This window comes from Trichosurus vulpecula, chromosome X, assembly GCF_011100635.1.
Source record: "Trichosurus vulpecula isolate mTriVul1 chromosome X, mTriVul1.pri, whole genome shotgun sequence".
In the NCBI taxonomy this organism is placed as follows: domain Eukaryota; kingdom Metazoa; phylum Chordata; class Mammalia; order Diprotodontia; family Phalangeridae; genus Trichosurus; species Trichosurus vulpecula.
In genome coordinates, this window is record NC_050582.1 from 19,515,776 (window position 1) to 19,804,133 (window position 288,358).

The 288,358-nt window shown below is 39.1% G+C and overlaps 1 protein-coding gene across 1 annotated transcript; it reads left to right on the top strand.

Moving 5' to 3' along the window:
• The first annotated feature begins 28,225 nt into the window (after positions 1-28,225).
• CHM (CHM Rab escort protein) lies at positions 28,226-242,748 on the top strand. Its single transcript, XM_036740069.1, has 15 exons — positions 28,226-28,279; positions 58,918-58,984; positions 76,954-77,026; positions 78,440-78,561; positions 110,351-110,705; positions 122,442-122,558; positions 123,165-123,285; positions 126,716-126,941; positions 176,958-177,035; positions 188,460-188,564; positions 188,947-189,010; positions 191,939-192,035; positions 218,715-218,816; positions 225,169-225,329; positions 239,790-242,748. Exons 1-15 carry the CDS (start codon positions 28,231-28,233, stop codon positions 239,964-239,966), a joined length of 1,914 nt encoding a protein of 637 aa, XP_036595964.1. The 5' UTR covers positions 28,226-28,230; the 3' UTR covers positions 239,967-242,748.
• Positions 242,749-288,358: the final 45,610 nt, after the last annotated feature.

Consider the following 288,358-nt stretch of genomic DNA (forward strand, 5'->3'; position numbering starts at 1 on the left):
ATAGGTACTTCCGCAGTACCACTTGGCTAAGCACATGGTGCTGGATCTTTCTCAAAGCAGGCAATCGGCAATGTTCATCGAGTACTTCCTGTGTGTAGTAGCATGTAGGTCACCCAAGTATAGCCAAATGTCAGAATGGGAAGGGATCTTCAAGGCCACTGGGTCTAACTCTCTCATTTTACAGAGGGGACTGAGGTCAAGAGAGGTTAAGATCCTTGCCTGGATTAACAGAACAAAATGATTAAAAAGACTAAACAGCAGCCTGCCATTCTATACTCTCTTTACTCCTGCCCAACTCATTCTACACATAATGGTAAGTTCTTCTGGGCATAATTTGTGGTATTTTTTCCCATCTTCCTTAGCACCTAGCACAATACTGGGAACATAGAGAGCAATTACAAACTCAATCGATTGCTCAAGAGATAAAAGTAGGCACATTTTGTTACTCCTCGGAGGGCTAAGAAGAGAAGGGAAAATGAAAATAGATCAAAATCTTACAATCGTAACCCCCCTAATGACCAAATGATGTAAAGGTTCAAGGAGCAAAAAGGTAGGAGCTCAGGAGTGAGAGTGATGAGGGGCAGGGGTGTGAGGGTGATTCCAGGTCAGCCACAACCGCCACCTATTATCTCCTGAAACTGTCAAAATGTCTTCTCAATACATATCTATCATAGGCCAGCCCTGAACATCTTGATTGTACGGCAAAGGAGCCAGGGGAATTGATTAGAATGTACTATGGAAAATACCTTTCCTCTCTTAGCGAATATTTATTTACTCTTGGTTTTATGAAGATGTAAATATTTTAAGCTGCTCTAAACCTCCTTCCCTCAACCCTATTTTCCCCAGATGGCATGACAATCTTATCTCTTTGCAAAACATACACAAAATGAAGCAGATTGATTATTGAGAATGTAGAAATAAGGAAACACTAACCGAAGAAATAATAAGCACACAGGCAGTTTCCATATTAGAACACACATAGGGTATTGTAGAGATTCAGACAGTGTGTCCTGGAAAAATAAAAATGATAATATATGAAGTAAACAATTCAATAGTCCGGTTCTTGGCTATTTAGCAATCCACCCTTAGAGTGAGCTCCCCCTTCCCCAGGAGTACATACAGTATTCCAGACTTGTGGGCTATCCCTAAGGGTGAGGCCTTCCTCCCTTCCCCACTCTCCCTCCCTCATCCGGGCCCCACACATAGAAAGGAAAAGAACTGGAGTTCATGGGAGAGTTGGCTTCCTTCTCCAGACAATTCATATTGCCAGGGAAGGACTAGTTTGATCCTCCATAATCATGGTTCTGTCTTTACCTTCAACTCTTGCTTTATACTACAGAAACTTCTCTGCTTGGTCTAGGGGCTTGTCATGGTCCAAGAGCTCCTTTTGTGTCCTGGAGGCTTGGTTCAGAAATGCCTTTGCTCATTAAATAACTCCCTTGTGTCTCCCTACTGTCATTCTACAGTGGCTATAGCATATGCTCCCATAGGGCTCAGCTTGGCCTAAGAACTCCTGGCCATTCCACCATTGCCTCTGCCATGACCATCTCTGGAGCCAGATGATTCACTGAAGGAGTCAGGGATCCATGCAAAATTCCTTTTAGAGTCTAGGTGTATAACACGCTTTTCTCTGGCCATCCCAGTTCTGGATTTTTCATGTCCCTCTCCAGATCTCTAGCTGTCTTTTTAAAAGAGCAAGTCTAATTCTCACATCAAAAGATAGGAATAGTTTTCACAATAAGAAATTCAAGCTATCAATAACCATATGAACAAATACTACAATTCACTAGTAATTAATGAAAGAGAAAATAACTTTGAGGTTTTCCTTCACATTTCTCAACTTTTCACATCCATGTCCTCTATGATCCAGCAACATTGGCCCCAAACTGGGTCTTTTCATGCCTCATCTGAACCTCTTGGATTTTTTGGCTTCTTTCACGACTCAGCTCCGACTTCTGCTTTGGCAGTAGGTCTTCCCTGGTCCTCCCTACTGCTAGTGCCTTCTCTCTGAGATCGCTTTCCGTCCACTGTCTATATCTCATATGTACATAGTTGTTTGCTGGTTGGCTCCCCCATTAGAATGTGAGCTCCTTGAGATCAAGGACCATGTTTTGGCCTTTTTTTGTAACCTCACCACTTAGTGCAGTGCCTGGTACATAGTAAGTGCCTAATAAATGTTGTTGATTGGCTGATTTGAAAGATCATCATAGTCAATATTTTGGGAGCTATGGAAAGTCAAGTATGCTAATACATGCTTGGTGGAGCTACTACTAACCTGACCATTTCTGAAGTCAATTTGAAATTAAACAAGAAATGTTATTTAACTATTCATATCCTTTGGCCCAAAGATCCCATTATTGGGCATGTAGTCCAAGGAGGATAATGATAGTAAGGTCCCACTCATAGAAAAATATTCAACACAACACTTTGTACAGTAGCAAAACTTGTAAACAAAGTCAATGCCCACCAATTGGAGAATGGCTGAATCAATTGTGGCATTTGTATTTAAAGGACTACCACTGGGTAAAAAATAGAAACTATGATTCCAAGAACCATGGGAATACATGGAATATGTTACATATTCTATAAATTCCATATTCTATGTAGATAGATATAGCATGAAGTAAGAAGAACCAAGAGATTCGTATACACAATGAGTACAATAGTGTAAATAAATACAACACTAAAAGGAAATGAAACTCAAATTAGTATCAGTGACCAATCTAGGTCCCAGAGAAGAGATTGTGAAACACGCCTCCTTCTGCTTGAGAGGCTGGGGGTGGGTGGGAAGGAGAAGACTATATAGTAGAGTACTGAATACACTGTCAGACATGGACAATTTGTAGATCCATTTTGCTAAATCATTTTTCTTTGTTACAAAGCAGAGTTTCTTAGAGAATGAATAAGAAAGTATCCATGGAATAAAAATCAAAAGGTACCCACAAACCTTTTTTTAAGGAAAAGTGTATTTTGAACATTAAAATACTCTAGAAATTTGAGTTATTGTTATTTTTGTTTTTCCTATCAGTCAGTTGTCTTATGGTACTTCATGTGAAACTTACTAGCAATCTTAGTGAAATGACTTGGTGTAGGAAACATCAAAATCCCTTTTGCAGTTGGCAGGGACTTCAAAATTTGAATTTCGGCATTTCAGCCCTGAATTGGGAAGCAGCATTGAGTTTAGAATTGGGATCAAGTCTCTCACCATCAAACAGTATGCCAGGCATTGTGAGAGATACTGAAGTTAGAAATATAAAAGCAAAATGGTCCATATCCTCAGGTTTCCATTTGTAATAGGGGCATACGACACATATAGAAGAGTCATGTCAGGAAGGGAGTTTCAGTCTATGTTATACGGATGATGAATGGAACCACTGGGCAACCATTGGTCAGGAGATAGTTCCAAACTACTTAGGAACAAAGGCAGGGTTGATTTAATTATTGTTCCCAGAGCAAGAAGAAGAGGCAGAAGGGGTAGTAAGAGACGGAAGGAGTATACTCTTGCTAAATGGATGCCTATTCTGGGTAGGCCATGGTTTTTTGGTGGGTGGCTAGATGAGATATGAAACAGGGTCTGGAGCCAGCTAGATATAGTGGATTGAAATAATTTTTGACTTACCAGTCAGAAAAGCTCATTCCCATGGTGGAGTATCAAAGTCAAGTGTATTAATTTCCACAGGGTTGGGGTTTTGGAGAATCTCCATTCCTGGTGAGGAGAAAAGAGTAAGCAGCAGTTGCAGATAGCAAGATGCTCACACTGAGTGTAGACTATACCTACCCAGAAGACCCAGCTTCAAATTCCAACTTTGCTACATAGTACCTTTGTGAACACTTAAGTCACATAACCATTTTAGGCATCAGTGGCCTCATGTGTAAAATAAAGAGGTTGGGAAAGATGAACTCTCAGGTCTCTCTAGTTCTGCACCCTATTACTGGATAATCCACTGTCTTTTCCTCACTTTAAGCAGCTGGGGTAAGCTCCAATTAAAATGTTGTTTCTGTTTTTTGTCTTTCATTTGGAAGAGGACCAATGACATCACTTGTGAATTAGATTTAAAGTGAGGCAGAGTTGCGCAAAATTGTCAGCCTTACTCTCTTTTCCTGAGTCAGAGAAGTCCAGTGGCAGGACACAAGTCAGGACGACTGGTGATGACCCAAGATGCCGCAGATGACCTTGGTGTCTTGGTTGTCTGACCAAGCTCTAAGCATTCCACAGTGCCTGCTTTAGCCTCCTCCATGGCCCTTGGAACAAATTCTTCTCATCTGCCCATTCCACAGGAGGATGTCTTCACATGCTTGGGGTAGACATCCCCCTGACTCACCAATGGGTTTGACACCTCTTGGTTACTCTCAACCTGGTTTAGCTGTCTGCCAAAACAGTTTTAGTAGGGTGCGTCTGCTGTGCATGTTCCAGCTTCTCGGAGCCACAGATGAGAATTGGTGAAGGTGGACACCAAAGGTGGATGAGCAGCCCTGAGAAAGGCTCAGCAAGCCCTCCCACCAGAGGTGCTAGTCCTCCCAAAACCCTCCATATACACTAATGCTACTTCTACTGATAAATTAAAGAATACCCATGTCATTAATCTGGCATTGCCCTTAACAATTACATTAATGTGTTCCATGATGTTCATATATATGTATGTATGTATGTGTATATATAAGTATACGTACATGTATATATGCACACATACATCTGTATGTAGATATGATGTTTCAAATGTGTATGCACATGTATGTTTCTATAATTCTTCATCTTACCTATCTTCCTTATAAACATACAAATAACCATAGATTGAAACTTATAAAAATTTACAAATGGCTACATGTGCTTGTGGCACAGTTTCTACTTCGTGCCTATATTTTCTTTGCACCTCATCGTCAGGGTCTCTTGACCACTGACTGCAAGTGTCCAACAGCTGCTGACATTGGCCCATCTGAAAGAAAAGAGAAGGCCCCAGAAGTGTTGCCAAGTATGTAGTTAGCTATTGCTGAACTTACCTTGAGACACAAAGTCTTATGATAAACTCTGTGCCCAAGACATCAAACAACTTCAAGCACAGTCCTATACCCAAGACTTTCCTCTAAAGATATATGCAACCTAGGGAAACACAAACAGACTTGTAGAGAAAGCAAGCCAGGTAACTAGATTCTCCAGAGCTACACTGTTAATGGCAAAAAATATCGTACCTGGGTTTCTTGCTTTCCTGCCTTCAGATACCATCAGTATTATAACCACAGTATAAGAACCAGTTTAAGAGCAGATCCCAGGAGATTGGGCTTTCCTTCTTTTATAAGCTGCCTATATTGACTTCCCTTACTACAGTCCTGGAGGAGGAGTCACCTTAACATTTCTTGCTTCTTACTGTCATTTCCAGATTGTACCTTTACCTCCTTCACTCAGTAAACTTTCCTCTTTTGAAATCTATTCGATAAAAATTTTCTACCCAATCTAAATTCTGTAGCTGTAATATACTAGCCCAGTGGCCTGGCCCCATCCCACCCATACCCAGGCCATTCTCCTTCCTTTCTCAAGGAATTCAGCACCCAATTCCTGCCCTCATACTATGGGATTCTAACATCCACATACATGCTCTCTCATTCTCCATAACCTAATTCCTCAGTCTATTGCAATCCCACGACCTCCTCCTTTACTCCACTTCAGCCATACATAGCAATGGTTACACACAGGATCTCACTATTATCCATCCACAAGTGCTCCACTTCTCTAATGAAAAACCTTGACAATTTCCTATCTGAACATGACCTCATCATTCCATTTCCCCTATGACTCACCCCTCCTAAACCCATTCTTTGTCTTCATTGAGCCCTCCACCCTTTCTTTCTGAGACCTTCAGCCCTGCTCCAACTTGGCTTTCCTCCCTCTCAGCCCTCTAGTTAGCCACTTCAACCCTACACTTTACTCGGCTCTCAAATCCCTTTCCCCTCTTGTCCTATTGCCAATCTTCTCTGGCCAAATCTCAGCCCCAAATTGCTCCCAACCTTGTCCTTCTCCACCTGAATGAAATGGAATTTGCCTCTTACTTTACTGAGAAAACTGAGGCCTGTTAATGTACTTTCTTTTTCTCTCATTCTTTGTTTCAGAAGCCCCTGACATCATCTCCCACACTCTCCAGCTTTCTCCCAGTCTTTGACAAAGAGGTGATCCTTCTCTTTGCTGAAGCCAACCCCTCTATGTGTAGATTTGATTCTATCCCCTACCATCCTCTCCTCAGATTGCAATCTCAGTCATCCCTTCTCTTGAATCCTTAACCTCTCTATTTACTGATTCTTTCTTTACTGCTTTCGAACATATCCAAATCTCCCCTATCCCTAAAAAACAAACAAACAAAATCCCCCTCTTTAAAAGGTTTAAAAACACTTTCTAATCTCACTGTCTCCACCCCCTCTGCTGTCAACTCAGGTCTCAGCTGTTTGCAGTCTGACTTCTGACCTCATCATTCAACCAAAACTACTCTCTCCAAAATTACCAATAATCTCTTCCCTGCCAAATCTGGTGGTGTTTTCTCAGTCCTAATCCTGCTGCATTTGACACTGCTGAACACTCTCTCCTAGACATTCTCTCCTCTCTGAGTTTTTGTGACACTACTTTGTCCTTGCTCTTGCCTGACTTGTCTCCACTTCAGTCTCCTGGCTCATCATCGATATAGATGTTGCCTAACTGTGAGAATGTGGTTCAGTTGTGTCCGACTCTTTATGACCCCATTTAAGGTTTTCTTGGCAAAGATATTGGAGTAGTTTGCCATTTCTTTCTCCGGCTCCTTTTACAGTTAAGGAAACTGAGGCAAACAGGGTTAAGTGACTTGCCCAGGGTCACACAGCTAGTAAGTGTAAAAGGCCAGATTTGAACTCATCAAGATGAGTCTTCCTGACTCCAAGCCCAGTGTGCTGCCCAACTATGGGAATATCTCTTTGCAGGTGACTCAGATCCAGCCTGTCCCTCCCCTGCATCCTTCTAGTCCCCCAGGTTTGTAACCTTGGCATTATTCTCACCTCATCACTCTCCCTATTTCATCTGTTGCCTCATAGTGCCATCTCTGTTGACTCCAAACCCCTTCTCTTCACACGTATAGTTACCATCTTAGTTCAGGCCATCTGGATGATTACCACAGCCTCCTAATTGGTCTCCCAGTCTCCTATCTAAAGTAATTTTCTTTATGAAGATGTGACCAGGTGACCCACCTACTCAATCACCTCCAATGGCTTCCTATTGCCTATAATAACATAGACAGCTCTACACAAGCTGACCCTAACCTCGTCTTCCAGCCTCACTGGACCTTGTTCTCTTGCTTGCAGTCTGCAATCCAACAAACACACCCCCTCTCTCAGCTCCTTACTGATGATGCCCTCCTGCATCTCCACTCCTTTCCAACGGCTGTGCCACATGCCTGAAATCCACTGCTCTCCACGAGCCCCGACTACTAGTGTCCTTCCTCCCAAACTGCCTGGTATTAACTACTTCACATAGATTTCTATTTATTCAGTTCTTATTTGTGTTATATTTACATATGTACATGTCTCCTCTATTAGCATGTAAACCCTTTTCGAGTAGTGATTGTTTCAGTTTTCATACTTGGATCCCCGGTGCTTAACTCATAGTAGGTGTTAAATACATGGGAGGGGGATGGGGGGGAAGGGCAGGAGAGAGGTGAAGAAGAAAGAGGAGAAGGAGAGAGAGAGAGGGAGAGGGAGAATCAGAATCTTTGGCTACCTAGTCCCATAGCTCAGCTTCCCTGTCTCTCTGATCCTAGTAACACTAAGTAACTTTTTGCCTCCTCTAATAACACTTTAAAATTCTCTCATTACTACAAAACATAAGATCTGAAACAATTGTTCATTGTAAATCTCCATTTTTTACCCGCCCTGAAATCAATGTAACCATGTGGCATAGCCAAAACATCAACAATAGGCTAAACCATTATATTTTGATCTACATTTGTAGATGTCTTATCAACATGCACCCATGTATACGTTTAATTCCTGCATAACAATTATTAAAAATGGCCAGAAAAGACATTTTTCTTCTTTCAGATCTGGAGGTAAGGGGGAAATCTACATTTAGGCTTACTCACTTTTTCAGTTGCCAAGAAAAAATGCTCCATTACTTTCTCATTTACATAATATTCAAGGAAAGGGTGGAGATGTAGCTTTTTGAATGAACTACAGTCTCCAGATGTCTTTTAAAAAGCCTCTGCTTTTTCCTAAACCCTGAGGACATTAGTCTGAAAGCCTGCAATTACCCAATAACAGCTGCTTCTAGTAGTAATGCAAATGAAATAAGGTAGTAAACTAATACTTAAATACCCTTTAAACACACACATCCCATTCACTAATCTGGATTTATTGCTCAACTTTACTTGTCCTTCCTCGAGTTGTAGTCTCTTGCAATTTCTTGCCTATATGTGTTACTTGCCATCTCAGAAATAAATGTCATTAAAATTCTACTTTGTTGGTGATAGAAAAATGGCAGAGAATAGTAATATATGCACACTTTCTAAGGGTTGGTGGGAAACAGAGGAAGAGCCATCAAATTCAACAAATATTTATTAAGCATCTACTGTGTGCACCGGTACTATGCTTAGCAGCTAATGCTACAGAGATAAAAACCAAACCATCTCTCCTCAAGGAGCTCATACTGTATTTCACTGAGGAAGAGCCAAGTAAATATAATAAAAGGTAGGAATGAAGGGAGCAAAGGACAACTCAGGCAAAGTATTCTGGCAGCATTCTAGGAGGGACAGAATAGCTGGAGGGATCAGTGAAGGCTGAAGGAGTCCGCTGTGAGGGAAGAGAAGGAACCTGAAAGGCAGAGGAAAAGAGGAAAAGCATTTTGGACATTGAGAACAGCTTGGATAAGCACAAGGAATCAGAAAATGGTGTGTTCAACTTGTGTAAATTGGTTAGAATGGAAAGTGCACATAGGGGAGTAATGTGAAAGAATGCCCATAGGTTGTGAAGGGCCCTCAATGTCAGAATAGGGAGTTTATATTTTTTTTTCTAGAGGAAATTAGGGAGCCGATTGAAGGCTTCTGAAAAGGAGGTGGTTAGACATGGTTACACTTGGACCCTGGGAAATCTGGGAGTCAGTTGTGTGGAGGATGGAGCAGAGAAGGAAGAGACCCAAGGAGGGAAAACCAATTAGGAGGCTAATGAGGAATTTCCGGCTGATTGGATGTGAGGGAGAGCAGAAAGAAAGGTCAAAGAATCTGGGTAACTGGGAGAATGAGGGTGCCCTCCTCCAAAACAGGGAAGTGTAGAGGTGGGCTGGTTTTCATGGGGGAAGAAAATAAGCTCAATTTGGTACGTGATGAGAATGGGATGACTGGGTGGAGATGTCCAGAAAGCAGTGGAAGACAAAAGACTGGAGTTCAGGTGAGAAGTTAATGATGGATATATAGCAATTTAGAGAAATTGGAGCCATCTGCAGACATGATCATTGAATCCATGGGAACTGATGAGATCACCAACAAAAAGTTTTCCAGGACAGATCCTAGTGCTTAAAGCCATACTTAGGGGGTCAAAGATGGATGATGGTTTAGGCAAAGAGACTGTGAGAAGAGGTGGTCAGAAAGTCAGGAAAAGAAACAGGAGCAGGTAGCGTGACAGAAGCCAAGGGAAGAGATACTGTCCAGAAGATGAGGGGTTTGACTGTGCCAAACTGGATTAAGCCATCATGAGATCATTGGGAACTTTTTAGAGGACAGTCTCAATAGAATGGGAGGTATGAGGAGGAAAGCCAGACTGCAGAAGGATGAGGTGGTGAGGAACTGGGGACAGGGTTAGCCTTAATGAGGAGAGGGCCACCTCATCCTCCAAGACAGAGGCAAAGTAGGGAAGGACAAATGAAGATGTAGAGAGGTCCTGAGGTGTGGAGTAGAGATGAGGGGGCTCACAATGGATGGCCTTAATTTTTTCAATAAAATAAGAAGTGAGATCATTTGCTGGGAGTGAAGGATATAGGGTGTCAGGAACTTAAGAACAGAGGAGGGAGGTACACGCTGTATGTACAATTTGGAACAGCCACTGTCGAGACCATAATAATCAATTATAGATAAATAAAATTTAATTAAACCAGCATTAATTAAACACCCACTATGTTCAAGCCACAGTCCCTGCCCTCAAAAAGTTTATGTTCCCCTAGTAGGACACAACATGTAAAGGAGTAAGTAAATACAAGATTATTTGAGGTAAGAAAAAGCACTAACAGTGGCAGCATGGGGGAATGGAGAAGGGGGAGTAGTTCAGAAAAGACTTTCTATAGGGAGTGACACCTAAGCTAGACCCTGAAGAAGCCAGGGATTCTAAGATGCAGAGGTGGAGGAGATGCATTCCAGGCATGAGGATCAGGCCATGCCAAGCATAGAGGTGACAGATGGAATGCTGAGTTAGGGAAACAATGAGTAGGACAATTTGGCTGGAGTATAGAGTGCACAAAGGGGTGCATGGTGAAATAAATATGAGCATATCTTATTAATAATGCAAACAGACCCACAAGAATTATTGGATTGGAATCTGAGATAAGGCTAGGAGCAGGAGCTTTCTCCTCCCACCACAGACTGCTCTCCAGGCCAGTTTTCTGGTAAATAATTGCATTTGGGCCTAGGTTCAGATCCACCACTGTTTCCTGCAGATGGGATAGAATAATCTCATTTTACAAGCTGTGGCTGTCTGAGCTGACTATTAAAAAAGGTGTTATAAATTCAGGCTCCAAGCACATATTCATTCCCAGATCATGGCACAGCAAGATAACAGATTCAGAGAAGGAAAGAATCTTTTTTAAACCCTCATTTTATAGATGAGAACGAGGGGCTAGTATGGGTGATTTGTCTCAAGGTCACACAGGTAGTAGTTGGTCCAACTGGAATTTGAACCCAGACCCTCTTTCTCTAAATCTAGGCCTCTTTCCACTATACCATCCCATCCCATAGCAACTATGATTCATTTTCTACTGAAAACTGCAAGTTCTTCTCTTCCCCTCCTTTGCAGGATGCCTACAAATACTTTTCCTAAATATGGTACTGAAGAGGTTCCAAAAGGGAGAAGTGAAGGGCAGATAGTAATTGAGGGTCCTTCTCTTCTCAGAGGATTACCTTAGAGTAGCAGTGGCCCCATGGAGGCTCAATAGTGTGAATCTGTAGTGGGCCTATCCAGTATAATTTCTTAGTTTCCCCCAGCAGCACAGGAGTAGGAAAAAAAAGGCCAGAGGTCAGAGTGAGCCAAGGCTGAACACTGTTAGGGCAAGAATGACAGAATAGCCAGTTGGAGGAGAGAGGTGTATGCTGTATGGGCTAAGGAAAGCTGAAATGAGAGATATACTCAATAGCATAATGAGCTCACAAAAATGGAAGGATGTGGAATATGAGTTGCTAAGAACTACAGGTTGGTCCATTGCAATAAGAGCTCAGAAAAAGCTTAAAGTTTTTAACTTGGACAATACATTCCAGATTGACAGCTAAATCTTTGAAAGAAAATCATTAAGGTGGAGACTATTTGATGATTTCTTAAATTAGGAAGAAGTCTCAAAATAGAAATCATATGATGGTATCAATACAGGGGTGGTACGGAAGGGGTAAAAGAGAGAGGAAATGGGAGTTTTGACAATATCCCTGAACTGAAGTTATTGGTTTTGTTTTGCTTTGTCTTTTAAATTATGGGAAAGCAGCAACTTGGATCATTATATATCTGTCCCATCTCTCATCTTCCCACAATTTTAATTTATCTGATTGTGATGACACAATTTCCCCACATTACTCATGGCTCAATGGCCATGAAACTATTCCTTTATTCATAAGTCTAATGTAGCCAGACAGCCTGGGAGGAGAGCACACAAGTGATTATCTGTATGCAAAGAACAACTTGGCATCTTCATCTCAAGTATTGGTAGGTCCTATTTTGTTATCTTCTACTAATACCTGCTAACATCTTGTTCTGGCATTCACCATAGTTCTACATTTTCATTCAATGCCATTCAGTCAGAAGGGCTTCTGTCTCCTACTACTGCATGTAGTCTAAAAACATTTCAGGCTTCTAAGACCAGTGATGTTAGTCCTACTTTATACAGATCATCTTCCTCAAGCCACCTCAACTTGACATTTATGGCAAAGGTCCAACCAGGTTGTTAGCACGATTAATATTAGAGAAACAGATGGGCATAAATATAGAGAGTCAAGCATCCATGTACGTGTACCAAACGTGCTGTGGAAGGCATGATTTCCAGCAGAGAACAACCAAGATGCTGCCTTCCCTAAGATCATGTCACCCAAGGATAACTGCATCTGCTTCTGATCCAGCCAGGATCAGAACTTGAGTAGAACTTATCCTGGGTCAACTTGAAGCATATAAACATCTCAAAATGGAATTAATGCAAGGGTTGCCCTCTTACTCTGTCACGTCTTTATGCCACAGAGCAGCTTCCACTTAGGAGCACTTTACAAATTATACATTCCCTTACATGTACACCAGCAATATGCTGGAGCCAGCTCAGACTGACTGGCCAGAGCTGATTATGAAATTTTTGGTGCGAACATTTATACCTCAGAAACTGGCAAATATTATATACATCAGGGATTGATTTATTGCTTTGTTGGTTGTCTAGGATTAAAGAAGTCAGGAAGAAATTGTTAATAATGCAAATTCAACTTAAAAATGTGTCATTGTATTTACCAGCACATCACTGACATGTACTATCTCAGAGAATGCTCAGCAGAACCCTTTGGGCGTTCTCCCCATTTTACAGATGAGAAAACCAAAGTCCACAGAGGTGAAGTGACTTGCCCATGGTTACACCACTAGTAAATGGCAGAGGCTTTTGATTATGATTCTAGTACTCTTTCCATTACAGTAGGATACATTTCACTAACAAGGATGTGAAATTTTCATCATCTGTACATGCTTTCTTAGCGGTCATTCTCATTCATGTTGTCAGGTGGCATTTTATAATCTAGCAATGAAATCAATATGTGATTTAATTATACAAAACAAAAGCTAAAATGGGAGAACTTTCTGACAGTGAAGGAATGGGCAGTGAAGGGTACAGAATTTCCCTCTCTAGTATCCAACTGAGGAACTGGAGGGGAGAGCAACAGCTGGATGAACAAGTATGCTTTGAGTCCTGAATATACTCTCTCCCTTCCCACATTCCTACATACACATATACACGCACATATGTGTGTGTTTATTTATATTTTAAATCCAGACTTGTAGTTTTATCAGTGGAGGGACCTCCCTTCACTTAATCTCTAATTTATGCTTGTAGACAGTTGCCTAGGGCTCTGAGAGGTTACTGTACTTGTCCAAGGTCCCAAAGCCAAGATAGGTCAGAGGGGAGAACTTGAACCCAGGGCTTCCTGACTCAAAGGCCAACCCTCTATCCACTATACCATGTTGCCTCTCATGAGTATGCTTTTGTACACATGACCTATAGATGATAGATATATGAATAAATAAATAGGTAGAAATACAGATAAACAGATAGATTGATAGATAAGTGCCTAGAGAGATAGATGATACATAGGTAGATAGATGATAGATGATAGATAGGTAGATAGATAGATATGGATGTTAGAGATGATCTAGACAGAGAGATGGATAATGGATAGGTAGATAGATGGATAGATATGTAGGTAGACAGGTAGAGATGTGAGAGATGATCTAGATAAATAGATGACAGATGAATGGATGGATAGGTAGATAGATGGTACATGGATAGGTAGGTAGATAGATAGATAGATAGATAGATAGATAGATAGATAGACAGATAGACAGATAGACAGATTTCCGGCCTCTTAGAGCCTGACTTTTCCTATCTGTGAAAAACAAAGATCATAGCTTTGAAGCTAGAAGGATCTCTAGAAATCTACTCTACCCCTCTCATTTTACCAACAAGGAAACAAAGCCCAGCTTGGTTAAACAACTTGCCCGAGGTCACAGGGGCCAAGCTTCTGGGGTTCCAATTCCTGCCATGGGGCTCTGGGCTTCTGATGGGTGGGTGATAATTCACCACATCTAATCCAACCTAGAATCACTACGCTGCTCTCTCATATACCCTTGAATCCACTTCCCTTCCCTATCCCACCACAACTCCTTCATCTGGGAACAAGAATCAAATCAGCACCACTATTTAATTGCCCAATGACTCCACTCACCGTCTATCTCTCTGACTTCCCCTAGCCAAAACACACTTTTCTGGCTACTACTTCTATATATGGAAAGCCAGGCTTTTTGAAGCATGTCTCAATAGAGAGGTGCCTTTAGGGACCTTTGGAATACATCCATATTGCCTAATATAGAAGCCTCTGTGTTCCCTGGCACATGGATGAATGTGGCCTCCTTTGATTGGCCATGTAACAGAACAAGCTAAGTCTTTAAAGCTGGCCAGACTGAGCTGGTCACTCAGTTCTGCACTTGCTGTCTCCCAGTCTTTCTTCTCCGCTTCTAGAAGGTTAAGATCTCTGTCCATTCATAGTATAGATTCCATGAATTGAACTAATAAGAGAGGAGGGATGTGTTCCTTCTTTTAGTCCAGCTCAGAGAAACGGGCCTTCAGGCATTTCTTTCTGTTCTGTGTTGTCTTCCTCAACTTCAGGCAATGGCCGGCAATCCCCATTGGACTGGCAAGTTTGAGCCATGGTGACCTTGGAGCCAGGACTGCAGCCAGTCTACCTGGCACGGAGGCCCTGAGAAGCCAGAGCACTTGGGACTCAAATCCAAGCTGGGGTTTGGATTTGGAAGTGGAACTGTGCTCTAGCTAAACTGTGAACCTAATCCACCATCCCTATCCAAAGACTAAGGTGGTGCAAAGGGACTGGTGAGGGAAGGGATTGTGCCTCCTATGTGTTAGGAAAGTATTTGTATATTTGTGATTCTACCCTTTGAAGCAAATATTTCTGTGTAAAAGCTAATCTGACTGTTAGTAGCTAAGTGGAACAGAGGTACAAATAAAGGAACAATACTGATGAAGGCTGGAGCCATTTGCAAAGAGTCTAGATACCCTTCAATCTCCTTAAAGGTACCAGAGAATCCTGGGGGTGGGATAAAATCTAACATGCCGGGCCACAAGCAAAAGGTTCCAGGGTGGCTAATGACAGGTATGTATTGTATTCTCCTATTAGAATGTAAGTCCCTTAATAGAGGGGATGCTCATCAGGTGGGGAATGACTGAACAGATTTTGGTATATGATTATGATGGAATATTATTGTGCTATAAGAAATGATCAGCAGGATGAAGTGAGCAGAACCAGAGGAATATTGTACACAGTAACAGGAATATTGTAACAATGATCATCTGTGAAAGACTCAGACACTGATCCAAGACAATTACAAAGGACTCACGATAAAAATGCTCTCCACCTCCAGAGAGAGAACTGATGATCTCCGACTGCAGACTAAAGCACACTTTTCTTACTTTATTTTTCTTGGTTGTTTTTTTTGGTGAATGTTTTCTTTTGAAATATGGCTAATATGGGCGGGGGGGGGGGAAGAATCTAAGTTCCTTGAGGACGTGGACTATCTTGGTTTTTATTTTTATAAATTTCCAGTGCTTATTAAATGCTTTTTCATTCATTTCATTAATTTATTTCATTTTATCCATTCATTCATCTAATAAGTAGTAGAGTTGGGAGTCAAGTCCACATTTTCTGAATCCAAATTCGGCACTTTTTCCATTTTGCCATGGGAATGAACTTTGTATCCTTTTGTATTTAGTATTTTATTTTTCCCAACTATGTGTAAAAACAGTTTTTAACATTCATTTTAAAATTTTTAATTCTAAATTCTCTCCCTCCCCACCCCCCCAATTGAAAAGGCGAGCAATTATGATATAGGTTATATGTGTATAGTCACGCAAAACACATTTCCATATTAGTCATGTTGTAAAAGAAAATATAGACCAAAAATACCCCAAAGAAATATAAAGTTAAAAAAGTATGCTCCGATCTGTATTCAGACACCATCAGTTCTTTCTCTGGGGATAGATAGCATTTTTCATCATGAGTCCTTCATAGTTGTCTTGGATCATTGTATTGCTGAGAATAGCTAAGTCATTCACAGTTGATCATCTTAGAATATTGCTCTTACTGTGTACAATGTTCTCATGGTTCTACTCATTTTATTTTGCATAGTAGTTTGTAATCCTCAAAGCATTATACAAATGTGAGTTATTATTATTAATTCTTAAAAACCCAAGGAACCAACCATGAACAAGTTTCTGCTTTTGATGCCAAACGGCCCTGAAACAGAGATATGAAACAGAAATACCACCATATTTATTCACCAGAAGACATAATAAAAGCAAAGATGCTTAGCAGCATTGACATACTGTGTAAGTAGCAGAGAAAACTGAAGTTCTGGTTTTGTTTCTGGTTTATTACAACACTGACAATTTTACCCACAAAAGCATCCATTTGTGACATGCGACAATATGTAGCTGCACAAGTCTGGGAGATGTGCATATATCTGGAGGCCAAAGATATCACTACTAATTTTGGTCAGCTGTAGAACATAGTATCACTGAATACAAGTGAAACCAAGTACACTTAAGTTGTTGTTTCAGTCATGTCCAACTCTTTTTGACCCCATTTGGGGTTTTCTTGGCAAAGATACCAGAATGGTTTGCCATTTCCTTCTCCAGCTCATTTTACAGATGAGGATACTGAGGTAGAGAGGGTTAAGTGACTTACCCAGGGTCACACAGCTAGTAAGTGTCTGAGGCTGGATTTGATCTCATGAAGACGAGTTTTCCTGATGGCAAGCCCAGTGCTCTAGCCACCTAGCTGCCCTAAGAGCACTGAAGAAAGTGCTGTTATTTTGTGTGCTGAGGGGAGTACAGTATTTCACATCTGAGTAGACCTTGAAGGTGGAAAGGATCACCCCCATTCACCTGGATTGGGTTTGACCTAGTACTGGTCCATTGCTCCAGGACCGTCAATTAGACTCTCACCAACCCAATGCATTCATCTGCAACAATAGAATAACATTATAATGGTCCAGAATGGTTTGGATGTGATACCACCTAAATGGGTGGAACTGACTGGGTAATTTGGAAGTAGAGAGATGAGAGGAACCTCAGGGAAGTCTCACTACCCCCTCATTTTACAGATGAGGAAATGGAGGCCCCAAGAAGTGAAATAATACTCCCAAGTTTGGAAAATAAGTTAGTGGCAGAGCTAGCATTCCAACCCATTTCTGTTAACACCCAGACCATTGCTTTTCCCATTATACCACTCATCTCTCTTCTTAAGTGCTATGTTAAGCCTATGATTTCCTGACTGTTTTTTTCCATCCGAATTATTTAATTTCTAGTATTTAAGGTAGATTTCTCCTACTATATACATTAGAATTCCTATAGATTATTCCTCAATCTCTCTTCATTTGGTTATATCTCTGAGGAAAGGGGCTCTTCCAGTCAAAGCCAATTCCTTTACTTGTGCCTTTGATCCCTTTTCTTCCTGCCTCCTCCAGAATTTTGTCCCACCCAGCAAATTTCTCTCTCCTCTCTCTCTGTCTCTCTGTCTCTCTCTCTCATTCTGTTTGTCTCTGTCTATCTCAATTTATAATTACTGACTCCTTCTGCACAGCCTACAAACATGAGATCCCAGAATCTCAAAGCTGGAAGGGATCTTAGAAGCCTCCAATTCTAACCCATACCTGAATATGAACTCAACAAGTAATCATTCAACTTTTGCTTGAAAAAAGTCCAATCAGTTACCAAATCTTGCTGACTCCACCTCCACAACTTCTCTCATATCCATCTCCTCTTCACTCACATTGTCACTATCCTAGTTTTCATCATTTTTCACTTGGACTATTACAGTAGTCTAATTGTTCCCTCTTCCAGTCTCTCATCTTTCTAATTCATCTTCCACATAGTCGCCAAAATCATCTTCCTTAGGCACAGATCTGATCAGGTCGTTCCTCTGCCCCAAAATGTTAGTGGCTCCCTGTTGTCCCTATGATGAAATATAAGATCCTCAGCTCGGCATTTATGGCACCCCCATTTGGCTCCCCAATAGTCTTCTGAAGTTACTTCACATTAGTCCCCTTCACAAACAATATTCTGAGCCCTGGATTTGGAGTCAGAGGCCCTATGTTCAAATCCCCATTCTTGCACTTACTTATATTACCTGAGCAGGTCTCTGGGCTTCACTCTCTTTCTGTGTAAAATGATGGAGTTGGATTGGATGACCTCTGAGGTGCATTCCAGCTCTAAACTGACAATCCTATGTTTCTGCCCCAGGAAAATGTAAGTCAGGGAAGAAGCTGTGTTATTTTCATCCCTGTATTCCCAGCATTGCACACTGCACCTTGCATACAGTAGGCGCTTAATATATGTTTGTTCAATGAAATTGCATAGGAATGTTATACCTAAGGATTAGATTAAATGCCATAAATATCTGAAGTTCCTCTATCTTTTCACTGTTATCAAAACCATAAGAAATTCTTTTATGTAAGAGGTCTAAGAAGCAAAATATTGGGTTTGCTGATAGAATTAATTATGGTAGGACGCAAACATCATAACAAGTAGCAGGAAGGACAAATTTTACAAACTTTTGAACACCATTCCTGTGTAGCAGTGGATTCTTTTCCAACAATGGCATGAAGATTTCCAAAAACTAACTAATCCTTTGTGATTTTTCAGGAATGCTAACAAGAGTCATTGTTACTTAAAATTTATTAAAGATCTACTTTTTAAAAAGAGGAGAAACATCATTAAATATGAATTCCTTTTACTTTTTGTTGCTGTAGAAAGGAGTTATAGAGGTTAAACAGTGATGATAATAAAAGGGAAGAAAACAAATGTATTTATTGAATGATGGAATGCAAATGAATAGTATTTTACACTTAATCTTTTCTATGTACGTTCTTGAATGTGGTTAGGTAATTCTAATTGACTGGGTGTTAGTTCAATAAAATGTAGGGAAATTTTGCAATCAGGCCACACTGAATGTACAGTTTAATTATGTTGGTATGTGCTTCTATTTGTTTCTAATGCAGAAGATCCATTGGTAAAATGAATGCCCATTTTGTGGTCTGTTATGCAGAAAATGTTTAATCCAGTGTTTGATTTGCTCTGTTAAATCTTCTTTATTGAATGTGTTTATTCATCCGTGCAGAATTAGGTATGCTGCTTTCTGTTTCTATGACATTACAATCAAATAGCTAAAGAGAAAGAAAAAAAATAGCAGGACATTCTATAAGGGTTTGGGACATTCTCACAAAAATAATTTACATTGTCTTTTCTATTTTTACTTTTTGACAGTCTACGGAAAGGTGCTTAGAAATATTTCTGCCTTGAAGATGTTGACATATATAATAGGAAGTATGAATAATCATTTTGTACTTAAGACACATTTCTGATCTAGTGGCTAATGACGGCTGCCAAGAAACTGAGCATTTTAGAATTGAGAGTAACAGGAACTCAGAGAATCGAAATTTTACACAACAAAATATGTTAGAGCTGGAACAATATTTATGCCCTTTTGCAAAGGGAAAACTCAGCTTTAAGGCTGACTGAGAAGTATGTTTGCATTCAAGATTATTGGCTTTATTTGATTCCTTTTATAAAAACCTAATTTCTTCCATTGTAGTCTGTGTTCTATTAACAAGAATTCTTGTGCCATTGAATTTTACCTCTACTAAGAGCATAAGGTTTGAGATGGAGTCTGGTTCAAATTAGGTTTTTATCTACCAGTTGTATTTTTATATTTAAAATATTATTTTCTTAGTGAATCTGGAATTTGCAATAAGGTATTAATGAGATGTTTTCTGAATTGCTGCTCCTTATACTTTATGGTACTGAATTAACTACTGGGAAGGAAATCTGTCCCCATAACAATTATGTTGCTTTCTCAGTTGTGTCGTCCATTTGGAGGGTATGCTATAGTTTCCAAAATACTTTTCCCCCACATTATCTCATTTGAGCCCTACAGCAACCCTGTGAGAGTAGGGCAGGACCAGTGTTATCACCATTTTATAGATGAGGAAACAGAGGCTCAGAGAGAAGAAGTGGCTTGGCCAGAGTCATACAACTAACAACATCTGCCTGAGCCAGATGTGCTAATTATGGTCCTTGCTCTTTACACTACAGCATGTGACCTTTTTACAGATTATAGGAGCAAAGAAATTCAGTAGTCAAAATGGGACTACTCTTTGGTTTCTATGCCACTAGAGGGAGGTAAAGTTGCCTGCTGAATAGAGGTGATGGCCTTGGGTTCAGAAAGACCTAGATTCAAGTCCCATCTCTGATATACCTTGGTAAGTCACTTTAGTTCTCAGGTCTACCCTCTAACACTGTAAGTCACAGAGGAACTACTGATCTGTATCACTGGAGGAAGATTCCACACTGGGAGTTTCTCCCATACCAATGAAATTACAAGTACAGATCAAAGTACTAGAATATCTCCAACTTGTAGGTCTGTGGGTTGAACACGGCACTAAATCAGCACTGTGGTAATGATTCAGTCTCTGTACTGGCCAAGTTAGCATTGTGACTGTGGGGTTGTAGATTGTACCACTACCTTGGCCAGTAATCTCACAATCCATCATGATTACCATAGGAAAAACCCAGCATCTATGGCCTACTGGTGGTAGGTAAATAATGACGTTGTAAGAATTCTGTCTCTGACACTGAAGAAAATAAACATTCTTAAGGAGAATGTGGATGGTTCCCCTCTATGAGATAAAAGATGCACCACGAACCTCAAAGGCTAGAAATGCACTTCCGACCTCTTCAGTAATTCATTACAGATCATCCATGAACTTATCTAAACTCTCAACCTTTGTTGGAATTGTTGTGGGAGGGAGCTGTACTACTTCCTCTTACTCCACCATCTTTGCTGCTCTCTTATCAAATTGGATTTAGAAATGGCTATAGTGCTACCTGTCACTTGTAGAACCGCTAAAAGGCAAATCTTTGTGAGTAAAGATGTTTCTCACATACTGTAATGCATTCTTAGCAATTAGAACAAGCCGTTTACCAATTCAGTTCACTCCATCTATAAAATGGGCACATTCCTACCTGCCCTGTGGAGTGGTTGCGTATCAGAAAAATGAGAGTAGTGATGAGGGGCAAGAATGGCTTCCTTCTGGAAAGAGGCAGCATCTGATCCAGGTCTTGAAGAAAGAGGAGAAGATGCTTGTAGGGAGGGGAAGAGGGCAGAATGAGACTGGGAAACAGTCAGGAAGAGTCCAATGGGGCTGGAACAGAGAGGTTGCGAAGGTGTCCAGGATGTAATAAGGTCATAAAAGTAGGTTGGAGGCACATTGTAGAGGGCTTCAAATGCTCAGCCACGGAGATGGCATGTGGTTTGATAAGCAATGGGAAGCCAAAGAAGACTTTGGGGATCAGACCTGTGAATTCAGAGAATTCTGGTATTGATGTGAAAGATGCGCTGGAGCCAGGGGAGACTGGTGGCAGGGAGTCTAGCTACAAGATAGTTTAAAGATAGTTGAATAGCAGTTAGACCAGGAAAAAGATAATGAGGACGACAACATGGTGGGTTGCAGTGGGAGTGAGTAGAAAGGAGGGGGTATATTTGAGAGAGACTGCAGAGGTGGAATCAGGAGAATTCAGGACTGGTTGAATGGTCAAACACAGAGTAGCCATTAATGATTGAATATTTATTTGGAAGGAAGTCTTTAATGGAGTGTCCCCAGGTATCACTGCCTGGTTCTGCGCTGTTTAACAGTTTTATAAGTGGCTTGGATAAAGGTATAGGTGGTGTGCTTAGCAAATTGCAAATGTTACAAAGCTGGAAGGAAAAGCTAATGTATTGGATAACAGAAACATAATCTCAAGAGATCTTGACAGGTAACAGAGATGGGGAACCTGAGGCCTTGAGGCGTTAGAGATGAAGAGACTTACCCATGGCTTCATAGCTAATATATATCAGAGGTAGGATCTGAACTTTGACCTCTTGACTCCAAGGCTGACTCTCTAAGCCACTGCTCCATGTTGCTTTTTTGGGACTAAATCTACTGCCTACAGAAAAGATGTTGAAGGTGAATGAACTTCCTGAGTTCAACTTAGACATTTGAAAAAGCCTGTTATTTTTGCATCTGTAGGAAATTATTTTGTATATAGCTAGTGACCCCATGATTTAACAATACTGGCAACTCTCACATTCAAAATCCCACAGCTTTGTGGCTGATCCAAAGCAAATATTTTAGTTTTTGAAAAATAGGTTGTTAGAATAGGAAAAGGGGCAGTCAAGAGCTCTGCTCTGCTTTGTGTTCTCTTGACATCATCTTCCACCTTGTGTACTTTTATTCACTATGAATCTGAGGAACACAAGCTTGGAAGGTGGCTTGTGGTTCTGCCTGGTATGTGGGCTTTGTTTTAACAATCAGAACAATGTTATCCCCAAAGATAGTGTAAATCATACAAATACCAAGTTTAGAGATGAGAGAGCTAAGCTCAGGCTGGTGCTTTGTATCAATTTGAGAAGTCATGCTGTCCAGTCCCCCAATTCTGAATTGAGGCCAAAGGCATGCTGGGAAATCAGACAACATTCCAGGTCTTCCAGGTCTTTATGGCATAGCTTCGTTTGTTGGAAGTGTTCTGAACTCTCAGAACATCAGAGACAGCTATATCTCAAAGTACAAAAATGCATTACAAAGCCAAGAACAAATTATGTTGGATGATCTCTGTCACTGGCCCCTTCTATTAGGACAGGTCATGATTTGCTTAAATTTAACAATCAACTAGTTTTTATTATGCACCCATTATGTCCTAGGCATTGGGGATATAAGCACAAAGACTGAAATAATCTCTCTAAAAGGAGACAATAGATACTTGTATAAATCTATTCGGCACACGTAAAAATGAATAAATATAAATACATCCAAAGTAGTTGAATACACGGTAGTTAGACCTCCCTAAATGAGCCACTATCTCACTCACCACAGCGCCATTTCCAATTCTTTTCATCCCTCCTCAAGCCTCCCATACATAGCTCACTTTCCCTTAACTGTCTCAGATGAGAACCTTGGCTCATTTTTTCCCTGGAAAAAAATGAATCCATGAGGTTGAGAGCTCCCTCTTCTCCCATCTTTTTCATCTTGCGTCACTTAGATCTCTCCCCCATTCTAACTCTTCACCCATCCCTAGACATGGCTTTTTATGCTAAGCAAAATCCCACTGCATGCATCCTCAATCTCATTCCATTCAGTCTCCTTCAGCAGGTAAAATCCTTTATCATCTTCACTCTCTTCATAATCTTCATTCTCTCCTTATCTACTGGCTCCTTCTGTGTTCCCTACACAACATAACAATCTCTCTCTCATCCTTAAAACAAAAACAAAACCCGACAACAACAAACAATGCCTAGCTATTATCCCACCATCTCACCTAGCTGTTTTCCTCTATCTCTTCTTCCTTTCTTAGGTAAATTCCTTGAGAATGCCAACTACAACTGGTACCTCTACCTCCTCTCCTCTCACTTGATACTTACTCTATGCAACCTAGTTCCATGTCATCATTTAATTCAAACTGCTCTCTCAAAAGTCAGCAAAAGCCTCTTAATTTACCAAATCTAATGTGTTTTTTTCCTTGATCTTCATTCTCTTTGACACTACTGATCACCCTCTCCTCCTGGATATCTCTTCCTCTCTAGGTTTTTGAGACAGCAAGATGGCACAGTAGTTAAAGTGCTGGGCTTGGAGTCAGGAAGGCCCCAGTCTATATCTGACCTCAGACACTTACAAGCTGTGTGACTCTGGGCAAAATCACTTAACCTCCCTCTGCCTCAGTTTCCTCACCTGTAAAATGGGGATAGTAAAAGTATCTAACCCCTAGGGTTGTTGTAAGGATCAAGTGAGATATTTGTAAAGTGTTTAAGTACTGTAACTAGCCAGTAGTAGGCACTTAATAAATTCTTATCCCCTTCCTTCTTTTTGAGATACTGCTCTCTTCTGGTTCTCCTGCTCTGTATCTGATTATTGCTTGTCAGTCTCCTTTGCTGGATCTTTGTCCAGGTAATGTCCTTTCTAAGGATCTACCTGGGACCTCTTCTCCCCTCAATTTGAGGAGTTCTTGTGTGTGTGTGTGTCTGTGTATATTTATGTGTGATGGACTCCTTTGGCTGTTTGGTGAGAACGTTTTCAGAATATTTTTTTTAAATCATAATTGAAAGAAATACAGCCAGAGGTAAGTAAAAATAATGACATACAGTTATCACTTCTATGCTGTGGGGGTTAGGGACACAGCACCTCTGCAACCTGGAAAATCTGTCTAAAATTTTTTGGGCCTCTCTTTGTACCAGAGAAGAAGTCTGAATTTTTTCTTTTTCTTTGATGGGGTGTTTACAGTACCTTGTTGTAAAATTTGGCTTAAGTATTTGGTCATAGGCTCTGTGTTGTCTGCTGGCCTTTGCCTGTCATCTGTGGCTTCTGCAAAACTCCCCCCAATTCCCATTTAATTTCTTATGCCAACCTGTGATACATCAAAATCACGATGGGCAAACTTGCAATATGGAAGGAATAACAATTTTTTTCCATTCTAAGTTCTAAGACACCCTGAAACCTGTCTGTGAGCTGCATGTTAAGATCCCTTGCTCTATAGTATCTCCCCTGGTGATCCCCTCAGCTCCTATGGGTTCAGTTATCATGTCTATGCAGACAATTTATGGATCTACATATCTAGCCTTAACCTCTCTCCTGAGCTTCAGTCTCACACCACTAACTCCCTTTCATCTCAAATTGGATGTCCTGTGGGCATCTCAAACTCAATATATCCCAAATATAAATCATTCTCTTTTTCTGTAGACCCTTCTTCTTTCCTCCTTCATTTGAGGGCTCCTCCATTCTCCCTATCAGCCAGACTTGGTACTTGAATGTTATTTCTGACTCCTCTCTTACACTTGCTCCACACATCTGCTCTGTTGCTAGGTCTTGTTTCTACCTTGGCAGCTCTCTCAGAAATCTCCTTCTCTCCCCTATCCAACTATTACTGTGGTATAGGCTCTTATCACCTTGTGCTCTTCTTCACACATCTTCACACACACACACTATTTTCCTGGCTCTGGCCAATGCCTGGATCATTCTCCCTCTTCATTGCCCCCTCCTGACTTCCCTGGCTTCCTTGAGGACTCAGCTCAATTACCACTTTCAGTCTCCCTCACTAGTGCCTTCCTTCTGAGATTATGTTCCATCTACTCGTTATATATCTTGTATGAACGGTTTGTATGTGGTCTCCACTAATAGACTGTGAGTTCCTTGAGAGCAGGAAGCATGTTTTTGCCTTTCTTCGTATCTCCAGGGGGCAGCTAAGGGGTGCTGCAGTGGATGGAACACCAGGCCTGAAGTCAGGAAAACTCATCTTCCTAAGTTCAAATCTGGCCTCAGATACTTACTACCAATGTGACCCTGGGCAAGTCACTTAACCTTGTTTGCTTCAGTTTCCTCATCTGTAAAATGAGCTGGAGAATGAAATAACAAACCACTCTGGTATTTTTGTGAAGAAAACCCCAAATGGGTTCATGAAGAGTTGGACATGACTGAAACGACTGAAAATGTGCTTAGCGCAGTGCTTTGTACATAGTAAAAGTTCAATAAATAGTGGTTAACTGACTGGTTAACTAACTATAACTTCATGATAGTGCTTGAGATGTGTCTTAAAGGAAGATGGAGACTAATAGATAAGCAGAGGTAAGGAGAAAGTGGATTCCAGGAATGTGGGACCTACAATGTACACCTACTATGTGTAAATCACTGTAGTAAGTATTGGGGATACAAAGACAAGAAGAAAACAATCCCTGTCCATAAGTTCATATTCTACTGCCATTTATTAGGTTTATCGGCAAAGTCTCCTACTTGGGTGCACAAAATCAGCTTGGAAAGTTCAAAATGGAAAGTTAATCGTACTTCCCTTTGGAAATCTAACAATTTTCATTTCCATTGATAGCTCTAATATTATATGGGATTTTGCCATGTTTAGTCACCTGTAAACAATAACCTAAATTTATTTCTGAGATTTCTTTTTACATTATGCCAATCAGTGGTCTAATTTACTACGCAATGCATTTATATTGTACTATTCCGAGGGTTCTCCACATCAGACTCATCAAAAGACTCAGTCAAACCTTCTCAAGAGAATTCCCAGGAGAATGTAAGTTCCTTGAGGACAGGGCCTATCTTGATTTTGTCCTCTAGCACAGGGCCTTGAACATAGCAGGGGCTCAATAAGTCCTTGTTGATTGACTGGTCCTACAATATAACAAGGAGGCCCACAAGAGTTGGGTGATGATGAAAATGCTCTGACCAATGGAGCAGGTAATCCTGCCAAGAATGAGAGCCAAATGCAACATCGAGCTGAAGGGGCTTGTTTATTGGTGTGCTTCAAATAATGAAACATTATTAAGCATCTATAGACTTAATGATGGCTACGTGTTGGAACACAGGAGCAAATTTCCTTTCTTGCTTGTTGAAACTATTATTCTGCAGATCAGTGACTTGAATTAGGTTTTTGTATTTGGGTTGCACAAATAATTTCTGGGATTGGCAAAAAAGTGTGGATTTTTCCCCATGTTTACTTTCATTGGTTTTTTATGTCACTGAGCTATAGGATAAATGTTAAGTAACTTGGGGGTAGCCCTTGCAATGCCTCAGAATGCTCTGTTAGCTGGCTGGCAGTATGGCCCTTCATCAGAGACAGTTGCTTTAGTAAGGCAATCTGACCTCAATCAAAGCAATCATCCTGGGGTACAGCCATTGCTTTCACAGAGGCAAATCTCTGCTTCTCAATCATTTTGTAGTAATTCCCAGAGCCTTTCTTCTTTTCAAAAACAAGATGACTGTTACCAACCTATCTTACCAGATTGTTTTCTGGGAGTGCCCATACAAATGAAGGCATGCCAAACAATGTATTCATGGGAAACTGGCCTGATTCATGGAGCAGGAGGAGGAAGCATACTTTGTTCTGGGTCCAACTAGGATAGGGAATAAAGTATTGGAATGTTCATGTAGGAACTGGAGGGTCAGGACCAAAAGGAATGTGCAGGAGTCCTGGGGGTAGTGGAGAAGCTGTTCTTTGGTAACTTGACAGACTCCTTGTTATTGCTTCTGTGATTCTCTATTTTAGGGGTAATGTAGCATGAGTGCACAGAGGTCCAGATTCGGAGGTTAGGAAGACTTGGGCTTTAATTCCTCTCCTAGTTCAGTGACTTTGTGACAAATCTCTTAACTTTCTGTAGTCCCCTTCCTCACTTGGATTCATTTCTGCTTCAGACACTTACCAGGTGTATATTTTCTGGAGGGTCACTTAAACTATCTGAGCCTCACTTTCCCCCTCTGCTGAATTTGGGGTCAGGAAGACTTGTTTGAAATGCACTTTAGACACTCATTGGCTGTGTAACCATGAGTAAATCACTTAACCTCTCTCAGCCTCAGTTTCCTCATTTATAAAATGGGCATGCCACATCATTCGCAAAGATCGCATCAATTTACAATTCATTTTATCCACTACAGATTCTCTACACTGGGGACTGCAATAACTCACCATATATCTGTTAAACCCCTATTTTTTGATTTTCAAATTCTTCTGGGTCACAAAGCCAACCAGATCTCAGTGTGGAGAATTAAAACCCGAGATACTTTGTAGTGGAAAAAGACACTAACCAGGGGCTGACCTAGGTTCCATTCTCTGCTCTGTTACTCAGTTTCCTCACCTGTAAAAAAAGGGGGGGGGAGGGGTGTGTGAGCAAGGAGGTTGCCTGCAGGTCTTACCCTCTATGACTCTTATTACTGGCTAAATATATTACCTGCTGAAAATATGGTACTCACTATTGGGAAGTTTCTTCCCACTATATCATATTATGATTTTGGTGCGTTCTTAACGTTCATATCGTCTCCTGTGGTTTCCACAAGCGCTCTGGGAGACCGGCGCTGTTAGCGCCGCCATTTTACAATTGGAGAGAGAAAAGCAAACAGAGGGGAAGTGATTTACCGAGGGTCACACAACTAGCCAGCGTCTGAGGCTGAATCTGAACTTCAGTCTTTCTGTTTCGAGGGACACTACTCTATCCACAACATCACCTAGCTTCCTGGCTTGCAGCGAACAGGTGCCGGGTTCAAATGCTGCCTCCCCACAACGATCCTTGTCTTCGGTCCAATCAGGAACTACAATCCCCACAGCGCATTGCGCTTCTGGTTCCGGCCGAGGACGAAGAATCGAGACGCCACTTCCGGCAGATCTCGTCACGTGACTCTTCCCCTCTCAAGATGGCCGACAAACTCCCTTCGGAGTTCGATGTGGTGGTGATAGGGACCGGTACGTAAGGCTTCAGGACTTGACCTCGGGCGGGCCGTGCCTTCTGGACGGGCGGCGGGCCTTGGTGCCCGAGGAGGGCGTTCGGGGCTCCTCCGGGGCTGCCCGAGTCGGCGCCAGTCCTTGGCGCTCCGAGGCGGGGCTGGGCTAACTGTACTATGATCCCGGCGGGAGTCGGCAGTCCGAACCCGGGATATTTTCATTCCGTACTGCGGTGGGGTGGGAGTGGGGGGGGGGCGGGGGCTGGGCTGGGCTAGGGGGCTCTCATTTGGAGAGGATCTGCTAGGGCTCCTCTCGTACACTGCCTTCCGGGTGACCTTGCCCACTCTTTCTGGCTCTTTCCCCGTTCTTTAAATTCTTAGGTACTCGATTCCTCCAAGCACAAGTTCAAGAGCTGTTTTGTGCTGCCGAAAATTGCCAACTGCAGTGGCAAGGGAGCCATTTGGTCTGTAGTGCCTTTTGGAGGCGTAATGCCGGGGTGGGGGGCGGGGAGTAAACGGGGTGGTTGGAGGCAGTCCCGGCTCTTTTTACTTGAGGGTCACTTTTTCTCCTGTCCAAGAAAACATTTTCTTTTCCCGCCGGCCTGCCCACTGCCAAATTTTCTGAGAAGTTTGGTTGATGGGCAATCCTGATCTATGATTTGTCTGCCTTAACTTGGTGTTACATTATTTCACGCATCACGTGGGATGCTCGTAGAGGAAGAAAATATAGAACTTTCGTTGTGGCAGGGGACAACTGATACTTTCTTTCCTTTAAAAATACAAGTATATTAATTTTGTCATAGGACCTCTGAATGGTCTGCTGAATGGGACTACCTCATGCCCAAGATGAGTAGAGGTGAGAGAAACTCCTAGGATGCTTCATTTTCCTTGATTCTGGCCATCCTGCAAACCGTTTCCGGGTTAGCGGCCAACAACCACGATATTTTAAGGGTTGGAGTGAATGAAGGTTTCACATCGAATTTCTCTAAGAAGAAAACTTAAGTGTGTTGTAACTGCAATTATACATAGCTTTCGTATGTCTCCAGTGAATAGATGTTAGATGAAAGCAAAGTGGAATTGCTTTTCGTTTTGGAGAGGATGAAGAGAAGACATGGAAAAAAGAAACTTCTCTAAAATTCACGTTTCATTCTGCCTAGGCCAGGGGTGGGGAACCTGCAGCCCCGAGGCCACATGTGGCCCTCTAGGTCCTCAAGTGCAGCCCTTTGACTGAATTCAAACTTCGCAGAACAGATCTCCTTAATAAAAGGATTTGTTGTATAATACTAGGACTCAGTCAAAAGGCTGCACCTAAGGACTAGACTAGGGCCTAGTCTGTCCTGAAAAGTGAAAACAGATCCACTTTAGTGTGTGGTATTGTTTGTTTTTAAAATCTCGATGCTCAGGATTTTAGTGGGTTTTTTTTTAAGTTGCTGAAATCATTATGAGGTTTTTGTTCACTTGTTTCAGGTTAACATCTTAGACTCACTAATTCTTGTAATTAGCTAATGCTAATTCTTGGAATAAACATTTTGTGTAATGACGTAATTGAAAGTATGGAACTTATCCTGTGTTGAATCTGTGATAATTGAACTCTGGTGGTGAGAAAGTGCCATAATTGACATGAAATACTACAGCAGGAAGAATCTGGTGTAGTGGGAGAAAGCGTTATTCCTGCATGTATGGGAAGAACTTATTTGACATACTTTTAAATTCCACATACAGTAATGCATTTTAAGGTTTCTCTTAATAATGACAGATTTAGATTCTATTAGGGACGCTGATTTCTTTTAGGCTCTAAGGATTTGCTGTTTATTATATGCTGTAGAAGTAGAACTGGATCAAAAAGAGCTCAAATGAACACTGGTAAAGTGGGGCTTACATGTTAATATTTAAAAGTAAAATTAGGTTTGTTAATTAAATTGGAATGATTTGACTTTATTTTGAATATAACACTTATAAAAGGACTTCCTGGAATTCATTTTCCATTACCGAATGCATTAGTTGAGTGAATCATAGAAAAAGCAGAATTTTTATTTAAAAAATTAATCATGACTATAGCAGAAGCTTAGCAAAATGTACTGAGATGCAATATTTCTTTTAGGAAATTTAGTTCGTTAAAATGTCATCAAGAAAGCATTTACCATTATCAAATAAAGTCATCTGTGAGTCTCCTTTTAAACCCTGTTGACCTTGGTTAATTTCTGTTGGGCCATATTAGAGGGAGAGAGTTTTCTTTGGAAATTATGTTTTTAAAACTGAAACAATTCTGTGTGCATCCTTTTAAATTAAATCCATTCCCTTTCATAAAAATGTAGCTAGTGCATTGAGCCTTCAAGTGGAAGCTAATGAAATAATTTTTAAGTAGAGATAAAATAGAGGGGACAGTGAGAACATAAAAGGATGCATCCACTTTGCTCATTAAGAAGAAATGGGTTTTCTGACTTCAAGGTACTCATGGAGAGAAGAGGGCCTTGGAAATCTCTTCTGCGGTTTTTTACCAATAATGGAGCTTATGTTCCTAAGTGGCCACCTTTTTCTTTCCCTTTTCCCTCACGTTAATGCACATTTTGTTTTGTGGGATATTGGAAAGAATCCTGGGTTAGAGGTCAAACATACAGGTACAGTGTTGGTTCCTCTAGCAATCTCAACTATGTAGAACACAGCTCAAAACTGGAAAGGTAAGCAAGAAGGGCCTTGGAGCAGCCAAAAGAAATTCATTTACTCAATAAGTAGGGGTCTAACTTTCCCTCAAACTCCACCTTAATGCTTTTTTATGGCATGGAAGGTCTCAAAGATTATGACAATTTGACTCCAAGCTCTGACAGGGATCTACCAAGGTGGAAAGGCTCAGAATACAAGACAGATGACAGACTATATAGCCGTTATCCAAAGACTGCTTTAACTGATTTCTTAGGGGCTCTATATCGTGTTGGTAAATTTTTCAGTCACTGCAGGTCTCAAAAGACCGTCTCCTAAGTCACAGAGGGACTGTCATCTTCCTTGTTGCAGGGATTTCATGCAGCAACAAAACCACTGACGTGGAGATCCAGAGAGATAACAGAGGCCTTGCTGTCTAGCAGCTTCAAACGAATGCTGAAAATGACAGATAGAAGGGTGACACAGATGTGAGAGAAATATGGAAATAGATAGGAGGAGAGCACATTCTGTTCCTCATGAGTTCAAGTCACCAATTCTACATGAACTACTTCCCTGGATACTAAAAAAACCCAAAAAAACTGTTGGATGTGATTGTTAACTCACTCTGTGATCTTTGATAAATGATGCTAAATGAAGAGACATAAATGCTGTCCAAGTTTTAAAAAAAGAAGAGAAGAAAGAGGAGTCTGCAGCTGGGGAGCCATTGGCTTGACCTAGGTTTCTGATGAAATCATTAAAAGAATTGTTAGTGAACATCTTACAGAGTCAGAGTGGCTTTTTCAAGAACAGAGTATTCCCAGTTAACCTCAGTTAACCCAATCTTAGATCAGTAGATGAAGGGAAAGAACTGTAGCTATTTTTTCCAGATTTTAGCCACATCTCATGCTATTTTGGACAGAATGGAATGATGTGGGCCAGATGTTAATATAGTGAAGTGCATTCAGAACTGCTTAAATGACCATGCCTAAGGTTTGATGGTCAGTTAGAAGGTGGTTTCTAGGGGCAGCTAGGTGGCTCAGTGAGTAGAGCACCGGCCCTGGAGTCAGGAGGACCTGAGTTCAAACCGGGCCTCAGACACTTGACACACACTTACTAGCTGTGTGACCTTGGGCAAGTCACTTAACCCCAATTGCCCTGCCAAAAAGCAAAAAAACCAAAAACAAACCGGAAGGTGGTTTCTAGTAGAGTGCCCCAGGGGTTTGTCTTTGGCCCTCTGCTATTCTGATAATCCCCTAAGCCTTTGAGACCCCTAAGACTCACTTGTGGTAGGCTGCCTCTGTTCTGGACATATTCTCCCCTTTTGCCTTTTCTAGAAAGTTTTCTAGGTTTGCCATCTTAATCACAAGCATCTCTGAGCCTTTGATATCTGAGCTGGGGAGCCCATCTGATTTGTAGTCAGAGGGCTTGAGTTTGAATCCTAGTTCTGCCGCTGTTACTTTGGGCAATAATAAAACTCACATTTATATTTCTCTTTAAGTACTTGATATTCATTATCTCATCACTTAACCCCTCCAGGCCTCATTTTCATCATCTATGACATGGGGAGTTTGGACTATATGACCTCTAAGGTCCCTTCTATTTCCCATTCTATAATTCTATGATCCTGTGACCCCTTCTTGTAAAACCCAGAATTGCTTTGGCATGTGGAAGAGAGGAAGAACCAAGCCATCACACACATCAACCAGGAAGAGAAGAGGAAAGCTTGGTGGAACCTGGGTGTGCCAAGTTGGAAGGCAACTTTACCAAGAGATCATCGTTACTGCGTCCCTTTTGCTTCCCACATGCTTAATTTTTCCTGCTGTGGCCCCTGAAGACAATCACATTAGGCTCTGGCAGTTGAGATCTAGACACATCCTTTGCCCTGGAGCCCCTACCTCCCCACCCCACCCCCTTGCCCAATGTTTCTCCATGCCTCTGACTCAGGGTGTTTGGCTTAAGGCCTTGGGCCTTCATTTGTGTGTTAAAAAATGTGCCATAATAAAGGCCTGTTGCTTTACTGGCCTGTCTGACTCTTTTGTGAAAAACTGCAAGTCCTGAAACTTTTGGAAGGGTGGGGGACAGCTGTTTATAATGGTTACCAATGATTTAGATAAAGGGATAGATGGCATGCTTCTCAGATGATAAAGCCAGGGAGGACTAGTTAACATGTTAGTTGGCAATTAGGGTATAAAATTATCCTGACAGGCTCTTAGCACATTGGGATGAATTTAATAAGATGAATCCGAAGAGGGTTAAATGTCTCCAATTGGTTGCAAACATTTACCATCACAAGTTCAAGATGGAGGAGGTTCATCTGGTCATATAGTTGATCTGAAAGAAATTAGGGGTATTTACTGGACTGAAAGCTAGCGTGAGTCAAGGAAACCCTGAAAGATACAGTGTCCAGGAATAAGTTGGTGACAGCCCTACTGTGCTCCTTTCTGGTCACATCATCTCTGGAGTATTATTTTCAGGTCTGTGTGCCTTTATTAGGAAGGTCAGTGATCAGTTAGAGCATGCTGGGGAGGTCAGCCAGGGTGTTGAAGGACCTTGATACCATGCCATCCTAGTCTCAGCTGAAAGAACTGGGAATATTGAGCTTGGGGGAGAGAAGGGTTGGCACTTAGAAAGGACCTTTGATTTGGGCCTCTTGGCCACAGAGGGCAGAAGTAGCAGCAGTGGTACAACAATTAGAGGTATTTAGAAGTGAAGTGGGCCACCTCAGGAGGCAGTGGATTCCCTGTTGCTGGAGGGCCATTTGGTGGGTATGACACAGGTCGAGAAAGATGGTCTCTGTTTCTTTCCACTCTTCTAATTGGATGAAGTTCCCATAAAGGGCTTTGAGAGATTTGAGAGGGGAAAAATGACCCCAGGGGGTGAGAGGATGGGGAAAGTGAGTGACAGGATATCTGTCTTCTAAAGCTTCCTTGGCTTCATTGATTGAGGAGCCCAACCAAGCTCTGCTGTTCTAACAGGCAAGACAATCCTATCCCCAATTAGCAAAATAGAAGGTATATCATGTATTGACATAAACCAGGCTGACAGCATTGGAGAAGACAAAAAGTTGAAGGAAAAAGGCCCAACTCTTAACACCTAGCAGTTTCTGACCCTTTTGTATAGGGACAAATAGCCCCCCTCCCCACCAGCTCTGCAGTCATTCCCTAGGCCACCACTGAAAGACAGCCTAACAAAACAGTTGAGATAGGAAGATCAGGACCAAGGAGACCCAGGTTCTGGTCCTCTGCCTCTAAGGAGCTGGATGCCTTGGACCAAATAATGGAGGGTTTTTGGAGCTCCTCATCTGGAAAATGGGGTATTTGCACTCTGCCTTTAGCTCTCAGACCCTGTGACTTGTTATCTGAAATCATGATCCTGAATCATCATGGAAAGGTGGGATTTTTTTCCCCTTTGCTTTGTGAAAGCAAAGTGTGAAATACTCTTTTTTAGAAAGATTTTCTTGAAAAAAGGTAAAGTGAAATTAATAGCATTATATAGTGCTTTAAGGTTTGCATAGCAAAGATATGTTATCTCCTTTAAGCAATGCTGGGAGGTAGGGGCTTTTATTATCCCCATTTTATAGTTGAGGAAACTGAGGCATGCAGTTTAAGTGACTTGCCCAGGGTCACACAACCAACCAGCGTATGAGGCTGGATTTGAACTGAGGTCTTCCTGATGGCAGGTCCATTCCTCTCTCCATTGTACCACCTCCATTGGAAATAAAGTACCTGAGCTGCAACTAGATGTCCAGTCCTTTGACTCTCTATCTGTCCCTTTCAGTGGAAAGGACTGTGACATTGCACTTTGATCATTAAAATTCTAAGAGCAATGGGTTTGGAATCAGAGGATGAATATTCAAAGATGACCACTTCTTTGTGATGCCTTAAGCAAGTCTTTTTACTTCCTGGGGCCACAGTGTCCTCAGGTGTAAAAAAAATGAAGGAGTTGGAGTAGATGAGGACTCCTTCAAGCTTGAGATCCTAAGACTGATCATGTTTCCCTCTGCCTTTATGCCCAGACCTCCATCCCTTTGTTTGGTGGTTTAGACCAAACGTACATCACAGTGAGAAGCAGTGAGGAAGATAATACATCTTTTTGGTTGGCTCACTTAATATAGCTTCCCATTTTTTCCACGCAGATGTCATGAGAATACTCTGTTGATATAGTTTTATGTACCATGACCCCCTTCACCCTTCTTGCTTCCTTTTACACCGCTGCGGTGTGTTGAGTAAAACTATATTTGGATCCTGTATCTGCTACTTAATGTCCATATGATCTTGGGCAAGTCATGTCACTTTGGTGAGACCACGGTTTCCTCCCCTGCAAAGTGAGGGGATTGGGTTAGATGACCTCTTGAGGTTTCATCCTATGGCCTTGCCCAGTTGCCTGTTGGCAAAGGGTCACTGACCTGTTTGTAGGTTGGTGGAATTGCTTGAGTATCTGATTCATCTTCCCTTGGCCTTGCTTCCTTTCCTGCCACACTGCCCCTCCTCCTATGGTCTTATTTGGGGGCTTACACATTTCCCTCTGAAGCCTTCCATTGTGTCATGCTGACCAGTTAGGGTTATTTATCCTTTGTTTTGCCTACAGGTTTGGAACATGTTTACCATTTGTCTTATTTGGTACTTCATGTGGAACTTTCCCTTGTCAGTGTAAGGGATGGTGAAGGAGCTAAAGAAAGACTTCAAATTTGCTGTTTCTGTGAAAAATGCTTTGCAATTCTTCAGCCATATATTGATGGGGATGTACGGCTTGCACTCTCAGTACCTAGAAAGGCAAAGAGAGTTGTCTAAGTGTGGAGCAGACTCTCGGGGAGAAGCCGACTCCATCCTGTAAATCAGAAGTTTAAGCCAATCCCTCTGAGAGGGCTGCATCTGTTCCTCGAGTTCCCTCTGTACCAGGCGTCTCAGCTCCCTAGCCTCATGTCATTTTCTCATTTTCTCCAGTGTTCTCATGATGTTTTGGATAACCCAGGCTTTAGCAATTAAAATCAAATACTGCTGCTCACTCTCACATTCTCATGTTTAACATAAACTCCCAATACACACAAATAATTATAATTCCATATAATTGACCTGTTACTCATGCCAAATCATCTGTTTTCCAATTTCCACGCGAGGTTTTTTAAACTGAAACTCTGAAATGTTCCTGATGTGTTTATGAATGATTCGGAAAGTGATATCAGCCTTTTAAAATGTTGCTGGTGCCTGTTCACATTTTACAGATCACAGAGGAGTTGGAGACATAAGATTATGTAATTCTCTGACAGAAAAGGTCTGATGTTTAAATTTTGAAGGTGTTTTCAGTGTATCCCAGAAAGGACAGTGTATGTTTAATGTTTTGATTTTCATTCTATCAAAATATAATTGCACCAGTGTCATCATATTGGAACTTTTTTTTTTTTTAAATCTGATCATGAGGATAGCATACAGAAGAAAAGACTTAGCTGACAACTTGGCCAGTGGGGTTGTTGTTGGTTTTTTTAAAAAATATTTAATTTTTTCCAATTAAATGAAAAAAACAATTTTTAACATTTCCTTTTTAAAATTTTGAATTCCAAATTCTCTCTCTCCTTCCCTCCCCACCTCCCTCATCGAGAAGGCAAGCCATTTGATGTATGTTATATATGTACTATCTTGCAAAATATTTCCGTATTAGTCATGTTGTGAAAGAAAACACAGACAAAAAACCTGAAAAAAGAAAGAAAAGAATAGTAAGCTTTGTTCTGCATTCAGACCACAGCAGTTCTTTCTCTGGAGCTGGATAGCATTTTTCATCATAAGTTCTTTGGGATTGTTTTGGATGTTTGTATTGCTGAGAATAGCTGACTTATTCACAGTTGATCATCGTATAATATTGCTGTTATTGTGTATGATATTCTCCTGGTTCTGCTTAGTTCACTTTGCATCAGTTCATGTAGGTCTTTCCAGGTTTTTCTGAAAGCATCCTGCTTGTCATTTCTTGTAGCACAGTGATATTCCATCACAATCAGATACCCCAAGTTGTTTAGCCATTCCCCAATTGATGGGTATCCCTTTGGTTTCCAATTCTTTACCACCACAGAAAGAGCTGCTAGAAACATTTTTGTACATACAGGTCCTTTTCCATTTTTTTTCTAATCTTTTTGGGATACAGACCTAGTAATGGTATTGCTGGGTAAAAGGGTATGCACAGTTTGATAGCCCTTTGGGTAAATTGTTCTCCAGAATAGTTGAATCAGTTCACAAATCTACCAACTGTGCATTAATGTCCCAGTTTCCCCACATCTCCATCAACATTTGTCATTTTCCTTTTCTGTCATATTATTCTGTGTTCTGAATATTCCACATTCTGCCCTATTATCCAATCTGATAGTTGTGAGGTGGTACCTCAGAGTTGGTCTTTTTTTTTTAAACTTCTCTAATCAAAAGTTATTTCGAGCATTTTTTCGTATGACTATAGATAGCTTTGATTTCTTCATCTCAAAACTGCCTATTTGTATCTTTTGACCATTTATCAATCAGGGAATGACTTGTGTTATAAATTTGAGTCACTTCTCTGTATATTTGAGAAATGAGGCCTTTATCAGAGAAACTTGATGTAAAATTCCCCCCCCCCCCGCCCTCCGCCATTTTCTACTTTCCTTCGAATCTTGGCTGCATTGGTTTTGTTTTGCAAAACCTTTTAATTTAATGTAATCAAAATTATCCACTTTATATCCTGTAATGCTCTCCCTCTCTTGTTTGGTCATGAATTCTTCCCTTATCCACAGATCTAGTAAACTCTTCGATGCTCCCCTAACTTGTTTATGGTATCACTCTTTATGTCTAAATCACGTACCCATTTTGACCTTATCTTGGTAATACAGTGTGGGACGGTCTGTACTCTATACCTAGTTTCTGCCAAACTGCTTTCCCGTTTTCCCCATAGTTTTTGTCAAATAGCGAGTTCTTGTCCAAAAAGCTGGGATCTTTGTGTTTATTAAACATTAGATTACTATAGCCATTACCTACTGTATATTGTGTACCCAATCTATTCTATTAATCTACCACTCTATTTCTTAGCTGGTACCAGATTGTTTTGATGATTACTGCTTTGTAATACAGTTCGAGATCTGGTAAAGCAAGGCCACCTTCTTTCACATTTTTTCTTCATTAATTCCCTTGATATACTTGACCTTTTGTTCTTCCAGATAAATTTTGTTACTGTTTTCTAGCTCTATAAAATATTTTTGGGCAGTTTGATTGGTATGGTACTGAACAAATAAGTTAATTTAGGTAGAATTGTCATTTTTATAAATAACATTGGCTTGGCTTACCTATGAGCAATTAATAATTTTCCAATTGTTCAGATCGGACTTTATTTGTGTGAAAAGTGCTTTGTAATTGTGTTCATATAATTCCTGGGTCTGTTTTGGCAGGTAGACTCCTAAGTATTTTACATTGTCTACAATTATTTTACATGGAATTTCTCCTTCTATCTTTTACTGTTGGACTTTGTTGGTAACATATAGAAATGCTGATGATTTATATGGGTTTATTTTATATCCTGAAACTTTGCTAAAGTTTTTATTGCTTTCAGCTAGTTTTGTAGTTGATTCTCTAAGTATTATCTGCAAAGAATGTTAGTTTTGTTTCCATGTTGCCTGTTCTAATTCCTTAAATTTCTTTTTCTTCTCTTATTGCTATTCCTAGTATTTCTACTACAATATTGAATAATAGTGATGATAATGGGCATCCTTGTTTCATCCCTGATTTTATTGGGAAGGCATCTATCTTGTTGTAGATAATGCTTGCTAATGGTTTTAGATAAATACTATTTATTATTTTACATAAAGCTCCATTTATTCCTATGTTTTCTAATGTTTTTAATAGGAATGAGTGTTGTATTTTGTCAAAAGCTCTTTCTGCATCTATCAGGATAATCATATGATTGTTGTTGTTTTTGTTATTGATATGGTCAGTTATGCTGATAGTTTTCCTGATGTTGAACCACTCTTGCATTCCTGGTATAAATCCCACCTGGTCACAGGGTGTGATACTTGTGATATATTGGTCTAATCTCCTTGCTAGTATTTTATTTAAAATTTTTACATTGATATCCTGTAGTTTTCTTCTCTGTTTTTTGCCTGTATCAGCACCATATGTATCATAAAAGGTTCTTTGCCTGTTTTTCCAAATGGTTTATATAGTATTAGAATTAATTGTTCTTTAAATGTTTGATAGAATTCACTTGTGAATCCATCTGGTCCTATGGATTTTTTTTTCCTTAGGGGGCTCATTGATGGCTTATTCAATTCTTTTTCTAAGGTGAGATTAGTTATTCAATTTCCTCTTCTGTTAATCTGGGCAATTTATATTTTTGTAAATATTCATCTATTAGATTGTCAGATTTATTGGCATATAATTGGGCAAAATAGCTCCTAATAATTGATTTTATTTTCTCTTCATTGGTGGGGCTTTTACCTTTTTCATTTTTGGTACTGGTAATTTGGTTTTCTTCTTTCTTTTTTAAAATCAAATTAAATAATGGTTTATCTATTTTATTTTTTTCATAAAACAAAGCCCCTAGTTTTATTAGTTTAATAGTTTTCTTACTTTCAGTTTTATTAATCTCTCCTTTGATTTTCAGAATTTCTAATTTGATGTTTAATTGGAGATTTTTAATTTGTTCTTTTTCTAGTTTTTTTTGAAGTTACATGTCCAATTCATTGATCTGCTCTTTCTCTATTTTATTGATGTAAGCATTTAGAGAGATAAATTTTCCCCTAAGTACTGCTTTGGCTGCATCCCATAAATTTTGATGTGTAGTCTCATGATTGCCATTCTATTGAATGAAATTATTGATTGTTTTTATGAATTTTTTTCTTTGACCTGCTCGTCGTTTAGGATTAGATTATTTCGTTTCCAATTAATTTTTAATGTATCATTCTGTGGGCCTTTATTAAATGAAATTTTTATTGCATCATGATGTGAAAAGGATGCATTTAATATTTCTGCTTTTCTGCCTTTGATTGTGAAAGGTTTTTATGCCCTATACATGGTCAGTTTTTGTGTAGGTGCCATGTACCGCTGAGAAAAAGGTATATTCCTTTCTATTTCCATTTGATTTTCTTCAGAGGTCTGTCATATCTAACTTTTCCAAAATTCCGTTCATCTCCTTCACTTCTTTCTTGTTTATTTTTTTGGTTAGATTCATGTAGTTCTGAGAAGGGACTATTGAGGTCCCCCACTAGTATAGTTTTAGTTTTATTGTTTATTTCCTCCTGTAACTCATTTAACTTTTCCGTTAAAAATTTGGATGTTATACCATTTGGTGCATATAAACTTGTATTGATATTACTTCATTGTTTATGGTATCTTTTTAGCAAGATGTAGTTTCCTTCCTTATCTCTTTTACTTAGATCTATTTTTGTTTTTGCTTTGTCTGGGATCATGATTACTATCCCTGCTTTTTTTTTTAAACTTCAGCAGACTCATAATAGGTTCTGCTCTAGCTCCTTACCTTTACTGTGTTTGTGTCTATCTGCTTCAAGTGTGTTTTTTTTGTAAACAACATATTGTTGGAGTCTGGTTTTTAATACATTCTGCTCTCCACTTTTGCTTTATGGATGAGTTCATCCTATTCACATTCACAGTTATGATTACTGTGTATTTCCCTCCATTCTACTTTTCCCCTTTTATCGTACTGTCTCTCTCCTTTCACCCTGGCCCTCCTTAAAAATGTTTTGCTTATGACCACCACGTCTACCAATCTGCATTCCCTTCTATCATTCCCCTGCCTTCTCTTATTCCCTTCCCTTCCATTTCCCTATAGGGTGAACTAGATTTCCATACTCAACTGAGTGGGTATATTATTCCCTCTTTGAGCAAATTCCAATGAGAGTAAGGTTCAAGCCCTGTCTGTGGGTCCCCCATTCGCCCAATCTTCTTCTCCACTGTAAAAACTCTTTTGTGCCTCTTTTATGTGAGGTAATTTTCCCTGCTCTACCTCTCCCCGCCCCCCTTCTCCCAGTGCATCCCTCTTTTTCCCTCCTTAGTTTTTTAAAAATATCATTCCATCATAGTCAACTCACACCTGTGCCCTGTGGTGGTCTCCTTAAAGGTACAGGAGTTGGAGGAGGTGAGAAGTAGTATGATGTCCTGGAGCCCTATGCTTGGAGACTTAGGTTTGAGGTGGGAATGATCTCTGTGTGGCCCTGGGCAAGAGACTTAGTTTCCTTATCCATTCAATGACTATAATACTACTTGGCTTGTCTACTTAACAGGGTAGTTGTGAGAAAAATGCTTTGGAAACCTTAAAGTATGGGTGGTAGTGGTTATTGGACAGAGGAATTAGGAGTGGAAATGAAACTTTTCAAATGAAATTTAGTTTGATGGGTCCTCATTCTGTGACTCCAGGTTTAATAACTGTCCATTCAGGTATAGTGTATAGAAAGTACGTTATTGGTATATATATATATATATATATATATATATATATATATATATATATATATATATATGTACTTCTACTAGGGTCTTCACCTTCATCAGAAGGTAAGCAGTGACAAAAAAAACAGAGACCTCCCGCAAGCTGTGGTGTACTGTGTGGCTAATGACAATTTTCTAGGGTAGTGGTTTTCAAAGTCCAGTCTGGGGTCCCTGGGGACCCTTGGGGACTCCTGAGACTCTTTCAGGTGAGCAGTGAGGCCAAAGCTATTTTTATAATAACTGTAACATGTTAATTTCTAATGTGATAAATATCAAGATATAACCCACATGTATAAAAGCCCTTTGGGAGGGTTCTCAGTAATTTTAAGGGTATAAAGGGGTCTTGAAACCAAAAAAAGTTTGAGAATTGAGACCAAGTTTTACAGAACAAATACTTTTATTAAGGCGATTTGTTCTGGGAAGTTTGGATTCAGTCAAAGGGCCTCACCCGAGGACCTAGAAGGCCACATGTGGCCTTGAGGCCGCAGGTTCCCCACCCCTAGACTTGGAATCACTATCCTTATTTTGCATTGTCATGTCTGGAATGATGGTAGGCTGCACTATAGTAGTCTTTAGGATGGTCCTTAAACCTTAAAAGACCTTCCATACTGTTGTTCCATCTTTCTTCTCTAATCCCTAAATCATCTGTTATTGTACTGCTCTAATGGGCCATCTAGCCATCATCCATCTATTCCAGCATCTTCATTGGATCTCTGTTGCCTCCTGCATAAAGTTCAGATCCCTCTTCCCAGCCCTTCTACAGTATGGTGCTCTTCTCAGATTACTCCCTTCTCTCCACTCATTCTTCATTCTAGTCAAATGATGCTACTTTCTTCCTGAGTATATGCTGTCCATTCATGCTTCAAGGCCTTGCTCACTCTGTTACCTAGGCCTAGAATCTCTCCCCTGTTTGTCTGTTCTCCAAAGTCAAACTTGAATCCTATCTCCTCCTTGAATCCTACCTTTCCTCTTCAGCCCCAATGAGTTCACATATGGAAATTGCCTTGCAAAGCTTACATGCTCTTCTTATTGTTGTCATTCTTATTATGTTATCATAGTTCATCTGTGTTTATATCTTATTCCAAAGGAGAAAACTTCCCATAGTAAATGTTGGAGCTGGAGTCAGGAAGACTCAGGGGTGGGGAACCTGCAGCCTCGAGGCCACATGTGGCCCTCTAGGTCCTCAAGTGCAGCCCCTTGACTGAATCCAAACTTCACAGAACAAACCCCCTTAATAAAAGGATTTGGACTCAGTCAAAAGGCTGCACCTGAGGTCCTAGAAGGCCACATGTAGCCTGGAGGCTTCAGGTTCTCCATCATATCCCGCATCGGTTTCTTCATCTGTAAAATGGGGATAGTAGTAGCGCCTGCCTCACCAGGTTGTTGTGAGACTCAAATAAAGTAATATATACAAAGTGTTTTGCGGACCTCACGGCACTATATAAATATTATCTCTTTTGATTATTTCCTTACCAGATTGCTAAAAACAGTGCTTGGTACATAATAAGTGCTTAATAAGTGCTTGTTGACTTCAATTGTCTTATTTATCCTGGATATTTCCCCTATGCCTAACATAATGTTCTGCATTCAGTGGACTCTTAATAAATGATAGTGGTGATTGTTCAAGATCAAAAGTGAATTTTAAACTCAGTGTCATGATCCTGTTATATGCCTTGCTTTCCTTTCTTTTTTGACTCAGAATCCCAGAATTTCAGAGGTGGAGAGGACCTCAGTGGCTCTCTAGTCGAAATCCTGCCATGAAAAGAATCTTGCATGCCGCATGGCTGACAAGTGATCATCTCTTAAGGACTTCCAAGGGTAAACTGGGTCACCACCTCCACAATCAGCAGCCCATTTCTCCTTTGGGTAGCCCTTATTGTTAGGAAGTTTTTCCTGGCGTCAAACCCAGCAGAGCTTTTGTCCCCAGTGCTGGACTGAGTCACGGTACCTGGGTTCGTTTCCTGACTCTGTCACTGATTATCTTTGCAAACTTGGGCAAGCGACCACCTCCCCCAGTGTCCTTATCTCTCAAATGTTGGCGTTACCTGTCAGGTCTCTCTCTGCTTTGGCTGATCCACTCCTAGCTCCTAGTTTTGCCTTCTGAGGCCAAATGGTATGGATGGAGTACTGTCTACATGAGAGTGTGAGTACTTCCGTATCTTCTTCAGGCCAAGCCTCCACATCTTCAGTCAGTCATATGGATTGAACTTGAGGTCCTTTACCATCCTGTTTGTCCTTCACTGGATGGAGTCCAGCTTGTCCAAGCCCTCCCTTAAACGAGATACCTGGAATTGAATGCTCTCCTCTAGCTGTGGTGTCAGCCATGACCAACAATACAGAAAGACTGCTTCCTCCATGTTCCTGGAAGGTCTGCCTCTCAATGTGGCCCTAGGTTTAGTGAGCTGTCTTAAGGTAGTAGAGAATGTGGCTTACCCAAGTAATTCTGACTGGTCTCAACAGATGGGCTGATTTAAAAGACTATAATAATGTATAGATTTTTCTTTTGAAAGGAATTGGAAAATAAGACCAATAGTGCCATGCTTTTGTTTCATTATTTCTAGTGTGATTTATTCTTTTTTTAAAATTAAAATGTGCATTGTTGCTTTTAAAAAAATTTTAAAAAGATTAAATGGCTCTCTCGAGCCCTTTAGAGGTCTTGATTTTTTTGGGACAAGGCTCGTCCTTCTGGAAATTCTCCTTATTAGGAACCCCATTATCTGTGCCTGCAGTGTTAATTTTATCCATAAAGTTGTCTCGGAGGTACTTGAAGGTAACATCTGACTTTTTAATATGCAAAATGCAAAATCCAGTTAGCCTGGGCAGGTTTTTACCCAAATAGGAGATTATAATTTTCCACTGGCCTTTCATGTTACCCTACTGTTTACCTTGCTTTGTTTTAAATTTACACGCAGAGGCAGCCAAGGAGCAATTTGGAACAGGCTGCAATTTGGATTTTCCTTATTTGGCTTAGACAAAAAGGGAAAGAGGCTAGGGGGATTTCTCCTTTAAGCTTGGAATGAGACAAAATTTGGATTACTTATTTTGAAATATTGATTTATGTACAATGTACTCTCATAAATTTCAGTAGAATGTATTTGAAACTCAATTCGTACGTTCTTAATGTACAATTTCCATATCAGCTGGGGTTTCAGTGATATGTTTAATTCCTCTGGTGCATTTTGTATCTTTGAAGATCACTTAGTTCTTTTTTTGTGTGATTTTATTACATTTTGGAGATCAGTGCTCCATCTCATTCAGAAGCTTTTTTAACTTCATGACTTCCCTGGTAATACAGCGAGGGTCGTGTTTCTTGTGCGGTATATAAGTAAGGCAGAGTCTTACCACAGAAACTGGCTTTCCTGATCACAGGTTCAATATTCTTAGTGTTTTAGGTGGGAGGAGGCCAGGGCTGGGATGCCATTTGCTGTGAAAAGATCATTTCAGTCATTCATACTGATAGAACATAAACGTTATTTTTAAGAAAATTGAGTAGAATTAACTGTAGCTTGGCTGCCAGTTTCATTTCCTGGAATGGTAAAGGTCTTTAGCAAATATTGGCATTACTGAATTAAACTTTCATTAGAAGAGTTTGAGTTAGTGTAGTTTTTTTTTAATAACCTAGAGGTCAGATCACTAAAAATGTGTTTTCCAAAGAATTATTTTTTTGATAGCTTCTCTTCACCCTTAGTCCTCTGAAATTCAGTATGTATTTGACTTTTGGTTAAATCACTTGCCCAAGAAGAGGGTTCACATTAGTGGACTTGGGTTCATTCCCCTACTTTTCAGACCCGATTTCTAATTATGTAGTCTCTGAGGTCTGCATTGTACCTCTTCAGTTATATAATATACTTCTCTTCTAACCTTACATTTTAATAATCTTGGGACAGCAACTGTAGAGTGAGATGTGAGCCTACTTAGATTTGTATGAACATATTACCTTATGTAGTTATGGATCATTCATTCATTTTTTTTAAATTTTAGCACAAAGAGACTATTTGTATATGAATGAGACCTAGAGGAACTAGGTGACTTGACCAGGGTCATACAACTAGTTAATGGCAGAGCTGGGAGTAGAACCAAATCCCTTGACTTGGTTTAGTGCTCTTTCCACTTGAAGTTTTTTTTATTATGACATTAAACATCAATCAACATCAACATTTCTATGCACAAATAACAGAAAGAGGATTGTATATGAAGCCAAAAATATCTCTTCTAAATAGCTTGCTTTTTTTAAAAGTATATATTGAATTTAACATGATAGTACCAACACTTCCCTGCTTGTCTTTGTCCCTTGAACCTCTTTGCACTCTCAGTTCTGTGTAGTTTTTAATGTTCCAGTGATGTGCTTTTCTTTTTTTCTTTCTCTTTTTTGTGTCACTGTCACTCATCAATGCACTACTCTACCCTCACAAAATAAAAGCCCTATTTTGTTACAAATAGAACTTCAAGCTAAGTATAACAAGATAAATTAGTGTAGCAAAAGAGATTTATACTTTGACCGTGACTGAAAACGTATGCGTCATTCTGCACCTGTAGGCCCCGGCCTTTGCCAACAGCTAGAGAAGTATGATCCGTTGAGCTGAAGTAATGATTGCTTACCCCATTGATCAGTGGTCAGAAGTCTTTCAGAGTTATTTTCCTTTACATTATTGTAGTTGTTGCATACACTGTTCTCCTGGTTCTGCTTACTTCACTGTTCATTTCCAGAGCTCTTTCCAGTATACCGTGAAACCCTTTAAAATAATAATAATAAAAGCTTTCTCTTATATAGTGCTTTACAAATATTATCTCATTTGATCCTCACAACAACCTTGGGAGGTAGGCGTTATTCTTAATCCCCAAATTACAGTTGAAGAAACTGAGGCATTCTGGGGTTAGTGACTTGCCAAGATTTCCCAGTGCTATATCTACTGTACCACCTAACTGCCTTAAATCATTAAACTGTAGGCTTCAATATTGTACTCACAAGGTACTAGATGCTATTTCACAAACTAGCCATTGAAACATAGGATCAGAAAAAAGGATTTTAAAAAAATTTAGACAAGTTTTTGACTTTTGTTAGCACATGCAACAGGCAGTATGGGGACTTTTCTGACAGAAACCTGGATGCCAATTATTTCTATAACTTTGCCCATTTGTCTGACAAATACCCCTCCCACCCCCATATTCCGTGCCTAGCTAGAGGGGCACATATCAGAAGTAAGCACATGTACTTTTTCACGTGTAATTGCCATGTTTCTTCAGTCAGTGTTTCTAATAGCGCATGGCTGTAAATCTTTTGTGATGTCTGTTTTTCTTATAATGTTTACTAGTTTGATTCATTCAGTTACTAGTTCTTAGAATCTTGGAATTTCCGTGACATTATATTGGTTGACCAGGGTAACAGGAGACAATATTTGAAGTCCCAAGACAAGGCTGCTGGAATCCCTAGCCAGGAAAGCCTGGAGGGATTGCACATGGGAGCCAAATCAGCCTTAGAGAGCTGCAGGGCGCTTGAGAGATGAAGTCTGACTCCCTCCTTTTTACACATGAGCAACCCAAGACCCAGAAAGAAGGAGTGACTTGTTACCAGGGTCCTTATTCTAGGCCTCCCAACTTGTCCAGCACTGGAAATGTTGTCAAACTGAATTCTTTGTCTATAGAACTGATACTAGAAAAGCTCTGGAAGTGTTTTTAAAAATGAAAATTTAGCAAGTCACTGAGTTAAGGGAACGTTTTAAATGGTGGTTCCAAATTGTATAATGGCTCTTAAAAAGTAAGCCCACAATATTGAAATGATTCCGCCCCTTTAAAATAATCTGCCGTGTCCTGGACCAGAGTGATTGATATTGTAGATATAATAGATTCAGATGTTTAAACGATATTTACACGTAAGGTTTAGTAGTTTCCTAGACCACTATTGTCCATTTTAAAATATTGCCAAGGAGCAAATCCAGGCAACAAAATGTTAATATGCAATTGATGATAGGAAGCAATGAAAAAACGGGCATTTCGGCTGCAATCCAGCATTTAATATGATGGGGGTCATTCAATTCCAGGGCTTTGCAATAGGAGGAGTTCACTGGGCAGCTCTCACTTGGATCTCCTCCACTCAGCCCAGCCGTCTTAATGCTGTTTGCAGTTGTTTATGACAGTGCACAAGGTCTGTATTTGAGACTAAGTTATAAAAGAAAGGATGTGGCTCTCTAAAAGCTTGTTGTATTTGCGAGTTTTTCCTTGTCAGTAATTTTAATTTTTTTCCTAAAAAGAAGTTATCCTTTATAAAAGCAGTCACAGTAAATTTTCTAGTTCTATGCAATTTTCTTTCCATTCTGGTCTTCACTGGTTATAAATAACACATGAAATGACTTTCAAGGTAGAAAGCAGGAATCCATTTTGAAATGTTCTATAAAATAAAGAGTGATTTATGGTTTCATATGATTTTGGCTGAAAGCACTCGGGCTTTGCCAGGTCATCAAAGTCCTGTCAGGGGAATCTATTATTTATTGTTCGATATGCTGGGAGTGGTGTAAGTACTTTATTTTATGTTTATCTTATGTAAGTATAGTGTTAGGAAAAATCAATTTCAGATACTAATACAGTTTTAAAAAATATATCATGGAAAACTAACCCAAATATTATAGATGTGAGTGATGAAGTTGAACATTAAGGATTTAGATTGAAAGGGCATCTTGAAAAATGAGTAACTAATAGTTTTATTCCTATAGAATATTTGAGAGATGCCTAAAACTGTTAAATTCATAATTTTTCTTTGTTTTTTTTTTTTGCCTTTTAACCTTAATTTCCCACTAAAGCGTCTCCATTTTGTATAGACAGATATGTATTTAGAACATTGGTGGGGAGAACCTAGCCTGGGCAAGTTGGCTATATGATCATATAACATCCCATGAGCCTTCTGAAATATTTTTCTAGGTTTTCTTGTGCCAAGTTTGTAACAAAACGTCAACTGAAAAGGGTACAGTGCTACTACAGCCTCATTTACCCTCATCACAAGCTATCATGGTACACTGACTGTAAGACCTAATATTTACTTCGTGGCTAAAGAAGTGATCCATCCACAGTGAGTTTTTTTTTTCCAGTGTAAGAATTATAGTTTTTCCCCAAAGCCATAAGTAAAGAACAAGTAAGCTCTGCAGTTTGTGTCTTCAGTGGATTCTGTGACTACCTTTAATAGCATCAATTGTTCGAACTTCTGTAGCATACACAAAGAAGATTTCCAGGCTATTTTTTAATAGGAAATTCCTGAGGTTTGAGGGGTACAGTCGAAGCAAACCAAGACAAGTGAGCTTTGGGTTTTTCTGGTTCAGGTGATTGTCTCTGCTTATTTTGCTGGATTCTTTAAGAAGGTTCATTTTAAGTACGTTTCCACTTAGGATGTATCTGTAATTTTATTTATATGAATCTTTGTGTCAGAAATTGCATTCTTAGAGGCAGAGGATCTTTTCAAATTATTTAAGAATAAATACTTATGAACAAACCAGTTTGTTTATTTGTAAGATGAAGATGAGATTTCTAAATTGTCTTAAGGGGGAACGTCTGTAGATATAAGTTTTCATTTTCAGTCAGGCTGATACAAAAGCGTGTAGGTGGGCCCAGATGCTAGACTACCAAGTATTCAACTAGATGAGATGAACCTTTAAGAAATACAATTTCCAAGTAGTAAATAGCTTTTTTGAAGTGAAACCGGTCCTGCTGTGTCAACAGGAAAGTTGGGGTATTTTTTTAAATGTGCCAGGTGTTACAAAAAACATTTTTACTTCAAAATGAATTGAGTATTGTTTCAGTGGTGTTTAAAATGGATCTTTGAAATGCCTGATTTCAAATGAGATGTCCAAACTTATTCCCTGGGCCATATGATAGTAACTTGGAAGTTTAAGGATTGTGTTTTTTCTGCTGTAGATTTTAGAATATGACTAAAGCCTGAAACCCCAGGCCAAAAGTATGATTTTCTGAAAGAAAACAAAAAAGACTGTTGATCATATGACTTGACTAGGTGTATTGTTAATCTTTTAAAAAATGTGAATCCCACTTAACATGAGGATAATAGGCCCCTGCCATCTTAACCCTGGAGTAGCATATCAGTTTTACAAACTGGTGTCTAGATGAAAATGTGAAGGGAAGATACAAATGAAGGTGATTTATGGTTTATTGGAATGCTACATAGAAGACTTGTGTGGCCCCCTGAGCAAGGAGGATGACAAGCAAATTAGCGAAGGTATCTATATTTTTCAAAGTCAACATTTCCGAAATGGATCCCTTCCCCGGCCGCCTTGCCTATCCGTTCTTCCGAGTTGGCAGGTTTCTGTTGTGGCAGCCAGCATCCTTCTAGTCACTCAGCTTTGCCACGTGTCATTTCTTGTAGATTCTACCTCTCCAGAGCCCCCTTCTCTCCCCTGGGTGGCCATGCTAGTTCACCTTCATCACTTTTTGCTTGGACTATTGAAATCCCTGCCTCTAGTCTGTCCCCTCTTCTTCTTTCCACTGTACAACTGCCAGTGTAGTATTCCTCAAGCACAGATTGTCATTCCCTTCCTTAAAAATGTTTCACTGGCTTTCCAGTCAAACCGTCCTTGCTAGTTCCAGAACTAAGCATTTTCTCTCCCACCTTGGTGTTTCTGCCTGGGTTGTCCAGTCCCATATGCCTGGAATGTACTCCTTTTATACTTCTCTGCCTCTTGGAATGCTTCAAGGTTCAGGTGCTACCTTCGCAGTAATACCTTTCCCAGTCCTGTTCTGAGTTGTTTGTACTCTCGCCAGCTACTTGGATTAGCACATATTTACTTACCTTTCAAATCTATCTTCTAGTAGGAGGAAGAGAAAAGGGAACAAATATTTATTAAGTGCCTATTCTATGCTAGGCACAGTGCTAAGTATAGTACCCTGTGAGGTAGGTGCTATGATGATCTTCATATTACAGTTGAAGAAACTGAGGCAGACAGGGTCTTCTGGCTAGTAAAGTCTCTGAGGCTGGATTTGAACTCTAGTCTTGCTGACTCCAGGCCCAACCCTCTAGCCACTGTACCACTAGCTGCCTCTAGTAGAATGTGAACTTCTAAAGGGCCAAGCTGCATAGTACCTAGCACAGAGCTGCTTAATAAATGTTGAATTTTATATCAATTTCATTGGAAACCAATATATTAAATATAATAAACAAGCATCTAGTAATCAAAGTGTTGTGATACTTTTCTCAGTGCTTTGCTTAGTCTACAGAAATCTGGCTTCAGGAAGGGCTAGAGAAAGAAGCAGACCTAGAAATAACAGTTTGCTTGCTTCTCCACCAAAAGTGACAGTTCTTTGTGCCAAGTAGAAAAGAATGCTACTATATTGATTAGAATATGGGCTATACTTTTTTCTTGAATCTGGTTTCTTTTAAATTTGAGTGGTGCCTCTAATTTTATTTTTTGCTTTATACTTCTATACTTTAAAAAAATTCAAAGAGACTATTAAAAATAATTGGGCTTGATAGAACAAGACACCACCTTAAAGGCTATCCAACAACATGTGTGCCTTGCATATGTCAAAATTATATGAGAGACTTTGTAGATAAAACAATAGAGAGAACCTTGTTTGGCAACCCTTTGTAATTAATTCTAAGCAGGGCATAAAATTGGGGCACAAAGGCTTAACAAAGGTGTTGGCTATTGTCACAGAGGAAATCCTGTGCAAGCCAATGAGAGATTTCCTTTATATGGCCGGCCCTCCACATACTCTTATTTGGGGGTAACATTCTGTAGCATATACCAGGCCTCAGCACATGCAGAGCCTCCAAAATTTGATCCAGTATCACTCTTAGGAGATGAGTGTAACTATCAACACTGGTCCAACCAAGTGGATGAAGAAGGCCTCTTGTTCAGACTATGATATACAGTTGTATGGACATTCTAAAGAGCTCATCCATCATTATTTCTATCTTGGACAGATATCAATCAACAAATATTTATTAAGAACTTGGGGATACAAGTATAAGGAACAAAACAAGTCTCCTTGTAAGGAGCTGAGAATCTCATGGAGACAAGTACATGAAAAAGAAACAGCATAAATGAAGTTAAAAAATACCAATATATGCAACGTAATTGAATGCAGTGCAGTTTGGTGTGTTAGGCACTAGAGGCTGGTGGGATCAGGAAAGGCTTCTTTGCAGAAGATGGTGCTTGAGCTGCATCTTAAAGGAAGAAAGAGCCCATGAGGCAAAGGAAAGGAGGGAGTCAGCTAGTTGCAAAGGTGAGGAGATAGTAGATGAAGGGTCACATGGGAGGAGTGGAGAGAAGGGCAGTTAGGTTGGATTGTAGAGTGTGGGAGTGGGAGTGATGAGCACTGAGGCTGGCAAGATAGGTTGGGACCAGGGGTGTGAAGGAGAGGCACCAGGAAATAGTGTCTGGAAGGCCTGGGTTTGAGTACCACCTCTGTCCTAGATGGGTCTCTAACCTGGGACACATGACACTAAGTTGTTAGTGCCCGGGCAACTCTGTAAGACTCTTCAGCAGTTGCTGATCTGTTTCTTGGTAGAACACATGTCCTCATGGGGAGTTCTTTCCACCAGTGTCCATGTAGCCTCTCTGAGCCCTGCTTTCCTTAACTCCGTAATGGGGATCACTGCAGCCATAGCACTTGCTTCCAAGGGTTGTTTGAAGCTCAAGTGAGATAATCTCTGCAAAACACTTTGCAAATTTTCAGTCTCCATTTAAATATTAGTTACAAGGGATGAGAAAAATAGGTGTATCTAAGTGTATGTATACATACCTATACCATGTTTGTCTAGGCAGCATGGAGATCTCTGTGGTTTCCCCCAGGCTATACTAGGAGAGCATAAGCTCTGGCAGGTCCTGCCGCTCTGGAAAAGCTTCGAGTATGGTATGGGCCCAGTAAGATGGAGTGCGTTTTGAGTATAGGTCCCAAGTGCAGTTTTCTGATCATTGCCATATTACTGCTTGTGTTTGCATTCACAACTTAATAACAGGCTATAGATGTCATTTGTCAGAGGACCAACCTGGCTGAGTTTGGACAGGCTCATTATCAGGTTGACTGCATTTTTTTTCAGCCAAGGCAAGTCTGGAAAACCATCTACAGAGTTGTAGAAAGAGGGTGCTCTGTGTCAGCAGAAGGGGTCCCACACTGATGAAAGCACAGGGCCATGAAGTATTGAGGAAGGTCTAATAAGTTCTCTTAATATGCAAAGCTGTCTTACGATGATGCTTTCTGATGTGGCCTTTTTGAAGAACATCTAATTCCTCATACCCATAACTGGAGATACTACACAGCTAATGTCCCTAGTAACACTGCCCAGTCCCTTGACATGCAAAGCAGATCATTGACTGCCTTCTGAACTATAACCTGCCCTTCCTTGACATGCAAAACAGATCATTGACTTTGTTCTGAACTGTTTCCTGCTTGATCCTGGGCTGTGGGAGTTCCCCCAGCTCGCTTTGCTGATCATCCACATTCTGTTGGCATTCCTAACTTCCCTATGGTGCTAACTGCCCCTGGTGTGGGTTAGCTGGCCATTGACTGTGTTGCGTGGGTTAAGTGGAGGTTGAGAAGCCAGTGCTAACTTGAATAATTGTGCATTCTCCTTGAATTTTCTTGGCTTTTTTCCCTCAGTTCCTAACTTAAGCTATATTAAGTTATCACAGTGGTTGAATTCAACAACATAAAAAGTTATTCTTGTAGGTGTAACGTAGTTGCAGATATTCTGGAATTCAGGGTGCTCTAACTTAAATTTAACAGATTGAACTGAATGTTTGTAATGTCTTAAATCTTTCCTTCTGTTTTCCTTTACTGCCCTCTCTTTCCAAGTTTTGGTTTAGTTTTTCCTGAATTATATCCAAAGTTAAGGTTGACTTACATTTAGAATTTTTTGATGGCTTATTTCCAAATGCTGATTTTTAATGGTTTATATTCTGTATATTTAAGGCCCTTGATATACTCCCAAAGAATTTACCAGAACTATGCTTCCTCAGTGAAGGAAGCTGGAGCTGATGGTTAATGTGGTTTTTCAATGGAACGCCAATATGTCAATTGCCTCAGTGTGCATATAAAAAGAATTAAGTACTTAGTGTATAGTATATGTGCTGCTCAGTTAAATGCCTCCTGTGGAGCACAGTTCCATGCCAAAGGATGAGCCTGTATTATTTTCTTGAGATAAAAAGCTGAGCTTCCTGGTGTTGGATTACAATAAAAGGGCCAGTAGCATGAGCAAGTGGTCCTGTGTTTTCACAACATTTTCTGTTGGTTGGAATGAAAAGATTAGCTGTCTCCAGCCAAGTGACAGATGCCATGACAATAATGGAACTTTAATTATATAGGTTTTCTTGAAATGGATATTTATTGTTTTATTTTGAATCCTCGCTTGCGGTCCCCTGTGTACATGGAAAAGTATTGGTTTTTTATTTTAATTTTCTCATTTTGCATTTAAATTTTTAAAAAAAACTACAAAAGAGAGGGAGGGAGGGAGGGAGAGGGGGAGACAGAGGGGCAGAGAGAGAGAGAGGAGAGAGAGTGAGAGCCATTGCCATCTCCCTTGTTTTCATCTGACTTGCTGCTGAAATCTTTTCTATGTGTTATTTCTTCCATTAGAATGTAAGCTTCTTGAGGGGCAGGGATTACCTAATTTTTCTATTTGTATCCTCAATACTTAAGACAGTATTTTGCATATAAGATCTTAAGAAATACTTTTTCATTAAAAAAAATGATGGACCTTTAGATAGCATTTTAAATTTTCAAAGTGCTTTGTATATGTTATCTCACTTGATGGAGAAGTTCCACAGAAACTGAGACCCTTCTGCGTAGTTCTGAGATAGGTGACATGCTGGAATCTTCACAAAGCAAGATTGTGGACTATAGGGACATGGTGGGTTTTTGTTAGTCCAACCATCCTCCATAATGCACCGATGACACTCCACAGTCATGTTCATACAAGCTCCTGGCCCAAGGTGACCTCAGGGCTTCTCCTTAAATCACCCCGTTCTCAGGGAAGCCTCTTCTCTTTATAACCTTGTCCTTTTGATAGTAATTGCCTCCTGGAGTATTGCTTTACCTAATGTGTGAATCAGTACTATTAGATGATATATGCCAATAGTGTGATGTTTTCTTTTTTTTTAAAATTTTTTAATATATTTAGTTTTCAGCATTGATTTTCACAAGAGTTTGAATTACAAATTTTCTCCCCATTTCTACCCTCCCCCCCACTCCAAGATGGCGTATATTTTGGTTGCCCTGTTCCCCAGTCAGCCCTCCCTTCTGTCACCCCACTCCCCTCCCATCCCCTTTTCCCTTCCTTTCTTGTAGGGCAAGATAAATTTCTATGCCCCATTGACTGTGTATCTTATTTTCTAGTTGCATGCAAAAACTTTTTTTTTTGTTTTTGAACATCTGTTTTTAAAACTTTGAGTTCCAAATTCTCTCCCCTCTTCCCTTCCTACCCACCTTCCCTAAGAAGTCAAGCAATTCAACATGGGCCACATGCGTATCATTATGTATAACCCTTCCACAATACTCATGTTGTGAAAGACTAACTATATTTTGCTTCTTCCTAACCTATCCCCCGTTATTCAGTTTTCTCCCTTGACCCTGTCCCTTTTCGAAAGTGTTTGTTTTTGATTACCTCCACCTCCATCTGCCCTCCTTTTGTCATCCCCTCCTTTTTTTATCTTCTTCCTCCTTCTTTCCTCTGGGGTAAGATACACAATTGAGTATGTATGGTATTCCCTCCTCAGGTCAAATCTGATGAGAGCAAGATTTACTCATTCCCCCTAACCTGTCTTCTCTTCTCTTCCTACAGAACTGCTTTTTCTTGCCACTTTTATGTGAGATGATTTACCCCATTCTATCTCTCCCTATCTCCCTCTCTCAATATATTTCTCTCTCATCCCTTAATTTGATTTTATTTCTTTTAGATATCTTCCCTTCATCTTCACCTCACCCTGTGCCCTCTCTCTCTCTCTCTCTCTCTCTCTCTCTCTCTCTCTCTCTCTCTATATATATATATATATACATACACATACATATATACATACATACATACTCACATATACATATATATATAAACATATACACACAGACACACACACACACACACATATATGCATATTCCCTTCAGCTACCCTAATACTGAGGTCTCATGAATCATACACATCATCTTTCCACATAGGAATGTAAACAGTTCAACTTTAGTAAGTCCGTTGCAATTTCTTTTTCTTGTTCTTTTTCTTGATTACCTTTTCATGCTTCTCTTGATTCTTGTGTTTGAAAGTCAAATTTTCTATTCAGCTCTGGTCTTTTCACTGAGAAAGCTTGAAAGTCCTCTATTTTATTGAAAGTCCATATTTTGTCTTGGAGCATGATACTCAGTTTTGCTGGGTAGGTGATTCTTTGTTTTAATCCTAGCTCCATTGACCTCCGGAATATCGCATTCCAAGCCCTTCGATCTCTTAATGTAGAAGCTGCTAGATCTTGGGTTATTCTGATTGTGTTTCCACAATACTCAAATTGTTTCTTTCTGGCTGCTTGCAATATTTTCTCCTTGATCTGGGAGCTCTGGAATTTGGCGACAATATTCCTAGGAGATTTCTTTTTGGGATCTGTTTGAGGAGGCGATCAGTAGATTCTTTCAATTTCTATTTTGCCCTGTGGCTCTAGAATATCAGGGCAGTTCTCCTTGATAATTTCTTGAAAGATGATATCTAGACTCTATTTTTGATCATGGCTTTCAGGTATTCCAGTAATTTTTAAATTCTCTCTCCTGGATCTATTTTCCAGGTCAGTGGTTTTTCCAAGGAGATATTTCACATTGTCTTCCATTTTTTCATTCCTTTGGTTCTGTTTTATAATATCTTGATTTCTCATCAAGTCACTAGCTTCCACTTGGTCCAATCTAATTTTTAAGGTGGTATTTTCTTCAGTGGTCTTTTGGACCTCCTTTTCCATTTGGCTAATTCTGCCTTTCAAGGCATTCTTCTCCTCATTGGCTTTTTGGAGCTCTTTTGCCATTTGAGTTAGTCTATTTCTTAAGGTGTTGTTTTCTTCAGTATATTTTTCAGTATTTTTTTGGGTCTCCTTTAGCAAGTCATTGACTTGTTTTTTATGGTTTTCTCTCATCCTTCTCATTTGTCTTCTCAATTTTTCCTCTACTTCTCTAACTTGCTTTTCCAAATCCTTTTTGAGCTCTTCCATGGCCTGAGACCAGTTCATGTTTTTCTTGAAGGCTTTTGTTGTAGGCTCTTTGACTTTGTTGACTTCTTCTGTCTGTATGTTTTGGTCTTCTTTGTCACCAAAGAAAGATTCCAGAGTCTGAGACTGAATCTGGGTGCGTTTTCGCTGCTTGGCCATGTTCCCAGCCAACTTACTTGACCCTTGAGTTTTTCAGTGGGGTTTGACTGCTTGTAGAGTAAAAGAGTACTATGTTCCAAGCTTGGGGGGATGCACCAGCTCTGCCACACCAGCACTGCTCCTTCCCCAAGAACCCCCAAGCCAGACTGGACTTAGATCTTCAGCAGGCTCTTCACTCCTGCTCTGATCTGCCACTTAATTCCTCCCACCAGGTGGGCCTGGGGCCAGAAGCAACTGCAGCTGTAGTTCTGTAGCTGCCCACCTCCGCTGCCCCCGGGGCGGTGTCCGAACCACAAACTCCTTGTCCCCAGTAGCTTTTCCCGCTAACCTTCTCTGTTGTCTTTCTTTGGTGTTTGTGGTTTGAGAAGTCTGGTAACTGCTGCAGCTCACTGATTCAGGGTGCTAGGGCCCACTCCTCCTGGCTCCTGGTCTGGTTGGTCTATGCCGCCCACGCTGGGCTCTGCTCCGCTCCCAGCTCCGTGCAGGATAGACCTTACCCAGAGACCATCTAGGCTGCTTCCCTCTGCTATTTTGTGGGTTCTACAGTTCTAGAATTGGTTCAGAGCCATTTTTTTATAGGTTTTTGGAGAGACTTGGTGGGGAGCTCACGCTAGTCCCTGCTTTCCAGCCGCCATCTTGGCTCTGCCCCCGGCAGATCATGATGTTTTCTTTAGACAATAATTTCTTCTTCTAATATTACTTCAATGAGTATCTGTTTCAACAATTCAGCTAGCAGCTACTGTGGCTGTGTAAAAACAACAACAGCCAGCACACAGAATGCTGCAAGCCCAGATTCTTTTGATCTGCTTTACTAAGCAAAGCCATGTTAAGGGGTTAACAATCTTACTTTAATCCAGCATACAAATATCATTCACTTAGTTCAGGGGAAAAACCCAGCACCCTGGACTTCAGAGCAAACACAAACAGATTACAAACATCGACAGACAGATCCTGTCTGATTCGAATCTCAATGCATAGTTACCAGAGTTTAACAAAGTCCGGACATTGGGGTTTTCTTCAAAGCTGGGGAGCTCATAACAACAGCTTGCCTAGAGTCATGCACCACTCCTGCTGTGGCTCAGAGCTCTGAAAAAAGAAAGCCAACCTCTGGTTTTATATATCTTGTTCAGGGTCAAAGGTGAGTCACACATGTGACTCACCCACGTGACCTAAAATCGTCACAAAAATGCTACTTAAACCCACGGGATCTAAAAGCCTCTGATATCACAAACATGTTGGTCAAACCCATGTAAACTAGGCTTTCCCTTGAGGCAAGGAGGTCATCAAAGACTCCTAATTTAATCAAGGAAACAAAGACCAAACTCTTCAAGGGCACTTGGTTGAATAAGTGAGAAGAGCCCATGTTGATTCCCAATACAGTATTGAATTAATTTCTGAATTAATCCCATCAGGAGCTTCATCTTTTCCCTACTTCCAGGCTTTACATCTCTTTGACAGCATTCCCTGTTCCCTGCCTTTCCTTCAGTCTTGGAATAAGAGGTGACTATTGTTCTTACCAAGGCCATCACCCTCTTTCTGTGCCCTTATTCCATCCTCTCCTCTCCTCTGGTAATTTGTCCTTTTCTTTTGCCCTATTTCTTTTTTAGCCATCATTCTGTATCCCCTGGATTCTTTCTAGCTTGCCTCTTTCTGTTCCATGTCCACACCTCTAGCTCTCACCTCCACACCTTTGCATAGGCTTTCCCCCTGTGCCTAGAATACTTTTCCTCCTGAATTCTGCCTCTGGATGTCTTTAGCTCCCTTCAAGGCTTAGCTCAGGTGGCGCCTTATCTATGTACCCCTTATTTATTTCCCACATATCCTGGTTTTGCTTGTCTTTGATCATGTGTGCTCCTATTTGAATGCAAGTTTCTTGGGAGAGGGATCTCATCACTTTTGAATTTCTGTTCCTCCAGTGCCTGACACATGGACTCTTAGTAAATGTTTGCAACAGTTGGGCTTTGGACTGAGCCAGTGTTAAAGAAGAGTTGAATTGATGGCATTTGTTAAGTTGAGTTGACTCACAGCTAAAAGTGAATCAGTGGTAATTAATTTTTTTTCCCTAATACTTGACCCACATAATGAGTTTTTTTTCAAGATCATAAGTTACTCCTAAAGTCCAATAATATAATAGTATATTGTGATAAAAAGATGAAATTGTTTTTTGGTTAAACTGGCTGCCATACACAATGCCGATATAAACGTTCTGTGGCCTTTACCTTCTGTGTGATATTGGTGTGTATTTTTGTAGGTTTGCCGGAGTCCATCGTTGCAGCTGCTTGCTCAAGGAGTGGTCAGAGTGTTCTCCATGTTGATTCGTAAGTTTATAAGCTTCAGTTCTTTATACTTGCTAAGTTCTTATATGCCCCCAAAATAGGAATTTATCCTTTCGCAATTTTAGAATGGAAGGATTATAGTGGATGGTATCCATTAAAACTGTGATATATCTACATATATACACACACGCACATATATAAAGCCATCTACATATATATCCATATATGTATATTTCAGTATCTGTGTATAGTTGTTGCTATAGATATATCCATATATATCTCAAAATATTGCAGTTTTTGGTAGAATAATAGCTAGCATTTATAGAGCATTTTAAAGTTTGCTAAGCACTTTACGTAAAGTTTTCTCATTTGAGGCTCACAGTCTTGTAAAGTAGATAATATTGTTCCCATCTTATAGATGAGGAGATTAAGGCTTAGTGAGATTTTGACTCGCCTGTGGTCACATGGTTAATAAGTAATAGAAACAAGATTTGAACCTGAGTCTTTGCTGACTTTCAGCTATAGCGTTCTGCCCCAAACCCAGATATTTCACTTGGTGTTCTCATCAGCTCCCATGGATTTAATTACCATCTCTATCCTGATGATTCAAAGATCTACCTTTCCTTCTCCAGCCTCTCTATTGATCTACATTCCCAAATCCCCAACTGCCTATTAGACGTCTCAAACTGGATGTCCAGTAGACATCTTAAACTAAACATGTCTAAAACAGGTCTCATTATCTTTTGCTCTAAACCCTGCCGCACTTCCTACCTTCCCTATTACTGTAGAGGGCTGTAACACCATCCTCCTAGACTCCTCACTATTTCTCACCCCCACATATGCAAGCTGTTGCCAAGGCCTCCTCAATTTCACCTTTGCAGCATCTCTCCAATGGACCCTTTCTCTCCTCTGTCACTGCCACTCCTCTGGTGCAGGCCCTTATATCCTCACGCCTGGACAATTGCAATAGCCTGCTGGCGAATCGGCCTGCCTCAAGTTTCTCTCCACTCCAGTCCATCCTCCATTCAGCCACTAAAGTGATTTTCCTTAAGCACAGGTCCAGTCATGTTACCACCTCACTCAGTAAACTCCCCTGGCTACCAATTGTGTCCAGGATCCAATACCAAATGTTCTTTTTGGCATTCAGAGCCCTTCATGACCTGACCCCCTACTCCCCTTCCAGTCTCCTTACATCTTACTCCTCCACATGTATTCTTTGACCCACAGTGACACATTCCCCCTGCCACTTCCACAGATAAGATGCTCTGTCTCCTGGCTCTGGATATTTTCCCTAGCTGCCCTGATACCTGGAACATTCTTTCTCCTCAATTCTGCCTGCTGACTTCCCTGGCTTCTTTTATGTTCCATCTAGAATCCCATTTTCTACAGGAATCCTTCTTAATTTTAATGCCTTCCCTCTGTTCATTATTTCCTTTTTATCCTGTATATTGGATATAGTTGTTTGCATGTTTTCTTCCCCATTAGATTGTAAACTTCTTGAGGTCAAGAACTGTCTTTTGCCTCTTTTTGTATCCCTAGTGCTTAGTATGGTGCCTACTACATAGTAGATGCTTGATAGATGTTTATTCATTGATTAATGCTTAACAATTTTATTCATGCACAGAAATTGATTCTTTTAGCCAGTAAATTATCCCTTAAGGGAACTGATTCCTCCCCCCCACCCCTACGCCCAAACTGTGTATATATCCTATATATATACACATATATATGTATATATGTATGTATATGTATATATGTATGTGTGTGTGTGTATATATATATATATATATATATATATGTGCTATGATATTATCATTCCCATTTTGCAGATGAGGAAACTGAGGCTCATGGTTTAAGAGTGTCACCTCTGGTCACACAAACTTCTGAGAGGTTTCCTGATGTTAAATCTAGCATTCTTTCCTCTAGATTTCCCAAGATGGCTGATTTCCACAAATTGCCGCCCTCCAGGCATTCACTCATCTAGCATCCCCTGGTGCTAGATTGACCTTTAGAAGGCATTTGCTGGCCTGGCCCAGGTTCAAAGTCTTTCCTCCTTGGCGGAGGATCTGCCTGTCCTTGTTCTCCTCTGTTAGAGCCTTTGAAGATCCCAGGCCCACCCTTTTCCTGTCCTATTTAGGGTAGGGCTCCGATGGGGAAAGGGATAACAAAAAGAAACAGGCTGAGGACAGCCAGGCCGCCCATCGTACTTTTCACAATGTACAGAAGCAAGTGATCTATTGTGTTGTATCATATTTCAGTCATGTCTGACTCTTCGTGACCGCATTTGGGGTTTTCTTGGCAAAGATTCTGGAGTGGTTTGCCATTTCCTTTTCCAGCTCACTTGACAGATGAGGAGACAGAGGTAAACAGTGTTAAGTGACTTGCCCAAGGTCACACAGCTGGTGCGTGTCTGAAGCTGGATTTGAACTTAGGAAGATGCATCTTCTTGACTCTAAGCCCAGTTTTCTATCCACTGCACCACCTAGCTGATCTGTTACTAGTTTAAATTTTACCTTTTCCAAATTTATTTTAACACATTTAACATATTAACCCTTTAATTAATAATTGGGACTTTCTGCTTCACTGAGAGCCAAGAAATGCTTGAGGTGAGGAAGCTCCTGTTTTGGATTAGAGGACTTATCTCAGGAACAATTGTATACATAATTGATTGGGTCGATACCGTAATTAATTATTTTTAGAATTCTAGCCCTTTATCAGCCAACAACAGCCTCCATCGGTCAGGGTCCATGTGCTTTGCAAGAAGCCTCGTAAAAATATAAAGTGAAAGTTGTTCTGATCACTTGAGTTCAATAGACTAAACCTAGAGGAGGAAAAACCTTTCCTCAAACTGCATACAAAACCCAGAAACCTTTAGAAGTCTAGGAGAAATATGTCAGGTCTTTGAAACTAAAATGAAGCATCCTTATTCTTTTTGTATAAAGACTTCAGATCTGTACCTTTAGGACATGGGTCTTTATTTTTTTTTTTAAACTGGAAAACTTTTTATTGTGGGTGGGGTGGGATAGATGGACACATGATTCCAATTTTGTTAGTAACATCTAAAGCATCGTAGTCTGGAGCAAGTCAGACATAGGCCTTCTTCTCTCCATCAGGCTGGATCATCATGTTGACCTTGGCCACATCAATGTCATACAGCTTCTTTACTGCCTGCTTGATCTGATGCTTGTTGGCCTTGACATCCACAATGAAGACTAGGGTGTTGTTGTCCTCAATCGTCTTCATAGCAGACTCACTGGTCAAGGGGAACTTAAAAATGGCATAGTGATCCAGCTTGTTTCTCCGAGGGGCACTTTTCTGAGGGTATTTGGGCTGCCTTTGGAGTCTTAGTGTCTTGGGTTGCTGAAAGGTGGGGGATGTTCGGATCTTCTTCTTTTTGTGGCTGTGGACACCCTTCAACACCACGTTCTTGGCCTTCAAGGCCTTGGACTTGGCTTCTGTTTTGGGGGGACAACGGCTTCCTTCTTCACCTTTGGCGCCATCTTGGGGGAAAGAGAACATGGGTCTTTAGAGCATAGGCCTTTCTAGATATCTTGCTAGGATTTCTGGGTTCACAATGGTACCATTGTTTGGAAGTAATAGTCATCTTGGTTCACTTGGGTTATTAGTGTAGTACATTATGTGACTATTTTAATAGTTAGGCTTCCCCTAATCATCAGAAGTATCCTCTCTAAACAGAGCTCCAAGCAGTAGGGTATATCTTTGGGTTGTTTTTTGGTTTGTTTGGTATATAGGTTTATGGATCCTCCCCCCTGCATCTCTAATTGGTTGCCAAATATTGTCAATTCTGTCTCTACAACTGTTCTGGTGTCTTTTGTCTGTTGTCTTCTTTCCACTCAAAGGACACCACCATAGTTCAGGAATTACCATTCACCTGTGATAATGGCCTCCCAATTGGTTTCCATAGGTTATTTTTCTCCTGTCCAGTCCTTCCTCTGCCATACCTACCAAAATCTCCTTCCTTAGATGCAGGCTTGACTTAATTCAAGGATCTTCAGTGATTTTTCCATTGTCTGCTGGATAAATTCCACACTCCTTAGCCTGGTGTTTAAGGCACTCTATAGTGTATCTCTAGCCAATCTTTTCAGTCTTATTTCTTCCTGTTTATGGACCTGCCAAATTAGGATACTGGCTTTTTCCTGTACTGCAATCTCCATATGCCTCCCCTGTGCCTCCCTATGCCTGTGATACACTCTGGGCACGTCTCTGCCTTTCAGAATCCTTGTTTTCCTTCAAGTTTTATTTCTGGTGCTACCACCCTCACGATTTCTTTTGATTCCTCCGTTTTTTGGTGCTCTCTTCCTCTTTGGAGTCCCTTGTGACATACTGATTTGCATACAGTTAGGGGTCCCCAATAGAATATCAGTTCCTTGTGTCTTTTGGTCATAGTATCCCTAGTGGCTAGCACGTTGCCTTGCATTTAGGAGGCACAATAAATGTTGCTTGAATTGAATTCCTCCTAGGTTCTGCTTTCTGGGACCAAGCAGAATAAATCTAACTCCTCTTTTATCTAGTAGACCTTCTAATAAGACTGCTGTCAGACACTACCCATATTCTTCCCAACCCCAGATATTCTCTTCAGCCTATAAACAGCCCTAGTTTCTTCAGTTTATTTTCATATGACATGATCTCAAGTGTCTTTACCATCTTGTTTGCCCTCCTCTGTACCTTCTTTGATTTATCTATGTTATTCCTAAAATGTGGCGTCTAGAACCAAATGAAATATTTTAGATTTGGTCTGACCAGGATGTAGTACATTGGGACCATTACCTCTTAATTTTTGGATACTTGCCATCTTTGGGCAGCTTAAGATTCTATATCGTTTTTTGGGCTATCATCCCACTGTTGATAGCATCCCAGAATCTGTGTTGGAAGGTTCTTAAGTGGCCATTTATTTGGATTTATACGAGAATAGTGATCCCCTCCATGTGGACATTGAGCCTTAGCTTGAAGACATCTAGTGAGAGGGAATCCACTGCACCTCAAGGCAATGCATTCCACTCTTTTGTAACTCTGACTAGTAAGAAGTTGGTCCTTACATCAAGCTAAATTTGCCTCTTTGCAACTTCCTTGCATTGCTCCCAGTTGTGACTGCTGGGGTCAGGCAGAACAAGCCCATTCTCCGAAGTAAAAGCCTGTCAGTTATTTGACCAAAGCTGTCATGTCCTAAGTCTTCTATCTGTTCTCCAGGATAAACATTCCTTATTCAGTCCTCATAGGACACGATCTGAAGACTTTTCACCATCCCAATTGCCCCCTCCCTCAGTTGCTTACATCCTACCAGAACCCAGGGCTCCAAGATGAACGAGCCAGACAATGGCCGACTCAGAACACAGCCACGTTCACCCACTTCTAGAAGGGAGAGGCAGGGGCTTTCCTATTGGCCGCAGAATGAAGGATGTCCCGACTGCCTGGACATGGAGAGTGAGCATTCTCTGTCTCCCCAGAGAAACTTTGGACCAGGCTTGAAGGCCGAGTCCTGACTCCATCTAGTCGACCTTTCTCCCTAATTGGAAACAGGGATCATTCCCAGCTCAGAGGTGTCAGTGGTATGTTCACCCACATGGAAAGAGAGGAGGGATGGAAGGGCTCCTGCAGGGTTCCTTCTTAAAGCTGAATCTGATTACGTTTGCAGGAAACTGGAAAAAAAAAAAGGCTTATATATTCAGAGCTGGAAGAATGTTAGTTGTCCCTTTTCCTGTCAAGGTTACCACCATCATTCCGGTCACCTAGGTTCTCCACCTTAGAATCATCATCTGTTCCTCACTCTTTCTCAGTTTACTTTTCAAATCAGTTACTTGTCAAGTCTTGTTGACTGTGCATCCCCAAATCATGTTGTATCCCTCCCCTTCTCTTCATTCCCATAGCCATCGCCCTTGCTCAGGCCCTCATCACAGCTTTCCTGGGCTTTTTATTAGCCTCATCATTAGTTTCCTTGCTTCACGTCACCCTTTCTAATCCATCTTCTATCCTGCTTCCCAAGGGATTTTCCTAAAGAACATATCTGATCACGTCACTCTTCTGCTCAGGGCTCCCCCATTGCCTTTAGGATCAAATACAGTCTCCTTTGTCATTTCAATGCTATCATGACCTGAAACCAACTTAGCTTTCTGACCTTATTCTAGATTATTTTCTTTGCATATACCCTATAGTCTAGTGGCCAAACTGGCCTAATTGTTCTTCCTAAAACTTAACACTCTTATCTTCAATCTCTGAGCCTTTGCTTAAGTTGTCCCCCGTGCCAAGAATTCACTTCTTCACTTTTGCTTCTTCAGATCTCTAGTTTCTGTCAAATTATATTTTAAGTGCCTTCTATTACCTAAGGTGTTTTCTGATCGCCCCAGACACTTGTCTCCCCCTTCCCATTACCTTATATTTATAATGTTTATTTTAAGTGTTTTCTTTTATATGTACATATTGTGTCCCCATATAAAATATAATCTCCTTGAGGACATGGGCTATATTTCATTTTTTTGTCTTGATAGCCCTAATGTTTAGCACAGAGCAGGCGTTTAATGATGGCTAACTCATTGACTGGTTCTGCTTTTTTTGCTATGCAGCGGGAGAAGGAAGTCTTCCCTTGTTTCTCAGTATTCCTTTTATTCATTGTTTCTTATGGCTTGGTAATATTTTATTGCATTTAGATAACCCAGATTGCTTTTGAAAGTTTTCCCAGCTTCCATTGTTCATTAGGGGATCCTTCTCTAGTTCCTTTATTGAATTCTGGTTACTCTGCTTGTTGGCTTGTCTCGCCTCTTCCACAGATAGCCTTTCTAACTATTACCCAATAGATTGGATGATTTCTTATAATATAGCTTGAGATCTGCATTGCAGATGGCAAATTCTCAGTTATCTTTTAGATGAACTCTCATCTAGCCATTTTTTGCCCATCCTATACATGTGATTTTTTTCTTTTTGATCCTAAGAGTAAGACCTAACCATTATCCCTATTCGATTTTGTTTCCTTGACTTTGGTCTAACATTCCAGCTTTTCCAAATCTTTTTGGATCATGACTCTCAACTTTTGTTACCTGCTGATTTACAAAAATTACTTTTATTCTGAACTTAAACAGCATCCAAGAGAATGAACATTTTTCATACACATAGTAAAACAGAAAAAGAGGATTGTTGATGAAGTTGCAGGGCTCTCTTATGTACAACTTGCTTTAATTTTTCAATATATAATATTATCAACCTGAACTTTCAAAGCTGTCAACTTTGTGCTTCTCTCTGGCCTTACTTCTGTTCTTTTTCTCTCCAGTTTTTAAAGATGCTCCAGTGATCCTATTTTTGGGGGAGAGGGGCTATTCTATCTCCTCCTGTCCTCATCACCCCCACTGGGAAAGAAAAAAAAACCCCAAACTCTTGTGTCCTGAAAATTTGCTAAGCCTGCTATCTCTTCCTTTATTTAAGTCACTGGTAAAGATTTAAGTTAAATAGTGCAGAGCTAAGGGCAGATCCCTGGGTCATACCACTGGAGACCTTACAAGGCAATATTGAGTGATAAAGGACTCCTCTTTGGGTTCAGTCATTTATCCATTTCCAAATGCACATGTATGTTTGTCATTTGTTCTATATCTTCCATTTTACCATAGCCTTCCTACTACTCTGGTAACCTTGCAAAAAATAAAGACAGTAAGCCTAATTTGCCATAATCTATTCTTATTGAGGCCTCTAGTATTGCCTCTGGGCCACAAACTTTAGCCCTAACTCTGGCTTGGCCATTCATACAGTGTAGTCGAAAGAAAGACTGGCTCATCTTCTACCATTGCTAAAACAACAGTTCCTGGCTTGGTGCTTCTTAATAGCTTTAGGGCCATATTGATGTGGGAAGATAGATATATTTACCTGTAGGAGTTGTTTTTAAGTGTTGGAGAAGGTCTGGAGAAGGATGTGAAGGTTGTACTTCCAAGTGTTACCCTGGATTTTGTTTTCAGGTTACCTAAATGGATTTACTTTTAAATTTTCAGCTGCATTTAGATTTCTCAAATCTTGGCTCATGAAAACTGCTTCCATGGGACTCCTTTTTTTTGTACAATAGCCCATACATTCATTATCATATGACCAGCAGCAGGGTGGAAAAGATATGTAATCCTGAAATTGTATGCTCCTGATTGTTTTGTGCAATTATCTAAGAGTTCCCAGCATTTGTAATGGAATTGGTGAGATGAAGGGCTAGGGAGGGATTGAGCAGTTTTCAGATTTGGGAAAAAAGAGATTCGTAAATAGCTTTTGTATTTTGTTATAAAAACATTCAGTGGGACAAAAATAAGGGAGGACCTGGCCAAGTGGAGGAATGTTAAGTGTTAGTGGGTGGGCCAGATTAATATCGGAACAAATGACTCCCCGAAAGTTCTCCCCAAATAATTTATGGATTTAGTTCAATCCACTCGAAACATCAAAAGGCTTCTTTATGGAACTAGACAAAATTATAACAAAATTTATATGGAAAAATAAGTAGGCAAGAATATTAATGATCGCATTCAAGCAAAGTTGATGAAAGGAGTCTTGTATTCCTAGACTTTAAAACATTGTGAATTGGTTATCAAAACTATCTACTACTGGTTGTATCCAAAAGCAAAATATATCAGTGAAATGAAATGGGTACCCAAGACATCCACTATACAATAGATTAGTTGTATGACAAATCTTTATCCAATAAAAACTGAGGAAAGGATTCATTATTTAACAAATGTATTTGGGAAAATTGGTTGTCAATTTTCTTGGAAGGGGATTTAGATCCCATTACTTATAGGCTATGCCCCAGTGAATTCCAACTGGATAAGAAACTTAGACTTTTAGCGAGAAACTGTAGGAAAAATTGAAGAAAATAGAGTGAAGCATTTCTCAGTTGTGGAGGGGAAATTAATTTTTTTCTATTCAACAAATGGAAGGAATTATTGAGGATAAGATAGACATGCCTGAATACATTTTAAAAAATTCATGTACAACAACAAAATAATAAAAAAAAACAGTATAAAAGAAAAAAATACACGAATTGGGAAAATCTGAGAATCTTACAGATGAAAGACCTGACGTCTAAAATATATAAGGAACTATTTAAAAATTCATAGTGATAACTTTAAGTCCACAGCGGATAAATAGTAAAAGGATAGGACCTGGACGTTTTCAAATGAGGAAACAAATGATTGATAATCACTTGAAAAAAATACTCAACTTTGTTAACATTTCGTGATGCCAATTAAATCAGCTTTGAGATATCATCTCATGTTCATCACATTGGCCTAAATTATTAACAGCAGTAAAACAAAAGCAAAATAAAATAAAAAATAATGCTTATAGGGTTGGGGAGGAACAAGCATACCTTTTCTTTCTGGTAGAATTGCAAATCTACAATTTTAAAGAATAATCTGGTAACTTGCAGTAGAAAGTTACCAAAGCAATCCTACCATTGGCCTAGTAATTCCATTGTTGATGATATGGCCTGAATGTGTTGCCCAAAACAACAATAAAAAGTGCTTTTAAAGTATTTTTTAGTGGGGTTATATGTAATGGCCAAAATATCTTCCAAAAAACTGGAAGCTAGCTAACCATTCAGTAACAGGGGAATGGTTGGATAAATTGTGGTGCCTTCATGTAATGGAGTGGAATACCATTGGAATTATGAATAACGAGCATAAGAAATTTGGGAAGATCTTACTGAAATATTGCCAGTGAAATGCCAAGGGAAAAAATAAAACATAAGAATGAAACATACAGTAACTCTATGACCATATCAGAGGAAAAGCGCATGACACTAAATGACAAAGAGTTCTGCTGAGGGCATATTGAAAAATTGTTGGCATACTTCATACACAGAGACAAATAAATTTGAATAAAAATAATTTCTAAGCAAATGCAATTTTTTTATTAATGTTCAGTGTTAAATTTCTTAGACCAATGAAAACAAAATCCTCTGTGGAGGATTATTCTTGTGGAAGAGTTACCTGTATCATTGAGTTGGTAGTGCCGTTGATTGGCCAAATTGTCACTAGATTAATAATGTAGTACTCATTTAACATAAGCTTGTAGTGTTGCTTATTTATTTAGTTTATTATCTGGAATATATTTATTATATGGAATATGTTTTATGGAACTATTCCATTATATGGAATAAGTTTATTTATTCCAACACCATGATTTTTTTTTCCTAATCGGCTTGACTTGATGAGCTTGCAAAATCCCAGAACCACAGTAAGGATGAATGATAAAATTAAGAGTTCATAGATTAAAAATCCCTTTTGTCAGATTCATTTAGCTATCCAGTTGGAAAATGGTATTGGTTGCATTTATTCTAGAACTTATGGGCTTAAATGCTTTTATAAATCATAAAATTTATCTAATTTGACCCAAAAAAGGATTGATATAATTTACCTTATTTAAGTTAACCTGTCTTTCATTAAAACTTTGAAGCTTAAAAATTATTAGAAATTATTGTGGGCGACCATCGACTTAAAGCTATTTACATGTATATACATTGCATTCATTACCTTAAAAAGCTCAACTTATTACTTTTAATCTTCAACTATTGTTTGCATCTATCATAATATACCACATAAGTAATGGTGGCTGATGGTTCTGAAGTGGCCCATTAGAAAATACTAAGTGCAACCTCTGTTGATTTATAAACACTGTCCAAGCGTCACCATCAACAGCAGCTAATCTTATTCAAAATAGTCACTTCCTTGCTGTGTTGCCATAAATTCCTGTAGACAGATTTTAAACTAAAGTTAGCTTCTGCCAAATTGTAATTGAAGGAGCTCTATTTCTGTGTGCCAGCTATCTGTCTCAATAACTGTAAAATCTGTGGTTCTTTTCAAAGAGCTACATTTACTGTAGATATTAATGAGCTGTTGACATGTGAAATTTCAAGGATAGATGCTAAATGATTTAGAAAAGTAATTTGCAATTCAAACTGGAGAGATTGGCATTAAGTTTCAACTTGAAGTTACTAAAAAGAAGATACAGGAAGACCAAAAGTTTATATTCTTGTGAACTTAGTGTTATTATTCGCACAGTAATTGTTCATGCTCTCGGTCTTCATGTTTTTCCTCACAATTTTGTTACAGTTTTTTTTTTTAGTTTCCCATTAATTTTCAAATTGTACAACTTTGGGTCCAAGAGGAAATTAACTAGTTTTTAGTGTGAGTGGGACTATTGCATTGGTTTTAAGAGGAGTCACTTAAATTAATTTTTCTTTGTCTCCTGATTAAAAAGGATAGTCAATATTTAGCTCTTTAAAGCTCATTATATATATACATATATATCGAATATATGTACAATTTATACACAAATGAATCTTTGTGATTGCAGTAGCATTGAGGTGGGGTGAGTCAGCTGCCTGGGCCTCCTTTTGTAAATTGCATCAGCAAATGCTTATTTTGCAGAATTTTTCTGGGAGATCCTATATCCTTTCCACAGAGTAGAACAATTTGAACATGGTTTTAAAAAGAGATTTTAATTGTTTTCTCTAAAATTTCCAAACCAGGAGCAGTCCCCAAATGCTTGTAATTTCTTTCTATTCTAACTTTAGAGTAAGTAAAGATATGAGGAAAAAAGGAAGGGAATTGCTTGACTAGATATGAGTTTTTGTTTTGCCATCCCATCATCATCAGGTGCTTGAGTTGAGGCTTACTTACTCCTTTTGTGCTGTTGTGATAGAATATTTGGTCCTTGGAATGCCCTTTTTTTGGGTGGAGCCCTACAAAGCTGGCAAAGAAAAAGGCTAGGTACGTGAAAAGAGAATGTATTGAAATAGCTGAGAATTCAATTCAGCATATCTTTTTATATGCTGCTTTGTGCAGTGTCGCCATGCTAGGTTCTGGAGACAAATCCAGTGACAGACTTGAAGGAGCTGACAGTCAGATCAGTTAATCAACAAGTATTTACTCTGTGCCTACTGTGTGCCAGGCATAGGGAATACAAGTACTATACAGAGAATGAAACATTCCTTTCATACAGGAAACTTATATTTCATGTAAGGAGGATATCTCTTGTAGAAGAAAGAGAGCAGGTTATGTTGCTTGGCTGTAGGACAAGTAAGAGATGAAAATCCAACTAAGAATCTGTTGTTACTTAAGTAATATCCATTTCTTTACTTGGTTTGGCTGCCTAAAAATAGTGTCAGATTCAATGGGTGAAGAACAGGTCAGTCTTATGGAATGCTTGGGTGCTCCTCAAACAGATCCTGAAAGTTGGGAGGTCTTTGTGCAGCCTGAGCATCTGGTATCCCAGGCTGCTGCTGTGCCTCTGTCAGAAGCTGCTCTGCCTCCCAGAGAGCTTTGGGGAAAGCTGGCAACTGTGGGTGAGGAGGTGATCCTTCTTATGTTTAGGGTCCTCAGGTTTTCCACTTTATTTGGCATTGAGGAGTGGTGGTAGAAGAAAGTTCCCTTTTCTAACCTCTCCCCCACCCATTTCCCCTTGGATCAGATAAAGTAGGTTATTAGTAAGTGAGAATTGGAGGAGAAAGCCCAAGGCCAAGCTGGTTTGTTAACAAGGAACATCCTGAGCCATGAGTGACTGTGCACACTTCACACTAGCTCTGGGCTGAATCAGGACTCTTGTAAATGTGCAGAGTACATTGGGCTCAGTGCTAACTGATAAATGGATACTAGGAGTAATGCCAAACAATTATCGTCCTATTGCTCCAATATACCAGAAGATAATTGCATATTCACTTTAAAACACAAGACAGGCAATAAAACCTGTGTTATGTCAGGTTCTAGAAATGAAGAGTCACTTCAACATTAGAAGTTATAAAGTTATTACTCCCATGGTCATTATTTACATGAATTAGGGTAGAAAAGAGAGTCTAGACTTCATATTATTCTAAGGTTTGTAAACAGTCTCACCAGGCCCTCAACAGAGTAAGTGAGGAATTAGGATTTGTGTTCAGTGCCTTTGTTAGAACGTTAGTCCCCAAACTTTTTTGATCATGTACCCCATCAGTAAAAATATTTTGAGTATGCACCCCCAATATGCAAGTTTACTTAGTTATAAATTACATGTATATTTTGCTGTACTAATAAGTATGTATATTAAGTAAATAATTAATAGTATATATAAAAATGCAATGATATTTGATCTTAGAGTCAATAGGAAACCACTGGAATTTATTGAGGAGAGTGAATTAGTTAGATCTCTTCTTTAGGAAAAGATGGGTTGGAGATGGAGAGACTAGAGGCCAGAAGATCAATGAAGAGGCTACTGGAATAGTCCAGGCTAGAGGCAATGAAGGCTTGAATGAGGGAGGTAGCTGTGTGAGCTGAGTGAAGGAGATAGATAGGAGAGATGCTGTCAAATACAGACCAATAAGGTTTGGCCAACGATTGGCCCTTTAGGGTGAGGAAGAGTGAGGAGTTGAAGATTACCGAAGCTTTCATTCACTGGCCACTGCCCAAAGCACAGAGCCTGCCTTCCAAGGAGCATCTGCTCCCCTGTTGGTGATCCATGGGGCAGAGGGCTTATATCTGGGAGAGAGGGAGAAGAGTAAGAGAGGGGCAGAGAATTTGCCCAATGGCACCTGTTGCTAAGGGTGTCTAAGTAGTTTTTAAGTTCTAATTGCCCCAAGGGGCCAATAGCTGGCTCAGAAGAGAGAAGTTAGGAGTCTGCATGGTGGAGGGCCATAGCTGAGTAGATTTTGGGGGGAGATGTGGGTAAGTATGGTTGGGTTGGAGACAAGTCTCTCGATTGGCTGTTGCAGAAAGGGTGAGATGCAACCCATCTTCCTACCCTCTGACTGGTTGATCACATGCCTCCTCTTTGAGGACCACTAGTCTGGAACTCAAAATTTCTAGTGTCTTAAGTTGTTGCTAGGGTTTGAATTAGTTAATTAGGACCATAGGTGCCTCCATATTAATCATAAATCTAGTTAGATGCCTGTTTCCCAATGAAGTCAGCCTTCTCTCTCAAGAGCTGGGGGAAGATAGGATCCTGTAGCATAGACACGATATTAAATTGGAAAAAGCTGTTTCTACCTCTTACTAGTAGTGACTTTTGGAAACCATTTCATCTCAATTTGATCTTAGTAAAGTGGGATAATCCTCATCTACTGCCTACTTTCCAGGATCCGTGTGAGAATCAAATCAAATGGAAGTGCTTAATCATAATGTATTTACATTGCAGATGCTTTGTTTACTTATCTGTATATTTGCTATTTCCCTCCATTATCATATAAGCTCCTTGGGCCTGTTTGCTATTCGTCTTTATGGCTTCCATGCCTTGAGCTGTGGCATCTCAAGCTACTGGCACAAGTACATGTTTGTCCATCGAGAAACTGCTTGAAACGTATAAGGTGGTATGAGTAGTAATGTTTCTGTGGGGAAGACAGCAGCAGGCTATGACTGTGGCGGACCCAGGCCCTGGGGATGGATGATGAGCACTTTTTACTCAGTAAGCTGAGCTTGACTCCCCGCCGTGCTCTGCCTGAAAACACTTTTAACCCCTGGACATCGGAGTCATTAAAGCATTTCTCATGTGAATACCCTCAAGAATGTCAGTAGTTCTTTCTTTCGTTAGGATTCTTGTATTTATGAACAGAAATTACTTCCATTTGCACTCGGTAGTTTATTATGGGAATATGCTAAAAATCCATAAAGATAAGACTTTCACAAAAGATTCAGTATCAGATTGTAATTATAGGACACAGTGGAAAAGAAGACAGGATTTAATAAATGCTATTTTTATTTAATTAATAGAAGTGGTGCCCAGACTCTTCAGACAATTTCTTTTTCTCTGTTTACCTGTCTGTCACATTTATGTCCCTGTTCCTAGACATTATCATATAGGCTACTATTTTTAAATGAGAAAAATATGTAAATGTTAAGGAAGAGTTTGAAAGTTTATCTTGATATTGATTTCATTTTTCTGTGGCTTTACTGGAGTTAATGGAATCAGCTTTTTAACTCATATCCTTGCTGCGTCTTGGGAAAAAAAATGGGTGGTACCCTGATGGTAGCTTTGTGAGATGAGAAAAATGAAATCCTTTTTTCTTCAGTTATAAAGTGTAGATTCTACTCAGTAGGGGAGCCAGAGACTTATTTCAATCGCATGACTGCAAAATTTTTTCTGCTCTAGAAAATGAAAGTGCCCTATGGTGTGTTGTTGATAATTTCAGGGGGATATTTTTCAGTAGTGAAAAATGAGATAACTTAGAACAGCCCTGAATGTTCCACGGCCTCACTGTGAAGGGTGGGTAGATTCTGTCCTTCGGTGCTGCAGAGAGCCACAGCGCTTGAAATAGAGCATCTCTCTCCAGCTATTTCCTGGTAATGATAACAAACTCCATCCCTCATCATGAGCAGCTTCTTTCTTGAGTTGAAGTGAGGAGGCAGTAGTGACACAAAATTGGCAGGAAGTTTCCCATACCCTTTTTCCTTTTTTCATGAAGTCAGGAAATTCTCACTTTGTCCTTAAAATAAATTGTGTGTGTATGTTTAAAATCAGTAACCTAACCTTTTTGAGAAGTTTTACAGTAGTCCTAAAGCCAGAGGAAATCACATCTTAGAAACAGAATTTGAATAGCAAATTTGCTATTCAAATAAATTTGGGCAAAATTTGAAAAGCATTTTTTTTCCTTTTTACACGCGATTTAGGCCAGCTTTAATGTTAAATATTCCATCAGCAGTTTTTGTATTAGCAGATATTGAAATGTCCTGCAAAATGGCTCAAATCTCATTTCTAATCATGGAAATACTGCAGCTCATTTCGTTGCAATCTTTTTGGTCTTCCATACCTAGTTTACTGGTATTATGTTGCCCTCTTTTGTCAGAGAGACTAGGCTAATGAAAGCCATGTTTCACCTTTTACACACATAATTGGATGAGATCACCAGATGGTGATGTTAAGAGCACATCAACAGGAAAAGTTAAAAATGAGACATGGATGGAAAAATATTAGAACCAATTAGCTCTGTCACAAGCCCTGACTGAATCTAGTGGGAGGGAGGAAAATAGATTTTGACCAAATACTGACTTGCTCATTGCTTTCAGAGGGAGTGAGGTCTGCCTTGGTCTTATACTGAGAGCTGGCCTTCAATCCAGAAAGACCTAGGTTCAAGCCTGCCTTTGACCATATTGGATGTGTGACTCTGGGCAAGTCACTTAACTTTAAAGTAGTGCTTGAGGCCAGTGATGTCAAACTCAAATAAGAAACAGATCCTCAAGGCTGCCAATTGATTTAGAAAACCACATGTTAACATTATCTGTGTTTTATCGTATTTTTATTTATCTTGCTTAACATTTCCCAATTACATTTTAATCTGATTCTGGCAGCATGGTGGGAGTTTGCAGGAGGGCACATTGGTCTTGAGGTTGACCCTTCTGTACCCTGAATTGCAGAGAAAGCGTTGATCTGCATCAGTAGAGGGAGTGTCGTCACCTGACTGTTCCCTATCCCAGTGAAGTGAGAGGTTCCTGTGCCTATCCATTTCTTTCATCTTTTGGAGGGTAGATGGGTAGCCTGGATCACTAGAACTGGGACAGAGGAGAAAATGGACCCAGGGTCTGGGGCAGAATTGGAACTGGAGCCGTTTACTGATTCCCATGGTCTTTTCAAACTTCTGTGAATTGAAGAAAGTTATCTTGGGAATTCATATGCAAGTCAAGATTTTAGAATTCTTGCTAGATGTGCTGGGGCCATTTCCACTTGTGTGTTGTTCCAGTGAAAAGGTCTTTTACTTTAATCATGAAGCTTTGCAAGGTTAGCCAAAAGTATTTGCTTATGACCTGATGTTGGAGGCTTAAAAAAGAAAGCTGAAGGACTCGGTGACTTTAGTTTTGTGTCTTTGTTTTATGCTAAAGCTTTTTTAATTTAAATCACCAGTCTGTTTGCCAAGTTTGCATGGTATAATGTAGAGCTTGATGGCCTGTGTTTTTTAGGGGAGGGAGGAGAGCCCCAGCATCTCTGTTCTTTCTCCCCCCCCCACCCTTTCCCCCAGATGATCTCTAACCTAAGGGATCAAAGATTCCAAGTTCCTCAAATTCCTGCCTTTTAGCTGAGGCTGTGGATGTGAGCAATTGCTGTGATAGCTGGAATTCTGAAGAAAAATGCCAGGAAGTGTGCTTGTGGGTTCTGGGCAACGTGTTGTCCATTAAGTAAAAGGAACCTTAGGGTGAAACTCGAAGAACTGAGAGATATTAATGAATTGTCTGCAGGCCCACCAAAGGATGCTTTGGGAGAGTGGGAAAAAATAATAGATGAAGTCAAGCCCTGCTGGGGGTCAGGGCAGCCCAGGGCTTTTCCATCCACTTTCTCCTGACCCCATTCTCTGGCACAATCATAGCATCTACTTGGCTTGTAGAGTCCAGGTTACTGGAAGGGGGCGTCATGTAGAGATAGTCCTGATGAGAGCTGGTGTGGGGGTGGGAGACAGGAGGGGGAGGATGGGGATGCAAGGGAGATGGGGGATGGGAAGCGGAGGTGTGGTGCTGGGAGTAAGAGCTGAAAAATTGAAAAATGATTTCTTTGGTTTTGTGGCTGTTGAGCCCTGGCCTCCCAACTTAGAGAAGCTCACAAGTGGAAGAAACCAGGGCTGTGGTGCAAAGAGAATTTTAGTTAGAAAACCTAGGTTTGAATGTTTCCTCTGTTACTTAATGGCTGTGTGACGTTAGGCAAGTCTCTTGGCCTCTCTGGTCTTCAGTTTTCTCATCTGTAAAAAGAAGGGAGTGGCCTAGATTCTCCTTAATATCTCCTCCAGCCTTAATCCCTTGATTCATTATGCACAGGCTATCTAAGGAAGCCCTTGACTCCATTTGTATGTTGGGTCTGTACTACACTGTAACCTGGAGTTTCACAGGTTTGCCAGTTGCTTTAACAAGCCATTAAACGGGGCTCTCAGAAAGTAAAGGGCTTCAAAAGGAGTTTCCAAAGCCTAGTGGATTTGGTGGTGCCTCCTGCATTCACAGCTGTTTTATTTATTGAGATGAGTAAATTGTTTTGAGCATTTCCTGATGTTTTCTTCCTTTTCATTCTTGTCGCTCTTATTTCTACTGCAGGAGAAGCTATTATGGAGGAAACTGGGCCAGTTTCAGCTTTTCAGGATTATTGTCCTGGATAAAGGAGTATCAGGTAAAGTTCTGCTCTGATTTTTGTTTTGTTTTGGCCATTTTAACATGATATGCATGCCAGATCACGAATCTTACCTGTTACTGTGGGGTTTATCTTGTTTTAAATTGTGCCAGAAGTTACATATATTCAGTTTACTTCTCTTCCAGAATTGCTCTAGTTGAATCGATGTGTTGGCCGTAAAGTGAATTCCTAGAAAAACGAGGCCCATCTTCCCACTTGCTTCCAGCCTCAAGTTGAAATGACTTGAGGAAAAGAATCCCTCTGTAGTTTGAATGGAAAACTTTGCTGAGGAAGGAAGAGAAGATGCTAAGATGCTAAGCAGATTCCTGACATGTTAAGTGTTGCCATTGGAGGCAGGCTTTTGTAGCAGTTTTAGAACTTGAAAGTTCTAGTTTGATTCTGGAATTGAGGCTTTGTGGACATATGTGCCCTAACTCTCCAGACCGGTAGCATTTTTCTCGTGTTTGAGAAATACATGACTCCACACTCAGAGTTTCCCTAATGTAGCCTGTGACCTTTTGTGTGAGAGTTTATAGTATCTAATAAGTTACAATGGCATACTTCACTAGGAGTGGCTGCCATCTAACATAGGATTGACTCTAGGCCAGGCAGTTCTGAAATTCAAGGCTAGAAATAATCTGAAATTAGGTATTATAATAGTTGATATACTCCGATCCTGTCTCTTGCATTTGTGCTTTTCAAAGTAATTTCTCTTGTATCATTTAATCTGTCACATGACCAGTATTCAAAAGTCCAAATCTAGAGGTACTTTCTAGTTTCTCAAACTATATTAAAATATAGTACTGTTGTGTTTAATTTCTTTTCTGTTTTCATCCTGGACTATTTTTATGCACACACACAGTGTGTGTTTATGTATATGTATGTATGTATGTATATACACATATATACATACACACACACCATACACACACACACACACACACACACACACACACACAGAGATACTGTGTATAGCTCTCCCAATTAAATTGGCTACACCTGTCACATATAAACATTTCCAAGCCATGTTTGTTGAATTTGAATGTATTGTTTGCTTACCTATTCACTATAATTTAGAACAGATGTATACTGATAATTGTCAGTGATGGACTTATGTCGGTCCAGATAAGTTGGATCACTTCTAACAGCAGGTTATGACTTTAATAATGTCTTTGCTTTGAATATGTCAGAACTGAATTCTGTTTGAATTCAACTTTAGAGAATGTGTTTGTGTGTCCATGTGTTTATATGTGTGTGTCTTGTGATAAACTTCTGAGAAGTGATGGGACTGGGTGCTTTCTTCGAGAAATTGAGAAACTTAAAATTAAGAAGTAGTTGATTCTGTGGGTACAGGTTTGGTTTGTTCCATTTGAATGAAAATGAATCTGAATCCTTCATCTGTATATTGTTTAGGAAGAGAGTGATGAGGAAGAGTGGGCAGCATGGCAAGAGCTGGTACTGGAAGCAGAAGAAGGTGTTGCTCTTTGTAAGAAAGACCGGACCATCCAACATGTAGAAGTCATTTGTTATGCCAGGTATGAGCAGTAATTGAAAGACAAGTATTCCTTAATCTTTTATTATAAAAGCAAGGCCATGATTGTTGTTATTTGAGCTATAATCATTTTTCTCCCTCTTTCTATTGTATAAAAGAATCAAGAATTATACATTTTTCTGCAAAGGTATATTTTAACATCATAGAATAATGGAATCTCTGAGTTGGAAGGGACCTCAGAGGTCATCTTCTCCAACCTGCCTTGACCTGAGCCTGAATGCCTTTGACAACATCCCTGAAAAGTGTTCACTCAATTGTCCCTTGAGGACCTCCGGTGATAGGCAACTCAGTACTTCCCGAGGTGGCGTTTTTCACTTTTGGAGAGCTCTTAATTATTCAAGATTTTTCTCATGTTGACCAAAATTACTTGGCCATTCTCACTCCTTGCCACCTTCAGGGGTCTCCTCCTGCTCTCACCTAAGCACTTTTCAATATGTGGACAAATATTTTCCCTCTCTTCTCTGTGCCCCCACTGAGCAAGTTGAAAGGGCTTCAGGTGCAGGCCCAGCAATGGACTAATTGTCTGCCCTGTGAGGACCAGCCTTGGAGAGAGAGGCAGCACAGTAGAGTGAGTAGAGGGTGGGTGGGACTCAGTCAGGAAGCTTTGCCTTCAGGTCTTTCCTCAGTGACTTGTCACCTGTGTGACCCTGGACAAGTCAGTTAGTCTCTTTGAGCTTCAGCTTCCTCATCTGTAAACTGGGGCCAAGGAAGGTGGCTCTCCCACAGAGTGGATAATGCACAGTGCTTTTAGAGCATTTGAAGTGCTATATAAATGTAAGCTGCTCTCAGTCTTCTGACTTCTCTTCTTCCTCCTCCTCCTTCCCCTTCCCACCCTACCTCTTCCATTTTAAGATGCACATCTAGGGAGACTGATAACTGCAAATCCTTGAACTGCTTTAATATTTAATTGCTCAAAAATGACTATTTGAATGAGTAACTGAGTTTTTCCCATGACATGTAGCTGATGGCTTAAGAAGGTAAGTATACATCATATACTTAAGTGTATCCATTCATATTATTAGAGTCCTCCAGTGTTCAGGTCATCCGACTATCAAGTGTTTTTACGGGGACCTTAAAAAATAGCTGATCACCCTAGGGATATGTTAGGCTGTTACTAGTGGTTGTTCTGAGAACAGCCACTTACATTTTTACCTGTGAAAAATCTGTGAGGACCAGGAATTCCTTCACTTATTTGTGAGGCCCTGTTTGTGTGGTGTAACTGAGAAGTTATTTTCAGCATTTTTTTTTGTTTTAAGGAAGCAGCTAATTTCCCATGTATTTTCTCCAAAAGCATATCCTTCTAAGTGTCTAATATAGGTTTGAATTTATAGTGAACTGCATACCTTTCAGCACAAGAAGGTACAAACAGCCTAAGAGCATTCAAGGCCTGTGTAAGCTTTTAGTCTGTGATTCTGCCTCTGAAGCATTATGGTTTAATAAGTAAGAAGTAATATCCAACCATGCAGTATGTGGGGGGAGGAGAAAGAGAGGGAGGGAAAAGGAGAGGGAGAGAAAAAATGAATGTGTTAGGTGGCTTTTCTATATAATGCTATTAAATACCAGTTGTTGCTATGTGATGATTTTAGCCTAGTGGACCCTGAAGGACTGCTTGGCTGACACGTAAGAACGATTAGCCTTATTCTGCTTGGCCCCCAGTGGTACATCTAGAAGCAATGGGTAGAATTGGCAGAAAGGCAGAAAAATTATTTTTTTTGAAAAGATCCCTCAGTGACTGTCTTGTATCTTTTTTGAAGTCTTTTGTCCCATTCTGTCCAGATTTAGTTTTTCAGTAAGGACAAACTTGGTATAAATGAGAGCTGCCCCAAAATGGCCTGGGCAGCCTCAGGAGTAATGAGTTCTCCCTCACCAGAGATCTTTAAGCTTAGCTCAGGGTACTCTTTGTTGAGTATGTTATAGACAGTATTCTTGTTGATTTCTTATCTACCTCTGAAATATTGTGATTGCAAATGTGGCTTTTGACTTACATACCACAGTTAAGAGCTGAACCAACCCATCCAGACTATAATATAAGAAAATAACATAAAGCCTAGAAAAGGATCTCGTTTTTAACCCCCAGGCTTCTTGATATTCCTTTTGGAACTTCCTAAAGTAGGCAAATAATTGTAGCAGAGACAGAATAGGACTCTGGAGGATTGTGTTTATCTCAATACTAAATGACCTCAAATAAAAAACTATATGAAGGTGATACAAGAGCTACAGAGATACAGCAAGTGAGGATCATAAGGAACCCCTGGAGCATAACAACAAGGTTAAGTTATTTTCAGGTTCATCTGTGTGAGCAGGCAGGGAAGGTGGTGTGTAGTATTCTAAGAGAGATATTTATAAAAAAATGAAGAAAGTCATTTTCAGCCTTTTGAAGTTAATGTAAGATATCAATCAGTAAGAATTTATTAAAGTGCCTACTATGTGCCAAGCACTGTGGATGCAAAGAAAAGAAACAAAACAGTCTGTACTTGCGTTGCTTCTGTTTTTAACAATATAGACAATAAAGACATTAAAGGCATCCTCTGAGCCTCAGTTATTTGGAAGTCTCATTCATGTGGAACAATACCTCTACTTCCCCCAGAATTAGTCAGTCACTTATTGGATGTACATCATATGCTAGGCTCTGGAGGTATAGAAACAAACAGTTACTGTCCTTAAGTATACATTCTGTACGGAGAGATGTGTATGTACAAAATGCAAGGTAATTGGTAGATGGATGGGGGTGGGGAAGGCCTAGTAACATGAGGGAGAATTGGAAAGGCTTTGTGTATATAGAAGGTGCTGCTGGAGCTGAGTTTGGAAGGAAATAAAGGATTCTAAGAATCAAGGTGAGGAGAGAATACATTCTGTGTGTGGGGCACAGCCAGTACAATGATGTGGAATTTTGTGGGTGAGGATTAATAAGAAGTCTAGGTCAGACAAAAGATTATGAGAAAGGGAGTATTGTATAATAGGGTTGGAAAGTTAGTTTGAAGCCAAGTAGTAAAGGACTCAAAATGCCCAGTTGAGGTGCTAGAAGAAATGATGAGCAGGATGATTTCAGAAAAACATGGAAAGACTTCTGTAAACTGATGCGAAGTGAAGTGAGCAGAATTGGGAGAACATTGTAGGCAGTAATAGCTATATTCTACCATGAACAGCTGTGAATGCCCAGCTGTTCTTTGCAATACAATGATCCAAGACAATCCCAGAGGAATGATGATGAAAAATGCTATCTGCCTCCAGAGAAAGAACAGATGGCATCTGAATACAGACTGAACCATACTATTTTTCACTTTCTTTCCTTCTTTCTTTTTTTTGGGTTCAAGTTTTCTCCCATAAAATGACTAATATGGAAATATGTTTTACATGATATGCACATGTATAATCTATATCAGATTGCTTACCATCTCTGGAAGTGGGGAGAAGAGGGAGGGAAGGATAGAATTTGGAGCTCAAAAAAACCCCCTAAATGGTAAAAATTGTTTTTACATATAATTAGGGAAAAATAAAATATTATTAAAAAAAAAGAAATGCCCAGTAGAGGCATTTCTAAAGGTAGTAGGAAGTCCCTGGAGTTTGAGTAGGGTAGTGACATGGTCGATCTTGTGCTTTAGGAAAATCTCTTTAGTGGCCACGCGGAGAATGGATTGGAGAGGGGGGAACAGAGTGCAGGCCGGAAACCTGTATTCCAGGCAAGAATTCCTGAACCGTGGTAGTGCCTGTTTGTGTAGACAGAAGGTAACGGATGTGAGAGATGTTGGGGAGGTAGAATTAACAAGATAATTGATTAGAAGTTAAATGAGAGTGAGGAAATGGAGGAATCACAGAGGTTTTGAATTTGAGTGATTGAAAGAATACCGATGCTGTTGACAGAAGCAGGGAAGTTGGGAAGAGGGGTGGGTTTTTTAGGTAAAAGATATTAAGTTCAATTTTGGACTTGTTGAATTTGAGATGCCTATAGGACATCTGCTTCAAAATGCCCAGTAGGCAGTTGGTAATGTAGAACTGGAGCTCAGGAGAGAGACTGGGCCTCGATATATAGATATAGGAACCATCTACATAGAGATGATAGTTGAACCCTTTTCAGCCCATGGTGCTAGTGAGGTCACTGAGGGAGAGTATAGGGAAAAAGAGGTAAGGACCTAGGCCAGAGCCCTGGGGGACAACTCCAGTCAAAGGGCACAGTACAGAGAATGCTCCAGCAAAGGAGACTGAGGAGGGACACTCAGGTAGGAGGACAAGCAAGAGAGAACAACATTATAAAATCCTAGACAGGAGAGAACATTTAGGAAGGAGAGGGCGGTCAACAGTGTTCAAAACTGCAGAGAGCTCACTCCAGGGGTGATGATTAAGGAAAGACCATCATGTTTGTCAATTAACAGGCCATTGGTAACTTTGGAGAGAGCAGTTTCAGTTGAGTGGTGAGGTTGTAAGTCAGATTGCAAAGGATAAATGGAAGGATAAATAAAAATTTACATTTGGTTGCATTAAAACTGGCTCTCTGACGCTGGGCAAATCACTTAATCTCTGCCTCAGTTTCTTCTACTTTAAAATGGGTATAATAATAGTACTTTCCTCATCGGATTGTTGTGAAAATCAAATGAGATAATATTTGTTAGTCCCTTAGTGCAATGCCTGGTACATAGTAGGAGCTTAATAAACGCTTGCTGTTTTCCCTTTCCTTCTTAAAAGCATTGGTGGAAATAAAATTCAAATCTTTGCCGTATGAATGCTTCATGGGAACAATCCTACCTAGTGACTAAAAGGCTGCCTGGGTGAAGGTGGGTGCTCGAAGGTACATTTTGGGTCCTTCAAGCCAATAGAATTTGGTTTTGAAGAGGAGAGGATAGGAGAGTGTCTCCTGGAGTGAGTGCACATGGTTAGCTCTGCCTCTGCTCCAAGTCACTCCACTGTTCTTTATTTTAGGCCACTGATTGCATGTATCTTGGGGGGCAGGATTGAGCGGCCTCTCTAGTTTTCAAGCTGCCCATTTGTCCATGAAATCACCATGGAACCACAGGATTGGTAGCTAAAGGATTGTATCCTGTCTCATCGTCTCTGCCTTCTGGCTTCCTTGACTTCCTTCAAGTCTTAGCTGCGATGACATCTCCTGTGAGAAGCTTTTCCCAAGCCTCCTTAGTCTCAGTGCCTTCCCTCAACTGACTTTATGTCCCGTTTATTCTGGACGTGGCTTGTTTGTACATGGTTGTTGGCTTGTTGGGACTGTGGTTTTCCTTTTCTTTGTATCCTCAGGGCTTGGGTTACCTAGTGCCTGGCACATAGTAGGCACTTCAGAAATCCTTGTTAACTTGACTTGTTAATGACATGACATCAGATAGAGGCAGCACTTAACACCTTGCTTCACTTTTCTAATCTGTAGAACAAGGGATAATAATAACATCTGCCTCCCAGGATTGTTGTGAGGGTCAAATGAAATAATATTTGTAAAGTGCTGAAGCACAGTGCCTGGCACATAGTTGTGCTTAAGGAATACTTGTTAAATTGACTCATTAATGGCACAACATCAGTTAGAGGCTGTTAGATGGTGCAGTAGATAGAGCACTGGGCCTGGAGTCAGGAACACCTGAATTCAAATCCAACCTCAGTCATTTACTAGCTGTGTGACCCTGGCAAGTCACTTAACTCCTTTTTGCCTCAGTTTTGTCAACTGTAAAAGAAGGTAGTAATAGCACCTACATCCCAGAGTTGTTGTGAAGATCCAGTGAGTTTAATATTTGTGAAGTGCTTAGCACAGTGCCAAGTGTATAGCAGATGCTATATGAGTGCCACTATTATTATTATTACAACATCATAGGATCATAAATCTAAAGCTAGAAGGAAGGCTCAGAGACCATCTACTCCAACCTCTTTCCTCATTTTATAGATCAGAAAATTGAGGCCCAGGGTGGCTGTCACTTGTCCAGGGTCCCAGGTAGCATCCGAGGCAGTATTAGAATCTCAGCCCTTGGACCCCAGAGCTAGGAAGTGCTCTTTCTACTCTGCTAGGGTTCCTTTTTTCATTTTGCAAATCTAAGATAGTAATATCTGCCTCTCATTTATCTTATTTCTCATATAGAGCATTAGACATTTTCTCTCACATAAGATTCTAGGATCATAGATTTAGAATTGGAACACACTTAAGAGGTCATGTGGTCTGACCCCCTAATTTTACGGATGAGGAAACTGAGGCCCAAAGAAGAAGTAATTTGCCCCAAGTCACACAGAGGGTAATCTGGGCAGGATTTGAATGCAGATCTTTGGACTCCCATGTTTATCATGTTTCCCCCGTACCACCCTGCATCCATATGATGCTCAAGTGGGATGGAAAGTGGCTCTTGTATCTACAGATGAATTTACTTTCTAGAGTGTAGAAACCAAAAGCAATGAGTGTTCTATCAGGAACCTGAAATTTTTTGGTAATTTTGGAGGAATGCAGTGATGGTTGGTATTAGAGCTGCATTTCGCAGCTAACCTTTTCTGTTATTGCTTAGTACCAAGTGGTGGAGGGGAAACCTTATCACAAAGAATAAACATTTCTGTGATACAAAATTGATGACAGTATTATTCATATTGATATTTTCTGGACCAACCAAGTTTTGGAAGTCTTTTAAAATAACCATTCTCCATTTATTTGCAAGGATAAACAGCTGGGAAGCAGTATAACATATACTGTGCAAATCTGAAAAGAATGGCCTTAGAACAAAGTGCATCCATCAAAGGACAAGAATACCATTTCTGCAACAAGCTCTATTGGGGGAAAAGGCAAATGGCTGAAAAATAAATAGTGAACACCTGTGCTGAATAAATTAACCAGCTGGTTGGCAATTTTTCATTTGACCTCTCTAAAGGGGTGGCTGTTACAAGGCATCAATAAGACACATTCACTTTGAGATATTCCTTTGTTACTGCTGTTAATTGATGAATAGTGCTAGACAATATTCAGAATTTATATAAAAATTTACTCACAGATGTATACTTTTTGTGAATTAGTGGAAAAACTCATTTGCACAAAGGTTTAATTGGAAATTTTTCTTTAGGCAGCATTATTGCATTATTCAGGACCAGTGCTTATGTAAAATAATGTCAAAGATACTGTTATGCCATATTTCAGAGGTATGACCCTTGGAATTCAAATTGTCTACCCAGATAAACCTTATTATTATTAGCTTCCAATTTTGAAATAAATGTACTTTGACAGCTAAGATTTGCATGAAAATAATACATGTATTGATTTTTCTCAGCTACTATTTAGAGTGGTTCATAGACTTCTTTAGAACAATGAGGGAGACTTTAGAAGTCATCTGTTCTAACCAACTTCTCATTTTACTGATGAGAAATTTCATTTAAGTAACATATATTTCTTTGACTCAAATAAATTAGAACTATTAATCTGATTTTGAAAGGTACTTTTTAAATAAAGATGGATATAACCATAGCATAACCACTTTTAAAGCTTGGGAGAACTTAGAGCAAATCTTTATCAGTCAAGTTTCTCTGAAGAATCAAAATACCATTTCATTTTGAGGGTTTGGAGATTTTGTTTTCTGGGGGTTTTTTTAGTTTTCGCAATCTGTTTTTAGGTCTTAACCTTTTTGGAGTAAGTACCAAAATATAATGGTGGGGGATAGAAAGTTGGAGAAGTTTAATATTCCAGTAATTATGCATAGCACAATTTTAAAGAAAACCGCAGATGATGATATTCATAATAGTCAAAGTGAAGTGTGATTATGCAGGCCTGTTCCCAGGGAATTATCGCCTTCCCCTTGCTTATCTGTCTGTACTTATTTGGACCTTGCATGTATTTTGACTTGCATTTTCCTCTCTGTCCAGAGCTAGTTAATGTATTTCCTTGAATTATAGCATCATATACTTACCGTTGGAAGGACACGGAGACATCTTTTAGTCCAATTCTCTACCTGATACATTAATCTTCTCTGTAGCATCCCCCAAAAGTGATCATTCAGCCTCTTTTCCAACACCTCCAATCATTCTAACTCACTACCTCATGGGGCACCTCTAAATTTTAAGAAAGGTCTTCCTTTCTATCAGAGATTCTTAGCCTTTTTTTGTCATGGTCCCCTTCAGAAGTCTGATGAAACCCTCTAGACTCCTTCTCTGAATCATTTTTAAATTATTAAAGAAAATGCTAAATTTCAGTTAGAAGTTAGTGACACAATAAGGATGATTTTTTTCTTCCCCATCAAAGTTCACAGACTCCCTGAAATCTATTCCCATGCTTACTTTGCATTGAATTCCCTGGCCATGTAAGTACACGATGATTAAATTTAGAGGGTGTCAGTTCTTCACACAGTTTCCCTTCTGCCTCATCCTCTTTTTGCAAATGCTTACCAGGATTATGGCAGTGCTTTGACCACCACGTGTCCCCTGAAATGATGCTTCTTGTTCCATGATAGAATCAACTCTTGCAGTGTTCTTCAATGGAGCCTGTCAGTCTACTCCCCTATGTCTCCACTCCTTATCCATTTACCTTTAAGGACCAATGTACCCCTCCCTGGCTGCCAGTGCACCATGTCGTCTCTGTATTAAAATAGCTTTTCTGTTACAATACAAGCTCCTTGAGGGCAGCTGCTGTCTTTGCTCTTGTCTTTGGTCTCTAGCATTTGGCACAATGCTTGCCACCGAGTTAGTGCTTAATAAATGCTTCTTCATTCCTTGTTGCCTCGGACATAGGGCAGAGCCAACAGAGTCAGCTCCTTTATTGGCTTTCTGAAAGAAAGAGCTCATTGAGCCTGCTTTCTTTTTCCTGCAGTTTCCTTTTGTTTTCTGGTTTCATTTATAACAGCAAAGTAAATATTGATGTGATTCAGGTCTTCCAGTAGTCTGTTTACTTGTTTTGTCACTTGATAAGGTTCATACTTTTAATTTACTAATGGTTAAGTAAATATTTATAAAATCAATTTATATAATGTCGAATATTATATAAATATTATAGAATATACTATATATATACATATATATATAGAATATACTATATAATTATACAAGATAAATGTATAAAATGTTGAAAAAGTGTGTGATTTTTAGTGCCCCCTGACTTTGCCTCCGTACCCGCCAATTCTCCCACTCTGCCATCATCATTGTAAGAGCAGAAGAGCTGAGGGGCCCAATAATTAATCACTTAGTGGCCACTGTATTGATGATGAATCTCTCTGTCCTTTGATTGGTCCTCAGAAAGCAGGAATATAGATTCAAAAATTTTCCAGCATGGAAAGGTTGTCCTTTGTTGGTATAGCCTTCAAAAATCCAATGTCACTGCTGCTACATGATGAAGCATTGTAAAAGACTTTGGTGGGCTGGAGGAAGAGAGTGATTGGGATACAAAATGTAGTACTTATTTTTCATATAAACAGGAACTGAGGCCCAGAGAGGTTGTCAATTACTTAAAAAGCATTTATTAAGCACATGTAATGGGCCAGGCATTATGTGGTACTGTCAAGTCAAGTCAGCAAGCATTTATTAAGTATCTACTCTGTGGCAAACACCATTCTAAGGTCTGGGGATACAAAGAAAGGCAAAAGACAATTCCTGCTCCAATCTGTTGTCAAGACCTATCGATTTCATCTTTGCATTATCTCTCCTATATGCCCCTTCTCTCCTTTGATACTGCCACTGCCACAACCACTATCCCCCCCCCCCCCCCCCCACCGAAGTCCCTCATCTCTTCATGCCTGGATTATCAAAACAGCTACTGGTGGGTCTGCATGCCTCCAGTCTCTCTGTACTCTAGGCCATTCTCTACTCGGCTGCCAAAGTGATTTTCCTAAAGTACAGATCTGAGCCTGTCTCCCCGCCACCCCACCCCTTCAGTAAATTCCAGTGGGTCCATATCAACATCAGGATCAAATATAAAATCCTCTGTTTGATTTTTATAGTCTTTTATAAACAACCTCCCCCCCGCCACACACACACGTATTTATTCTTCAGACCAGTGACACTGGCCTCCTGGCTGTTCCATAAACAAGACACTCTATCTCTTGGCTCCAAGCTTTCTTTCTGGCTGTCCACCATGCCTAAACACTCTCTCTCCTCCACTCTGACTACTGACCTCCTTGGCTTTCTTCTATTACCAACTGAAATCCTACCTCCTATAAGATGCTTTCCCTAACCTCTCTTAGTTCTCGTGCTTTCTGTCTTGATTTTTTTCGCAATTATCCTGTATGTAGCTTGTTTGTACATAGTTGTTTGCATGCTGTCTCCCCCATTAAACTGTAAGCTCCATGAAGAGCAGGGAAAGGTTTTTGCTTTTTTTGTTTCCCCAGCACTTAGTAGATACTTGACTGACGGACTAGTGGGAGAGAAAACATGTAAACAACTATGTACAAATAAGATATAGACAGGATAACCTAGAGGTAATTTAAGAAGGAAGGTGCTAAGATTAAGGAGGGCCGGGAAAGGTTTGTGGCAGGAAGTGTGATTTTGGTTGATTTAGTTGCCACTTGAAATCAAGGAAGCCGGAAAGCAGAGATGAGGAAGGAGAGACATCCAGTCTCTCATGGGGGACAGACTGTGGACATTCCTTGAGTTTGGAGCATCTTGGGAGGAATAGTGAGGAGGACAGTGTTACTGGATCTTATCGTTGTTGGTGTTTGTCCTTTGTTTTCAAAGAGAACAAATGACGTCACAGGGTGATGTCTTGACTCGTGTATGAATTGGATTTAAGTGAGGCAGAATCACACAGAGTTGTCAGTCTCACTCTCTCTTCCAGAGTCCTCAAAATCCAGTGGCAAAACAAAAGTCAAGACAACTGGAGATTGCCTGGGTTGTAGTGGATGACCTTGGTGTCTTTGATGCCTGAGCAAGCTCTAAGCTCTCCACAGTGTGTGCTTCAGCTGTCTTCATGGCCATTGGAACAAATGCAAAATCAAAACAACCTTTAGGGTTTACTTCACACCCTGAAAATTGGCAAAGATGATAGAAGATGGAAATGGTCAATATTGGAGGGAGTATATAAAGATAGGCATGCTAATGCTTTGTTGGTGAAGCTGTGAACCAATGCAGCCATTTTGAAAAACAGTGTGGAATTAGGCCAATGAGATGACTAAAACTTCCATGCCCTTTGACTCAAAGACTCCACTGGTAGGCATATACCCCAATGTAGTCAATCAAAAATGAACACTTCAAAATGACAAAGAGCAATCTTAGTCTCCAAGAAGAGATAGGAAAAGATACCTTCCCCTATTCCTTTTCAGTGATGGGGGAGGGGCAGGGAAGAGCCCATGGGTGTGGAACATTATGTTTTAGTTAAGATTTATTTTTATCTTTATATTGATCTGTTTTGCTGGGGGGTAGGAGTGGTTTTCTCTTAATTTTTTTTCTTTGTTATAATAAATTCTTCGTTATATGGCTATTCCAGCTTTCAGAGGTGGGGAAATGGAGGGATACAGGGCAAATTTAAGCAATATAAAGACAAAAGATATCACTAAAAGTTTTTTTTAAAGAGATAATTGGTAACTTTTGGGAGTAGTTTCAGTTGAATGAGCTTTTCAGAACAAGAGGCTGAGAAATGAGTGAAGGAGAGGAGGTAAAAGCTTTCTGGGAGTTTGTGAAAGGAGGGAAAGATATAGGGTGGTAGAGTGAGGATGAGTCTGGTTCGAGAGGGGGATTTTTAAAGTACAGGGAAGCCCTGGGTATGTTTGGTGCAGCAGTGAATGAGCCTATGAGAGGTAGGGACTGTGTTTGGAGATTAGAGAAAGAATCATAGTGTGATCATGAGAGGGGAAAAAGCATTTATTGTGTGTGCAAAGTGCTGTGCTGAGCCCACGTAAGTACATAGAAAAGCAAGGCAGTCTTAGCCATCAAGAAGCTCACGTTCTCGTAGCAGGAGACAACATAGGAGATTTCAGCTACAAGTCACATGGAAAGACCTCCCCATTCCTTAGGGTGCAGCAGCGAAACAGATGGTAATGCATCTTTTTTAATGTTTCCACCATGTTTCTGCTGCTGAGCCATTTTACAGTGCCAAGGACTTGGGTGGGGTGACCTGTCTTTTCTGACTCTTCACTAGCTGTGACTGTTTGGGACATGGCTATGCTGCAGCACCTGCAGAGGCAAGTGACAAATCAGATCTCCTTGGATGATCCCTGTGGGGGTCATGCTTGTAGTCTTGGGGGGCAGGAGCAATGTTACTATTCCCTGGACTCTTGGCTTTACCTTTCCAGTGGTAGCAGTTGGTCAGTGGTTGGTGTTGGTGGTGGCTGGGAGGGCAGTCCCCTTCTCCCTAAAAGTTGCTCCCCTAGTTGATGTTTAGGGAGCCAGGCCAGAAACAAGATCAGTGGTCTGGAAGACTTGGAAAGCCTGAGGCTCTTGGCTGCTGGGTTCTGGGCTGTCAGCACTGGGTTACCAAGGGAGGCAGAGTTCAAAATGGATGCAGTGATTTTCCCTGCTTGGCCTATGCTGTTTCCTGAATCTCCCTCAGGACACCCTGTCTGCACTATCCATAGTGATAGTGGTAGGGATAGTAGGCCCTTTCTTAAGGTTTGTTCCCCTGGGTGATGGCCACTGTTACATTAGAAAACATGAGAAACGATGGAATAAGGGTATGAGGGTACAAGTTTGTAAGAGAGTAGTTTTGGTTAGAAGAAAGACCATTATTTCATTACACTGGAGTAAGGAAAAAAAGAGAGGTCCAAGGGCTTTGAGAGATATAGGTAAGGGGAGAACAGGGAGCTAGGTTACAGCACATGGCCTTGATTTTCTCAGAAGCAATGTCTTCTGCTTAGAAGATGGATAGGAACTTTGAGGAGAGATGATAAATTTTGGAATGTCTCCTGTAGAAAATTTGATGGAGAATTAAGGAGGAATCAAAAGAATTACTTACTGACCTGAGAGCCCACCTGAGATTAGATAATATAATTTTATAGTTAGGCCCAGTCAACATAATTATGGGACTTCTCTCAGTGCTGTTATAGAGGAGGCAAATAGTAGAAGAGACAACCTTCTTGAGGGTGGAGTTTGGAAATGGATGATTAAGGAAAGGACCAGGAGGTAAGGTATTTGAGAGTAGAATGCAATGTTGAGCTGATTAAGTTTATTGGGTCAAGATTGGGAAGGGAGGAAAGGGACGTTAGAACAGGGATGATGGCCAGGGAAGGTACTGAGGGTGGAGGGAACCGAGATGATGGGGACAAAGAACAAATTTATGAGGAATGAGGCACAGGGAGAGCTGGAGTAAGGGATTTCAGAATTCTTGATCATGGAGTAGAACACTTGTGGGTGATGGTAACTGAGGGATCACTCAGGTGACTTGCCCAAGGTAACACAGTAAGCACCAGAATCAAGATTTCAACCCAGTCCCTCTGAGTTCACTCACAGCTCTTTTTACAGGTGACTGCATTGTTTACATAAGTTTGTTGATTGTTCCACATGATGGCTTTTTCAGTAGTGGAAGACAGCTATCACTTTCCCCTCTCCCAAGTCTTTTCTTCTGATAAAACAATCTATATTCTCTCACTCATTCCTCTTCTTGTTATGGTGAATGGGAAACAGACAGTACCACCTATTTATACCAGCAGAAGCGGGTATAAGGTGTAGAACAGGTGGTACTGTCTGTTTTTCACCCTGCTCAGGGTGAAAAGTCCAGTTTTTTAGGACTGAGGAATGATAATGGTACCTGATCTAATTCCTCAGGGTCAGGTACTTATTGATCCTAAGGGAATTCTCTTCAAGAATTCTTAGAGGTGGGAATAAAACTGTGAACACTCAAACTTAAAAGACAGATTTTATGTTAGGGTATCCTGAACATTTTTTTTTAAAGTCTGGACTTTCTTTTAGAACTCTAGACTTCAGTTTCATTGGTGTGAAAAATTTCTCCACTGATGCAGAATGGCCATTTCTCTGTAAGAGCCTTGGGACTCTTAGAGGTAAAATAGCTCTAGTAAGTCATTGCCTTACTTACAAGTCAAGGACTTGAATCCAGGTTTTCCTTAATCCAAAGCCAACCCAGTATCTGTTATGCTATTCTGCCTTTCTGTTTATGGGGAAGAGTAACTCTTGACACCTGGGCTGTAGTGGAAGCATTATCCTAACCCCATAAAAGTTAGGCTAGTTTTTCCTTAGGAGTTATTGAAATTGTCCTAGAAATTTCAGAGGACGAATGACTCAGTTGTTTATTGACATCACTTCTGGTCACCTGAGTACAAAGCAACTAGGAGGAGCTCTCGTCTTTCTCTGGGGCTTGTCTGGCGGATGGTGAAGGGTAGGCAACACAGAGGCAAGGGGCTTTCATGTAGCTGAGTCAAGTCGTATTCTCCTTGTATGTCCTTGCCTTGCTATTTATTGCTAAGTAAATCTTTTGTTAATTGTTGAATGATCTGTAAGTATATCATTTCATTCTGGTATTCACCTACTACTACTACTACTACTACTACTACTACTACTACTACTACTAATGGGACTGGCCAGAGTCAGGCCCAGCCCAGATTAAGAAATATTTTCATCAACAAAAAAGAGAAAGAAAAGATTAATTATTTGAGCATGCAGCAACAACAAAAATTTAGAAAAGCAGCATGAGTTATGCCAACTAGCATACAAAAAAGAGATAAAATTGAAAAGAAAAAACATTCAATTGATAAATTTGGGAACTTTTTAAAGAAAACTAAAATGTAAACAAATGGTTAGCTAATTTGATAAAAAGAGCAAAACTTTTACTACAATCAAAAATGAAAAAGAAGAACCAATATTTAGAAAATATACAGATGAACAGAATAAGAGAGTTTTAACTTATCTAGTCTCAGAAAAAGAAATTAAGCAAGTCATAAGCGAACTCCCAAATTTAAAAAACAAAACAAAACCCTAGGACCAGATGGATTTAAAAGTAAATTCTATCAAACATTTAAATAACAATTCCAATATTATATGAATTGTTTTCAAAAACAGGCAAAGAGGGGATCCTGCCAAACTCCTTTTATGAGACAAATAAAAGGCCTCATACCTTAAGCAGGGAGAGATAAAACAGAGAAAGAAAACTAGACACCTATCTAATGAACATTGATGCAAAAATATTAAATAAATTATTTAGCAAAGAGGCTATAGCAACATACTGAAACAATTATGTGTTATCAGATTGGATTTATATCAAGAATGTTAGCTTGGTTTATTAATTGTAACCCCTTATAATAAAACAATAAAAATCACATTCAACCAATAGCTAGAACACTCAGGCTATAAGGGACTGAAGGGTGTTGTTTAGGTAACTATGTATTTAATGGTATTTAATACTTTGCTGGAGGAATACCAGTCTGTATGTTTGCTTTAGGTGCAGAAAGGGTGAATTGAGAATTTCTTACATTTTTCCCCTGCCTTCACTTTAAGCCAAATTCCTGAAAGTTCAGTACTCTGTTCTAGTCATTGTACTTCCATAGCGCCATAGATTTGAGCTGGAAGGGAACAGAGAGGCCTATAGATGAATCACCTGTTGTCCTCAGGAGGAGATAGGGAAGTACTTAGCTAGATTAGTTTTAATGTCCTACTTTCATATTATCATCATCATCCTCTCATAAAGAACAGTTGAAATAATTTACTGAGAGCAGTTGATTATCTTCCCTTTGCTCTGCTTGATATTTAGGCAAAGAACTTGGCTGAAAATTCCCTTGGCTGAAAATTCCAAGTTCACATCATTCATTGAACACATTTTGGTTATTCCTCTTTTTGTAATACAGAACCCTAGTAAGGACCTTGGACATTTTTGCTAGAAAAGAGACATATGATGATCTACGTCATTTCTCATTTTTGTGACAGCCTCACTGCTGCTGAACTGCCTTTCCGGGGTTTCAAAGACTCAGAACTTTTGATATTCATTTGAGATTTCTATCTCCTCATCATCATGGAATAGTTTAGTTCTTGACTTAATGGTCTATATCGGATCACTAAGCTACAGAAGAACAGTGTCAGTAACACATTTTGTTACCAGAATATTGCTTATTATTTGTTTATAATAAACTCTTAGTCATTCTAAAAATGCTGTGTTAACTTTTGTTCATTTTCCAAAATGCCATGCCCTAACATTATATTCCTCATAATAACCCTGTCAAATAGACGAGACAGGCAATGTTTGCCCCATTTTACGAACGAGAAAGTGGGGGCTCAAGAAGTCTCTGTGGCTTATCTAGGACTTCATCTTAGTACCTCAGTGCTTTTTTCTCTAAAGCTTGCTGGGGTAGCATTGCATGTACTGGGCATTCTTTGTTGTGAAATTTCAGTAAAATTACCAGATAGTTGTAGCTAAAGACTTAGATATTTTGTTTCTTGGTATTTCTATAAGTTCTTTTCTTCTTTAATCACTCCCTTTCTTTGCTGCAGCACTGAGTAAATTTTAGTATGGCACTTTATCTTCATTGCTACTATAATTTTTAAGAACCTGAATGTCTAATTGGAATTAGTTGAATTTTTTCTGTGATCTAATTTTTCTTGCTTTCTCTAAAGTAATGAGTTTTTTATTGTAATTTGCATACAAAAGTATTCCAAATGTGTTTAATTGCCATCTGTCTACATACCCCTACAGTTGGTCCTTTGAGGAATATAAAACATGAAAATAGTCCCTGCCCTAGAGATTAATGATTCACTTGGAGAGATTAATTCAATTCAATGCATATTTATTAAATTGGTACTATGGGTATGCTAGAAAGATATGATTCTTTCCCTCATAGTACTTACAATCTAGAATGGGGGAATTCCTCGTATAGTGAGGAATGAGTATGTGTGGCCTGAGGTTTTCTGACTGGGGAGGTGACGAAAATATGCACAGAGGAAATGGAGCCAAATTGGAAGAGTGTCAGCAAGAAGTATAGCTTAGCTCTACCCTACAACTTTTCCAAACAGATCTAGAAAATGCTGTAGACTTGAGTCCTGACCAGAAATCCAGGAAAAACAAAATTACAGTGAATTATTTTTTGAGCCCAAATCGGCATAGGTGGAAGACATAGAGGTCTGAGGGCACTAGGGATGAGGTCTGTCCAGGAAAGGCCATGTGGAACATTCTAGCTCAGGGCAAGAAAAGGTCCCAAATCCAGCCCTGATCTTGTGCCAATTGGCAATTCTTTTGCGGACTGCCCAGTTGTGGGTCACAGAACTAGGGCTGAGTGAGGAGGGAACTTGTACCTAGTAGTGACATTCCAGGGGAAAGAGTGGTCATGGGCCTTAAACATTGTATCAAGTAAGGGGCAAGTTCAAAGATAAGCAATAGCTGTGTGACTCTGACCCTAGCAGTAGAATAGGGTCTCAGTTCTAGCTTGAAGCCCACTCTGTGCCAGCATAGACTTCTAGATGACTGATAGTAGTTGAGTCTGGCAGCAGTCTACTGGAATTCTAAACAGGGCAAGCTCATAGGCTTGTAGTTCAGAACAAACCTAGGTCAGGAACTTGCAGAGCTCAGTTCAGGAGGGCAGAAATCAGACTGTACCACTTTGGGGATGCTAATAGCTTTCAGGTCCCCAGTCTGAGCTGTCCTTGAGATCCTAGAATAACAAAGCATTCAATATCCAAAGAGCAGCAACAGGACCAACCTAGATATTCCCTCCAAAAGTGCATGGAACCTGACCCATACATAAAATCCAAAGTCACGCAGTAGGCTGGAAGAATGAGCAAACCAAAAAAGAATCCCATCACTAAAAGCTGTTGTGGTAGTAAGGACACCCAAGACACAACTCAGAAGAGGAGAATGACTCCAAAACATCTATAAGAAAAGTCTCAAAGAAAAACACAGCTTGGGCACAAGTTCAACCAGAATTCCTGGAAGAGGTGAAGTAAAAGGTTGTTTTTTATAAATGTTTTCATGAATGAAATGAGAGTGCTAGAGGAAAAAATTGGGAAAAAAATGAGAGCTATAGGAGAAAGAACTGGAAGGGAAATTAACAACTTGGCACAAGAGGTATAAAACCTTGTCCAAGCAACAAACTCCCTGAAAATCAGAATGACCAAAATAAAAGATAATGCCTGCATGAGACAACAAAAAATATTAAAACAAAATCAGAAGACTACTTTCCCATAGAAGAAAATGCAAGATAACTCATAGCAAAAACAACTGATCTAGAAACCATGTCAGAGAGAGATAACCAAAGAATTATTGGACTACCTACACATCATATTTTAAGAAACCATAAAAGAAAACTGCCCAATCTCTTAGAACCAGAGGACAAAGTAGAAAAAGAAAAAAATATACCGTTAACCTCCTGAGAGAAACCCCAAAATGAAAACTCCCAGGATCATTATAGCTAAAATCTGACATTTCCAGGCCAAAGGAAAAAAAAATATTGCAAGCAGCCAGAAAAAAAGAATTCAAGTACTAGGGAGCTACAGTCAGGATCATACATGTTTTAGCAGCCACTATCATGAAATTGCAGAGAGTACAGTATTCTAGAAAGCAAAGGATATAGGCTTACAACCAAGAATATATTACCTAGTTAATCAGAGTATAATTCTACTGGAGAAAAAGTGGATCCTTAATGAAATAGAGGAGTTCCAAGCATTCCTGATGAAAAGACTAGAGCTGTGTAGAAACTTTGAAGTTCAGACACTGGAGTCAGGAGAAGCATAAAAAGGCAAACATCAACATTCAAAAGGGGACTAAAGGATAAACTCTGTTCGTTCTAATATGAGAAGTTGATACATGTGTCCCCTATGAACTCTATCATCATCAGGGGTCATAGAGGGAGTCTAATTTAGACAGAGGGCTTGGGAATAATTCTGTAATGTTTTAGTGATCTTAAATGAAGGATGGAAAGGAAAGGGAAGGGGAATACAATTGAGGTGGGAGGAAGGAGTGGAAGGATGGGGAAAATTATCTTATATAAGCATGATGTGCAAGTAAAAGCCTATATAAAAAAGAGGAAGAGGGGTGGGAGAATGGATGACATTTGAACCTCACTCTCATCTGAACTGATCAGAGGAGGTGGGAACACACACAGTTGCATACAGAATATGTTAAACTCATTGCAACAAGAAGGAAAAGGAGAGGGAGAAGACGAGGGAGAGTAGATTTAGATGTGGACTACTCTTAAACAAAACACATTCTAAGGATATACAAAAGTATTTATAACAGTTCTTTTTGAGGTGGTACCTAATGATCAGGGCATAATGGCATATAAATGTTAAATGAAATGCTGAAGGGGGTGGTTTAAATGAAACTGTATTGCTACAGTCATATGAAAGAATGTTCCAGATCAGTCAGTAAGTGTTTATTAAGTGCTTATTTCTCTAGGCACTGTGCTAACCACTGGGATTAAAAGGAAAGGCAAAAGATAGTACTTGCTTACTAGGAGCTCAGTCTAATGGATTTTTCTGATGTATTGATTGGTTTTATTGGATGTTTTTGATGTGTAAATGGATTTTGTTAATTTTTTTCTTCTCATCTTTCTCTTTTAAAATTATTCATTACAAAGGTTGGCTCTTTGGGAGAAGGGAAGGGGAAGGAGTACAGGGAAAATGTAGGTGATGTGAAACCCAAAATATATTTAATAAGCATTTTTTTTCGAAATTAAACAGTAGAAAGAAAAATTTTTAAAAATCTGCAGAAGCATTAGAGGACAGTTAGAAATCGAGATGTGGGGGGGTAGAGCCAAGATGGCGGCTGGAAAGCAGGGACTAGCGTGAGCTCCCTGCCAAGTCCCTCCAAAAACCTATAAGAAATGGCTCTGAACCAATTCTAGAACTGCAGAACCCACAAAATAGCAGAGGGAAGCAGGGCTCCAGCCCAGGACAGCCTGGATGGTTGCTGGGTGAGGTCTTTTGCGCGTGGAGCTGGGAGCGGAGAAGAGCGGAGCAGAGCCCAGCATGGGCCGCGCGGACCAACCAGACCAGGAGCTGGGCGTAGCGTGCCCTAGTGCCCTGAATCAGTGAGCTGCAGCAGTTACCAGACTTCTCAACCAACAAACACCAAAGACAACAGAGAAGGTTAGTGGGAAAAGCTGCAGGGGACAGAGTGAAAAAAGGAGTTCTTGGTTGTGGCCACCGCCCCGGGGGCAGCAGAGGTGGGGCAGCTACAGAACTACAGCTGCAGTTGCTTCTGGCCCCAGGCCCACCTGGTGGGAGGAATTAAGTGGCAAATCAGAGCAGGAGTGAAGAGCCTGCTGAAGATCTAAGTCCAGTCTGGCTTGAGGGTTCTTGGGGAAGGAGGACTGCTGGTGTGGCAGAGCTGGCACATCCCCCCAAGCTTGGAAAATAGTACTCTTTTACTCTACAAGCAGTCATACCCTGCTGAAAAACTCAAGGGTCAAGTAAGTTGGCTGGGAACATGGCCAGGCAGCGAAAATGCACCCAGATTCAGTCTCAGACTTTGGAATCTTTCTTTGGTGACAGAAGACCAAAACAGACAGCCAGAAGAAGTCAGCAAAGTCAAAGAGCCTACAACAAAAGCCTCCAAGAAAAACACGAACTGGTCTGAGGCCATGGAAGAGCTCAAAAAGGATTTGGAAAAGCAAGTTAGAGAAGTAGAGGAAAAATTGGGAAGAGAAATGAGAAGGATGAGAGAAAACCATAAAAAACAAGGCAATGACTTGCTAAAGGAGACCCAAAAAAATACTGAAAAATATACTGAAGAAAACAACACCTTAAAAATAGACTAACTCAAATGGCAAAAGAGCTCCAAAAAGCCAATGAGGAGAAGGATGCCTTGAAAGGCAGAATTAGCCAAATTGAAAAGGAGGCCCAAAAGACCACTGAAGAAAATACTACCTTAAAAATGAGATTGGAGCAAATGGAAGCTAGTGACTTTAGGAGAAATTAAGATATTATAAAACAGAACCAAAGGAATGAAAAAATGGAAGACAATGTGAAATATCTCATTGGACAAACCACTGACCTGGAAAATAGATCCAGGAGAGAGAATTTAAAAATTATTGGACTACCTGAAAGCCGTGATCAAAAAGAGAGCCTAGATGTTATCTTTCAAGAAATTATCAAGGAGAACTGCCCTGATATTCTAGAGCCACAGGGCAAAATAGAAATTGAAAGAATCCACTGATCGCCTCCTCAAATAGATCCCAAAAAGAAATCTCCTAGGAATATTGTCGCCAAATTCCAGAGCTCCCAGATCAAGGAGAAAATACTGCAAGCAGCCAGAAAGAAACAATTTGAGTATTGTGGAAACATAATCAGAATTATTCAAGATCTAGCAGCTTCTACATTAAGAGATCAAAGGGTTTGGAATATGATATTCTGGAGGTCAATGGAGCTAGGATTAAAACAAAGAATCACCTACCCAGCAAAACTGAGTATCATGCTCCAAGACAAAATATGGATTTTCAATAAAATAGAGGACTTTCAATCTTTCTCAGTGAAAAGACCAGAGCTGAATAGAAAATTTGACTTTTAAACACAAGAATCAAGAGAAGCATGAAAAGGTAATCAAGAAAAAAAAATTGCAAGGGACTTACTAAAGTTGAACTGTTTTGTTTACATTCCTATGTGGAAAGATGATGTGTATGATTCATGAGACCTCAGTATTAGGGTAGCTGAAGGGAATATGCATATATGTGTGTGTGTATAAATATATATATATATATATGTATATATATATGTGTGTGTGTGTGTGTATATGTATATGTGAGTGTGTATGTATGTATATATGTATGTGTATATATATGCATATATATACATATACATATATATATATATATATATATATATAGAGAGAGAGAGAGAGAGAGAGAGAGAGAGAGAGAGCGGGCACAGGGTGAGTTGAAGATGAAGGGAAGATATCTAAAAGAAATAAAATCAAATTAAGGGATGAGAGAGGAATATATTGAGAGAGGGAGAGATAGAATGGGGTAAATTATCTCACATAAGAGTGGCAAGAAAAAGCAGTTCTGTAGGAAGAGAAGAGAAGGCAGGTGAAGGGGAATGAGTGAATCTTGCTCTCATCAGGTTTGACCTGAGAAGGGAATACCATACATATTCAATTGGGTATCTTACCCCAGAGGAAAGAAGGAGGAAGAAGATAAAAAACGGGGGGGGATGATAGAAGGGAGGGCAGATAGGGGTGGAGGTAATCAAAAACAAACACTTTGGAAAAGGGACAGGGTCAAGGGAGAAAATTCAATAAAGGGGGATAGGTTAGGAAGGAGCAAAATATAGTTAGTCTTTCACAACATGAGTATTGTGGAAGGGTTATACATAATGATACGCATGTGGCCTGTGTTGAATTGCTTGACTTCTTAGGGAGGGTGGGTAGGAAGGGAAGAGGGGAGAGAATTTGGAACTCAAAGTTTTAAAAACAGATGTTCAAAAACAAAAAAAAATTTTTTTGCATGCAACTAGAAAATAAGATACACAGGCAATGGAGTGTAGAAATTTATCTTGCCCTACAAGAAAGGAAGGAAAAAGGGGATGGGAGGGGAGTGGGGTGACAGAAGGGAGGGCTGATTGGGGAACAGGGCAACCAGAATATACGCCATCTTGGAGTGGGGGGGAGGGTAGAAATGGGGAGAAAATTTGTAATTCAAACTCTTGTGAAAATCAATGCTGAAAACTAAATATAGTAAATAAAATAATTAAAAAAAAAAGACAGCACATTATGGCAAACCCTTAATAAACTTTGTCTTTTCCCTTGAAAAAAACATCACGATGCGAATAAGTACAGAGTGATCAAGTATGGATTGTATATGTAAATAGTGAAGAGATAGGGAATACTAGAAAGATCAGTATGGAGTTGTATTAGGAGGGCAGAGTTTATAATCTCAAAGAGGATCATAAACATGTCTGAAACGTTCGGAACCGCCGGATATAAGAAACTCTCAAAGTAGAAGGCAGAAGAATTAAAACATTTATTTAGGCTCCACAGTAACCAACCCATGAACCAGCAACCCCATTTTGATATATTGATCAAAAGCTTCCAGGCCCAATAAGTACGCCTTGAAAGAGTAACCAGGAGGCTACAGAGAAGCATGATTGCGTAAAGCAAAATCATGTTTCCCCCTCTATGGTAATAAGATTACCCACTGGACTGAAGTCTTTGTTCAGCTTCCTCCCGTAGGTCAGCTCTGCTACTGGCAGCTCCTGCTTCAGCTGTGGCTGTGTCTGTAACTGTAGCTGTAACTGTCGCTGTAACTGTCGCTGTAACTGTCGCTGGCTCCAACCGGAAAAGGAAGAGAGAGTCTTCAAGCTGTCCTCTCCCCTCTTATAGAGTTTTTGACATCATCAAGCACCGCCTGAACGACCAGGGTCGATTGGTTCTTGACTTGGCCCCTCCCCCTAGCATAGCCGTTAACACCTCCCCTCAGCCAGCCCCATGACTCATCACACAGGAAGTTGTCTGCTTCCTGGAATGCTCCTTGGGCCTCCTGCCCCGGAAGAGCAAGCCACAGTGTCCAGAGGCTCAATGAGGTAAGCTGAGTCATTCAAAGAAAACAAAGGCCATTCTGGCTACACTCCACCCCTTGTTATAGGATACATAATCTAATCAGCCATGTATCCTAGAACATACATTGTGATCCAATTACAAAGGAAACTAAAACATATCATTCATTATAAAGCAAAACATATCATTTGGTGACATTCCTAAATATTGGTTTACGATTCAAATGTGATCCACCCCTAGGTCCCAGCAAGATAATCTCTTCAATCAATCATCCCCAAAATAATTATTAATAATTCAAATGTCCACCCCTAAATCCTTGTATCCATTACATAGGATCAATAATATCATAACAATAAAACAACACAGCAAGGATAACACAAAATAAGTAAACAGAACACTATCATCATTTCCACCCCCCCTTGAACGATTGGGGCTCAAAATCTTGGGGTGAGGGGTGGAGGTCTCATTTTCCATAGCTTCTTCATGCTGAAATTGGATGTAGAGATGGCCCTGCCCCCAAAAAGTCCCATTCCAGAGGTCATTTCTTTAACGAGCTGGCAGGAATTCCAAGAATGCTACATGCTTAGGCAGTCACCGGAAAGTGCAGGGTGCTTAAGCCTGAAGGAAACAAAACTAGCAACAAGGTTAGCCAAAACAAAGGACAAAAAGAATAGACAAGTATGGACTATAATTCTTCAAATAAAATCATCTCAAGTTTGGTTGAGATTTCAGTTATGCAAAGATCCAACATCAGAGCCAAACTCAGGTGGGAAATGTTTCTTTTCAAAAGGAACATAATGAGGAAGCCAAGAGGATCCCACCCTAGATAGAGACTAAGATTGTCCTCCCAGCCTTTCCCCAAATGTACAAGTTTTCATCCGTTAATCACACAAGATCACCTTCAGTCTGAGTGGCTTATGGCATTTACCAGCATCAGCCATACCTGTGGAGTCTGTGAATCTATTATTATAACCTATTCACGGTAAAATATATGGTTCAGGGGTACGATTTGGTAATTATTTTCCCCTGAATAGACAACTGTTACAGTGTTGTCCTTCCCATGGGCTATAACTTCTGCAGCCTTTGGAATATCATCTGGCTTCCGTTTTACCCATACCTTAGCTCCTGACTTTATTCTATCAATGGAGCAAGACCCTTTTGCCCCTCTAGTAGTTATTTTGGGAGGAGGGTCAGTTTTCACAAAGGGTATTTTTTCACAGGGGATAATAATGACTTGAACCATCCTATCATTTCTACAAAATTGTACAGGTTTTTTACCCATATTCTGGAGTGTCACAACAATTTCTTTTTGATAATTAGAATCTATCACTCCAGCCAATACATGTATTCCTTGAGCCGCTAATCCTGGTTTAGGTAATATCCGTCCAAGATGATTCTTGGGGATTCTCATACATACTCCAGTAGGGGTTTTTCTTATCTCTTTCCTATTTAACCTAAAATTCTCTATACAATGTAAATCATATCCTGCTGAACCAGGTGTTCCTGGACTTGGTAGTGGGACATCTTCCCTCACAGTCCAAAATTCAATGTTTTGGATCTCACATGTTTGCTGTTCTCTGATCTGCAGATTTGGGGTCATCATTCTGGCTAGAGGTGTACTCCCCCCTAAGGGCCTATTATTCAAATTACGTAAGGCAATAGACAAATTATCCTTCCAATGTCGATATGAATTATTTGAGCTTAATTTTCTCAGCTGTTCTTTCAACAATCCATTCATTCTTTCAATTAGCCCAGATGCTTGTGGGTAATATGGAATATGATATATCCATTCTATATTATTCAACACACAATATCTTTTCACTTCTTTGCCCTTGAAATGTGACCCATTGTCACTTTGAATCTGCATTGGGGTTCCATAATATAAACTTACAATATCTAGAGTTTTACAGGTGTTTTTCTGAGTTGCATCTTTATAAGGATAAGCCACTAGTACACCTGAATAGGTGTCAACACACGTACATACATATTTACATCCTTTATCCTGGGGTAGTGGGCCAATATAATCTATCTGCCAAATTTGGGCTGGAACTTTTCCCCTTGCTATTTCTCCAGTAACTATCCTAGGAAGAGTTCGTTCTTTTTCTAATTGGCATATACAACACTCCTCTGTTATTTGTTTTAACAACGCATGAGAAATACTGATACCTCGATCCTGTGCCCATCGATGGGTGGCCTGGACCCCTAAATGGCCAGCAGTCTGGTGGACCCATCTTGCTAAGGCTGGGTCATCAGTTGGAGTCGGAGTAGGAACAATACATTCAGTAGCAATCTTTGCTAGTCGATCCGCATGTGCATTGTACTCACGTTCTGGTGTGGTCAGGGTTGCATGAGCATCAACATGAAAAACTGACAGATCTGTAACCAAAGACATGTCCCATATATTTTCCCATAACTCTTTACCCCAAACTTGTTTGCCATGAATCTCCCAATTCTGATTCCTCCATATAGGCATCCACGTAGCTAATCCATTAGCTACCGCCCACGAGTCAGTAAATATATGACACTGTCCTCCTTTCTCTGCTCTGATGGCCTGATGCACTGCCATCAGTTCAGCATATTGGCTACTTCCACCTATCCCAGAACTTTCCAGAGTTCTCCTTGTACAGGGGTTATAGGCTACTGCTTTCCAATGTCTCTTCTGTCCTAAATATTTTGCTGTCCCATCAGTAAACCAAGCATGTTTCTTCTGTTCTTCATTTAGTCCGTCATATCCATTATTCCATTTCACTAAGGATGGTACCATCTGTTGCCTAGATTCAAGGGGCTTTTCATTGCTCTCAGTATCAATGTTCGCCACAGATTCATGTAGAGCAGAAACTCCATTTTTGCCTGCTCTGGACCTATTCTGAATATACCACTTCCATTTGATTATGCTTGCCTCTTGTGCATGTCCAATTCTGTGAGAAGCTGGGGTACTCATTACCCAAGTCATAATTGGAATTCCAGGCCTTAATACCACTTCATGACCCAGAGTTAGTTGCTCAGTTTCTACTAAAGCCCAATATGCAGCTAACAGCTGCTTCTCAAAAGGTGTATATTGCACTCCAGATGAGGGCAGTTTCCTTGACCAAAAGCCTAAAGGTACACTTCGGCTTTGTTGTTTTTGCCACAGACTCCAATTTGCATAGTCATCTTGTACAGTCACTTGTAACTCCACTGGCCCATTTTGCATAGGCCATAAGTCTAGAGCTAATTGAATAGCAGCCTTTGCTTCCTCAAAAGCTCTACTTTGTTCAAGTCCCCAGTCAAATTCATATTTCTTTCTGGTGACTTTATACAAGGGTTTTAAAATCTGTCCCAAATGTGGGATGTGGTGTCTCCAATAACCAAACAGCCCTATGAACTTTTGGGCCTCTTTCTTATTGGTAGGGGTGGGAAAATCCTGGATTTTTTGTCGAGCTTGTGGGAGAATTTCTCGCAGTCCTCTATTCCACTGTATCCCCAAGAATTTTACAGTTTGAGCTGGCCCTTGAACCTTTGCGGGGTTGATTTCCCATCCTTTGCTTTTCATATGGTCAATTAATAATGCTAAACTCTCCTCCACCTCCTTTATATTCTTTCCCTGTATCATGATGTCATCTATGTAATGTGTAAGCTGTACACCAGGTAACTTTAATTCATCCAAATGTTCAGCTACAATCCTGTGGCAAATAGTTGGGCTATGAATATATCCTTGCGGCAGGCGTGTAAATGTATACTGTCGGCCTTGCCAAGTAAAAGCAAACTGATTCCATTGCTTGGGGTCTATTGGGATTGTAAAGAAGGCATTGGCCAAATCAATAACTGCATACCAAGTCCCTTCACGTTTTTGTATTCTCTCTATTAAAGTAACCGTGTCTGGGACAGCAGCATACAAGGGAGGAGTCACTTTGTTCAGCTGTCTATAATCTACTGTCATCCTCCATGTTCCATCTGATTTTCGGACTGGCCAGACAGGGTTGTTCCATTGAGTAGTTGTAGGGACTAACACTCCTGCCTCAACACATTCTCTTATAGTGTTGGCAATTTCATCTTGCCCACCTGGCACACGATATTGCCTCAAAGTAATTATTTCAGAAGGTTCGGGCAAAGTGATTGGATCCATCTTGATTTTCCCCACTAAGACTGCATTAATGCCTATTTTCCTCACAGCAAATTGGTATTTCCCTTCGGGTAAATTTAAGGTCATACCCTTCAATATGTCTATTCCAATGATGTATTCGGGAATAGGCACAATAACCACACTATATTCTTTCTTGGGCAACTGTCCAATTTTCATCATCAATTTAACTTGCCTGGCTGATATTTCAGTCCCTCCTAGTCCTGTAATGGTAATAGGAGTTCCATGGCTGAACTTGTCTGGATTTCCATAAATAAGGGTGGCCTCGGCCCCAGTATCTATTAATGCCTCAGTTACCGTACTTGACCCATTTTTCCAATATATGGTCAAGTTAATGTGAGGTCTGCAGTCCAGCTTACGTATTTCCTTAATTTGGGCTGGGGCCTGGCCTGTTCCCTAGTATTCCCTTTCATGTGATTCACTTGGGTATGAAGGTTCAACATCTGTAGCACTTGCAGGAGCAGTTCTGATTTCCCTATCTCTCCTGTTATCAAGGCCTTTATCTCTGTACATTCTATATAATTCATTGGTTGGAATTCCATCTATCATTTCAAAACCTACCCCTGCTCTCAATAAAGCAGTAAACATTTCTTTCCTTGTTACTCTCCTTTGGCGCCAAGTTTGCTGGTTATTCACCCTTCTCTCTCGAGGAGATCTATCCCTTCCCCAGTCACCTAAGTCATGTAACTGTAAAATCTTATTTATCACTGTTGTAAGACGGCTCCCTACTTCTCCAAGTAATAAATTCAAAATTAGTTGTTTATAAGCAGGGGGAGCTGTCCTAATTATTAAATTCCTATGAGGCAGTTCCATTGGATCATTGTAATATTTGTCTGCAGTTCCTATCATAATGGCAGTCTTCATTACCTCTTCCTTTAGTCTCATGATACAATCTCTAAGTGAATACCAGGGTCTGTGCTCAGTGGGCCACATAGAATCAGTAGCATATCTCTTATTGCATCCCACAGCGGCTAATGCCAACAGAGTAGTCCTGCTATCACCATCTCCTTGCTGATGATGTTCCCTAAAAGCTTGTTGAACTAGAGGATCATGGCTGATACCTATGAATCTCATGCAGTCTGTCCTATCCACTGATATTCCACTGGCCCCTTGATCACTGAGTCTTACCATCCAAGATATCAATGGTTCTCCTATTCTTTGGCTGAATCTACTCAAAATATCTGTGACCTCTTGCGGTGAGAAATCTTCCTGAATTTCCCTTGTAACTGAATCTTCACCTCGGGTTTCTGTCTTCCTCCTTTGTATGGGTCGAGCCCTTGTCTGATCATTTAACCATCTCCTGTTCTCTGTGTGAGGCACATCCTGAACCCCAGTAGTGTTTTGTGCCTCAGCCCCTAACATTGTCTCATTCTCTCCCCACTCACTTCCTCTGCCACCATGGCTAGGACGAAGCAGGCAGTCAGGCTCTTTCTGGGCTGGGTTGAAATGCACTCTGGGCTTTTTTGGTCTCCTGTTGCTCTTAGCCACATTAATAGAAAAGTTCTCATTTGAGTCAGTTTGGTCTCCTGCTATCTGAGATTCCCCTTCTTGCTGTGGGGTAGGAGTGCCCCCATGTCTTTCACTTAATCTCAATCTTTCGTATACTAGCCGGTAGGCTGATAACACTATCCAGCTTTGCCTAGATAGTGATGCCCCTGACTGAATCCCAACTTCTCGTAAACACTTTTCCAAATCCCTCGGATCTCCTCTCCGTAGCCTTGGTTCCCAGTTTTCACAGGGTCCAGCTTTTTTAGCCAATTCTTTTGCTAGGGAGGAATAAAATGGATCCTCCCATCCTGGGATATTCATCTCTTCCTCTGGAATTGTTCTGCTTCTAAATAGAGATCTTATACCTAGCGATCCCATCCTGGTCGCCAAATGTATTAGGAGGGCAGAGTTTATAATCTCAAAGAGGATCATAAACATGTCTGAAACGTTCGGAACCGCCGGATATAAGAAACTCTCAAAGTAGAAGGCAGAAGAATCAAAACATTTATTTAGGCTCCACAGTAACCAACCCATGAACCAGCAACCCCATTTTGATATATTGATCAAAAGCTTCCAGGCCCAATAAGTACGCCTTGAAAGAGTAACCAGGAGGCTACAGAGAAGCATGATTGCGTAAAGCAAAATCATGTTTCCCCCTCTATGGTAATAAGATTACCCACTGGACTGAAGTCTTTGTTCAGCTTCCTCCCGTAGGTCAGCTCTGCTACTGGCAGCTCCTGCTTCAGCTGTGGCTGTGTCTGTAACTGTAGCTGTAACTGTCGCTGTAACTGTCGCTGTAACTGTCGCTGGCTCCAACCGGAAAAGGAAGAGAGAGTCTTCAAGCTGTCCTCTCCCCTCTTATAGAGTTTTTGACATCATCAAGCACCGCCTGAACGACCAGGGTCGATTGGTTCTTGACTTGGCCCCTCCCCCTAGCATAGCCGTTAACACCTCCCCTCAGCCAGCCCCATGACTCATCACACAGGAAGTTGTCTGCTTCCTGGAATGCTCCTTGGGCCTCCTGCCCCGGAAGAGCAAGCCACAGTGTCCAGAGGCTCAATGAGGTAAGCTGAGTCATTCAAAGAAAACAAAGGCCATTCTGGCTACAGGAGTGAAGTTAGGAAAGAGCAGCTTGGTCTATCATAAAACTGCATTTGGAGTGAGAAGGTTTGGGGTCAAATCCTGACATGGAAACTTAGCACCTGATCTCTCTCATTCTCAGGTTTCTTGTAGGCAAAATGAAGTTCTCTAAATGACCTCTAAGGCTCCTTCTAGCTCTAAATCTGTGATTCTATGATTCCAAAACTTTAGTGGAAGAGAACTTTGAGTTGAATCTTCAAATAAGTAGTTGACCTAAATTGTCAAAGACTTAAAAGGGGAAGGCTTCCTAGGAAGGAATGACAGAAGCCACCAGATTGGCGTGTCTAGAGCAGATGAGTCTTATCAAAGAGTAGCTAGAGAATGTAGTTGTAATGACTGGGAGGTAGGGGAAGCCTTTACCAACCTTTCTTAATTCTGATATCTTCCCTCTGTTAATTATTTCCTATTTATTCTGTATATGGTTTGCTTTGTATATATTTGTTTGCATGTTGTTTCCCCCATTAGATCATTCATTCCTTGAGGGCAGGCACTGTCTTTTGCTTCTTTTTATTTTCCTAACTCTTAGTACAGTGCTTGGCATGTAGTAGGTGATTAATAAATGTTTATGGATTGATTGATAGAAGGAAGGGAAGGAAGGAGGTAAAGGCTCAAAGTTTATATATAGTTATACATAGTTGTTTGCTTATCTTTTCTCATTAGACTATGAGCTCCTTGAGAGCAGGGACTGTTTTTTTGCTTTTCTATGTAGCACTTAGTGCAGTGCCTAATACATAGCAGGAACTTAACAAATGTTGATTGACTGACCACCAGCACCTACATGATAGGTGTTCAATAGGTGTTGCTTGAATTCTTTATTGGGGTTTTGCAGCAAAACTGTGCTATATGGTGAACAGTTAGATGGTTTGATAAACTAATGTTTTCCTGCCAGTTTTATGTAGGATTAGGTGTAGCTGGAAAATACTGCTCGTCATTTACTAATTGGGGTCTTGGTTCAGTAGGCTATACAGATTTAATGAGGGATGGGACTAAAGATGATAACTAGAGAAATAGGCTTAACAGTATAGAAAACTATGCCAGGAATAGAATGGCAAAATGAGATAGGAGAAAAATCCCTTTGGCCATTCATTGTGGTAAAGAAGTTGAAAAGGATTGATATTTTTGAGTATCCTCAGAAAAGACAGGGAATTAGATACAAAGACAATCCCTGTCCCTATCTCTTAGAAGTGTTTGTGAGTGTGTATGTGTGTATACATCTATGAGTACATAAAATATATGCATTATATATACTCACATGTATATATGTAGTCATATATGTGAGTATATACAGGCATATATGTTTTATGTGTGTATGGCAGTGGCCCCCAAATAGAAGTATAGTGTTTTACACATAGTACCTTTATTTGATTTTCTCCTAAAAAGTTGTTATAATACAACGGGAAAAGCATTGGATTTGGAGTCAGAGGAGCTAAGTTCAAATTCCACCTGTGCTACTTCCTCGTTTTGTGGCCTTAAGTGACTTACTTACTCTCTCTGGGCCTCATTTTCCTTCTCCATAAAACAAGGAGTTTGGGTTAGAAGGCTTTGTGTTCTCTTCCACTCTGATCACATGATCCTGTGGGATGTATTTAGCACCCTTTAGCGCCATATAAGGCAAGGGAATTTACTCCTGATGAAATGATAATAGATGAAGCATGTTTATAAAAGTTTCCAGATTTAAGTTGGTATTCTGATTAGGCTCGTTGCTGAATATTGCTATTTCTCATTTAGTCAGGATTCAGATGAACATGTTGAAGAAGTCGGTGCTGTGCAGAAAAATCCTGCCTCTGTGACGTCTGCTAGCTCAAATGACCCTCCGGACTCGATGGGCACAGCTTGCTCTGATACGTCTGAATTAACGGCACCGCTCAGTGAGCCAGAGACTGCACAGGAAGTACCTGATATAGATGTGACACTGGGGAGCGAAAACCATGGTGGTGATACGGATTGTAATTCCAAACAACAGGAAAAAGCTGACAATGTACCTATAGGAGAAGATGTTGTTGATGCGCCCAAGAAGAATAGGATTACTTACTCCCAAATTGTTAAAGAAGGCAGGAGATTTAATATTGATTTGACCTCAAAGGTAGGCACAAATTTTACCCATCTTATCATAGGCTAGTGCTTACTTTTAATTGATTAAATATAGTTTGAGGGCCCACAAGTCCAATTTCCATTGGAAGAGGGAGGTAAAATATTTCTTTTGCAATGAGATGATAGCATGGTCAGGCACACTAGTAAATATCAGAGCCAGGAGTCAGCCAATCATTCAGCAAGTATTTATCATTCATCATTGTGAACCAGAAACTATGCCAGGCATTGAGGGTATACATTCTACTTGCAAGGAGCTTAATAAGGGAGACAAGGGTATATGAAAATATGTACAATGTAAATATAAGGTGAATAAATGCAAATATACACAGAGTCATTAAATACAGAATAGTTTAGGAGGGAGGGCACTGACAGTTGGAGGGATTGGGAAAAGCTTCATGATGTTTGAGCTGCATCTTAAAGAAGAGGAGAGTTCTCTAAGGGAGGGCATTCCAGGTATGGGTGATAACAAATATAAGGGGATATGTGATTTTGTCTGCAAGGATCAGAAAAGGCCAATTAGACTGGACACACAGTGTAGGAGGGAGAGTAATGTCCTGTTAGGCTGCAAAGATAGATTAAGGCCAGGCTATTTAAGGTTTTAAAAGTTAAACAGAGGAGTTTTTATGTGATCCTAGCATCAAGAGGAAGCCACTTGAGTTGGTTGAGCAGGGGAATAATATGGTCAGATATGCACTTAAGAAAAATTACTTTGGCAGCAATGTGTAGAACGGATTGGAGTTGGTGAAACACTTAAGGCAGGGAGACCAATTAGGAAGCTGTTTTAATAATCTAGGTGAGAAGTAACAAGGGCCTGAACTACAGTGATAGTTTCATGAGTGGACTGAAGGGGTAGGATAAGAAAGGTGTTGTGGAAGTAGAAACAGCAAGTTGTGGCAACTAGAGAGTAGAATAAGGATGGCCGAGTGAGAGTAAGCTTTAGAGTCTAGCTCTTCTTCCACACCTCCTTGGCAAAGATGTAGAGAGAATCCACCAGATTGAATTCTGTTTGGGAAATCCAAGAAGTCATAGTGAGTCGTTATTTTAGGCCAGGGCAGTTTTGGAGCTGTCTGTGGACTCTAGAGAAGGAGTCTGGCCAGAAATGCATGGCTGTGGTGGCAACAGCAGGGAGCATTCCAGTACCCAGGGACTGAAAGAGGGGTGAGACATGGCACCAGAAACAGATGTCAAGGGATCCCCTGAGCAAGTGCTCAGTGCAGGAACGTGTGCCATCCAGTTGCTCTGTCACATACCATCCAGTGCCAGGTGTCAAATCCAAAATGGAAAGGAATGGTCATGAGCATTAGCCCTAGCTGTGACTGAACATGGAACAAATTCCAGGAAGTACATGGTAGCTGTATGGGTGACTCTGATCCCAAAAGCAGAGATCAACGTCCCAGACCAAAGGGGAGCCAACAGTTCGGTCTCCCTGAAACTGCAGAGCCCCTCTGCAGGCCAGTAGAGTGGTTGAGTCTAGCACAAGGCTGCTGAAAATCCCAACCAGAAATAAGCTGATAGACCCAAAGCTGGGTCAGGAACTTGCAGAACTGAGATCAGGAGAGCAGTATACAGACTTCCCCCTGGATCATATCACTTTGGAAACACTGTAAACTTGCAGGTCCCCAGACTGAGCTACAAAATCAACAGAAGGTCATAAGGGGACAGAAGCTCAGGCCAGACATCCCCTTCACGAGTATGAAGAGCCCACCACTAACATAAAGTCCAAAGACAAAAAGTAGGCTGGAAGAATTAACCAACAAAAAACAAGCTTAATCATAAAAAGCTAGTATGGTGACAAGGATGCTCAAGACACAAACATGGAAGAAGAGAATGACTTGAAAAAAATCTGTAAACAAAGCTCAAAGGCAGATGCAGCTTGGACACAAGTCCAACAAGAACTCTTAGAAGAATTAAAGAAGGAGCTAAAAATTATTTTAAAAATCAAATGAAACTGGGGAAAAATAAAATACTAAATAAATTAAATTTTAAAAAATGAGTGCTAAAACCAAATGAGAGCAGTAGAGGAAGGAATGAGAAGAGGCAAAAGATAGAGTGGAAGGATATGGAAAGAGAATTAAAAGCTTAGGAAAAGAGGTACAAAAAAGCTTTACTGAAGATAACTTCTTGAAAATTAGAATTGGCCAAATGGAAGCTAATGACTCCACAAGACATCAAGAAATAACAAAACAAAGTTAAAAGACTGAAAAAATAAAAGACAATGTGAAATATCTGATACTAAGGCCAATTGAACGGGACGGTAGATCAAGGAGAGATAATTAGGAATCAGTGGACTACCTGAAAATCATGAATTAAAAAAAAAAGATCCCATATATCATCTTTTAAGAAATTATAAAAGAAAGCTGTCGAGATATCCTAGAACCAGAGGGGAAGGTAGAAATTGAAAAAGGCTGTTGGTCACTTCCCCAGAAAATTGAAAATGAAAACTCTCAGAATTATTTTAACCAAATTCCAGAGCTCCCAGCTCAAGGAAAAAGTACTACAGGCAACCAGAAAGAAAACATTTAAGGATGGAGGGGCCACCAAATTCAAAGGAGTGGAGGGCTTGAAATATATTATAATCCAGAAGGCAAAGGATCTAGGATCACAACCAAGAATAACCTACCCCACACAATTGAGTATAAATCTACAGGGGAAAAAAATGGATCTTTAATGAAATAGAAGATTTTTTAAAGCATTCTTGATGAAAAGACCAGAGCTGAGTAAAAAATTTGACATTCAAATATAGGAGTCAAGAGAAGCATAAAAAAGGAAATGTGAGTGAAAAATCATACAGGATTAAACAAGATAAAAACTGTTTACATTTTTATATGGGGAGATAATACACATAGCCCCTTAGACCTTTATCATTACCAGGCTTTTAGAGGAAGTGTAATTGGACTGAAGGCCTGGATGTCATTCTTTTATATTTGGATGATCTCAAACGAAGAATGGATGAGTGGGGAAGAAGAATGCATTGGAAGAGGGAAGAAGGGAGAGGACAGATGGGGAAATTGTCTCACATAAATGGGACATGTAAAAAAGAGTTTGTGCTGCAAAATGGGACTACCAAGAAGTAAAAAGCATGTGATATTTGAACCTCACGCTCATCTGAACTGGTTAAAGGAGGGACAAATACACATACACACGATTGGGTACAGAAACATAGTTTACCCAGCAGGCAAATTGGAAGAAAAGAGGTAAAGAGAAAAAGGGGTAAAGGTGAGAGGGTAGATTAAGGGAGATGTTCAGAAGTAAAATAGACTCTTAAAGAGAAGGCAGGGGAAAAAGGAAGAAAATGTTGGGAAATATCAGATCTCAAACTATATTACAAAACTAATCTGGTACCGGATGAAAAATAGAGAGGTTGATCAGTGGAACAAATTAGGTACTCAATATACAGAAACAAATTAACACAGTAACGTAGTATTTGATAAACTCAAAGATCCCAGCTATTGGGCCAAGAATTCGCTAATTGACAAACAATGCTGGCAAAATTAGAAAGTAGTCTTGCAGAAACTACAACATCTTACACTGTATATCAAGATATGCTCAAAATGAATGCATGATTTAGACATAAAGGGTGATATGTTAAGCAAATTAGTAAAGCAGGGAAGAAATTACCTGTCAAATCTCTGGATAGCAGAAGAGTTCATGACCAAACAAGAGATAGAGAAGTTTAAGGAGGTAAAATGGATAATTTTCATTACATAAAATTAAAAAGGTTTGGCACAAACACAATCAGTGTACCTAAAATTAGAAGAAAAAGCAGGAAACTGGGGGAAAAATTTTTTGCAGCAAGTGTCTCTGATAAAAGGTCTCATTTCTCAAATACCTAATAAGGAGCTGAGTCAGATTTCCAAGAATAAGAGGCTTTCCTCAGCTGATAAATTATCGAAGGCTATGACTAGACATTTTGTAGAGGAAGAAATCTAAGCTATCAATAGCCATATAAAAAATACTCTAAATCACTAATGATTAGAGAAATGCAAATTAAAACAAGTCTGAGGTACCATACCCATCAATCAGATTGACTAAGATGACAAAAAAGGAAAATGACAGATACTATAGGGCATCATGGGAGAACATGCAGACTAATGTGGGTAGAACTATGAACTGGTACAACTATTCTGGAAAAAAATTTGTAACTATACTAAAAGGGCTATAAAATTGTGCATATCCTTTGACTCAGAAAACTAGATCTATACTCCAGACAAATCAAGGAAAGAGAAAAAGTGTCCATATGTATAAAAAATATTTCTAGCAGCTCTTTTTGTGGTGGCAAAGAATTAGAAACTGAAGGAATGCCCATCAAATGGGGAATGGCTGAACAAGTTATGGTATATGAATGTGATGGGATACTATTATGCTATGAGAAAAGATGAAGAGGGTGGTTTCAGAGAACCCTGAGATGTATATGAATTGATGCAAAGTGAAGTGAGCAGCATCATGAGTACAGTTTATTTAGTAACAGCAATATTGTAAACATAATCAACTGTGAAAGACTGAACAACTCTGATCAACACAATGACCATCCACAATTCCAAAGGACTTGTGATGAAACATACTGTCCACCTCCAGATGGAGGACTGATGGACTCAGTGGAGATTGAAGCATATTTTCTTGTCTTTCTCCTTCCTTCCTTCCTTCCTTCCTTCCTTCCTTTCTTCCTTCCTTCCTTCCTTCCTTCCTTCCTTCCTCCCTCCCTCCCTCTCTCCCTCCCCTCCCTTCCTTCCCTTCCTTACTTCCTTCTCTTCCTTCCTCCCTCCTTCCTTCCTGACGTAGCTAATGTGGGAATTTGTTGTTTTGCATGATTATACATATTTGTAATGAGTTTTTCTTGCCTTCTCAACGAGTGCGGGAGGCAGAGGAGGAAAAAAGAATTCAGAACCAAAAAATGAATTTAAAAAATTACAAAATACAGATTTGGTAACTAACTATATATGCGGGGTGAGGAAGATTGAGGAGTTGGAAAGATATTAGGTAGCATTTATAGACAGCTTTCAGTTTTGCAGAGCTCTTCACATATGTTATTTCATTTGATCCTCACAAAAACCATATGAGGTGGGTACAAGGGAGATAACAACATCCACCTCCCAAGGTTATTGTGAGGATCAAATGAAGTAATATTTGTAAAGCACTTGGGACAGTGTCTGGCCCACAGTAGGTGCTTTATAAATGTTAGCTATTAACTGTTATTGTTAGATGCTATCGTTTCCTTAATTTAAAGATCGGGGAACTAAGGCAGGGGTCAAGTGACTTGTTCAGGGTCACACAGATAGTAAATGTCTGTGGAAGAATTCAGACTCATTTCTTCCTGACTACAAATCCAGCATTCTATGTAATATGCCATCTAGCTATCCATAGGTTGGTGATATCTTTGACACAAAAAAGTGGAAGAAGGGAAGATGTGGGGGAAAGAAGATTAATTCAGTTTTTTTTTAACACATTTTATGCATGTTCAATTTTAAGATATCTCTGGGAAATCTAGTTTGAAATGTCTAGTAGACTAGTAGCCTGGAAGATATATTGATCTCATTTGCATAGAGATGATAGTTAACTATATGGGAGCTAATGAGGTTACAAAAAGAGAGAAAGAATATATAGGGAGAAGAGAACAGGGCCCAGTAGAGAACCTTCAATAGTACCCACAATTAATAATATGGATGATGAGCTAGCAAGAGACTGAGAAGGAGCGTTCAGACATGTAGGAGGTGAACTAGGAGACAGTAATGTCCTTAAACCTAGCTGTTTGCTTCAATGGTGCAGTCCTTTGAGGTTGCAGGCCAAGTAAAGATAGAGTTCAAGACCTAATAGGGAATAGTAAAAGGCGGGCGGGGGGAGCCTACTCCTATTAGGAACACAGAAGAAAAAAAATTTGAGGGAAGGACTTTGTGGTTTCTTTTGTTATTCCTTCCTTCCTTCCTTCCTTCCTTCCTTCCTTCCTTCCTTCCTTCCTTCCTTCCTTCCTTCCTTCCTTCCTTCCTTCCTCTATCCATTTATTTATGTTTATTTTTAACATTCATTTTTAAAAGATCGTGAGTTCCAAATTCTTTTCCTCCCTCCCTTACCCATTGAGAAGGCAAGCAATGTAGTATCAATTATACATGTGCAGTCATGCAAAACATATTTCTGTATTAGTCATGTTGCAAAAAAACAACCTACAATAAAAAGCAAGAAATATAAAGAAAGTAAAAAAAAAAGGTATGCTTCAGTTTGCACTCAGCATTCATTACTTCTGTCTCTGGATGTGGAGAACATCTTTCATCATGGATTCTTTCCGATTTTCTTGGATCATTGTATTATTCAGAGTTGCTAAGTATTTCACATTTGATCATTGTTTCAATATTGTTGTTACTCTGTACACTGTTCTCTTGGTTCTGCTCACTTCATTCTCCATCAGTTCTTATTAATCTTCCCAGGTTTTTCTGAAACCATCTTGCTTGTCATTTCTTATAGCATAGTAATATTCCATCACAATCATATACCACAACTTATTCAGCCACTTCTTAATTGATGAGCATTTCCTCAATTTCCAATTCTTTGCCACCATGAAAAGAGCTGCTATAAATATTTTTGTACCTATTGGTCTTTTTCCCTTTTCTTTGACTTCTTTAGGATACAGAACTTGTAGTGGTATTGTTAGGTCAGAGGGTGTGCAGAGTTTTATAACCTTTTGGGCATAGTTCCAAATTGTTCTCCAGAATGGTTGGATCTGTTCACAACTCCACTAATAGTGCATTAGCATCCCAATTTTTCCACATCCCCTCCAGCGTTTGTCATTTTCCTGTTCTGTCAGGTTAGCCAGTCTGATAGATAGTGAGGTGGTACCTCAGAATTGTTAGAGCATTTTAAAATGTGACTATTGATAGCTTTGATTTCTTCTTCTGAAAACTACCCGTTCATATCCTTTGACTCAGTTGGGGAGTGGCTCTTATTTTTATAAATTTTTATGGATTTTATAGATTTCCTTACATATTTGGGAAATGAGGCTTGGAGAAACTTGCGTTTTTTCCCCTAGTTTCCTGCTTTCCTTCTAATTTTGGCTACATTGTTTTTGTTTGTGCAAAACCTTTTTATTTTCGTGATATCAAAATTATTCATTTTACTTCCCAGGTTCTTCTCCATGTCTTGCTCATTTATAAACTCTTCCCTTATTGATAGATTTGACAGGTCAGATTTTCCATGCTCCTCTAATTTGATAGCACCCTTTATGTCTAAATCATGTACCCATTTTGACCTTATCTTGGTATATGGTATGAGATGTTGGTCTATGCCTATTTTCTGCCAAAATGCTCTCCAATTTTCCCAGCAATTTTTGTCAAATGCTGACTTTTTTTTTTCAAATTCCTGGACCAGAAGCTTAAATTTTGGGGTTTATTGTGTACCTAATCTATACCACTGATTCACCACTCTATTTCTTAGCCAGCACCAGATTATTTTGATGTTTATTGCTTTGTAATATAGTTTGAAATCTAGTGCTGCTAAGCTGCCTTCCTTCATATTGATTTTTTTTATTGATTCCCTTGATATTCTTGACCTTTTGTTCTTCCGTGCGAATTTTGTTATTATTTTTCTATCTATATGATCTATAAATTTTTTTCTATCTATACTAATCTATAAAATAATTCCATCTCCGGTCTCTCTGCCTTTGTATTTGCTTTCCCTCTTGCCTGAAGTACTTTCCTTCCTTACCTCTACCTCTTTCTCGAAATCTCTGGTTTCCTTCAAAACTCAGCGCAGGCACCACCTTATACTGGAGGTCATTCCCATTTGCTCCATTGTTAATGCCTTCCACTCTCTACAGTTACTTTGTATCAACTTTTTATGTATCTAGTAGTTTTATGCACGCACACATCCATGTTTTCTCCATTAGAATGTAAGCCCTTAAAAGGCAAGGAGAATTTCACTTTTGTCTTTGTATGTTCTGCGCTTAGCACAGTACCTGGCTCATAGTAAGCTCTTAATATATGGCTGTTGATTTATAGTATAAGTACATTTGAGGAAATGCCAAATTTTATTAAGAGAAGGTTGTATTCAAGTAGCAGAATGTATAAATATGAGCATAATAATATATGACTTTCCAAGTATCATGGCTTTAAAATTCTCAAAAATTCCCTAGTTCTTGACAAATACAGTGTGTACCATCTATTGGCTTTATGTAAACAAAATGTTATTCTGCATCACTTCTGTAAATTGTAGCAATATTTGAATTTATTTCATAATTTTTATGTCTTATTAAAATGATAAATTTATAGTAGTGTAATGAAAAGAGTTAGGAGCAGGCTTAAATATGGAACTGCTCCTGGGTTCTAGTCCATGCAGTCCTACTGAACTAGTTAGAGATTTCACTTCTTTGGGCCTTTTTAGCTCTCTTCCAAATCTTAACAGTCTGCCATTCTAGTTTTACTTTTCAGCATGTCACATTCTGGGGAGAAAATTGAAAATTGTTTATGGGGCAGATTTTTAGTCTTATTTTCTTATGGATTTTTTTTAAGGAGAAAGAAAAAGATTTGAAAATATTTTTAGGTTCCATTGAATTTTGATTATCCAGTAAAAGAATGTTGTAAGTAATAGAAAACTAAATGGTCAGATAAGGGAACTGGATTTTTAAAAAATTGAATAAAATACTATTGCCAAAATGCTTACCTTGAATATCATGCTTAAAAAATAAGATGGGGGGTGGGGCGGGGCAGGGAATGACTACGTTAACATTTTATAAGAATTTATACCTTAAATTCTGAAACCAGCTTTATCAAGTCAAGGGATTTTTAAGGTATTAAAGTCAATTTTTATCATTTTAAGAAAAAGATTCCTGTTATTACATTGTCAAATATTGTGCATATGTTCTCTGTAATGCTTAGAAGGACAATAAAAATGAGAGGTAGGTTTAAGTTGAATATGTCGGTCCTGGTTGTTTTTTTGTGTACTGATTTATCTTTTCTTTAGGGTTTTTTATTTTTAAAAAAATGCATGGGTTTTCAATTAAAATCTGTTAAATTTTATTGGAGTATATACTAAATGTAGCTATATCCTGCCACACGATGCCTAGTCAGTGAAATTGTGTGGTATTGAATAATATCCTCAAGTCTTTTGTTTTTATAGGCAAGTGAGATAATAGAAGTAGTGAGATAGTTTTTTCCTTAATATGTATTATTGTTTGGAACATATTTCTTCTTTCTAAAAGAACAAATCTAAAGTCATATTATCTCCTTTTGGAAGGAGATAATGAGACAACATGCCCTGTTTAGTCTGTGTAATCAGTTTAGTTGTTTCCAGAAAAGCTATGTCGATTGTGTTTGTTCTCTACAATGCCGAATTGATATAATAGTTTATAAAAATTCACTTAACTGATATTGATTTACAGAAAGTCCTAAGTGACCTTTCTGATGCTCAGTATAATGGTCAGGATTGATTTTTGAGCTTCCTTTTTTTTCTTACTAGTAAAGCTAATCTTATTTCTGTCTTTGTTTTTCTGTTCCTATAATGTTTATCTTAACCTTTATGGAATTATAGACATTTAGAGACATCCCAGTATACTGAACACACAGATGCTATTGTGTTTTCTTTTCTGTATTTAATTTTTGTTACATAGTATTTTATCAAAAATAGAATATTTGTTTCTCTGGTATTCTTTATGAAAGGTGTTCTTGAAAGACTAAATTAAACCTCTACATGTATGTCAACAGTGACCATCATCAATTCTTGAGCTATATTTGTCTTCTATAAGTAACTTTGCCATTGCTACTCAGCTGTGATTACAAAGGGATGCTATATTTCAGTGGATTAATATTTAAATTAAAGTTTCATTGATATATCTTATTTTTACATCATAATAATTTATGAATATAAATGCCTCCCCCTCCCATTTCTCCCAATCTCTGTTTCTTACAGCAAAGAAAAGTAGTTAAGTTGACACAGCTATTGTATCTGAGAGCATATACAACAGTGTCTATCCATAGCTCTCCCAACTTTCCAACACAAACATACAAGCATGCTTTCTCATCTTCACTTCCTTATATTTTCTCCTAGGTCCTTACAAATCCAATGACATTTAGTTTCCTTTTATTATTGTTCTTGTTTACATTATTGTAATTGTATATACTATTTTCCTGATTCTGCTTTCTTTGCTCTGTATCAGTTCACATAAGTCTTTCTATATTTCTCTAAATTCCTCATACTTGTTCTTTCTTAATATTATGATTTTGTTAAATTTATGTGCCAGAATTTGTTTAGCCATTGTCTAGGTGATGGGCATGTACTTTGTTCCAAGATCTTTGCTACCATAAAAAATGCTGCCATGACTATTTTGGTGTATATTTGGCCTTTCTTTCTGTCTTTTACCTCATTGTTGTATGTGTCTAGCAGCAGGATCATTTGAGCAGAGTGTGAAAAATTGAGTGATTTTACTTAGCTGATTCCCCATTTTTTTCCAGAATGGTTGTACTAATTCATTGTTTCATCAGTAGTGTATTAGTGTACTGTCTCTCCTAAGCTGTTCCAGTATTGACTATTTACATATTTTGTCATCTTTGCCAATTGGCTGAGTGTGCAGTGGAACCTCAGCGTTGTTTTGATTGACGTTTCTCTCATTAATCATTTGGAGCAATCTTTCATGTGGTTGTTGATGATTTTTATTTCTTTAAATTCATTTATTTGTTTATTTGTTGATGGTTTTTAAAAGCAGAATTAAAAACTCATGTCCTCACACTGCTTATTGCCCTTGATTGTATATATTTTTGTTAATTAACTATATAACTTGGAGAGTAGATTTTTATCAGAGATATATAATGCAAGGATTTTTTTTTCCCAATTGGGATTTTTTTAATCTTGGCTTAATTGATTTTATTTTATAAACATTTTTAAAAGTGATTGATTTTTTACATTAAATTAATTTTTGAATTAATTCTAAATAATGGAATATTACATATGTAATATTTTTCATTTTGTGTTTTGCTTATTTTGATGGCAGTCTTTTGCTTATGTATTTTCTCATTTTTCATAGTCCTCAAGGCCTCATAATCTATTTTTCAGTATCACTGACCATTTGGCCATTATAGAAGTTAATGTACTGAGCCAACAGGCATAGTAAATACAAAGTGCTGGATTTGGAGTCAGGAAGACGTGTTCAAATCCTTAAGTATCCACGTTTCCCTGGACACATCTCTTAAGCTCTCTGAGTCTCTCTGTCCTCCTTGTAAAATGGGACTAGTAACAACCTGTGATACCAACCACACAGGATTGTTGATAGGAACAAATGAGATAATGTAAGTAAAGCACTTTGCAAACCTTAATTGGCAATCTAAATGTAACCTATTGTTATTACTCATGTCTGTTATAAGGGTAGCTGGTGGCATAGTGGAGAGAGTGCCAGCCCTGGAGTCAGGAGTACTTGAGTTCAAATCCAGCCTTAGAAACTTACTAGCTTTGTGACCCTGGGCAAGTCACTTAATCCTGTTTCCCTCAGTTCTTCATCTGTAAAATGAACTGGAGAATGAAAGGGCAAACCACTCCAGTAGCTTTGCCAAGAAAACTCCAAATGGGGTCATGGTTGGACATGGCTGAAACGACTCAGCAACAACAAAAAATGTCTGTTATAATAATGGCTTTATTCTGTAAAGAACCTAAAATGCACATTTGACCATTTTCAAAACCAGATATCCAATTTATCATTCAGAATACATTAATTGTTTCTACTTTTTCAACTCTTAATTTTTTTCTTCTGTTTGTACAGCTGCTTTATTCTCGAGGATTGCTAATTGACCTTCTAATCAAATCGAGTGTTAGTCGATATGCAGAGTTCAAAAATGTTACCAGGATTCTTGGCTATCGAGAAGGGAGTGTATTACAGGTACTGTACTGAAGGCAAGCAATGATTGTGAGCAAATCCAAATTGCTATTTATGGGGTATGTTTGAGGTGAAAGCAAGCCACACTCTGTCTTGCAGACCTCTTCTCATTCATGGTGGTTAGTTTGCAGTCTTATGTTTCATGGCCTAGGAAATGCCCAGGAGATGATAAAAGTATAAGAACTTGTTCTGCATCTGTTCTTACTAATTTTCGATGAGTTATTTAGCAGCTTCATATAGGAGTTGAGAAAGTGTTAAGTTTCTCAGGCAGCATTAGACGACATAAGCTGACATTCCCCTTCTGGTTAGGAGGGGAATGCCTTTGTCCTTTTAATGGCACAGAGAGCAACCTGGCAGAATTAAGCAAGGGAGCTCACATTTAATTAGCTCTGTAGTCAACAGAAACGCCATTAGAATTGATGGGTAGAAACAAAAAACAACCTGACTAGAATAGAAATTATTTACCCAGTTGTTTCAAGAAAAAAAAAACATTAATTTGAACACTTTGACCACTGGGAAGGTAATTTTGATATTAAAATAATTAACAGCCAATCAATGTAACATGGTAACAGAGCTATTTCTCCACTGACAGATCATCCTGTTTTGCAGGTACCTTGCTCCAGAGCAGATGTTTTTAATAGCAAGAAACTCACTATGGTAGAAAAGCGAATGCTGATGAAATTTCTGACATTTTGTTTGGACTATGAACAGCAGCCTGATGACTACAAAGGTAGTGTTAGTTCATTAAACAGCATATACTATTTATATGGGAGGTCGTTTTTCCTCAGTTACTGTGATTCACTGTATTGAAGACTCTTATCTTTCAATATTTTTAATGCACTCAGTTTTAATTTTACCCCTACCAGTTAGGTATCACCCAGGTAAAGTCCCTTGGCCTATGATTTTTCCCTTTCTGTGGATTTGTAAATGATGGCTTTATTCTATTCTGTCATTGGAATAGGGAGATATCATGGCCTGACTTAGAGGCAGGAATACCTGCATTCAAGTCTTTTCTTTGTCTTATATTAGCTTTGTAACTCTAGACAAGTCACTTAAGCCCCAAGATTCTAAGTTACAGAGGAATCGCTAATCTGGATTAGTAGAAACAGCCTTCACACAGGATATTTCCCCCAATGATTAAATCACAGTCTTACCCCAAAATTAAAAATATATTCATACATATATAGGATGTCCCAAAAGTCTTAGTGTACTTTTAAGCTTTAATAGCTTAAAAACTTTTCGGATAAGTAAATTACTCTGTGTTGTCTCCTTTTTGTTTAGGAATTTCCTGGTTGAGGTCTGGAGCTCTTTGTATGACTCTAGTTTTTGTTCCAGAAAACAAACAGCAAAAACAGTGTTGTAGGGAAAGAATGTTGACTCAAGAATTAAGATGTAGGTCTTGTGTGTAATTCCTTGTTATACCTTGGGTGTGTTACTTCTCTTTGCTTCAGTTTCATAAAACCTAGACTGCATACTTGATTTATGTATTTGAAAAGTCATTCAGTCAGCATTTATTAAGCGCTTACTAAGTGCTGGGGACACGAAGAAAGGAAAAAAAAAGACAAACCAAATAAAGACTCACACTCTCCTGGGGGAAACAGCACACAACTCTGTATAAATAAGATATGTATGAGAGAAATTGGAGGTCATCTCAAACAGGAGGCACTGAGGTTAAGGAGAAATGGAATGGGAAAGATTCCTTTCAGAAATTGAGACTTTACTGGAATCTTGAAGGAAGCCAGGGAAGCTGTGAAGCAGAGATGAGGAGAGAGAACATTCCAGGCATAGGGGACAGCCAGGAGATAGAGTGGCAAGTAGTCCAGCGTCACTGGATCACGGAGTACATGGAAGGGACAGCTATGTGGCTTAGTGGAAAGAATTTGAACTGGAGTCAGGATTCACATATGGCTCAGAAACTTACTGGCTGTGTGACTCTGGGCAAGTCACTTAATTTTGTATTTGCTTCAGCATCTTCATTAGAAAAAAAAAGGTAATAATAATATTGACCTCCCATGAGATATTGGACATGAGATTAAATGAAATATTTGCAAAGCACCAAACTTTTAAGCACTATAGAAAAACTAGCCATTATTATTATCATCCTAAAAAGAATGGAAAGGTAGGAAGGAGCCAGATAATGACAGGCGTTAAAAGCTAGAGGATTTTATATTTGATCCTGGAGTAATGAGGAGCTGCTGGAGTTGATTGAATAGTAGGGAGAGAGAATATGATCATTCCTGTGCTAACATGATCACTTTGGTGGCTGTATAAGATAGATCGGAGTGAGGAGAGACTTGAGGCAGGCACGTTCACCAGCAGGCTGTCGCAATAGGCCCAGGGTGAGGTGATGAGGGCCTGGCCCAGAGTGCTGGCAGTATCAGAGGAGAGAAGAAAAAGGATAAATGACTTGTCTGTGTTCACATGACCTGCAAGGGACCAAGTTGGCAGTCATATCCTGGGCCTTCTGATTCTGTCTTCTTTCCTTATCTGATGATCTGTCAAATGAGGATTGTACTGTCTACTTCATTGTTATTATAAGGATCAAAGGAGGTAATATATCAAGTGCTTTATAATCATGAAGTACTCTATAAATGTTAGCTGTTATTATCAATAAAATATTGGTTTCCAAACAATAGACTTGGCATGTTCTTCCTAAAGTAGAATAAATAAATTTGAAACTTTTATAAATCTGTAGTGAAAACTGGCAGAACACTCATTTAGGCTGGACTTTTGAATAGACTGTTTTGTGTAAGCATTCTAGGGCTTTTCCTGTAGCATAATGTTCTAGATCATTCTGTGGTACAACATAATCGAATGTGGAGATGGGCCTTTACTACTGTCTAGTTCAAAACCTTCATTTTCCGGAAGGGAGGAGGGAGAGACCAAGATGACATAATTTACTATTGGACATGGGGCAGATTCCAGGAGTTTGATTTTGCCTGCCCCACCCTGCCCTCTGTTTCTGCTCAGGGGGCAATTAGACTCCTAACTCTTTGTAGGTAAAGTTAGTGTTCTGACCACTTCTCAAAATTGGAAAAATCACCCCGTTCTATTTTCCTTTTGTTGCTTGAACAGCTTCATTCATCCCCTTGTGCAGTTTCTTTATCTCTCTTTTTGCAATGAGAACACCTTCCATTAGATCTGGGAGTTCTTTAACTATATTTTCAATAAACATTGCAATCAATACAATGTTTATATTTTGTTAAGGGATAGGATTTCCTGCCTTGTAAAATCTATTTACTGTGTACCATATGTTCTTGGTTTAAAGATGAAAAGTTGTTTAGGAAGTTACTAATGTTTGTATGACTATGAAGCAACAAAATTCATTCCACACACCATATGCAGTCTTGTTACTTTATAGTAATACTGTGTGTTATTAGCTTTACCATGAAATAGGGTTTTCTTTTTTTTTAAAAGCCTCAGTGAATATTGACTCATTTTCATTCAGAATTTTTTTTCCTATGGAAGTTTTATATTTTTAAATGTAACTATTGGTGACACTTCACAGTTTTCATGAAAATAAGACAGACTTTTTAAGGAGGAAAAAAAGGATTTGTGAAAAGCTGTTAAATTCAATTTGCTTTGCCAGTCATAGAAACCTAGTGCCATTTATATTCAGACTGATCTGTACTGTTTACCTGGACTTGAAAAAACAACTAATTACTTAGGCCAGGAAAAAGGCTGTTTTTAAAAGAAGGTGACAGCTGATTTCCCAGACTCTCTGGATTAGTAAGAGTCTTTTTGAGTCTATTATTTCCACATGTGAATTGCTGATTCCCCAGAAGAATACGAGGGCTTACATACCGGGCTTACATACCTCTTGCCCACTGTGACTAAGGGAGCCTTGACCATGGTCTTGAGTTTTGGGGTAGCTTCCTTCTCAAGGACGAGGAATTAGAAACTTAATTGTGCATATACAGCCAGGGTCTGGTTAGTATGAGTAATGAATCCCTTGAAGTGATTGCTTTATTTGAATTTGTATTGTATATTTCCACTGGGCTGGAGCTGGAGCCAGTGACCATATGTTATAGAATTATAACTTCAGATAGTGCGAATTTAAAGACATGTCACTTCTTCACAGGGTTCATTGTTTGTACTAATCAAGACATGGCTATAATAATCTGTTTTCTTGACCCTTATTTGTGTTTTTATTTGAACAGCTTATGAGGAATGTACCTTTTCAGAATACTTGAAAACTCAAAAGCTGACGCCCAACCTGCAACACTTTGTCCTCCATTCCATTGCAATGACATCAGAGGTGTCCACCAGCACTCTGGATGGCCTCAGAGAAACTCAGAATTTTCTTCGGTGTCTTGGGCGCTATGGCAACACTCCCTTCTTGTTTCCCTTGTATGGCCAAGGAGAACTGCCCCAGTGTTTCTGTAGGTAAGTGTGACTTGGTGCATTGTGTTTATGCTGAAGGGAGGACCATGGCAGGTGAGATTGCTGGCAGATTTGGATGTGGGACATGTTAGTGGAGCCTCAGGTGGAGGAAGCCACTCACGATATGTCTTTTTGGCATAGTAATCTAAGAACTTGGAATTCTGAAAGTGATGCTAGGAGTGAATTGCATTATTCTTACCTAGGATAGGCTGAGGCCCGTGCAAAATTCTTACCCCATTATTTCACTTAAAGGTGGGCAGAGGATTTTGTTATTAAATAAGTTGATTGCTGCATATGCAGACTTGTTTAGGGCCACAAGGCCCTCAATTCACTTGCATTTATTAAACACTCACCATGGGCGAGTCACTGTGCTAATTGTGAGTTCATAAAGACCAAATGAAAAGCAGGCTCTGTGCTCATGGCACCTATAGTCTATTGCATGAAGGTTTGCTCTCATGGAGCTGTTGCTTCTGGAGGAAATCATGCCTCTACACTTTCTGATAGGAAACCAGGGATTAAATGGAGGCTTACAGTGAAGTTAGGGGATCTATAACCCCATCACCACTTTGATGCCATCTACATGGAATTATGTCAGAGTAGAGATAGCTAGGTGATGTAATAGATTAAAAAAAATTTTTTGCTAGACCTGGATTCAGGAAGACCTGAGTTTAAATGTGGCCTCAAACGCTTAACAGCTTGTGACCTTGGGCAAGCCACTTTTAGCCTCAATTTCCTCATCTGAAAAGTGGGGATAATGATAGCACCTACCACGCAAAGTTGTTGTGAGGAACAAATGAGGTAATATTTGTAAAATGCACTTAGTACAGTTCCTGGCATATAGTAGGTGCTAAATAAGTGCTTATTCTCTTCCATTCCCTTTCTTCCTAATGTACTTGGTTGTCTTGCTAGTGCTGACCATTTTCCTATGGCTACCGTTCAGTTTGTATCTTAGCGTAGTAACTCTCCCACCACCTATACATCATGGCCTACAATTTTTATCACCTGCTTATCAGAACAAAGTGTCACCTGGTCTGTGATTTCTAACCACCATTCTATATTCTGTTTTAATGTAAGCCTCTTTAAGCGCTGCTCACAACCAGTTACACTGTGTGTTCTCATCAAGGCTACTGTTATAAATGGCACGCATGCATATTTATGTGAATGATTCAAAGACATTTGTAAGTCACATCCTTCCATTCATAAGCAGAATGGCATTTTAGAACTACTCAAGATGCATCATTGGATGAAAGCACTTGGGGGCTTTTATTAGTTTAAATCAGTAGATTTTTAATAAAGAAAATTAAACTACCTTCTGTTTCTAAGTTCATAGGTGCGAATGGCAGATTCTGTTTTCAGAAATGGGAGCATATTTATAAGAGAGATCACTGACACCAAAACAGTTTTCCAGTTGGCCCAGTTCATTAATGAGTTTTCCCTAGTTTACTTTAGGAATTCATTTTTTTATGGAGTGGGCAGATCTATTTCCATGAAATATATGTATGTGTGTGTGTGTATGTGTGTGTGTATGTGTGTGTGTGTGTGTGTGTGTATATTTAACTTGCAAGATAAGCAGAATTTCACATTGGGTCATACCTAGAAATCCTGTTTAAATTCCTAACCGATCTCTGTTGTTGGTGCTATGTCATCTTACCCTTTGCAGCTACTTCACATCTAGAAAAGTTCTACCTGTGTTTTTGTGTGCTATGATATGGGGGATGTTTGTGGGAGCAAAGAGACTCTAACTTTTTCTCTCAGTAAGTCAAAGTGCCCAATGATGCATTACTCCCTTTTTGTGATACAGGAACAATTGACTGCCTTGACTTTGGAGAAGAAGGCAGTACTTCATAGATGTCAGGTATAAGATCTAATTTTGGTCTCTGCTCTAATCTCGCAAAGTTGTGAACAGATGCCAGGATGAGTGTTTATTTGTACCATATCGGAATGGTGGGTGCAAAGCATTGTTAGAAAATATTTACCAGGTGTATATATATAAAAGGCATTGTGCTGGGTATTATAGAAGGAAACAGGCACAGATATAGCCTATTAGGAATCGAAACATCAGTAAAATGGATATATGTAAACAGGTCATCACACATTTATAGTATCTAAAGAAACTACTTAACAAGAAGTTAAGCTCAAAACATATAAAGCTGGTCATTTGTTCAGCCCTGTCTACAGTCTTTGTGACTCTGTAGACCATACTCTCCATGGGGTTTTCTTTTCTTGTCAAAGACACTGAAGTGCTTTGCCATTTTCTTCTCCAGTGGATTAAGGCAAAAGGAGGTTAAGTCACTTGCTCGGAATCACTTACCTAGCAAGTATCTAAGGTCAAATTTGAACTGAGGTCTTCCTGACTCCAGTCCCAGTGCTCTATCCACTGAGCCATCTAATTGCTTCAAGAAAACCAAAAACAAATCACACAGACAGACACACATGCACACACGCACATGTACCTGCACACACATAAGAGGGGGTCATAAAGATGAGAGGTTACAGGGCAGCATTGTTAGAATCTAAAAGGGAAGCTATACATTCCTTTAATAATGATAGAAGAATGTAGACCAACCTGAGCCATAGCTAGAAAGTCCTAAGGATTTTGTGGCTGTCATGAGTTTTGAATTAGGATCTGGACTACATTTGAAAGTCCATCAATAAACATTGTTAAGCATCTACTATGTGCCAAGCATTGTGCTAAGTGCTGAGGAAACAGAGAAAGGCTCCCAGAAAGGCTCCCAGAGCTCCCAGTGTCATAGGGAAGGTAACAAGCAAACAACTATTTATCCAAATAAGTTATACAGGATAGATGAGAAATAATCAACAGAGAGAAGGTGCTAGAATTAAGAGAGTTTGGAATGGCTTCCTGTAGGGGGGCATTTTAGTTGAGACTTGAAAGAAGCCAGGGAAGCCAAAAGGTAGAGATGAGGACAGAGGGCATTCCAGCCAAGGGGGGATGGCCAGTGAAAGTGGATTCTTAACCTAACCTGCTTGGATAAGTTTGAAGAAAATGAAAAATTATTATGTATTTCATGAACTGTTATTTATAAAATACTTACTATGATATCAAGACTATATTTTCCATGTACAAAGAGAACTGTTTTAGCAGATTTAGCAGAAAGTAAGTTGAGTGCTATTTAAATCTATCTTGAAAAATATTCACAGAAGACAGCCCCACATCACATGACTGATGACCATTCGTACACAAAAGGGATTTTCAGATTTCAAGAAATCACTTTGGGAAGAAAGTAAGGGAAAAGGGGATTGGGGGGGAGTGGGGTGACGGAAGGGAGGGCTGACTGGGGAATGGGGCAATCAGAATATATGCCATCTTGGAGTGTGTGGGGGAGGGTAGAAATGGGGAGAAAATTTATAACTCAAAATCTTGTGGAAATCAATGTTCAAAACTAAAAATATTAAATAAATAATAAATATATATATATATATATATATATATATATATATATATATATAAAAGAAATCACTTTGGGTATCCTGAGACTCACGGTATCCAAACCAGAATTCATTATATTTCCCAGCCACCTCCATACCCAATTCTGCCCAGTCTTCTGTATTTCTGATGAGGGTGTCGCCATCCTCCCAGCCACCTAGGTTCCCGACTTTGGAGCTCCCTTCACCTTTTACCACACCACCCTATCTCCTGTCAGTTGCCAGACCTTGTCTATCATTCCTCCTCAGTGTGTTTCCCATCAATCTTTTCTCTACTCACTTCCCTTATTTAGACTCTCATCACCTCTTCCCTCAGCTGTTGCACTGACCTCTTGGTTTCTGTGTTGATAAGCAAAACAGCCTTTGTTTTCTTTGAGTAATTCAGTGAGCCTTACTAGGTGCTAAGCCCCAGGCCCAAACCCCATTAGGTGATAACCTAATCCATGTGGATGTGAACCTCCTAGGGTCCTAAGGGGAGGGGCCAATTCAAGAACCAATCGCCAGAGCCTGAGCTCTGGTGATTCAGATGACATTTGATGATGTCTGAATCCCTATAAAAAGGGAGGACAGAGCCATTTGTGTGGGGCTCTGGAGATGGTGTTGATGAGCAGACTCCGGGCAGCTGTAGCTAAGGAGCTCTCCAGCTTGTAAACCCGGATGCTGAGACTTTGTTGAACTCTGGTAACTATGTGTTGGGATTTGAATCAGACAAAGTCTGTCTGTTGATGTTTGTAATTTGCATTTTGTTTTGAAGTTCAGGGTGCTGGCTTTTTCCCCTGAACTAACTGAATGATATTGGAATGCTGGAATGCTTGTCGGCCCCTTCACTTTGCTTTCCTTAATTAAGCAGATCAAAAGAACCTGTGCTGTTGGCAGCTTTCTGGATGCTGGCTGTGGGTGGATCTTATACCCCCACAGAAGCTGCTAGCCAGATTGTTAAAACAGTTTCCCTGCTTCCAGCCTCTCCTTTCTCATTCATTTTTGACACAGCTGCCAAAGTCGAGATTCCTAAGCCACATGGATGACTATGTGTTTCAACAATCTGGTTACCAGCTGCTGTGGGATGTGTAAAACCAACAACAGCCAGCTCACAGAATGCTGCAAGCCCAGGTCCTTTTGATCTGCTTTACTAAGGAAAGCAACGTTCAGGGGTTAACAATCTTACATTAATCCAGCATACAAATATCATTTACCTAGTTCAGGGGAAAAAACTAGCACCCTGAATTACAGACCAAATACAATTCGTAGTTATCAACATCTGAGTGTTCAGCTGGGGAGCTCATTACAACGGCTGGCCCAGAGTCAACACGGCACTCCTGCTGTGGCACAGAGGTCCGAGAGAGAATGCCAACCTTTGGGCTTATATATCCAGTTCAGGGCCCCGAGGGCCCCAACCTCACCCAGGCTGGACGTGGAAAAGTTCCCCACCCCCAATATCACATCAGATACAAATCAATCAATGACTCCCAGTTGTCTCAGTGCTGAGAAATACAAAAACATCCCACTTTATCTGCCCCATTCAAAGAAAGGCCAGAATCATTAAAGGTCAACAGCAAAAAGTCCCACCTTAATTACTATTACACTATGTCACAGTCATTCCCTTAGCCTCTGGGCTAAGATACAAACACCCAAACGCTGTAACTTGGCGTGGAAAGCCTGTTATATTCTTGCTCCCTGCTACTTTTCCGGATTTATTTTATGTTAGTTTCATACACTGCATTCTGGCCAAACTGGCTTATTACCTTTTTCTGTAATTCAGCAGGCCTTTGAGCAGATCCATGGTCCTACATGCAGACAGTGGACTTCTTCCTCACCTCCACCCCCTCAGATTTCTAGTTTTGCAGGGCTTGGCTCAGGCTTCACCTCCTACATGAAGCCTTTCCTATTTCCTCCTTATTTGTGCTCCCTTTCTCCTCAAATGATCTTGTACTCCCATATCTCTGTATAGATTTTTCTTCCCAGTAAAATGAAAGTTTGCAGTACTGAATAGCAAGTAGAATGGTCTCCTTTAGGGTAGGACCTGGTTTCTGTTTTTCTCTTTGTATTTCCAGGATCTAGTGTAGCATTGTACACAGTATTTACGGGGTTCCTAGCCCCATACTTTACTGAGAATACCAAGACCATTTGCTGTGAGCAGCCTCTTCCCTCCCCTGCCCCCCGCCCCCATACCTCTGATATTGTCCTTCACCATCTCTCCTCCTTTATTCTCAGCTTTTCTATGGTGATAGTCCAGTTGCTGGCCATGACAAACTCCTCTACATTTCCTGTTTCCCATCTTCTTGAGTAGATTGTTCCCACTATCATCCCTTCTCTCCCAGATCTTCAGTGTCTCTCCCCGTCCTTAAAAATCCTTAGTAGATCTGACCATCCCTGCTAGCCATTGTCCTATATCTCTTTTCTTATTAGCTAATGTCCGTGAAGACACTGTCTATATTTGATGCTTTTACTTCTTTCCCCATTCTCTTATAAACTTTCTATTATCTGACTTCTGACCTTATCACTCAACTGAAACTGATCTCTCTACTCTTTTTAAAAAAATTTTTTTGGAGGGAGGAAGGCAGGGCAATTGGGATTAAGTGACTTGCCCAAGGTCACACAGCTAGTAAGTGTGTCAAACATCTGAGGCTGCATTTGAACTCAGGTCCTCCTGCCTCCAGGGATGGTGCTCTACTTACTGCGCCACCTAGCCGCCCCTAATCTCTCTACTCTTAATTGCCAAATTAAATGGTCTGTTTTTACAATCCTCATTCTTCTTGACCTCTCTACAGTATTTGGCTCTGTGGACTACCTTCTCTTTCTGGGTGTTCTCTCTTCCTAGACTGTTTTCTTTTTGTTTTCCTTCTGCCTATTTGGCTGTTTCTTCATCTATGACAGTAAATCAGCAAGCATTTATTAAATGCCTGTTAAAAATACAAACTGTTCTTCTTTTTGTTCCTCACATGTGACATTTCATCTTTTGTCTCTGTGCCTTGGCACTGGTTCATCTCCGTGCTTGCAATACTCTTCCTGTACACCTCTTCTTCAAAGAATTACTCTTCTTCAGGATGCTGTTTAGGTACCACCTTTTACATCAAACTGTTTCTAATGCCGCCAGCTGCTAGTGCCTGCCCTCCTAAACTACATTTTCTTTAACTACTTTTATTTATATTTACTTATATCTATGCATATATGTATACACGCATACTTATACACACTCCCACACTTGTTACCTTTCTGATTAGCACGTAAACTCTGTGAGTAGGTGTTGTTTCCTTGTGTTTGTATCCGCAGTGCCTAGAATGATGCTTGGGACATGACTTCCTTGCCATCTTTGCACACAATACTCCCATCTCTTTCACTGGCAGTCCGCCATTCCTGAAATGTTCTCTCTCTTCATCTATATCTCTAGCTTCCCTGGCTTCCGTCAAGTCCCAAATAAAATCCCACCTTCTACCAGAAGCCTTTCCTGATTCTACTTAATGCTAGTGCCTTCCCTCTGAGAATACCTCTAATTTATCCTGTATTTATCTTGCTTATACATAGTTGTTGGCATGTTGTCTCTCTCTTCCACCACCATTAGGCTGTGAGCTCCTTGAGATCAGGGACTGAGTTTTTATTTTTTTGTGTCTTTTTTTTTTGTTCTCCAGCACTTAGCACAGTGCCTGACACATAATAGGCACTTAATAAATGCTAGCTGATTAACTGACCATTGGAGTTTATTGAGGTGGAAGAGTGGTGACAAGGTCATACCTACCTATCTGGCAGCTCTGTGAAGCTTCTAGGGTTAGAGTGGACAGAGACTTGAGTTTGGGAGCTAAATTAGGAGGCTATTGCAATAATCTAGGAGAGAGGTGGTGAAGACCTGAACTAGAGTAGTTGCTATGTATATGGGGAAAATGCAGGTGATATTGTGAAGAAAGAAATTAGGACATTTAGCAACTGATTGGATAGATTGAGTGAAATTGAAGCATCAAGGGAGATACCAAGGTTGCCAATCAGGGAGACTGGAAGGATTGATTATGCTCTTTTCAGTAATAGGGGAGTTTGGAAAGGGGAAAATTTGCGAAGAAGGGTAATGGGTTCTGTTTTGGACATGTTGAGTTTGAGATGCCTGTAGAAAAACTAGTTCAAAATGTCCAATAGGTTATTGGTGGTGCAGGACTTGAGATCAGAGGAAGGACTAGGGCTAGATATATAGATATAGAAGCCATATATATATATATAATGTGTGTGTGTGTGTGTGTGTGTGTGTATATAAAATGTGTATATATGTATATATACACATACAGAGAGAGAGAGAGAGAGAGAGAGAGAGAATTGAGACCATGACAGCTGATGAAGGGCCCAGAGCACAGAGCCTTGAGGGATACCAACAGTTATTGGGCATGATATGGATGAAGATGCAGCAAAGGAGATGGAGAAGGATCAGTCAGATAGGTAAAAAAGAGTCAAGAGGAAACAGTCATGAAAACCACGAGAAGAGAGAGTGATCAAAAATGTCATGCAGAGAGGTCAAAAAGGATGAAATTGAGAAAAGGATTGGACATGTTATACCCACTACCTGTGAGTATTCCCCCAAGGCTTTGGCCTAGGTCTTCTTTTCTTTTTCTTTCTACTCTCTCACTTGAAATCTCATTACCTCTCATAGATTCAGTTGTCATCTCTATACAGATTCCTCTTAGATATATGTATCTAGCCTTAGATTCTCTCCTGACTTTTAGTTTCTATTGGATATTTTGAACGGAGTGTCCTCTAGGCATCTCAGACTCAATATGTGGGAAACAGAACTCATTTATCTTCCACCCACCAAGCCCTCTTCCAAACGTCACCATTTTTGTCAAGGGCACTAGCATCCTTTAAAAAAATATAACTTTTATTTTACTTTTTTCAGCTAATAACCATTTTTTTCTTCCTCCCAGTTAAAAAATAGAAAGAAAGAAAACCAAAAATAAAACTTTTAACAGATATTCACTCAATCAAAATAAATTCCTGTATTGGCCATGTCCAAAAATGTATGTGTCATTCTGTACCTTGAGTCCATTATTTCTCTGGCAGGAGGTGAGTAGTACACTTCATCATCTATCTGCTAGGATTGTGATTGGCCACTGCACTGAGTAGAGTTTTAAGTCTTTCCAGTGTTGTTACTGTTGTTTAAATGGTTCTTGCTTCATTCTTCATCATTTCATAGAAGTCTTCTCAGGCTTCTCTCAGACCATACATTTTGTCATTCCTTTTGGCGCATAATATTTCATCACATTCACATGTCAATTGAAATGTAAGCTCCTTGATTTTGTTCAGATACTCATCCTCTCCCTAATAGATGTCAACTCCTTTAACTTACAGTTCTTTGCCACTACAAAAAAGTGTTGCTATAAATATTTTTATGCAAGTCCTTTTCCTCTCTTTTTGATCTTTTGGGAGGTGTGGGCCTAGTAGTAGTGCCATTGGGTCAAAAGGTATACACGGTTTAGTGACTTAGGGCGTAGTTCCAAATTGCTTTCTAGAATGGTCGTATCGATTCATAGCTCCATCACCTGCATTAATGGCCACAAACATCCTTCCAACCCCCAGGTTCATGAATTCTGTGTCTTTGAGTACTACTCTGATTCACCCCACGTATTGAGTCAGTTGTCATATCTTGTCTTTTTTATGTTCACAACATTTCTTGTCAATGTCTCCTTTCTACTCTTACATCTGCCACTCTCATTTAGGGCTTCATCACCTTTCAGTCTGGACTATTGCAGTAGCCTTCAATTTGATCTCCATACCTCAAGCTTCTCCTCAATCTACTACGTATGTTTGTATGTGTGCATATGTGCTTGTAGGCTGGTGTTTTGCTAGTAGACTGGCCTTCTACCTGTATGCTGTAGTCTGGGCAATAGACATATTTTGTTAGTTTAGTTTTTCTTGTATTCATTGCTGGAACTATTTTAAATAATCACAGGTTTTATTGAGGAGGACCTTTGATGTTCTGGGGCTTGTTTTAATCAGCATAATATCACCCACAAACAGGAACATCTAATCATCTATAGGGAATCTCTCTTCTATTTGGATATCCTCCATGATGATGGTGAGCAACTTTGGTGGTCATCTGTCACTCCAGTTTATGTAATGTTATTAAACAGAGGGTCACATTTATTAAGGAAAATTGTATGATTATAACATATGCTGAGAGTCTTTCCTGGAGGAGAGCCTTTAATGCTACATTTTGCTCTACTGAAACAAATGCTTTTATAATTATCAACAGAAAATAAATCTAGCAGTATTTTTATTCTTTGTACCTTTCATTATTGTAACAGTAAAGCTATGGTATGCTGTAGAAAATATTTTGTGAAAGCTTCCCTGTTCACTTCTCATATTTTTCTTCATCAAGGATACCTTAGATATATGTGTGTATTCTTCTCAAAGATTTTATAAAGGTGAGAAAATAAGTGTATGGCTCACTAGTTACCAGTGTCTTTGGCTACTTGAATAGAGACTTGGTGTAGAGATTGAACTGTAGAGTACTGTAGTGTAAATACTAACAAAAAATCTAAAGAGTCGTGAACTTTGAACATATTTTCAGAAAGTTAATTTCTGTTAGTGTTTGGGGGTGGTGGTATTGCTGTAGGTAATATTTTCTTTCTTTTTTTGTATCTTCCCCTCCCTAATATATCATATAAAAATGTTTTTTCTTAATTCTTTCAAAATTGTCACCACTAGCACAGATGTCCTCTTGGTTGAGTTGTTATTTACAAGTTTCTTATCATAAGTGTCATTTTTGCTTAGTTATATAGCACTCTGAGGACTGAGGTGCTTATTTGTAAATGTGATGGTTCCCCTGTCATTGACAATATAAAGTAGATCATTATATTATAGCAAGGTTGACAGATCTGTTCTATTTTCCATCTGTTTCTTGCCTTATTGGCTTTATCTGTGCATATTCTTGGAGTGATGAGTGGGTTAATTGGGTCTCACATCAAGCTTATGATAGACTCGTTTTCACCTTTACTGCTTTTTGCTGTCTTATGAAACAATATAGTTTGTAATCTTCAACCTTCTTCTCTAGGGCTTTTTAAAAATAGCATAAAACTTAATATTATATGTAGAATTGACTATAGTGGAAAACTTCTTGCTATGTGTAACAACTTGGCTAGACATAGTTTAGATCAAGGCTGTCCAAATTTATGTGGCCTGCCTACAAGCATAGATATTTGCATAAATGCTTTAGTAAAGGAAGCTGAGCTACCACAGAGCTCTCACTGAAATGGCAAATCAAAATATATTGTCTATTGTTTCAATAAAAACCTAAGGTTGGACAGCCCTGGGTTAGATGATTCCAATATTGTAGATATTATCTTGAGCATCATAGATTGGGGCAAGTTAAATATAGGCCACTGTCTCTCCATCAGGCCAGATCTTTGTGTTTATCTTGGTCACACTGAGGTCATATAGTTTCTTTATGATCTGCTTGATCTAATGTTTTTGGGCCTTGTTTCAATACCATCTTGGGAAAAAGGCTGCCATGGTGCTGTACAAATTAGTTTGTAAATGATTTCTCATTGTACCAGGATGCTTTTCTTCAAGGTCTGGTGTAATTATCTTCAGATTTTTGGTCAGTTTGTATGGCTGACAGAGATTGAAATGGATAAAACAGCTGGGTAAGTATTAGAAAAGAACCTCAGGAGTCTTGGACATTGAGCCATTTTTTCAGAGAGTAAATTTCAGTTGATATTTGCTTTGGGTCAGGGAGGGGAGATATTTTTGATTGATTCTACTTTAAAGGAAGTAGCAAGGGAAGAAATATATTTTTGAGGTTTTTAAATTCAAAGTGAGATGGAAAAAAGTAATTTGCTCAACTCAGTGGATTTACAATAATCTCAAAGGAAAAGAATCTGGAAATACTTGATGGGACATTTTAGGAAGGGACACTAATCAGCTATTAGATATGCTACTCTAAATCATTTATATGATATGGAGTTAAGGAAGGGGCTGGTCAATAGTCAATTCAGGCAGAGCATATTTAAATAAAGAACGTTTGGAATATGAACAAACTGCAAAGACAGCAGTTGAAGAGAAGTAATATAAATTGATTTGATTGCTTTGGCTTTTTTTTTCCAGGGAAAGCTAGAGCAAACAAGATAGCATTTTGATTAAAACTACTATTAAGCTGAGGAATGGGGTTTAAATTGATTTGTTGGGTTCAAAAAAATCTTTAAAATCTGTTTGATACCTATGTAATATTTAGTGATATAGATGTATAAGTATGTATCTGTATATGTATAATTTTTTTCATGGAGGGAGTTGTGTTGAACCAGTCTTAGAAGTTGACATTTTTCTATTAGATATGTTCAGTAGGACAGTTTTTACCCCCCAGTGAACTAGTGATGAGCTATGCTGCCCTGGCAGCATTAGTTGGAAATGCTTGCTTCTTTTTTAAAAAATGTCAATAAGTTTATTTTTTCTAATAATTTAATTTAATTTTCAGTTCTGAATTCTCTCCCTCCTGTGTCTACCTCACTCATCCATTGAGAAGACAAGAAAAACAAAAACCCTTACAAATATGTGTCATGCAAAAAAAATTCTTGTATTAGCCATGTCCAGAAATAGAAAAAGAAAGAGAAGAATATATGCTTCAGTCTGCAATCTGAGCCCGTCTATTCTCTATTTGAAGATTGATAGTATGTTTCATCATGAGTCTTTTGAAGTTATGGTTGATCATTGTGTTGATTAGAGTAACTAAGTCTTTCAAAGTTGATTATCTTTACAATATTGCTGGTTCTGCTCACTTCTTTTTGTATTAGTTCATACAAGTCTTTTTTCAGTTTTCTCCGAAACCATTTTCATTTTTGATACTGGTAATTTGGTTGTCTTCTTTCTTTTTCTTAGTTAAATTATTATAATGGCTTATATCTTTATTTTTTAAAAACAGTTCCCAGTTTTATATATTAGTTCAATTTTTAGAAAAAAATTCAGTTTTGATAATATCTCCCTTAATATTTAGGATTTCTACTTTGTTGTTTAATTGAGGGTTTAATTCAAATATATTTCCTGCTTAATTTGGATTTTTTATTTTGTTGGTTTTCTAGTTTTTTAAATGACTGATCAATTTATTGATCTTCTCTTTCTCTCTTTTGTTGATTTAAATGTTTGGAGATATATATTTTCCCCTAAGTACTTCTTTTTCTGCATCCCACAAATTTTCACATATTGTCTCATTTTTATCATTATCCTTAATGATTTTGTTAATTGTTTCTGTGATTTATTCTTTGACCTACCCATTCTTTAGGATTGTTATTTAGTTTCCAATTAATTTTTAATTTAGATGTCAAAGTCCTTTTATTAAATGTACTTTTATTGCATTATGGTCTATAAAAGATGCCGTTAATATTTCTGCTTTTCTACATGTTTGTGAAGTTTCTATGCCTTAATACATGGTCAATTTTGTGAAGGTGCCATGAGCAACAGAATAGTTATGCTCCTTTTTATTCCCATTCAGTATTCTCCAAAGGTCTCATATCTAACTTTTCTATAATTCTATTCAGGTCCTTAACTGCTTTCTTGCTTATTTTATTTTTTTTAAATTTAGGTCTGAGAGGGATAAATTGAAGTCCCCTACTAATACAGTTTTATTATCTATTTCCTCCTGTTAACTCATTTAACTTTTCTTTCAGGAATTTAGATGCCATGCCATTTGGTGCACATATGTTAAATATTGATGTTAGTTCATTGTCTGTGGCACTTTTTAGTAAAATGTAATTTCCCTGTTTCTCACTTAATTAAGTCTATTTTCTGCTCTTTCTTTGTCTGAGATTATGATTGCTACCCCTGCTTTTTTTTTTTACCTCAACTGAAGCCTAATAAATTCTACTCCAACCCGTTAAATTAACTCTTTAACTCTTTGTTAATCTTAAAAAAGATTTATGTTAACTTATGTTAACTCTTTGTGTCTTTCTGTTTCAAGACTATTTCTTATGAACAACATATTGTTGGATTCTCCTAATTTAAACTGTTATCCTCTTCTATTTTATGGGTGAATTTATCCTGTTCGCATTCACAATTATTATGGCTAACTGTATATTTTCCTCCATCCTATTCTCTTATACTTTTCCTTCTCTTTAAGAGTCAATTTTGCTTCTGATCGCAGCCTTCTTTAATCTGCCCTTCCTCTTATCCCCCTCCCCTCTTCTTTCTTTTAACTCTTTTCCTTCCTACTTGCCTTTTAGATAAGATGAATTTCTGTACTCAGCTGTTTGTGTGTGTTTTTTCTTCTCTTCTTTAATCATTTCAGATGAGAATGAAGTTCAAATGTCACTCGTTTCCCGCCCCTGCCTCCTTTATTGTTTAATTTCTCTCTTGAATGCTCCAGTTATATAAGATAATTTTCTCCATTATTCCTCTACTTTCTGCCCTCTTCACTGCTCATCCATTCTTTTTTTTTTTTTTGAGATCACTCAGACATAATACAGGGCATTCCTAAAGTCTGCACACATAGGCAAAAATGCATATTTTCAAGAAATGAAATGAATGAAATTTTCAACATTTTATTTAATTGGAATAGTAACAAATAACATCTTCAATATTTTTTCTATCATTTGTGATGCAAAGGTTGATGTGCTTTGCAAGATTCATGTGAACTCGATGCAGCAACTCCACATTGCCGTCAACTTTAGCACATTCACTCTTTGTGTGTTCAGTCAAGTGTGCTGCATCTGTGATTTTCATTGAGTACACCTTCTTTAGCATACCCCAGAAAAAGAAGTCGCTGAACAACACAGAGTCTTTGGTGAAACAGTTAATGAGATGTTAATGAGATTTCCTATGTGTTCAGACTTTAGGGACACCCTGTAGAATCCCACCCAGACCTTCTTAGTAAGGGTCCTTCTGTGACCTCTGATGATAATAAAGTTCCTGAGTGTCTACATGTATCATCTCCCCATATAAACACGTAAACATTTTAACCTTGTTTAATTCCATATGATTTCTCACTCATGTTTACCTTTTTATACCTTTTTTGACTCCTGTATTTGAATGGCATATTTTCTACTCAGCTTTGGTCTTTTCATTAGGAACGCTTGAAAGCTCTCTTTCATTAAAGAGCCTTATTCCCCCATAGGATTATACTTAGTTTTGCAGGGCAGGTTATCCTTGATTTCAATCCTAGATTCTTTGCTTTCTGGAATATATTCTAAGCTCTCTGCTTCTTCAGAGTAGTGACTACAAAATAGTGTGTGATATTGACTGTGGCTCATTGGTACTTGGATTCTTTCTGGTTATCTACAGTATTTTTCCCTTGACCTGGGAGCTCTGGATTTTGGTTGTAATATTCCTGAGAGTTTTCATTTTGGGATTTCCTTTGGGAGGTGACCAGTGGATTATTTCAGTTCCCATTTTCACCTCTTGTTCTAAGATATATGGACAGTTTTCTTTTATGCTTTCTTCAAACATGATGTCTCTTTTCTTCATGGCTTTCAAGTCATCCAGTGATTCTTAAATTCTCTCTTACCGATCTATTTTCCATGTCACTTGTTTTGTCTATGAAATATTTTACATTTACTTCTATTTTTTTCAGTATTTTGACTTTATTTCTTGTTGTCTCATGAAGTCATTAGTTTCCATCTGGCCAATTCTCATTTTTAATGTTATTTTTTTCACTGAGGTTTTGTACCTTTTTTTACCGTGCTATTAATTCTTGTTCATCCCTTTCTTTCATAGCTCTCATTTCCTTTTCCATATTTCCTTCTCTTGTTATTTCATTTTAAAAAATCATTCTTTTGCCCTTTTAAAAAACTTTTTCTTCATGTCTTTTATGAGTTTTTTGGGGGTTTGTGTCTAGTCTGCCTTTTTCTTTAAGAATTTTCTTATAGATGTTTTCAAGTCATTTCTCATCTTCTGTGTTTTTGTCTTGAGCTTCCCTATCACCATATTAGCTCTATATTTGGGGTGCCTTTTTTGTTTGCTCATTCTTCCAACCCACTTACTGACTTTGGACTTTATGTTAGTCTGCCCGCTTCTGGGGGAGAGCAAATGTCTGGTCTTAGTTTCTATTCTTTTATATATTTATTTTGCTTTCAGAACTCAGTCTGGTGGTCTGCAAGTTTTCAGTGTTCCTAAAATGTTTTGATCTGAGATGAGGTTTGTCTTTCCAGGAGGTACTTTGTTAGTCCCAGAGCCAGGCCTCAGGCCTCTGGCTTTTCTTCTTTACCATAGGACTTCCTCTTGTGCTTTGGAGTGTGTTCCTAGACCAGGCCCACCTTGAATTGCCAGCCCCTACCTCATAACTATCTCCTCTATTATGTACCTTCATCTGCTCCTGTATGCTGAAGTGAAGCTCCTGAACCTCTCTCCCTCAATAAAATTTTCTCCAGCCTATCCATATTCATTCTTCAATGGTTAGCATATTTGTACCCTTATTCTCCCCATTCCAGTGGTTCTGAACCCCTGGTTGTCATTGTGTAAACCCCATTCCCTGTCTTCTACTGCCTACTTCCTTATTCTAATCCTTGTCAATCCTTTTCCCCCAGCTTCTCACTCCATATCTCTCTGTTCCCTCCACTGTGCTTTCTGGAAGATTTGCTCCATAGTTAACAAACTTGTTTTCATCTTTGACCTTTTCCTTTCTTATGTTTTCTGTCTTTTAACACTGACTGAGACCTGGCTCCCTTCTGATGACACAGCATCCCTGGCCACCCTTTCTGGTACTGGTTCTACTTTTGCTCATACCACCAACTCACTGGTCATGATGAAGGAGTCACAATACTTCTTATTCCCCTATTGTTATTTCCAGCCTCTCTCTCTCTACCACTATCACTCAACAAGCTCTCTTCCTTTTTAGTTCATGATATTCAAATTTATCATTGAGTCAAGATTTTGATAGCTATTATTTACCGACCCCCGGGGCAATTTTCTTCCTTTCTCAATGATTTAATGTCTGGTTCACAGTCTCTCTTCTCTCAAACTCCTACTCTCGTTCTCAGCAACTTAAACATATACATTTACACTCCCTCAAATACCCATATCTCATAATTCTTCAACATGGTCATTTCCTGTGACTTATTCCTCCACCCCACCTCAACTCCATACAGAAATGGTCATACCCTTTATCTGACCATCATCCACAAGTGTTTTACTTCCATGTTCACAAACTCTGAAATTCCTTTACATCATTACAGTTTTGTTTTGTTTTATTTTACAATTAATAATCATCTGCTTTGTCCCTACTGAAACGTTGAATCCCTCCATACCTCACTTCTTTTCCTGGGTATCACTCTCTACTGACTGCGCTCTTCTCTGTTCCCTCTCTGGAACCTTTGGTAAACCATTTCCACTTTATACTTCTCACTACAGCTAAGTTCCTTGCCCCTTTAGCTTATTAGCAGCCATGTCTTGCCAAACCTGATTCGTGGATAATTCCCACCATTCACAGCCTTCACTTCTATTCACATGCTACTCAGTGAACTGGAGAAAATCATGAAACCATGCTCACCAGGACTAGAAATTTATGTTACTTAGTCTCAACTGGACCCTCATTGTAGCAAGGAATTCTTTTTATACTTCCCTAACCAATTTGCTTTTTTACTTTCCACAACTGCTTTTCTAAACCATTTCATGTCTCCTTAAACCACCTCCCTTCACTCTCTCAGCTGAGAATTTTACCTCAGATATCTGTAAAAAAAAAATGGGGACTTCATCAAAAGATCCATTTTTTCCCCTTCTTCCTCACCTCACCTCATATCACTCAGTTGCCTTCCCTTAGTATCTCCTTCATTCCTGTCTCACATGAGCCTTCTTCTCACTAAGGCAAACTGCTCTGCATGTGCCCTTGATTCTATTACATCTGGTCTTCTCTAGCAGATTGCCCCTCCTGTCATCCGCACTATTTTACTATTATTAAATTTCTCTCTATTTATCGACTGTATACTCATTGCTGAATAGAATCCTGGGCCTAGAATCAGGAAGACCTGAGTTAAAGTCTGACCTCAGACACAAGCTGTACGACCCTGGGTAAGTCATTTCATTGTTTATATAACTCATTTTCTTCAACTGCAAAATGAACCTAATAATAGCACTTTCCTTGCAGGCTTGTTATAAGAATCAATTGATGTTTGTAAAGCACTTATAACCATGTAGCACATAGTAGGTGCTTAATAACTGTTTATTCCCTTTCCTCCCTTCCTTATGCCTGCAGACATGTCTGTTGTCTCTCTCATCCTTAAAACAATTCTTCATCGATCCCTACTAGCTGTTCTGTATCTCTCTTCCCTTTTGTGGCTAATTCCTTGAGAAAGCCATCTACAGTTGGTACCTCCAATTCCTTTCTTCTCAGTCGACTTTAAACTCTCTGCAGTCTGGTTTCCAACCCCATCTTTCAACTGAAACTAGTCCACTAGTTTCACTGACTTCTTTATTGCCAAATCTAATGGCCTTTTCTTGGTCTCCATCCTTCATTGCATCTCTAGAGCCTTTGACACTGTTAATCAATTTTTAGTCTCTTCTCAGAAGGGTTTTGCAACACAGCTCTTTCTTGCTTCTCTTTCTACCTGTATGATCACTCCTTTTCAGCCTCCTTTGCTAGTTCTTCATCCAGGTTCTATCTGCTAAACATGGGTGCCCCAAACAGTTCTGTCCTGGACCCTCTTCTCTTTTCTTTCTGTATTATTTTTCTCAGTGATCTCAGCTGCCATGGATTCTGTTATCATCTCTTTACAGATGATTCTCAGATCTATTTGTCCAGCCCTAACCTCTCTCCTGACTTCCAGTCTCACATCTTCAACTTCCTATTGGACATCTCCAACTAGATGTCTCGTAGACATCTTCAGTTCAAGGTGTCTAAAATTAAATTCATCTTCTCCCCAAACCTTTCCCTCTTCTCATTTGCGTATTACAATCTAAGGTGCCACCGTTCTCCAAATTTCCCCTGGCTCACAACTTAGGTGTCATCCTGTATTCTTTTCATCTGTTACTCAAATCCAATATGTTGCCAAGTCCTATCAGTTCTTCCTTTGCAACATCTCTAGTATGCATCTTCTCTGTTCTTAAACAGCCGTTGCCCTGGCACAGACTTTTATTACTTCATGGACCATTGCAGTAGTCTGTTGGTTGGTCTTCTTGCCTCAAGTCTCTCTATTCCATATCATCCATTATTCAGCTGCCAAAATGAACTCCTTAAACCATAGGTCAGACCATGCCAATAACCTTCCCCTTCCCCCTCTGCCCCGCCTCCAATTCTTCCAGTAAACTCCAGTGGCTCCCCATTACCTCCAGGATCAAATATAAAAATCCTGTTTGGTTTATAAAGCCCTTCACAAGCTGACCATTTTTTTTCCTCCCCAATGTTTTTACACTTTACTATGATCCTGTGAACCTGGTCTTCTTGCTTTTCCTCCTAGGAGACACTCCATCTCCCATCTCTGTGCCTTTTCACTGGCTTTTCCCCAAGCCTGGAATGGGTTCTCCTCTTTGCTGTCTTGCCTCAATTTTCAGTTCAAATTTCACTTTCTGCAAGAGGCCTTCCCTTGTCTCTACCGGCCCTTCCCCCCCCCCCCCCCACCCCATAAGTGCCTGTCTTCCGAGATTACTTTCCTTTTACATTATTTAGCTTGTTTATAAGTTGTTGTTTACCTGTTATCTTCCCCATTTAGAATCTGAGCTCCTTGAGGGCAGGGACTGTTTTTGTCTTTCTTTGTATCCCTAGTGCTTAGCATAGGGCTTAACTCACCTTAATATTTATTTACTTGCTGATTTGACTTGTGAGGTACCATTTGCATCTTTTTAGTAATACCTGAGGCTGAGCACTTTAAGTGATTAGCACAAAATTGTTTCTTCTTTTATAAAGTGCCTATTAATATCCTTTGATTCTTTATCCATTATAGCCTCAGAATTGCATTTTGAGCCTTATCTTCCCTACCTCTTCCCTTCCAGCCATGCCCAGTGTATTCCCATTCCTGTATGTTTGCTTTTTCTGTTCCTTTTTCTTGAAATGTTCATCCTTTTTGCTTGTAAAATATTACCCATCCTTTGTGACCTAACTCATGCCATCTCCTTCATGAAGCCTTCCCTGTTTCCCTCATCCCCCATTAGACAGCATCTTTCTATCCTATGAGCTTTTACAGAACTTTATACCACTTTCCTGGTGCTGATCATACTCTGCCTTATGTTATTTGTTTGTATTTTATTGTATGTGTTCGCTTCTCTTCTGGCTCTGCTCCTGACTTTCTGGACTTTTCCACCTCCTCACCAGCAGAATTCCCACCTTGGAGATGCTTCTACCCCTGTGGCCTCCTCCTCTGATTGGTGAGTTTCTGTCCAGGACCACCGTTTTAGGAAGTGCCTAGGCCATCCATGCTCACTTCTCTCTCGCCTCCTCTCCTGACTTGCTGGACTTCTCACTCTGGAGATGCCTCTGCCCCTGCAGATCGCTCCTCTGATTGGTAAGTTGCTGCCAGTGACCACCATTTCAGGAAGTGCCTGGGCAATTCATGTTCATTTCTCTCCTGGCTCCACTTCTGACTCAGGACTTTTCCATTTTCCTTTTCCCCTCCTTCTTCCCCCTCAGCATTTCAGCCTCTTTTCATGTGTTGTCTTCTATTAGAATGTAAGCTCCTTGAACATAGGGGCTGGGTTTTTTGCCCTTATTTGTATTTCCAGTGCATAGCTCAATACCTGGCACTTAGTAAGCACTTAATAAATGCTTTATCTATCTATCACAATGCCCTTGGGAGCAGCATTGTGTCTTAATTTCTTTATATCACTAGTTATGTCTAGCATACTTTGGGTCTGTAATCTTTTTTGGTGTGATTACTACTTCCTCCAGTGTATATGGCTACTCTTTTATGCCTTCTTTTCTTATGCAGTTCTTGTCTTTGTCTTTCTGCAAATCCTCAAGAGTTTATTTAACATACTGGAACCCTTCCTTTGGTTCTTTTAATATTTCATGGGTGCTGATGTTACACTTAAGCTCCCTCTTCATTATCTCTCATTATGATCATCCCATCTCCTTTTCTAGTCACACCCGATGGTGTGTGACTTCAGTTTCCCTATATTGGCAATGAGGACATAGGTCTAGATGATCAAGGCCACATCCTTTTCTGCACTGTATAATCTTCTGTCTTTTATTTCACTTCTCATGCAAGTCATCATTGATAATATAGTATCCAACATGCCTTGCCTTTGAGTCATGTACAGTTTTGATTTTTCAGAGATCATGATGTTTGATTCTCAACTATATAGTGTCACTGGGAGAATATTGGTGCTAAAAACATGGTTTTTTTTTTGTAACGGAAAAGCGTTATTTGCAGTGTGCAATTTCCCAAATGTAATCCAGCTAGATTTTATCCATTTGAGTTTTTGGCCCATTTTGTCCATCTGGAGTACCTGGCCACGATAGCTATAAAACTCACATTACACATATTATGACACGTAGTTCCACGAGGGAGTTCGTTACATATGATCTTTTTTATTTGGTGGAACAAATCAATGGACTTTCTGTCCAACTTCATGTCATAATACGTGCAATCTGATTGCTGTATTCCCTTAATTTTTCCTGTCTGACTAACTAGACAGATGTCTTTTGAGTGACCGTGGACCTTTTTGAGGAGGCCATTTGCCAAGGAAAGAGATCTGTTTTATGCCTTACTTGATGCCGGTATTCAGCAGATTATTGAACAAAATGACTTGTGTTTGTCCTGGCTTTTGTATAGTTTTAAGATACATGATGGAGACATCTTGTTTGAGGAGAAACCTCAACCTGCAGTTGGCTCTGTTGGATTCTGTGCTTTTTTTTTTTTTTGTAATCATTAATAGACACAACAGGATTTTCTGTTCCTTTCCACTGTCAGTTGTGCAACTGTAAAGATTCGTGATTGCCTGTAGAATGGGATCATAGGATTTTGAGTTGTCAGGAACTTGGATTTTATCAAGTCCAATCATCTGAAACAAGAAAGATTAAATGACTTGGCTGAGATTGATCATACAGGTGATAAATAGCAGAACTGAGAGTCACAGTCATGACTTGTAGCTTCCAATCAGGTAGTCTTTCCATTATGCCACGCTACCTCTAGTGCAAAAGTTTGCAAGAGACTGCTTATTCTTTTCCTGTGTTTTTATCAGTGTTTTCTAGAGATGAGACAGCGGACATATAGATAGGTATCCTCTGTCTGATAGCCTCTTGGCAGCCCTTTGGGGGGGACAGGGAACATTACAATAGTATTGTCTAAGATTTTATTTTTAAACCATTCTTTTAGTATCTTCCCTTCTTGGAGGGATCTTGGAAATCAACCCCTATACACACACACACACACACACACACACACACACATATACATATATACACATATACATATACTTATGCGTGCACACACACACACACATACACACACTGATGAGGATAGATCTTCATAGGAGGCCGATCAATTTTATGTCTGTTTGATTTATCACCCACAAATGCTCTTTGTAGCATAGATGTCTCCCACTAAGTTCTCTATCCCCTGTAACTTTAATGGCTTTTTGCCATTTTGTGAGTGATAACTCTGTAATCATCTGACATCCTCCTCAGTAATGAGTTTGTACTCTAAACTCATGTTACCTTTGGCTGCTCTGCATCTCAGAGTCCCTTGCCTATAGAAAACTTGTAACAGATCTTTTAAAGAATGACTCAAAATATGGCCATTGATTGAACATCTGAAACAACAGAATATAAAAGCAGATGTTTCCTTATTAGAGAACTGGATGTGTTACTGAATCATAACAATTGGACTGGTCCACCTTTCCCCAAGGATCACAAATTTTATTTAATTTGTATCTTTGGAGTTTAGGAAGAACCTTTATTTGGCAAGTGAAAAGATCATTGAGGTTGCAGAGGTGTTGCTCAGAGTCAGTGTTGGAGCAAAGAAAATAACTCACATGTTTGAGTTCAGCACTGGATTAAGGGCCCAGCTATATGCTTGCTTCCATTTTCCTTTCCTAAACAGTGTAAGTCTCTTTGGCAAAACAGCTACTTAGGAAATGGAAAAGGCAGCACAGAGTAGATAAAGTTGAAAGCTTCCATGCCAGGGACAGTGTTTCCAAATTTCTCCACATTGGAAGGAGACCACTTGAAACCAACTTAGAACTAGGATGTAGAATTGTGAAAAGACAGAGATGGCCTATATTTTCTGGCCTTTCTGATTCTGTTTCTAAAGGATGCTGCCCCTCTAGTTAATAGGTTATATTGGCATCAGGACAATCCATAAAGTATAGGAGGTAAGCATGGTTGTTATGTTTGTATGATCATTTGTTTGTTTTTCCCTTGAGGAGAAAGTCTTACTTGGGATAAACAGCAGAATGGTGAGATAATCCATCATCTTGAAACCTGTTCTCTAGTGATGGATGGATAGATTGGTAAAGTAACTCAATAATCTTCATTTTTTTTCAGGTTATTCACAGATCAGTGAGCATTGTCGTTAATAAAGCTATGGAATACTTTGTGTCCTAGCCTGCATTATTCCTTAGGTTTTGACAGGAAAAGACTTTTAATTTGAAAATAACCTTTTATTGAAACCTATAACATATATAAGTGCATGGTGGTGGTGTTGGTGTGTGTGTGTGTGTGTGTGTGTGTGTGTGTGTAGTATACAGTGTTCTCAAATTTTGCAGACATTTATTAAGCCTTACTCTGTACTGGGTCCCAAGGGTACCAAGACAGAAAAAGGCACAATCCCCTCACACAGGGTGCTTATCTTTTACTCCAGGGAACAGGTATATTGCTAGGAATATTACAAGATAGGATATGGTTAGGACAGGGAGAGATCCAGAGGAAGTGCCCTCAGGGAAGGTATTACCCAGGTGGCACATGAGCTGAGGAGAATTCTGAAAGGCAGAGAAGAGAGAGGAGTATATTCCAGGCATGGGGAACTGGTTGTGCAAATATACGGAGGCAAGAGATGCCATGGCCAGTTTGGCTGCAGTACACAGTGTATGACTCTAATAGCTGACATTTTGCATAATTATCACTTGATGCTTCCAACCACCCCGCCTGTGAGATAGATACTGTTATTATTCCCATTCACTAGAAGAGCCCTACAAGATCTTTGACTTGGACTGGAAAGTCTATCAGCTTTAAACCCCACATCTGTTTTAGAGATGAGGAAGCTGAAGTGAGGCCACAATAGTTTAAGCAACTTGCACAAAGTCACACAGAAGCAGAATTTGAACTCAGGTCCTCCGATTAAAGTACCAGTTCTCTTTCCATTGGATCACATAGATGCCCCACAGCTAGTCTGTGTCTGAAATGAGATTACAGGCTCTATGGATTGTAAGTTCAATGCTATGTCTACCTCAGACTCCTCAGTCAGGTAGGTAAGGGTCTCCTTATCCTTTTTTCATGTTATTCCCCTGCCTTGTCAGACAGCTAAGAGACCAGCACTATTAGAGAAGCTTAGGCAGGACAGAAGTGATACACAGTATCAGGAGGAGCATGAGGACTGAGAAGAAGGCAGTATTTGACCTTTGTTAGAACAGTTTCAGTAGAAGAGTAGGATGTGAAGCCAGATTACAAAGGGAAGCAGAGACTGCTCTTTGGGGGAGTTGAACAACAAAAGGGAGGAGAGATGTAAAGAACAAAGCTTGAGGCAGTTGGCGGGCTCTGGGGAAAGCTTTTGGTTTTGTTTTTTAGGAAGAGAGAAGGAATGGCATTGGAGAGCATGGAAGTGGATGTGTCATGGCTCTGAGAGAAAGACAGGTTTAAGTCATTATGTCCCGTTGTATTTCTGGGGCCACTCTAAATACTTAGAAACTGATTTTTAATATTTAATGGGAGCAAGGGCTTAGCTAGCTCCGTCAGCAGCTTACACCCTTCCCCTCAATGTTCTCGGAGCTTGTGGATGCCTTTAAGAGAATTTGGATGGCTGTCAACAAGTTACCTAGGGAGAAATGGAAACAGGTATGGCTTTGTCCTCAGCCTCAGTGAGACTCAGCAGGAGGTGCTGACTGTGCACCTTGCCTGAACCCGGAGGCTTGGCAGAGGCGAAAGGAATTCTTGCTGGCTCACCCTAACTCAGCTATGACTAATGGCTGGGGACTTCCCTTGAGAGGGATGAGGAAAATAAAAGTCTCAATATCTTACAGCTACCTGAGCAGCCCTTTTATGGGCCAGCCAGCTCAGGTGGAGTTGTGAGGATGACTAACAGTAGCAGAAAGCTTGTTGACTAGCTTGAAATCAAGTTGGCCTCTCATTGACTGGTGACACTTCTCTGGAGCAATAGCAGCATCCGTGACAGTGGCATCAATTTTCAGTGAATAACAGCAACAGAGGCAGCAATGGGGGCCCTTCTAATGATCCTCTGATTAGCTGTCATCCCTTTCCCCAAAGTTTGAACACATGCATGTATGTGGTGTGTGTGTGTGAACATATGCAGGTTTCCTGTCTGATATAATTAAAGCAAATCTATTTTAAATGCCTTTACATAGTAATGCTGATTCATTTTAATTTCAATTTGGAATTCAAGGTAATTTTCAGTAAGGTTTATTTATACTTTTGGAGCATAAATAAGATTTTATGGGACTTATCAAACCAATTTAAGAAACCAAACTGGCTTTAGCAACTTCTGAAAACCATTCATTTGCATGCAAAAGAATTCTTACTTGGTAATTAGCCCTTTTAGCCATTTATTAGTGACATAAGCTTATATGATTTAGAGCTGGAAGGACCTTAGAGATCTCCTGTTCCAACTCCCTCATCTTAAAGGTGAAGATACCAAGATGTAGACAGGTTAAGCCATAGAAAGGTCTTAACTTGCAGCTACCAAATTTAAATTGCTTCCACCTCAATTTGTAAACCTGAAGTGAGATTTTACTGTACCTATAGTATGCTCTTCACAGTGTCAAACTGAGACTCCTCTTTCTTATACATACCTCCAGAATTTTTATTTGCTCTACTCTATTATATCTCCCGTTAATTGTAGTGGAATCACAAAATTATTTCTTTGAGAAACCAAACTATTCCTTTTGGAAGTCTGATCATCAATGAACTATTCGACCTATAATTCTTAGACATTTTTTGCAAGAGGAATTGGTATACTCGATTGTGATTTCTTTAACACTGAATTAACACTTTCTTTTCAAGAATATTTTTCTCATACTAGTGTGGGTAGAAGGTATAACATGGGTTTCCTAAACTCCAGTACAGTGTCGTCCAGTTTTTGGTAGCTGGTCTAAGTGAGCTTCTGGTAGTTACCGTCACTGTTCCCTTGCTTGCAGTGGTTCTCAGCCTCTGAGCTTTATTTCAGGACCACAGTTGTTCACTGCTTGGTGCCAGAGGAACTGTGGGTAGGGTACAGGAACACGCAAAACACCGGTCTGCTGCTACCATTCCAGGCTTAGAATATATCACTCACTGATCTCCACACAAAAACCACAATAGCTTGCTTTCTTTGGTGAGTTGAGGTGACTCTAGAATACCTTCTCCTGTTTCATGGTGGTGCTTTGGATAATTATTTCATAACTAAATCAGAAGAAAATCAGAATAACTTGGACTAGATGGCCTCTGAGATCTCTTTCCAGTGCAGAGATTCTCAGGTCTCTGAACTTCTAAAGGAGAAAGCGGAGGATTATTATGTGCTATCTTTCTGCTGATTAATGCTCCAGTGTTCTAAATGGTCTTACACTAACCTAAAAGTAATTAAAACTGACTCGTGTAGCTCCAGTACAGGTCTGAAGCCTGTGTGCCATCCAGTTCGCCTTGGGTCATGTTAATGACATGGAAGCACTAGGAGGGAGAGGTATTTTTAGGTTTCCACAGAATGATATTATCATATCATTGGTTGCAATGAATTAGATAGTAATTGCGTAGCCTTGTCAAACTTAGCCACAATCATGGCCTTAGCCATAGTTGCAAGTAGAATTTGCCTGACTGTGTTAGAAAGCATTCAAATAAGCTGTTCCTACTTAGAGAGTGTCTAATTTGGGGAATAAATACCCAATATCACCTTATTTCCCAACTTGACCTAAAGTTCTACACACTCACCATGACAATCAAACTTAGCTCCTTGCTCCTCCATGAGCAACATCCTGACTTTTCTCGCCTTTGGGACTTATTCCAGTAGTTGCTGATACCCAGTCCATTTATACTTATTTAAATCCTACTTCATCCTAATCTAGCTCGATTACTACCCTCTTTTGAAACTTTGAAGGCCAGATTTCTAGCCTTCTCCCTAATCAGTAATGATGTTCCTATGAACTATCATTACATCTCTCTCTAATACTTCTGCTGTTTGGTTTTAGTATCTGTGTTGGTTGTCTTACTAGATTTCAAGCATCTGTCTTCTTTATCTTTGTATTTCCAAAGAATAGACACTTACTAAAGTTTGTTGAGGAAATTAATGACTGAATGCATGATTCAAGCCCTGAGTTTTAGGTCTCCTGTGCCACTTTATTGGCCTTGTCTGTGTGGCCATGAGGAAGTCAAAGCATGTTATTTCTCAGCCTGTCACTCCACTCTGTTGGTTAAGTGGGAATAATGCTATCCCTACAAATTGTTGTAAGAATTGAATGATATAATATATGTGACAATATTATGTAAATTCTAAAGCTGGATATAAATGTGAGACTGTTTTGGTGTACACAAGACACTGGGCTAGGTTTGGGAGATAGAGGCAGAAACCAAAACAATTCCTGTCTTTCAAAGTAACTTACATTCTACTGGAGGAAAGTAGATAAGTAAATCAGAAGTAATATGAGGAGGGATAGAGTATGATAAATAGGGAAGCCTTCCTCCCTGGAGGGGGTTGTACTTCAGCTATAAACGATAAGGATTCTGCCAGATAGGTTATGTGAATGTACAGAGGTAGGGGATGGAATATTTAGTTCAGAAAACAGCTAGTCTCTGGAAGAGAGAGTGCATGAAAGGGAGTGATGTGAAATAAGTCTGGGGACCTAAGTTAGAGTGACTGTGCAGGCCTTAAATGGCAGGCTGAGGAATTTGTATTTTATCTTAGAGGCAGTAGGGAGCCAGAGAAGGCTTCTGAGCAACAGAGTGACACAGTTATGGCTGCCTCTAGAAAGATTTTGTTGGAAGCTATGATTACAAATGTAACTTGGCATTAGCAATCAATCAACCCATCAAAAATATTGAGTGCCTGCTATGTGCCAAGATAACCTATATATATATATATATATATATATACAAAATACATTAATAAATGCAAATATATGTCAGATGGTTTAAACAAGGTAGTTTAGAGAATGGGTATTAACAGTTGGGGGATCAAGAAAGCTTTTATTCATCTTGAGTTACATCTTAAAGGAAGAGAATGACTCTGTAGAGTGGAGACAAGGAAGAAGCATGTCTGGGCACTGGGATGGATGGCCAAGCGAAGACTCAGATACAGTAATAGAAGATTTGGAGTTTATCAAAATCAATACATTGGATTTTGTTTGTGTACCTTGGAAAAAGTGAGTGAAATAGTGGGCAGAGTCTGTCTTTGAGTTGGGAACCTTAATCTGTCTTGTTAAACTAAGCTTGAAAGCCACGTGATTATAATTATCTTAATTTGTTGTGGTTTCAGAGTATTTGGTTCATGTATTTAAGTGAGAATTGCTCAAAAGTTCAACTTGTTTGTCTATCGGATCAAGCCAAGGCAACAAAGAAGAAAATATTTGCTATTTATAAGTAGCAAACATAAGACAGTTTTCTTAAATGTGCCATGCAAAGAAATAGAAGGAAACAATAGAGTGGTAAAGACAGATCTCTTCAAGAAAAGTAGAGATATCAAGGGAACGTTTTGCGCAAAAATAGGCATGATAAAAGACAAAAATAGTAGGGATTTAACAGAAGCAGAAGTGATTAAAAAGAGGTGACAAGAACATACAAAAGAACTATACAAGAAAGATAACGTCATTGATAATCATGAAGGTGTGATTACTGATCGAGAGCCAGACATCCTGGAGAATGAAGCCAAGTGGACCTTAGGAAGCATTATTAACAGTAAGGCTGGTGGAAGTGATGAAGAAACATATTTATGAAAAATAACTACGTTTCAAAACAAAATTTAATGAGAAGAGTGGCATAGTTTTTATATTTTTGCAAATCTCTTTAATACCTGGGATGATAGAAAACAGCTAGATTCTCATATTTATTTGTGTATTCATTCGGTTATAATGTTATTTTGACTGAAGCTTATGAAGAAATTATCACCTCAGGTAATTGGAAAAGGGAGGAGCATTTTAATTGCCTTTTCAGATAATAGTGGATATTTTCTTTGAATTTTTCTTTGGTTCCATAAGCAGAATTCATCCAGTAGCGGTTTCTCAAAGGTTAGTTGTAATGTGGAATCTGAACCTATGTGAATTATCTTTTTGTACTCTGTTACATTTAAATCTCTTGGTCTGTCCTGTACTGTGAATGGGTCTTTTCATCCATGCATGAGATCTGTGGTCTGTTTTGTACTTTGAATGGATCTTTTACCCATGTATGATTTTGTAACTTCATGCATTGATTATTTGGAAAATGTAAGTTCCCTGAGTTATATAAATCTTCCAAATGTTTAAACTTTTTATTATACAGCATCAAAAATCACATTCATTAATATCACCACTGATCTCATCAGAAAAGTCTTCAAATATTGAGAAATTGTCAAGCTCATGGTGGCGGTTACAAGTTTTCTAAAATTTGAATTTTCTCTCAAACGCTCGAATTTTCTTATTGGCAACAAATACTGTCAGTTGTTTTCCTTGAAGTGACAGGCTTACTTTGTTCATTTTCGAGAAAATGCCTGCCAGATGCCCAAGTCTAAAGAAGCATAGTTTATTTGTTAGTCATTCTTTCAAGTAAAAATTGTGTTCCATGCAAAAGAGCTGCTAGTTCACCTTGCAACTCAATTGTACAAACGTTTTTCCTCACGACAACCATCATACTTTCACATGCAGCAGAGTTTTGTGGGTACTTCCCATTTTGTCACACAGAATATTAAAAAGATGTATACTCATATATCAAAATGGAATTAAATTAATACTTTTTATTGTTTCGAGGACAAAAACTGGATTTTTCTTTAAAATTGTATGTGCACGGCAGTGAAGAATGCAGTGATTCTTACTCCATTTTGGTTCTGCTGCCTTGATTTGTGCTAACATGCCAACAGTTGTACTTACCATTTCTTTTCTATCATCAGTACAAATATCAGCACAGTTATTTCAAGATAAACCATGAAGTTCACAAAAGTTCTACACTTTGAATATTTCAACACCACTTGTTTTTGTTGCCAAGCATTTATGTCAAACATCTTCTTTTATGATTAGTTGATGCTGGTACCAGATGAATACAAGCAAAACAAGTCTAACCACATCTGGAGATCTTTCTGTTTGTAAGGCAAAAGTATAAGTTTGCACATGAGATATTAACTCAGTCTTAATGTTTGCAGCTAAATCTTTAATTCAAAGGTCATACAGCCTCTGGAAAACTCCACTGTATACTTGTGGGAGAATGACTACAGTGAAAAAAGGCAAATAATGTCTTAGTATTCTTATGAAAATAGTTTTGACCTTCTAGACCACCAAGACCAAAGGGTTGGACCCCCAGGGTTCTGTAAACCTCACTTTGTGAACCACTGCTCTTGGTATCTCCCTAAGACCTTTAGTTGCATAGCATGCGCAAATATATATTAAAAAAATAAAAAGATAATCTGGAAGCTGGAGGAATTAGCAGCTCGATGCAATGGGAAAAGCCTCATGTAAGTGGTGGCTTTTGAGTTGAGGTTTGAAGGGAACTAGGGCTTTTCAAAGGCAGAGAAGGGAGTGGTGCCTTCCAGGATTGGGGGAGAGTAAGATGGGAGATGGAATCTCATGTTGAGGAACAGCAGAAAGGTGAGTTTGCTTAAATAAAAGCCTGCATGAAAAGGGTATGTAAGGGTGTACAAGAAATATGGAAAAGCAGGTTGGAGCCAGGTTGTGAAGGGCTTTCAGTGCCAAAGAGAAGAATTTGTATTTGATCCTCGACATAACAGGGAACACTAGAGTTTGAGTAGGGGTGTAGCCTGGCTAGATCTAGACTTTAGGATATCCCTTTGGCAGCTTTGTAGTGAAGCGATTGGAAAGGGGAGAAACGTGAGGCAATGAGCCCAGTGAGGAAGCTACTACAACAGCCCAGGGGAGTCATACAAACCAGATTCTAGGTCATGGCTATGTGATGGATGGGGGAGATGTTGTGAGGGGAGAATTGGTAAGATTTAATAGCTAATGGCGGACATGTGGCACTTTAAGGTTTACAATGTGTCTTACAAATTTTATCTAATTTGATTTTCCCAACAACCCTGAGAGGTGGGTGCAGCTGTGATCTCCATTTTACAGCTCAGGAAACTGAGGCTGAGAGGTTGAGTGACTTGACCAGGGTCACACAACTAAGAATTTGCCCGAGGCTGGATTTGAGCTTAGGTTTTCTTGACTCCAGGCCTGGTACTCTAGCCACTGCACCAACTAGCTGCCCCAGACTAGGCAAGTGATGGGATATTGGAGATGAGGGAGAGAGGAGTTGAGATTGACTCTGAACCTGGGTGACTGGATGAATGGTGATACTTTCAACAGAGGTAAGGAATGGCAAGCTGTGGCAACTGATTGGGTATGTGGGGTGAGGAGTCCGGGATAATGTTGAGGTTACGAGCCCAGGAGACTAGAAAGATGGTGGCACCTTCCTCAGAAATAGGAAAGTTTGGAAAAGGGGAGAGCTTTTTGGTGGAAAGAAAGTAATTCTGTTTTTGGATGTGTTGCATTTAAGATGTCTATAGGATGTCCAGTTTGAAATGGCTGGTAGATATTTGGTGATCCGGGACTGAAGCTCAGGGGAGATATTGCAATGTGAAAGTCATCTACATTGAGGTGCTGGTTAAACCCATAGGAGCTGGTGACGTTATGGGGGAGAGTAGAGAGGGGAAAGGGCAGAACCTGCAAAAGTGTCCACATTTAGGGATATGGATGATGAGCCAGCAAAGAAGATGAAGAAGGAACAGTCAGACAGGTGGGAGGAGAACCAGAAGAGAGTAGGGTCCTGAAAACGTAGAGAGGAGAGAGCATGAAGGCGAAGAGAGTGATCAACAGTGCCAGATGCAGCAGACAGGTAAAGAAGGATAAGAACTAAGACCAGATCATCTCACAGTTGAGAGCATTTGTAATGTTAGAGTCAGGATCCAAAAAGATTTTGAAGCACTAGAGCAGGGACAGGCAAACAAGGCTGCAGGGCCAATTCCACAGCCTGTTTTTGTAAAGCCTGCGAGCTAAGAATGGTTTTTACATTTTAAAATACAATAAAATATTTTTTTTGAAAGTCAATCAGTAAGCCTTTATTAAGTATTTAAAATGTCAGACACTGTGCTAAGCTAAGCTTTGGGGATACATAGAGAGGGCAAAACAGCCCTTGCCCACAAGTTGTTTACATTCTTTTTTTTTGCATTGAATTCCATATTTTATTATTTAGTATTTTTTAATTTTAGTATTGATTTCCACAAGATTTTGAGTTACAAATTTTCTCCCCGTTTCTACCCTTCCCCTCACTCCAAGAGGGCATATATTCTGATTGCCCCGTTCCCCAGTCAGCCCTCCCTTCTGTCACCCCACTCCCCACCCCATCCTCTTTCCCCTTACTTTCTTGTAGGGCAATATAGATTTCTACGCCCCATTGCCTGTATATATTATTTCCCAGTTGCGTGCAAAAACAACTATTTTTTTGAGCATCTGCTTTTAAAACTTTGAGTTCTGAATTCTCTCCCCTCTTCCCTTCCCACCCACCCTCGTTGAGAAGGCAAGCAATTCAACACAGACCACACATGTATCATTATGCAAAACACTTCCATAACAGTCATGTTGTGAAAGACTAACTGTATTTCCCTCCATCCCATCCTGTCCCCCTTTATTCAGTTTTCTCCCTTGACCTTGTCCCTTTTCAAAAGTATTTGCTTTTGATTACCTCCTCCCCCATCTGCCCTGCCTTCTATCACCCCCCTTTTTTGTCCCCTACTTTCCTGTGGGGTAAGATACCCAATTGAGTATGTACATTATGCCCTCCTCAAGTCAAATCCGATGAGAACAAGATTCACTCATTCCCCCTCACCAGCCCCCTCTTCCCTTCCAACAGAACTGCTTTTTCTTGCCACTTTTATGCGAGATAATTTACCCCATTCTATCTCTCCCTTTCTCCCTCTCTCAATATATTCCTTTCCTACCCCTTAATTTTATTTTATTTTTTAGATATCACCCTTCATATTCAACTCACCCTGTGCCCTCTGTCTATATATATATGTATATATATATGTATATATATATATGTATATGTGTATATATATATATATATGTATATATATATATATATATGTATATATGTATATATATGTATTCCCTTCAACTACCCTAATGCTGAGAAGGGTCTCATGACTCACACATATCATCTTTCCATGTAGGAATGTAAACAAAACAATTCAACTTTAGTAAGTCCCTTATGATTTCTCTTTCTTGTTTACCTTTTCATGCTTCTCTTGATTCTTGTGTTTGAAAGTCAAATTTTCTATTCAGCTCTGGTCTTTTCACTGAGAAAGCTTGAAAGTCCTCTATTTTATTGAAATACCATATTTTGCCTCGGAGCATGATACTCAGTTTTGCTGTGTAGGTGATTCTTGGTTTTAATCTTAGCTCCACTGACCTCCGGAATATCATATTCCAAGCCCTTTGATCCCTTAATGTAGAAGCTGCTAGATCTTGAGTTATTCTGATTGTGTTTCCACAATACTCAAATTGTTTCTTTCTGGCTGCTGGCAGTATTTTCTCCTTGGGAACTCTGGAATTTGGCAACAGTATTCCTAGGAGTTTTCTTTTTGGGATCTTTTTGAGGAGGCGATCGGTGGATTCTTTCAATTTTTGTTTTACCCTCTGGTTCTAGAAAATCAGGGCAGTTTTCCTTGATAATTTCTTGAAAGATGATATCTAGGCTTTTTTTTTTTTGATCATGGCTTTCAGGTAGTCCAATAATTTAAATTATCTCTCCTGGATCTATTTTCCAGGTCAGTGGTTTTTCCAATGAGATATTTCACATTGTCTTCCATTTTTCCATTCCTTTGATTCTTTTTTAATAATTTCTTGATTTCTCATAAAGTCACTAGCTTCCACTTGCTCCATTTTAATTTTTAAGGTGGTATTTTCTTCAGTGGTCTTTTGGACCTCCTTTTCCATTTGGCTAATTTTGCCTTTCAAGGCATTCTTCTCCTCATTGGCTTTTTGGAGCTCTTTTGCCATTTGGATTAGTCTATTTTTTGGGTCTCCTTTAGCAAGTCCTTGACTTGTTTTTCATGATTTTCTTGCATCACTCTCATTTCTCTTCTCAATTTTTCATCTACTTCTCTTACTTGCTTTTCCAAATCCTTTTCAAGGTCTTATGAGGTCTTAGACCAATTCATATTTTTCTTGGAGGCTTTTGATGTAAGCTCTTTGACTTTGTTGACTTCCTTTGGCTGTATGTTTTGATCTTCTTTGACAACAGAAAAAGATTTTATAGTCTGAGTTTGAGGCTGAGTCAAAGCCCATTTTCGCTGCCTGTTCATGCTCCTAGACAACTTGACCCTTGAGCTTTTTGCCAAGGTATGACTGCTTGTAGAGTACTTTGTCCCAAGCTTTAGGGGCTGTACTGTTGTTTTCAGAGCTACTTCCACACAGCAAGCTCTGCCACACCAGCGCTCCTCCTCCCCCAAGAACTGCCAACCAGGACAAGGACCCAAATCCTGCTCTGATCTGCCGCTTAATTCCTGCCACCGGGTAGGCCTGGGGCTGGAAGCAACCACAGCTGGAGCTCTGGAAGTGGCTGCAGGAGCTTCCTGCTACTGCCGCCCTTAGCACTGCCCCACCTCTGCTGCCTCTGGGGCTGGGGCCAACAGCTTTCACTGCGATCCAGGAGCTTTGCCACCAAACTGCTCTGTTATCTTTGGCGTTTATGGGTTGAAAAGTCTGGTAACTGCCACAGCTCAATGATTCAGGGCCCTACTGCCTGCTTCACCCAACTCCCAGTCTGGTTGGTCCTGGCGCAGCCCATGCTGGGTTGTGCTTCGCTCCCAGCACTGTGTGATAGACCCTTCCCAGCGACCATCCAGGCTCTCCTGGGCTGGAGACCTGCTTCCCTCTGCTATTTCGTGGGTTCTGCAGCTCTAGAATTTGTTCAGAGCCATTTTTTGCAGGTGTTTGGAGGGACCTGGGGGAGAGCTTAAACAAGTCCCTGCTTTCCAGCCGCCATCTTGGCTTTTCTCCCCCCCCCCCCCCCCCATAAATATTTTAAAGTGTAGAAATCATACTTAGCTTCTGAAACCATTCAAAAACAGACAGCACCTGGCCCTGGACTAGAGTATTGGGCTGAAAGCAACAAATTGAAATTCAGTAAGGATAAATGTAAAATAAAAAAAAAATCAGTACTTCAGCACAAAAGAAATCAACTCCATAAGTAGAGGACAGGGACACATGATTAGACAGATGTTTGTGTAGAAAAAGATCTGTGGATTTGAGTGGACTACAGGCTCAGTAGGAGTTAGGTAGCCATTGAGTCCCTTCTACCTTTCACATCTGAAATTCTGTAAACTATTTTATAAGACATAATGTTCCTTTTCTGTCTCCTCAACACAAAATAACAAAATGACTTCACAAGTGTATTTTGTGGAAGTTGGCCTACTCACTACTTCACTTGTACCCAGTGAATATTGCTGCTCACCATTTGGAAACATGATATGTTGCTTGTGGTATCACTGAGTTCTCAATGAAATTGTTCAGGAGCCATTTGTGTATGTGTTCAGGATAGTTCTAAGCAGAATATTTAGATACTGCTGACACTTAATGGATTCTCTGATAGAGGTTGGAAACTTAAGCAGTTATAAAACCACGGACAGTTAGAAAAATGCCAGTGATAAACTCAGTATTGATTGCTGTTTTTAAAATAAGTTTGTAATGATGGCTTCTCTTTCTTACATCATCAGTTATCTCCAGTATCTCTCTCCCCATCATATAACAAATTGTAATTTTTAAAAAAGAAAAAAAGTCAGCATAACCAATTAGTACATTGAAAAAGTCCAAAAACATGTGCAGTATGTCATACCTGTGGTTCTCTCACCTTCATGAAGGGGTGGGTAAGGGGGTATCCTCTCATACCTGATTTGAGTTCTGTTTGATCTTTATAGTTCTGTTACATTCACTTTTGAGTTTTTGGTATGTGGTGTTCTTCCCATTTTCATTGTTGTTCATAACGTATATTGTTGTCTTGGCTCTGTTTACTTCATTCTGCATCAGTTCATGAAGATTCTTCCATGCTTCTCTGTATTCATCACACCCATTATTTCTTATGGACAGTAATATTTCATTGCATTCACATACCAATCTGTTTATCCATTCCCCATTGACTATTCCTCCGACTATTTAAGTGGTTCTCCATTTCTAACCCTAATTCTGAGCACTTGGTAACTGAATCTATCAAGTCTTTTGTGTGCTTTGGCAAATTGATCCCCATATATTTTATAGTTATTTGGAACAGAATTTCTCTTTCTCTTTTTGCTTCTTGGGGTTTAGTATTATTATATAGAAATGCTTTTAATTTTTGAAGATTTTTAATGTATTCTTTAACTTTGATGAAGCTGTTATCTCAATTAGTACCTTTGCTGATTCCCTAGGATTTTCCAAATATCCCAACATATCATCAGCATGTAGGGATAGTTTTATTTCCTCCTTACCAATCTTTATGCCTTTTCTTTCTTTTTCTTATTTTCCTGCTGCTAGTATTTCAAAAATTATATCAAATAATGGTGGAGAAAAGTGAACATCCTTGCTTCACTCCTGTATTTATTGGAAAAGGTTCTAGTGTATCTGGTTTTAGATAGATACCTTTTATGATATTAAAAAAGAAGATTCCTTTATGCCTATAATTCGAAAGATTTTTAGCATAAGACTTCTGTACTTTGTCAAGGATTTTTTCTGCATCTATTGAGATAATCATATAGTTTTCTGTGTTTTGGCTTTTAATATGATTAATTATGTCAATTGTTTTCCTAATGTTTAATCACTTTTGTATCCCTGATATAAATCGCAGTTGTTTATAATTAATGATTTCGTGGATAAAATGCCATAGTCTGACAAGATTGTGTTGAAAATTTTTTAATCGATGTTCATTAATGATACTGATCCATAATTTTCCTTCTCTTCTTTTTCTTTTTCTTGGTTTAGGTATTAGGACTATATTTATCTCATAAAGGGATCCTGGTAGGGTACTTTCTTTCTCAGTTTTTAAAATAATTTGTGAAGTATAGGTACTAATTATTCATTAAAAATTTAATGAGAATTTTACTGTGAATCCATCAGGACCAGGAATTTTTTTCTTTAGTGGTTCCTTTACAGCCAGATCTATTTCCATTTCTGAGATTGGGTTATTTAAGATCTCAATCTAGTCTTCTGATAATTTGAATATTTTATATTATAGAAGATATTATTCTTTCTTTTGTGTTCTCAGTTTTTTAGCATATAATTGTGCATAATATGGTTTGATTATTCTTTTTATTTCTTCTGGTTTTGTTATGGTTTCACTTTGCTCACTTGCTCTTTTATTTATTTGATTTTCTGCCCTCTTTTAATCAGATTAGATAAAGTTTTATCAATATTACTAGTCTTTTCAAAGAACAGATTTTAATTTTATTCATTGTTTTTATGGTTTTTCTGTTTCCAATTTAACGATTTTTAATATCTCCTATATTGTGCTTATTTTAGATTTATTTATTTTTTTAATTTTTAAATGCATATTTAGTTCATTAATCCTCTCAGTTTCTATTTTGTTAATGTATGTTTGTTGGGATATGACTTTTCCCCTGATATTGCTTTAGCTGTGTTTCAGACATTTTGGTATGTTCTTTCATCACCATCATTTTCTTTCACATAATCATTCATTGTTTCTATGATTTGTTCTTTGATCTATTCCTTATTTAGGATTTCATTGTTAAGTCTCCATTTGAGATTGTGTCTTTTGTTTGTGATCCTTGAACCAATGAATTTTTCTTGTGTTGTGGTCTGTAAAGGATATATGAACTATTTCTGCTTTTTTATATTTGTTTACAGTATTTCTATATCTGGATACATGGTCAGGTTTTGTCAGATTTCCATGTGGTGCTAAGAAGTAAACATATTCCCATTTAGAAGATGATATAAGTCTTTTAACTGTAGTTATTCCAGCAACTTGTTCAGTTCCATATTTTCCTTTTTCTTTATTTTTTCGTTATACTCATCCAAAACTGAGGGAGAGATATTGAAGTCTCCTGTCTTTATTATGTTACCATTTATGTCTTGTAGTTCAATTGAAGTTTCCTTTATGAATTTGTATCCTAAGGCATTTGGGGCATATGCATTTAATTTTGATATTGGTTTGTTGTCCATGGTTCCTTTCAGCATAATGTATTCCTTATTTATCCCTTTTTATTTTTTGAATGTTTGTTTTTGCTTTGTCATATAGTATGATTGCAAATCCTGCTTTTTTGGATTCACTTGATGTATGATAATTTTTTCTATCCCCTTAGTTTTATCTCACATATATCTTTGTCTTTTGAATGTGTTCCTTGTAATCAACAGATTGTAGAGTTTTGTTTTCTTAACCATGGAGACAGCTGATGTTGCTATATCGTTGGTGCATAATTTCTGTTTTGAAAAGGTTTGAGAAATTGTGGGGATCAGAGAAAATATCTAGTCCTCCATCTTGTTTATCAAGTCTCATAATTTATTCCCGAGAGATGTAGATGGAATTGGGTTGTGAAGTAATTAAGATATGAGTCAGAAGCTGGGCCTGGTGGCCCATCCTTGTAATCTCAGCTCCCAGGGAGGCTAAGGCTGACAGATCTTTTGAATTTTGAATTTAGGGAGTTCTGAGCAGCACTGAGCTATGCTGGTCGAGTGTCCACATGAAGTTTGCCATCAATATTACAAACTCCCGGGAATGTGGTGGGGGTGCACAGGAGGGGACCAGGTTGTCTAAAGAGAGGTGAACTGATCCAGATTAGAAACAGACCAGGTCAAAGTTCCCATGCAGATCAGTAGTTGGAGCTGATTTGACCTATATGTAGCCCTTACACTTCCAGTCTGGTCAAGATGTGGAGATCCAGTTTTGAAGAAAAAATGTGAATATGTGATCTACTCTCACCCTCCCAATCTTTGGTTTCATACGACCCATGCACTCAAATTGCAACCAAATGTTCTTTTACATTATCTTGGCCTCAAACAACTTTATACAGCCAAACTTTACGTGCCCTTTAAATACTGAGTTTGAGAATACCCTTTCATTTTTCTATCAGTCTTGTCAGTTGTTGTTTTATGTCTTTTTAGGTAGGACATTGTAATTTAGGAAATGCTGAGGGCCTTGAGAACCAAGGAAATAAAATATGAAATCCAGGACACAGTATGTTCTGTGTACAAAAATAAGCTTGAATGAGGAGAATGTATTAATGTGGTACCTTGCCATTTTTTCTCTGATCTCTCTCCAGAACTTTCAGGGCCTGGTGCCCAGTATTCATCTTCAGGGATAGAGAAAGTCTATTGCCACCTTTAGAAAAACCACAGTTATGACAAAGACTCCTATTCATTTTTCATACACAGAATCCTACATACATAAGTTTAGAAATGAAAATATCTTATTGCATTTTACACATGAGTTGGAAGCGGGTGTTTTTTTTTTCTTAGTCTTCTAGTTGTGTGGTATGAATTTGATTTCTTAGTCATTAATACAGTTTACTTCTTTGCTGTAATGTTGGAATTGATCAAAAAGAATGTGTTTATGAAGTGGTTTCTTTTTGAATAGCTTGGGTTGAGGAAGAGAAGCTTTCTGTGTTTTTATGTTAGCATTGGCTATTTTAACATCAGTGCAGTATATTTCTCTTGTAGCAACAGATGCATCAACCCTGAAGCCTATTTTCTTTCTTGTTACATTAGTGTTTAATTAAAGAAAACAACTACTTGGAGGCAGTTACTTTCTGTGAAATGTAATGAAGATTTATTTTGGACGTGACCTTCACTGTATTAGCTGAAACAATAATCAGCAGAATTAATAGAATAATCAAATTATATACAAACTCATAAATCATCATGAATAGTGCTGTCAAAAGTTCAGCTATTAACTGGTCCTATTGTTTTGCAGCTGTATAAAAAGTTATAATGGCTGATTCCTGACTCGATAGGAACTGAAATTACATTTAAAGGCTATGTGGGATGGGGGCTACCAGGCCAAAAATTTTCACAACTGTTAATTTAGCTGTAATGTGATTTGATGTCACTAGGGCAAAGTTGAACTAGAGTGCAGAGTTAGTGCTATCTTTCAGCAAAACCTGAATCACTGTTGCAGGCAGCAGCCAGTTAATTAGAGTAGTATTTGGTTTAAGCGTCTTTCTTTTGTGGTTAATGACATCAAAGAGTTATGTTGTATTCCACATATACAAAGGCATTTGGCTCTGCTATGAGAGTTAAGTTGGTGTGGTGAATTTTGCCTGAGCATATCACAGTTGAGATGGGAGATAGTTTACAGTGTAAAACTTCTTTGAAATAGAACTAGAAATATTTCTAATGCTTACCATAGCCTTAAGAACTGTTTGGCATCCTTCTTTTGAAACCAGATAATCCTGGCTTTGTTATTTTAAGTGAAAAATACACTGTGACATACTGAGGAATATTTGCTCTTGTATTTTACTTCTTTTGGTTAGATGTAAGAGAGTAGCAGAAATCTTGGCCACTCTGTTACAGGGCTGAAAAAACTTGAAAATCAGCTCTCCTGACACCTTGCCACCCACAAGCACTCTGCACCTCATAATCGCTCCTGTCTCTGTACTGCTTTCTGACATATTATCTCCCTCGATCATCACAATATCCCTATGACTAGGTGCGTCTCATTTCCCAGAGAAGGAAACTGGATCTGAGAGAGTTAAGAGACATACCTGAGGTCACTCGGCTAGTACCATCTGAGGCAGGATTTGTACCCAGGTCTAGTGACTCTCAAGTCCAGCCAGTTTATTTTAAGATAAAAAATAACATCTAGAAAACAAAAGCAAGTCCTTAAAAAGTTAGTGTTTTTAAATTACTATGTAATTGAATGGATTTCTTTCTTTCACATCTTAGGAATAAAAAGATGAATTTTCATTTTCTCAACAAGCTTCTTCCCAAGTGAAAAAAAAGTGTTTCTTTCCTCTCCATTAGCAGAACCCCAGTATTTGCTTCATGTAGAGACCAACCTTGCTTTCTGCCAGAAATCCTATCCTCATTTCTACAACCCTTCAAGCCTTCTGACAGGTTTGGAATACATCTTTGAGTGAGTGAAACATTGACTAGAGGAAGCACCAAACACTTGAGTGTTCTAATAAGTGGGATGTAAGTTGGGGATTATACCTCTTCATTTATCCAGGACACATTTCTCAGAGATAGGTATATATCTCAATTGAGAGACAAAAAGACCTATAAATTGGCAAATAATTCCTGATTATTGCTGTTGCTGTTTGCAGTTCATTCAAAATGGAAACCCCTAAATAGTTCTCAGACCTAGTCATTTGAAACTTCTTTTTCCCTCCCCATCTGTTAAAATGAATTTACATTGTAGAGTTTTACAAACCTCACACTGACTTTGCGTTTCTAAAACATTTTCTCTTTTGTAATAATCTGTGTCTCTTATTTTGTGTGCGTGACAGCATTGTTAAGTGAGTTAAGTAACATAAGCCATAAAAGGTCATATCAAGGGAAATATGAGCATGATTGCACCTCTCAAACCCAGCAGAGTCTGGTTGGGAAATCACAGTTTGGCTTGTGGCCACTTAAGTAGAAAGTAACAGCTCTTAAAACTTATTGTAGATATTCTCATAAACATAATACCGTTAATACAAACTCATAATAAGCCACCATTGTGGCCCAGCAAATGTCACCACCAATGATGACTTAGCAGGTACCTTTGGTTTTTTGCTTCAGTGATTCTGGCGTAGATTTGCTGTGAAAGTCTCCCTCCTTATAGAGACACCATCCGTAGCTGGTGGTCGTACATCTGTTGTTCCGATCTCATCTGCTAGAACCATAGAGTTTCTCCTTTTTTAAAAAAATCATATTTTATTTATCACTAGATTCCATTGTTTGTTTATTTAAAATGTCACTCGTATTAGGCCTTTTAGTTCCCTTTGAACTGCTTTAGTGTAAGTCCCTGTTTGCATTGCCTCTAACCTGAACTGCAATAATCTCTTTGGCTGGCCTCCTAGATCCTAATCCCCCCTATTCCAAACTGTTCTGTACCCAAGAACCTCTTTGTGCCCCCACTTCGAGTATTTGGAGACCAATGTCATCCTTTTCCCCATCCTCACAAACCTTCCTGTTCTCTAGACTGAACATCCCCTGTGGCTTCACCAATACTCACATGACCTGCTCTTTAATTTCTTCACTGTCTTGGTCTCCCTTCTCTGGATATTCTCTAGCTTCTTGAAGTCTTTCCTAAAATGGCGATATTCCAGACTGTCATTCACTTAGTCCTGGACATTTTGCCTTTCAATGAAGCTTCTGTATGACACTGTTGACTCATATCAAGCTTGCAATCCAAAATAAATACAGAAAAATTTATGCCAGAGAATGCTGAGAGATTGGCAGAATCCAGAAAGGCTTAATATAGAAGGGCATGCTGAGCAGAGTTTTGAGGGATCCCAAGTCTTCGAAGAGGTAGAGATGAAGTGGGAGAGTGCTCTGATGAGAGCAGGAGCCAAGCATGCCTTTAAGCACTGCTGGTGACATGAGCTTTCTGCTCCTTGGCAGAGAGGCGATGGACAAGGCATGGGACTAGATGTGACCTGGCTGTTGGTTCTGCTTTACTCTGTGTCTGCTACAAGCGAGGGAAAGGTGGTAGTTACAGGGTTTTAGTAGTGATGTAAAAATAAAAAAGGAAGAAAAGGGTTTCAATAAAAAGTAAAAAAAATGCAGAGGAAAGCAACAAAATTCACAAAAGAACATAAATTAACAGTGATTTTGTATTTAGTGTACAGTTTTAAAAACTGAGGCAGCTAGATGTAACAGTGAATAGAGTGCTGGGTCTGGAGTCAGGAAGACCTGAGTTCCAATTTGGCTGCAGTCATTTATTAGCTGTGAGATCCTGGCCAAGTCACTGAACTGCTCTCTGCCTCAATTTCCTCATCTGTAAAAGAAGGATCATAAGAGCACCTGCCTTCTAGGGTTGCTGTGAAGAGAAAATGAATTATTATTTGTAAAGCAGTTTGCAAGTCTTAAAGCTCTATATAAATGTCAACTCTCCTCCTCCTCTTCCTCCTCCCTCTTACTGTACATGTTCACAATTGCATATATATGTTTTTTGTGTATTTAAATGTTTGTGTTTGTAGAGTTCACACTTAAAAAGAAAAAGAAAACGGAAGAATGTGTGGACCTAGAGGTAGGTAGGCATAGATATTATTGTGTTTTTCCAAAAGTTTCTTTTTTTATGCTGTATCTTATTTTTATTTGTTTTGTTACATGTTTCCCAGTTATATTTTAATATGTTCAGTTTTGCAGGCCTTTCATACCTCTGTTCAATAAAAACCTACTAGTATAACCAAATTGGTAGGTTCATTGGAACCTAATTTTTATATGCTTTGCATGTAGAGTTCCTTTCACTGTTCCCTCTACCTGTCTGAATTAAATCTTTTTTATGAATTATTTATTTTTAGTTTTCGGCATTCACTTCCATAAGTTTTAAATTTTCTCTGCCTCTTTCCCTGCCCCCCTTTCCAAGATGGCGTGCAATCTGATATAGGCTCTACATAGACATTCTTGTTAAATATATTTTCATATTAGCCATGTTGTGTAGAAGAATTAGAATGAGTGGGAGGAGCCATGAGAATGAAAAAACAAAACAAAAAAAGAGAGCAAATTGTACGCTTCGATCTGCATTCAGACTCCGTAGTTCTTTCTCTGGATGTGGATAGCATTTTCCGTCATGAGTCTTTTGGTGTTGTTTTAGGTCCTTGCATTGCGAGAAGAGCCAAGTCTATCAAAGTCAGTCATCACACAATGTGGTTGTTACTGTGTACAATGTTCTCTTGGTTCTGCTCACTTCACTCAGCATCAGTTCATATAAGTCTTTCCAGGTTTTTCTGGTCTGCCTGCTCATCATTTCTTATGGCACAATAGTATTCCATTACATTCATATGCCACAACTTTTTCAGCCATTCCCCAATTGATGGATGTCCCCTCAGTTTCCAGTTCTTGGCCACCACAAAAAGAGCTGCTATAAATATTTTTGTACATATGGATCATTTTCCCATTTTTATGATCTCTTTGGGATGTAGAAGTGGTATTGCTGGGTCAAAGGGTATGCACATTTTTATTGCCCTTTGGGCATAGTTCCAAATTGCTGTCCTGAATGGTTGGAACCAGTACAGAACTTCACCAGCAATGAATTAGTGTTCCAATTTTCCCACATCCTCTCCAGCATTTATCATTTTTCTGTTTTCACAGTCTTTTATCCTTCTACCTCATCTCCCTGGTGTACTTTTTCTCCCTTCTAATCCTTGAGCCATTCATTGCCCGGTTGAACTGTATACTCTCCTCCACCCTTGATTCTCTTGTCCAACCACCATCTCTTCCTGCCAGTACTGAACGCCAGATCACCCTGCCATTTGACCTCTTCAATTATACACTCAAACTGCTGAATGCCAGATGAGGAAGTCATTACTACTGTTTCATCTAGATTCATTACAGACAAATGTTTTATAGTCTCAATCTGGCACTCAGTGCTGCATGGTAAAATTTTATTCTACTTCACTGACCATCCTACTGCCTTCCGGAAATGTTCTAAACCTTCTAATGGCTCCCCTAGCCAGCATTCCTTTCTCTGTCCCCTTCTCTCTCTCTTAGCAGTTGTCCCTTTATCTTACTTTACTGAAAAAATTGTCTATTGTGAGCTTCCTTCTTTCCCCATGCACATGTCAAAACCCTTCTACATCTTTACTCATATTTTTTCCCCCTTTATTTCTGTGTCTTAGGAAGAATTATCCCTTTTCTTTGCCTGAGCCAACTTCTTTATCTGTGTCCTGGATCTCATTCCTTCTAGAAACTTCCTGTCTTGAATTCCTTCTCTTTCACTTCTTAAGTCTTTCCCCATTACCTACAAAAATGTGTCTGCTCCATTCTTTAAAAAAAAAAACAAAAAACACACACTTTTATTTGACTCTGACATCCCCTCAAGTTATTGTCATACATTTCCTATCCCTTTCATTACCAAACTAACAGAAAGAATCATCTGTACTCAGCATTTTCTCACCATACACTCTCGTTTGTCTTTTGTAGTCCTAATTCCAACTCTACTTCTCAAGTGCCACTGCTCTGTCCATTTTCGGTTCAAGCTTGCCCTTCATTCTCCTATAGACCTATACTCCCTTGCCGGAAGTGGGATAAGGAAACAGGACCAGCTTCATCAGGATCTTAGTAAGGCCTTGGGGTTGCCTACCCAGCTTCAGCCTCAGAGATTTGGGATGCAGCAGAGCTGGGATTTCATAAGACTTCTTAATAATAGTTTGGGGTAATTGTTCATTTGTGGGGGAACATTAACTTTCAGGACACCAGCCTTTAATTTACTGCTCTAGAAAAAACAATTTGCTAAATTTAATCCAATGTGTAGATTGAGGGTGGCACCATCTTTTCAGTCATCCAAGTTGACAGCCTCGACATCATTCCTGACTCCTCACTTTTATTCACTCCATGTGTACCAGGTTGCCAAGTCTTAGAATTTCTTTCTCTACAACATCTCTCAAATACCCATCTCTGCTCACAAAGCTTTGCTAAGTCATGACCTCATTATGCTTCTCATGGATTATTTCAGTAACCTTTTGATAAGTCTCCCTGCCTCAAATATTTATCCCGCTGCAATTTATCCGCCATGTAACTTCAGAAGTGGTTTCCTCTTGCCTCTAGGATCAAATGTAATGTCTTTTGGCATTTAAAACTTTCACAGTTTGGCGCCTTCCTACCTTTTCATTCTTCTTACATATCATTACCTTTCTCAATGCCTTGTACATTGTACAAGTATGTTAGCCTACTTGCTGTCTCTTGTACAAGACATTCCTTTTCTTATCTCTAAGCCTTCTCTCACCCCATCTACATGGTAGTGCTTTCTTTCCTGGAATGACTTTATATTTTAAAAATATATTTTGTATTTACATACCTGTATACATATTGTTCTTTCTAGTAGAATGTAAGCTCCTGGAGGGCAGGGAGTCTTTAATGTTGGTTTTCGTACCCATGGCACCCACCTTGTTGTTGGCACATAGTAAAAACTAAATGAATGCTTTTTAAATTGAATATTCGCCAGCCGATCCGAGCATTTGTATTGTTGACTCTTTAGAACATTTCTATCATAAGCATATCCTTTGAGATCGCCTTTTTTTTAATAAAAAGGTTTATGTACAAAGAATTTGACTTCCTCAGGTGATAGTGGTTTGTCACTTGAGTGTTCATATTATGCTAAGGGCTTTTTTGAATAACATACGCGTGGTTACTTCTGTCTTGGAGCAGACATTCTAAAATGATATGAGACATTCCATACATTATATGTTCACGTACAACATTTTTCATTTTTTTGAAACTTATGTAAATACACAGGACCTATTTTATTTTCTCTGCAGCATTTTCTCTACCATTCTACAAGAAGGAAAGCAGCTATCCTACTATATTCTTATTGTCCTTCATGATTCAAGGGACATATACACAATGATCATTATTTCTGTGTAGACATACCTGAAAAGATCAATGTGTAACCATCAGTTCTTTCCAAGCAATGCTCAACACATATAAATGATAGACGTTGGATTTGGTGTTACAACGTTCTCAGTGCAATCTCTCATTCCCTCTCTCTGTCTGTCTGTGTGTGTGTGTGTCTCTCTCTCTGTCTTTGTGTCTCTGTCTGTCTCTGTCTCTCTCACACACGCACACAGCTTCTTAATCCTCAAATATTTTTGCCCTCAGTTCATAGCAAAAACCAATCATTCAGTAAGCATTAATAAGGTGCCTACTACATTGTGGCACTGTGATAATTTCTGAGGATACAAAGATAAGAATGATATAGTCCCTGCCCTCAAGGAGCTTGGATTCTAGTATACATAGATAAGCTTATGCAAACTAAATGTATGTGGTGGAGCTCTAGTGGCTGAGGGCATCAGAAAGACCTCATGTGACTGTGGTATAGAATTTTGAAAGAAACCAAGGGAGTCTAAGAGACTGAAGGACTGAATTCCGGGCATGGAGGCAGCAAGTGCATAGTTGCAACAACAGGAGCTGCAAGGAATAAGTGAGGAATAGCAAGGTCACTTTGACTGGCCTGTAGAGTATGGAATGGGGGATAATGTGTGAGAAGCCTGGAAAGGTATGTTGGGACCAGGTTGTGAAAGGCTTTAAAAACCAGACAGAGGAGCTTACATTTAATCCCAGGGGCAGTAGGAACCCACCGGCATTTGAATAGGGGAGTGACTTGATCAGTTTCACTTTAAGAAATCAGTGTGGAAAATCATGGTGAATGGATTGGAGAAGGGAAAGACGTTGGAGAGAACAATTAATAGATAATTTCAATATTCTAGGTGAGATGTTCAGCAGGCCTGAGCCAGAGTGATGGCCATGTGATTAGAGAGAAGGGGATTGGTTCAAGAGATGTTGTGAAGGTAGAAACATCAAGATTTGGCAATTCATTGGAGATTGAGATTGAGATATGTTGAAGGATCATGAAAAATCAAGTATGATACAAAGAGCACAGATCTAATAGTACCTTTAAGGGAAATTAGGAAGTTTGGACAAAGGGTGTCTTTTTGGGAAAAGATAATGAGTTCAGGTTTGGACATGTTGAGTTTAAGGTGCCCATGGGATATCCATTTGGAAATTCCAGTAAGTGGTAGATATTGTGGGACTGGGTTCAGAAGAGAGACTTGGGCTGGCTGTATAAATCAGGGAGTCATCTGTTAGAGATGATGATTAAACCAGTGGAAGCTGATGAGGTCACCAAGTGACAGAGTATAGACTGAGAAGAGAGCTCCCATCAGAGCCTTGGGCGACACCCACTGTCAGGGGATGTGAAATAAATGATGAGCTAGTGAAAGTGACTTAGAAGAACTAGTCAGATAGGTAGGAGGAAAACCTGCTGAAATGGTCCCCATTGTCACTGAAATGATTGTATTTTGAAAATCATCCCATGTTACTATTTTTTTTTTTGGCAAGAAAGGGACTTTGTATATGGGCAACTATAGAAGCTGTGTCAGCATAGATAGCTCCTGGGTGACTTAGCAGTGGCCATCCTTTGCAGTCTCTGCCCTATTACTTGGTGTTTTCAGTCACTGAGATCCAGAGTGCCTGTATCAATGAGCATGTGAGAGGAGTAGCATGGAACCATCACCACTATGAACCAAGTAAATCCTTTCCAATGGCCAGATGGCCGTGAGAACACAGCTCTAGGTGACAACATCTTGGCATGGTCCTGAGCAAAACAGTTTTAGATGCTTCTCATTTTCCAGGTCAGGGAGACATCTGGTTGCCTTATTGTGTGTGTGATGGTGATGTTTTTCATTCAAGCTTAGTCCTTCCTATATACCATTTCTTTGGCCACAAGAGTGACAGTCCAAGGCTCAACCTTCTCCACATCCTTGGGGCATGTCCTCTACATGGAGGGTACCCACTGTCAGCAAAAGGATTATATTCTGAATACCAGGACTTGTTGTTTCGACAGGCATTTTGCTAAAATAAACAGCTCTGTATGCCTTTATGTCAGTTTGAAATTAAAACCACATTCTCTTCCCCCCAAGGCTTTATTTAGCTCCTTCAAATGCATTAATTTTTAATGTACAGAAATTTATGGAAGTTTGTTTTGGTAACTTTTTTGTGCTAAGTTAAGCAGCATTGTTTATAAATATTGTAATGCAGAGACAATTTTATGGAGGAAGCGCTTATGAAGAAATTACCTTTACTATCAGAACTAAGGAGATTTCTTCTGCTCCTGACATGCCACAGTACTCTATAGCATTCTTTTTATACTTGGATATTGTACAACAGTTTACTGGGACTGAACTGGACTCCTGTGGTTTTCTTGGAATTCAAAAATTTTCATTTTATCATTAATTTCTCACAAAAGCTTTTGCCAGTGGGAGGTACTTTGAGGTTGTACTGCCTCTGATGTTGTGTATAGCCATGGCCTGATTGGAGCAAAGTGCCAAATTTCCTGGCTTCAGTGATTGCAGCTCAGTTCTCCAGACAAGCTGGTTAGCAGGGATTTTCGTAATCCCCCTCCTCCCACTCCAGTGAAATAAAAGGATACGGGTGGAAAGAAGAGTTAGGAAAGCTGAGTTCCTTTACCTCATTTTAGGTTGTTTCCTCACCTATAAGTTTCAGATTTTAATATTTGTAATACTTTACCCCCAGAGTTGTTTTGAGAATTTAATGAGATCATTTTTGCAAATGTTTTGAAAACTTTTAAGTGTTCTGTGAGATTTTTAGTTATTAATAATAATGATGATAATGATGCTAAAAAAGGAATGGCCAAATAGACAATTCATAGTACAAATTTCCTACGCTTCTTTGGACTTACGTAATTCAGCCTTTTCATTAAATTAAATTTAATTAAATTTAAATTGAACTCATGCCTTTAACATTTTCTCTTGTGTGCATGGACTCTGTTGGCATCAACAGGTTCACCAATGTTGGTGGAAGGGGAAGGGGCCTGTTCTTGAATCAGCTTTCTCTATGTCTTATCTTCTCTACTTCTCAGCGGCCTAGAGAAAGGGAGATCTCCTAGGTGACATCTTGAGCAAAAATTCTTGTCTCTTGTGGAACAAGAGGCAAGTGGGACTTTGCATGTTTGTTCTAATTTACCTGTTGTAACATTCCAAAATGTGCAGTTGCAAACCTTGTGGTAACATTAAGCCTTTGTCTTGCAGATTCTAAACCACAGGGTGAAAAAAATCCCTTACCATCAGAGTGTATTGGGCTCCACCAGAAAGGTTGAATTTGTGACGATTAAAGATATGTCTGGAAATCTATTGCCTCAGTTGTCATATATTATCCTTCCCATTCTTTCTTTCCCACAACTAAGTTATCATAGTTAGCCCTGTGTCCTCAGCTTCATTGGACCTTCCCCCCTCCCCCAATCTAATGGATTTCCTTACTCCCATTCTCGGGCAACCTCCTGATATCTCTGTGGCTCACTTTGGTAGGTTTTCTGATCTGTCAGTTATTGAGGTGCCTGCTTATATAGAGCTCTCTTGGTTCTAGACAGACGTTAGAGTCAGCCGTCAGTAGTTGATGGTCAAGGCTCCTTTGTAGAAAAGCTTGACTTGTGAGCAGAAAGACTTTGGGTATTATTACGATTCCAGGCCTAAATAGTGTAAGGTCAACTGTTGCATCTACACCAGGGCAAAATAGCATTCTTCTCTTCCAAAGGATGTCAACTGGTCTCTCGTTGAGAGATTTATACTACTGTGATTAAGACAAAAACAGTTAACTCATTTTTCCATGGAACAGATTAGAGAGTATAAAATAATGTAAAAAGAAATACCAGGTAAGCTCATTTGCCTTGCAAAGTACCAACCAGTCTAATGTATTTTTTGTTTGTTTTTTCCCCAATTCCATTTGCAGGATGTGTGCGGTATTTGGTGGAACCTATTGTCTTAGCCATGCAGTACAGTGCCTTGTAGTGGACAAAGAATCTGGAAAGTAAGGATAATAGAAGTAACCTTCCTTTATTTACACACTGAACACAGGTGAAAAATGCTCAAGTCGATTAAAAAAATGATTCTTCAAAGATCCTCCTTGGTATTAATAACATATCAACCTTGATTAAAAGTAATTTGTGTATAGGTCCTCCAGAACAAGGAAAGTGGGTTCAGAATATAGAAACTAAATTAATTTCCCTGCAATATTACTACAGCTCCTGATCACCCAAGCTTGGAAGACAAATCATTTCAGCTGCCGGGGGGCTGGTGATGAGTGATGTTAGTTTTCCTTGTGGCCTTACCTACTCTAATTGATTTTCATCAGATGACAACAAAGCCCTCTGTTATTGCATTTTTAAAAATGGAGCTCACCTAAAGACTCATCAGATTAATCTCTGCTGATAATGCATGTCACTCCAAGAGAAAAGACTTTAATGAGTTTTTAGGTAGATTGTTGTCATAAACTATGCTGCCCTCTTATCTGAGGATAAATTCTTTTACAACAGTATCAGGCCTCCAGGCAAGTTTAGAGTTGAAATGAGAGAAATATGCCTACTTTTTTAAACTCTGGACATAATTTGCACTTCTGTGTATTATCAGTATTTCTATTGCATATACTTCCCCAACTAAGTTACAAATCCTTGAAAATAAGATTGTGACATTGTCTGAGATAGACAAAATGAAGCATTAATCTAGGTTTATTTTTTCCAAAAGAGTTTGGTTGATACCTTCTTTTTAACGCCATATTCCTTTCCAAATGTGCCCTACCTCCCTTTGTGACCTATGGCAGGTAACCAAAACTGACCGAAAAGAAACAGCCATCTAACTGGATATGCAGTATTTTGTTCCTAGGTTCCTATATAGCATTTCTGTTAGAGGAGAGAAATGGGTTTCATTATGTGTGCTCTTTGAGCAAGATTGGTCATTGCAATTACTTTGAGTTTGGATGGCCTTAGCATACACATTGTGTGTGTCATTCTCTTGCTTCTGCTTGTTTTGCTTCACTCATTCCAATGAACCCTTGCAGTACTGCTTTGAAGTTTTCATACTCATTAGTTCCCAGGGTTACTTTGTGGTTTTAAGCTAAAGATCTGAGTTCCAAGATATATGTGTGTGTGTGTGTATAGATATAGATATATATGAAAGGAGCTGATTCAAATATATAAGACTAAGAGCTGGCAGATAAATGCTAAAAGGATATGAAGAGGAAATTTTCAAGGGAATAAATCTAAGCTATCAATAATCAGTCGTATGAAAAAAATTCTCCAAATTACTAACAAGTAGAAAAATGCAAATTCTGCCTCGTAATTATCATACTGGTCAGGATGACAAAATATTAAATGACAAATGTTGGAGAGGCTGTGAGAAACCAAGTGTGCTAATAATTTTACTGCTGGTAGAGCTGAGAATTGGTCCCACCATTCTGTAAGGCAATTTAGAACCAAGCCCAGAAAGTTACCAAACTGTACATACCCTTTGACTTAGTTATACTACTACTGGGTTTAGACCTCAAAGAAAGCAGAAAAGGTTCTATATGTACAAAATTTATTTATAGCAGCTCTTTTCGTGGTAGATACAAATTGGAAAGTAATGGAGTTTCTTCCTTTTGGGGAATGGCTAAACAAATTATGGTATAAGAATATTTTTGTGCCATAAGAAATGATGAACCAGACAGTTTCAGAGGAAAGTGCGAAGATCTTTATGAACTGATGTGGAGCCATGTGAGCAAAAGTAGGAGAACTATTTATACAATGACAACATTATAGAGAAAAATAACTTTGAAAGCTTTAGAACTCTAATCAGTGCAGTGTTAATCACCGAGTCCAGAAGAGCAAAGATAAAACAGACTGCTCACCTCCTGCCAGTGAGGTGATGAACTGAAAATGCAGAAAGGAACATATGTTTTCCAACATGACTAATGTGGGAATTTGTTTTGCCAGACTGTATCATTGTGTATTGAGGGACTTGGTTTTCTGCGTTTGTTTGTTTTAAAATTTGCTCAGTTGGGATGGTAGTAGTGGGAAGAATGGATTAATTTTTAAAATACTCGTTAAAAGACTTTCATTACTATCTCAATGGCTGTTAGGAGTGGCTTTACAGTTAACGTTGCTATTACCCTGTTAAGCAGCAAGTGACACATATCTCAGATGACTGTTTTAGGGGGATTGTAAAGAAAAGTTATCAGATTGTACGGTACTTAAGTATCTTGTTGAATTGAAGGTTCTGTGTTATAACTTTTTAAGCTGTTTTGTACATTTTCCAATAATTTTGTATACTCTAATAACTTTAAAAGATTTTTATTAATTTCCAATAAACTAGTTTATAGTCCAGGGACCAGTATTTTTGAGACTTAGGAAAGAAAAAACATGATCCTATTCAGAAAACTCTTATACTTGGGCTTTGTTTATATAAAATATTTTATGATGTAAGATAAAATTGACATATTGGTATATTTCATGCCCTAAAAGGTACAAATGAAAGGGGCTTCCTAAATTTAAAATAATAATGCACATTGAAACATCTCTGCTTAGGGGCCATACTTATTCCTAAATGACTCATGAGCAGCTCCAAAGAGGCTCAGGAAGAAATAGTTGTCTCTGTAACATGCAGAACCATTTTTTCCTGGTACATACAATTACCAGTGCTGAGAGGCCAGAGAATCAATCACTTACATGGCATTTGTTAGCCTGTACCCTTTTCTGGGCTCATTTCCAAACTTGCATGTAATTCTCAGGCACATGAACAATTCGTGTGACCAATTTTATTTTTTAATTTAATAAGTCCTATTAATGTCTTTTCTTTTTACATAAGTTATTCCTGAATATTCCCCATCCCCATTGAACCCTTCATGATAGCAAAGAAAAAATAATTATCTAAGAAGAACCAATAACATGACCGCATCTAACCATGTATGGAATGTTTTGCCCTTATAGTCCCTCCACCCCTCTGCCAAGAGGAGAGGAGATATACTTGTATAACTGGCTACTTTAGCCAATCACTTTGGCTTCTTTTGGTGTTCTTTTTATTATATCATTGTAGCCACTATATATTGTTGACCTGATTCTTTTTATTTCTCTATGCATCAGTTCTTGGAAATCTTCTCAGGTTTTCCCAAATTCCTCATGTTCATTATTCCTTATTGCACAAAATGTTTCATTACATTAATGTCCAGCCCTTTGTTCAGACATCCTTGAAATAGCGACCACCTATTTTGTTTCCTATTATTTGTTACAGAGGGCTGCTGTGACTATTTTGGTATTTTTCTTTCAGTCTTTGAACTCCCTGGGCCATATGTCCAGTAGTCTGGGATTTGCTGGCTCAAAATATGTGAAAAGTTTAACCATTGTTCTCCCATAATTCCAAATAGTTTTCTAGAGCAGTAAGACCACTTTACAGCTCCATCAATAATGTGCCTGCCAATTTTTCCACAGCAAATCTCTCCTACCCCGCAGACCCTCCCCTCCCTCTTAAACTGACTTTTTGGTTTTGGCTGTCTTGGCCAGTTTGCTATGTATAAAGTAAAACCTAAGAGTCATTTTCATTTGCATTTCTATTAGTGATTTCTAGCTTGTTTTCATATGGTTGTTAATAGCTTATGCTTCTTTAAAAACCGATCATATTCTTTGACCACTTATCTTTTGGGGAATGGCTTCTGGGCATTTGTCTTTATGTTGCCTGAAGCATGATATTTTTCTTAATGAAATTTGGTGCAAAGATTTTTCTCTTGGTCACTAGTTTATTTCCTTATATGTATACTGATTTTGTTCATGTGCTCCAGATTTTTAGAAGTCTGGTTCTCCTGCTGCAGTTCTGTACTGTCCTTCAAGTCAGCCTTCGTTTTGGCCTTGCTTAGTTACACTGTCAGAGGGTCTCCTCTTTGCCAGTTATAGACACAACAGACAGCTGAGAGCGAGAATATTTATAAAGGCCTAAAGAACCTCTAGAACCTAAAGCTGTGGATTTAGAATCCGATACTGGATTCCAGGGTAGACTAGAGACGATAGGCCTTGGTTGTTCATTACATGGCATTACAAAAATGAACCTGGCAGATCTTCTAAGAGTCTCAGGTATTAACTTTAATGATATTTGAAATTGTTGCAATTCATTATGGAGTGTTTGTATATTTATTCATTTATTTATATTTTGCATAGTCAAAACACTAGTTGTTTCCTGTTACTTCTAGAATGAAGTGAAACAGCTACTCTACCATTTAGAATCCTTCACAATCTGGATCCAGCCTTCCTTTCTGCTGTATAACATATCACTCCCCCAAACATTCTTCATAATCCAGACAAACTAGCTGACTTGTTGCTTCTTACAACATTCCATTACCCATCTTCATGGATTGACAAAAGCTGCCCTCTATCCTTGGGATACATTCTTTCCTCACCTTCGTCTCCCAGAATCCCTAACTTCCTTCAAAGCTCACCTGGATGAGCATCTCCTCAAGATCCCTCCCAGTACCAGTGCTTCCACATTTGAACTGAGCTTAGAATTGCTTCATACATATTTTGTATTAACCTCTCTCCGTATTTACCTCTCCCTCCTACCCTGTCAAGGATGTCAGCTCCTTATTGATACTTAAGGGCAGGGATTGTTGAGTTTTGGGTTGTCTTTCTACCCTTAGTGCCTACCACAGTACTTGTTATGTAGTAGGTATTCCATATCATAAATGTTTTTCTGGCAGAGTGCCAGAATGCAAAAATAATATAGGCCACCTGAGTGCTTAGAAAGTACCATATTTTCCCCCAGTGCTGAGAAATCTGACTGGCTTAAAGTCTTGAGCACATCTCCCAGGTAGACTACTTTGCAGGTATTTTAAAATGAAATTTGCAAGTGTTTATCAATTGTTTTAAGCATCCGAAGCAAAAGAGTTCTGTATTCCATTGATTGCCTCTTTATCCCTGCTCTCCTTAGCAGGAAACCTGCTATTCTGATATTGCTAAAAGGGCAGATTCAACTTTTCTGACCTGTTGAACAAGACACTTAGGCTGCTTCTCACCTTGACTAGAGACAGGCTGGTTGAAGCTAGAATTAGCAGAGCATTCTGTATTATATGATGATCACACACGGAAATGAGGTACACAGTTGGGGAGAAGAAAGCCACAATATTGGTGAGACACTTGGCTAGCTGATATGGCTCAAGCCAGCCACATGCCACCTTCTTCTTGTCTCTTGTGTGTCTTTCTCACGTTTCCATTTAGTTTTCCTGTGTGGCTCTTTTCTGCGACCATCTCAGGGCTGTATCTTCTTGCTGTGTTCTCACACTGAACTCCTGCTGACTCAGAGGAGAGGTCTTGCATCCCCTTGTTGAGTGTTTTTTTTTTTCTATCCTTCTCTGCTGACCATGGCAAATTCCTGTCAATGAGATTTGTCAGTTTACTGGTGCAATACTTGCTATTTAGACATGGTAGTAATGACCTTGGACCAAGTAACTTGTGTAACCAATATTTTGGATCTAATTACCTTCGCTGGTGTTCCATGTGCACTTCAGCTATCCCACTTGCTAGATTTCCTGCTCTGCCCATTTCTTCTGTGAGACACCTGCTCCTGATGTTCAGTATTAATTATGCCTCTCCCAGATGCATGGTAGTGGACCAAGGATCAGGAGAATCACAGTCAGCTCCCTTGTCATCTTGGGAAAGTTGTTTATGCCCTTTGTGACTTTGTTTGTCTGTATGTAAAATGGCAGGAGTAATTATAGGATAAATGTCAGCCCTTTGCATATGAGTAAGACTGGAATCAGTTCCTCACTTTTCTCAGGGGTCACTTCCAGTCTGGGTTACTAGGGAACTTTCTGGCCAGTTTCAGATAATATTGGAAGAAGTCATTTAGGTGGCCCGAAATTCATTCCAGCCCAGCAAATATTTAAACATCTCGGGTCTGAAAGATGTTTTGCCAAGCACTGGCAATACAAATGAAATGGAAAACATACCGTGCCCTCTTTATACAGCTCTAAAGGGCCTGGGGCAGAGAGAGGGCACAGTTTAGAAATTCTCTCTCTGCTCATGATTTTTGTAATGATTGTTTAATTAAAATGCTTACAGAAATAGCTACTGTTTGCAATGCTGGTCATTTCATACCCATCTTCTACACTGTCGTTTCTTTTCTGACCTGTTTCTAATTGTTTGCTTATGTAGATTTACACACAGGGTTGGGGTTAGAATGCTTTGTATCAAAAGTAGCACCTGCCCAGACTGGCAGAATCACCCGATGTTAGAGGTAGAATGGTTGCAGGTTATCTGGTTCAGACCTCCCTCATCTTAAGTAGCAGGTGACTGAGTCCCAAAGGGCACAAGTGACTTATTCATGACCATACAGTGTTAATGGGAAAGCTGAGATTAGATTTAAAGTTTCCAGATCCATAGTTCAGTGGTCTGATCTTTTGGTTTCTTGTTTTTCCTCTTTGCTCATTTTCATATTGCTTTTCCTCTGCACTTTTACCTGTTCCCAACACACTTACTCCAAGTTGCGTCTCTCAGTTTCTTTCTCTGTCTCTTTCTGTCTCTCCCTCCCTTACCATTCTTCTTTCTGCTAATGGATTTGTTTACTCAAGCTTTCTAGGTTCTGCTCTAGCTTGTTTACTGCCCATTTTCCTTCTGTTATTTTTCTAATTTATTTTAAATTTCTTGAAGAACTTCATTTGCTCTTTGTCGGACCATTTAATAAGAAGAGGCTTCTATGTGTAAAGCACAATACTAGATACTGGGAGGAGAGAACAAGCTAACTAGTGTATGAATTCTTCCTTCATGGAGGAAAGGAAAGCATCTCAGGACCTAGGCACCAATGTGTACCACACTACTAGACCATGAGTATATAGTTCAGACCAGAATGCAGGAAAAGCATATACGATTGAGGGTGGGATGTGCAAGGTTGGAAACAGGAAAGCTATGTCTAACTTAGAGCTTCATTCAATGAGGACGAATGCTCACAGTTCCTTATTTAATAGCATTTTATTTTAATTGTTTCAAAACTGCTGTTTGCTAGTCCTTCCACAGTTTTTGTTCCCGTTTAAGTGTGCTTTCTTTTTTGGACCAAATTCTAGTTGAAGCATTTTCATCCTGATGGGAAGTTAGTTTTTTTTTTTCCTAGCCATAATTTTGAACAAATTTTTAGATTCTTAAATAATTACATAAGGAAACTATATGATCTCAAGGATTAATTTCTTTAGAGGAAATATCTAGAAATGTATCTGTTCAAACATCATTGTGAGGTATCAGCTTGATCATTGAGCACCAATAACTACATTTTTATAATTCTCTTCTATATGCTGTTGTTGGAGCCTTGTCAAGGACCTCAGTCAAATCTTATATGTTAAATACGTTAATGCTTTGTCCCATTTTGAATTTTAAAAATTGTTTCTCCCCCACTATTCTGGTTTCATTTTCCCGAATCTTTATTACTTGAATATTAATTTTCATTGTTAATAGGATTCCTCTAATACTATGCAAGCTTTTTGAGGACCAAGATTCTATGTTTTTTCTTTATATTCTTACTACCTGTCACAGTCCCTGACACATAGTAGGTGCTTAATTTATGTTTGTTAGTGGATTCCCAATTCAATATTTTCTTTATTATTCTTATTAGGCCAAGTACATTGAAGTTGGCCTTGTATCTGGTGAAACATCAATTCATATCACAGGTTCAAAACATGTCTTGGTCCTTGAACCTTAGTGTTTGTGCAACTTAGAGCTAGCACTACCCAGGTTGAAACTGAGCACCTTTGATCATCACTGTCAGCGTTTATTAAATTGTAGATAGAGACATGGGGTTGAGAAAAATTTGGCAACAGTAAAAGGTTTCTCAACGAGCAATGACTAAAATTAATTAAAAATCAAATGTGCAATGAATCCAAGGTGTTTCTGGCAGGGCTTACCTGTGTTGCATCACACAACTTCACTGCAGCCTTGGTTCTGAACACACAGCTGGAGCACTTTGCACTGTGCATGCCCTCAGCCCACACAACACCAACCAACACTGCTGAAATTCAAAAGAGATCTAGGGTGGGAAAAGTTTAAGAAGCCCTGACCTAAATGAATAATGCCCCACAGAGCCTGGTCTTGAAATTTCACTGTGAATAGTCGCACCCTGTAAGATCATCTTCTGGTTGCATAGATTTACTTGATTGTCCAGTCACTTCCTTGTGAATGACCAGAAGTAGTTTTGATGCTATGGCTTCTGAAATCAATGCCTTCTGGTTACCAGAGGCCTACTGCCAAAGAAGCTCTAACCTTACTTTGAGAGTCCACAAAAAGGTTGATTTCCAAGGATTAAGAAAAAGGCATTTATGTGGGGGAAAAGGAGAACTAAGTGGAGGAGGAGGAACACTTTGCAAAGTCTTACACTGGCACTCCAACTTTAAACTCACACCACTTGTTTCTGCCTATTTTATTGGCTACTTTTTTCTATAGTCATCTGAGCTAAAGGAAAGGAAAAGAAATTGGTCAAAGAGGGCAATTCAAAAAGAGGAAAAAAACACAATTCAGAAGAAAACAAAAACCACAAACCTTTCATCCAACACAATATCAAAAATTAAAAAAATTTACAAAATGTGTGAACTAGTGGTTGAATAAAGTCAGCAACACCTTATGATAGATCCTTCCAGCATCTGTCAGATTTTCTCATTTGTTAGCTCAGAGTTTATACAGATGTTATGAACTTGATAGTTGTTGTATCAACAATATCTTCTCTCTTTTTCATAAAAGCAAAAAAGCCTTTGGTTTCCTAAATTGTATCAAGAATCCTTTCTAATGGAAGATTTGTTGATTGGTTTATATTCCATAGGAGGTATTTGTAGGATTTCCCCCCAAACAAGCAAATAAATAAATCCAAAGCCCTGTGCCTGTTTGGCTGAGTAAGTATTTTTAAAAGACAGGAGCTTCAGTTCAGTGAAACATGAACAGAAAAGGGAAGAAAGAGCAAAACATTTTTAAAGTTTACTAAAACAGGTAATATAGTGTAACCTAAGTATGAAAAGATGGTTAATGGGTCAAAAATTATGTTATTACTTGCCATTATGGACCTGACTTAACCGTAGTGGGCCTGTGTATGCCACCCCATTATGCTATTTCTTTAGGCAAATACAAATTGAATTCCTTTCTCTATCAATCTTCTCTGTTAGTGTTCTTGCTTTTAATGCCCTTATGCCCAGTAGATATTGCTTATTTGGCTTATTTTCGAAAGATTTAAGATAGTTTAATTTATACTAGTATATTTCAAATATGGTTACATTAAAAATAATTGCTCACATTTTATGTGGAGCAAAGTAAAAGTGCATTTCCAATCAAATAATTCTGGCCCCAAACTGTGGAGCTGTGACAAATGTAAATTTATATTTCCATAATAAAAAGCTATAGCAAACACATAGTCATTTACATATGGTTCCTGAAATATTGCATACTGGCTTTGTCAGTGCTGGTAAGTCCATTTCAAGGATGTCACCCTTAGTCCATTAGTTTGGATAATGAGCCCTATAAAGTACATTTATAACTTGTGGCACTGCAACGGGATGGATTCTAATTTTCATCCTTTTATCTAGACACATTGAAAGAAGGTCAATGGAGGGTTCTATGTGATTCATTGTCCCAACACATTGCAGATGACAGAGACCTGATAATGTCAGTGCAGAAGTGTTTTCCTTATTTGGAAAGAGCACTTGAAAGAAATCTTCTTATGCTCATCCTTTGAAGTAAAGTGGAGACAGATATTAAAAGAAGCGCTCTTCTTTTTTTCCCTCGACACAAAGTATGTGACCAGATAGCTGTTCTTGAACAAAAGTGAAAGCAACACTTAACAGAAAAATAAAAAGCCCTTAGTGGCTTTTACTGCCTTTGCTTGTTATAGCGTGACATTTAATCAACTTTTTCCCCGAAAGCCTGTTTGCTAAACAATAGAAAAGGTTATGATTATGTATCAAGTGCCCTGATTTTGCTGCTTATTTATTAGAGTATACAAAATTATTCGAGTAGGATTTGGCCCTTATTTTATAAGAAGACTTTATAAAAAGCAAAATGGGACAGTATTATACAATTGAGTGTGGGTCCCTATTGGAAAATAGAAATTATATGTAATTTTCTTTTTCATTGTCAACAGATTATTTCTTTTTATTGATGCTTGAACAAATGCTCACGAGAAATTTTCAAAGCCCATGTGAATCATTTCCTCTGGAAAAGTGACATGCATGTTTGTGTGCATGTGTGTGCTTATACATATGCAAATATAAGTAGCACCTGTAATTTTTTTCATGTGAGGAGATGCCACTATAGGAAGTTATTCTACCAGTCTCGTTGCCTTAGATAAAAAGTTAAGAGTTCTGTATGGATCATACCTGTAGCAAATAGCAGAGGCAGATTCCCAACTCCTTCATTCTTATCCAATCCAATCCAATCAACATTTACTAAGCACCTATTCTGTGTCAGACATTGTGCTATGTATTAATGATACCATCAATAAAAAGAACGAAAGAAAACCCCTGTCCTCAAGGAACTTACAGTGTGATGCAGGGTCTGGGGGTGGGGGTGGGGTGGAAGACAGGAGTGGGGCGGGGACAGGAGTGGGGAGGGAGACAACAAATAAAAGGAGTCAGGAAAGTGGGGAGAGCGGGAACACCAGGGATTACCCAGTGTAGGAACGCCTTGTTCTGTAGAATTGAAACCAGGCAGAGCAGCACGTGCAGAGAGTGGAGGGAGCTGGAAGGACCACGAGATATTTAGATAAATAAAATAAATAAATATAAAATATAATAAATAAATATTAAAATAAGTAAAATATTTCATTAAGGTTCAGGTGATATGGTCTAGAATCAAGAATAAAAAAATTCCAGGAGGAGCAGAAATATTAAACTCAGTGCATATAGTTGGGTCATGCCAATATAATATAACGATACTACTAAGTAAATTAATTTATGGTTTTAGTCATATACCAATTATACTTCCAAGGCGGTGTTTTACACGTATTATTGAAAACAAAATATAGCAATACAGTTGCTGGCGAGCGTTATGATAAAGAGAGCACTGCACCTGGAGTCAGAAAGACCTGAATTCAAATAAGGTCACTATGACCCTGGCCAAGTCACTTCACCTCTGTTTCTTCATCTGTAAAATGAGGATCATAATAGCACCCCCTTTACAGGGTTGTAAGGATCAAGTGAAATAATATAATTTAAAAAGTGCTTCGCGTACTGTCTGGCACATAGTAGGCACTAGATAAATGCTTGTTCCTTTCACCTAGTACAGTTTATTATAAATTAAAATAGCTTGCCTGCACATGAATGAAATAATTTTAGTGTTTTTTTTAACTTTTTAAAAACAGATTTATGTCTTTGGAGGGGGGAGTAATCTTGCAAATTGATCTGTAACATAGAATCAATATCTAAATAGATTTGTTTTAAATTCCATATCTTTGTTCTCTTTTTCTTTATATATAGATGTAAGGCAGTCATAGATCATTTTGGTCAGAGGATAAGTGCTAAGTATTTTATCGTCGAAGACAGTTACCTTACTGAGAAAACATGTTCAAATGTGGCCTACAGGTAAGGGCTTCCTTATTCTACAAGCTCAGGTGGATGAAAGCTGAGTTCTGAATTTATAGCCACCTTTTAATGTCATCCAGGGTAGCCTCTTATTGGCATCCAATGTGTGAACACATGCAGAAAAATGCAAGCCAGGTGCCAACTCCTGGCTATTCTTAATTCAATTTCTTTCTCAAATTAGTGTCATTTCATATATTGTTCATGAGCCAATGCGTTAATCTAAGCAGAGCTGGCCTTCTGTGGGAGTTCTTCAACTTTAGCCTTTGCTTTGCGAACCACATGCCCAGAATAACAAGAGAGGGCTTTGTTTCTCTATTTTGAGTCTATAAATGTATCACCAACTGAATGGCAGTCTCGAACTTCTTGGTTTGTCAAATTACAGGCAGATCTCGAGGGCAGTGCTGATTACAGATCGATCTGTACTGAAGGCAGATTCCGACCAGCAGGTAACTTCAGTTGTGCATTTTTTTCTCACTTGTTGCTAATTTCCTGCAATTATATAGGCCACTGTTAGTGAAGAAGAGTTTACTAAACCTTATGTACTTGTACTATCTTTTTTCTAATGCTTACATTTTAACTCAAGGCAATAATTGATATAAGGGTTTGGATGCTTGAGAGAATGTTCTATCTAGGAAGATAGATAGTCCTTGACTTATAGAATAATGACATTCCTAGAGAGTTGTATTTCAAAGTGAATTTTATCTTTTTTCCACATTTCATCATCTTAACTCTTGCCTGTATGTTTTCCACTCTGATCCTTGCAACTCTGCAAGGTAAGTAGATGAGGAAATCATGGCTCAGAAGAAGGTAAGGGTGACTTGCCCTTGGTCTAGAGGAGTTTTAATTCAGTTCTCTCCTGACTCTCAATCCAACCTTTTAAAAAAATAGTAATAACAGTTGTAAAAAAATTAAATTTAAATTAAAAAATTAAAAATCAAGCATTTATTTTCTCTCATTCTCACCTCCTGAAAAATAAAAATAAAAACTTAACTCTTGGGACAAATTACATAGTGAAGAAAAACAATTTTTCTACCTTACCACATTAACATGAGGGATATATTGACTTAGGGAAAAATATCCCAACAAATTGCATTGAAAACGTGGCATTACTAATGACATCGTGCCTATTCTGAGAGTTTTTCCACACTTTCCTCCTTTTGAGATCTCTCCCCAACTTCTGTTCCTTTCACAATCTGAGTTTCCCAGATATTTTCCCCATTGTTGATTCCCTGATTATACTGATATTCTAGGAATTTGCTTCCCTTTCTAATTTTCTTGGTATTTATGGTGACTTGTCTATGCTGCAGTATCCTAGTTTTTTAAAAGGTGCTGCTGTCAAACATGATTTGTTTCTGACAACTCGTTAGGTTTGGAGTAACCTGTTATGAAAAATGAATTAATTCTTCCTCCTTATCAATTCTGTTTAGTTCATGGTAGATCAGTCTTTATGAAATTAAGGGATATTTCTGCGGAAATGCTACTACAAGGCTGATTGCCTGAGATGACTAGGTTGGCACATCTGTTAAGATATCTTTCAAAGGAGAATGGTGTTTTAATAATTCATCATTCTATAATTATTTTACAGTATATAAGTATTACAGTATTATAAATGTTCTACTGTGCAAAACTATCGATTACAGACCAGCTACCATTCTGCAATGGTCTGCTCACCAGGAAGTGCTTATCCCAGGTTAATCACAGGTCCAGACCCCATCTAGTCCACTTAAAAAGCCAAGTGTATATCTTTGTTTTCTTGTTGAAGCGACCTTTTCTGTTGTGAATGATAGTGAAGGAAATGAGAAGGAATGTGAAAAATATAATTTTTGAGCCCACCATTATGCAAGCAGTCAACCTAATGCAGTCAAATTCCCAAAATAAATAATTTCCATATTTATTCTTGCAGTTATGCTTGAAATATAAACACAACATTATGGATTCAGGCTACAGATGAGGGCTTTGCTGTCTCCCAATAGGGATATAGGCTGTTGAAAATAACTATTATTTTTAGGGATTGATAATCATATTCTTAGGATGCTATACTCTACAGGGCAACCATGATGTGATGGCCATTTCATGCTTATTGGAAAATTAAAAGAAAATAAAATCTTAGTAGTACCTAGCCTAGTGAATGCTGTTTGATCATTTGAACTCTAAACTTCTTACTTCTAGAGCCTTATCTGAGTCTATTTCACTAACACATTCCTTCAGTTAATTTTGAAGACATTTGTTTTAAAATGTTGAGTATCTATTTGCTCTTTTAAAGTTACTACCATCTAATACTTAAATAGATTTAAGGTTGGCAGCCTTTCCATGTTTTTATTCAAAATGAATTTTTTTAAAGACATGACTTTAAAAGCAAGTCTGCATACATTTCAGAATTGATGACATAATAATAGTACCTTTTTATCCTAAATAGAAAATATTATTTAAAAACTTTACATATAATCATATATGTCTAAAATGCTTTTCTTTACTCATAATCATACAAGTAGATATGTTATCAAGATACTTGAAATATTCTTTTAACAAACATTGAGCAACTACTCTGTGCAGAACACAGCCCTCATCACTGGGGAGATTAAATTTAAACAATCTCTACCCTTATGAAATTTACAATCTTTCAGGGGGATAAGACATACATATCAGCAAATATAATTCATAATATTATTTAATAAATGCATTTGTAGTACAAAATAGTGTTATGTGAGATCTGTTGGGGAAGGTTGTTACCAACCAGCAGGATGAGGAACAGATTTATGGAGGAGGTGGCATTTGAGTTGGATATTATTAGATATGGAAGAAATCCATTAAGTTAACTATGGGGAGGGAATTTCAGGCATAGGGGAACCACATGAGCAAAGCCACAGAGACAGGAGAGTGCAGTGTGTGTTAGGGCACAGAGAGTAGCCCAGTTTGGCTGAAGTATAGAATGCATGAAAGAGAGATATATGATCTTAGCCTGCAGAGACATGCTGGTATTATATTGTGGAGAGCTCTGAATGCCTTGAAATTTACTCCATTATTTGCAGGCATCATGGTATATAATGGATAGAGAACTTGTCTTGGAGCCAGGAAGGCCTGGGTTCAAGCTCCGCCTTTGATAGATACTGGCTGTGTGACCCTAGGAAAGTTATTTAACACCCTAGTGCAGGAGATCCCTCCTCTGTAAATTCCTCTACCAGTAAAATCCCTAATTGTGTAGAAAGGAACATTCTTGTACTTATCTCTGTGTTTTAAATCGGGTTTCCAAATTCAAATCTTATATGTCAGAGTGTTAAATGTTAATGAGTGTTGAAGATACTCTGGTTGGCCAGATCCCAGCAGGAATGAAATAAAAATCTAATTGCTTCTCTTACTCTGTGTCTGCTTTGGAGATTTCCATTTTGACAGTGCCACCAGTGGAGCCGGGATCTGCTGCTGTCCGGATCATTGAGTTGTGCTCTTCCACCATGACATGCATGAAAGGAACATGTAAGCACAGTATAATTGTTTATCTTCTATATTTCTTTGGAGAATAAAGGGGATGGTGAGGGGAAGAGGGCCTGATTTCCAGGCAGATTACCCGGTTAATATAATATAAATCTCTTGTAGGGATTGACCCTTGTTTTCTTGCATTGTAATTCCATTGGTTCCCAGAGAAGATGAGCCATGTCATGGTTTGTTTTTAAATATTGTGATTTGGCCATACATATATGTTCACACTTAGCAGTATCTATATCCCCAGGTTTGATTTAAGTTCTGCAATTAAAGAATAGCATGACTTCTTATAATCTCCTTAGTTTCATTTTCATAAAATTAAGTTGCTTAATTGCTGATTTTCTTCTTTTCCCTTAGAATCTCAGCTTCTCGCAGTTCCTGATTTCTTTTTATTGATGCTCCTTCCATCTCTGAATCCTCTGTTGACTTCTTACTCTTGATGAGAGTTAAATTAAGAGCACCTTCTCTCCCTGTTTCTCTACTTCAGTCTCTCACAGCTGCTGCATGGCACAGCCTAAGCATTTATCAGCTCTTCTGTGGCTTCTCCATTGCTTTACTAGCAGACAATTGCATCATCAAAATAATCTTGTATTTATTAAGCACTTACCTTATACTTTACTCTGGCTATACCAAGCATTTGTGGAGGATGCAAAAGAGAAGTACGGTACAATGGAAGAAGCTGAATCTGGGGTCAAAGGACCTGGGCTTAAATTCTGATTGGGTCATTTCCTGCCTGTATGAATTTGGGCAAATCGTTCAACCTCCATGGACCTCAGTTTCCCTCTCTAAAATGAAGGGGCTAGACTAAACCTTTAAGTTCCCTTCCAGCTCCGTCAGTTTACCAAAATAGGAAAATGTGTCTCCAGCTTTTGAGGTGCTTTCTGTCCTGTTGAGAATAAGCATTAACAAGCTAAAGAATAATACAAAACAATGTCATGAATTCAGACCTTTTTATTACCCTGTTAACTTACCTTGTGCAGTAGAAACTCTGTGAATTCAAGACATTATGTTAGTTGTCAGCATCTACTCTTGACTCTCAAGGGCCTTACAGTCTTATGCTACAGAGACAGAACCTATACCCAGGACAAGATTATAGCTAACATATTTGACAGTTTATGGTCCATGCTAATTGAATGGTACAGTTAGTAAAAGCCATAAGAATTGAATAGAGGGAGGGCTCACCATTGGTATGGGGCCATCACTGGACAAGTAGGAAGAACTAGAGCTGTGCCTTCAAGCAGTGGACAGTACTTGGATAGGCAGGCAGGAGGGGGAATGAGCATTCCTGCTCCTAAAAAGTAGCAGCACATCAGGAAGAAAAACTGGAGAAGGGACTTTTGGAAGGACTAATAAGGTGAACCCAGATGACTAGATTATTCTCAAGTGCTTATATCATGTTCTCTTTTATTGTCTTTATTGCTATCCTGTGTTCTTCCTGTTTATCCCCTGATGGCTCTCCCAGGAACATTGGGTATTTGAAGTAGACATACATTTTCTTTTGTTCAAATGATGGAAATTGTTGAAGTTTCATCACAGTTTCTAAGACTGTTCCCGAAATATAAGCCCCTCTCCAGATCACTCTGCCATACCCTGATCAGTGGGTATTTTTGACCTAACCTTTGAAACTAGCTTTAAAATGATACTTATTTGGTTGATCAACCTCTTAGCACACATCTCTTCCTGTTCTGTCATTTGAATTCTGTTACTACTTAAGGTAGTATCTGCCTAGATTACCTCTCCATTATTGGAAAATTTGTTCTTGTCAGCAGTATCCCAGTCTCTCATGTTGTAGTATAATTCATAATATTAAGTGAAGAACTATTATGAATGACCTTTAAATTTAAAGAAATCAATATCAGAAGTTCTTAGAATACCCCTTAACAGAATAGGTCATTACAAGGTTGATAAAGTTTGGTCTGTCAGGGTTAGTCCCCACAGAATCCATATATCTATGGTTGTGTATAATGTTCTCCTGGCTCTGCTCCGCTCACTCAGCATTATGTCGTGTAGGTTTTTCCAGGTTGTTACGAAGTCCGTATCATCCCCATTTCTTATAGCACAATAGTATTCCATTACCTTCATATACCACCGCTTGTACAGCCATTCCCCAATTGATGGGCATCCCTTTGATTTCCAATTCTTAGCTACCACAAAAAGAGCCGCTATAAATATGTTTGTACATATGGGTCCTTTTCCCACTTGTGTGATCTCTTTGGGATACAACCCTAGAAGTGGTATTGCTGGGTCAAAGGGTATGAACATTTTTATAGCCCTTAGGGCATAGTTCCAAATTGCTCTCCAAAATGGCTGGATCAGTTCACAACTCCACCAGCAATGTAACAATGTTCCATTTTTCCCACATCCTCTCCAGCATTCATCATTTTCCTGTTTTGTTATTTTAGCCAATCTGACAGGAGAGATATGGTATCTAAGAGTTGTTTTGATTTGCATTTCTCTAGTCAGTAGCGATTTCGAGCATTTTTTCATATGCCTATAGATATCTTTAATTTCTTCCTCTGAAAACTGTCTGTTCATATCCTTTGGCCATTTTTCAATTGGGGAATGACTTGTATTCCTATATATTTGGTTCACTTCCCTGTATATTTTAGAAATGAGGCCTTTATTAGTGACACTAGTTATAAAGATTTTCTCCCAATTTTCTGCTTCCCTCCTAATCTTTGTTGCACTGGCTTTTTTTGTACAAAAACATTTCAATTTAACATAATCAAAATTATCCATTTTGCATTTTGTAATGCTCTCTATCTCTTGTTGGGTCATGAATTCTTTTCTTTTCCATAAATCTGATAAGTAAACTATTCCTTGCTCTCCCAAATTGCTTATAGTTTCAGCCTTTATTCCTAAATCATGAACCCATTTTGACTTTATTTTGGTATATGGTGTAAGATATTGGTCTATGCCCAGTTTCTGCCCTACCATTTTCCAATTTTCCCAGCAGTTTTTGTGAAATAATGAATTCTTAGCCCAGAAGCTGACCTCTTTGGGTTTATCAAAGAGTAGATTGCTATAGTCGTTGACTTCTCCGTCTTGTGTACCTATCCTATTCCACTGATCCACAACTCTGTTTCTTAGCCAGTACCAGGTAGTTTTGATGACTGCTGCTCTGTAGTACAGTTTAATATCTGTTATGGCTAGGCCACCTTCTCTAGCATTTCTTTTCATTAATACCCTAGATATTGTAGACCTCTTCTTCTTCCAGATGAATTTTGTTATTATTTTATCCAGCTCTGTAAAATAATTTTTTGGTAGTTCGATTGGTATGGCACTGAATAGATAGATTAATTTAGGTAAAATTGTCATTTTTATTATATTAGCTCGGCCTAACCATGAGCAACTGATATTTTTCCATTTCTTTAGATCTGACTTTATTCGCGTGCAAAGTGTTTCATAATTATGTTCATATAGGCCCTGGGTTTGTCTTGGCAGATAAACTCCCAAATATTTTATAGTATCTACAGTAACTTTGAATGGAATTTCTCTTTCTAGCTCTTGCTGTTGGGCTTTGTTAATAATATATAGGAATGCTGAGGATTTATGTGGGTGTATTTTATATCCTGTAACTTTGCTAAAGTTGTTTTATTATTTCAAGTAGTTTTTTACTTGATTCTCTAGGATTCTCTAAGAAATCATCATATCATCTGCAATGGGTTTACATCTTGCCTCTGCTACATGCTACCTGTGTGACCTTGAAACCTTCTTTCAGGCCTCATTTTCCTCAACTGCAAAATATGGGGAGTTGGCTAAGATGTCCAAATTATGGAAGAGTATCCATTTTACAATAATAGGAGAACCCTGCTTTCAGACCCAGCACAGTCTTGAAGAATCTCACCTTAAAGCAGGTTGTGATCAGGCAAAATTCTGAGTGTGTATGTTTTTGCTTTCAGCTCTTTAGACAGTCTGCAGTAAAGGTGGCCTTAGAAGGTGAAAATAACAGGAAATGAAGTCTAGAAGTATTTGAGGGAGTGTGTAGCAATCAGCATAGTAGAATACAAGAGTAATCTGGTAAGTAAAGTTAGGCAGAAGACTTTTAAGAAAATTGAGTCGAGAATTTGCTATGTTCTACAGAGCATGTAGGGAAGAATAGATCTTACTTTTTTATTGAAAAGTGAAATTACTGAGTTTGAAAAAGGGTAATGTATTCTATGGAATATTAATTGCTTTTCTCTAAGTTGTTTTCCTTTATATTTTTGTGGTTTTTAAATTCAGTTTTATTTTCATTTCTGAATCTCTCTCTCTCTCTCCCTCACTTATTGAGAAGGCCAAAAAAAAGAAAAACAAACCAAAAACCATTACAACAATATATAGTCATGCAAAACAGAATCTTTGATCTTTGTGATACATTGCTGTAGTCTTCCTTGCTAATACTTAACAATTTTTGCATCAGTATTCGTTAGGGAACTTGGTCTATAGTTTTGTTTCTTTGTTTTGACTTGCTTATGTTTAGGTTTCAAGATTATATTTGCACCATAAGATAAATTTTGTAGGATCCCTTCTTCACCTATTTTTTTAATATACTTTATATAGTATTGGATTTAATTATTACTTAAATGTCTCATAGAATTCACTTGTAAATACATGCAGGCCTGGGACTTTTTTCTTAGGGAGTTAATTTGTGGCTTGTTCAATTTCTTTTTTTTTTTTTGTAATTTATTTATTTTATTTTTAGTTTACAACATTCAGTTCCACAAGCTTTTGAGTTTTAAATTTTCTCTGCCCGCCTCCCCTCTCCCTTCCACAAGACAGTGTGCAATCTGATATAGGCTTTGCATAGACATTCACATTAAATATATTTTCACATTAGTCATGTTGCAAAGAAGAATTATAACCAGTGGAATAAACCACAGGAAAGAAGAAACAAAACAAAACAAAAAAGAGAGAGAGCAAATAGTATGCTTCGATCTGCATTCAGACTCGGCATGTGGATAGCATTTTCCATCATGAGCCTTTTGGAGTTATCTCAGAACCTTGCTTTGTTGAGAAGAGCCAAGTCTATCAAAGTTAGTCATAGCACAATGTGACTGTTACTATGTACAGTGTCCTCCTTATTCTGCTCTTCACTTAGCATCAGTTCAAGTAAATCTTTCCAGGTTTTTCTGAAGTCCTCCTGCTCATCATTTCTTATAGTGCCATAGTATTCCATTACATTCATATGCCATAACTTGTTCAGCCGTTCCCCAATTGATGAGCATCCCCTCAATTTCCAGTTCTTTGTCACCACAAAAAGAGCTGCTATAAATATTTTTGTACATGTGGGTCCTTTTCCCATTTGTATGATTTCTTTGGAATGGAGCCTTAGAAGTGGTATTCAATTTCTTTTTCTAAGATAAGGTTATTTAAGTATTCTGCTTTCTATTCAGTTAAGCTGGGTAATTTACATTTTTGCAACTGTTCATGTAGTTTAGATTGTCAGTTTTATTGGCATATAGTTGGTCAAAATAGCTCCTAATAATTGCCTTTATTTCTTCTTCATTGGTTGTGAATCCACCTTTTTCATTTTTGATACTGTTAATTTTATTTTCTTCTTTTAAAAAAATCAAGTTAGCTAATGGCTTATCTATTTTATTGTTTTTTAAACAACTCCTACTTTTATTAATTCAATATTTATTTTTTTCTTTCAGTTTCATTAATGTCCTCTTTGATTTTCAGGGTTTCTATTTTAGTGTTTAATTGGAAGTTTTTAGTTTGTTGATTTTCTAGTTGTTTTTTTTTTCGTTCCATGCCCAATATATTGATCTGTTCTTTGTTCCTTTTATTGATAAAAGAGTTTAGATATATACATTTCCCCCCAAGTATTGCTTTGGTGGCATCCCATAAATTTTGTATAGTGTCTCATTGTTTTCATTATTTAGTGAAATCATTGATTGTTTCTATGATCTCTTCTTTGACCCACCTATTCTTTAAAATTAAGTTATTTAGTTTCTAGTTAATTTTTAATCTATGCTTCCAAGGCCCTTTATTGAATGTAATTTTTATTACATTATGGCCCTACAAGGGTACATTTAATATTTCTGCTTTTCTGCATTTGTTTGTGAGGTTTTTGTGCCCTAATATATGGTTAGTTTTTGTGAAGGTGCCATACCCAGCTAAGAAATAGTTATACTCTTTTTTATTCCCATTCACTGTTCTCCAGAGGTCTATCATATCCAACTTTTCTAAAATTCTATTCATCTCTTTAACATCTTCCTTGTTTATTTTATAGTTAGATTTATCTAAGTCTGAGAGCAGCAAATTGAGGTCTCCCACTAATATAGTTTTTGTATTTTTTCTTGTACTTCTTTTAACTTTTTTTAAGAATTAAGATGCTATGCCATTTGGGTACATATATGTTCAGTAATGATATTAATTCACTGTCTATAGTACTTTTTAGCAACATGTAGTTTCCTTATCTTTTAATTAAGTCTATTTTTGTTTTTGCTTTATCTGAGATCATGGTTGCTACCCTTGCCTTTGTCATTCTTCTGGGTTTGTGTTTTTAGCTTCTTTGTTACCATAGCAGCTCTTTACAATGGTATTCTTTCTTTGGTTGCTTATTCTGCCAGCCTACTTTTTGATTTTGGACTTTGTGTCAGCACTGGGCTCTTTGCAGTTATAGAGGGGCTGTCTAACCCAAACTTCTGTCCTTTTACAGATTTCTGGGAACTAGAAAGTTTTCAGTGCTCCTAAATTGGTGTGATTTGGGGAGAGAGGTCTATTTACTGCCCTCCTGGTCTGATCTCTGAAGGTTCCTGATCCAAGTTTGGGTCTTTAGCTTACATGTAGTTGAGAGTTTCAGTGGACTGCTCCTGCATTCAGTCTTTTTTACCTAGCTAGAAGGCTTTGCAGGTTTGTAGCTACTGAACTACTGCCTCTCTTTTGGTCTGGAACTTCTGCCCTGGTTATTGCCCTGGTTATATAGGCTTAGACACTGGGCTAAAGGCTAGAACTGAGTGACTGATGTTCTGTTTCTGTGCTCAGAGGCACAGCAGTTGTTTCTTGCTCAGGCCATGCCTAAAAGGAACCCATGTTCCCTCACAACCCCTCCTCTCCACTCAGTGGGCTGCAGAGATGCCTGATGGCACCTGTTCTTGTACCTAGCACTAATTCAGGGATCCCTTGGGCTTTCTCCTGCTCTAGTGGTTCCTGTCTCGGTGTTGTATGTCAGCCCTCTTTCTTTCCCTGGGGGGCTGGAATGCTCCCTTATCTACACTGCTGACCAGTTTTCTTTCCCCAATGTCTGCAGACCTGTTTGTCTCTTTCCCTAAGCTTCCCAGGCTGGAAAAATGACTCAATGTGACTTTTTTCTTGCTTTCCTCATCAAAATTCAGTCTAGTACATTTTCTAGTTTGTTGTGGAGGAGGTGTACTTGATGAACTAGGCAAAAATGCTTCCTCTTACTCTGCTATGTTGGATCTTCATTCTTCCTAGTTGCTTTTCTTTTGTGGTGATGAAGTAGAACTTTTGCTTTAGCCATAAAGTTATAAGATCTATTCCTATTGTAAAAGCTTTTATAAAGAAAACTGTGGCTTCAAAATCCTTCGACAATTTTTCTACATTAAATCTTTTGAAAATAACAATTCACTTCAGTAAACGTTAGGCATCTACTCTGTGTAAATCACCTGTACCAGATACTTGAGGATGCCAAGATAATAATGGCATGATTCCTGCCCTCCAGGAGCTTACATTGGAGGAGGGGAGGATGGAAGTATATGACATCACTTAGAATAACATAATACAAAGTTGGAATGATGAAAAAAAAAGATTTAGTCACCAGGCATTTATTAAGTGTTTACTATGTCCTTGGCTCTATGCTAACCTCCAGGATACACAGAAAGGCAGAAATACTGTTCCTGTCCTCAAGAAGCTCACTTTCTAATGAGAAAGGCAAGCTGCAAATAACAAAGTACCTCCAAAGTCTATAGAAGGCAATCTCAGGAGGAAGCCGTTGCAATAGTGGTGGGGGGGGGAGGGGAGGGGCAGGGATTGAGACTGAGAAAGGAGAAATCTAGATGAAATGCTCTAGGAAAATTAAGGACGATGACAAGATGCTCTGCTAGGGAGAAATGGGTATGGGAGTATATTCCAGGCATGGATCTCAGCCTTTGCAGAGCTACAATAGGGGTGAAAGATGCAGTGTTAGCTTCAGGGGACCGCCAGTAGTCTACTTTGTCCAGAATGTAGTATTCTGAAGAGGAATAATGTGAAATAAAACACGTTGAGTTAGGTTACCAGGCTATGGAGGGTCTTAAATACCGGTCTAAGGAATTTGTATCTTATCTTATAGGCAATAGGGAGCCACTGAAGATTGATGAGCAGGGGTGTAATATCGTGAGACCTATGTATAATCTTGCAGCTATGTGAAACACTGATTAGCTAGGGGAGAGACTTGAAGTAGAGAAACCGATTAGCAGGTTATTGTAGTAATAGTAGTACAGGGAAAAGGTGATGAGGTTAAGGTGATGACAATAGAGAAGTGCTTCTCAGCTCCCTTTTTTATGTTTTTATCTTTTCAAGGACAAAGTGTTAGTGAATTTTCCCATTTTCTGTCTGTCCACTTGCTAGATTTAGAAATGGAAGGCCTGTGCTATAGGAACTATTTGTGTAGCTACGCTTCTGGCACCTGCCAGCAGATAACCCATGGTGCTCTACATTGGGTTCCACAGACCCCATGGTAAGTTTTACCCTGAGGAAGAAACATATAGCACAGATCGAGATTTAAAGAAACTTACCTATGACTAATTTTGTCACTAACTCACTTTGATTAGTGAATTCTTAAGTAAAGCTTTTCTTTCTGCCCAGAGCCTCTCCTGGCATCCTTGGCCCTTGTTCCTGCTGCTTGCCTTTATTGCAAGTCATAGATGGCATGGCTTATTCACACCACTGCTTTTCCCTCAGTAATTAGCTACTCTGTCTCTTGAAATCAAACTCTCTTGCTAATCTTAGGGAAGGCCTCCAAACCACCTTTTGTCTCCGTCTAGATGCTTCTCTCTTGATCTTTCTTCTTTAACATCAGAAACAGAAAAAGTTGGCAGAAAGATCACTCTATGTCATCCTTGTGGTCTGCAGGCCTGCTGCTAGGCTACTCTCTGTTTCTTTGAAGCTTTCAGTTTGTATAGAAGCTATTTTACAGAGAATACTAAAGATTACACTTTAATTAGCCATTCCAAAATGTTTCTTATAGAGATTTTTCCTTTTGTTTTGAACCTTTTAAAAATCAATTAATTTCATGCAATTCAGCAAGCATATATTAGTGCTCACTATGTACATGGCACTAATGGCACTGTGCTAAGTACTGGGGATACAATTGGCAAAACTTGGGTGGACGATTAGGGTTTGTTGCATTGATGCAACACTGGACAGGATCAAATAAGGGGGGATTCAGTATGGATAAGTGGATAGTCTCATACTGGGGTTACAAAATTCAGCCTCACAAGGACTAGATGAGGGAATGTGTGGCTAATTTGGAAAAGGAATTTTAGAGCAGCCAAGAAAATTCATCTGATCTCCATCTGGGTGAAAAGAGGCCTGATATCTAGGACTAGGAAGGTAATAGGCTGCTATAACATACTCTGCCCTAGTCAGCTCATATCTGGATTATCAGGTTCAATTCTGGGTGACATATTTGAGGAAGGGCGCTGCTAGCTGGGGTAGTGAAGGGCCAGAAAAGGATCAGCTGAAGGAATTCAGAACGTTGAGCCTGAAGAAGAGAAGGTTTAAGGCAGACATGATAGTTGTCTTCAAATATTTGAAAAATCGTCACATAGACATGTTTTGCTTGTCCCCAGAGGGCAGAACCAAACACATTATTTGAATATAACAGAACAGTTTTAATTGAGTTAGGCTATTTCTCTCATCTTAGTACCATTCTATGTTCATTAGGCTGTCAAGTGGCTCACTTGAGAGTGCTAAAGCTGAGGTCAGCTAACCTAAGTTCTAATGCTGCCTCAGGTACTTACTAGCTATGTGACCCTGGGCAAGTCACTTAACCTCTGTCTGCATCAGTCTCCTCAGTTATATAATAATAGCATAGGGTTGTAAGGATCAAATGACATAAGACATAATGTGCTATTGGAAAACTTAAAGGACTACATGAATGCTGGTTATTATTATTATTATTATTTATTACTGTTACCTTTACCAGTGGCTTAAGAGTATAGCTTTGAAGTAAAATTAACATCACATACTTAGGTAAATAGCTAAGTTGATATGAATTAGTTTCAACTTAGATTCTTTACAAATAATGTCTATCTAGAGGAATTATTTTAGGTTATTCTCTGAATGTCTTTGTTAGAATATGTTTAGACAAGACATTTGGGGAGTTTTTGCATTTGTAAATATATTTTATGCTTGACTAGTGATAACTGCTCATTTTTTAAAAATCAAATATGAAAATGTATGGTAATAGGGAAGAACAAATTCTAAGAGTAGAATAAATTCCAGAAATCTTTGATTTGTTTTCATCATTAACTTCAGCTAGGTTTTGTAGTGACTGTTTTTCCCTTTAAACAATTACTTAACAAAAGTATACAAATACACCTGGTCTTTGATCACCTTGTATAAGTGACAGGCATGTAATCGGCATTGGCAGCTGAGTGGAACCAAGCTCCTTCACTTGTCCTAAAAATGGAGCCTATAATGATGGAATCATGAACTAAGCCCATCCTTCTTCCTGCTGGACGAATTACTTGAAGACAAATGTTGGCAACCACTGTAACTAATGCAGTTATACCTGAGTAAATCAAACATAATCAAAATATATACTGATGAGCCCCTCAGTGGTAATAAAAAGGGATTTTTAAAAAGTGATACGAACTGGAGTGATTTGTCACTCACGTTTTTTTAGCCCCAAAAGTATTCCTTTTTACAAGGTATACTTATGAACAAATTAGCTTATTTCTAAGATTTGTAAAAATAAAATACTCTATAATTTCGAGAGCCCTGAATAAAACCTAGTGAGTTTTCTAGTAAATGTTCAAGTCCTCTCCAGCGACTGAATTCCCAAGGTTTCATTAATCACATAACTTGATATAGTCAATTCTCCATTAATGATGGGGAGGTGGAATTGTTGCAAATGTGTGGGTTTTGTTTTATTGTGCTTTTAGAATGATTTCAGATTCTCTGAGCATGTCCTAAGTCTGGCAATACAGTGAAGTGACCCAGTGCTACATGGGATAGGACTTGCCATTTGGTGCAGATGATCCATATATAAACAGTTGAGGGGATTTTTTTGGTTTTGTTTTTTGAGGGTTTTTTCCTGTCGTTGTTTTCAGTCTTGTCTGAATCTTCCTCACTCCATTTGGGATTTTCTTGGTGAAAATACTGGAAGGGTTTGCCATTTCCTTCTCCAGCTCATTCTGCAGATGAGGAAACTGAGGCAGACAGGCTTAAGTGACTTGCCCAAGGTCCCACAGCTAATATGTGTTTGAAGCTGTACTTGAACTCACTCCTGCCAAGCACTCTATCCATTGCAGCACCCCTTAGCTACCCTTGTCACATGCTAGGCAGTAAATGCTTGGTGATTGATAATACTCTTTGGTTTCTGCTTCTCCTTTGTTCAGTGCCATCCTACATAAGCACAAATCCCTTACCTAGACTGCTCTGTGTTTAGGCCTCTCACTAGAGAATGAGAGGACGTCATTCACTGAAAAAGCTGGCCACAAATCCAGGAGCTTTGACATTTAACATTTAACTCTCTCCCAATTCTGCTTGGCTACTACAAATATCACCTTATCTGTGTTTCATGGTGTCTTTGTAGTAATAGTGCTCTTCAGAGTGTAATTTTAACAAATGAAATGGGTTTTGTAGCATTTGGTATTAACAGTCTGGTAGTATAACTTCACCTATGCTTTGTTCAAACCTCACTCACTTTTTACTACCCATCATTAGAATTCTGCCTTATATTCTTTTTTTTAGTTCACACTCCTCTTTATTTGCTTCATTTTTTTCACTTCATTTCAGTTTATTTTTTTTAAGCACAGAGACTTTTTTATTCTTATTTTTTCAGTTCCAAGTTTTCTCCCTTACCATCCCCTCTTCTCCAGCTGTTGAGAAGGCAAGAAAAACAAAACTCATTACCCGTGTGTGTAGTCATGCAGAACATTTCCATGTTAGCCACGTTAAAAAAAGGAAAAAGCAAAGAAAAGAAAGAAAAAGGAAAAAAAATATGCTTCAGTTGCTCTCTGAGTTGTTCAGAAATCTAGAGGTGGACAGCATGTTTCATCACAAGCCTTTTGGAACTGTGGTGAATCATTATGTTAATCGGTTAGTAAGTCTTTCAAATTTGATTACCTTTATGATATTGCTGTTAATTTGTAGCTTGTTCTCCTGATTGTTCTCATTTCATTTTGCATCACTTTATACAGGTCTTCTCAGGTTTCTCTGAAACCGCCCCCTTGATCATTTCTCCTAGAACAATAATATTCCATCACATCCATGACTTTGTTCAGCTGTTCCCCAGTTGATAGGCATCAGTTTTCAATTCCATCACAGAGGTGCTATAAATATTTTTGTACTTATGGATCTTTTCCCCTTTTTTTGATCTCTTTCGGGTATGGACCTAGTAGTGATATCACTGGGTCAAAGTGTATGCAGAGTTTAATAGCTTTGAAGGCATAGTTTCAAATTGCTTTTCAAAATGGCTGGATCAGTTTACAGCTTCATCAGAAGTTCTGCCTTGTATTCTTAAGATGCAGCCAGTGTTACTCAGAGTCGGTTTTCAACTTAGAACTGGAAAAGATTGTAGAGGTGGCCTAGAGCAGTGTTTCTCAGGCCAAATTCTCTTCTCATTCAGTGAAAGAGCTCAGTTCTCTACTTCTCACTCTGCCTCAGGAGATAGGGACAGGTATCTGGGGAGAAAGAAGAAAATAAGATGACAAAGCAGGCAAGAGTCAGGTTTTTTTTTTTAAGTTCCTAGATTTTCAAGAAGTATTGTGGAGGAATAAAAATTTGCCAAAGACAGATATGTAGTTGATATCAACAATTTTTCTTTCTCTTTTCATTGGGTTTCTCAGCATAATAAAATTACATTAATTCATACTAAACTAATTCAGAATTTGTGAAGCTATAATTTGGGCAGAGGTTTGGTTGAAGTTTCACTTTGTACAATAAATAGGGGGGAAATGGGGAGGGGAGATTTGGGTCCAGGATTTAGAGCTGGAAGGAAATGTCAGAGATCGTCTAGTCCAACTCCCACATTTGACATTTGAGGAAACTGGTCCACAGAAGTAAAGAGGGGCAAAACCAGGCCTGAAATGGAAGATCTCTCATTCCCCGGTACCATGTTAATGTGCTCAGTGAATCGGTATAATAATTGGTTTATTTTGTTTTTTTGGAGGGGAGAAAGGCAGGGCAATTGGGGTTAAGTGACAATAATTGGTTTTTAAAAGTGGACATATTCCACTTTTCAGGAACTCCTTAGCTGTTGCCACCACTAACCCACTTGTTGGGGAGGAGGACAGAGGAGCAGAATTTCCTCACCTTCCTCTTTGGGTCGGTTATCTTTGATGTCGAGCTTTTATCAGAGATTACTTGATGCCAAGATTTTTCCCATTCAACAGCTTCAACTGCTAGTTGCATTGATTTTCCTCACGTAAAAACTTTTTAAATTCTGTGAACATATGGCATGTTTTATCTCCTGTGATTACTATGCCTTGTTCTCCTCTTAACCACAGGTCTGAAAGTTTAACTCCTTCTGTTTTCCTTTTTTTTCCTCCTCCAAATTGTATGACTTTTGTACATTTGATTCACATATCCACTTGGAGCTTATTGTGTAGTTGACATAAGAGGATGATCTTTTATGCCAAATGACTTTTCAGCTTTTCTAGGAATTCTTATCACATAGAAAGGCCTTCTACCAGTAGTTTTTTCTTATGTTTTCAAAAGCTAGGCCTCTTTGCCCACCATCTTCCTTCACTTCCATCTCCGGTGAAGTGGTGACCTTGCTTGCCAAGACTAACTCCTTTACAAACTCACTTGATCCAGTCCCTTCCTATCTTCTCCACCAGATTGTGCTCCCTGCCATCCCAATTCTTTTCCTATATTTTAGCTTCTTTCCCTGTGCCTACAGGTAGGTGGTACAGAGTGCTGGACCTGAAATCAAGAAGACCTGAGTTCCAGTATGGCTTCTAGAACTTACTAGCTGGGTGACCCTGGGCAAGTCACTTTACCTACATTTCCTCAACTATAAAATGCTAATTATAATGGCCTCTACTTCTCAGCATTGTTGTGAGGATCAAATGAGATGAAATTTGTAAAGTACTTAGCCCTGGGCCTGGCACATAGTAGATGTTATATAAGTGGTTATTCTTCTCTTCCACTTTAGAGTTGCTTTAATTGGCTTTTCTTTAATTAGTGATTTAAACCATTTTCTCATGTGACTATTGACACCTTAGATTTCTTCCTTTGAAATTTCCTGTTCACTTCCTGCCAAGGTCGCAACGTGAATGGAAAGCAAACTGCCAAGGTCATACATACCTACTTCAGCAAAACCCAGAGTTTCTCACTAAACCAAATAATGACCAAGAAGCTTAATGAGAATCTATAGTAAGTGACTTTTTCTAACTGAGAACTGCACAAAAATGAGCCAGAAGTCCATGGGCAATAAGAAAGAAGAGCACCTTCAAGCAAAACAAGCTTTGGTACTCACCTAACATGAGGCATATGTAGTTTGCAAGGCTCTGGGAACAGTAGTAAGCAAATACAGACCAGTGACCAGCTTTGCTGCCCACTATGAAATCCTCCAGCAACATACTACAGAGTTCAAACCGGGACAGCCCATCACCAGGGGTTCTGAGAAGCCAGTAGGGACCCTGAAGATACAGGGAATCTAACTTCAGGAGGTGGATAACGACACGGAATCTCAGGGAACCCCTGGATAAGACAAAGCGGGGCCAACCCCCCACTCAAAAATGCAACAGGAGATGGAGCCTGACCCTGATACAAGTCCCAGCTCAGGAACTAAAGCTGGAAAGAGGAGTAAGTCAAAGAAAACAGCAACCAGCTACAAAAAAGGATAGAATAATGTGATTATATTTGCAAGTAGACTTTCAAAAGAAAAAATAGATATTCTACAAATATTCATGTAGAATACTTTGAAGAAATGAGTCAAGAGGTTTAAAAAATGAAATAAAATTTCTTGAATGGGAAAGATAAGAGAAATTGGCAAACCTAACCCAAAAAATGAGCGCCTGAAAACCAGAAACTAGAAACAGAAGTCTTCAGGAGGCTGCAAGAAATTTTACAAGAAAATCAAAAGATTGAAAAAAAATAGAAGAAAATTTAAGATGTCTGATGTCAAAAACAACTGACCTAGAAGAGAGATCAAGACAAGTCATTTAAGTCTCATCAGTCTCCCTGAAAACCATGATTAAAAAATAATTCCTGATACCATATTTTAACAAATCATAAATGGAAACTGCCTACATCTAATAGAACCAGAGGACAAAGTAAAGATAGAAAGTACTGATCACCTCCTGAAAAGAATTCCAAAAGGAAAATTCTGAAGAATGTCATAGCCAAAGTGCAGAGCTCCCACATCAAAGGAAAAATCCTGCAAACATCTAGAAAGAAGCAATTCAAGTACCAGAGAACCACAATCAGGATCCGTGAAGACCTGGCACCTTCTACTATAAACAAGAGTGGATCTTGTGTTACAGTATTCCAAAGGACAGTGTCTTAAACCAAGAATAACTTAGCCTGGAAAGCTGACTGTAAGTGGAGGAGTTAACAATAGTGATATCAAAAGAGGGCTCTTGTAACATTTTTAAAAATGCACAGAAGAGAACTGAAAAAAGTTCCAAAGTAAAGGCAAATAGGATAGTTTTGAAAATAGCATGTAGAATGTGTGTATGTGTGTGTATGTATATTTACACATATATATATATATATACATATATCAATATGAAATGGAGATTAATGATTTCATATCTTATTGTCTTTGTGTTCCGTCGTGTCTCTAGAGATGCTCTTTTTTGTGTGTTTAGGATTTTTTAAAAACTACCTGTCCATATCTATTGACCAAATGAAACAGTTAGGCAATAATAACAGTGTAGATGATAATTGTCAAAATGCCTTTGTAGTTCTGTATCGCAAAGTATATGAGACTCTCCACATAGAAGGTAGAAGAAATAACCATTTATTCAGACACCAGAGAGCCATATCCCATAACCAAATGGTCAGCTCCCACAGCCAGTCAGTCCACTTCATCATAACAGCAAGGAGCCCAAAACATTCAATACAGAATATCACAACATGGAGCCTCACCATCCCAAAACCTCTCCGACGCCCTGCTGGGGTCTTCCCTAAAACGAACTCACAGTACAGCTAAGTCAGCCTGTTCAGTTCTAACCATCATGAGGGTGGCCATTAGTAGCCATAACAATTGGAAAACAGGTTTTTTTCTGTATCTTGGAAAGAGGCCTTTATCAGAGCAACTTTCTGCAAAGATTTTGTCTCAGGTAACTTTCCCTTTTCATTTTAACTGCATTGATTTGTCCATTTTGCCTTCTGAAGTCCTCTCTATTCCTTTATTTGGTCATGGGCCCTTCCCCTATTCATGAATCCAGAAAGTTTCTTCCTTGGTCCTCTAATTTGTTTATGATGTGATCTTTTATCTAAGTCATGTGCCTGTATATACCATACATCCATGGCAGGAGGCATTGGTCAAAACCTAATTTCTGCTAGGCTGCTTTCTAGTTTTTGTCCAATAGTGAGTTCTTTCCAGAAGCTAATCTAACACTAAGCTACTGCATTCATTTGCTTCAGTAGATTGTTTCACTGATTGACTTCTCTATTTTCCAACTAGTATCACATAATTTTGATGAGTCCTTTTTTAGAGTATAATTTGAGATTTAGTACCACTGGGCCGCCTTCCCGATTTTATTCAGGCTTTGTCTTGAGATTCTTCACCTTTTGTTCCTCTAGATAAATTTTGTTTTTATTTTTCTTAACTCTCTGAAGTAATTTTTTGGTGGTTTGTTATGACACTGAATAAGCAAAAATAAGTTAATTGAAGTGGTATGATGATTTTTATTATGTTGGCTCAGCTTATCTAGATAAGGAGCAGTTAATATTTCTCCAATTGTTTATGTCCTTATTTCTTTTCATAAAGTGTTTTGTGATTGTATTCATATAATCTTCATGTGTATCTTTATACATAGACCCCCCAAATATTTTACAAATATTTTAAAATGGAATTTGTCTTCCTTTTATTGGTATTGTACTGAAATGCTGATGGTTTTGTGGATTTATTTTCTGCAACTTTGCTGAATTTATTAATTATTTCAATTAATTTTTTTTAGTTAACTTAGGGCAGGAGTTCTTAATCTTTCGCGTGTGTGTGTGTAATGGACCCCTTTGGCAGTCTTGTGAAGCTTATGGATCCATTCTCAGAATAATGTTTTTAAATGTAGAAATTATGATCCTTATGATTACAAAGCAACCTAATTACATTGAAATACGCTTATCAAAATCCTAAAAAGAACAAGTTCATGGGCCTCAGGTTAAGAATACCTCAGTTAGGATTAGAGTTAGAGTTTTGTATATAGACCAGTATATTTGCAAAAAAGTGATTTTTTTCCCCCTCTTTGCCTATTTTCCCTTGATTTCTTTTTCTTATTGTTATAGCTAGCATTTCTAGCACTATGAACATCCTTCCTTTACCTTGTTTTTATTGGAAAGACCTATCGTTTATCCCCTTTACTTATGATTCTGGCTCTTGATTTTAAATAGATGCTATTTACCATGTTATGGAAAAAGTCCATGTATTTCTCTGTTTTCTAGTTTTTTTATGTTTTAACAGAAATGGATGTTATATTTTGTCAAAAGCTTTTTCTGCATCTCTTGATATAATAATATGATTGCTGAGGTTCTCATTATTAATCCATGTCTGTTACATTTATAGTTTTCCTAATATTGAAGTACTATTGCATTCCTGGTACAAATCCATCCTCAGCAGAGTATGTAATTTTTTTATATAGATTGTTTAAGCCTCTTTGCTTGTATTTAAATTTTTTGCATTTATATTCATTAGGGATTTCAGTCTGTAGTTTTCTTCACCTTTTGTTCCTCCAGATAAATTATGTTTTTATTTTTTCCTAGCTCTCTGAAGTAATTTTTTGGTGGTTTGTTATGGCACTGAATAAGCAAAAATAAGTTAATTTAAGAAGTATGATGATTTTTATTATGTTGGCTCAGCTTATCTAGGAGCAGTTAATACTTCTCCAATTATTTATGTCCTTATTTCTTTTCATAAAGTGTTTTGTGATTGTGTTCATATAATTTTCATGTGTGTCTTTATACATAGACCCCCAAATATTTTACAAATATTTTAAAATGGAATTTTTCTTCCTTTTATTGGTAATGTACTGAAATGCTGATGGTTTTTGTGGATTTATTTTCTTTCTCCATATTGTATCTTAGAAAGAATTTGGTAGGAGCCCTTCTCTTTTCATTTTTGTAGTTTATGCAATATTGGAATAAGTTATTATTTGAATATTTGATAGGATTCACTTGTAAAGCCATCTGGTCCCAGATTTTTTTTTTCCTTTGGGATTTCATTTATGGCTTGTTCGGTTTCTTTTCTTGAGATTGAGTCATTTAAATTCTGTTCATTCTTTCAATTAAAACATTTTATATTATTTAATATATTAATCCATTTCATTTCAGTTGTTGTTTGCTGTTGACATATAGTTGGGAAAAATAGTTTCTGATAATTTCTTTTATTCTTCATTTCTTGTGAATTCTCATTTTTCATTTTTTCTGTTGGTAATTTAATTTTCTTCTTTAAAAAATCAGATTAACTAATGCTTTATCAATTTATTTTTTAAAAAATCAGCTCTTAGTTTTATTTCCTAATTCAGTGGGGATTTTTAATTTCAGTTTTATTAATCTTCTCTTTGTTTTTCAGAATTTCTGTTATCCATTTGGAATTTTTAACTTGTAAGTTTTTAATTTTTTTTTAGTATTTTTAGTGGCATGCCCAATTCATTGATCTGTTTTTTTTTTCTCTCTGGCTGATGAAAGGGTTTAGAGCATGGTTTCTTAACAGGGGTCTGTAATGTATTTTTTTAAGATTTTGATAGGTATCTTTCAATATAATTGATATTCTTAGTCTATATATTTTGTAATATGCAATGAAAAAAATTCTTTTGAGAAGATATCCATAGGCTTTGTCAAATTGTCTTAGCAGTCCATGACAGAAAAAAAAAAACGTTAAGAACTACAGGTTTAGGGACAGAAAATTTCACCCAAGGATTACTTTGGTTGTATCCCACAAATTTTAGCATGCTGTCACATTATTACCATTTTAAAAAATAAAATTATCTATTTTTTTCTAGGATTTGTTCTTTGAGCTACCAATTCTTTTAGGATTATTTAGTCTTCCATTTTAATCCTTTCTTCAAGTACAGTTTACTGAATGTAATTTTTTATTTTTTGCACCATGGTCAATAAAGCATATGCTTAATATTACTGCCTTTCCACTTGTGATTTTGAGTTTGTACCCAAATATATTGTTACTTTTTATAAAGGTGCATTACACAGTTGAGAAATATGTGCTTTCTATTCCCATTCAGTGATTACCAGATTTTCAAAAATTCTTTTCAGATCTTTAAGTTTCCTTTCCTTTCCTTCTTTCTTTCTTCTTTCTTTCTTTCTTTCTTTCTTTCTTTCTTTCTTTCTTTCTTTCTTTCTTTCTTTCTTTCTTTCTTTCTTTTTCTTTCTTCCTTTCTTCCTTCCTTCCTTTCTTCCTTTTTTCCTTTCTTTCCTCATTCCTTCCTTCCTTCCTTCCTTCCTTCCTTCCTTCCTTCCTTCCTTCCTTCCTGTTAGATTTGACTAGATCTCAAAGGTAGATTTGAGGTTTCCCAACATTATAGTTTGACTCTCAATTTCTCCCTACAACTTGTTAAACTTTTCTTTTAAGTATTTAGATGCTATTCCATTTGGTGCATATATAGTATGTACTAATACTAATTTATTGTTTGTGGTTCCTTTAAGCATCCTTTCTCTTTTCATCAAGTCCATTTTTTATTTTTCCTTGTTATCTGAGATAATGATTGCTACCTCTGCTTTTTAAAATTTGGCTGAAACCTAATCGATTTTGCTCCAGCCCTGTTTTAGAACTCTTCTTGAATCTTTATGTTTCAAGTATGTTTTTGGATGAACAACTTATCTAGTTTGATTCTGTTTTCTTATCCATTCTGCTGTCCTCCTTTATGGGTGAGTTCATCTTATTCATGTAAACAGTTATGATTATTAATTCTAATTCTCCATTCTATTCTTATACTTACTCTCCTCTTTGTCCCCTGCTCCCCCTCTTTACAAAAAAAGAGAGGATAATAAGTCAGAAGAAATATGTGCACAGCACTACTGATCTGTGCTTGATACCATCTATTTCCAACCCCCTGCCCCACTTCTCTTTCTTTTGCCCAGACACAATCACATATTATTACTCTTGCTTTCTTTTTAAATCGTCTTTGTGATCTGCCCTCTGAGGCTAGAGTTTTTTTTTGCTTATGCTTCACCTGTCCCTGAGTCTGCTTTCTTTCTTCTTCACCCTTCTCCACACTGCCACTTCCCTCTTGTTTTCCTGTTGAGTTTAATGTATTTCTCCACTAAACTCTTCCTGTGTATATATGTGTTCCAACCTTTTTTGACTAGTTCAGATGAAAGTGAGTTTCAAGGGATGTCCACTGGCCTCACTCCTTCTTCTTTTTAGTTTTCTCTTTGCACACTCCAATTATGTGAAATAATAAATTCCTTTCTTTCCTTCCCATTTTATTCCTTTTTCCCTTTCTTTTCTTCTTAAGACTGTCAAAACTTAACAAAACCCACTACCAGGCCCTTTGTCTTATTTAAGTCCCTCTGTGACCTTTGATGACATTTGAGTTCAGAGGGGACAATTGTTTTTTTCTCCACCTTTAGAATGTAAATACTCCATCTTTGTGTAATCCTTTCCAATTGTTCACACTATTTACCTTTTTAAAATATTTTTCTTGATTCCTAGGCGTTTCAAGCTCCTTACAACTTGGCTTGTTTCCTCAGTCCCATTCTGCTTACACTTTATTCCGTTGCACACTTGACTTTCTGGCCCTCTGGCCTCCTTGCTGTCCCCTTCACACAGTGCTCCATGCCTTTGCACAGGGTGCCCTCCATGCCCAGCCTGCCATCTCTCTCTCTTTATCTCTGCCTCTGAGTCTCCCTGCCTTCTTCCAAGTCTCAACTCAATGCCTACCTTCTGCCGGAAGCCTTTCTCTCTCCCTACCTGCGAATGCCTCCCCTTAGGGGGTAACCTCTTATTTCCACTATAGATCTTTGGGTATATACCTAGTTATTCCCATGTTGTTTCTACCTTTAGACTGTGAGCCCCTTGAGGGCAGGGACTATTTTTGCCTATCTTTATCCCCAGTCTTTAGATCTCAGTGTGTGGCCTGACTTTCTGATTGTTCTTTTATTTCCAAGTCTTACTTGTCTGATCTGTTTCACTGACTCATTCTTTCATTTAAAAAAATAGTTTGGATGATTACTGCTTTATAATGTAGTTTGAGATCTGGCAAATCTAATCATGCTACTTTGCTATTTTTTCCATTATTTCCTTCCCTTGAGATTTTAGACCTTTTCTTTCTTAAGATCACATCGATTTTCTTGGCTGCCATATTACACTGTCAATTTGAGCTTGCAGTCTTCTTAAATTCCTGATTCTTTTTTAGAGAAACAGCTGTCTAGACATGCCTTACCTATACTTATGAAGTTGTTTTTTTTTTAAATACAGGTCTTAAAGTTTACATTTGTCAGTTTATATTCGTCCGTCTCAAATTTCATATTATCAAAATTTCATATTATATTATCACAGGTTCTCTTTCCTCCAGGTCTCAGAGGGGCTGGGATCGTGGTTGGCAGGAGTACTTGCAGCTCTCAAAATCACTGTGTTTTAAATCGAATAACAAAATCAGATCCCTGGATTATCATGTTGTCTGACCTAAGAAAATGCTCTGCATACTTCATAAATGTACGGTTAGGGAATTATGGCAATTGGCTTTTCAGCCTTTTTGGATTTTGTTGACCTTTGCCTGATTTTCTAAATGAATTCCTTTATTCTTAATACTGTTATAAAGCAGAGAATTGATCTTCTAAAGTAAATACTCGAGCTTATGTTCTTAAGTTGACTTTTTGTATTGCCTTCTAAATTCTTTAGGGAATCTACAAGCTGACTTGAATGTTCCATTGTTTTCTTCAGAGAAGCCAGCAGTGCCCACTGTGTGCTTGAATGTTACAATGTACCTGCTTCAAATGCCATTCTTTGTCTCTTAGCAGTAGCAAGGATATAGCTCTTGCATATATCCAGACTTGTGCCGTGCAAGTCAGTAATTCATAAAGAAATTGCTAGGCATATCCATTCTTTGGTAAGCATGTTCTGTTTTACTGAGTAAAATTGCCCTGAGTTAGAAAGTAGAATCTATTCGTCTAGCACATAAACAGGTATTTTCACTGTCTTCGAGAAAGGCTGGTCTGTTCGTATCTATGTTGTTCTAGTAGCAAGTAGTGTTAGAAGCTTGAAAAAGAGATTCCCTGACTTTTCCAGAATTCACAGTATTTGCAGAAATTTCTGTTTCTATTTCCATTTGTATTGAAATTGTCCATTTGAGATATTTCATCATCGAAAGACTTATCTTTAAGGAAGTTTTCAATGCCTCTCAAAGTAGTTTTAAATCATCCATTTATTTGTTAACTCTTCATTTTAAGCAGAAACACTCTGACTGTGTTAAGACTTTGAATAGGAAAATAACTTAATGACATGGGCCAAAAGCGTTCCAAATCTGTTGTTAGAGAGTTAACGCACTGCTTTTGCCCTCAGTTTCGTGTTGAATAGCTTCTACCTTGAAGATTTTTGATGTTTTCATCACTGTCACTTGTCTGAATGTTGTTGGCTCCCTGGTCCTTATGCGGCTTCAAGTATCACTTGTGCACCCTGTGAATTAAGGCTTTTCCCTTTCAGCATTTCTCTGTTGCCTATACATACCCACCGTGGGTAGGTACACTAGCACTATTGGAGACAAAAGACCACTAACAGGAAACTCATTTTGTAATTTTCGAATCCATTAAACCTTTGAACAAAAGTTAGCAGATGAGGTAGAAGGAACAACATGTCCAAAAGACCTTGGGTTTTTTAATGGACCCTCAAGCCTTTTATACTCTCATGTGAGGCCCAGGAGAAAGGTTTCCATAGTTACTGATTCTACGGATTCATATGGTAGTAATTGTCATTACTGATACTAATGAAATGTCATCATTAGGGAAAAGCCTTTATTGAGCAAAGTAAATGTTAGGTACAATGGGGAAGAACAAAAAGCCTGGGCCAAAAAGAAGGGGATGTTTGAGCGAGTGGGAAGGCGTAGCCTCTGAAGCATGTTTTGTTCAGCCTTGGATAAGTCCTTGCTGGATTTGAAATGAATTTACGGGAAGAAATTATTTTTGAAGAGGTATAGAGACAATCATGCTATTGTAAAAAATAGCATATTAGAACCCAAAGGGAGCCTGGGTTTAAATAAGTAGGCTATTTACTTTGGTGGCCCAGAAATCTCTTCTGGTGATATCCGTGTGTCTGAATATGACTATGACTATATTATCACAGCAAATAGAAATTATTTCAAGGATTTTCTGTTAGTGTGTATTTTCTAGCCCCTGGAGATGCAGCTTGAGTAATTGAGTGTTGATGCTAACGTGTTCAATGAGATACAGGAGATTATTGCCAGGCATTATGGAAATCTTTGGTTAAGCCATGGTTTTATCCATGGCCAAGGAGCACCTGCTGTGGTGTGGGCAGAGGCACAAAGCTGGCCTGGGCAGCCAGCCTCTTAGCAGGGAGGGAGCCTAAGCAACCATTAGAGAAATATTGGGAATGAAAGAAGAATGCAGCTTCAGGCCAGCTGTCATTCAGGGAGAACTAGAGAAAAAGATGAGAAGGAGTCAAGGAGGCGACTTAGGCAACAAGAAAACGAGATTGTCACAGGTTTAAAAGAAGGAAAAAATGAGTCCACATATCCAGCTTCAAATGGAAGATGAAACTACTCTATTTCTGTGTGTGGATAGGACTATGGAACTATATAAATCATGTGTATGTTTATATAATATATATGGAGGAGAGGAAGGAAACAGAGAAAGAGAGATGGAAAGGAGAGAAAAAACAGAGAGTAGAGAGAGAGGGAGAGAAAGGGGGGAGGGAGAGATAGAGAGAAATAGAAGAGAGAAAAAAGATGGAGGAGAGAGAGAAAGGGAGAGATAGAGAGAAATGGAGGAGGAAAAAGATATGAGGAGAGAGAGGGAGAGATAGAAATAGAGGAGAGAAAAAGACATGGAGGGGAGAGAGAAAGAGGAGAGGGAGGGAGTGAAGGAGTGAAAGAGAGAGAGAGAGAGATCCTGTTTAATAGAGCTAATATTATAGCCTGTAGGAGATTTTTCAAAAATACATTTTCTTCAAGTTATTAAAATACTCGTGTGAATTCATGTTAATCCTCTGAATTTCCCATGAATGGGTAGACTTTTAATAATACAGTAAGGTTTAATTGGATAGGAAGGAACTGGAAAATTGAGAGTGCAGCAAAAGACTTGGTGTTTCCTCTTATTACACATACTCCCCTTGCTGCTCTCTCTAGTGCTGTCCCACTGGCCTACTTGCTTTTTCTCATACATGCCATTTCATTTCCAGTCTCTCTGCCTTTGCCTTGGCTGTCCCCAGCGTCTGAAATGCACTCCTTCATCACTTCTATTTCTTCGAAGTCCCAGTTTCCTTCAGAGGGCACCTAAAGTGTTATCCCCCATAAAGGAGGCACTTTCTGATCTCCAGCTCTTCATCCTCTACAAAAAAAAAATCCCTTATATTTACTTGGTGATGATTTTGTCTGTGCTTATATGTGGGCATGTTGTTTTTCCCTAATGGAAACAAAACTTTTGAGAGGCACAGACATTTGGGATTTTGTCTTTACATCCTCAGTGCCTAGGACTGTGCCTGGCTCATAGAATATTACTAAATGCTTATTGATTGATCTTAAAATATCTCCTAGGTATTTTTTGGTTGGATCCCACCCCCTATCATCACCACAAAAAAATTTACTGTATGAAGAAATGTAGACTTTTTTTTAAGGTGAAGGCACATGTTACCAAGTGGTTGAGTACTTACACAAAATGGAGAGATAAACTAGTATAGTGAAATTATAATATGCCAACAATTAACTTATTCTTTAGACGTGTAAGACCCTCATTGATCTTGAGCTTTGTTCCCTTTCTCCCCCATAAAAAAGTTGTCAAGCATATTTTTATTTCAGTGAAATAAAATTAAATTAAATGTGACAATTGTTGGGGTGACCTTTGAGATAACTAATAATTTTCCTAGCATGTTCCAAAACTTAGGCTAGGAGTCACCACAGTATTTAATAAGCATGACAAATTGTATTTGAGTAACACGGGTCTTCACAGAGACTTTGGATTTGGGACTTTTGCACCAATGGGCACAAAGATAAAGAGCTATGGAAACTAAGTGTAATGAGCATAAATATTGAGTATCTCTGCCATTAAAAATACTTTCCAGCTAAATTATTTGTGAAACGAATTGTTAAAACCCTCCCTCTTTTCTCACATTGATTTCCATTACAAAATTGGAAATTCATTTGGGCAGTGAAAGGAATTCTCCTCAGTAGATTGAAATAACTGGACAAGAATGAAGATATGGCTGCCGAGGGTGCCACAAAAACAGACCATCCTCCACGTAATACTGGTGGAATTGGTATTGACGTGCAGCTAGACTGGAGGATCTCTCTTCTGCCGCCATCTTGCTGTCACCTCAAACCCTTTCCTACATCTAGGGATCTCCTCGCTATGATATTTTCGACACTGTTTCTTTTTTGTCTTTGCATCTCCAGCATCTCTTTGCCATAACAGATACTTAATGAACTTGTTGAATTGAATCTTGGACGCTTTCTCTTTCTTGTACAATATTGTACTTTGCCAAGAAGCGTCTTCTTTAAATATGTGATGTTCTTTAGCCTGAAAAACTCAAGCTTTAAAGTCAAGGCTTCAGATTTCATAAAAACCAATTCCGAGTAAAACCTCATTCATTCGAAATCATTGAAGAGGAGAGTTTTGTCTGGTGAATACTCTGGATTACAGACTACTTTTAACTCATACATGTTTGTTATCAAGTTTTTCAAACTAAGCCAACAGAATATATTATTAAATAGAAGTCATCGTGGATATAATTTAATAAATCCATGATTCGTTATTAGCATGTTTTCAGTTCATGTATACTTGGGTTTTTCTAGAATACTTGAAAAATTTGTTCTAAATAATTAAAATCTTAATTAGTCTCTTCTATAGTTTATATAGTAAAACAAAATCACTTTTTCAAAAGTAGTATATAATATAATAAATCTAGCAAATTCTAAGTTAATGGGGTCTGAAACGGTAATGCTTTATTGTAATGTTGAATTCCGAAATCTTCTTTGAAAAAATAAACTTGTTCACTGAATATAAGGGATCCCATTGCTAAACCCAGGCTTGGAGTAGTTAAGTGCTTGTATCCCTGTGTCAGAGAAAACCCGACTGCTGCACTTTTGAGGTATACAAGCAGGGAAACAAAATATACTAACCTCATTGTTTCTCTTCATTCCCTTTCTTCCTGCATTTGAACAGATCTTGTCCATTTGACTTGTCCCTCCTCAAAAACAACAGCAAGAGAAGATTTAGAGTCAGTCGTGCAGAAATTGTTCACACCGTATGCTGAGGCAGAGTTGGGTAAGAATATTCTGGCCGTTCTTGATAGAAAGATAGTTTAACTTTGTATCTGAATTTTCCTTTTAGTTGACTCCTGAAATGCAATGTGCCACATTTCACAAGCACTGTATTTGAAATGGCTGAGATGGGGCTCTTATCCATTGAGTGAACATAAAAAAAAATACTCATTGTTAGTGCAACAGATGAAATCGATAGCCGTCCTTTCTAATCATCTAGGGCCTCACAGTGTGTGTCAGTTGGACGTTTTCTTTTTTTTTAATGTAACAATCCTATTGAAAACTCATACAGGAAAAAAAATCATCTTTGCATTATCGAGGTTTGGCCACAAGAGGGCAACTCAAGCAAATTGAGTGTTTATTTTTTATGTTCAGAGACAGAAATGGCCCTTTGAATCCCCATTTCCATCCAGTGCATGGTGATTTCCCTTCTAGGGGTCCACATTTGAATCTGGTTTCCTCAGATTGATTGCCAGTTCTTTATTTCCTTTGGTTGGTAGTGTCTGTCCGCACGGCCTGTGTCTCACTCTCTTACCCTCTCACCACATGCGTTGTTTTTTGGGTCTCAATGCAGAGGAGCAGAGATGGGTTTACAGATTTACGTAAGAGAATACAAATTGCTTCATTCTCAAATGTTAACGATAATGTGACTAGCTCACTTCATTTTGTACTACTTAACGTTCTCCAATCTGAAAGTATATTTCACCGTGAGTTGCTATTTGACTTGGTTTTTACTAAATATCAAATTTTTCTCCATATTTAAGCTTCATAAATGTTTGTGATAGCTATTACAACTGTTGATTATGAATTTACGATTAATTTTATTAAAATATTATTCTAATTCAAATACAGAGTTATATTTTCAGCCTTTGGCTTTAATCAAATCCATAATTTGCTTACATAAACTCCAAACTTTGCCCATGATACCTGAGGTTTTGCTCATTCTTTTTCTTGCATGCTCATTGCAGTGAGGTTTGCTACTATAGCCAGTACCCACATCGAATGAGCACACTTCCCCTGAAGCTACCATTTAAGGATCCTTTTATAGAAAAATACATTTTGTAGTTATTTGTAAAAATCAGCTTGGGGAGCAAATGCACGTTCATTGCTTAACATCTTCTAGCCATTTAAAAAAAAAAAGCATTTATCTTAATGTTTAAAGTGATCTCATTTTGAAATGATGTATTGTTTAGAACCCGACTGAAATTCTTTAGTAAGAACTCTGAGATCAGAAGGGTCCTCAGGTGCACCGAGGCACTGAAAAGCTAGTTTTCACTGACACATGGGCCTTTTTATCATCAGGATGAGGTAGTGGTCGTATTTTAATTAAAATGTCAGAACAAATACTGTTGGAGTTCTTGAAAATGAATCACCAGATAAAGTGAGCACTGGGCCATGGCAGGTCAAAGAGGCAAAGTCACCTGGAGAAGAGGACTCGATTCATTTTCCTGCCTAAATGAGGAAGAAGGAACTTTCTAAGGAAGAACTTTTAATGCATTAAAATGCATTGCTCTCTGCAGAGAGAACCCTGTTTTCACAGATTGATGAATTTAATCTGTATTTTAAAAATTATTTGCTATAAATTTTTTTGCAAAAACTCTGAAATTATTATTTCAAAATAGATGCTAAAGGAACAGATTTTTTTTCTAACTCATATTTACTTTTTGTTTCAAGCTGCAGGATTTTAGAAGTGCATGTGTTACGTCAGCATTGTCACATTGCCAGATCATGTATTTTTTGTAGAAAACAATAACCTCCTCTTAAGGATAATAATTACTGCAGCAGCTAGGTGGTACAGTGAGTAGAGCACCAGCCCTGGAGTCAGGAGGACCTGAGTTCAAATCTGGCCTCAGACGCTTGACACACTTACTGGCTGTGTGACCTTGGGCAAGTCACTTAACCCCAATTGCCCTGCATTCCCCCCTGCAAGAAAAAAAAAAGAATAATAATTACTTGATCACTTGCCATAAAAATACCTGTAAGGTCACCCTTGCTATCCAGCCTGGTTGATTTGGTGTATGCAGATGGCTCCCATTTTTATATATCCTGCTGTAACATCTCTTCTGAATGCTGCTGGTGCATCTCTGACTACCTCCTGGATATCTCCTTTTAGATGTCCTGTAGGTATTTCAAATTCAGAGTGTCCAAAATGGGAGTCATTCTCTCTCCTGACTCCACATACCCTATCCCACCCCCAACATAGCCATCTTCAAAAGTTCCCCATTTCTGTTCAGGGTTTCACCATTCTCTCTGTTATTCAGGTTCATAATTTCAGAATTTCCTCCTTCTTTCTGTTCCAGCCAGTTGCCAAATCTTGTTAATTCTACCTCTACAATATCTCTCACATTCATTCATGGGTCACACTATCTCTTACACATCCATGGACAGTTAGGTAGCACAGTGGATAGAGTCATGGACCTGATTTCAAATCCAGCCTCAGACGTTTACTAGCCATCTAGACATCACTGCAATAAAGCAAATGTCGCAATAAGACAAGTCACACGCATTTTTTGGTTTCCCAGTGCATTTAAGGTTATGTTTACACCATGCTATAGTCTATTAAGTGTGCAATAATATTAGGTCTAAAATTAAAAAATACTTTATTGCTAAAAAAAATGCTAACTATCATCTATGCCTTCAGCAAATCTTAATCTTTTTTCTGATACAGGGTCTTGCCTCTATGTTGATGGTTACTGACTGATCAGGGTAGTGGTTTCAGAAGGTTGGGATGGCTGTGGCAATTTCTTTATTTTTAAACTTTTTTTGAGGCACTTGGGGTTAAGTGACATGCCCAGGGTCACACAGCTAATAGTGTCAGGTTAACTCTGAAGTCAGGCCCTTCTGACTCCAGGGCTGGTGCTGTATCCACCGTACTACCTAGCTACCTCAGCAGTTGCCCCTGGCAATTTCTTAAAATAATTGTTAAATTGGCTTTTAACTTTTTGGTGTGTTGCTCTTTCCATGTACATTGTTGTAGTTGTTGTGTATATTATTTTCTTGGCTCTGCTTACTTCAGTCTTCATCAGTTCATAGGGATCTTTGCACAATTCTCTGTAATCGTAACTTTCATCATTTCTCACAGCACAATAATATTCTGTTACATTCATGTACCACAATTCGTTAAGCCGTTTCCCAGTTAGTGGGCATCTACTTTGTTTTCATGTCTTTGCTATCACAAAAAGTCCTGCTAGAAATATGTGGGCATATATGGGGGACTTTCTTCTCAGTTTCTTCCTTGGAGTATAAACTCAGTAATGGAATCTACATAAAAAAGTATGGACATTTTAGTCATTTTATTGGCCTAACTCCAAATTGCTTTCCAAAATGGTTGCACCAATTCACAGCTCTCCCGACAATGTATTTCATTTACCTATTATTCCACAACTCTTCATAATTAACTGTTGCCATTTTTGGCATTTTTGCCAGTGTGCATGGTGTTATATGGCACCTCAGCATTTGATTTGCATTTCTCTTATTGTTAGTGATTTGGAGCATTTTTTCATATGGTTGTGAATACTTTGGAGAACTGCTTATTCATATCCTTTGACCATATATCTGTTGGAGAAATTGCTTTTATTAATATGCATGTGTGTATAAATTGTTTATATATCTTGGATGTAACACTCTCATCAAAAAACATTTGATAGGGGCAGCTAGGTGGTGCAGTGAGTAGAGCACCGGCCCTGGAGTCAGGAAGACCTGAGTTCAAATCTGGCCTCAGACACTGTTTCAACAATCTGGCTAGCAGCTACTGTGGCTGTGTAAAACCAACAACAACCAGCACACAGAATGCCGCAAGCCCAAGTTCTTTTGATCTGTTTTACTAAGGAAAGCAATCCAGCATACACATATCATTCACTTAGTTCAGGGGAAAAACCCAGCACCCTGGACTTCAGAGCAAACACAAACAAATTACAAACGTCAACAGACAGACCAAATACAATTCATAGTTACCAACATCTGAGTTCAGCCAGGAGCTTGGGCTGGCCCAGAGTCACGCAATACTCCTGCTGCTGGTCAGAGCTCCGAAAAAGAGAAAGCCAACCTCTGGTTTTATATCTTTTTCAGGGTCAAGGGTGAGTCACACATTGCGACTCACCCACATGACCTAAAATCGTCAACAAAAAATGCGAGACTTAAACCCACGTGGTCTAAAAGCCTCTGATGTCACAAATGTCACTCAAACCCATGTAAACTAGGCTTTCCCTTGAGAGGAGGTCATCAAGGACTCCTAATTTAATCAAGGAAATAAAAGCCAAACTCTTCAAGGACACTTAGTTGAATTAAGTGCTAAGAGCCCATTTGCCAGTACAGACACTTGACACACTTACTAACTGTGTGACCTTGGGCAAGTCACTTAACTCCAATTGCCCTGCTTTCCTCCCTCCAAAAAATTTTTTTGTTTTGTTACAAAGACTTTTTCCTATTTGAACATTTCCCTTCTTTTTGTAGGTGCGTTAATTTTGTCTGTGTAGAGGCTTTTCAATTTCATATAATCAAAGTTACCCTATTTTATGTTTTGTAATTGCCTCTATTCCTTGTTTGGTTAAGAATATATCTCTTAACTGTAGCTGTGAGAGGTATATATCTGATTCTCTTCTAATTTTTTAATAGAATGATTGTTAATACTAAAGTTGTGTATACATTTAGAGTGTATTGTTTCCTGATTGATTGGTGTAAGGTGTTGTTCTAAGCCTAACATCTGCCCAATTGCTCGCCAGATTTCCCAGCAGTTTTTATCCTAGTTGATTTGTTTTCTACTTTATTAAACTCTAGATTACTGAGTTCCATTGGTTCTGATTCTCCCTACTCTGGTATATTCCATTGATGTACTTCTTTATTTTTTAACCAATACCAGATGGTTTTGATGATCACTGCTTTATGATCTAGTTTGAGATCTGAAAGTATTATTTTCCCTTCTTGCCTACGTCTTTTCAACATTTCTTTTGATATTTCACATCTTTTGTTTCCCAAATGAATTTTGTTATTATTTTATCAAGTTCTATAAGGTATCCCCTTGGTAATTCAATTGGTGTAGCATAAATTAACTTTGGTTAGCATAAAAAAATATAAAGCATAAATTAACTTCGGTGATATCATCATTTTTACTTAAGTTCTTTATTTCTTTAAGGAGCACTTTATAACTGAATTGTTTGGCTTTTAAAACTCTTTGTTATTTGGCCCTTTTCTACCTTTCCAATCTTCTCTCTACCAAGTACTCTCCAGTCTGGTGACTCTGGCCTCTTGGCTCTTCCTCAAAGAAGATCCTTATCTCCCAACTCTGTCTTTTTACTGGCTGTCCCATCTACCCCGGAATTCTCTCCCTCTTCAAATCAGTCTCCTGGATTCCTTCAAGGCTCAGCTAAAATCCTACCTTTTGCAAGTCTTTCCCAGTGTCTGCCCTCTGAGATTTTCTCCAGTTTATCGTGTGCGTGCGTGCGTGTGTGTGTGTGTGTGTGTGTGTGTGTGTGTGTGTGTGTGTGTGTTGTTTGTACAGAGTTGTTTGCATGTTGTCTCTCTTTTTAGACTATGAGTCCCTTGAGAGTGGACACTGTTGTTTGACTTTCCTTGTGGCCCTGTAACACTTAGCCCAGTGCCTGGCACTTAATAGATTTTTAGTAAATGCTTGTTGGCTGAGTGACAGACTGTTAGACCATCTAGAATTAAGCATAATCAAGTTGGTAATGAGGTAATTGTTCACTTGCTTCTATCTTAAGTTGTAGGTGCTTAGAAAAAATAGCGTATTTGTACCTACACATATACACACAGATGTATGTATAAATATGTGTGTATTTATGAAATGACCTCTAGCAATAATTATTTTCAGTTACATTAAGCTGATGATTTAACAATTGGCTCCCTCCTGCATAGTGGAAAGAACCTGGACTTCAAATCAGGAGATCTAGGTTAGAATATTTTCTCTGCCACTTAGTGCTGTGTGACCTTGGGTAAATCATTTAACCTTTATGGGTCTTGGTTTTCTCACCTGTAAGATGGGGGAGGGGAGGAAGGAGAAGAGGGAATAAGCACCTATTATGTACCACTCACTGTGCTAAGCACTTTACAAATATTATCTCATTTGCTCCTCATAAATAGCAACCCTGCGAGTTAGGTGTTACTATTGCACTCAGTTTCCAGATGAGTCAGCCAGAGGTTAAGTGACTTGCTCAGAGTCAACTGAGGTCTTCCTGACTCCAGGCCCAGCAGTCTTATCCTCTGCACCATCTTACTGCTATATGTAAAATGAAGGGTTGAAACTGTATGGTCTGTGCTCCTGTAGTCCTCTGGTAAATCACATGTGTTGATCTTTTGTTTCTTTAGCATGTGAATACATAGACATCTTGTCTTGCTTTTAGAAAATGAAGAACTAGAAAAGCCAAATCTCCTATGGGCCCTCTATTTCAACATGAGAGATTCTTCAGGCATCAGCAGAGACTCCTATAATGACCTACCTTCAAATGTGTATGTCTGCTCTGGACCAGACTGTGTTCTGGGAAATAAGAATGCTGTCCAACAGGTAAGGCGATCGCTCTGTGTATCTGCTGTCTCAGATTTTTCTGGTTTCTTTTTAATGAAATCTTGCACCTTAATATCTTGCCCTATGTCTTAAGACTCTCTGTGTTTCTGAGAACAGCGAAGTCAACTTTTTAAAGTACCTTAAATGCCAGAGTCAGGCCCTGAGCTTCCTTGAGGGTGGCGAAGGAATACCTGAAGGTAGACAAATGCTTGTGCTTCTCATTCAACCCACCAGGCTACTAGTGGGTCCTTTTGAATTATTCACATATTGTTGACTGATTGTCTGAAGTACCTCAAGAAATTGTGACCAGCCAGGCATAGAAAAATGCAATTTTAAAATGTTTTTAATGCATTTCAGTCCAGAAAAAATTATAATTTACAAAACATGTTTTTAAAATTTTTTTAAATTTTTCCTCCCACAATAATCAAGATTTCATGAATGTTTCAACTTAGGCTGGTATCCCAGAAGTCAATAACCCAGGCACCACAGTGCTAGAACTTGGATGGTGGTATTGTTGGGAAACCTCTTTTCACAATGTCATAAACAATTTTAGGAAGAATTACCACAGATTCTAAAAGATTCCCATTAATGCTACTGCATATTTAATTGGGAGACAGAGAGAGAAAGAGAAACCACACCATGTTATTTGTGTTGGGCACATTTCTTTTCTCCTTTTCTTTTTCTTTTTTTTAACAAATGAGTATTAGGGAGGTAGTTCTGTTCCAAGGTTGTAGATTGCAGGCTCATCCTCCCAAGTGGTCTGAACCTCACAGGGGAGCCTCATTTGCCCATTTTTGTGATGATATTGACTTCACTGCTGTATCTCTCTCCCCTGATGCCTCCTGTGGTTTCTGGTGACTATACTACATACAATTGGCCTTTCCAGCACTCTGGCCTCTGAATTACTTCATCTCCACAGCTCCCCACCGCATTCCCAGTTACCTCTCACTTTGTACGCCTCACAATCACCAGCATCATAAACACCTTAACTCTCCTCTTTGATCGAAGTCTCCTGTTCTTCCCTTCCTCATACACCTCACTCCTTCAGACTTTCACTAACATTAGACCATTTGCTTCCGTGATCCATCCCTTCTCCTCCTGGGAGTTAGTCCTTCACACCTGTTCTAATTTCACTGCCTTGCCTTCAGAGCCATTTCAACAAAACACTTACTTTCTTCCACTCTTGACTTCTTTACTGTTTTGTCATTTGCCTTTCACACTTTAGCAATCCTCAAACCTCAGTCATCTCCCACATCTATTTTCTTCCCTCTTACTACCCATATGCCAAGCACAAGACAATGCTGACTAGGTCAGTATGATCTCAGATGAGCCCTCACCACTGTTTCATTCTTTTCTTTCATTCTTTTCTTACTCTCTGTCCCCCTCTCATAGCAGCTGTTCTAAACATTTTTGTCTCCTCTCCAGCCTTCAGCTTCTAACCCCAAAGCTCCCATTTCTCTCAGAAGATGACTTTTCCTCCTAATTTCATTGAGATTAAGTCTATCCATTGTGAGCTCCAAAATCTTCCTTCCATCATATCTCAAAACCTTTCTGCCTTCAACTGTTCTTTCCTCCTTCCCTACAATCTCAGAAGACAAGGTTGCATTCTTTGCTAAGGCTTACCCCTCCACTTATGCCCTAGATCCCATCTCCTCCCATCTTCTCTGGGACTTTTTCCATTCATCCTACCCTCTCCCTGGTATTTGGTGTCTCCTTCCTGGTTCCTTTGCCTCTGCCTTAAAACTCCTCACTTGATACCGCTGTTCCCTTAAACTCTCTCTTTCATGTTTCTTCCATCTCTCTGCCAAGAGAGAGTGTTTTTAACACTGGCTGCTTCCTTACCACCCACTCGATCCTTAAGTCAACCCCTTGCCATGTAGCTTCATCCCCACCCCTGTACTAAAACTGCTTCTTCTGAAGTTAGTTTTTACTTTCACCTGCTTTTCCCCATGAGTCACCCTTCCCTCTCTCAGAGAACCATCCCCAATAAGAAATAATTGAAAAATAGGGAAAAACAGAGTTCAGCGAAGCTAACCAACACATCAGCCAGGTTCAGCAGTATTGCACACGCCCTTAGTCTCTTCTTTGGGACCAGCCATTCAGTTTAGGTTGCTTTGTTGTTCTTTCCATTCACGTTGCTGAAGTCATTGTGTATATTTCATTTTGTATTACCTCATGCTTCTCTGAATTCCTAATAGTCAGTATTTCTTACAGCACAGTAATGTTCCATTACATGTGTGTATTACAATTTCTTTGACCATCCTGCTCGATTCTCAGTTCTTGCCTGCCACAAAAAATGTTGCTATAAATATTTCAATGCATATGTGATCTTTCTACCTTTCAGTGGGACCTCCAGATAATTTGTTGTGAAAATATAAGTTTCTTAGTATAATCCAAACTGTTTTTCTGAATACTTAGACCACTTTGCAGTCCTACCAATTCATATGTCTGTCTTCCCCCCAACCCTCCAGCATTGACTATTGCCATCTTTGCTAGTTTGTTGGGTATAAGGTTACACTTCCATTATTTTGATTCCATTTCTCTTATTAGTCATTTACAACAAGATTTCATATGGCTTTTCAGAGTTTGTGATTCATCTTTTAAGAGCTTTTCGTTTCTATCCTTTGTCCACTTATCCATTATCCCCAGTGACTTAATTGCCACTTCTAGCGGCCACCGCTCTAACCTCAATGTCCTTGACCTTTCTGTAGCCTTTAACCCTGGTTCCCACCTACTTCTGGATACCCTGTCCTTCCTCCACTTCAGGATTCTTTCCTCAGTCTTCTCCTATGTGACTGTCCACTCTCAATCCCTATCCATTTCTTGTCCTTTCTTTTTTAAAGTTCTTTACACCACTTTTTTTTTTACTGATATTCTCCTCATCACTATAGTTCACGTAGTAGCTGTGTTTGATGTGCTGCAACTGCAGTTCCTTCACCTCTCTACCAAAAGGAGGGGGGATTTTTCATGGTCTCCTCTCCATTACTGAGATTGGTCATCACATTTTCTCTGAATTTAGCTATCTAATAATGCTGTTTTCATTTACATTATTATAGTCATTGAGTATATTATTCTAGTGGTTTCTTCCATCAGTTCACAAGTTTGGATTCCTCATATTTCTAATTTCTTAATGGTTTAATAATGTTTCATTACATTCATATACCACAGTTTGTTCATCCAGTCTGTAATTGATGGGCCCTACAAGAAAGTAAGGGAAAAGGTGATGGGAGTGGGGTGACAGAAGGGAGGGCGGACTGGGGAATGGGGCAACCAGAATATATGCCATCTTGGAGGGGACGGGAGGGTAGAAATGGGGAGAAAATTTGTAATTCAAACTCTTGTGAAAATCAGTGCTGAAAACTAAATATATTAAATATAATTAAATAAATAAATTAAAAAAAAAGAAATATGCTCCTAGAAATATTTGGGTATGTATGGAAACTGTCTTTTTGTCTTTGACCTGAGGATGTACAATTCATCTTCTTTTCTAATTCATCTTTTTTGTCCTGGTTTCTAAGTGTGGATGTCCCCCCAAGGGTCTATTCTCAGCCCTCTTCTCTAGCTGCAATCTAGCCCTTGGCAACATAATCCACTCCCATGATTTTAAATCAGTGGTGTCAAACTCAGATAGAAACAAGAGACACTAAACCATATATAAGGATCCCTATGGGCTACATACTGACTTAGAAAACCACATATTAATTTTTATATATTTTATCATATTTTTTATTTATTTTATTACAAATTTTCCAGTTACATTTTAGTGTGGTTCAGGCCACACTCAGGAGTATAATGGGCCTCATGCAGCCCCTGGGCTGCTTGACATCTCTGGTTTAAATTATTACCTCTATGCAAATGATTCTCAGATCTATATATCCAATCCCTCCTTCTCTCCCTAAGTTCCTGTACCATTTTCAGATGCCTCTATGATAGGAATTCTTTTTAAAAAATAATATTTTATTTTTCCCTACTTACATGTAAAAACAATTTTAGCATTTTTTTAAAATTTGAGTTCCAAATTCTCTCCCTCCCTGCCTTCTCACACCCCTCCCTGAGACAGTAAGCAATCTGATAGAGATTATTCATGTGCAGTCATGTAAAACAAATTTCCATATTACTTAATTTGTGAAAGAAAACTTGAACCAAAAAAAAGAAAGAAAATGAAAAATAGTATGGTCTATATTCATTCAGACTCTATCAGTTCTTTCTCTGGAGGCGGATAGGATTTTTCCTCATGAATCCTTTGTATGGCTAGGTCATTCACAGTTGATCATCTTACAGTATGGTTGTTAGTTACTGTGTACAATGTTCTCCTGGTTCTGCTTACTTCACTTTGCATCAGTTCATGTAAGTATGACAGGGGTTCTTAGCCTTGTTTGTGTCCTGGACCTCTTTGGCAGTCTTAGCCTTGTTTGTGTCCTGGACCTCTTTGGAATCTTATGAAGTCATATTTTTAAACACATAAAGACAAAGGATTATAAAGGAAACCAATTATATTGAAATATGGTTCTCCCCATATTTTTAAAAAAACAGGCTCACAAAGCCCAGATTAAGAACCCCTGCCTTGGAACATCTCTACCTGTAATAGTTTTATAGCTGGTGTCCATGCCTCTAGTTTTTCCCCACTTCCATTCATCTGTCACTCAGTAGCCAAAACAGTCTTCCTAATACATGGGTCTAACTATATCATTCCTCATGAATGAACCCCACCAAGATAACATTATCTATGACAAAAGACAAACTCCTTCACTTGGCATTTAAGACTCTCTATGATGTCACTCCATTTTGGCCCTTTCAGATTTACTTTCATTCCCTCTATGTTCCTGCCACATTGACTACCATTTCCTTCCTGTTCTTATCCTGGTTTTTCTCCTCTTATCTCAGTTGGTCTATTTTCACAGACCATCGTGCATGCCTATAGCACGTCCTCCTTTTGGACCTCTGCCTGTCCACATATATACAAGCCCACATCAGCCACCACCTCCTCCACAAAGCCTTCCTTGATCCTCCCCTTCCTTCTAAAATTTCCTTATAACACTTTGTCTGGATCATTCTTATACATCGTTCTTGTAAATGTCTTCTCCCCCGAACTAGATTCAAACTCCTTGAGTACAGATATTGGAATTTTTTTTCTTTTCCACATTTGTTCTCTTAGTGGCAAAAACAGTTCATTACACAATAGATGTTTGATAAATATTTGTTGAGTTAAGTCAGTAGTAGTTGGCCTTCATACTGTAGGCCCTGGGCTTTCTCTCCCATTTTCTTTTTTCTTCTCATCCATCCTCAAGGTCTCTCCATGCTCCCAGGAGACCGAGTAGACTACATGGAAGATGGAAACATTGTGCATTTCCAGGTTACTGCATACTCAAAGGCTTTTGGTTTTAGTGTTCAAAAATATTTCCAGCTAGTCAGTGTGCCAGTTACTAGTGGTTTCACTTCTTTTACTCCTAATGCCACTTGAAACCAAACTGCAAAGCATTTAGAACTGGGGCTTACAGTAGTATTAGCATGACCTACACTGTAGTACTAGGAGATTATAATTAAAGGATAATAGTGGATTTTTACAGTGAGGTAATTGGCTTTCTAAGAGGATAAATCGTAAGAACGAAATATTATCACAGTAGAAAATATTGCAATTATTGGTACTAATTATTATGTGCTATTAAAACATAATTGATTTTAAACTGTTATTTAGGTTTTAGCTTCATATCACTTGGTAGGGAAGAACTTAACATTTTAAACAATATTTATAAAAACCAATGAATAAATGGGTACTTGCAGATAAAATGAGATCTAATTCCAGTGTATTATCATGGGTAAATCTTAAATACTTTCTTGGTTTCTGCTGACAAAATGAAGTATATTTGCAAAAGCTCTGGTGACTAGTACTTGAACTTGCCCTGTGTAGAATGTGTCAAAGCCCAAGCATGTTTTCTAGATACTTCCCAGGCCCTTATATTCCCTGGTGGGGGCATTTTCTCTGCCAGCCTTTATTTAGTCCCTGTTGCTGAAATACTTGCTCCCCTGGTGGCCAACCCTCAGAGAAGGATCTTCTGTCAACCTAACAAGGTTGGTTTGCAGGCTTGGTCTCTAAGCCTCCCAAACCTGTAAAGGCCTACCAGAGCCTGAGCATGCATTGGTTCATTCATTCAACAAACGTTTATAAATGTTTGGCAAAACCTTTGAGAACCTAGATCCACTTTCCCAGCAGAATGAAACATCAGGGGGGAATGTGAGTAGAGGTTTTGCAATTAATATGCTTAATTTTACCAGTGTAGAAAAATAGGACCTCACCTAATATTGGCTGAGAGTTACTTTTCATTAGCCTCTTACCATCAGCCTCCATTCTCTCCTCCTTTACTCTAGGCTGTGATGAAGAGATGATCCTTCTCCTTACTAAATCCAACTCCAAAATATGTACTGATTCCATCCTGTCCTATCTTTTGCAGCAGATCACCTCCAAAATTATCCACTACCTCAGATTTTCAGTTTCTCCCTATCTACTGCCTCTTTCCCTGATACCTACCAATGTGCACAACTCTCCCCTATCCTTAAAACACCCCCACTCGACCCTCCTTCCCTTCAAGCTGTCCATTCTCATCTCCCCTTTCCTCAAACTCTGAGAAACTTGCTGCTTTTACTTCCTCTTTTTTCACACTCTCCTAAACTCTATGCCATTTGGTTTCTGAACTCATCCCTCAATAGAAGTTGTTCTGTTGAAAGTTACAAATGATATCTTAATTGTCAAATCTCATATTTTTTTCATAGTCCTCATATTTCTTTACCTCATTGCAATATTAAATAGTATTAACTACCCTCTTTTCCTGGATATCTTCTCTTCTGGGCTTTAGTGATGCTGCTCTTTCTTTGTTGTCTCTTTGACCACTTCTCAGGTTTTGGGGTTTTTTTTAAGTATTAGTATTTTATTTTTTTCCAATTACGTGTAAAGATAATTTTCAGAATTCAGTTTTGTAAAATTTTGAGTTCCAAATTTTTCTCTTGCCCTCACTTCCCTCTGCAAGACAGCAAGCAATCTAATATAGGTTATTCACTTAGTCATGTTGTGAAAGAAGAATCAGAACAAAAGGAAAAAACCATGAGAAAGAAAAAACAGGAAAAAGAAGTGAAAATAGTATGCTTTGATCTGCATTCAGACTCCACAGTTCTCTCTCTGGATATCGATAGCATTTTCCATCACAAGTCTTTTGGAATTGTCTCGGATCATTGTATTGCTGAGAAGAGCTAAGTCTATCATAGTTAATCATCATACAGTGTTGCTGCTGCTGTGTGCAATGTTCTCCTGGTTCTGCTCACTTCACTCAGCATCAGTTCATGTAAGTCTTTCCAGGTTTTCCCGAAGTCCACTTGCTCATCATTTCTTTATAGCACAATAGTATTCCATTACGTTCATATACCACAACTTGTTCAGCCATTCCCCAATTGATGGGCATCCCCTCAATTTCCAGTTCTTTGCCACCACAAAAAGAGCTGCTAGTAATATTTTTGTATGTGTCATTCCTCAGTTTTCTTTACTGTATTGTCATCCGTATTGTGCCCCCTAGATCTTGGTGTACCCCAAGTCTTTGACCCAGCCATCTTCTCTTCTCTCTCTCTCTCCACATTGTCTTGGTGATCTCATCAGATTCTGTGGGTTTAGATATTTTCTATATGCTGAAGCCTTCCAGATTTATATTCCCAAACCTAGTCTCTCTATTGAATTTTAGTCTTGTGTTGCTAACTGCCTCCTGGACATGTCAGGTTGATGCCACATAGACACCTCAAACTTAACATAGCCAAAAAACAAATGTGTCTTTCTCCACAAAATCTTCTCTTCTTCCAAACTTCCCTTTTGGTGTCAAGAGTACCACCATCCTTCTCATTACCCAGGTTGACAAGTTTGGTGTAATTTTCAATTCTTCATTTTCCACATATCTTATCTACTCAATTGCTTAATCTTGTTGTTTCTACCTCCACAACATCTCTTACCCATTCCTTTTTCTCTACTCACACAGCTACTACCCTTGTTCAAGCCTTCCTTGCTTCTTACCTGGATTATTATAGTAGCTTTCAAACTGGTCTCTTCCCAGGTCTCTTCCCATTCTAATATATCCTCTACTCAGATGCCAAAGTGATTTTCCTAAATTGTAGGTCTAACTATGTCATCCCCTTACCCAAACTCCAGTGATTCCCTATTAACTGTATAATTAAATACAAACTCCTTTATTTGACATTAAAAGCCTTTAATATTATGGCCTCAACCTATCTTTTCAGCCATATTAAACAGTATTTCCCTTCATACGCACAGTATAGCCACCCACATAGATTTTACTGATCTTTATATGCTGTATTCAAGTTCTTTGCCTTCGCACTGACTGTTCTCCATCCCTAGAATGCACTCCATTTTCACCCCATCTTTCAGAATCTCCAATTTTTTTCAAGGCTTACCTCAGCAGCCACCTTTATGTGAAAGCTTTCTTGGTCTCCATAACTGCTTGTGCCTTTCCCCCAAATCATGCTGTGTCTATTTCGTTTATATTTTCAGTATAACTATATATGTGTACATTGTCTGCCCCAAGCTAGATTATAAGCTCCTCAAGAACAGAGCCTGTTTTACTTTTGTCTTTGGATCCCTAATGCCCAGCACAGTGCACTCATTGATTGATATGGACTCCACAAGACATACTCCTTCCTTCCTCAATGAGTTCAGAGCCTGACTTGATACAATCTTCTTCTGCCCTCATATAGAAGACTCGAACATGCATATTGATGTTCCCTCAAAGATCCTAATTTCCAGTTCTTTAATCTACTTAATTTCCATGACCTACTCCTCCACCCCACCCCAGCTCCACACAGAGATGGTCCTGACTTTGGTCTTGTTAGCTCCTCAAAGTGTTCCACTTCCCTGTTTAAGAACTCTGAAATACCTGTATCATAATCTTCTGTAACTTGTTCTTTTATCCCCTTTCCTTCCCCCCCAAGAAGGCTACAATTAAGCATGGATATATACATAGAGAGATATACATACAAATATACATATATAAACATATACTTCCCTAACAAATTCTACTCCTAATCTTTGTTTTAATGTTTGTGCATATCTCTTATTTCCTATCCCTCCTGACTCTTCTACTTTACTTCTACCTGCTGCCTACCTTATCCTCCCATTCCCATTAATCTAAACATCCCCTTTAGCTTATTCCCTCACCCTCCCCTCTAAAGATCCCTCCCTTATCCTCTCCCCCTTCCTGATCACCTTAGCATTTTATTTCTTTCTGAATTTAGAAGACTTTTATTTTTTTTTTATTTTTTTATTTTTTTGCTTTTTGGCAGGGCAATTGGGGTTAAGTGACTAGCCCAAGGTCACACAGCTAGTACTTGTGTCAAGTGTCTGAGGCCGGATTTGAACTCAGGTCCTCCTGACTCCAGGGCCGGTGCTCTACTGACTGCGCCACCTAGCTGCCCCTTAGAAGACTTTTATACTCTTCTAGATATGTAGGTATTTTTCCCTCTTGAACCCATTCCTGATGAAAGTAGGTTTCAAGAACTAACAGCCTTCCTCCCCCATCTAATTCCTCTGTGTCAGTTCTTCCTCTCACACCTCATTTATAGAATTACTCTTTTTAGTTGTTCATAAATTATTTTATTTTTTAAAGTCATATCATACTCAGGTCTACCCCAGTCTTTCTTACGAACTACCTAATTACTACCAACAATCTTAGACCTATGTTTTACATTTTACAAACATAAAAGGTAAACAGTCTATCCTTATTGAATCCCTTATAATTAATCTTATGTACCTTGTATTTCTCTTGGCTTTTGTATGGCAAATCTTCTGTCAAGTTCAGGTTTTTGTTTTGTTTTTTTAAACAAAATTTTGAAAGTCTGACAATTCAGTAAATACCATTTTTTTCATTGAGGATTCTGCTTAGCTTTGCTGGGTATATTTTCATTTGCAGCACCAGTTCTTTTGTTCTTCAATATATAATGTTCTCAGACCGATGGTCTTTTAGTGTTGCCACTGCTGGGTCTTGTGGGATTCTAATTGTGGCACCACCGTATTTAAATTGGTTCTTTCTTGTTGCTCATAATGTTTTATCCTTGAGCTGGGGGTTTTGGAATTTGACTATAATATTCCTGTGGGTTTTCCTTGTAGGATCTCTTTCAGATGCTGATCAATAGATTTTTTTTTATTTCTCCTTCTACAAGGGGAACTCTTGTTCTAATGCTTCAGGACAATTTTTAAAAATTATTTCTTGTATTATTCTATCAAGATTCTTTTTTTGATCATAGCTTTCAGGTAGTCCAGTTAGTCTTGTTTTCTCTTCTTGCTCTGTTCTCCAGATGAGTTGTTTTTCTTATGAAATGTCACACATTCTGTTCTGTTTTTTTTTCATTTTTTATATTTTGTTTTATTATTTCTTGATCTCTTATGACTTCACTGGCTTCTCCTTGCGCAATTCTGATTTTCAAGGAGTCATTTTCTTCTTTGAGATTCTGGATCTCCTTTTGTAATTGGTTGACTTTCTTTAAGTTTTTCCTCAATCTCTCTCATTTCATTTTTAAAGTCTTTCCTGAGTTCTTCTATGACTTCTTTTGGGGCTGATGACCATTTGACATTACTCTTTGGGGTAGAAGAGGATTTGTTTGCTTCAGTATCCTCCTCTGAAGACACACCCCAGTCTTTTCTATTCTCGTAGTAATTCTCTATGATTGGATTCTTTCTCCTTTGCCTGTGGTAGCTTAGTTTTTGTAATCACTTCTAGTCGTGGAGTATGGGAGATGGTATCTCTGGCCTCGGATCCTCCTTCAGTTCTCCCAAAACCAAGACATCCAGCCTCCTACAAGTGCCCACAGTCAGCGGTGTCCCCGCCCCACTGCTTCTGCACTCACCAGGCGTGTGCTGGTTCCTTCTCACCCCTCCACATCTCCGCAGCACTGCTGAGTCTGGCATTCCTTGTCCGCTGAGGTTCCTTTAATTTTTCCTGGCTTAGACACCCAAAATCCCCCAGGGGTAAAAGTTCCTGTGACTGGGACTGAGGCAGCCTCCCAACCCAGCTAACCCCAGGGCTTGCCACTTGTTGTTTAAGCAGTCTCTAGCCTGGAGGTGTTCACTCTTCATAGGGATGAAACATTGACCTGGGATTTTTCTTCAGATCTCCTCTGATTGTCCCAGGAGGACCCCTGTTCTGCCCTTACTCTTAATTATTTTTGCTATCCTGTGTTTACCCTGAGGTGCTATTTTATCTCTTTTTTGGGGAAAATCTTGAGAACTTTGAATTTTCTGACCTGCTCCACCATTTTCCCAGAATCCTCCCTAAGGAGAGAGAATTTAAAATTGTATTAGATTTCCTGAAAACCATGAATTTTTTTTTAAAGCACCAGGACATGGAGAGGGTTAAAAAAAGAAAACAACAGAGATTCTAATGGTGGATTTTTTTTTTCAATTCTGGGGGTTTGAAGAGGGGAAATAGAAATGAGGGTAAAAGGAATATACTAGTGTATAAAAGGAGGAAGAAGGAGATGGAACTTCCATTTGGAGTATGTGAGAAGAATGGTATACAAACATGGATGAAAGTGTCGGGGAAAGAACATCAGATGAACCTTACTCTTATCTGAAAGAACACAGAGTCGAACATACAGTTCGGAATAGAAATGTGTCAGACTAAACAGGGAGATAAGCAGAGATGGGGTTGTGGAGAGAAAGGGTTAAGAGAGGATAATACCTGGCAGGGAATAGTCATAAGCAAAATAATCTTCCTAATCCTGAAGGATGGATTGGTCAGGTGAGAGTGGGAGGAGGAGAACAGCAAAGAGCAAGAGTCTGAAGGGGTGCCTTGGATTGCCTCCTAAACAGTTGGTTAAGGTTAAAGAAATTGTGATATGTGAAAAAACTGATGAAAGAGATGATGTCAGAAAATCTTGGGTGGTATGAACTAAGTCAGAGTGAAGTTAGCAGAACCAAGAGAACAATGTGTACAAGCATACCAACGTTGGAAAGGAAAACAGCTCTGAAAGACTTAGGAACTATGAGCAGCGTCATGAATAAGCATGTCTCCAGAAGACGACCTAGGAGGAAATATGCTACCTACCTGCTGACAAAAGGTTGATGGACAGGTGCAGAGACATACATTTATGGACATGGCTGCTGTGTAGATTCACTTTCCTTGACTATGCTTATTGGTTACGAGGGTTTTTTTTTCTTAGTTTTTAATTAAGGGAAAGGGAAGGCAGTAAGAAGGTTAAGCAGTTGTTGTTGTGGTCGAGTTGTTTCAGTCATGTCCAACTCTTAGTGACCCCATTTGGGGTTTTCTTGGCAGAGATCCTGGAGTGGTTTACCATGTCCTTCTCCAGCTCATTTTACAGATGAATAATCTGAGGCAAATAGGGCTAAGTGATTTGCCCATAATAAGTGTCTGAGGCCAGATTTGAACTCAGGAAGAGGAGTCTTCCTGACTCCAGGCCTGATGCTCTATCCACTGCAGTGCCCCCACCTACCCCTGGGTTGAGTAATACTGGTACCCACAAAGAAATCCATTAAAACATTTTTTAGTGCACAGAGGAGAACAGAACAGAAGGAAGCACAGACAAGCAAGTCACTTTCAAAATTAATATATAAAATGTATTATATCCTTTAGGAAAAAAGCACCCGTATGAAATGGAGTTTCATGATTTTATATAGCATCTTCTTTTTCTATTCTCCTTCTATATATGGAAAAACTTTTTTGTATGTTTAAACCTCTAAAAACTATATACATATATAGTGTGTGTGTCTGTGTGTGTGTGTATATTAACTGAGCCCTCACTGCAGCCATTCAGTTACTTCTTAATTGATTCACCATTCTCCCACTATTCACAACTATTATCACATCTAATATCCTTATCTTTCCCCAAACCTCTCCAATTGCTAATGTTTTTCTGATTACCTTCATTTCATCTACTCTGTATATATGCCGTATTAGAATGTGAGGTTCTTGAAAAGCAGGACCATTTTTGCTTTTCGTTTGTATCCTCAGTGTTTTATTTAGGACAGTACCTGGCACATAGTAGTTGCATAATAAATGCATGTTTCCTTTCTTTCTTTCATTTGTAATCTTGTTATTAAAAAATCTAAATCGAAGTCTAAGTATAAAAGCAATCCCTTGTCAAGAAAGGTGATCTTAAAATTTATACAATGTTCCTTGAATAATCAACGTACAAACTACTTCCTAAAATAATTAATGATAATGAATGCCGGAAACATAGTATTGATTTTGGGGTCAGGATTTCAGTTGAATAAGTTAACTCAAAAACAAATAGACCTGCAAGCATACTGTATTTTTTAAATTGTACAATTTCTATGAGCCTCAGACTTAGTTATGTTAGTTTATGTAAGGCCTGATTTCACAAATATTTCATTTTTCAAAATCTAGAATCAAGTATATTTCCAAAACCATGTCTCTCTCTCTCAAATATGCATAAGAAGGGGTTCATCATTCTTTGTTTCACCTCCATCATCCTCTCAAAAATTTCCTTTTCTCTTTATGTACCTGCTAAAAAACCTGGGGCAGCTAGGTGGTGCAGTGGTTAGATTGCCAGGCGTGGAGTCAGAAAGGACCTGAGTTAAAGCTGTGTGATCCTGGACAAGTCACTTAACCCTGTTTAACTCAGTTTTCTTATCTAGAAAATGAGCTGGAGAAGGATATAGCAAACCACTTTGTTATCTCTGCCAAGAAAACCTCAAAAGGGGTCACAAAGAGTTGGACATGAAGAAACCTGAAACCAAAAGCCGACTTTGTTGTGTGGGAGGCAATAAAAAGCATTATAATATTTAAAGCAAATACATGCAATAAGACTATATCCTGAAGTGGGCTTCTCTTCAGCCAAATAAAACCTTTTTCAAAGCCTGAGTAGATATAAGGCAGTATCCCCATTGACTTGCTACACTTAATTGTTTCATTCTATTTCCTCTCCATGTCCACTCTCCTCCAGTGTTGGCACTTTTGGTGCCCACAAAACCCTGGGAAAAGAGAATGATAGCCAGAAGGTAAAGGGTAGAGCAAGTTGTGAGGACCTTTCTAAATTCAAGGAGCGGCTCATTAGAATTATTATATGTGAAACTGACCTCTTTAGATATCGTAGTGCTAAGGAAAATAGGCTATGCTGAAACTTCATAGATGATCTTAAACTGCATTTTTGTTGGCATGAGCAGTGACCTTGAAGTCTTGAAAAATCTGATCAGTTTATACTTAATCTCAAGCTATCTCATATGTATATGAAGGGTTGGAGAAGATGAGGGCGTCTGGAATCAGGAAGCATAGACTTTATTTTAGAATTGTGTTCTAGTAATAGCCTACAATATTGGGAGTTGGTTTCTTTTGATAGATGTGTACTGTTATTTAAGTAAAAAAGCATGCATGCATCCATAAGCACTTTGAGTTCATTTAGTCGCAGATATCATTTTGCCATTTCTTCCCTGGGCAGGCTGAAACGCTTTTCCGGGACATCTTGCCAAATGAAGAGTTCTGCCCCCCTCCACCAAATCCGGAAGATATTGTTTTTGATGGAGATGGTATGCAGCCAGAGGTTCCTGCAGCCAAGCCAGAGGCTGGTGAAGAAATCACAGGCCAAGGAGATGCAGAAGATCACTCGGAAAAATAGATGACAGCCACACAGGGGGCCCTGCTTCCAAAATCGTCTTCAGCGTCCAAATTGTCTTAATATAAGCAAAGTTAAAAAGTGACTGAAAAGCAATAGCCACACATCTTTTTGGTTTTTTTTTCCAAAATCATATGTTAAAAGAAACCAGAAGGGTTTCCCCCCCACCCCCTTGAAGCAGGCCATTGTTGCACAAAGTCAAAACCACACTTTTAAAAGTCATTTATTCTTTCTGTTTTAAAATGTCAGAACTTTTGAGTGAACAGATCGAATTTTACAGTGCTTTGTCTCCCAGGAGTCACTATCCAGGTTAAGGGACCTGATGAATTGTTAGCTAGGGTGTAGTGTTCAGACAGCTTTTCCTCAGGCTCTTTAGAAGACTGAACACTTCCCTGGCTTGTTTCCAATGATAATGTTTCATGAGTGGGCCAGTCGCACACACATACATAAGTAAGTATAGTTTAGAAGAACTAAGGTTATGTAAGCAAACCATCTTTGCCCATATTTTGCAATCTGTAGAAGCCTTATTACGCTTATTGTTGCCGTATTCCAGAAACTTTTATACCTGAGTTTACAAAAGACTGGAGTTCTTTAGCTATCTTATTATTACTAGCTAACAGTATATTGTTTAAGTAGAATGGTTATCTTTTGTTTGGAATCTTTTTCTTCAGTTGGAAACCTCAGTAATAACTAGGATCAGAAGCAGTGACAGCTTTGAAACTAAGATTTAGGTGTGTTCTTCATACTGAACAAAACAATGGAGACAAATGGCAGGAGCAGCCCTGACCTGATTGACGGCTTAGAGACAAAGATAAAGCCCTCGCCCTGCCAGTTTCTGACTTTGGGCAAACACTTTAACCTCGCTGTGCCTCAGTTTCTCCATATGTAAAATGGTAATATCTTTCCTTGTGTACTTGATGAAAATTATGATGATAAGATGCGTTTCTATAGAGTATAAAGCTTACTTTTTTCAGGGGAAAAAAATGTTCTAAAATTCTTAAGCCTTCTCAGACGAGCAGTTAAACACCCCACACAGTAAAGCAGCCCCAAGCTTCCTAAGAAAACAAAATCATAAATAACTGTTCTTATTGCCATGTACCAAGATTTTGAAATGAAAATGCATTGTCTAAATGTGTTCATTTCAGCACATCAGTTTATCTTTATAGTTGGGGGCATTAAATAGCTCCTTTAAGATATTACTACATGGAGGTATGGCTTCAAACTCTTACCAGGGAAGACACTATGTAAATCTCCGTCATACTCCCTTTCTCACATGCAAATCCCAAACTGGCGAACAGAACTCTACAATTAGTCAAATCTAGGGTGTGTGTAACAGAAAGAACTCTATATCTAAAGGCCAAAGCCAGTTATGATGACAGTGCTTGTGTATATAAAAAAGATTTCCAGGCCCAGGCAGATGACCCACTTGATGGGCAATAGTCAGTATCTCTAGATTCCAGTACCAAAAAAAAAATTGAAGTTTGTTGGAATGAGATTTGACCTGGGTACTCTTTTTCTCTTTAAAAAAGCCATGGCTGCATAGGAAAGCACGTGTTTCAGTGTATCTTAGCTGTAACTTGTCCTCAAATTTCCCCATATTATAGGAATCTGCAAGAAAGGAAGCTGGTGCTTTGATCAATTCTCTCCCTGGGAAGAGGGAGGAGCAGAATATTTTGAATCTGCACAGGTCATTTTGAAGCCAGGAAGTATAGAAGTCTTAACCCCTTCCTCTCTGTGCTCCTCTCACCCCTGCTCCCCACCATGCCCCTCGCACTTTCAAGGCTATTTGCTACCAGTAAATAGTCTTCCCTCTCTGAATGCAAAATCTCCCCTATTCTGCTATTCTGATTTTCACATATCACGCATTTCAGGTGTGGTAGAATCCCCTTATAACATGGCTTGTTCTGTGGTTTTACTTCTACCATGAGTCAGATTTTAGCCCCTGAAAACCAACTACTGCATGCAATGAAAACCTAATATATCTCTCTATATATAACCCTGTTAGTCTTAGAGCTCCAGGTATTAGTTTTGTCCCTGGACACTAGCAATATAAAAGGGTTCTACTGTATGTGAATATTGGGTCTGAATACAATTGCAGTAGGCTGCACTAATTCCCATGTTCTGTTTTATTTTATTCATCCTAAGTTAGCCTCTTAACTATAATACATAAATTTATGCAAACCATAAGCAAATCAGGGTAACCCCAGATAATAGGAAAAAAATCAGAGTACTGTACTTTTGGTTTGTTCAGTAGAACAGTGTAGGGTGTACTAGAGGAAGGCTTAACCCATGTCACACCCTATTTTAGCCTTTAACCTATATGGACATAGCCTTCCCAATTACTCTAGGTGCTTGGTGAGGATTACATATGCAAGGGGGCTCCCTGAGTCTGCTATGGATAATCTCCCACCTGTTGTTGAAGTATGAAAAAATTTTGAATCTGGGTCATGTTGACATCAAACCTTGTTATAGACCTTGATTTACCTCATTGCATAACCACCTTGTTGCATCAGAATGTAATAGAAGTTACTCTTTTGGGGATACCTATGTTAAGTACTGCTAATAAATATTTGTTTCAAGGAGAATTTTATGTTTAAAAGGTTTGTTATAGAATCTGCATCTTCACCTGTAGTTTATGACATGCAGTCTGTATCAGTTTTTATAAAAAGGAAATTTATACATGATTAAAAACTTGAATGGTTAATTAAAAATTTTGAAACAGCATTTTTCAGAGACTCGATTACTTCACATGCTTAGGATAACATGTTTGGCAAAAAGTGATAATGTTATTCAGTTCTACAATTAACATGAGAACCAGCCTTGTGGCTGCTTTTCTGTATATTCTTCCTGTCCCTAGAAGTGTACTTATATCTGAAAGGTCAAGTTATTTTTTTATCATTATTATTAATAAATAGCTAATTCAAGCTTAGAATTTCTTTTCCCTCATATATTCATTCCTGTCACATCCGTAACTTTTTAAATTGGTGCCATTTTTTTCAATTTTTTTCACATTTTTATTTAAAGTTTTGAGTTCCAAATTCTTTCCCTCCCTCCCCTCCTCTCCCCTCCCCTCCCCTCCCTGCTCCCTGAGATGGTAAGCAATCAGATACAGGTGCAATTTTGTAAAACATTTCCATATTAGTCATTTAGTACAAGAAGACTTTAATAAAAGGAAAAAATGAAAGAAAGTGAAAAATAGCATGCTTCAGTGTGTATTCAATCAGTATCAGTTCCTTCTCTAGAGGCAGATAGCATACTTCATCATTAGTCCTCTCAGATTGTCTTGGATCATTGTATTGCTGAGAATGGCTAAGTCATTCACAGTTCTTCATTGATCAGTGTTGCTGTTGCTGTGTACAATGTTGCTGTTGCTGTGTACAATGTTTTTCTGGTTCTGTTTACTTCACTATGCATCAGTTCATGTAAGTCTGTCTGGTTTTTCTGCAGTCATCCTGCTTGCCATTTCTTATAGCACAATAATATTCCATTACAATCATATCACAGCTTGTTTAGCCATTCCCCAATCGACGGGCATCCCTTTGATTTCCAATTCTTAGCCACCACAAAAAGATCTGCTCTGAATATTTTTGCACAAAAAGGTCCTTTTCCCTTTTTTTGGATGTCTTTGGGATATAGACTTAGCAGTAGGATTGCTGGATCAAAGGATATGCACAGTTTTATAGCCCTTTGGGCATAATTCCAAATTGTTCTCCAGAATGGTTGGATCAGTTCACAACTTCAACAGTGCATTAGTGCCCCAGTTTTCCCAAATCCCTTCTAACATCCAACATTTTCCTTTTTTTGTCATATTAGCCAATCTGATAGGTGTGCTGTGGTACCTCAGAGTTGTTTTAATTTGAGTTTCTCTGATCAGTAGTGATTTAAGAGCATTTTTTCACATGACTGTAGATAGCCTTGATTTCTTCATCCGAAAACTGCCTGTTTGTCCTTTGACCATTTACCAATTGGGAAATGACTTGTATTTTTAGAAATTTGATTCAGTTTTCTATATATTTGAGAAATGAGGCCTTTATCAGAGATACTTGTTACAAAATTTTTTCCCAGTTTTCTGCTTTCCTTATACTTTTGGTTGCATTGTTTTTGTTTGGATTGACACCATTTATAAAGGCCCAGAGCAGGGCTTCTTAATTTTGGGGGGAGTCCTGGACCCCTTTTGGTAGTCTGATGAAATATATGGTCCAGTTCTTATAATGGTGTTTTTAAATGTACAAAATAAAATACGTATGATTATGAAGTAAGCATATTATATTGACATGTAGTCATCAAAATATATTTTTTTAAAAGTTCATAGACCCCAGGTTTAAGAGCTGCCAGCTTAGAGAGAAATTTGGAGAGGGGGGAAAAAAAAGCTAAAAACCAGTTTCAGTTGCTGAATAATAGTTACCTTTGAGAAGTGGAATTATCCAATCAGCTTGCCAAAGAGAAGCGAAAATTCAGTGTTATTCTTTGTCTTTATTCTCAGCTGATGTTCCAGTGTTTATATCAGGAAGTATCAGTTATGGAACTCATTTGCACACTGCAGCAAACAGCAGCAAGTTTTCCTAGGAAATAAGGAAATCAGTTCTTGTTGCCTTTCAGTATCGGGGGCCTTATTCCTTTTTATGTTTGCCTTTTTGTATTACTATATAATCTGCACCTGAAAATTAAATAGGGGATTGCGAAGACTTTTTTCTCTTCTTTTTTATCTTATTAAAGGAACTCATTTTTTAACTTTATATCTGGTTACATTTCCAGGCAGCTGTCGTTTTGGGGGAATATAGCCAATATGAGTGCGTCTTCATCACTTCAAAAAGGAGAGCTGATGTCAGGATCGAGGCAAAGCATGTGTGTCTTCATTCTGTTTGAAATTTGCTTCCTAGAAGCTCTTTAACCCCTGAGTCCTAAGCTGTAGCTCTGCTGTACATGGACGCCTCAAAACCCTGCTTGGCAGCCTGTTGGCTTGGTGGAAGGGAGTCAGAAATGTGTTAAGCTGTGGTTGTTGAGCACCAAGGGGCTTGATTGCAGTAGACAAAAAGTAGCTCTTGGCATTTTTTTTTGTACCTAAATCATTCACTGAACTTGCATTTGTTTTCAAATTAAACAGCTCAAGCAAAGGCCATAATGAAGTTTTCCATGGATTCCAAGTAGTTTTTAAAGCCTGTTAGACAGGACCCATTCAAAAAATAGCAGGACTCTGTAAAAATCAGCCATTTATCTCTAAAATTATTAATAAATCAAGTTTAAGAAAGATAAGGTTAATTGAATTTTTAAACAAGTAGCTGTATTATCCTTCAAGAACCTTGGAGCTCATATGATATTCACATTTTTTTTAAACAAGTACTTTGATATGTTTGAATTCCTCTTTTTAATGAGAGCTTTTCTTTTAACACTGGTTAATTAATTTAACCCTGAACATCCCACATCACACTTTGAAGGCCATTTCCCTGTTCACATAATGTATAGGTTTGGCTGTGGGACTACAGTCCAATGCCCTTTCCATATAAGTTGCTACGTCTGCTCTTTCTCATGATGATGATGCTTAGGGCCATTTGACAGGTAATCATTAGAACTTGGATCCATACAGACCATGGGGTCTTTTCTCCTATCATTACCAGGGGATTTATGTTGGTAACTCGTATTAATGCTAATAGGACTTGCATGTGTAAATCCTCCTTGTTTCAATGGGACAGTTGACCCCTAAAAGAAATATTCCTTTAGAGTAGACAGGGTTCCTGAACCTGCAAGGAGTCTATCAATAGCTTTTAAGGGGGTGGGGGCAACTTGTATGGGAAAAACGTTTAATCTTATTTTCATTAATCTCTAATTGAAATTTAGCATTCCCTTCAATTACTTAAAAACATGATTCTTAGAAAGGGTCCATAGGCTTTACCTGATGGCCAGAAGGGTCCTTGGCACAAAAAAGTTAAGGATGCTTGCTGTAAGTTCGATTCCCTTGCTGATCAAGGAAGACCCTTTATGGGGTGTCCCACATGTGGGAAAAGCCAGAAAATTGGCATTTTGATTTTTTTATTCACATATCCAATATATAATACCCTAGATAATATTATTCCTTTCTTATTCTCCATAAAAGGCTTGATTTTTGTCTAAGTAAGGATTTTTGTTGTTTTTCTTTAGAGATACAAAGTAGGATTTTTTCCCCTCTCTGCCTAGCCTTTGCTTCAATGTGTTATAATGATGACCCTGAGCTCTCAAAGGCAGTGCCAATGAAGCACTGAATGTCAACCAACCTAATTATCCCCAGCAGGAAAATCTAGCATTCTGCCTGGTGTAGCGGACTTTGAGGCAGAGTAGCCACAGGATGGTGATTTTTTTCAGCCAAGGCAACTCACCAAGACCATTCCTAAGACGATGAAGGGAACACTCACACTGCTAACATCGGGTCCTTGATAAGTAGAAAGAACCTGTCAATTTCAGGGCTCTGGCATAAAAAAGGATTCACTGAATAATCTGTATGTTCACCATTGCTCTTTTACAACGTTTAGGAGTACTATGTATTTAGGAGTACCTTCTGAAGTACTTGAAGATTTTGAATTGCTTTTATTTTACTACTTGTAAAATATTACTCCAGATTGCAACCTACCTGGGGTTTTTTTCCATCTTATATGATTCTTATCTAAATTCTCTCATAGAGCCTTCCTCTATGCTTCTTTACGTACATGAGTATCAATGTCTGTTAGCCCTCCTCCTTACTATATAGCCAGTCCAACTCCTTGTCTGATAATATCTTTTCTAATCCATATCCCTAATGTTACTTCTTGCATTATCACTGATCTTGGCCACAGCCCACTTCCACCCACCATGCATCTCTCCATTGCCCTGTGGGTCACCAACAACTGATTTTTAAGAGATTAATTTTCCAGCATTCACACCAAACAGAATCACCAGAAGATTGGCTTTGCAATATGAAAAGCACTATGCAATTTCCCAAATCCAGTCCATTCTCTTCTTCCTATTTAGTTGTGAGTCCAACTGTTGTACAAGTGCAGTACTGCATATGTGTACATGTACATTGTGTATTTGATGTACCAACTCAAGGAACTGGCCTTTCAGCCTCTGTGTCATAGTCTGCACAGTTGATGCTTTCTTGATCAGTTATCCCTATATGAATTGTTGGGCTGACCACTTTTGGATGATCCTGAATCTCACTGAAGAAATTCTACATTGTTCTGGGGCTTGACTCAGCCACAAAGAAAACTCACTTATGTCACTTTGATTGTTACACCAAGTTAGGTAGTACAAGGGAAACAAACGCCTGCCAACGATGTCTTTCCAAAGATATCTATCCCTGTCAGGAAGTTGTCCCTTGCAGAAGCCTAATGGAGGAACAATAAGTTCCATCCTCCATCCTCCAGATGCTCCTGTGGTTGGATGATAGGATACTGAAAATTACGAATATGGGGTTATAATTGAGCTGACTTACTGTTGGAGGTCTTATCCTTAAAACCAATGTCTTTGTATCTCCTTCCAACACCTAGTGCAGTAACTCAGGTGCACATTGTAGGTCTTAAATAAATGGCTGTTGAATTTAATGGGATTGACATTTTTTGACCTTCACTGCATGAGTGAACTTCCCTGTTTACAAATTACAGCCTCTAGTACATGCTATGTCTGCAAACCTGCCCCTCTTCCAGCTTTTCAGTAAACATGAAGGAGAAATGAAGGTATGGAAGTAGAAAATGAAATCCTGAGTTCGGGGAAAAGCAAGGAGGCCAATTTGTCTGTACCATAGAGTATGGTAATGGGGAGTAATATGAAATTAGCCTGAAAGGTAGGCTGAAGACACGTAAATGGTTTTAAATGTTGAACTGAGGAGTTTGTATTTTGTTACAGAAGCAATCATAAACCTCTGAAGGTTCCTGATCAGGGTGGTCCAATGGGACATGGGCTTTAAGAAGATTATTTTGACAGCTCTGTAATGAATGAAATGGAGAAGGGAGAGACTGGAAGCCAGAAGTCTGCTTAGGAGTCTTTGGGCATAATCCAGGCAAGAAGATAGGCACTATCTTAGCTTAGGGCCTACTCATTCCTCAATGGCTATTTTAGCAGAGAGAAAATACCTTCCAAGCCCTTAGGGAGAAGATCTCATTGAATTAAGGGATGAAAAAGGTCATAATACTGTGAAAATGGATTATATTTTGCCTCCGTAGGAAACTTGGGAACCAAACATACCTTTTTAGTAACAGCCAAAACCATATTGCTCTGTAACCTTGTAAAACCATAGATATATTGCGTATATCCCCCAAGTTGATAAGCTGAGAATTACCTATTCTTATTTATTTACTCTTTTTATTGGTTTTTAAGGAGTGACACCTTCCACTCAATGAACATCCTCATACCTGGTCACACTCTACACATCCTAGTGATTCTTAATCCATCTTAATCCATACCCCATTCCCAATTCCCCACCACCCTCTTCTTTATTCCCATCCCCCTCAAACCTTCCACCCTGAAGTCCAACCAAATATTACCCACCCTTCCACTGTGCCCTCTCTTCCATAGGCAACAAACTTCCCTTCATCCTAAATCTTTTCCTCTCCCACTCCTTCCATCTTATAGCTATCATTGGAACCTGGCTCATCCCTGATGACACAGCCTCCCTGGCCACCTTTCCAGTACTGGTTGCACCTTTACTCATTCCCCTTGGCTCACTGGTTGAGGCAGGGCTGTTGGAATTTTCCTTGTTCCGCTTTGCCACTTGGAGGTTCTTCCCCTTACCTCTCATCACTCAGTAAACTTTCCTCCTAATCAAAATCCTGGTAGTTGTTATCTGTAGACCTCCAGGTTACTCCCCTTCCTTCCTCAATGAGTTTGATACCTGGATTGCATTTTCTCCTCTCCTTCCTAAATCCTGCTCCCATACTAGGGGACTTCAGCATACATACATGCATGCATACAGACAGACGTATTTGATTCTCCTTCAAACACCCTCACCACTCAATCAACTCACTTCCCATGATGTATTCCTCCACCCCACCTCAACTGAACACAAAGGTGATCACACCCTTCATCTTACCATCTCCCACAAATGCGCTACCTCCATGTTCAAGAATTCAAAATTTCTCTTATGTAACCATAATCTATTATTGGCTTTCCATCTCTCCCCTCTGCCTTCACTTATCAAACCTTACTCTTCATTCACACTGTGACCTTCAATCCCTTGATCCATCAGTTCTCTGCCAGGTCATCTCCCTAGTACTAGCTGCTCTTTTTTCCTCATCTTGACCCCTTGATGAATCTCTTCAGCTATATACTGTCCTCTTCTCTTGAGTCCCTGCCCCCCTTATCATTTTGCTGATTGTGTCCTGCTAAGCCTCAGCCTTGGATGACTTGACCATTCCCATCTTTACCTCTATGTACTTGCTACTAAAAGTAGGTGCAGAAAACTATGCAACCATTCCCACTGGGTCCACTACAAATTTGTGTTATACAACCTCAACTGAGCCCTCACTGCCCTTAGGCAATCCTTCTACACCTCCCTTATCAGTTCACTATATTCTACTCTCCTCAGTGGTTCTTCCAGACTTTTTCATCTGTTTTCAGATCAAACTTGATCCCTCCTCACCCCACTCTCTCAGATGAGAAAATTGCCTCCTCTGCCATCCTCACTCCTTCATTTACCTTCAATCTCTTGCTGTCTACTGACTCTTTCCCTACTGCCAACAAACATGGCCATGTCTCACACATCCTCAGAAAACCTCTCGCTCTATCCTTCCATCCCTGCTAACTATTGTCCTATATCTCTCCTGCCCTTTGTCAAAGTTGCCAAAGCCCTGGGCCATCTCCAGCAGGTGCCTTTTTGTTCTCTCGTTCATTTCTTAACCCCTCGCAATCTAGTTTCTGATGTTATCATTCCACAGAAACTGCTCTCTCCAAAGTCATCAGTGATCTCCTAATTGCCAAATCCAGTGACCTTTTCTCATTGTCTTTCTCCTCAACTGCTCTGCAGCCTTTGACACTTTTAATCTCCCTCTCTTCCTTGATACTCTCTTCTCTCATGACACTCCACGTTCCTGGTTCTCTTCATATCAGACTGTTCCTTCACAGCCTCCTTTGCTGGATCCTCGTCCGTGTCATGCCTACTTACCATGGGTGTTCCACAGGACTGTGTCCTGGGCCCTCTCTTCTCTTCTCTTTCTATATTATCTTACTTGGTGATCTCATCAGCTCCCATGGGTTTAATTATTGTCTCTATGCAAATGATTCTCAAATCTATCCTGCTCTAACCTCTCTGATGACCTCCAGTCTTGCCTGTTCAACTGCCTTTCAGATATCTTGAATTGGATATTCAATAGTAAATACGCATTTATGAAGCACCCACTGTTATTAAGCACTTACTATTAAACACCGACAGGTACTGTGCTAAAAGACAAAAGATGGCCCCTCCTTTCGAGCTGCTCACAATCTAATCTCATGCCCAGCAGACATCTTAAACTTAGCATATCCAAAACAGAACTCATTATCTTTTCCCTAAAGCCTCCCCCACTGTTACTGTAGGGGACAAAGCCATCCTCCCAGTCCTTCAGGTTCACAACCTAGGGGTCATCATGGATTCCTCTTTATCTCTCACCTCCCATATCCAAGATATTGCCAAGGCTTGTCAGTTTCAACTTTACAACATCTCTTGACTATGCCCTCTTTTCTCCTCTGACACTGCCACAGTTCTAGTGCAGGCCCTCATCACCTCATGCTTGGACTACTGCCAACAGCCTGTTGGTGGATCTGCCTGGCATAAGTCTTTCCCCCCTCCAGTCCATCCTCCCTCTGTTCAGCCACTAAAGTGATTTTCCTAAAGAACAGGTCTGATTATGTCACTCCCCTACTCAATACATGCTAGTGCCTCCCTATTGCCTCCAGGATCAAATACAAAATGCTCTATTTGCCTTCAAAGCCCACCGTAACCTAGACCTCTCATGCCTCTCCAGTCTCCTTTGATTTAGTGACGTTGGCCACCTTACTGTTTCTCAAGACACCCTATTTCTCAGATCTGGCCTACAATGCTCTCCCTCCTCATTTCCACCTACTGGTTTTCCTGGTTTCCTTCAAGTCCTAACTATGGGCTAAAGCAGGTTGAGGGTAACCGACCCTGTTGGTGAGTTAGGGGGTGTCTACCCCAAGGCACGTGAAGACTTTCCCCAGAGGAATGGATGGATGAAAACAATTTGTTCCAAGGTCCATGAAAGTGGCTGAAGCATGAGCTATGTAACTCTCATAGTTTGGTCAGACTTTGAAGACATCAAGATCATCGGCTGCATCCCATGCCATCCCCAGTCATCCTTGACTTGGTCTTGCCACTGGACTTCGAGGACTCTGGAGGAGAGAATGAGGCTGACAACTTTGTGCAACTCTGCCTCACTTATCCAATTTATGTGCAAGTCAAGACATTACCTTGTGATGTCATTGGTCCTCTTTGAAAACAAAGGATGAACAACAAAATCTCATTTTCTACTGAAGTGGTGTCAAACTCTCATAGAAATGGAGGCTATTAAACTGTACTAAGGTTCCCTGATGGCTGCATATTGACCTAGAAAATGAAACATTAACATTATCGGTGTTTGATTATATTTTCTTTTGTTTTGTTAAATATTTCCCAATTATATTTTAATCTGTTTTGGGCCACACTTGGGAGAGTTGTGGGACACACGTGAGCCCCAGGCCACCAGTTTGACACCTTTGTTTTACAGGAAGCCTTTCCCAACCCCTCTTAACTCTAGTGCCTCCCTCCCTCTCTTTTAATTATTTCCTGTTTTTCCTGTATATAGCTGTTTTGTACATATGTGTTTGCTTGCTGTCTTCCTCGTTAGATGGTGAAGTCCTTGAGAGCAGGAACTGTCTTCTGCTTCTTTTTGTATCCCTAGTTAGCACAGTACCTAGCACGTTGTGGAAACTTAATAAATGCTTGGTGACTGACTGACTGTGGACTAAATGATCTATAAAGAATATTATGCCTTTTTGGCCTATCTAGTTTAATTTGAATTTTTCTACATAAAAATTTAAGCTTAGATTTTTATTTCCGTATCATACATTCATTCCTTGCAAATGCCTTCCATTCCCACTACTCTACTGAAACTGCTTTTTCTGAGATCTTTCAAGTGATCTCTTCCTTTGCCTTTCTCTGACTCTCAGTGCTGTTAACTACCCCACCCTCTTCCTACTCTCTCTTGGTTTTTCTCCTGCTCTCTTTTCAGTTGCTTTCACTTTTTCATCATCTCTCTCCTGCCGTTTTAGCATGACTGTCTCCCAAGGTTTTGTTTTGAGCCCTTTTCTCTTTCTGTCCTCTGTGCCTAGGTAATTTCATCTATTCCTAGGCATTCACTGGTCCCCTCTAAGCAGATGACTCCAAAATTTATGTACCAAATCCTAATCTTTCTGTTGAACTCCAGTCCCTCTCAGGCCCCAAACTGAAGCAAAACCCAATAACATATAAATTCCAGTTGAAAACTTAACTTAGATTTAAAATGTGATATCCTTTTAAAAAAATTAGAGGAGCATGGAAGAAATTACTTTTCCGATAAGGAAAGAGTTCATAACCAAACAAGAGAGAGGACTACAGAATATAAACTAGACAATTTTGATGATATAAAATTTTAAAGTTTTTGTGCAAGCAAAACCAATGGAGCTAGTTAGAAGAGTTAACTGGGAAAATTTTTTGCAGCAACTTTCTCTGATAAATGCCTCATTTCAAAGATAAAGAACTGATTTAAATTTATAAGAACAAGATCAATTCCCCAATTTATAAATAGTCAAGAGACATAATCAGTTTTCAATGGAAGTAGTCCAGACCTTCACCAACTATATGAAAAATTGTTCCAAATCACTAGTAATTAGACAAGTACACATTAAAACAACTCTGGGGTTCCACCTCTTACCCATGAGATTGACAAAAAGGACAAAGAAGGAAAATGACAGATGGTGAAGGAGTTGTGGGAAAACAGCCGTGAATTGGTCTAGCCATTCTGATAAGAAACTTGGAAGAATACCCCCAAAGTCACCAAGCTGTACATATGCTTTGAGTGATACCACTACTTTAACTCTGAACCCCTGCCCCCAAGAGATCAAAGAAAGAGGAAAAGGAGCCAAACTTCTTTTGACAAAGAACTGGAAACTAAGTACCCATTAGTTGGGGAATAGCTGAACAAATGGCTGAATGAATGAATGACTTATAACTAATAAAATACTATTTTGCCATAAGAAATGATGAAAGGGATGGTTTTAGACTGAAGTGAACAGAATCAGGAGAAGAATATATACAATAACAACATTGTAAAGCCAAACATCTTGGAAACACTGTTTATCAGTGCAGTGACCAACCACCAGAAGATGAATGATGAAGCATGCTACCCACCTCGTCACAGAGAGGCAATGGAGATTTTGTTTGAGGCATCAATTAGTTTTACTCATCTTTTTTCTCTTTTTCCTCTTTATTTAAAAAAAATCTTTGTTATAAGGGATGAAATCCCTAGGAGGTGGGAGGGGGAAAGAGGAACAATAAAAGAGGAAACAGGATAAAAACAAAAATTATCAATAAAATCTAGTTTTCAAATGTTTGTTTTTTATTCTCTCCATATCATATAATATATCTGTATTTGTTACATTTACCCTACTCAGTCAGTGTAAGCTCCTTGAGGGCTGAGACTATTTTGTTGCTGTCATTGTATGCCCAGTGCCTTGTCAAATCAAGTCACAAGCATTTATTAAGAGCCTGCTATGTGCCAGGGACTGTGCTGAATGCTAGAAATGTAATTCAAAGCAAAAAAGAAACATATTCCCTGCCTTCAAGAGCTTACATTCTAATAGGGAAGAAAATGAACAAAAGGAAGCTGAAAAAGGTAGTGGGGTAGGTATTTTATCTATATCTATCTGTGTGTGTGTGCACGCGCGTGCGCGAGTGTGTGTGTGTGTGTGTGTGTGTGTGTGTGTGTGTGTGTATTACACACACTTGGGATACCATCTATCATCTATCTGGATATACGTATGTATGTGTGTAAGTATATGTATTGTGTGACTATGAATTACATACATATTTCTCCAGATTTCATTTATCTATTTATCTAGACAGATAGTGTCCCAAAAATCTTAGTGCAGTTTTATGCTCCAATGATCCCTTCATTAACTTACTAGGAAAAGTGGCTATATAAATGTTAGCCATTATTATTAGAAACAAAGAAGTTGAGATATACTTGTAATGATACAGCTCTTTCAGGGTGGATGTCTTGAAAATAGACCCCTTTAAAACCTCAAAGTTGTATCTATTCTAGTATGAACCTCTTCTGTGTATACTTTATCTGTTCCAGCTCTCTTTTAAGTGACATTTCTACTTCCTCATATAGCACATCAGGGATTGTGATGTTAGAGTTTAAAAATGTGGAATCCCCTATCATTGATGGAAGAAACATTATTATAGAAATCTTGACAAAACCTTTTCATGTTTCATCTGTTTGTTGTTTTCCTTCTAGTTTCATCCTATAATACTCTTAAAGTTTCTGTAAACTCATCTTTCCCTCCATGGATTTTTTTCTGTTTCATGAAGTTGTATTGCTTTTATTTTTCCTCCACCTAGCTTTTTGCAAATGAGTTTCAATTTTAAACTGTGTTGGCTGTCATATTTTTTTTTTGCAAAGCAAGAAGATTGGGTTTGGCTCAGTCATATTCTAGGATCTTGTGGCTTCCTGATTGTTGTCACTTTTCTTATGATTATGGGATCATAGATATACAACTGGAAGGAGTCTTAGAGATCATCTAGTCCTACCCCTCAGTTTTACAGATAAAGCAATTGATAATCAGAGAGATTAAGTAACTTGTCAAACAGGTAATAAGTAGCAGAGCCAGATTTTGGACTCAAGTCATCTGACTCCAAATTCAGTGCTATTTCCACTGCACATCAATTAAATTTCTGCAGGACATAGTGATCATCTGTGTTGATATCAGTTCCTTTATCCATTTCCTATTTTTTAGTGTTAACAACTTGCTTAAATAGATTAGCTTGGAGCTGTTATAATTGCACATTATATCTTGTTTATTCTTCTAATTTAGAGTTATAAAATAAGGCTTACGAGACTTAAAAATGCCGGCTTTCTACTTTATATGGTTGAATGTTTTTTTTTAAAGACCACTTGTATTTGGTATGAGAATTATTAACATAATTTCAAAAGTATTTTTTCAGATAATTTCATAAAGCATGAAACCAAAGATAAAAGGTCTGTGCCTAGAGATTTCTGACTCTGTTAGAAATGGGCAAAGTACCAAAAAATGGTTTTGTTTCACTGAGCTGATGTGATTGCCAACAAACAACAAAGAGGGTTTGTGTGGGACTTAAAATTGTTCTCTATAAATCTTCGTTAAGACAGGAAAAACTGTGCCTGCAGGAAATGCCTTCATGCTTAGAAAACTGGATTTGCAAACTGAAAGGGCAGATGGACAGATCTTTGAATATCATTTATCTTTGGGATCCTTTGGAAATAATATTTTTGACTGCTTGAGTAGAGAAGGTAATTGAGTTATAGCTTTGCCCTATTTTAAGAAAACCCTCAATGAGGAAAATCCAAATTTACAAAACTGACAAATTAGAAGATGTGATTGAGACTCCTTTAAGTAGAAGCTGTTCCCTTAGTGCATTCAAGTGTTTTACAAATCATTAACTAGTAGGCAAAGAAAGCTAGGAGCCACTGTGATAGAAGATCAATGGAAGATGGATCAGGTTTGAAATAATAATGTAACTCAGAGGGAAAATCAAATTGGAGCTACCAAAATCTACTTTACACAAGAGATACACTTGGATTTAACTATCTCAAGGAGTACAGTACCTCTATTCCCATTTATTGGATTGGATCAGTAAAACAATGGGAAATTGATTTCCAAAATGCCACGTTATACTTGATCCCTGTTTTTCATTAATGCTTTCTGGCTATGGTTTTCTTGCTAGAGATATTGTGGAATGCTTTAATTTATTTTTCCTACTATAAGTTAGACCATTATCCTACTAACTAATGCTGAAAATTCAAAAATTGTTTGGAGTTGCAGAATATTTGAACATAGTTTTTATGCAACACAGCCTGAGAAAGCTGCCTAAATTATAGCCCCCTAAACAGCAAAGATTTTGTCTAGAAGCCATAAGCTTTCTTATTGTCCAATGTATGTGTAGCTAGAGGTGTGAGGGTTCCTTTCACAGCCAGGACAGAAGTCTAACTGGTATGACTCCTAGTAGACACACTCCTGGAGAAGATGCAATTTGTTGGCTTTGGACACTGCTGATGTTGATGAAGGATGTTGCTACACTCTTACCATCTTTGGGCCTCATTTTATTGATCTGTAAAGTGAGGGGGTAGACTAGACAATCTCTTCTGGCTCTGACATGCTGGGATGCTGTGATTCTGTAACATACACCTTTTTTAGACATCCATTTTTTTAACTAAAGGTAATGCTAGGTTTCAAGTATATTATTTTTGTTTGACCACTTCTTAAGTCCATTTGAATTTCTTCCCTCACTGATTGTACAAATCTCTTCAGTTGTGGGGTTTAGGTGGTAAATTATTTAAGATCTTGTCCTTTGAAGTTAATCCTTCTGTGTTCAAACAATATGGTAATGTCTACAGAGTATGCAGTTTTGGAGTCTAGTCCTATTTAAGATGCTTAAATGTTTTCATCCATCTTTGACATTTTCCCTTTGTTTTTTAAAAGTCTGATGTATTGGTATTTTTTTGAATGTGACTTCTTTATGCTTTCTTGATGCCTGGAGAATGTCTTTGGGATCAGGAAGAGGAGACATTTTGGCTTTACTTCTCGTCCATACTTTCTGCTGGAAGTCGGGGTGATGGGAGGGATGCTGCACAAGTGGCCTAGGGGAAAGCTGAGGCTGCTGGAGAGATAGGGGTGGAGTCAGTTGCTCACAAGCCCCACTGATAGCTACCAGGTGCAATGTGTAGCCAGGTGTGAGTCATTGGCAGTGATGGGCATGGGGCCTGGGCAGCCCTATCGGCAGAGGTGAGGAGACAGAGATGTGAGGTTATGGAGTCCAGCCCTTCCTCACTGTACAGTGGAGAAAACTGAGGTCCAAGGAGGAGAAGGGACTTGCCCATAGTCAGTAGTGAGTACCCGTAGTGGCCTGGGAACCTGGGCCCTCTACCTCCAACTTGGAAGCTCTCTTCCCTGGAGCCTGCTAGCTCTTACCCCTTTTCTAGGTATATAATTTTCTCCCTTGGCTCCTTCTTTTGTGTTTCTGTGGGTCATTCTTGGTGGGGTGAGAGGTGATTTTGGTGGCTGTGCAAGAAGGTAGGGCCTTCTTGCCCCCACCCCACTTTCCTGTACCATGAAGAGGTTGGGATATGTGGGCAGGTCAAGGCACTAGCAGCTACTCTCTGGCCCAAGACCCAAGCTACAGAACTAAACAACCCCACCTGTGTCCTGCTCCCAACACCATCTGCCTTTCCAACCTTGGCAGACATTATTCCAACCAAGTTGGCCTGCCTCTCATCATGCCCTCTATGCACCATGCTTTGGCTCGTGCCAGCCCCCATGTCTAGAATGGACTCCCTCCCCACTCCAATATCCCCTTTTTAAAATCTTTTTCTTCCTTCCCAGACCAATGTGGGTATCACTTCCTCTTCCATGAAGGGTTCCCTGATTCCATACCCACCTATACACACCCATTAGTAAACTCTCAGGTACGTTGTTGTTTGTAGTAGTGTGGTGTGGTTGATAAAGTGCTGAACTTGGAGTGAAAATACCTAGGTTCCTGTTCCACCTCAGAAGCTTCCTAGCTGTGTGACTGTGGGCAAGGGGCATAACACCTTTGAGCCTCAGTTTCCTCATCTGTATAGTAATGCAAGATTATTGTAATGAAAACTCTTTGTAAGCCTTGAAGGACCTTGCAAGTGTAAGTTATTATTTTGAATATTAACTGCCCTATCCCCATATTATAAGTTCCTTGAGGGTTATAACTGTGCCTTTTTTCATCTTTGTATCTTTATCACCTATCACAGTGTATTGTACATAGAAGTTTTATAGACTAAATGCATGCCTTAGGGAATTGACTATATTATGAAGTATTAATATTGAAAGAAAATTGTACAAGGACTAATATACATACCAGGATTCAAGTTTAATTAGGTTTAGAAAAGCAAGATTTCTCTAATGTATTCATCTGAAAAAGGATGAATCAGAGGAAACACGATCTAAAGACTTTAGCAGGCCAGTGCCATAGTCAACAGTTAGATGTGATTTCCAAAAAACCTCATGAAACCTTAGTCTGTATCATGAGACGATGGAACCATAATGCAGAAGGCAATAATTCGAGTGCACTTTGCCCCGGTCAGACCATATTTGGCATTGCCACATTGTAGGAGCCACGTGGCAATTGTCCAGAGGAGGACAACTTGAATGGGGAGGGGGCCCAGAAACTGACATCTGAGGGTTGCCTGAAAGAACTGGAAATGCTAAGTGTGTAGAAGATTAGGGGAGGGGCTTACATGCTATTTAGTGTGAAGTATTGTTCCTGCATGCTTTGTCTCTTAATTCCTAGGTAATCTTATTCAGGTACAGGTTGGAGTAGCTGGCATCTCAAGTCCCTTCCAAACTGAGATTTGGGGCCTCTTGGAGATCTTAGGAAACTCAGACCTCCGTCTTCTTGCTTATGCCCCCTTTGTCAGATCTCTGTAACAGACAATTATTCTCCATATCTGGTGCATTTTCTCTTAGACTCTCTAAGGTAGAAAGCAACACCTATAATACTGTCCTTCAATGAAGTGTCTAAGTAACACACCTCCAGGTTTACAACTTATTTTCAGCCTAGTTGAACCCCGGGCCTCAAGCCTGATTCTATACTGGCTTTGTAGGCAGATCTTATTAAGGTAACTGCTCCCAGAAGCACCTGAAATCTGGCCCTAAGGCCTAGAAAGGGGAGAGTGAATCTGAAATTCTAGTTTTGGGAATTGTCCTTTTGGGGGGAGCAGAATTTGTTATGCATTCCACCATTATCTTTATTTACAGGTTCTGTTCTAATAGAGGCCGATGCCTACTAATCAGAGAAAGGCTGTAAATCTCCCAGACAACGGAGACTTAGGAACTTGACAGGGCCAAATCCAACACACACACACAAACACTCGCACACTCACTCTTACTGTCTCTCGCTCACACACATACTGGTTGCCTGCATGGGAGGTCTAATCAAAGGAAACTAATAGAAAATACTAGTGACGCTATAACTCTAACAGACAATAAACACTCCTGGATCTGGGTCTGTGGGAAGAAAATTGCCTTGAATGTATATTAAAAAACTGGCAGTATTTGTTGAAATGAAGACTTCTGAAATGAGCAACACCATAAGCCTATATATGTGGTATATGTATATACATATACACACATGCGTATGTTTATATATGTGTGTATATATGTGTGCGTGTGTCTGTATGTATTGTTGTTTGTTGTTTTTCAGTCACATCTGACTATGACCCCTTTTGGGGTTTTCTTGGCAGAGATACTGGAGGGGTTTGCCATTTCCTTCTCCAGCTCATTTTACAGATGTGGAACTGAGACAAACAGGGTTAAGTGATTTGCCCAGGATCACACAGCTAGTAAGTGTCTGGGGCCAAATTTGAACTCAGATCTTCCTGACTCCAGGCCTGACACTCTATCCACTAAGCCACCTAGCAGCCCATGTATGTGTATGTATGCTGGTAAATGCTTCCACTGAAGACCCCAAATGCTATTGGTGTGTGTGTGAGGAAGGGGATGTTGGGATTTATTTGAGAGAGATTTCCAGCTCTAAAGAGAAGTTAACCTTTTCCCTTACTACTCTCCACTGTACTTAATAACAGGTTATATTATAGAACAAAGTTTTGCTACTGTTCCTTTGAGTCTTGTTTTACTTAAAAACTAATATCTGATGCCAAAATATCTCTATTTTCCAGCACCAGATGCCTGTAATGCAGGCATTTGAAATAAATCTGAGGTCCAGTTACAGCCAAGATGTCCAAGAGCTGTCAAGAACCATATATCAAGGTGATCCCTGGTATGTCTTTCCACAGTTAGAATAACTTAAAGAATTCTTTTAGAGATTAGAGAAATGGTGTCAATATGTCATGTGGTTTTAGCCCTTGCTTCTCATGCCAGACAGTATTCCTGAAGAATTTGTTCATGAAAGATCCTGGTAGGTAGGCAAAGCTAGAAATAAATTCCTTCGTGCTCAAGATATCCTCTAGGTTTTATCTACCTTGAAGCTGATAGTAGCCTGGGGTTTGTTATCATTGTTTGTTTGCTGGAAATTCAGCAAAAGAGCCCTTCTGGGTAATGTCTGTTAAGAGCCGAGGGGTAAATCACTCCACCTGAGGTATAAGTCAAGGATCAGTGTTTTCTTCAGCATGGATATTTGTACCCTGGCACAGCTCACAACTACTGGCCCTGCCTTGGCATATAGTCTTCATGTGTTAGAGCTGAAACAATTCATCACTCCGTAGGCACCTTTCTCTTGGGCAACCTCTCTTTGAACTTTCTTTACCTGATATGGTAAAATCATTCTCTTTCAGTTTTCAATGTTCACAAAAGCTCATAAATACCATCTTTTCTGGAAACAGTTCCTACCAACTTTGCCATCACTGTCAGCAAAGTGAAAACCTATCACCATGTTTAGCAGATTTTGGCTTAAATCTATTGAGATTGATATGTTTTTGAGAAATAAGGCCACTCAATCATCCAGTGAATGTTTGTATGCACAAGACATGATGTGTTACTTTCCTTTGGGAAATGACAATCTCCATACTTAGCTTTTGAATCCCTTCATAACCTAATCCCAACTTATCTCTCCAGCCCAACTGTACATTACTCCCTTGACTGTACTGATCACAGCCAAACTGACCTTCTCTGGATTCCTTACACATCATCTACCTCCCATCTCTGTGTCTTTGCCCTAGCTATATATATATGTGTATATATCTGGCTATATATATACACATATATGTATATACACACATGTATATATCATTATTTATCTCCCCCTGGTGAACATAAGCACCTTAAAGTCAGCAACATTTGCATTTTGTCCCTGGAATCCCAGTGCCTTGCACAGAGGCACATTCAAAAAATGTGAATCAAATTGAAATCTAGAATAAAAATTTCCAAAACCCTCCCCCAAATCACACCTGAGCCACGAAATGAAGTCTCCTTTGCAAACTCTCTTTCCAGGAATTTTTAGCGTCCTTCACAAAAAAGGAGGTGATTTTCTCATCCCCTTAGTTTACTAATTTGGCTTCACATAAGGATTTCAGTAAACATTATGCGGAAAGATGATGCTTCATTGCTTCTGGTGTGAGTGTCTATGTCTGGTATACAGGACATAAAAACGGGAATGATGATAGCAGCTGCCTCCCAGGATTGTTGTGAGGACCAAGTGCCTCAGTATTTGTAAAGCACTTCACAAACCATAAAGCAAGCTAGCTAGATAAGCTTGACTTGGATCTTGGGCAAAACTCTAGAGTATGTTTTTAAAGGGATGGTTGGTGAACATCTAGAAACGGAAACAGTCATCAAAGCCTGCCTGGCTTCATCAAGAACAAGTTATGCTATACATTTTTCACTTTCTTCATATTTCTTGCCTTTTTTTGCAACATGGCTAATACCGAAATATGTTTTGCATGATTTCATGTGTATAATTGGTATTGCATTTCTTGCCTTCTCAATGGGTGCGGGAGGGAGGGAATTCCAAATTCAAAATTTTTAAAAAGAAAAATAAAATAAAAATTAATTATTTTTTTTTTAAAAAAATAAGAGGTCATGCTAGATTAACCTAACTTTCCCTTTTTTGGACAGCTATTAGACTTGGAAATGAGGAAAATACTGTAGATATAATTCACCTACCTTTTAGTGAAGCATTTGACAAGTCTCCCATTCTATTCTTGTTGGCAAAAGGGAGAGATGGGAGCTAAATGGCAGTGTACTTGGATGAGTTCAGAACTGATGGATCATCTATATCCAATGAAATGTCATTAATGGTTCAACATCACATTGAAAGGAGATTTATACCAGGGTGAGCCAGTGATCTGTGTTTGGCCCTATGATGTTTGAGACGGCATGCTTATGAAATTTGCAGGTGACACAAAAATAGGAATGACAGGCAACTTAATGAGTTGCAAAGAAGGATCCAAAAAGACTTTAATGGGTTAGAGTATTGTACCAAATCTGCTAAGATAAAATTGTCTAGATAAATGTAAAGTTGGTAGTAAAGTTGATTTTTTTGAAGCCAAGTACAAGATGGAGGAGGTATGACTACACAGTAGTTCATCTGTAAAAGATTTGGGGATTTTAATGGACTGCAAGTTTGGTAGGTAACAGTATGATACCCCACCCTGGAAAGCCAATGTCATCTTAGGCCTTGAGAAATAAGGAGGCCATACAACATGTGAAAAAATGATATTCTGTCGGGGGTGCTGTATTAGGAAAGTATTGATAAGATGCATATCATCTAGAAGAGGGCAGCCACTACGGTAAAGAAGCTCACGGTAGTGCTAGATGAGAATCACTTGAAGGAATTGGGAATGAACGTTTGGTCTGGAGAAGAAAAGGCCGAGGTAGAGACACGGTAATTGTATTCAAGCATGAAAAAGGATTAGACTTGGTCTGCTGAGTCCTGCAGAGCAGAACTGGAGGCAGTGAGTAAATATTGCAGAAAGGCAAATTAAGAAACTTCCTAAGGAGGAGAAGGAACCAAAAGGGCACTGGGCTGCCTCAGGAGAAAGTGGCTTCCTTTTTGCGGAATGTTAACCCACAGACATTCAGCAGCCAGCATCAGGTGTGTCGTGGAGGAGATTGTTCAGGCATAGGTTGGACTTTCTTGTCCTCTGCGGTCCCTTCCAACTCTGATGCTCTGTTGTTGAATTTTAGACAAAAGATCAGAGGCTAAAATATGAACATTTGAAGTCCTCCATCTTTTAGCAAATGCCTTTTCATTGTTTTCTCTCCTTAACCTTTACAAATCTTATTCTTTTAGCTTTCTATAGGGTTGTTATGCCCATGTTAATGAAGTCATGTGTCACTCTAGGAATCCTTCAATCCTAGGTCTACAAGAGACCTTGAGAAGTAGGCTGTCCATCTGCTTCCAAATTATGTCTAAACTGTCCCAGATAGTTGTTCCTTTCGACATCAAATTAAAAACAAGCATTTGTTAAGCACTTGCTATGAGGCATAAGGTTTTGAGCTGGAAGGAACCATAGAGTCTAGTCCAGTCTCATCATTTTACTGAGGTTGAAACTTGAAGCCCAAGAGAGGAAGAGACTTGCTAAAGCCCATATCTATTAATACTTTAGAACTAAGAAGTAAATCCCAACCATGGGGCTCAGTCACAAAACTAGGGGCTAGATACATAATTTGATCCAGTGGCCAAAGGGAGTCACAAGAGTTATATGATTATATAACCAAGGTTGAATTCCCCTGGGGCCATCCGATGGATGTGACATCTCTTCCTGGTGCTTGAGAAAGGGCATGTAAAGAGATGGGGGCCATTGGCCACGACCTGGACTAGGATTTCCAGAAGACAGAGGGTGGGATTATAATGTACCTTCCACTCTAAGAAGTCATGTGCCATGCCATGACTGGAGTGTTAGGCTTGGAGGAGAGATTAAGACGTGAAAGAATGAAACTCCTTCCTCTGGAGAAACTAAGCAATTCCCCCCATTGACTTCACTGTATTTGCTCACCTAGTTGAAGAATGGCCTCCTTCTGCTGCTTGTATTGACCAAAAAAGGGGTTTTTTTTGTCTCTGTCACACTTGGAATTAATTGGTTCTTGTGGTGTATATGCAATGTGAAGGTATCTGCTCTGAACTCCAGAAGAACATTGTGGTAGAAGAGCAGTACTAAGACTGCTACATAGAGGAGGGGACGATCCAAAGTTATGTTGGGAAGGAGAGATCTGACAGAGAGAGTGGCGATTGTGCTCCTTTCTGATAGAGAACCCCGTGCAGGATGCACACTGCTATCTAGGTTGTATTAATAGTATTATTGTATTAGTGTATTCTCTCAGGAGAAGAATCCTACTGTCCTCCTGAAGTCGTCTATACCGCTTTCAGTCATGCCGGAAAACACTTCAGAGAACAGCTCAAAAGAAGGAGCCTACATGAATCTGATACTCTTGTTTTCTTCCATGTGATGGAATTTATGGCACGTAATAGGTACTTCATAAATATTTGTTCCCTTCCTACAGATGTTACCCCTGGCCCTCACTACAGAAGGATACCTCACCTGCACCTCTCTTTTTCTTGACATACATTTTTGAAATCATGCTTGCCTTGGAGTGGCTTAAAAGATCAGAATTACCTGGGGAGGCTGCAGAAATTCATTGCACTCTGGCTCCATCACACTAACTCCCAAATGTGACTGCTTGTTTACTTGGCTTCTTGCAGCTGGCATTTCATATATGAAATACTTATTTAATATTATTCTCCATACTGGACCATATTTGCGCTCTCTCTCTCTCTCTCTCTCTCTCTCTCTCTCTCTCTCTCTCCATATATATATATACATATATATATATATATAACTTTATACATATTCTATTATCACATATTGCCATGTATGTACTCCAAGAGCTAATTAAGTTATAGTGTGGCAGAACAAAACAGACATTTTTTTTCTTTTGGTCAATACAAACACCTGAGGGAGGCCAGTCCTTCAGTACCATTCTCTAAGAGAAAGCAGGTGAGTAAATAAAACCAAGTATGGAGAGTAATATTAAAGAAGGATTTCGTATGTGTACATGAAATGCTTATTTTGGTTTTATATGGAATATTAATGTTATATATTATCAACATGATGGAACTAAGAGGATCAAATTAACGTAGGCCCCCTCTTCTGAGCAGTGCTCTGAAGTGATCTCCAGTATGACCCAAAGTGGTGTGGGGCTCCTCCAAGAGGAATCGCAGGAGGAGGGCGGGATTCTTCTCATGAGAGATCTCTAAGCACAGGCTGGGCAGACAGCCAGAATGGGGGCTTTTCAAGCTTAGCAATGGGTGCCTCTTTTTGAATCATGACCAGTATCAATAATGCTGTGCTTCAGTACCAAAAATGAACTCTTGAGCTCACTGATATGGGCTCTCCTGGTGCAAATCGTGCTCCTCCCTCCCAGTCTTTTCATCCTATACTGTCCTTGTCCATGAGCTCCCATGAGTCTCTCTGTAGAGTAATCTTCTCAATATATTAAAGGCCTTCCTCTGGATTGTTCAATTTTCTTTCTTTAAAAAAATTTCTTTTACTATAAACTCAAACATGTTCAAACAGGAACATTGGCATATATAGAAAAGAGCAGAAAAGAGGAGTGTATATGAAAATGTGAACTTCTGGTATACAGTTTTTTTAAAAAAAATGTATGTTAAATTTAACACAGTAATAAGAAAACTGCTTTGCTTATTTGTATTCCTTTATAAACTTTATTTTCTTTTCTTGTGCATCTTTTAATGTTTTGTTGATCTCTCTGTCTCTGTCATCACTATCATGATCCACCCCCTGTCCTTGGGCTAGAGTGCTCTCTTGTTATATAAGTACAGTCAGGGAAAACAAACACATTTATTATATCAGAAAATGCATATCCTATTCTGCATCTGCTGTCTATCACCTTTCCACCAACAGGTAGGAAACATACATTCTTCTTTTCAGTTCTCTGAAGCTGCGATTGGTCCTTGCGGTGATCAGAGTTCGGCAGTCTTTCAAAGTTGCCTTCCCTTTTGCATTAATTGTGATCACTTTGTGATGTGTTTTCCCAGTTCTGCTCACTTGGGCTGCATCACATCAAACAGGTCTTGTCTTTTAACTTTCTCTGGGTACCTACCAGTAGTACAGTGACAGAGACAGCTGGTGGCATAGTGGATAGAGCACTAGGCCTGGATTTAGAAAGACTTGAGTTCAAATTTGGCATCAGACGCTTATAAACTGTATGACTCTCGGCAAGACATTTAACCGTTCTCCGCCTCAGTTTCCTTGTCCTTAAAATGGGGCTCATAATGACATCTACCTCCCAGGGTTGTTGTGAGGATCAAAGGAGATGATATTTGGAAAGCACTCAGCACAGTGCCTGCCACATAGTAGGTGCTTCATAAATGCTTGCTTCTTTCCTACTTGGGCTTGTCTGCCGTTATCCCTGGTCCTCACTGCTTGATTAGCACCTCTCTTTTGCTGGACATACATTTCCTAAATGATCCTTACCTCAGAGTGCCTTAAAAGATCAGAATTGGCAAGGCTGCAGAAATTCACTGTGCACTTGGCCCCATCATGCCAGCTCCCAGATGCGACTGCCTACTCTGCTTCCTGTAATTGACATACATTTAATTCTGATAGGGATCAAGGGAAGCAAGGCAAGCTCTTAACCTTTATAATCGGCAAAAGAATGTTTTCTAACACCAACTGGAGCTTTTGCTGTTTAGCTGGTGGGAGTGTGTTTAAAGGCCTGCATAAATGAGACTGATGGTTTGGGAGAAACTTCCTTGGGAGAGAAGGAGGTGAATGTATTTAGTGGATAAGGTCATTGGGAGAAAAAAATACAGTTGACTCACACAACATATCATGAATAAGTGATTTGCTTCCCTCTCTAGAAGTGAAGCGGAATGGAAAACATTGACCAAAATAAACAAGAGGCCACATTAAGCTGCTGTGAATTAGGTCTTGTGATTTATTGAAGTATTCTGGACCTATGAAGTGGCTGTGATTCAGATGCAGGAGAGGCATTAAAAGGATCTGAATGTAGTTAGCTATTTCTCCTGCTGCATGATCAGTTTCCCAAAGGTGGGGCTAAATACTGTGCGTCAACCACAAAGTCTGGGATGCTTTCAGTAGTATTTATCTTTGCCACATTAAGAAGACTAGAATCCTCCCTCTTCTGATTTGGTCCTTGCATCTCGAAGGTAGCTAGGAAGGAGGCCAACCTTTGAATCCAAGGCCTCGGACTCCAAATCCATTCTCTTTCTACAGTATCACTCTTCTACTCTTTAAAAAATGATGTATGTCATTTAAAATTTTTCATTAGCTTCTAAGATTCCATCCTCTTTGTTTTGTCCCAGACTCCATAGCATTATTATGGGCTTTTCTGCTTTGCCATATTTGTGTACAGGAGTGAAGAATGATTCACTTGGACGCTTGGAGTTATGGAAAGTAGATACGACATGGCTGCCAGCCAGACCTGCTTTTCTTAAAGACACAGCTCCTCATTCCTCTCAGCAGGTTTGACTGGGAGCATTAACACCTCTTTGCTCGTAGAATAAATGAAGGCTTGGAGATGAAATCAATTGCTTAAGGCAATCATAGTAGGATTATGCTATAACCCTGAAGTGACAGACACATTACTTCTGACTTCACCTTCTACATCTGGCAGTGAAGTACACATAGACTCTATCATTATTAATTGAATCAAATTGAACTGGACCTATTGATGTGGCCCCCTCCAGTGCCTGAGAACCCAGGCCACCCGATGGAAAGGGAATTTGAGGGTCGTACCTCAGGGTAATCATACTTGTTTTCCTGTTGCCAAGACTTTTAAGGTTTTAGCCCCCATGTTGTTGCAGCAACACGTCCTTGAAGTTGTGTGAACTCAGTGTAACTATGCTTTCATCATACAGTTTGGTTCACAACAGTCAAGTCTAGACTTAATCAACCATCTTTCTGATGTTTAAACCTATAGAGTACAAACTCATTGAAGGCAAAGGGCCTATTTCCTTTCCTCTTTGTACCTCCAACATCTAGCACATTTTGTTGTGCATTGCAGATGTTTAAATGCATGTTGATGGGAACTGAATCGTTGTTTTAACAACCCAGCTAGCAGCTCCTGTGGGGGTGTAAGATCCCCCCACAGCCAGCACCCAGGAGGCTGCTGGCACGCTGTGAAAGCACAGGTTCTTTTTATCTGCTTAAACAAGGAAAGCACAATGAAGGGGTTGACCAGCTTACTTTAATCCAGCATTCAGTTAGCATATAGACAACATTCATTTAGTTCAGGGCAAAAACACCAGCATTCAGTTAGTTCAGGGGAGCATACAGGCAAGCATCAAGAGACAGACCAAATACAGATTACAGTCAGCTAGTTCAGGGGAACAAACATCCAGCACCCTGAAGTTCAGAACATTAATTTAGTTTGGGGGAAAACAAAACCAACACCCCGAACTTCAGAACAAAATACAAACAAATTACATATATCAACAGACAGACCCAATACAATTCATAGTTACCAACATCTGGGCTCAGCCCGAGAGCAAGAGCTGGCCCAGAGTCACGCTTGCCACTGTTCCGCGCCAACCGGAAAAGGAAAGAGGAATCTTCAAGCCATCTTCTCCCCTCTTACAGAGTTTTTGACATCATCAAGCGCTGCCTGAATGACCGGGCCGATTGGTTCTTGAGTTGGCCCCTTCCCCTAGGTTAACACCCAATAGGGCATGGCTCTGGAGTTAACACCTCCCCTCAGCCAGCCCCATGACTCATCACACAGGAAGTTCTCTGCTCACAGGCATGGGTTTCTGGGCTTCCTGCCCCGGAAGAGGTCACACAGGAAGTTCTCTGCTCCCAGGCATGGCCCAGCAAGGCTCAATGAGATAAACTGAGTCACTCAAAGAAAACAAAGGCCACTCTGGCCACAATTGTCTACTGGCACCTCAGGATACTTAGGGCCAAAGCCCACTTCAGGCACCACCTTCTACACAAGGCCTTCTCTGATTCCCAGCCATTATACTCTCTCTTTCTTCAAAATAGCTGATTTCTTCATATTTACTGTTCACATACCCGTCGTGGTCTTCTTGCAAGGTATCCATGATAAACCTGTATAGCCTGGAATTGAGTTGTCTAAAATCAGTCTAATTTCTCCTGAGGAGCAGGTACCTACCTGACTTCTGCCCCCAACAGTGACAAAGTGTGAAATCTACTTCTGCCCTAAGTCATATCAGCACTTCACCAGTGTTGTTTATTGGAGAAAATCAGCAGTGAGTGTTAATAGTATGCTGTAAATATGTGCTGGGGGAAAATCCTGAGGACAGGTGCAAACAATTTCTGTGTGCAAAATCAAATATAGCTATAATGATATGTGAAGGAACAACAGATGTTTCATAGACCAAGTACCATTCTCTTCAGTAATGTGTTCCTTATTAAAAAGAAAAGTCACTTTCACTGACCAATAGAAACATTGCTTTGTTTGGGGTTTAATACAAACAAAAATAATTAAAGTGTAACATAAAATGACATTTTATTGAAATGTGTTTTGCTCGGATGGATGGTTTGCTAGCAGATTGTTTATGTCTTCGTTGTTTAATTAGGACTTAATGTCATTACATTGCTGCTTGATGGTGCCGTGGCTTCTGCTATTTATGAGCAAGTAATGAAGGAAGTAATCTGCCTTTGCAATTCATAATTCTAAAGTTAATTTTATCAAATATCTTCATTTTCATAGGTGTTTGGAATAAGTTGTCATTCTTGAGGGAACAGATATCATTGGGCCTCGTGATGTTTACATATGATTTAGAGACTATAAACTGTCTTTGAGAGAAAGCACAGGGTATCGGGCAGAGTCAGGAAGGGTTCAAATACTGTCTCTGATGCATTTGCTGGGTACCTCTCCAAGATGGCATGATGTGGACTTCCAGATTGATATCAGCAGTTTCTAGCCCAGGTGTTCCTCACGCTCATGAAATAATAGCTCAGAATCAAAAATAACCCACCTACCTTGACACTCAATTCAATTTAAACCAAGAAATATTTCTTCAGAATATACTGTGTGTAAGGCACTATAGTAAGTCCAGTGGGAGATAGAGAGCTGTATAACGCACCATCCAGTGTCTTGATTAGCTTGCAATCTCATAAAAGCCTGTATTTAGGAACCACTTTGCAAATAAAAAAAAACAAAAAGAAACCCTTTTTCTTACAACAAACCTATGGGGTAGGTAGTGCAAGCCTAGCACTTGTGAGCTCTGAGGACTCTTATTCCAAACTCTACTATCACCGATGACTCAGGTCCCGCACAGGAAGTCTATGTCTGCCCTCTCAGAGTTCTAGGGGGTGTCTTTCTCTAATGCTATCAATTTGACCCTCCATTCTCAAATATTCTCTCCAGTGTCAACCACTAGTCATCTCAATTAGCTTTTTACTGAGAAGATACAGCAAGAAAAGAAGTATAAACATTCCCCCCAACACTGGAGGGGGGATACATTCTTCCTCATACTACCTCCGTCCCTAGGGAGAATGGACTCAAAACAATTTCTACATAGCATACCCAACCCCACTTAAGTTCATTTATGAATTCAGCATAGCATGAATGAATTGTGGTAGCTTCTCTTCAACTGCCTTCAGTCTATACTGGGTCAAACTGGTTGCTCCAAACTTTATTCCTTACCATATTAGCTGGTTTCAAAATCTGGCATAGATTCTGATTCCTAGATCAGTGGCTTGTCTTTCTGACCTTTTGATGCTCTCAAGGCCATACCCATCTCTAATACCTAATAAGAGTAATAACCTAAAAGCAGGAAAGGACACCTGTTAAGAGGTCTATATGCACGTACCGCATGTTGGCAATGAACAGCAAGCGCCTGAGGCCTCTCCCCTTCCCTCCCCTCAGGCTTACAGTATGTCTCTCTCACTCCAATACAGCAAGACAGAAAAAAGCAAGAAACTTGTTTTGTCCAGTTATTGCCTTTTGAATACAACCTATTTTCGGCTCAGCAGCCTATCAAAAGTCTGTCTCTTCACCACATGGTTAACTGACAGGAATCAGTTACAGAATGTCTGGGCATGTTCCAAATCTGGGAGCAGGGCCCTTCCGTTATACATCATCAGGCCTTTCTGAAAGACTCTCCAGCTTCTTCCACATGCTCTGAGGATGGGGTAACCATTGGTCAGGATCCCATTACATAAGTGTTATTAGCTATGGCACTAAAGGGAATGTGAATATTGCCCCAATTTTAAAAAAAAGGAAAGAAAATGGAGCTTGCTTATCATAGGCCAGTGAGCTAGTACAATTTGATGGATCTGGCCTAGATTGAATGGCGACGTCCCATACTAGATATTAAAGGCTCGATGTTACTTTGGAAGGTTTTCAGTGGAATGCCTCAGGGAACAGTGCTTGGCCCTGTGGGGTTTTTTAAAAATCATTTTCATCGATGACTTTCATAAAGGCATAAATGACATGCTTATCAAATGTGATGTGTTGTACAAATGTTGCAGAGTTGGAAGGGATGCCCAACATTTTAGATGACAGTAAGGATTTGAAAAGATCTTGACAGGCTAAAACATTGAGCTGAATAAATGAAATGTAGTAGGAACTGCTGAGATTTTACTGAGATTCAAAACAATCCATTTCACAAATGCGAAATAAAAGAGGCATGGTGAAAAAAAATCTGAGGGTTTTGGGTAGACTGCAAATTTGGTATGAGCTAAGAGTGATATATGGCAGCCCCAAACGCTAATGTGATTTTAGGTTGTTTTAGGAGAAGCAGAAGGTCCAAGACTAGGAAAGCGGCCAGAAAACTTCTGGACTTTGGTTTTGATTTGGGACACCACATTTTGGGAAAAGAATTAGTGTAAAATCAGAGCTATTGAACGTTTTTTAAGAAATGGAGCATTATTATCTGCAAATCTGTAGAATGAATGGAACAAAGGCAATCATACCTCATTTTAAGTTATCAACACACTGATGATTACTTTTCAACTTTTTTTGTTTGTTTATAAGTCAATATTCAGAAACAGTTCCTTTAAGAAGACATATCCTCCCCCTTCAGTCTTGATTAGTCCCCACTTCTTTCTCAAAGAGCATAAATAAACTGACTCAGTCAGAATAATTCCAAATCAGTCCAGCTCAAAGTAGCTGAATGTTACTGAATTACCAAGCCAGGTATCAGGCATTTCCCACTTCTCCCAACATAACGTTATGTCAGCACCATCCTTAAATGATGATGCCAGGTTGACTTCTAGCTTAATTTCAGATTGACTCTTGAATGAAAATATTCTGCCTGCATGACCTCTGTTTTCAGTAACTCCATTGTGTACTTTTACAACTTTGGTGTTCTTTGTTTGGAGCCCCTTTCTTTTTTGTTATTCCTGCCTAACATCTATAAAATTACTGATGCTGTCTTTAGGAAGTATTAGTACAGAATTCTGTTTGATAATATCAGAAAATAGTTGGGGATCATGAAGCTCAAAGGTGCTTAACACACATGCAGCACCACAGAGTGAGCCTCCCCAGGGCATCAGTGCCCATGACGATGATTAACATGGCATGGAGGAGAGTGACCTTGTGCAGAAAGTGATAAAAATTCTCGTTCAAATTGTAATATTTGAGAAGACTGCTACTTTCATCAATGTGGGTAACCCCTCCATGCCTCAGCAAACATGATGGCATGAAGTACCTTGGCCAAAATAGCATCTCACCTGGTGACCAGCCCACTGGTGATGAGAACAGGTACTGTTTATATAACATCACAGTTACAAAGCATTTGACATGCATTTGTGTCTTGATTCTTATGACAATTTCGTGTTGGGAGTCATACCAACACTGACCCTGTTTTTCAAGTCCATTACCCAAGTTCTCACAGTGAGTAGCAAAATCAAGAATTTAAGCCTTTTTCTGGCTTTAGGCCCAGTGCCTTTTCCTGTATGCTGGAGGTGCCCCCTAGGCACTCATAGCCAAAAGAGTGGGGCTAGGCACACCATTTTGCATCAACTAAGAATCCTGAGCCTTATTGTAGCTGCAAACTGCAACTTAACTGTCACTGTTTCTGGAAACATTAATATGGAAGAAGGCTGGTTTTAAAAAAAAAGTTTACTTCTGTCTCTCTTCGATTTCCAAATGCATCAAACTCTGCAAATTCCAAGCTGGTGTGAGAAATGTTTGCTTAGGAATCAGGATTCTTAAAGTCTTAACCTTTGAACCGCCAGCATTAACAGGAACACCCAAAAAAGTCTAGGAGGGCAGAAAGTAGACAATTCATTTGAGCATATCCTTTCTCTTCTGTAGCTGAAGAGACCTATTGATTGGGAGCCGGAATGGAACTTTTGCAATTGTCCTTCTAGCCCAAACCTTTCATGTGGCATAGGGAGAGCACAAGCTGGCCAAGGATCTCACTGCAGGCCAGCAACTAGAGCCAGATCAATACTTCCTGGTCTCCCACCTTTTGGGAGACATAGACCTGCTTTTCTTATTTTTCTGATAATAATGATAGCTAACATTTATATAGAGGTTAGAAAAATGCAACAGCAACAATGTGCCAGGCACTGTACTAAGTGCTTTGCAAATATTCTCTCATTTGAGAGCTGATGAACTCGGAGTGCAGATTGAAGCATAGTTTACAGATGAGGAAACTGAGGCAAACAGAGGTTAAGTGACTTGCCCAAGGTTACACAGCTAGTAAATATCTGAGGCCAGATTTGAATTCAGTTTCCTCAACTGTTTTTTTAATTGGGAAGTGGAAGGAATGAGCACTGTGCAAATATTGTCTCATTTAATATTCACAGCAGGACTTTGATCTAGAGTCTAGAAAGTGCCATTTTTATCTTCATTTTACAGTTGAGGAAACTGAGGCAAACAGAGGTTAAGTGACTTGTTCAGGGTCACACAGCTTGCAAGTCTTCCTCAGTCCACTGCACCACCTGCCTGCCCTCGTTAAAAAGATGCTAAGAGCAGTTTGCATCAGTTTTCTGTTGGAGTAAATGAAGTCAGTTGTATCTAGAAATCAGAATCCAGTCTCAGCCAAGGCTTACCACTTCATATTTCCCTGTCTAGAATTTGCAAGCTGTCATAGTGCCATCATTTCTACGTGCTTTGTTCAGATATTGCTGAAGCGAGTTCTAAGCACTCCCAGTGACAGGCCAAAGTTTCCACTACATCTCTCCTTACTCGTCTTGTAAAACCAGTGGAACTCTTCTGATTTGATATCGCTTTCTCGACTCTAAATCCCACAAGGCAGGGTCTGTGTATTCACTAAGCTTTCTCTCTTCCCCAGCTACCGCCACAGTGATCTGCATATGGCAGGCAATGTTTTTCAAGTTGAACATGATTTTTTAATCCTGAAACATAAAAAATCCACTTTTCTTAATTTAGGTATTCTTCATAGTAACTGAAAAGAGGCCTTCCCCCTCCCTTTGCCCTTCTTCTTCATTCCACTAGGCACCAGAGATCCAAGCATGCCAGGCCTCCTCTGCCCCAGTGCATTCCCATGCCCAGATCCCACTGGAATCTCCCCTTCTCTCTAACCTTCCCAGAAATGCCTCCTTTCCCATTCTCTCTTCTGCCTGAAATCTTACCTCCCTATCCCCGTTCCTACCCCCTCCCAGTGGTACAGAGGCTGTAGCCATCTATTCTGATTTTTCAGATCCACTCTTCTATGGTCCCTAAGTTTGGGACAGACATGATTGCTCACATGAATTCAGCAAACAGCAGTCCTTCCAGTAAGATAGGAGACCATTAGGCTTTACTATCTGTTATAACACTGCTCCATAAGGACTCCTGGGCCTCTCTCTTCACCCTGTAGTTGAGCCTTCCTTCATGTATTTGTCCTACTCCCCCTAATTAGGATGTGAGTTCTTTGAGAGCAGGCACTGCCTTGATTTTCTATTTTTTTATCTCCAGTGTTAAGTATACAGTAAATGCTTAATAAGAGCTCTTTCATTCAGAGCCCCCTGAGTACAACTCTGTATGGATTTGATTATGGGCAATTTCCAAAGTATATCTGATGATTCAAATTTGGCTGTCATTAAACCTCCTAATCAGGGAACAAGCATTTATTAAGCACCTGCTGTGTATCAGGTACTATGCTAAGCTCTGGGATACAAAAACAAGAACATCGTCCATGCCCTCAAAGAGCTCCAATCTCATGGGAGAGACAACATATAAACAATTGTGTATATACAAAATATATGCAGGGTGAATGGGAGGCAATCACATAGGCAGGTTTCTACTGGGATGGGAGGAGAGAAGGAAGTGCTGGGAAAGGCCTCTTTAGAGAAGGCAGGATTTGAGCTGAATCTTCAATTAACAAGTATGACCAGATGTTATCATGGTATACTTAGAGAATCAACTAAAAACTACTTAAAATAATTAACAACTTTTTAGCAAAGTCACAGAATATTAAATAAATCCACATAAATCATCAGCATTTCTATATATTATCAACAAAGCCCAGCAGCAAAAGATAGAGAAATTCCATTGCAAATAACTGCAGACAATAGAAAGTATTTGGAAGTCTAAGTTCCAGACAAACCCAGGAACCATATGGACAAATTACAAAACACTTTTCATGCAAATAAAGTCAGATCTAAGCAATTGGAAAAATATCAATTGCTCATGGGTAGGCCAAGCCAATATAATAAAAATGACAATTCTACCTAAGGTAATTTACTCATTCAGTGTTATATCAGTCAAACTACCAAAAAATATTTGATAGAACTAGAAAAAATCATCATAAAATTCATCTGGAAGAAGAGAATGTCAAGAATATCAAGGGAATTAATGGAAAAAATGTGAAGGAAGGTGGCCTAGCCATAGCAGATCTAAAACTATATTATAAAGCACCAATCTTCAAAACTATTTGGTACTGACTAAGAAATGGAGTGGTGGATCAGTGGAACAGGTTAGGTACATAAGACACAGTAGTGAATGACTATAGTAATGTACTGTTTGATTAAACCCAAAGACTTCAGCATCTGAGATAAGAACTCACTATTTGACAAAAACTGCTGGGACAACTGGAAAATACTATGGCAGAAACTAGGCACAGACCAACATCTTGCACCATATACCAAGATAAGGTTAAAACATGTACATGATTTAGACATAAAGAATGATACCATAAGCAAATTAAGAAAGCAAGGAGTAGTTTACCTGTCAAAGACATGGATAGGTGAAAAATTTATGACCAAACAAGAGAGAGAGAACATTATAAAATGCAAAATGAATAATCTTGATTACATTAAGGTTTTGAACAAACAAACGCAATACAACCAAGATTAGAAGGAAAGCAGAAAGATGGGAAACAATTTTTACAGCCAACATTTCTGAGGACTCATTTCTCAATATTTAGAGAACCGAGTCAAATTCATAAGAATACAAGTCATTCCCCAATTGAGAAATGGTTAAAGGATATGAACAGGCAGTTTTCAGAGGAAGAAATTAAAGTTATCTATAGTCATGTGAAAAAATACTCTAAATCACTACTGATTAGAGAAATGCAAATTAAAACAACTCTGAGGTACCACTTCACACCTATCAGATTGGCTAATATAACAGAAAAGAAAAATGATGAAATGTTGGAGATGTGGTAAAATTGGAACACTAGTGCACTGTTGGTGGAGTTGTGAACTGATCCAAACAATCTAGAGAGCAACTTGGAAATACCCCCAAAGGGCAACCAAACTGTGCATACCCTTTGATCTAGCAATACCTTTGTTAGGTCTATATCCCAAAGAGATCACAGAAAAGGGAAAAGGACCTACATGTACAAAAATATAGCACCTCTTTTTGTGGTGGTGAGGAATTGGAAATTGAGAGGATTCCTATCAATTAGGGAATGGCTGAACAAGTTGTGGTATATAAATGTAATGGAATACTATTGTGCTATAAGAAATGAGGAGCAGGCAGACTTCAGAAAAACCTGGGAAGACTTACATGAACTGATGCTGAGTGAAGTGAGCAGAACCAGGAGAGCACTGTGTACAGTAACAGCAACATTGTGCTATAACAGACTTAGCTCTTCTCAGCAATACAATGATCCAAGACAATTCCAAAGGACTCTTGATAGAAAATGCTGTCTACATCCAAAGAAAGAACTATGGAGTCTGAATGCAGATCGGAGCATACTAGTTTTACTTTTTTGTTTTTCATAGCTTTACCCTTTTGTTCTTTTTTTCTTTCACAATATGACTAATGTGGAAATATGTTTACATGATTGCACATGTATAACCTATATCAGATTGCTTGCCATCTTGGGGAGGGGGTAACAGAGAGAGGGGGAGAAAATTTGGAACTAAAATCTTATAAAAATGAATGTTGAAAACTATCTCTACATTTAATTGGAAAAAATAAAGTACTATTTACAAAAAAAAACCCAAAAACAAAAACCAAACAACCAAGTATGACCACTCCAACTGCTCACAAATCATTAGTGGCTCCCCACTACTACCTTGCCATCTTTATCTGCTTCTCCTTCCCCTCATGTACCCTCTGCTCTGGACAAATTGGGCCACTGGACCATTTGTTTCCCCTGACCACAGCCTCTGTTACCCCCTGCTCAATAAACTCTAGGGCTCCCTATTACCACCAGGATCAAATATAAAATCTTGTTTGGCCTTTAAAGCCCTTCATAAATCAGTCCCCTTCTCCCTTTCCAGTGTTTTCCCAACTTACTCCCTTCTATGTTTTCTGCAACCCAGTGATACTGGCCTCCTGAATCTTCCTACTGCAGGCATTTTCACTGGCTGTCCCCTATGCCTGGAGCTCTTTTCTTCCTCATCTCTGTCTCCTGGCTTTCTGCAAATCTCCTCTAAAGACCCACATTCTGCAAAAAGCCTTTCCTGATCCTTTTGTTATGATCTGTATCTATAGAAATATCTCGTTTGTACATACTTGTTTGCATATTGTTTTCCCCCATGAAATAGTCCTTAAGGAACAGGGACCTGGGTACATGTTTTGCCTTTCTTTGTATCCCCAAAGCTCAGCACAGGGCCTGGCACATATTAGGCACTTATTAAAAGTTTGCAGGCCCTCTAGGAAATTTGGATGCCCACAAAGTCGATGCTAGAGGAAAGGAGAGGAGAGGCAAGGCAGCCAGGGCTCAGATACTCAAGTCCATGCTCCATGTGGAGAACAAGGATCGGAGGGACAGCCCATGGCTTATCTTTGTGTGACACCCAGTGTCAAGCACAGTGCTCTGCAGTGATAAATTTTAACGTCATGTTGTTTAATGAATACAAGCAAAAATGTTCTATGTCATAGGTTATTTGTTTTTTCCATTGGGTTTAAAACCACTTCTATGAAAGGATGGAATACTTCTTTATCTGAATAGCCATCCAAACACGCCTCATTTTTTCTTTTGTTTACACCATTATTCATTTCCAGGAACATCACATCCTGGAAACTGAGATCCAGAACAGTTTGTCTCAGGGTCACGATAATGCACATGAAGCTCTCTGCTCAGAATCCCATGATTTGCCATCACACTCTTGAAACAGCCCATTACTATAAGCAGTGATCACTCTGCCCATTGGATCATGGCATGGACTCTTGTTAGCCTACCTACTTCATGTATAACAGATACCTTTCCTATTCCTCCCAGGTGGGAGTGAGCCTCCCCCGGCCAAAAAAAAAATATTACCTTATATTTAGCTGTGTGCGTATTTCCCCCCGGTAGTTCCCTTGAGGGTAAGGGCTGTCTCACTTTTGTTGTTATACCCTTAGCGCCCGGCACAATGCAGTGTACATAACATTGTACATAATGTATATAATATGTACACTGTACATAATACTAAGTGCCTGTTGAATGGCATGAAATAGACAAAAGAGGCTGCATATAAATCCTCCTAGTTATGTGAATGGTGGCCCTATTTCAAAGAACTGAATTGGAACCTTCAGTTTCATCAAGGCAAAATCCTCCACCACTTTGTCATCCTAGAGCATGCCTGGAAACAGGTGTATGTCTGCAGCTAAGGATTTACATTGCCTAAAGTCCCTTCAACACATATGTCATGAGCTTAACTTTCTAATTTCCAGCTGAACTCCAACCTCCAATAGCCAGAGTGTCCTGGGTCTATTAGGCTGACAGATCTCCCCGAATCCATGTGTAATTCAGCCAGTCGGCACCCCTACGGCTAGACATTCAACATTATGGGCTGATTTCTGACTTCTCTCTTCCATGATTCCTCCTATTAGATTGTGATCTCACAAGGTGAACCCTTTGAACTTCATGCACCTTTCTCAATAAGGGTATTCTGTTTCCTTGCTGACCACAGCTCTGTCTCCTTGGGGGCTGTATATCTTACAAGTGGAAGTGAGGTATTTTTCTTTTAGTGGTCGAAGTCTTCTCGTTGTGCAGGGCATCTCTCGTGCTTTCCATAGCCATGGGAAGAGTTTGAGGGAGAGAGATGAGCTCTGTCTCTGCCAGTGCTTTGGACCCAGGTGGCAGACAGACAGCAGATTAGAGAAGCCTTAACAGCATTAGAGTAGGTAACTGTCGAAATGTTTATTTTTGTTCCAAGCCAACAAGCTGACATTAAAAGGAAGCAGCTATGGTGCCAGGGAGAGAAACCTGGATTTTGAGTCCAATTACCCTGGTTCTGCCACTCATTAGCTGTGTGACTGGGCAAATCGCTATCCCTTTCTGGCTTTCAGTTTGTTTCATCTCTAAAATGAGGGGACTGGACTAAAAGAAGTCTGTAGAATTTCTAGCACTAAAAATTTTGGTCCTTATTTTCAGTCCCATTCCTAACAGGTATTCCCATGACCTAATTACTATTACCTATATTTGCCTCCCATCTCCCTGCTTGGAATCCCTAGCTCTATTGACAGCTCAACTCAAGTACAGTCTCCTATAATAAACGGCCTTTCCTGCCCTCCCAAGCATCTACTAGTGCTTATCATTAGCAATTCCCTGAAATTATTTTGTATTTACCTTTTGTATATAGTTTGTATTTATGTACAATGTTCCCCGCCCCCAATAAGATGTAAATTCCTTGAGACAGAGACCGTTTAAGTACCTAGTTTGCCTGGCACGTGATCAGTGCTTAATGAATGCAATTGAATTTGGCAGCTCTTTAACACCGTGTGGCTTAGTGAAAACACAATGGGTCAGTTTATGCCCAAACTTCTCCATTTGGGCAGACTGTAGAGATACATTGACAAAGTAGTATAAGGTAAGAAAAAAACACTCTTATGGTCTCTCATTACAGGAGGTGATTTGGTTTTTGAAAGAGATTCCTTTAAGTCATAAAAGGGCATTTTCTGAAAACTCCTTGTGTCACCTCAAACTTCTCCCTCCCCCTTCTCCTTTTCCCTCCTGAGCAAAGGAAGAGTTAGAGGATCCTAGATAACAGCCTTACAACTTCCTCTAAAATGAGGAGGAAATATAGAAGACAGACCCTTGACGTTCTTATTGTCTTCTCCTTAAGAGATGCAGCCAGTTGCACCTTCTATCCTTGTTTAGTCTATTTCTTGCAGGAAAAAAGGGCCCTTACCTAGGGTACCATGCCCTTCGGCTGACTGTGGGTTCTCCTCATCTCCTGGGGCTTCTACTTCATCCAATGCAGAGAACTTAGAGAGCAACTAGTATAACCCCTTTATTTTATGGAGAAAGAAATGGAGCCCCAAGGAAGGAAGGTGACTCACCCTAGGTCACATTGCTCCTAAGTGTCACAGTGGGGAATCCAACCCAGATCATCATCTTAGTCCAAATCCATCCTTTTTCCCTCACTGGGTCTGTTAATCTGAGAGTCGTCTCCAGGTCCGTGAGCTAAATTAAACTGCTTGACCCTCAGATTCATCTGGAAAGAGTTTAAAACTAGAGAGTGAGTTTTCCTCCTAGTGAATAGGCAGGTGAAGTGAATTGGTATGCCCTACCTGTGGTAGGCATATTAATGGAACAATTCATGTATAAAGATAGCTTGAAAACATGTGGCTTTCACGTGAAAGGAATATCATTTTTTAAGCATAAGCAGGAAGGATTTTTCAACGATGAGTCTTTTTCTCGGAGTAATGTTGCATACAAACTGAAGATTGCCTCTTCTATTGGATTGTATAATGAAAAATCCATCAGTTTAATGGTTGACAAACTTTGACATTCAAATAAAAATGTTGCTGGTATTTTCATAAAGACCTGTAGGCAAAACGAGATTCTGTGACTTTAATTTATGCAACGGTAAATGTCTGCCAAAACAGTGTACAAATGACTGTGTAATGAGACAATAATAACCGAAGGAATCAGGGAAAAAAATACCAAGGCCCAAGCTTCTCCATTTGGGCAGACTCGAGAAATACGTTGACAAAATAGTATAAGGTTAGAAAAAAATACTCTTATGGTCTCTCATTACAGGAGGTGATTTGGTTTTTGAAAGAGATTCCTTTAAGTCATAAAAAGGCATTTTCTGAAAACTCACTGTGTCACCTCAAACTTCTCTCTCCCCCTTCTCCTTTTCCCTCCTGAGCAAAGGAAGGCTGGGACTTCATCTCTTGTTTCATTTGCTCTGTTTTGAGATGAGTTCATAAGAGATCTTTGTAAATTGAGCCTTCTACCAGCAAAGCAAAACATTCCAAAGCTGCAGTTTGTTTAAAAACGGAGTGCGGGTGGGAAGGGGAACAGCTAGATTAGCTTCAGCTGGGCCTGGCCTTAGATGCAGGCAGGGATAAAAAAAAAGTGGTCGCAGGGGCAGCCATTTGCAGGGGCAGGATGAGTGTAGCTGCCCATGTGATACTTCCTAGCTATGTGATCTACTTAATATCTTAGCCTTGGTTTCTTCCATCTGTAAAATGGGAAGAACACATGGAACAAATGGAATAATATTATGTATGTGTATATATAAAACATTTTGCAAAGCTCAGAGCACTCTATTAATGTCACTTATTAATATTATGTGAGTTTCATTTGGAAAATATTGCCCTGACTCATCCCACAGTACATCCTCTACCTGGGTGCTGGAGATTCTGAAATTCCCACCATTACACAGTCCTTGGAGCTGAATCTCAATACTTTAATGAATAAATTAACTCTTCCCTACTCTCCACTTTCCTTTTTAAAAGTCATTTGGCCAGAGTTGGGGAGAATCTAAGTGCTTCCATTTGAAAACTGGTTCAACAAATTTACACAGTCAAATTCAGGCAATTTTGGAAAGTTTAAGTAAGCTGATGGACACTTGAACAAGTCATTCTAGTATAATCTTCCACCTACAAGGAGGATAATACCAAGTTCAACAAAACAAGTCAGCCTTTAGTCTTTCAGCCTTAATTTCTCAGGACCAGAGATTCCCAGTTTTCCTCTCCTAGCCCATTTCTGTGTGATCATCCTTCTTTATATGGGACCTAAATCCCTTTTTCTGGCATCTTTGTGACTCTTCCTATCTGTAAGTTCCCTGAAGGGAGAAGCTGCCATTTTGATGCTTATATACCAGCTTGGAGCACAGGGCCTTGCACATAATAGGCACCAAATTAAAGCTTTCTTGAATTCAACTGATCTGTGATTGGATCCATGTGACCACTCCTACCACCAGGGCAAGTCACCACCCATGAGAATCTTCTCAGTTACTTTTTGTCCTTGCCTTCACATAAGTTCTCCATATAGGAGCTACTGATGCACTGGCAGCGTCCTTTAGGATTTTGGACATTGTGTAGCTATCAGTGCAATGTGATCTCTTCTTGACCCGTGGCTGGCCTGCTTCCTTTTCCCTACATGACCTTGTTGTTTCTTATGTCATGTCTTAGACACAAAGTATCCTTGGCTTAAACATTGACTCTCAAGATATCAGAGTTGGAAGGGATCTCACAGACCACCTAGTCAACTGATGCCTGAGCCAGAACCTCTTCCATCCCATACCCAGTAAATGCTTATCCAGTTTTTGCTTACAGGAGGTCTGTCTTTGGCAGCTGTTTGTTCCACTTCTGGATAGATTTCAATGTCAGGAAGCTTGCCTTATGTCAAGCCTCACTCTCTCTACAATTTATCCCCACCCCTTGGCCCAAGTTCTACCCTGTGGGGCCACAAGGAGAATTAGTCTGATCTCTTTGATGTGACAGTCATTCAAATATGTGAACAGCATCTCTCTCCTGTGTCTTTTCTTCAGGCCAAATATCCCTATTTTCTTAAACGATCTTCATATGTCATGAGCTCAAAGGCCATCTTTATTTTTTCTGAGATGGGAAAGAAGCATTTCACATACTTGACACATAATGAGCAGATTGTCCCTTGTGTGCCCACGATTTCAGGAAAGTTCCTATCATACTTGATTTCACTCTCCTTTCTGGCCACCTTTTCTGTGAGCTCATTAACTTTCTTGTAGCCCTACCTCGCCTCTTCCCTCAGGTTGTGGAATGGCAAACCATGATTAAATCAACCCTGCCGTGTTCCTGACCCAAGGCTTCACTTTCAGGACCAAAGTGCCCCTCCCCTGCCATCACTTCCCTTGAGGTCAAGGTCTGTCTTTACTTTTGTATTTCTACCCTCATTGCTTAGCACAATGCTTAACGTGTTATAAGCCTTTAATATCGCCTTTCCATTCACTCGTTCATATTCAGTTTGCTGGCCACTAAAACCCCCAGATCTTTTTCTTACAGGTTATGGATATGCAAATTTTGTGTAAACCACAAAGGGCCCTACACAACTAAGGTTCTGTAACACTGACTGCGAATGTCTCTCTCCCTAGCAGAGTCTTGCACGCTAGAAGCAGCCAGTTCTAAGCCTCTCTCGTCCATTCTGGAAGTCCCTCAAGAAACAACCCTGTTCTAACTTAAATAATCCAGTCCAACTTTTTCAGGGGAGAAATGAGGAAGGGAAGAAAAATTGGAAAGAGAGTAGCTATATACCTTCCAGCCAGAAGAGTCAGTAGGAAGCGCTAGCATAAATGAGAAGCATACTCTGGGCTGCGGGGGTGGGAGGTCAGGAAGGGAGAAGCCGGTCATTTACCATAAGCAAAAACCCACTTGGAGAGATCATACCTACTTTCCCTTCATCTTTTCCTCTCTCCTATAAGCCTCAGTTAATGTGAGACTCGGGGTGATGGGGACTTTGTACAAAGAAGACTTAAGAGTAATGGAGATGTGTTCATTTTTGACTTGTAAAAAAAAAAAGGAAAGAAAAGCCTTGGAGGCTTGTCCCAAATGGACCAGTTTAGTGAGCTGGGCAAATGAGAAAAAGAGAAAGAGTGCCATCTCCTGGAGGAAAGTCAAACTGTGAGGAACAGCAATTTGGGCTGAGGCCCAGGAGGTGGATTTAGGTGAGGGGAAGGTACCAAGAGCACCTTAGTGGAACAAATCAATAGTCGTAGAGTATAGCAGCGGTGATGAGAGGACTAAGGGCAGCTGCCAGGAGTGCTATCTGGGTTTCCTCCACTCTCTGTCCAAGAGGTGGCGGTTCATTTTGTCAACACTAACCATTCTATTTGAACACTTTATCCCATACCCTCTCATCTTCTCCAGCAGATTCCATCTACAATCATCCCGTCTTCTTTCTCAAATTTCAGTCTCTCTCTTTCGTCTATTTCCTTTCCTAATTCTCTCATACACACCCAACTCCCCCATCTTTGAAAAACTATGAAAAACCCTTTAAGCCATTTTCCTATATCTTACCTCCCTTTCTTAGCCAAACTCATTGCAAAAGCTATCTGTACTCACTGCCTCCGTTTCTTCTGCTCTGCCACAACCCTCTGCGATACGCTTTTCAACATCATCATTCCATTGAAACGACTAGCTTCAGATATATCAATGATTTCTTAATTGCCAACTTGGATGGTCTTTTCTCAGTTTCCATTTGATGCCCCCATTCTTTTTGACCACCCTCTCCTCTTTCATGGTCTTTCCCCTCTGGGTCTTGGTGGATCTATTCTCTCTGGGCTCACAATCCATGTGGCTGGCTGCTCCTCGGGCCTCTTTCCTGGCTCATTATTTATATAACACCCCCTCAATGTGGGTGTACCTCAGGCTTCTGTTCTTGGCCCTTGTTTGTTTTCCTTTATACTCTTTCTTGATTACTTCAGCAGCTCCCATGGGACTATCATAGTTATACAGATGACTCCAAGTTCTATCTCTCCAGCCCGTTCCTCCCCCAAGCTTCAGTCTCATATCACCAATTCGTTGTTGGACACTTCCAACTATCTAAAACTGAACTCATCTTTTATCCCCTTAAACTTTCCTTTCTTCCACATGACCCTCCCTATTCCACCCAAGGTACCACCATCCTTCCAGTCTGGGAAATTCATAACATCAGCATTATCCTACATGGCTCACTTTCCTTTACCTTATCTGTCCTGTTGGTTCTTTTACATGGCCGTTTCTGCCTTTACAATGTATTTCATATCCAACCACTTTAGTTTGGGCCTTCATCACCTCTCCCCTAGATTATTGCAACATTGGACTCCCTGCCTTATATTCTGAACCACTCCGGTCCCTCCTACATGCTGCTGCCAAAGGAGATATTCCTTGAGAGAAAATCTGACCGTGTGATTCCCTTCTTCAACCAATTCCAATGGCTTACTATTGCCTCTAAAGCCTTATATAACCTGGCCCTAACATATCTTTCCAGGCTCGCTGTATAATACTTCCCCTCCTGCATTCTGAGATCCATTCAAACTGGCCTTCCTTCTATTGCTCACACAATGATACTCTACCTCCTAGAGACCCCACCCCTTGCTTTAAGATAAAGTTCAGATCCCATATTCTCCAGAAAACCCTTCCTGATCTCCCTCCCACTCCCGTTAGTATCTTCCCTCCCTGCCTTGTATTGAAGTACTTTGCGCATCTTTTTATTTATTCACTTTATATTTATGGTGTATAAATTTCACATGTATTTGCTGTCTCTCTCATTAGAACATAAGTCCTTTGCACACAGTGATGATTTCATTCTTTGTACTTGTATCCTAAATAGATAACAACAAACCTGATACCTGGTAGACCAGTAATAAATACTTGTTATTTGACTGATTGGTTAGTTTTTGAGATTTCAAGACTGAAAGAGACCTTCAGAGGTCACCTGATCCAGTTCTATATTTTTCAAATTTTTTTCAAATAACAGATCTGGACCCAGAAGGAACATAGAATTGAAATTCCCAGGTCAACTGGGTGGGGGCAACAAGTTACAAAAGTGGTAAGCCCTCTACTGGGCCTTCAGTGTCAGAGGGGACCCTTTGACCCAAGAGTTACATTATTAGAACAGCTTAGTAATATTTATTTGTCAGATGGTGTTCTCCCTTATAGGAGAGGTCCTGAATACTTGTAAGGGTGAAGGAAAAGGCACAGAGAGAAGAAATAGGGAGGGCTAACTAAAGATCCACTTTATTAATTCCTCATTAAGGGCTTACCCTGGTCTTATCCCCCAAAGGAAGAGGAAGTCAAAGGATTTGCTGTGGTTATTTAGTGGAACAGTGAATTCTTTTGGGCCATCCAGAGGCCTAAAAAATCCAGACGAAATATGATGGTACAGTAAGAGAATTTGAGTACTGCTGCAACTTTGCCTGAGACAGCAAGTCATATAATTACCTGAAGTCTTTTTCTTTTTAGCTGAGACCCTCAGAAGTTTAGCTCTGTTTAATGACAGAAGAATTTCTGGCTCAGCTTTATTACCTTAATTTACTTTAGCTAAGACATCTAACTTTAGTCCTGGTGCTCTCTGGTTAGTTCCTGTTCTGTCTATCTGCAAATTCCAATTAAAATCCCCTATTTGCCGACCCAATTATTTCTTTTCCTGATGTAGATCTTCCACTTCTGCTATCGGTTTTCTGATTTGTAAATCTTTACCTTGCCTTTTGCCCTCTGTAACATTTCAACTGTATCCTTCCTTCCTGGCACAACTAAAGAGTATATAGGATTTTAAAAAAATGTTACTCATTGCCCATTGGTTTTTGTGTACCATGGGACCGTGCTCTGAGAATGCAATAAACCAGTTATGAAATGTTTCTGCATGCTGATAAGCGTGACCGAAAGCTGTACTTATCAACGAATCACTGGACATTTTATATCAATATTCCAGATTACTAAGGTTAGAACTCTGCTGTCAGTTAAGAAACGGTCATCGCTAAAAGCTCAAAGTAACTTTTACCATCAATTGCAGTGTTACACAGCTTTGTTTAACATTGGGGTTTTTAGGCGAGGGCGGGGGCTTATTCCTTTAAGTTTTATTGATTATTTTTGGCTTTACATCATACTCATTTCCTCATGTACCCCTCCACAATGAACTCAGTCCTGTAAGTAGAAAACCAATTAAGCAATACCAGACAGCACAGTAACTAGATGTGGTACCATATACGCCATCCTAGGCCCAAAGTCTCCCATTTGTCTGCTGAGAGGAGTGGGGTACGTTTCATCATCAACATTTTTTAAAATGAGAAGGTCCTGTGTGTCAAGGGTGGGGGGGTCATTTATTGGAAAGTGATTGACACGTTAAGACGAGAAAATGAAAATCCCAGTGTAATAGCCTATAAAATATGAAATAACATTGCCATTCAACATTACACTATTATGGAACAGTATGAATTCACTGGTATTCACTGAATTCAAAAGCACCAAATTATCTGTATCTAGTTTGTTAAAGTCAGAGCAGTTAAATGATTTAATGGGCCTATTTCTCTCTCAGCATAATTTTTAATACTTTAGAGCAGAAGTGTCAAATTGGCTGGGTTCAACTGTAATTGTGAAGTGTTTAACAACATAAAAACGCAATAGAACATAGATAGTGTGAACATGTGACTTTCAAAGTCAATATACCCCAAGGATCCTTATGTATTGCTGAGTGGCCTCCATTTCTATTTGAGTGCGACGTTACTGCTTGAGAGACTTGGTCCTCTGCTGAGTCTTTCAGGTATAGTTCATCTTCCCAGGATAGTAGCCACTAAGTGGAGCTTTGGCTGTTCAAGCCACTACTTTTCCTATCGAGCTGTAAGGGACTTTAGAAGTCACCTAGTCTAATGCCTTTATTCTACGAGTGAAGAAACTGAGGCCCAGAAAGGGGAAATGCCTTGCCTGTGGTCATGCATGGCAGGCTTGTTCTCTGTTAACTGACTCATTCAGTGAAGTACCATATTATAACACTGTTCTAATATGAAAGTTTGTTCCTTTATCTTGAGGGAGGCAACTGGCGTAATAGATTTAGTAGACCTGGTCATTGAAGGGTGCAAATATTATTTCCAGTTTAAAAATGTAGAAACTGAGACTCATATAGGTAAGGTGATTGGCTCAGAGCCACATGGCTGGTAAGTGTTGAGACGGGGACCTAGACTCAGGCTTTCTCTACCACAGTGTTTGCCTGCCCCTGTAGTCCTTTAAAGCAGAGGTATCAAACACTAGACCCACGACAGGCCCCAGGAGGCCTGAACCTGGTAAGAATATAACTAGGAAAAATTGAACAAAATAAAGAAAAATACAATAGAAGGTAGATAATGTTAATATGTGGTTTTCTAAGTCCATGTGCCCCAGGGATCCTTCTGTATGGTTTAGTGGCCCTATTTCCATTTGAGTTTGACACCACTGCCTTAAAGCAATGCAAATAATGGTGGAAAAAGGGTAACAAAGGCAGACTGTGTAGTAGAAGGAGCACTGGACTTGGGATCAGAAGCCTCAAGTTCAAGTTCTAACTGTCATTTCCTTGCTGTTGACCCTGAGTTGGTAACTTTACCTCTCTGAGCCAATTTCCTCATGTGTAAAATGGGAATAATAATATGGAATTCCTAGGAGGGAAGTACCTTATAAGCTATTAAACT

Bases quoted from the DNA above. Each gene is read 5' to 3' on its own strand.
- CHM (XM_036740069.1), top strand. From the start codon at position 28,231: ATGGCCGACAAACTCCCTTCGGAGTTCGATGTGGTGGTGATAGGGACC. The intron at 58,985-76,953 runs GTAAGTTTATAA...TTTCTACTGCAG, and splicing joins AGTGTTCTCCATGTTGATTC to GAGAAGCTATTATGGAGGAA. The intron at 77,027-78,439 runs GTAAAGTTCTGC...TATATTGTTTAG, and splicing joins CCTGGATAAAGGAGTATCAG to GAAGAGAGTGATGAGGAAGA.